At 35.2% G+C, this 260,049-nt stretch overlaps 5 protein-coding genes across 7 annotated transcripts; 1 reads left to right on the top strand and 4 right to left on the bottom strand.

Annotated features, from left to right (window-relative positions):
- Nucleotides 1-11,292: 11,292 nt before the first annotated feature.
- LOC128995950 (uncharacterized) lies at nt 11,293-29,740 on the bottom strand. The gene is made up of 13 exons (XM_054421020.1): nt 29,674-29,740; nt 28,635-28,732; nt 27,867-28,009; nt 24,797-24,876; nt 24,013-24,098; nt 21,833-22,166; nt 21,148-21,281; nt 19,998-20,149; nt 17,958-18,034; nt 17,246-17,337; nt 16,227-16,299; nt 14,479-14,620; nt 11,293-14,174 (listed from the first exon to the last, which is right to left on the bottom strand). The coding sequence occupies exons 1-13, from the start codon at nt 29,722-29,724 to the stop codon at nt 13,993-13,995; spliced, it is 1,644 nt and encodes a 547-aa protein (XP_054276995.1). The 5' UTR covers nt 29,725-29,740; the 3' UTR covers nt 11,293-13,992.
- Nucleotides 29,741-71,457: 41,717 nt separating this feature from the next.
- Nucleotides 71,458-103,577, top strand: LOC128994251 (F-box only protein 22-like). Its single transcript, XM_054418661.1, has 9 exons — nt 71,458-71,563; nt 91,320-91,426; nt 92,129-92,298; nt 93,214-93,309; nt 96,009-96,106; nt 98,423-98,538; nt 99,167-99,344; nt 99,802-99,982; nt 101,704-103,577. The coding sequence occupies exons 1-9, from the start codon at nt 71,561-71,563 to the stop codon at nt 101,805-101,807; spliced, it is 1,053 nt and encodes a 350-aa protein (XP_054274636.1). The 5' UTR covers nt 71,458-71,560; the 3' UTR covers nt 101,808-103,577.
- Nucleotides 103,578-103,738: 161 nt separating this feature from the next.
- Nucleotides 103,739-114,340, bottom strand: LOC128995231 (uncharacterized). The gene is made up of 7 exons (XM_054420176.1): nt 114,216-114,340; nt 109,976-110,146; nt 108,890-109,009; nt 107,219-107,335; nt 106,100-106,245; nt 104,390-104,507; nt 103,739-103,873 (listed from the first exon to the last, which is right to left on the bottom strand). The coding sequence occupies exons 1-7, from the start codon at nt 114,321-114,323 to the stop codon at nt 103,745-103,747; spliced, it is 909 nt and encodes a 302-aa protein (XP_054276151.1). The 5' UTR covers nt 114,324-114,340; the 3' UTR covers nt 103,739-103,744.
- Nucleotides 114,341-119,368: 5,028 nt separating this feature from the next.
- On the bottom strand, nt 119,369-143,081 carry LOC128995894 (protein regulator of cytokinesis 1-like). 2 transcript variants are annotated; one of them, XM_054420929.1, is made up of 14 exons: nt 142,908-143,081; nt 140,822-140,969; nt 138,831-138,929; nt 138,332-138,475; nt 137,065-137,217; nt 135,819-135,968; nt 135,107-135,271; nt 134,003-134,100; nt 133,042-133,167; nt 132,393-132,540; nt 125,810-125,968; nt 124,451-124,624; nt 123,405-123,527; nt 119,369-119,841 (listed from the first exon to the last, which is right to left on the bottom strand). In XM_054420929.1, exons 1-14 carry the CDS (start codon nt 142,934-142,936, stop codon nt 119,554-119,556), a joined length of 2,004 nt encoding a protein of 667 aa, XP_054276904.1. In that variant the 5' UTR covers nt 142,937-143,081; the 3' UTR covers nt 119,369-119,553. The 2 variants fall into 2 exon arrangements, with proteins under 2 accessions (XP_054276904.1, XP_054276905.1); XM_054420930.1 differs by having other exon boundaries at nt 119,699-119,841; nt 123,431-123,527.
- Nucleotides 143,082-160,912: 17,831 nt separating this feature from the next.
- On the bottom strand, nt 160,913-223,485 carry LOC128994863 (LIM/homeobox protein Awh-like). 2 transcript variants are annotated; one of them, XM_054419683.1, is made up of 7 exons: nt 223,374-223,485; nt 189,452-189,633; nt 171,295-171,512; nt 164,074-164,153; nt 163,204-163,369; nt 162,392-162,523; nt 160,913-161,761 (listed from the first exon to the last, which is right to left on the bottom strand). In XM_054419683.1, the coding sequence occupies exons 1-7, from the start codon at nt 223,425-223,427 to the stop codon at nt 161,685-161,687; spliced, it is 909 nt and encodes a 302-aa protein (XP_054275658.1). In that variant the 5' UTR covers nt 223,428-223,485; the 3' UTR covers nt 160,913-161,684. The 2 variants fall into 2 exon arrangements, with proteins under 2 accessions (XP_054275658.1, XP_054275659.1); XM_054419684.1 differs by having other exon boundaries at nt 164,074-164,150.
- Between the last annotated feature and the right edge of the window lie 36,564 nt (nt 223,486-260,049).

Below are 260,049 nucleotides of genomic sequence, written 5' to 3'. Positions count from 1 at the left end.
ATTCACCTTGAATCCTATTATGTTATATAAATATAAGCTATTTTTAATTTTGACGTTATTATTTATCTTATTGTTCTTTAAATTATTGCTACACCATTTGTTACTTTGATTTCCAAATTAGTAAGTTAGGTTCTTAACAAACTACACACGTTCATACTTTCTTGGATATGAGGGTTAGAGGATTAATCTAGTTTAAACCTACCAGGATAGTATAATTATAGTATAATTTTATGTTAACAAACCAAATTTAATTCTGATTAGATTAAACCAATGGCAAATCTATAACACTAGTCCTAATGTGTTGAATTGAATTGTCCTCTATGCTAGGCTTGGCTAGGAAATAGGAACTGAATGGGTTGTAATAATTAAGTAGGCTAATCACTGTTTTAAGTAAATTTGGGTACAGTTTCTTAACTGGGCTATGCTAATATCGATTGATGCTTCATGCGAATTTTTCACCATGAGCAGGTTTGGTTGGTTAGGTTAGGTTATGATAGTTTAATTTTATAATAGATATTTAAAAGTATCGATTATTGATCAATATTTTGAATTCGATTGTTTCAATCGATATTAGCATAGCCCAGTTAAGAAAGTGTACCCGTAAATTTAATTTGGCGTAAATGTTCCGTCATCAAAGCTACGAAAATGTCCCATTAAAGTGGTATCTACAAAAATCAATACAACACAAATTCTCAACTTAAAATTACAAATTTTTGAAGTAGATTGGAAAACGTTGCCTCTTGTATTCACTTCACTGGAATTGGGGGTTGTAATTACTATTGTCATTAATTTATTGTTTATACTTCCATACTTACATTACATTTCAAGTATTTAAATTTTACCTTTTTTATGTTTGAAAGGAAATACAAGGTGGTGTGTTGCTAGCCTACTTAGTGGTTAGTGTCTTCGACTTCAGAGCAAGAATGACAGGTTCGATTTCTGACACATCCACAACATTTGATGGGTTTGGACCACTTTACCTTGAATGTTTTTGTGATTAGCTCTCCTACAAAATGCCTCTGGTAACAGTGACAAGAAAGAAGATAAAAATTTAGAAATTCATTCCAACTGCAATTTTTGTGTATGGCGACCACGGCCACTATTAGAGTGATTGGGTCATAACAAACAGTTTACAAGTACATTCTTTTCTTCTTCTTCGATGATTTCTTTTCGATTTATCGATATTTTGTTTTACTTCACGATCCGTATTCCTTCTGTTTTTTAATATCTTCAAACGCATTTAAATTACAAATTAAGAACTAACCTTGTTTAGGCAAAAATAATAGCCCATAGGCCTATATTGGAGTAGGAAATGAAACTAACTTCTAAACTAACATAACATAACTAACCAAACTTGCTGTAGGCTAAGTTACCATTTCAAAATTCCGTTTGATAACAGAAAATGCATATGGGGAATAGGCTATCAAACGGGGCTAACGGAAAGTTGAAATGTTACAGCAAGTTTGGTTTGTTAGGATAGTTTAAGTGTTTTATTTCATTACAATATTTTTTTGTTGCACTTTACTTTAGGTCCTACACTCATTCGAATGAAAATATACTTACTTACTTGATACTTGGTTACTTCATCTTTGACCAACAAAGTTGGATTGATTGCGTCTTATTTACATTAAAAACATTTAAACACAAAACATATATATACAACTAAGCAACAATGGCGGGTATGGCGGTATTATTTACAAAAACCAGAGGCTCGTCAAAGATTTCTTGCCAGGAGTAAAGCGGTCTACTAAGCAAACTCTGGCGTAGCGTCAACTTGAATCTCTTTTTGTCTAGAGCACGAACTCCTATCGGCAGTGTATTGAAAAGCCGAATAGCAAGTGATGGGTAGGAGTTAAGAGTGTGACTGAGTCGGCAGCGGGGCAGGTCAAGATCACATGCTCTGCGCGTCCCATAATCATGCTGTACGCTTCTAGTTATGAAGGATGGTTCATTTTCTTTCAGGAGGGCTAGGATGTTAAGCACGTATTGGCTGTGAATGGTCAAGATGCCAAGCTCCTTGAAAATAGGCCGACAATGGTCAGTTGAACTTGACGATGTTATTATACGTACGGCCTTCTTTTGAAGTAGCAGCAGACTTTGGGTAGCGGGGCTATGTCCCCACACAGCCAGTCCATAGTTTATGTGGCTATGGAAGAGAGAGTGGTAGACCATTAGCAGATAGGGACGAGTGATCTGGTACTTTAGTTTTCGTACAAGGAATAGAATTCTGCTCAATCTAACGCATACCTTCTCAATATGCTGACTCCAATTGATCTTTGAGTCAATCCAAAAGCCAAGAAGTTTGACTGCCTCATCGTCATTACCTTTCTTCAGAGTGCAGGTGATGGCTTGGGTTTTATCATCATTGAGTTTTAGCCGGTTTCTTGCAAACCACTCCTTGGTTTCCTCAAGCAAGTAGGATGCCTCAGCCTTCAGATCGGTAAGGTCACTGTGCCTCGTTAACAACGTAGTGTCGTCTGCAAAAAGAAGTGTGCGTCTGTTGAAAGATAGGTCATTAATCATGATGACAAACAGGATGGGTCCTAGCACAGATCCTTGGGGCACACCATGGTGAAGGTCTTTGATTTGAGAGGAGGCTCCTTGTAATGACACAAATTGTCTCCTGTTGTGAAGGTAATCGGCTAAAGTTCTATGGGCCGCTCCAGTGATGCCATACTTAGATAGCTTGGCTAGGAGTAAGTCATGGGAGACTACGTCAAAAGCCTTGCTGAGATCGCAGAGGCTGAGATGCATGGAGTCATTAGCTTCAAAGGCCGCAGAGATGTCCTTAATCAGGCTGAGGAGGGCGGAGGTAGTGGAACGCCCAGTCCTAAAACCGTGCTGTGAGTCACTGAAAAGGTTATTCTTTTCAAAAAAGTCAACCAGTTGTTGCTTCATGACCGCCTCAAGAACTTTGGAGAAAACAGGGAGGATTGAAATCGGCCTGAAGTTTGAAGGTTGCGCTGGATCGCCTTTTTTGAAGATAGGGGTGGTTTTGGCTATTTTAAGATGGTCCGGGAAAACTCCTTCAGATAAGCAACAATTTACTAAAAAGGCAAGGGGTTTGACTATCTGCTTAATTACTGATTTTAAGATGTGGGTTGAGATTCCATTTATGTCTTGACTATGAGAATCTTTAAAGCTAGAGACTATTTTTATCAAGTCAGACTCACTCACCTTGGTCCAGTTGTTGAAAAGGTTAGTGGGGGTTAGATCAGCGAGGTCGTCAATTGTAGTTTTCTGCAACAGAGGTAAGTTGGAGATTATTTCATCTGCTATACTAGTAAAATAGTCGTTGAAGTCGTCAGGCGACGATGAGGATGCCGGAGCATGACTGGAGGGTCTATGTTGATTTACTATGTCCCACGCGGCTTTGCAGGCATTGGGGGAGTTCAGAATGGCTTGAGCATTATAGAGTTTTTTTGGCAGTTTTGACTTTAGAACTGTAATCTTTCTTTATTTTAGTGTAGAGGGAGAAATAATTGGTTTTCAAAGCAGGGTCATTGGTTGAGTTGTAGTGGTCATGTACTATAACCATTAGAGATCGTAGGTTACCTAATTCTGGGGTATACCACTTTTTACACGAGAGCTTGGAGGACTTAGGCCTAGTGTCCTTGGACTTATTTTTTACTGTTTTAACAGGGAAAACAGAGTCAAACTCCATCTGGAAAAGATCTGAGAAAAGAGTGAAGGCATTTGTAGCATCAGAGGCAGCATATACCATCTCCCAATTAACACCCTCAAAAATATCACATAGGTCTGGAATGCTATCCTGATCAATAGTTCTTTTTTCTACTTTATACAAGTCTAACCAGTTAGGTATGTTGCTTACCTTGGTTACTTCAAGCGTAAGGACTAGTCCCCCGTCGTGATCACCAACATGTGATGGAATAACCTCTGACTTCAAATCCCAAGAGTCAATGTTTGATGCCGCAGTGTCCAGGCAAGCTTCTCCTCTTGTTGGGAGTCTAGAGGTGATGTAGAGTCCAAAGCTGCGGAACAGGTTTACAAACAAGGCTTCATCAACTGAAGGTCTCTCTAGATGGACATTGAAGTCACCACAAACTATCAATTTGGCTGACTTACTTGATCTGGTAAGATGACTTAGACATAGGTCCATTTGGTTGAGGAAAGCATCAAAGTCACCATCAGGGGATCGATACACGGTCACAATAAGTGTGTTGATATCTAAGATTTCCACTGCCGTCACTTCAAAAACAAGTTCAATGCAGAAATTATCTAAGTTTATCTTTTTGCATGAGAATGATTTGGCAGCAAATATGGCAACCCCACCATTTTTATGTTTTATGCGAGAAAAAATATTAGCAAGTTCTAGATCACTCTATTGTTATAGATTATTCTATTGTTTCATTCGATATATCGTTTAGTTAGTTAGGTTAGGTTAACCTTACCTAACTAACCAAACGATATATCGAATGAAAAAATCGATTAATCAATATACTTATCGATCGATCTGTTGGCACAAACAACCGAATGAAAATATCGACTGATACCCTGTATCCATTATTCGATATATCGTTTGGTTAGTTAGGTAATGTTAACCTAAACTAACTAAGTTAACCAAACGATATACCGTATCGAATAAAACAATAGAATAATCAATATTTTCGTTCGGGGTACACTTCCAAATCTGTTGGCAAAAACAACCGAATGAAAATATCCATTGATAGGCTATATCGATTATTCGATGTATCGTTTGTTTAGGTAGGTAAGGTTAACCTAACCTAACTAACCAAACGATATATCGAATTAAACAATTGAATAATCAAAATTACTCATTTGGTTGTTTGTGCCAACAGATACGGAAGTCTTCCCAAAAATCGTATTACAATCTCTCAACAGTTTCATCCATTGCACTTTCATTGTAACTTATGTAGCCTGCATTCATGTAAGTTAAATAGCATTGCCTATGGTGAAAGACTCAACAGCCATTTTAAATGTTTAGATCTTTGCTATGGAGTGTAAAAGAATGCTAAGGAGCAAGAATTCATAGGCTTGGCTGGGAGTTTAACCATGATAGACATAGGCCTAATGTCTTATTTTTAATTATCATTAAGAATAAAATGTAAAAATTGAGTAGGCATAGGCATACACTAAAAAACATTAAAGGGGCAAAATTACAAAAGGATAAAAGTACATTTTTATAAAGTTTAGTAAACATGCTATTTATTCACAGAAATGGATTTTAATCTATGCAGTCAAAATGTATAACACTACCAACAAGATTAATATTTTACAAAAGACTACACAATAGGATAACAAAACGTAAATATCACAATATCTACATATCACAATATCTACATATCACAATATCTACATGTCCAGCGATCATAAATAAATATCACAAGAAAAAGAACTTCTTTTGAATCATTACATGGAAACAAAATGAATAATTGCAAAGAAATATACAAAATCAAAATACTAACTACACTAACTTTTGATGTAATGGAAACAAACAGCTAAACCAAAACAACACAGCCGACAGCCAGAACGATACGGATACGTCACGTCATAAAATCAAGCAGACAAAATTTGTTTCTTCTTCTTCAGTGGCTCCTGGCCAGTTTTTTTTCGTTTGCAATAAGTGATCAGTCAGGCTGTAGACGCTTGTGACAGTTTTTGCCTTTCTTCTGCGGAGAGCACAAGTTCACATGTACAGAAACCTTATACTGACGTCATAAATATCGATGGGCAATATCTGTTAGTAAATCATTCCCAAACATTAACATAACGTTAACATGTCAAAGTTACAATTATTATTTCACTCTCTTCTAGAATCGATAATAATTCCTGTAATTCGTCTACTTTAATTACAGTTATTGTATTATTGTGGATGCTATGAAATAAATTCTTAGTATTCGACGTCCTGTGAACTCAAGTTTTTATTTTATAAGTCAGGTAAATACGAAAACAATTGCAAACATCTTGGATGTTCAATCCAAAGTATCAGTAATTATTTTATTCCCAGCCTGTAACGAATATTATTGTATTTCTACTATTTGATTTATAATGGATAAACTACCGAGAGTATTCAATTCGTCAAATAAAGTGCTACAAAAAAACCCTTTACTTATTCGGTGCAACCGATACTTACATTCCGAAGAAAAACCCGTAACCACCCGGTACAATCGATATGTACATTCGATATTTATGACGTCAGTATAAGGTTTCCGTACGGATAGCGCTGGGTTCACAACGATATGGTAGGCATACGGTTAAGTATCGATCGACGTAGTATGAAAACGACTATCGAATATCGTAAATCGACTGGCTTCCATAGCGCCAACCAACCAACCAAAACGTAAACAAACAAGTTTAAACTAATATTTTCCAATTTTTATTTTATTTATAAAAATGCCATCGTATTTACTTATTGTTTAATGTAAAACAGATTGTAAATAAAACTTTGTTAAAAGAAAACCAAACCAACCAACACCGACATACAGAAGAGAGAAGACAGAGACAACAAAAACTACAAGCACTAGCCTAAAAGAAGAGGAAAATATTTGATTTAATTATGTTATTTAATTTATTCCAACTTTGTTCCTTTTGATCAGTTTCATGGTGCATAGTGCATTATTATGGAAGAAATATGCAAAGGTCATCTAAACGCTTTGTAAAGTAAGGGGGGCGGTAATTTATCTGGCGTTAATTGCGCAAGTTACTGGAATATTAATTTTAAAATTCCTCCGTAATTTAAGTTCTTATACATTCATTATGCTGGTTATCAGCCTTACTGAAATAGGATAATAAACATTTTCATTGGCAAATTGTATACCAGGTTCAGATATTATGTTGTACTTATTTATTTGCATTCACTCTCACTGTAATATTGTGAATTAAATTATGGCCTTCTGTCGTCAAGGCCACATTATGACGTTTGACGACAGACATAGGAGCTAGGAGCACTGAGCAACTGCAGCAGAAGGCACCAAGGTTTACCTCCACCATGAGAGAGCCGGTGAGCGGGTGAGCCAGAGCCGATACTAAAAAGTCGATGTCTATCATCCGGTAGAAAACCAGCTCGATATTTAACCGAATGCCTACCATATCGTTGTGAACCCAGCACTATCCTTTCCGTACATGTGAACTTGTGCTCTCCTTCTTCTGCGTCTCTTTATTACCACAAGATCGGCAACTTGGTTTTGTTCCATGAGACTGCGAGATAGATTTTCTATTCTTCGTAGTTGGCCCCAGTCCCAGTCAATGGTTCCATAATTGACTAACCAACACAAGGGTTATGTTTTATCTATGCTATAATGAAGAAAGCAGCGTATAGTAATTATTATTACTCGTTCTTAGAATGGAATTATTATTTACAAATTGGCTTGTCCAAGTATACGATTTATGTTAGTGTAGAATTTTAGATTGGCAAACCTTTTCCTGGTGCGCATTGCGCAAGTATCAAATGAGATGCAGTGATGTTCGCGAAAGCCGACTTTCTCTGTCTTGCGATACAAATCGAAGACAAACATCGTTATCAGTTATTGATATCGCAAAGAAAAAGAACGTAAAATCTAATCGGGACTTCCCACTATAGAGGGGTTGGGGTTGGTGAAATCATGGTTATTAAATTATACTCATAAGAGTAACTTTACCACTGAACTGAAAGTAATTGAAAACTATACAGATAAAAAGGCATTGTTTTTAAAATACCTACCGAAATATCTATCTATCGTTCTTCGCGATATTTCAAACCACACAACTATCGAGTTTATTTTAGTTTAATTGTTCCTGTGCACGCAATTCGATCTCAGAAATAAAAATAACACACCCAAAGACGTGTTTGATTTTGATAGGTTATTTTAAGTTGCATTAGAAACACTTTATTTTCACTCTTGTTTTTATAAGTCGAAGGGTTCCAAGCAGTGGCGTGATTTACCAAAAGTAAACTACGGTTCGTTCATAAAGGCAAGTAATATAAATTCTTGTGGGTGAGCCCATTAACAGGATGCAAAATAATTATATGTAATTTCCCTTTTCAAATATTTAAGAATCAAGTTAGTTTGAAGAATAAAATTGATCGTCAACCAAATGTCTATTGATTTTTGTAACTACCTTAAATGGTAATACAGAGAAAACAGATTGTTTTTGTCTGCAAAGCTATTATGAACAAGTTACATTTTATCTTAGATTTTATCATTGGGAAGTTTTTGACCAGAATTTCAAATTTCAAATATTGATAAAAAAGTGTGTTTGCACTGTAATTTTTGGAGCAATGTGTTTTTTGAGATCAAACTTGTAAATACATGGAGCACGTAAAAACCTCATTAAAAGAGAGCACTCATTGGAAAATGACACTGTTATTTTAAAAGTTTACATTTATTATTTAAAATTCCTAAGAAATTAATAAAATTTAACAATTTATTAAATAGCAAACACTTTTGACATGGTTATGTCAGTGGATAAACTCAGTTGAAAGTGAATTCAGAAATATGATATCATTGTAAATGAAGCTTTTGTTTTGATAGGTTTTGAGCTACCGACAAAACCAATGATTGAAGTGCTACCGGTGGAACTTGTGGAAGAGATTCTTTTATACTTGACTGTTATAGACGTATACAGCTTCTTTCAAGCATTTGACAAAAATCACCATTTACTTTCTGAACATTTCTGGAGAAAAATATGTTTAGGCGAAGATTTTCTTAAAGTTTACAACCACTTGGAATGGTTTGAGTGTTTTGAGATAGGTATGAACAAAAGACTCGGTAAGGTTGATCACTGTTGTGAGCCTCCTGTTGGGAAACTGGAGCACGTTTATTCATCCTCGATAGTTGTGAGAGACGATGCATACAATGTTTACAGTTTAAAAGGCGGAGGCAGTTTTGAATTAGTCCAGAGCATATCATCGCCCACAATGTACTTTAAGGATGAATTTGTTTTTACTCAGACGGAACAACAAACCACATTGTACCGACATAACTGGGAATCAAATCAGTTTGATGTTTGTGCGACAATCGAGGAAACTTTAGATGTGATTGGGATATCAAATAAATATTTTGTGATGTTTCAATCAAAAGAGAAGCTCATAAAAATCCACTATTTAAGTAACAACAAGTATACTACTTTGCCGTTACCAGAAGATGTGAAATTCCTCATTGAAAAAATATTACACAATGATAACATTGTTATATCGGCAGTTACATTCAATGATGGATATAGAATCAAAACGTACGACATATCTCAATCCAAATGGATGTTGGATTTGAAATGTTTCACCAGCACCGGTATAACTAACGATCCCAACGTTTGGGTTGGTGACAACTTCATAGCGTGTTGTGACGTCTCTTATCGTTTACGGGGTATTTATTTTGGACCATTCAAAGTTTGGAATATACAGGGTGAAAAAGTGATTGAAGCTGAAATCGACCCGTCAAATCAACATTATCTCCGCTGTTTTTTCAAAGAAAAACATATCTTGCTTACCACATCGGATAACTGCATTAAAGTTTTTAACAGTTCAGGGAATAATAAGTCGAGTATCCAATTCAAAACAACTTTTCAAGACATTAAACTGAGCACAGGTAATTTACTGTTTGTAATGATAAATGATAATCCATTAGTTGAGATTTACAATTGGAAAACCTCTTGCTATTTGTACAGTTTGTCCTTGACTTACATTTGCAATAATTCTTTACTCAGTGAAAATCTATACTGTCCATACAACAACAATAAATATGAAGTGTTTAGATTTTTGTAAAAAAAAGTAGATATGCTTTAACTTATTTTGTAGGATTTCAGGAGTTATCTTTTAAATTATTATTGGGATTTAAATAAGTTATCTTCTCCAAATGTTGAAAATAAAAGCCCTGGTCCAGGTCCTCTATAAAACCAATTGATTTTTACTAGGGTAGGCAAAAATCAAAGTTGGGGCTAAAAATTGAATGAACTCTGTTAGGCAAAGTAAACCAAAGATAGTCAAAAAAAATAATTGTAAGATAGAAATCCACACTTTTTAAGAAACATGGGGGTAAAACTAATTTATAATCCAGCCAGTATATTTAAGCAATGAGGAATAAATTACAATGATGTCCAAAAAAAGGTGAAAACAATGAAACCATCAAATACAAAATTGTATATATACATTTATTTATAATTTTAAAATAAATCTCTAGTGAAATAAATCAGGTTTCAGTTTTCAATATATCAGTTCCTTCTTCCTCTTTGAACTCTTGATACAAATTAAGTAATATCATATCTAAAGTGTGCTTAAGCTAACATTAGATTTTACACACATAAACTGACAGTTGTTCAATGATATAACAAAATACATAACATATCATAGCACATTAAATACATCTGAGGGTATATGTTTTGAGATGTCAAGTTACAGTTAAATGACAGAGCTGGACGATTAAAAAACTTAAAGTAAAAATCAAATCTTAATTTTTTAAGTAAAGATTTTATAAAACTCTTGCGAGAACATGGCAAAATACATTATTAAAATTTCATAAACATCCCATCAAAATAAACCTGCTGTAGCTAATTTTCTTTTCAAATTAATGTAGATATTAGATGAATAAACAACACAGTGTGTTATTGAAATCAATATACAGACTGTCCCAAAAGTCCCGGACCGGTTTAATATTTTCTAAACGACAACAGATAAATCAATAAGATTTTGCACATCAACATCACACTTAAAAATCTACTTTTTTAAGGAACTATCAATTTTCTGTCATATCATGGGGACAAGGAGTCAACAGGAAATCTTAAATAGAAGCATAGGTTGACATGCACATCAAATTAAAGACCTTTACTAGTAAATTACAATGCCGTAAATTCAAGCTCAAAAGAACGCCTGAGTAAAAAATGGCAGCCGTTCAAAGATTTCTTGAACCTGCCATTTTGAATCTTTGAACGACTACCATTTTTTACTCAGGCGTTCTTTTGAGCTTGAATTTACGGCATTGTAATCTACTAGTGAAGACATTTAATTTGATGTGCATATCGACCTATGCTTACTTTAACAATTTTTTTCCGATTCCTAGGGCTGTGCCCCAAATGCAAATTAAATGAATCTTTAAACCACTGTCATTCTTGACTTGGTTGTCCGTTTGAGTTCAAATTTGCGGCATTATATTCTGCTAGTAAAGACCTTTAATTTGATGTACATGTCAACCTATGCTTCTATTTAAGATTTCCTTCTGACTCCTTGCGGGACGTCCCCATGATGTGACAGAAAATTGATATTTCCTTAAAAAAGTAGATTTTTAGGTGTGGTGTTGATGTACCAAATCTTATTGATTTATCTGTTGTTGTTTAGAAAATACTAAACCGGTCCGGGATTTTTGGGACAGTCTGTATATTATTCCCCCTATACATATGGAGCATCATTTTTATAAAAATTTTCAAGTTTCAGTTTTGGGTGGAAATATATTGAAGCATTGTTATGTGTCTAATGGCAAAGCTGACAAACTCCCCAATAGATTTGTCACCCTTATGAATCAGCTGAAGACAATTTAAATAATTATAGTTACAGTAACTCATGTTGAGGGTGTGTTTTTGTAAACTATTTGTTTCTTGTTATTTTAAAACAAGTTTAATAACCAAATAAAACCGTCTAATTAATTATAAACAACAGCTCGTCCTCTGGTTTTACAACTTGGTTTTGCACAAATCATAAAATCAACCCTAAATTAAAAGAAAAAAACCTATTGTTGATAAAAGTACCTAACATGAAATACTTAAAATACCTACTTTGTATGGTCATCATTTCATTGAAAAGTATTAAAGTAAATTAAAAAAAAAAACAAGTTCCTTTCAGATTTTCAATATTATGGGAACGGGAAGTATATTTGTACCATTCAAAGTTAAAGCCAAACCTTGGTTGGAAGATAAAACAGGTCGGGGAGTAAGAGGAGCATAAAGCTAGAGTCAGATGAGAGGAAAAAGATCAGAAAAGTAAAACCTTGTAAAACCTAATAAACTAGTTTATGTAAGGTAAAAATTGTATACTTCATCCCTAAGGCACAAAGTGAGCTTAAGTCCAATCACCGAGACAAAGCTAAGTTGAAAAATGTGCTATTGTTGAAAAGACACTTTAGCCACGTTTAAGAACTATATTTGTTAACAGACTGTACCATTTATTAAGCTAATTAATTTTAAATACAAGGATTATGTACATGAATAGCACCCAAGGGTTTTTCTTTATTGGTTAGCTAATAAACAAACTGCTATCTTAACTTAGATGCAAAATGTATTACTCCACCAAAATAAAATACTCAATTCAAACTCAATATATGAGTACAGCAGGTTAATGAACATGGTGGTACAGTAGAGCCACGCTATTCCGACCGTGCCATCGCCTAATCCGTCACAATGTTATGGCACAGCAGTAGTAGTAGTAACTAACACAGCTACCATGATATTTCGTGACCATTTCTCAAAGTCATTTGGGGATCATCACAATCTACTACACTTCTGGAAAACATTTGTTTATCACCCTTGATGATGGACCATCGTTTCCGCAATCACAGGAACATTTATCATCCTCTGCGATCGTGGCAAAATATCATTCATCACCCAAAATCAAGGATATCATCATCGTCTTCAACAATCACGGAAACTCCGTTATTAGAGGAAAATCTGCGATCACAGCAAATTCCTCAATATCTACTGTAGTAAAGGAAACATCATCGTTTCCTGCGATCATGCAAAATATTGAACAACGAGGACATCATGATTGTCTTCCTTGATCACGTGTGATCGACAAATGTCAGTTAAACAATAAATTTGGTCATTTAATATGCTCCTTGGATAATCCAACCTTTTCACTGGTACAACCATGGTCCCAGTCCCGTATTTGACTGATTAGCGGGGTTGTACTGTAGCAAGTCTTATTTTGTATAATGTAAGTTGGTACTTTGACAAAGATTTTTTGAGCCATGTTTGTTTATAATTTTTTTTTCTAAACAACTAAAACATGATTAAGTCCTAACTACTGTACAGCCTAAGAAACAGTAAGTAGTATAAGAAAATGGTTTTACTAACCAACCAAAAGAATAAAGTACAAACTCTCTTTTCAGGCACAAAAAAAAACGTAAATATACAAACAAGTTTGAGCATAACACAGTAAAACAAAATTGATAACTTGTTTTTTACAAACACTACCTAAGTTCACAAGGACCTATTTATTGAGAAACTAGCGGTTGACTGTTTAATAGCATGTTTTAATCACCAAATCATCAAAATAGTATATTTCACCACTAGAACCTAAAGTGACTCGCTTTGACAAGAGCTTAAGTTGAACTAATAAAAAAATGTGCGAGTGTCAAAAATACACATTAGGCCTGTGTGACAAACTATATTTTATGCCATACTGCACCATTCTTTTGGCTAAATAATTCACAAAATGTAACTTTTGTAAGTGGTTTACCTTTATAAATTAGCTCCAAAAATGGTGTCATTCTTGTTTTGAGACCATAGAGAGAAAAAGAAGCAATCGTAGCCTCGCATTGAAAACAGCTGGTTTTGCTGCAGTAGGTTGAAAAAAATAAAAAACTAGTTTTGGGGTATAGTTTAAAAAAATGTAACGATAATAAACAAAGCTAATATACAGGTTGAAAAGTAATTGTGAAACTCCTTACTGCAAAAGTGGAGAGAGCATTAAAAATATGATATTAATTAAAGAAAAAGATAAATCAATCTTTGACAAAATGTTGATAAAAACATAAAACCTAAAAACCTAGGCCCTTGTGCTCTATGTTACACCCTTATACACATATTAAGTTTTAAAATGGATATACAAATATATAAAACCTTTAAACGACATAGTTGTAAACATTTATCACTTGTAACATAGGGCAAGTGCAATATTATCACATAATGTATAATAAACTACAAAATCTGCAGGTTATTACATGAAAAAACACAAGTACAACATTATAACATATTGTATAATAAACTGCAAAATCTGCAGACTGTCAAATACTTACTAAAGTGTATAAAGTGTATTAATCACACAGACAGTTAACTTGCAGGCTGTGTACGTGTTGGTGTAGAGAAGTGCAAGTGTGAGTTGCCGCTGTCGTCTGTGTGGTAGCCCGTGTCTTGACTTGCCGGTTGAGACGAAGAGTCTATATCACTTCCAGTTGCAGCTGTAGAGTTTACCGACTCTCTACGCCTCACTGTCTTCGTTTCATTAGAATTTCCTTTAAAAAGCGTTACGAATAAATTATCAGTTTGCTTAATAACTATAGACAATGTTAAGCAATTTTGTGTGTTGTAGCAAGCTGGAATAAAGTTTGAAAGCGTATAAATAATTGGTTGATCTAATATATAGAGTTCACTTAATAAAAGTTATCATGTACTAGAACGTCAATGATCAGGATTAATTTGGACCACCAACAGCAACACTCTTGTACTAGAAGAGGCTATGCTATTACCCAACATTTAATGTATTGCATTTTTGTAATCATAAGACTTTATCAACATAGGCTAGGACAAATAGTTTACCAATAAAGATGTTATGTAGAGTTTTCTTGCAGGACACCAAACAATGTTTTTTCACGTTGGAAGTAAAGTTGTCGACGACAGGCGACATTTCAGGGGAGGAAAACTCCTGTTGTTTGCCCAAAGGAGTAAAGTGTCTTGCTCTCTGTGAATGAAGAATAATAATTTTAATTTTACAACCAGACTATAAAAAGTAAAGTTTGTAAAATAACACTTTTACCCACAATATCTTTCTAGGGGTATAGCTTAATAACATGTTTGAGGTTAATTGAGAACAAAGCTGTAGCTGATACAGGGTGTGGCAAAAAAACGATCTATTTTATGCAGCCCACTGTTCAGTTCGGCGACAGATCGTAGAGTGTTTGGGGTAGGCTTGTTGGAAAGCCTACACGATGCTATTATCTGTGGTCACACGATACATTCAACCATCCTGACTAACTGTAATTGGATTAACCGTATTGCGGCGCAATGGACACGTTCCAGGAACAATAAGTAAAATTAAATGCAGACAGACACGGCCGTAATTCCCAACACAAGTGAATGTTTTTTTATCAAACTGTAAGCAAATGTTATTGGCAGAGTCTTTTTCTCTGAAGAAGCACAGTAGGATATAAAGAAACCATAAATCACTGTCTCCAGCCACCCACTCAACATCATAGACCCCTCTCCTGTTATCTCCCCTGGTACATTTGTAATAAAATGCTCCACTTGCAGACAAAACTATCTTACAAAACATGAAAGTATAATCAAAAAGAGATGTTTCTTTGTTAAAAAACACAGATGTTACAGATTATTTTGAGGGAAAAGTTTATTGACAGTAGTTTGTTTCTTGTATTTTATTTGATCTTAAAGACTATGCATATTCTTTGTATTTACATGTGTCATTGTGTTCAAATACGTGTGTTATTCTTTGTGACTCCTATCAAATACAATGTTGAGGTGTTTTTATGTCATACAGTGAAACCTTGATAACAAGACCCTTGATAACAAGTGTAATTTTTAAATCCCCTAGAATTTATTTTACCCCTAATCACTTGTTATTGCAAACCTCGATAAGAAATCAACCTTGATAAAAAGTTTTATTTAATAATCCCCATGAGAGTCTTGTTATCAAGGTTCTACTGTATAAATAATATTAACTACCATAGTTTAGTACTGTTATATTTTAATACCACTTCTTCTTTCAATAGTATCCCGGATAATCGGGAGTTGAGTGTATGGTATCATGTGTTTGGTATCTATCACTTAGGTAAACAAAAAGACATAATGGAGCATGCAAGGGCTTTTAGTCCAATTAAGTATTAGTAGAACATGCGAGATAAAGAAGGTAGCATCATTTGGCTACCATTCACTGGAGCTTTGATTATTGTTTGTCCTCAGAGGTGTAAAGATACGAAGACAAAAGAACGTTTTCTATGAATGTTACTACTCCTTAAATCAAAATACAATGTTAAAAATTTCAGGAACTATAACAGACAAGCAGGTGAGAAGACCATTGAAGTTCGCAGCTCATACAGGATAAGGTAATTTTATCTCAAATGTATATTTGACAGGCCCAATATTTTGCCAGGGAACATCTGACAAACAAACTCATCAATACCAAAAGTCATCTTAAATGCTAGAATAAAGCTGGAAGATATATGCAGTCATAGTTCAAACATATAAATATATAAATAAATTACAGTAAATGTTTATTTGATCCGCTTTAGCCCAAGAGAAATAGATTGAAGGGTTGATGTGTCCAAACTTACATTGTCATTGGACAGAGGTGACATCCCAGCTTTCCACGTGTCTTTGGTTAAAGGACTAGAATTCATTTCAAACCTGTAAAATAAGTGTATTAGTTTTAGCGTTTTAGATAATATTGTTTACAAGCCAATAGTATGCATACAGTTGTTTACATCACTAATACATTTTGACTACTGATAGAACTAGATACTCCATCTCCATTGTTATAGTTGTCACAATTTTTTAAATCAAAATGGACATAGTTGAAGTGATCCACTGACAAATGGAACTGATGTAAATTACTTATTTCTGTCATGTATGCAAATTTTTAAACAAGTCTAGGATGACTTATTGTAAGCTATAGGATGCTAAAACAAACATGTATTAGGTTACATCGACTATGTCAGTAGATAACAAAAAAGTAAGGTAGAACTACGATGCACACAACTACGTTCTTTTTCAATAACTTCTTCATCGTACGTGTTATTAAATTACCTGAAAGTACAAAAATATGTCTAATAACACTTGTAATAGTATATACTGTTGACTCACAAGACGGTAAATAAATATAAAAGATAGTAAAGATTCGCCTATTGGGTCTGGTTATGATTGGAGTGACTAATGGATATATTGATCACCACTTGCCATCTTTTATAGCCTATGTATTTACCGTCTTCTGAGTCAACAGTTCTTTTTGAATAAAAAAATTGGCAACAACTGATTGATATACGTGAGATGTCTACTTTAGTAACTTATTTAAAAGTCAATGCTAATACCTAAATGACGATACATCTTCTTTTGTTCAAGGGAAGGCTCTAGGCTATGATTTTGAATTGCAGAATAAAGAGGATAACAGCTAGCATACTTTTGAAGAAGTACAGATTCTCTTCCTCTACTTTTTACAAAGTCCCTCATGGGACAAAGTATTAAAGGACAAAATATTAAATAACAAAGAGTACAAAAACCAGCTACTTACTGTCTAGTGTGGCAAAAATAGATTATTTTATCACAATTTTTAACAAATAAAAAATACATCACTTACCTCACAGGTGACGGAGGTTCATCTTCAGTGTGGAAGAATAATTTGCGTCTAAGATTGCACTGACTTAGGTTGAACTCGTCTGCCTCAAAATACTATAAAATAGAAGATTTTAATCATTTTTTTTTCCACTTGTGGCCTAAAAAGTTGTCAAATGCAAAATTTTACTGAAGAAAATAAAAATAACTTTTATTGTTTTATTACATTTTTGCAGTTAATATGATTAGAGTTAAAATTTTACTACTTCCACAATCATTCACAGCTCCATTTCATAAAACATTAAAAGTGACCTCTAAGAAATTCAAAGCGCACATATTTCTAATATATAAAAAAAATAAACTATTCACACACTTTTAACAAAAGTTCATTTTTTATTAAAAGTGTGTGAATAGTAGTGGCAATACTACGAAGAAACTATAATATATAATACAATTAATTAAAAAAGTTTGTCAAAAAATTATCTTTCAAATAATCTTTTTGCACCTTTTACGATCATGTATAGGCTAAGCAAACTACATTGTGAGTAGGTATTAATACTTTTTGGTATTTTAATCAAGACTCGCTTAGAGGTGCCAAATAATGTGATTGTCTAACTGCTTAAAATGGATTGTTTTTCGCAATCAGTGTTAGCTTGCAAACTTGTATAACAGAGAAACTTATATCTAAATGAATAAGTTTAACGCTAGCCTATAACGTAATTTCAGAATATACATACCTTGAAATATGATCTCAAACTGTCTTCTAATTCTAATGGTAAATTTTCAGGTAACGATAAATTTGTTTGTGTGGCACCTGGAAACAAAAATCAATCACAAATTATTAATCTTGGTTGCAATGATAACTTTAAAATCATAAATTAAACTGTCACAAAGTTGTGTAACTATTTTTAAATAGTTCATAGAAAAAGCGAAAACGAAATCGCCAATTTTTATTTCAGTGTGATCTAGCCCTTCGAGTGTTAAGCGTCGCGTAATCGATGCACAACACACCCGCCATGGTGTTATGCGTCGCTTAAGCGACACACAAACATTGTTTACGGCGAAGGCTCTGGGACTGACTGAATCAGATTGAACTGGATTGAGATTGGTAGGGTTGTTTTCGGCAGATTCTAAGCTTTCTCCTGATGTCTGTTTCTAGATGCTTTTAATTTTAGTTCCAAAAATATTGTAGCAGACAGATGACGTGCGTATTTGTAAACAACTTGGTTAACCTCGCACCGATGACTGATGTGTTTTATTACGTTTATCATTGTTTTAATTTAGTGTTAAAAATAAAAAGTAGTGATATACATGGTGCATTATAAGAAGATTTAAGTGATTTTGAAGGGCTGGTTGATGCCCCTGAAGAAGTATGTAGTGATATTGATGTAAATGATCCGCCAGATTCCTAGATATGGTTAGGCTATGCATTCTTACCTAACGCTAAATGTACGAAATCTGTTTTTCACCCATAACTTATTTATTTGCAAACCTACTTCCTTATCTTACTAATATTATAAATGTGAAAGTTTGTGTGTTTGTTTGTTTGTTTGAAGTTCAATCACGCATAAACCACTGGACGGATTGGGCTGAAATTTGGCATGATGATAGCTTACATTCCCGATTAACATATAGGCATATTCATATCTCAAAAATCCTTTCGGGCTCCGCCCCAGTGGCTCTGTAATTCCCCATGTTAACCTTATAAGTATTCATATTTAAAGGGAATTAAAGAATTTAGTCAGCTGTTTCAACTAAAAAAGTTGGTTCTATGATATGGAAAAGCATTAAAAAGTTATAAGATTTACCAACAGGGTGCAGCACTATATTTTTTTTGCATTTATGAAAACAACTAATTTGAACTAAGCAGCAACAAAAAACTGTGATTCGCAATGAGAACTGTCAAAGTAGGATTGTTTACAGTTATGTTTATGTTTTTCATTTCATGAATAATTTGTGATATTTTGCGAATTGATAATTTATTTTTCTCTATTGTTTGGTGAAATGGTAGAACATTATGGCTATGGTAGATGTGTAATACTATAGAATACTGTAAATTTAAAAAAGCAAATTTTATCAAACTGTGTCCTCCACCCATTGCAATCGCAAAGCTTAAGTATAACTGCAATAAGCATTTTATACTTATATTCCAACCCCGTACGAAGGACGGGGTACTCTGCTAGTATTATTATATTTTTGGAATCCTCATAAAATTTAGAACAAAGTGGCTATTTTTAAATATTTGTAGACCTAAAATTATTATAAATTTATTGAGCGCAAACATACATTTTTTTATTTATTTTATTTATTTTATAATTTTTGAGAAATCTTAACCCCACAAAAATTGTTGAAAATTTTTTTTTTAATGTTTTATATATTACATTAAAGCCCATAGTTTTCCAAACAAAATGATATATAAAACAGTATACTTTAGAGTGTTTTTAAGTTTCTAAGATTTAATAAAACCCAGCGATTGCGCAATAAATGGGCGGACATTAAGACCATTACTATGGACACTAGGAGGGCTAGACAGTTAACTTAACAGACAAGATAACAATGATGATATTTCTCACACTTTTGTCACATCAGAAAATGAGATTTTGGAATCCCTTGACTGTATGTATTGAAGATAATCAAATTATAATTTTGAGCTAAAATGTACCATAACTTGGTTTGGTCTCTTAAAAAGCTATTTTATATCAGCAAAGAGTATTTTTGAGGGTAAACAATAAATCATTTCACTCCAAACAAAACATTGAACAATTTAGCTGACTTACTTGTTTTCAAATTCATTGATTTGTTTACATTAACTTTTCTTGGTGTGGAGGCTGCTGCTCCGGTATGATAGTTATTTTTCAAAATTTCAACAATACTAGTAGATTTAGGTATATCATCAGGACTTAACACAACATGTGTTTCATTAAAATACCTGAAAAGTCAATGAAAATTAAATGAAGCGTCTATAGTCTAATTAACAGGGTTGAGAATTGTAACACTATTGACACACTTTATTACAGAATATAGCTTTGCTGATAAAAAAAACAGTAAAACTAAGATAGCTTTATATAAAAATACAGTACATCCTTTATAGTAATCATACACAGTGCACACTTAACAATGCTTTATGAAATTATGGTAAATTTACACCTAGACCCACGCCAGATATGAATAACAATATTTGTAAAGAGTATTAAAGTTTGGTGATAAGAAGTACACACGAAACACGATTAATTGTTGTGGTTAAATTGTTAACGCCTACAATGAAATAAACCATTTTCTGAACAAGCTATCAATAAATATTCTATTTTATTCTCCATTAGTATAACATTATTAAGACAAATTTTACAACATACTACTGAATACGCACGACCGTCCCATAAGCAAGTTTCTTCTGTACACATAAATAAGGTTAATGACCTGTCGTCAATCAATCCTATAATTCAGAGAATTTGAAAATATTAACGCTTCCGTCAATTTATATCCTGCACAAACATTAATCTTGATAAAAAAATATTGAATCTTTTATGAATGAAAACCATAGCCGTAATTATTTATCACAACACCGAAATGATTTACAACTGCCCATTCATACACGACACTGAAATGATTTACAACTGCCCATTCATACACGACACTGAAATGATTTACAACTGCCCATTCATAGACTTACCTCACTTGAACTCTCCACAATATCTAAGGAAAAAATGTTATAATAAACTGCCAGAAAATATTAACACATTAGCTACCAACTATACTCATCCCTCAAAATACACAGCAAATTACAGAGCAGTGTGACGGTCGGTAGGGAACGTGTTTCATCATTACAATCTTTTTAAAAATACAAAAAAGAAGTTACCTCTGTACCTTACTCCCTGTTTTCCACCTAAAAGTTTTGTATTAAATTTTGGGATACATTTTTCTGAATACCTATCAATTTCTTGTTGAACTCGACTCTCCCTCTCTGGATCCTCGTCGTCTGATGGGATTGAGAAATCTTCGTCAATAGGAACAGGATTAATGGAGGAAATGTCTTCAATGGTCCACCTCAAATCTTCCGAGTCCTAAACAAAACATGAATAAACAGTATCAGCAAACTGATACATACTTCCCCCATTAGCTTTACATTAAAATTTAACACCCTAAACTACTTTTATGAGTAACCAGAGGGTATTATGCTATTAAATTTTATGGAAAAAATCATAAAAGTTTCAATGATTTTTAAACCATAAAATGTAAAATACCACCATAAAATGTGTGTGTGTGTGTGTGTGTGTGCACTTGGGGCTGATTTTGCAACAAATCAGCAAGTATTTGTAAAAAAGGTAAAAGTCTAACTAATTTTACAACACTCTCATACGTCATAGTCTGTTAGCTGTTTAGTGATGAGTGACAATATTTGTACTCCCCATGTTTAGTAAGTGGGACAAATAAAATAATAACGTCAACCAAACTGATTCTAAAAGACAGTGGTTTTAGAATAAAAGATCTAGATATTTTATGATACTTCTAGATAGGCTACAAGTTATAGATATCAATGTTCTACTAACGATACAGGTAGCACTTCAAAATTCATGGGTGGATAATAATTTTAACGAATGAGTTCAATAATTACCTGGCTTGGGCTGACGACATTATCAAAGACATCTGGACTAAAAATTGTCTTGCTGAGTCTGTTTGGCAGGTCCACCTCAAACGGATTGTATAGAACTCTTCCCGTTACAGGAGGCGGCGTCTTGTGTTGAGGAATGAGAGAAAAAGTGTTTGAGAAAGTACGTTTCTCTTCCATACTTTTGTGCCTTGATAATATGTTCCTAGGTAAGACTATATCTTTACTTTTCTCTAGGGCGGAACATATGATTGTTTTAGACCTTAGACTCAGCTTCCTAACCAAGTTCTTGTTTGTGACTGGCGTTTCCTGGGAATCGTTTAGTTTGCTGCACATGTGGCTGAAACAAAACCTACATTTAAGCTATTTGAGTATGTCTGAGTATATGTCTAAATGTAAAAGAAAGGTATTAATATAAGAGAGTTTTAATCTCAATACTCAATATAAGGCCATCATATATCTGTTTTGTGTAATGCCTGGAGTTGTGTTACTAGAAAGAAAATACTTACTTACTTACTCTTACTACCATGGCCATTTGTACCCCAAGTAGTACTTGGCTTCACCAACACACTGCCTCCACCTCGTCCTGTCTCTTGCGGTATCTTCATTGACTTCCATCCTGGACATATCTTTCTTTACTTCAAGCGTTTCTTCGGTCTCCCTCGTGGTCTTCTTCCAAGTGGATCACTTTTCCATATTTTATACAATGTGCTTGTTTCCTCTCTTCTAATGATGTGGCCCGTCCAGCGAAGCCTCAACTTCTTTTAGCCTCTGCGATTATATCAGGGTTCTTAAACAGATCTCTTAGTTCCTGATAATGCTTAATTCTCCATACGTCTCCTTCTATAGTAGGGCCATCGATTTTGCGCAGGACTTTGTTTTCAAAAGTAATTAGTTTTTTATCTGTTTTTTAATCCATAATAACCCAGGTTTCAGAACCATAAAGAAAGACAGGTCTTATGATAGTTTTGTAGATTTTAAGTTTAGTGTAATGAGACAATTATCTTTATGATAATAATTTGTTTAGAGCATACATACTTCTACTGGCTAGGTTTATTCTGTTCTTTATTTCTATGTGTTCCTCACTTTATGAGCTGACAATAACTCCTAAATATTTAAAAGACTCAACTTGTTCATAATATTGTTCTATTACTGTTATTTTCTCCTCCTTCTCTGCTCCCCTTCCAAATCTGACAAGTTTAGTTTTGTTGTCATTTATTTTTAGGCCCACTGCTCTTGTTTCTCTTTTAAGGATTTCAAACATTTCCTGGAGTTCTTCTCTGGTCTCTGCAAGCAGTACTACATCATCTGCAAAGGCGAGCACGCTTATCTTCTTTCCAATTCTAATACCAAATTCTGTATTCCTCAGCTCTTTAAGGGCTCCCTCAAGAGCTATATTGAAGAGTGTAGGTGAAATAAAATCCCCCTGCCTAACTCCTGTTTTTATGTCAAAGGATGGTGAGTAGTCATTTTCTATTTTAACCTTGCTCTTAGAGCCATTAACATATTAGTAGCTAATTTTATTAGTTTATTTGGGATTCCAAAGCTTTCCATTTTATACCAAATCTTTTCCCTATGAATGTAATCATACAGTTTGCTAAAATTGATAAATAGGCCATAGAAAGATTTATGGCACAAGGAAGAAAATATGGCACAAAAACTCCTTCCATCAAGAATGTGTAAGAAAAACTTACAATCCATCTCAATCACTATGTACAAGTTAAAGAACAATTTACTGAGGCAGATTTCCCTTTTAAGAAGAAGCTATAGGCCTATAACAGACGTCATCATAGTAAGACTTCAAATCCAAAGGATTACGTTCATTTAGGATTAAGATTGATCCGAACAATCTGAACCCAATTGTCATTTTTATTAAGGTATTTGAGGATAATTTACTATGATGACTTATTGGCAGGACACACAGTCAATAACACTTTTTAATAAACCATTCTGATTTTCCATTTTAAAAAGTAGGAGACATCTAAGGAAGAGTCGTAAACGAACAGCTATAGATAGTTTACTGCAACAGTATCACCAATTCCAAAATAAGATCATTTTCTCTGAGAAGATAAAGTTTTAATTTGTAAAATTAATAGATGAATTCAACATTTTAGCCTATATGATTTTAAAAATGTACAGCATTGTATAGGAAACATTTAACTATAAGTAACTGATCTGAGTCTTACCTCATTGGAGAACTTAACTCAGATGTGGTATTGAAATAAGACATATTTTTACTGCTTTGAAGGTAATGATTTTCATCTTCTGGCATCTGAAAATTAAGACAAAAATGCATTTGGACACAGGCTTATTTATTGTCGGATATCATTGGAATACCTGTATTTCTCTTGTTATTTTATTAAATTGTTAAAGCTGGAAGAGTATCAATTTAATTACCTAATATTTTTTAAATGTCTGTCCGATTTTGTGAATAAAAATCAACGTTACCACAGAAAACATACTACTATAACCCAGAATGCCAACCGCATGGTAAAAAGCATTAAGTGTTTTGAGAGAGCTTTGCCTGTCAATTCGTAGGCAGCGCCACCAGCGTTGCTATGCTGAGTGCATGGCAACGCTGGTGGCGCTGAAACGGATTGACAGGCAAAGCTCTCTCAAAACATTTAATGCTTTTTACCATGCGGTTGGCATTCTGGGTTATAGTAGTATGTTTTCTGTGACGTTACACAATCAAACTTGCAGACTAAAAATTGTTCACTCTTTTCTGGAAACTTTTGTTGGCTGAAGGTTCAACAGAGGTTCAAAGGTAACCTATAAACCTTCTTCAGCCCTTGGCAAGAGCATGAGATATTCTATATATATCAGGAGTTTGTCGCATTGAGTGTGTGAGAATCGTAATGATCTAGTATAGACCATTATAGAACATGCTTGGAATAAAATCTTTACCATAATACTTCATACCTTAGTGACTATTTTATTTTTCACACTAAAAGACCTGATATATCTTACCTCATTGAAATAGGATTTCAAACTCTCACTTATATCCCCTTGATCTCTAGTGTTTAAAGTGTAATTTGTCTGTGTGAAAGCTGTAAAAGAAAAAAATTGAAATACTTTAATTGTAGCATCTGCAATTTACTAAGCAACTAACTGCAGGTAATTTTGATTCCCAGGCAAAGTTAAGTTGATAAAGGTTGAATATTGTATTATCAAATTGTCTTTAACTTCACACATAACTATGAAATGAAATGAAAAAATATCTTTATTCATATGGTATACAGTCGCATATATTGAATGGTGTCACTAGGCTTAAAACTAAATCAAACTAACCTACAATTCATTGAAACCATAAAGTGTTTTATCAGTTAAGAAATGTTTAAGTTTATTTTTAAATGTGGGAATATTATCAATATTCCTCACCTCAGCTGGGAGTTTGTCCAAAAACCTTTTCCCTGCACAGGTGGTTTTTTTGTTAAAGAGCTCCAAATTATGGACACTGACACCAATTTCATTTCTGTTCCGGGTAAAATAATTATGACTATCACCAAGTTTAGGGACCAAATTAGCATTAGAAAGTTTTTTTGTGTGTAAAATTGTATGAAAAACATAAATACTATACACAGTCATTATTCCCAATTTTGAAAAATATTGACGAGCGGAAGTATCCCATTCTAAATTTAACATAATTCTGATTGCACTTTTTTAATGAAAAAGAATTCTATCCAGGTTTTGCTTAGAGGTACAGCCATAAATACTTATGCCAAAAGATATTGATGATTTGATAAAAGCAAAATAAAGAATATTTAATGTTTCTATTGAGAGCAAAATTTTGACATTCTATTAATAGTAAGGATACCAGAAGTAATTTTGTTGACTACCTGGTCAACATGCTTATTCCATGTAAGATTTTTATCAACAATTAATCCTAAAAACCTTGTTGTGGTGATTTCTTCTTTACAGGCTGTGCAATTTGTTCTCTTTTTCCTGTTGTAAAAACAATAAAATTACTTTTGCTTAAATTTAACAAGTCAAGAGCTGATGAGAATTTAAAAAAGTATTTAGTATATTTAAAGTATCAGAACAGTGATTTTCTAAATTTGATAAAGATGAATTGCTGATTTTAAAAGTAACATCATCAGCATACAGGCAGTTATTACTACTGTGTAAACTAGTTGAAAATGGAATTGACAGATCCCTAATATAAATGAGAAATAAGATCGGTCCTAAAATAGACCCTTGGGGTACCCTATGGTGAATCTCTGTAAGAGGAGAAGATCTTGAGATTACCCTGTTATTTGTCAAATTTTTAATTTCAACGTATTGATATCTATTAGACATGTACAATCTAAACCATTCAAACGAAATGCAATCAATGCCCAGACTTCTGATTTTATCTAAAAAAATTGTATGTGACACACTGTCAAAAGCCTTAGTTAAGTCTAAAAATATGCCAACTGTTGTTTCACCTTTGTCAAGAGAGTTTATTACTGATTCTATTGCTGCAGTTGTAACTGATCTTCCTGATCTGAAGCCATGCTGATTATTATCATGTAAAGAAAACGTTTCCAGATAATTCGTCAGTTGTATGTGAACTGCTTTCTCATATATTTTTGAAATGGTAGGTAAGAGCGAAAGAGGACGGTAATTGGTTATTTTTTAGAATCATTGTTTTTATAAAGAGGAATAACTTGCGCAATTTTTAATTTAGAAGGAAATAATCCAATAACAAAAGATGAGTTAATTAAATGCACAAGAGGTTTCACTAACTGATAGTAAGCATGCTTTAATATTGTCATGGGTATCTCATCAAAACCAGTTGAAAGTTTGTTATCAAAGGAACTGATAATTTTTAAAACTGCACTATCTGTGACTGGTTTTAACCTAAATTTAGTTTGGGAGGCTTGTTGAATTGGCTTGTTGACAAGTGTGTTGCTATTTTGAGCCAGGTGAGGAAGTATTGATGAGGTTACATAGTTGTTAAAAAAAATCATTAAATATTGAGCTAATATCTCCAGGATCAGTAAACAATGTATGATTAAAATCTATTTCAATATTACTAAATGCTGGTTTCTTGTTGGAGACCTCATTATTAAGGATTTTCCAGGTAGTTTTACATACATTACTAGATTGCTTAACCTTAGTCTCAAAATGATTCTTTTTAGTAGCAATGACTTTTTTTTCTAAAAGCCTTATTCAGACTTTTGGCTTTATCAAATAAAATTTTATTTTTTGTGTTACGCCATTTTACTCATGTTTACAATTTAAGATTTCTTATTCTTCAAATCTTCTTTCTGATTTAACATAGAATGGAGCTACTGAAATAGAGTGCAGAGGCGTAGTCCCACACAAAACAATTTTGAAATATGATTTAAAAAATAGTAAGTGTTCTTGGACATTAACAAAGCGTGTCTTGCTACTCTTAACTCCTTCAGGACAGGCGAATATTTGTATACGAGGGTTTTCCGTTATCCGGCCTCTATTGAGCTTGTCGCTAAGCTTGCTTAAATTTGAAACAAGTGCGGTGTTTTATTCTTTATCTACTAAAGTTCTAGCAGAGTTTCAACTTTAATGGGACGTGTCTATTCATAGTAGCCAAAAATGATGCAAAGGAAATTTGATGCTTCCGCCGAGTATGAACCGGGTTTTGTATTAGGTTTTTGTAGGAATCAATTGAAATCCGTTATCATTAATTGAAAGAAAGAGTTTAGACGTAAAAATATGAAACAGTGGCTTAGTTGGTTCGTAGGAGGCTGTGCACATTTTGAAAACAATACGTCATTGAGTGATTCATATTGAGGATACAGTAATTTTCTAGCTATCAACATGTTTAAGAATTTGAGGATTTGTCCATAACTCGCCATTGGTCAAGTTGCGTCCAGTTCCACGAGTAGTAGCGTGAATATGTGCTGCCTAACATAAAGTCGCTTTAAGTCAAGTTAAAACAAGTCACTTTTCCAGATAGGCTAAATAAAAATTAAGTTATCGACTGAAAGAAAAGTATAAGTGTAAATCTATAGACAAAGAGAAATTAATTACTTAAAACTTTGCAACTTTCAATGCCAAAAATGTAGAAACTGACCATTCTTAGTAAGTTTGCTGATGATACTAAAGTTCTCTTGGTTGGGTGTTGAAGATACTGCTCTAACAGAAAACTTCATTACTTGAGGTGTGGAATGCTTTTGTTGAATAATGCTTGCCTCCATGCTATCACAGCTGTCCGAACTAAACAAAAAAAGATAAATTTATATTAATTAATAATCATACAATCAAATGTACAGATTTATTAAGATAAAAAACAGTTTGTCAAAATATTGTTAAGGATCGATAATTATTTGTAAACTCCAATAACCTTGATAAAATGTTTATTGAATAATAGTATAATTTATAAAAAAGTACCTTTTGCCTCACACAGGAACACCATTTCAAGCCCGAGCCTCGGACGGGAATAATGGAGAGAGTGCCAAAAAATCACCTTTAAGTACACGTTATCAAAGATAATTTCATCATAATGGCCAAATATTACAGTGATCATATAAAATAACAGATCTCGTTCAAATTAAAACAATATTTTTTCTCAGTTAAAATTTGTTTGATATAACTTAAAAGAGTAAAAGCAAATGGGTACGGTATAGTACACTTTTGTTAAAACTTATACAATTGAAGTTCAAGGTTTTGACTATTGTATCAGGATGTTTATTTAATATGGTATTCTACTGAAAAACAACCAGAACAACATCAACTGAACCCACATATTTTTCTAATTTCTGCAGATTTTTTTAAACCAAAAATAATTATGGTTTTTGGTTTTATAAGGAACATTTTAATCACTATTACAAGGCCGTCTTACCTAAAGGATTCCATGTCTTCATCTGCTTCTTCACTCTGGCATGAAACATCTTGTTTTACTGGAGACTTTTCCCAAATATTTTGTGAAAGACAATCATCCTAAAATCATTTTAACAAAGAACAACTAGAAATTGAGGATATTAAAAGATCTATTTGTCGCTGTGTATTTTACATAGCCTACCAGAGAAATTTTATAGAACAGTATTTAGACCAGTGCCGGGAGGCCTCTGTAGGTGTGCCACGAAATTTTAAGTAGTTAAACAATTTTTGATAAAGAAATAAACTTTTAATGAGCAAACGTCGAGCACAAATTTCCCACTAGAACTCAAAATAGGGTTTATTAATTTCTCACTCATTATTGGTAAATTCATACAAAATTTTAATGAAGCTCAATGTTTTATTATTATTTAAAACTTTCCACTTAATAAACACTAAATAATGTACACATGTTAGATAACAAATGTGAGTTTTATATTTTTTACCTTATATAGGCTATATATATATATATATATATTTACTAGTAAAAAATAGGTTTTACGGAGTAAGATGTAATTGAAAAAAGGTATTTTTTATGCACTTACTAAATGTAATTTTAACCAACGATATTTTGTAGACAAGTGTGCCGTGACTACAAACTTGTTCTAGTTAGTGTGCCCTGAACGGAAAAAGGTTGGGAAACACTGATTTAGACTATGAACAAATAGGCTAACATAGGGCTAAAGTTATAGATAAGTTAAATAATCATCTGAATTGCTAAACACCAAATAGAAACGTTTTCACCTTCAGTACTAGTTCATCCCAGTAAATTAAACATAGGCAGAAAAATGTAAGCAATTTGATTTTGGATACAAAGTTAAAATAAAATATTTTAAAATGGTTATATTTTATATTTAGTAACATAATTTTAACCCTTGGATTTGGTTGATCAAGAAAAAAGACCTTGCATCTTGTATCTCAACAAAATAAATAGGTACCGGTAACTATGAAAGTTAATATAAAAGAGTAAACACAAATAAAATAGGCTAATCATATATTTTTACCTCAGCTCCTATTAATGATGAAGTTTCACAAATTCTAGTGGAAGAAAGCATTTGAGATCCATTCAGTCTTTTGATTTCCTTACTTTCAAAACAGTCTTTGGTCTCTTTGTGCAAACTTGCTGAGATCAATACTTTTGTTCTAAGGCTTTTCCTTGCAAATGAAAGCTCATCGTGACGAACTGGCGTATTTTGTTGGCGTGAAGACTCTGCCATCTTGACTGGAAAACACAAACAATCAATATTAGTTTCACCTTGTTCATTGATTGACGGTAACTTATTAACTAACAACTGGTTAACTATAAGTCAGACGGTAGCGTCTCGGACTTTGGGCCCAAGGCAGCAATGTCGTGGGTTCGGATACTGGTCACTGGCAAAACATTTTATCAGTACAGATCACCTGTGTACTGTACCAGCTCACTCCTTACTTTGCTGTATACGATCCACGCACGGGCGGTTAGTCAATGTGGACGGGCAAATGCAAGGTTAAAAGAGGCCGCCAACCTCTTAAAAAAAAAAAAAACTTAATAGGCCTAGGCCTAGTAAAAAAAATTGAGGGACAGAAAAGGAAGCAAATTAAGTATTTAGGTTATGTAGATTTCAATTCAAATTGAAAATTAACGAACTAGAACAATAATATATTGGAAAGGGCGCAGTAAGTTAGATAACTTAGTAGGTAGGCTTATTATTGTGATGATTTCTAATATCCTTGATTATACTATAATCAGCTGACCTGGTTACTATGCAATTAAACTTGTTTATTTGTTGTTATGCTATTTTGTTAATAGGCCTAATTATGTTGGTTTTGCTAAAATAAATTGTTGAACATAATGAAAGTTTTAAGCCTTTTTCAAGTGCTTGATGTAAATCAAAGGGACAATTGGGCCTTTCAGTAACAGAGGCATTGACTCTTGAGAATGCATCTGCTACTAGGGCCTACATTTTTATTTCCTGTATGATAAACGATATAAAAACTGTACCGGTAAATGTAAACTAAAATAAATCAAATGGAGAAAATATTAGCCCTTTCAGTGCTATGAAACAATATATCGTTGTTTTAAAAAAACCCTAAGGGATATAGAGAGGAAGGTTATTTAAAAAAAATAGCAAAACGGCCATTGGTGACCTGCATGTTCAAAGGATACACTACCAACCACTTAGCTAAAAGATTCGCCCAATCCGATGATTTCGAGGTGTATGTCTAAACCAAGGATTATGAACACCTCACTATGCCCCAGTGGTTGTAGTATATCGCTACAAACACACAGGTCACCAATTATTTGCCACACAGGACGGGATTCGAACCCGAGCAGACGAATGCCACTGGCCAAGTGACACACGCCCTAGCCTTCTCGGCTATCTGTGCTTGAAGACTGGGGAGTCAAAACCCGGTATTTAAGCTGTCGCCACCGATTGCGAACAGAAGGCGCTGCAGATGGTTGTTCAATGTGTTACTAGTTAGCAGCACCAGCTAGTCACGGACTATTTAGATGCAATCTTTTAGTTTTAGTAGTAGTAAATGTGTTCCTGAGACTTTGCTGCAAAACATTAGTTTCCCTAAAATTGCTATATTACAATAACCTCGTCCAACTAAATCCGGGTTAAATTCAATATTACATTGTAAACTATATGTCTTTTGATTTTGTGAGATTTCGGTTTCAAATAATGCTATCAGAACATAAAAATTTATAGGAAAACCAGGAAAATTACAACAAAAACTAAGTTTTATTGATGTTTACTACAAATACCGTACCGGGATTTATCTTTCTTAGGCCTATATATTTTCTTATTGTGTTATTATTCAAAATTAGCCTAATTAATAAAATAGTGACAACATGACAGTTAAAATTCAACAACGTGTAATGGAATTAAAAGGCAAACAAAAAAGTCTTACAAAATATGAATTATTGGCCTAGCACTGAAAGGGTTAAAACCCCAACTTCTAGGTGTCAACCCAAATTCTCTAACAGCAAAAAAAAAAGAAATTTTTCACTGGATTAAAACTTTCCTTTTACATTGCTAGTTTCAAATGAAGATGTTTTAAAAGTTTTACTTTTCATTGAAATTGCGACCATACAAAGTACCGGTAGGTATTTTAAGCCAAGCTAGATACTAATCAATCTGTGTCTTGACATTACCTAGTGCAATTATCTCCTAACATAATTTTTGCAAGACACAAACTAGCTACGGTACAGTACGAGAAAACAGAATTCAAATGAAAACATTCAATACCGGTAAGCCTGATATGTCCAAGCTTTGAAATCATTAAGTAGATACTGTGAATTCAAATCTGTAACTGCAGAACAAAACCGATGTGATTGTACACGGGATGGATTATAACCTGGACACAGGCCCAATATAGGTACTTTTCAGTTTGTCCCTAGATGCTAAAAACACAATTGGTTCAAATTTTTATAACTGTAAGGCTTAATGTAGCTACATATGAACAAGATAAGTTAAGCTTAACTTGTCAATCTTTATCCAATTTTTTATGAAATTTGGCTTGAAGATGTAAGTAAGGTGGGATAAACTTGAATGAATTCGCGAACAAGCATGATCGGACCATGGGAACGGGGCTTTTAAAAGTTAAATGGGGGGTTTTGTGGGGTAGGAAACCTAGGTAGCCTACTCGTTAAATCTAAATGCTATTTAAATAAATAGATAACTTTAAGTGAAAGTCAAATCAGGCAAATGGAAATTTGCTTAGTCGGCAGGTTTGCTGTGACAGGTATTTTGCAATAACTTACACTAAAAAGGAATGAGTAAATGGGTACAGTTTCTTAACTGGGCTACGCTAACATTGATTGAAACTATTGAATTGAAAATATTGATTAATAATCAATATTTTTAAATAACTTATAGGCCTAGGCCTAGATCCATTATAAAATAAAACTATCGGCTGCACTTTACTTTAGGTCCTAGGCCTACACTCATTCAAATGAAAATATCGATTATTCGACTGTTTCATTCGATATATCGTTTGGTTAGTTAGGATAGGTTAACCTTACCTAACTAACCAAACGATATATCGAATGAAACAATCGAGTAATCGATATATCGCTCGATATTTTCGTTTGAATGAGTGTAGGACCTAAAGTAAAGTGCAGCCAAACTATCATAACCTAACCTAGTCAACCAAACTTGCTGATGGTGAAAAAATTGGATGAAGGTTTACTAATCGAATCGATAGTTTCAATCGATATTAGCGTAGCCCAGTTAAGAAACTGTACCCGAGTAAATTATCAGGCTTAAAGAATAGGCCTAAACTTAGGCTATCTCAACGGAGACAGGCCTAGCTGGGTTAACAACTAATGAGTAGATCTAGCCTAAGTTACTTAAAGACTACCAAATAGGCCTACGGTACCTAGGCCTAGGCCTAGGTTTTTTTTTCAATTTTCATGATTAGCCTCTCCACGATTAAAGCAGCTTAGACATTTAGCTGTTGTTTTAAATTAATATAGGCCTATTACCTTTAATTAATATAATGAAGTCTAACTTTATAAAGGAGTAGACTTACCGTACCTTTCATTTGATAGCCTAGTAGCCCTAGTTCAATTGTCTTTTTAAGTTACCACTTAATGATGATTCATACAAAATGATATAGCCTAGGCTAACTTAATAAACTAAACACTCCCAATAATCTAAAATGTGATGTTCTTGTGCTTAGTCTAACGCAACGAGTTTCTCTGATGTTTCTCATTGAATTGAACATTTTGAAAAAGCACCAAGACCAAGCCGTTGCAATGTTGCATGTTCTTCCAGTTTCCAGTTTTGTTGATGTAAAATACACTATACAGCAGTAAGGAAGCCTGCGTTGTGCCGTGCCGATTTAAAAGTTAAAATTCAAGACAAGCCTCACACTCAAATCAGCCCAGACGAACTGATTTAAATTACAAACACCATAAATAAATCATTCAAATAAGAATAAATGAATTAGAACTGAAAACAAATAACAATACAACTTTACAAGTTACAAGCAAGATGACCACTTTTAAAATTTGAATTTGAGCGAACCGACGTCCGATCCGAGCAACCGAACCGAAATCGAAATCGACAACCGAATGAATTTTTAACCGAGCAGTCCTTTGTTTGTTTTTTTTTTTTTTTTTTTTATTTCCGATAGCAGTTTAAACTACATGTCATGTAGCTGAAAGAGTACTGTTAATACTGTTCAATGAAATGGCGACCATACATATATTTTAAGCCAAGTAGGCCTATGAATGGAGATGAGTGGCACGATCTTTAACTGAAAATAAAATTTAGAATTCATAAGCTATATATATTTACTGTCAAATTATTTTTCAGAGCATTAACACATGTCCTGGTAAGTGGTAAAGATTTCCCAGTGTTTTTGGTACTTCCGTTATTGTTAGCCGATCCCAAGTTCCTGGCAGAAAGCAGAAAATCAGAATTTGTTAAATTGTAATTACGAATACGATAGCGATTCAAGAAAAAATATTCAATGCAAATATTGCGGGTGGGTTCCATAATATCGACAACCGTAGAAATTGATCGGAACCCGGAACTGAATTATTCCCAGTTTGTCGACACTGGAATATTCCCACTTAACCGACATCCCAAATAACCGACGTCGCAAACGATCGACACCACAAATTGTCGACATCCCATATTGTCGACAATGAAATAGTTTCACTATGTCGACACTGAAATAGTCCCAGTATATCGACAAGCACCCGTTCTTCGGAGCTACTCTTGAAAAGGAGTTGTTCTAATTCATCGTTCAGTTCCTCAACTCATGAGTCGTATCGTAATCGTAATATTTGTTGATTCCGAAATCCGAATTCCGACGGACATCTTCAAGCTGGCCATTTATTGACTAAAAACTTTTATATTGTAAATAAGTTATTTATCTTTTTTATTTCTTTCCTTGTTTACAAGAAAATAGATGACTCGAGTGTTACAAACAATAGTTTGGAATAATGTGAAATAAGTTAATTTTTATAGGATAGAAAACTTAATCAACATGATAACTTATTAACATTAAGAAGTAGTCCTACCAGACACTAACTTAGGTAAGTCACCAACAAGAACCTAAGATACCTTACAGCTTATTCGTAGGCTAATTCTGGATCATCAAGCAATATTGTAGCAAATGTTTGAATAGGCATTATCCCTAGGCTATTAGGATTGTCTCTTTTTCCCACTGACCCAGTGTCAACTTTAAGAATTTGTAAAAATATTTGGCTGCATTTTAGTTTATGTCCTACATTCATTCAAATTAAAGATATTAATTCATAGGCTATTTAATATTTTGAATATTTCATTCCGTTAGGTTAGGTTTTACCCTAACATTACCCAAAATTGATCTAGGCCTAAGTTTATTGAATTAAATAATCAATATGACTGGGACGGGTGGGGTCGTCCTGTAATCCAGCTACTAGGAGGTCACGAATTGTGGATATTTATAGGCATGCACTGTGGATGCGATACTCCCTGGTGTGGATTAACGTCCGCACTAGTGAGTACTAAGACTATCCGCAGTACTATCCTGATAATTAGACCAATTCGTATATACCAAGGCAATAATGTGGTTTGGATTCCACTATAAACCGTAGGTCCCTTAGTTGCCATTAGCTGTATGGGCTATTATTTAACAGCTGTGTTTAAGGAATGTTGGCCTTAGTCACTAACAAGACTATACAAGATCGCGCCACTCATCCTACACTCATTTCCATTCATACTTGGCTTAAAATACGGTACCTACTTTGTATGGTCGCCAAGTAAGAAAGAAAGTATTAAAGAAATGTATTCATTGGAATGAGTGTAGGACGTAAAATTATGTGCTGTCAAATATTCTAGAGCTGTTTGTATTTGGCGTAAGACTAGACTTGGATTATGTAATTCATTGCTCATGACATCAATGTTAATTGTTAATTTTATAGATGATCCTGGAGCAAAGGCTGTAATTTGACCTGAACCCAAATTGGTCTCTATTTTAAATATTGTCTTGAACCAATAAGTTAAGAGGACTAACCTTTCTGGACGACATTGCCATTGACATCACTGCAGATGAGAGAGAAAGAGAGACCAGAGTTGTGGACCCTGGAGGCAATTACCATACTGCCATGATAATGTTACTTGGTCTAACCATAACTTAAGTGAGGTGAGTCAACATTCTTTCCCCTTTGTGAAAGTGCAAACTGCCTTTGCTGCACTCGAGAAACTTTCCACACTCGCCTACGGCTCGTGCGTAAACATTTCTCTTATGTGTAGCAAAGTGCCACTTCGCCCACTAGTTACCTAGTAGGTAGGTAGTAGGTAGTAGGTAGGTGAGTCTCTAAAAAATAAAATCAAACAATTAAAAAAAGAATTGAAAATTCAGATGATAGACAATAAAAAACAATACTTCAATGACAAAATAACAAAATCCACAAATAAATCGAAATCAATTTGGAAAATTATTAATTCTGAAGTAAATACTAAGACAAAGCCTGGTAAAAATTTGAAAATTTTGTTCAACGACAAAATTGAATCAAACCCAACTTACGTAGGTAATATTCTGAACAACTTTTTTATTAATGTGGTTGATGACCTTGTTCTTCCAAACATTAATAAAAATACTATAAGTATTGAATCTAACCTTAGAAAACCACCCCAACCAACCTGCAGCTTCAAATTTAGAGAAGTTGATGAAGGGCTAATAGAAAAGATAGTTAAGTCTTTAGATAATACATTTTCAACAGGGATGGATGACATACCAGTTACCATTGTTAAACATGCTTTTCCTCTTATATCAAAACCATTAACTCATATCATAAATTCCTCTTTAATTTGCGGTATCTTTCCTCATAAATTAAAAGTTGCCAAAATAGTACCAGTCTATAAAAAGGGGGATGAATATGATCCCACAAGTTATAGACCAATCTCGTTATTGCCTGTGTTTTCAAAAATTTATGAAAAAGTAGTATATAACCAGCTTTTAACCTTCCTTGAATCAAACAATTTGTTGGATCCCGAGCAACATGGCTTCCGACAGGGAAAATCTACGATAACTGCTGGTATTGATTTTATTGAATCAATAATTGACTCCATTGACAGAAATGAGAAGGTAATTGGAATTTTTCTCGACTTTTCAAAAGCATTTGACTCTGTTTCACATAAGAAATTGATAGAAATTCTTTACGGCTTAAATATAAATAATAAAGATCTTAAGTGGTTCAGTTCATACTTGCAAGGAAGGCAACAATGTGTCCAAATACAGCATAATTTCAGCCACCCAGATAATAAATACTCTTATACTCAAAATATTTACTCTGAATACAAAAATATTAAATATGGTGTCCCCCAGGGATCTATTTTGGGCCCTCTTTTATTTCTTTGTTATATGAGGGGGTTCCCACTAGCTGTCGATGGAGGAAGTTCAGTGTGTCTTTATGCTGATGACACCAACATCACAGTTACAGGCAATTCCCAAGAGGAAGTCGAACTAAAATCTTTTCTAAATCTTTTATCAATTAATGATTTCTCAAGTAGCAAAAATCTCCTAATAAATTACAGTAAATCAAATTTTATATCATTCTCCACAAAACAATCAAGATGTAAATTGAACCCGAATATTTACCTTGATAATTCAAACTTGAGTCAAGTGGAGTATACAAAATTTCTCGGATTGATATTGGATCAAAACCTAAATTGGGATAAGCATGTTGAGCATGTAATTGACAAAATGTCAAAAGGTAGATATGCCCTGCGACAAATGTCAAGGGTGTGTGATATCGATACTTTAAAAACCATATACTTTGCATTAATAAATTCTCACATATCCTATGGTATAGCAATTTATGGAGGAACTACCCAGAAAAATTTGGATAGAATTCTTCATCATCAAAAAAAAGCACTCCGAATTATTTTCAAAATTAAAAATAAACGCCAATCAATGAAACCGTTCTTTTCTAAATTAGGTGTTATGACAGTCTATGACTTGTATATTTATGAAACTATATTACATGTAAAAAAATTAAACCTCCAAACTAATAGTACAAATATTCAACACTATAAATTAAGGCATACTAGGCAGGTTGAACGACATAAATTAAAGTTTTTTGAGAAGAAATGTAGTTTCATTGGCATCAAATTCTTATTTAATTTACCTAAAGTTATAATAGAGGAAAAAAGTTTTGACGTTTTTAAAAAAAGATTGAAAGATTATCTCCTTTCATTGTCTTTGTATTCTTTGGATGAATTTTGGAATTCAAGAGAAATCATAAATGATAGTTTAGAAAGATGATTTGATTTAATTTTGTTTTGTTTATTCTTCTTAAGCTTAACATTTGTTTTGAAAAGATAATGATTGTTTTAGCATTAAGTAAAGCATAATTCATCTTTATATTTATTTGACGCTATTCATTGTATAAAAACTTGTACTGTGAATGAATAAAGAGAGTTTGAATTGAATTGAATTGAATAGGTAGTAGTAGTTACCTACACAAAACTAACTATTATTAATAGTTTTATTGGAACATAAGGATAATTAATTATAATCTTTATGCAAATTTATAGTTTTTTTATAAAAATTTAAAACTAGGCCCTACTTAAAATGTATTTGGATACATCTCGAAACATGTTGTTTGGAAATGTCTAGGCTAGAGCTTGCATTTTTGCAAATTGGGAAATAACAAATAATTAATGTTTAACACGTTCGCTACCGAGCGACGCACATATGCGTTGGTCCGGTCACTCCTACAGACCAAAAGGAATGATCATGACGTTGCTTACAGACCAAGTGATATAGGAATAACATTGCCAACAGACCAAAAGAGAAATATCGTTTAGATGGACAAATTTACTTCATATTAACCTTAAGTGAATTAGTAAGCAATAAATATTGTTTTTATTTATCGTTTTTAACAAATTTTAAAACGCTGCATATATGAGTTGGTCAGTCTATTTAATGAAATCTAGATAAAAAGATTACCTACATTTTCGTTTCAATAGACCAGGCGACACACGTTTAAGCGTCGTTGTAAATTTGGTTGTTTCAAGCTTTTACACAAACAAATAAAGAACTCCACCACTCGCCAAAACTGCAAAGGTTATAACCTTTACATCTGTTCTGAGATGTCGCGGAATGCACAATGTAAACAACAATGTTGCCAACTGTTGTGTGGCGTAACCAATCGTCATATCCACAGACCAAGCGACGCACATTTGCGGCAGATATCCCTCTAGACCGATACGATAAAATCAGGGCTTTAAAATAGACCGTTGCTAAGAAATTCGCGGATTAACCCTCCGAGTGTTATTTATCGCTGCAGCGACTCACAAACACTGTTTACGGCGAAGGCTCTATGACTGACAAAATCGGATTGAACTGGATCGAGTTAGGTATCGTTTTATTTGACAGATTCAGACCTTTCTCCGGAGGTCTGTCTCTAAGCGCTATTCATTTTAGTTCCGAATATTGTAGCAGACAGCTGACGTGCGTATTTGTTAACAGCTTGGTTAACCTCGGACCGATGACTGATGTGTTTTATTACGTTTATCATTGTTTTAGTGTTAAAATCAAAAGTAGTGATATACGTGGTGCATTATAAGAAGATTTAAGTGATTTTGAAGGGCTGGTTGATGATCCTGAAGAAGTAGGTAGTGATAATGATGTAAATTATCAGCCAGATTCCTAGCTATGGTTAGGCTATGCATTCTTAGCTAAACGCTATGTACTGAAATCTGTTTTTTGCCCATAACTTATTTATTTGCAAATCTACTTCCTTATATTATTATATATTTGTAATCCTCATAAAATTTAGAACAAAGTGGCTATTTTCAAATATTTAATACTTATAAATCCAGGGCCGTGTCCATTGCCCCCAAGCCTATGTCGCATAACCCTCCTGAATTACTAGTATTTAACCAGCATTTTAACTCGTGAGGTGCCCAAAAATTTGCTTTTGTTTTTTAGGAAATGTAGGCTATATTTTTTGACACCATAATTATAATTGTTCTGAATAGTTTTTAGATTTGGTAAGTAGGCCTACTGAAACAACAATAATTTTAAGACAAATGGAAAAGCCCCTGTCAACAGAAGCAGTTGAAACAAGTATAAAAATTCTCATACATCAATAAGGTATTTATTTTAGTACTAGTATGGTTCAATAAGACCTTAGAAGAATATAGAATAACACAATTTTTTTGTGATAAATTTGATTTATTTTGCTATTAATCTCCTTTTATAATATTTTATATTTCTATAATCTCCTCGAGTTTTCAGAAGAAGATAGAGGAAGTAAATAACAGACTTGTTGAAAGGACGGATGACCTCGAACAATATCAGCGGAGGGACAACATTCGTATTTTTGGTGTCAAGGAGACTAAAGATGAGATCACTGACGAGATTGTGGTAAAGCTATGTCGGGAAAAACTTGGTGTGGAACTGTCAAAAGACGCGATCTCCCGTTCGCATCGAGTCGGCAAGCTGCAGACACCGGGAGACGACGGCAGGGAGCGGCATCGGCCCATCATCGTCCGATTCAGCACATACCGGGCCCGACGGACTGTATTTGATGTGAAGAAGCGGCTAAAGGGGACAGGCGTAACCATCAAGGAGGACCTGACGCACCTTCGCCAGCAACTGTATAAGCAGGCGGTGGCAAGGTTCGGCGTGGGAAACGTCTGGACCCAGGATGGCAGAGTGCTCTGGGTTGACAAGAGCGGGGAGAGGAAGGTGGCGACGAGTCTGACCGACCTACCAGCTTTGGCCCAAAACACTGCTTCAGTTAACAGTTAAGATTCTGTTTAATTTTTATCACCAGCTACTTTTCTATCATTTTAAATTTTATTATGTTATTATACATTTACATTTAATATATTTTTACTTTCTCCCCCTATACCATAGTATATGGAGAAAGTATTGTTTTCGTCAAAATTTTCGAGTTTGAGTTTTGAGTGGATATATCCGTTTTGGGTCCCCCTGGACCCAAAAAAGTGGTTTTCGAAGTGATGTCTGTGTGTGTGTGTGTGTGTTTGTATTCACCGAATAGTGGCATCCTTCACAGGCACACGGCCGTACTGTGGCACCTTCAAAAATTGTGGCACCTTTTTCAGGGTGCCACAGCTAATTCGATCATTTTTGAGGTTTTCCAGCATTATTACGTCGTTTAAACATCACATGCCACAATTGAGTATTTTTGAACTCGTTGATGTGAGTTTAAGTAGTGCAGGTACACACCGAATTGTGGAACACGAAACCATACAGGTAGCTAGCGCGCCTCGCGCCGTCCGCCGGAACTATAACTTTCCTAATGCTACGTTGCCAATTCTCACGCCAGCCTACACTCGAAATAGTGGCACCATGCCACAATTCAGTATATATCAACAGTGTGTGGACAGGATGCCACTTAATGAGCTGTAGAGCTTGAGCAGTGTGTAGAACAGTGCAACAAGCAACTAATAAACTAATAATACTATACTGCCACGTACTATAAAACAATTTAAGTACCATAAATAATATACTTTTGCTCCGAGTGGTGAACAATGTTTTACATTACAAATAATTTGTGTAGTAAATAATAATTTAAATTGATTTACCTAACCCGCCATGTTAAACTTCCCTATCCCAAGCGTGATGTATACAACTTCCTTACTTCTCGAGTGATGTAAAGTATCAAAAACTCACTCGGTAATGTAAAGAAACCCATTTAAATAACATTGAGTGCTTAACTTAAAAAATATAACTCTATGGAGCCAACGATGTTCAACGCTAGAAATCAGCTGTGCGCTTGAATGTTAGCCTATTATTATGCTTTAAAGTATTTTCCTACCTAACCTAGCTTTTGTTAGTAAGAGAACGTTACTGATAGAAGATGAGTGAAATGGATAATGAAAAATATTGTACGTAAACCCATGTTTATTGTCGGGTCAGGTAAAATCTTGTACGATACACGTTACGCAAGAGCGTGCTGTTTACATCACTTAGGTGAATTATGCAACTCGCTTCCGCTCGTTGCACAACATTCACCTGCGTGAAGTAAAAACGCTCTTACTACACTTGTAATGTAAATAGCTATTACGCAACCATTAAAAAATTTATTTTTGTTTACAAACATAAATTGGTAACGTAGTTATTTTGTATCAATTGAATTTGTACACTGAAAAGATAACAATGTTTGAGGTTAGAACGCTATATAAGTTGTCCTAGACTGCTTTTTTTATCTTACAAACTATTTCGTGCTGATACATCTATTTTTTTTTACATTTTAGTCATGTTGACAAAATATTTTGCAATTACATTTCTGAATCAGCCAGTAAAGGTAGATTTCGATGCATCATTGCTGAAAGTTATGTTTTGCTTCTCACTCTCAGAGTATTCCAAAGACATCTAATGTTTCAATCCATGCTCAAATGTTATATGAGGTAAACATATAACCGAATCAATTAAAGTACTTAAATTAAAATACATATTATTATCAACACGCATAATCTAGTTCAGATTATAATATCATCTCACAATCGTATTTGTAAAACCTACTGTGGTGTTTTAACCAGTCCCCACTAACAAAAGCATAAAATGAAAGGTCCTAAAGAGGTTAACATTGAGTCATAATAAAAGTAGTTTAAAAGTTGTAACCGTGATACTGTAAATAATTTGATATTGTTAGATATTATACGATCGTTTTACAACCCAGACAGCACACTTTCTCCTCAGGACATCCCACGGATATTGCGACAGGATATGCAAGATATCCCATAGTGGTCCTATGGTCAACTTGGGATATCACAGGATATCCACAGGAATGCGTAATGTCCCCGCCCGGGGATGTCCTACGGATAAGCTCACACGCATATCCGTGGGACATCCGAGGTCATCCCAGAGTAGTCCTAAGGACATTCTCAGGACATATGGGACTACTATGGGATGTCCCTGGGATAAAGTGTGGTCTGGGCCTGAACATAAAAAACACAAAATAATATAGATTTAGTATGAAAAGCTTAATTATAAGTTTAGTAAATTGATTAAATAGTTAATAAACACAAATTTTGAAGAAAAAAACGAGAAAAAAGTTTTTGGCCCAGACGGGTTTCGAACCTGGTACCTTCGCCTTGTGAGCCTCTTACCTTACCTCCTGAGCTATCTGCGCTTGTTGATTAAGGGTGTTTTCAAGTGGTTAAAGAGTAGCCGACAGCTGCAATGGTCGCAATACTTAAAATATTTTTGATACTACAGTATAGGCTATATGATTCTGTTAATCTGTTTAGGCCTCAAGTAGTTGAATTGTTTTTCTGGTAGTTGGAGAGGATACTGGTATTTGAATATAGATTATTTAATCACCATTAGATTAGCACTGTAATAATTGATTGTTATATGATTAAAATTAGTTTTTTGTTGTTTTATTAATTTAAAGTTAGAATTAAATTCACATTTCACACAACTATGATAGAACTCTAGTTTTCCTGAACTCAGTGGTAGTAATATGTCAGTAAAGTAAAGTCAACCCTTGCTAGCCATAGTATTAACAAGACATATTTTCAATCTGGGAAACCTTAAACTTTTAAAATAAATTATAAAACCTCAACATCTTAATGCGTGGAAATCTTATTTTTAGAAAAAAAAAACAGACCAAAATTATTTGTTAAATAATGAAGACGGCCCAATTATAAATTCGGAATTACTGAAAATAATTACATCAAGAACAACACTGTAACATATCCAAAATTCAAAAGATTAATTTTTCTAATATTATTTTTTATTTTTCCAATATCCTTTAAATCATCTGTTTTAACTTTGTTTAAAATTAATTTATTAAGTAAATATTTACTTTCTGTATTAGTGTAAACACAGCCTGAAGATGGAAACCAAGTTTCTGAAAGCACTAGGGAAAAAAACAAATTATTATATATTGGCCTTTTTGAACATTTAAATTTAGATATACTGTACATTTCATCAGTGGTAGTATTTTTTTCTTCAGTTTGTTACCGGGACATTACGGGACATTACAGGATATCCAGTGGATTTTTTACATGTCCCGGGATGTCATGGGACATTCTGGGATATCCTATGGCATTCGTACATATCCCGGGACTTTACAGGATATCCTGAGGTTAACTTACAAATCCCGGGACATTACGGTATATTGTAGGATATCCTGTGGATTTCGTACTCGTCCCGGGATTTTGCGGGATATCCTGAGGATAGCGCACATATCCCGAGACATTCTCAGGACATATGGGACTACTATGGGATGTCCCTGGGATAAAGTGTGCTGTCTGGGAATTTTGTCAATCTATCTGTTACTTTCATACAAATGTATTTTTATTATTCAATGTTTTGTTTTGTAGAACCTTTAGTATTCTCAACTTTATTAATAACTAGTAGAATACCCGACCTTCGTACGGGGTTGGCATATAAGTAGAACATGATCATTGCAGTGATGGGAGAGGAAACGGTCTAAGAAAATATGGTCTTTTTATTTATACGGTATCCTATAGTGTGGCACACATATACCTATAATAAAAGAATGTGTTTAATGGTATGCACTGTAAACGAAAACCTATCACAATAGTTCCAAACATGTTAATAGGGCAATTTTCTAACATATTTTAGTGAAATTATAATCAGGCAAACGGGAATTGGCTCAGTCTATAGGTTTGCTGGGGCAGGGGGATTATATTACTGTTTACAAACAAATAAATCAAAATAATATACCCCATAACTCAGGATAAGGGCCTAGGTTGATAGGACAATATAGAATGTTGATTTTTTCCTATATCCATTGAATGATTTATTTTAAAATGAATTATTATAAAAATAAATAAATAATATTACAACATTTCACAAATATTATAACAGACTCAGTATAGTTAGATCATAAACAAATGAAGTACTGTAACTGAAACAATCCTATAATAATGAAATTACATTAACATATGGTTTGACAGCTCCTTTAGGTAATCTATATATATAAAATTCAATGTATGTTTGTATGTTTGTATATTTGTATATTTGTATGTTTGTATATTTGTATGTTTGTCCTTTATGGACTCCAACACCACTCGACAGATTGTAATGAAACTTTCAGGCATTATTAAGCATTATTCAAGGATGGTTTGTGTGAAGTTTGGTGCAGATCCGTCAATAGGGCTCCGCCCCAGTGGCTCTGGAGTTTCCCATGTTAACCTTATAAGTACTCATATTTAAATGGAATTAAAGAATTTTAACAGCTGGTGCAACTAAACAATTTGATTCTGTGATGTTCAATAGCATTAAAAAGTTAATAGGTTTACCAACAGGGTGCAGCACTATATTTATTTTTAATTTATGAGAACAGTTAATTTGCAGCCAAAAGGTGAGTGAGCGTAGCGAACGAACTTCAACCTGGAGGCGAGTTAGCGTAGTGAACGAGCTAACCTGAAGGCAAGTGAGCGCAGCGAACGAGCTCCAACCTAAAGGTGAGTGAGCGTAGCGAACGAACTTCAACCAGGACGTGATTGAGCCATGCGAACGAGCTCATCTTGAAAATGAACGAGCATGTGACATAAAACCACAATAGGACAGGACGACGTCTGTCGGGCCAGCTAGTGTTAAATAAATTCAGGCTAGTGACATCATTATTTTAAATTTATAATCCTTACCCTCTCTGTTCTAATATTCGTGCAGTATTTAATAAGGTTTGAACCAGCTGTGTTGAATAGAGAAATCAAAATCAATTTGACAGTTAGTTCTGCTTGTTTACATTTTTAAACTTACTAGGTTTGTTCTTTGTTGCCATGGATACCATCAATCAATATTTACTTTTAAATCTCTCATCTCAGATTTTTGAAAGCCCACGGGGCAAAGCCCTAGGTGAATATCGAAGCGGTAATAGTTCTATATGTATCCTAGGAGCTGTAGCTTCATTTGTGTGCAATTTGAGCATAGTCGGATCAGTATTTTTTGAGATTAGCTCATACAAACACACACACAGACACCCCCTCTTCTTTATAATAGTATAGAATAGAATATAGAATAGAATAGATGGATAGATAAACCTATTTCAACGTACAATATCAGTTTTAGGAAATTCCTAGTAAGGTTGTTAGAAGTATATTGGCATCCGTGAAGTTTGTGTAATGTTTTTTAAAATCACTGTGGGATATATTTAACTTCACTTATTATTTATTTAATATGTTTCTACTTCTTGAAATTCTCAGTTAACTGGGAGGCGGAGCAAACAGTTTGTTCTAAAATGAACTTGAAAATTTTAAACAATCTTTTTCTGTTGGTTTACTTAAAGTATATAATGTTCTACTATGAATGCAAATCTTTAATATAGTCTAAATTTCCAGTCCCACCCTCAAAAACTATGATATTTAACAGTTGAATCTTTATAACGTATAAACACATTATTTTTAATCGGTCATCAAACTGATTCTTGAATTAGTAGTTGCAAGAGTACGCAAAACTGCAGAGAGTCCTTGAAAATGCTTGTGCAATGATATAGTTTTAAATTATAAAAGAAACCCTTCAAAAAATTGTATTAACAGGACCAGAGGACCAATATGCACATGGTATTTCATTTGTATAAGGCAAAAAGTTCAAATCATATTAACTTATGATTGCCAATAGATTTTGGGTTTCCTTAAAACAATTATATAAAACTGTCTGCAAATGTCAATAAAACTGATTTTATAAGAAATTGTAGATTCTTCTGTTGCTCTGTAGGCGACCATTTTGGTCACACAAGGAAGTCCAAACTTATATCTTAGTTTGAACAACGTCATCTTGATTTTACATTGCTCAAGATACATAATCGACACATAGGCTTTCAAAAAAAAAAAGTAAAGAAAGTAACTAGTGATGGACCGCGCAGACATAGGAACAGTCTAGACTTGCCTCTTACTGACGTTTTCCAAATGAATATAGAAGTTAGATCTACATTCTTCATTTTAGGCTTGAAATAAATTTGTTTGTGGGTAAGAGCGAATGAGTAAGCATGAACAATAACCCTTCTCCCCGACACGCTACCATACCACAGCATCTTACTAGCAGAGCTCAAGGTCATTGACGTAATTGTAATGAACTAAATTTAGACTTCCACCCCCCAATGTCACCAATGGGCCCTAAAGGTTGGTATGTAACAATTCATGACGGTTGAACAATGACCTTTAAAATACGCTTTTAATTTGTTTCCTAGCGTTTACCGTATCTTAGAAAAAGTTAGTTAACAATAATTACAAAAACTTGTTGGGCGAAAGAAAAATTCTAAAAAGCTACAAATTAATTTATAATATATGTATCTATATCGTATTAAAGTGTGTTAACGGTTTAGCGTTTGGTTTACAATGTAAAAATTTTCAAAGTCACAAGATGGTTTCTGAAACTCTTTATACGACTCTCCTTTATAAAAATTAAAAAAAAATATTATCCAAGAAATTGAGCTCTTTAGCCACAAAATCCACCGTTTTTTTACTTACCTGACGAAGAAATAAAAACAGTAGCAGCCGACGAATTTTGTTATGTCATATTTAAAAACTCATTTAAAAGTACCGACTTTATTTCAAGATTTAAAATAGAAAATATAAACTTTTGAGCTTTTAATTAGAACCAATAGTGTCCTAGACTAATTGACATCTTTCACACGAAGTGTCAACGATTTACCTTTAGTCTAAATGTCAAGTTATTTTGAAGCTGGACATTGAGTTTTGGTGCCGTTTTCATTGGCATCTACCACTTCTAACCTGCACTAAGATGGCGGACCTGGCTTCAACTGCTTGTATGTTAGTTATATAGATGTGCTCCATCTATTGGTCTTATGTGATCGTTGATTTAAACTAACGGAATTCTGATGAAAATTTGATCATGAATTATTAGCAGTTTTGCAGGATGATTAACAATAGTTTTTTTTTTTATTTTTTATTTTTTTTTATTTAAATTGCTTGTTAGTTGGCAACAAATCTTAGAGATGTGTATACATTTTTTAGGACAAAATTGAATTAGCAGATGCCATGGTAAAGAAGCGTACTAGAAAAAGTTACTGTCGCCTCATCCAATTTTTACAGCAGTCAGCTGTTGACATGCTAGGCGAGCAACCGCGACAGTGAGGACGGGGAACAGCTGATTTCATGTTCCTAGTTTGCAAATTGTCTGCTAGCTACTAACGTACACATGCATAAGCCATCAGCGGTAGCACCAGTAGCCTCAATGAATATATAAACACTTCTTGTGTTAAGGTTTAAATACAGTAGTCAATGTTATTACTGAATTTGATACTATACATATTGTTACTAATATATGAAATGGAGAAAAACGTTACCTTAAAAATACAAAATTTCCCAATTTATATCCAGACCTTTTTAAATAGCTTAGAAAACAAATAATTTAGTATATCAAAGTGTTTTTGTACGGTTATTGGTAACAGGACAAATTCAAAAATTGTAAATTTAAAATTCCCTTGTTATTCATATAAAGAATATTGTAAAATGTTGTAGTTTGCTTGTTTATGGATATATTTTGATCAAACTTGGCAAATTTATTCAAACAATTACAAAACTATTTGGATCATGAACGGTACTCTAGTTTTCCCAAGGTAGGACACGTGAATTGGAATTTTTGCGTTACAGGCACAATGACAGTAAGAATCAAACAAACGTACAGATATATACACAAGACTCGTTTCGGCTATCTTATTATATACAACGTAGAAATAACCAAACACTTCATGAGTCTACGCAATGTACAGACAAAACAGTAAAGACTTTATAATCTTATAACTAACTATCTGCCCATGCTTCGCAACGGGGTGAGAATCTTTGGGTCTCTAATTCCACCGTAAAAAAATAGTATATTTCGTACCTAGGGCCTAAAGTGAGGTTTTGCCGACTCGATATCGGGTTTTAAGTTCGGGACGAAGTCGAGAACGTGAAACGATCGAGAGCTGCAAACCCATTTTGGCTCGTGGTACGAGTGGTTTTTTTTACCCAAGTATGTTTTGCAATATAACGTCCCTCTTATTTATGTGAAATATTTTGAGGAAACAGCAAAATCAAAAATAACAATAAATAGTTGTCTAGGCAGCTGTGACAAAAAACAAGTCTATTGCAATGCCATGGATACAGCTTGTGCATTTAATATACATTAATGTTTTAAGTAAATAGGCGAACAAGTGATTTTGCGGCCCTAGGGATGTAAACCCCTGCTCGGTCCCCATATGACGATGACAGCTGGCATGGCCAGCAAAACGTATCTTTCAGCCACCAATATAAACCAGCTAAATGTATGTAAAACAGCTAAAAACATCATAGTGAGGTGAAAAATTCGTTGCGCATACTTGTACCATTGACTATGAATCCTTAAGGATTCATAGTCAATGCTTGTACATTACCATGAATTAATTATATGCATACAGAAAAAACGGAGTCATACTTATTGCGTATTTTAATGTAAACTAGTGGCTTGTAGGGACATAGTCCCTAAAAAGCTACGGAAAAGGAATTATTGTTGGAATATTTAAACAAACTCAGAATCAAATTATCTATATGTCAGGGTAGGCCTAGATATCCCACTACAACATATCTTTTGTGAAAAAAAAAACAAAACAGTTTGTTGTTTGTCTTTGTTTGCTTTTGTTGATAACGTTATGTTCAATAAAGAATTTGAATGATTCCTGAGTTTAACTGCTAAAGGCAGCAAACATGTTTATGAATAAATATTGGTTTATTAAGGTAGCTTTGGTTTTTTGGTTAATGCTGATAACAAGGCTTCCCCGATTGAAATACAGTATTGGAAATTGTCTTCGTCAAATAAGAAAAGGCAAAAAATGGTGTGTTGAGATACCCTACCCAGTTATTATTTCTAAGTCTATGCTCATTTTGTAAAGGTTTAACAAAATTATTCTTAAGTAAAGGCATCCCATTGACAGAACCTGGACCTAAATTTGTTTGTGATCAACATTAAAAAACCACTATTAGCCTAGTGTAAGTATGTGGTGTTAATCCTCCTAAAGGTGCGATTGATTTACATATTCTACCAAAAAAAGGGCCTAGTCAACGTCTAATTACCAACTATTTTGCGGCTAGTTAGGGTTCCATTACCCAGTTATCGAAACTAATCACGACATAAATATTTTTGGTTCGTTTAAATACCTGTACGAACCTACTTCATCTCTATTCCCAAATTGTTTTCTAAGAGTAACCGTTGAGGTTATTCCACTTCATACAAAATATTGATTAAACACTACAATAAATCTATAAATGTTAGTAAATAAAAAAAAAATTGGAATAAATCTTTTACATATGTTTTGAAATAAAAACAAAGAAGATCTTCTTTTAATCTTGAATCGTTTCTTAAATCTTGAAAACAATTTATTTCAACTTTGACATAACTAAAAAGTCTTGATTATTAAAGGTAACGTTATCCCTTTATATAGTTGGTTTTATATAGTATACATTACATTGCAGAATTGACTGGCAAATGAGTAATCCAAATGTAAGCTTACTTGCTAATGATAAAATCACGATCAGCTGGATTGAAGTAAACAAAAATCAGCAGCAAATGCCTTCTAATGCTATTCTTATGGAGAACATTGTACGTTATATCTAATTTTGTGTTAAGATTTTGGGAATTTCACTATTTTTCCCGCCGTCACGGGATAAAGACGATTAATTTGAGCCCTCTCACGTCGTTCTACGACTTCCCAGTCGCCCACAATTTTGACGCAAAGAATCGGCTTACGTAATTAATATATAGATTCCCATGAAACTTATAATTTACCCAGCACATTAAGGCCTTTATTCCAAGTATCTCAGTTCGTAAACCATACATACAATGTCACGATAAAATATCAACAAAATAGCATGTAGTTTTATGTAATCCTCACGACATTTCATTTGGTCCATTGACTTTAAATCCAATAATTGTAAAAAATATTGGAGCTTTGAAAAAAACTTCATATAAAATCCTTACACTAATAAAAGACGACGTCATGAGCGCGGGAAATGAGCTACAGCGGCTAGGGCATAGCCACATGAATACAGAACGGAATGAAGGAACTAGAACGGAGAACTGGCAACAGCGCACGCGAGAAGTAGGGGGGGCGCACACACCGCTCAAGCACTACAACGCATTAGTGGCATCCTGTCCACACACTGTTGATATATACCGATTTGTGGCATGGTGCCACAATTTAAAAACTGGAATGTTAGATGTTAAAATGGAGTGTTCATTAAAAATATCGATGCAGACATGTTTCTACCACCTTCCTTCATCCACTGGTGGCCGCAGGTTGAAAGATGCCACAATTAGGTGTTTGCGAGTATTCGGTAAAACCCCGTATGTGTGTGTGTGTGTGTGTGTGTGTCTGTGTGTCTGGATGTGTACAGAGCTAGGGACTACACCTGTGGTCCGATTTTGATGCAATTTGGTATGTAGGTTCTAATCCATGGTATCTCCAGGCGTTTTTTTCATTTTTTTGAAATTTTAATTTTTAATGGGGATTTTCCCATAAAAACCCATAAAAAACCGGAAAAATCGGATTTTCTCAAAAATGGCCCGAACGATTTTGATTAAAATTTAGTATGTTGTAGCCCTTTAAATTCTGAACAAAATGGTACAAATCCCATTTCTGTAAAAATTACGATTCAAAAGTTATGGTAAATTATGTTATTTTTCCATAAAAACCCCATAAAATACCGGTAACGAAAAATAGGATTTTAGACAAAAATCCAGTTTTGATTTAACATAGTAGGTTATGGTCCTTACAATTTTGATAGTTTTTTTTCATTTTTTAGAAATTTTGATTTTAGATGGGGATTTTCCCATAAAACCCCATAAAATAACGGAAAAATAGGATTTTCCCAAAAATGGCCCAAACGATTTTGATAAAAATTTAGTATGTTATTATATTCTAAACAAAATGGTACAAATTCCTTTTCTGTAAAAATTACGGTTCAAAAGTTATTGTAAATTATTGTAAGTTATTGTCTGCTATTTCCCCATAAAAACCCCATAAAATAGCGGAAAAATCGGATTTCCCAGAATTGGCTCGAACAATTTTGATAAAAATTTAGTATGTTATAGTCCTTTAAATTCTGAACAAAATTGTACAAATCCCATTTCCGTATATTTACTCTCACCGTTTACACATGATAAAGGTTGTTGACAAACTTATGGGAGAAAGTATGTGTCAGAATGCTGATACCGTTTATTTAATATTTTGTTTATTTTAGCGAATTTCCCATATAGGGTATAAGCTATTACCGTAGTACTCATGGTAAGACCTGGACCCGGGACCGATTTTTTTTTTCTTTTTGAGGTCCCTAGAGGCCAAAAATAGCATCCGTTCAAATTCATATATATATGTGTCCGTTAGCGCGATAACTCGAGCAAAAATGATCCGATTTTGATGAAATTTGGTACAAACGTGTAAACCTACGTTTATTCGAACGAGTTCGCGAACCAGCATGATCGGACCATGGGAACGGGGGTTTATGGGGGCTTTTATGGGGTAAAAATGGGTTTTTCCCATTTTTGACCCAAAAAACTTAAATTTTTGCAATTTCTTTACAAACTATTTTGTAGAGCTTAAAAAAACAAATAATTTAGTATATTTAAGCGTTATAATGCGCCTAATGGTTGCGGAGAAAATTCAAAAAAATTGTAAATTTAAAATTCCCATGTTATTCTTATGGAGGATAAGTAAACTGTTGTAGTTTGCTTATTTATTAACATATTTTGCCCAAATTTGGAAAATGTTTTTATTTCTTACTAACTATTAACATTTTACATAAAAAAACACTTTAACCCTCCCTGTTGCAGCAAACCTAAGTATGTGTTAAACTGATTTGATTTAAATAGGGAATAAATGTGATATTTTTAAGGAGACATTTTAGTGTAAATCCAACCAGGCAAATGGAAATTCGCTTAGTCTGCAGGTTTGCTGCGGCGGGGGTATTTATATTTACACTTTTAAAGAATAGTAATGAATATTACTATTAAACTGAAATAGATTTTGTTATTTTGTTTTAAATTAAATTATAAAATATATTTTATGATCTTAAAGTTTGAAAGTTAAGTTTATGTTCTCAATTTATTTATATTTATTATCTTAGTGTGTAATATGGTATTGCAAACAGTAAATTAATTTATTTATTAACATTTGTTTTTATATTCTTTGCATGGAAAAGTTCACGTTCAAATAATAAATATAAAAAAAAATCAGTTTGTTTACAAATGTATAATGAATATGAGGTTTTATTGTTGAATTTAATGTCATTGAGTTTAGTTTCTTTGGATGTATTTTATTCTAAAATAGGGGAAAAAAAACTTTTATTTTTTGTTCATTTGTGAATTGTTAGCGGAGCCAGACAAGCGTGTTGTTTTATTCTTTACAGTGATTTTGATTTACTTTAATAATTTAAGTAGGTATGTATGTATGTATGTGTGTGAGTGTGAATCAGTGATCGCAGCTTGTGCAGTGGTCTTGGGTGCGCCTGTCGTGACGTCGCGACCTGTGATAGCGAGTCCACAGCCGCACAGTGCTCGCCACAACGACCCGCTTATCTCTCCCCCCTCCCCCACCCATCACCCTACACTGTCCACCGCTGATTGTCTTTCTCGCTCCTTATCTCCCTATCCCAAACACCTGAAAGCGGCGAACATCAATGCCCAGTCTTTGCGTGCTCACATTGATGAGGTTAGAGAAATATTTTGTCCCGGTAATTTTGATTTAATTTGCATTTCTGAATCCTGGCTGAAGCCGAGTATTCATTCAAATGAGGTGTCCCTCCCTGGATATGTGCTGCAACGTAATGACAGGATTGGTAAACAGGGCGGTGGCGTTGCGGTATATATCAGGGAGGATTTAAAGTTTAAAACAGTCTTTTCTTCACCATCGGAGTACTCGGCTGGGCCAGAATTCCTATTTATTGAGATCAGTTTGCCTGGAGCAGATGCGCTGTTACTAGGAGTGTGCTACCGCCCACCAAGATCAGGGCATCTGCTTGATTTTGAAAATGCTCTGCTAAACGAGATGTTCAAATACAGTCATGTTTTGATCATGGGTGATTTTAACACTGACTTACTATTGTTGACTCATAACTTTGAACACAGACAGCTGACTACCATGTTTGAATCGTGCAACTTAACTGTACTACCACTCGATCCCACACATCATGTTGCCAATTCTGACACCCTCTTAGATTTAATAGTTGTGTCCAATGACCACGATATCATTCATCATGGGCAGCTTCCAATCCCTGCAATATCTAAACATGACCTCATTTTCTGTGTGTACTCAATCAAATCTCCCAAGCCCAAAGCAAAGTTTATTAAATATCGGGATTTAAAAAATATGAATGTTGCTCAGTTCATGTTAGATGTTTAACAAACTCCGTGGCACTTCATTGAAAATTTAAATTCTGTCGATGAAATGGTTCATGAGCTAAATTCATCCATATTGAATCTCTTTGACAAGCATGCTCCCATCGTTTCAAAACGTGTGACAAAACGAAGACCTGTTCCGTGGATGACCCCTGAAATTAAAAGTTTGATGGCTCAACGTGATAGCTTACTTAGAAAGGCTAGACGCTCCAGCAATTTAGAACTAAAACAACAATATCGGAATCATCGTAACCGAGTTAAACAGCTTCTACGAAATTCAAAACTCAGATACATTCAGAAACTTTTTGAAAATCAAAAGCAACCATCAAATGTTTTATGGCGCAAGGTTAAAAGTCTTGGGCTAGGGAAACAATTTGATTCTCAACCGGTACACATTCCTCTAAATGAGTTAAACGTTTACTTTTCTTCTTGCAGTCAAAATACCAACCAGCATCAAGTTGACAGTTACTTAAATGAACTAGTTAACTCTCCAACCCCACACCTGAGATATCCTGAGTTTAATTTTAAACCAGTTATTCAGTCCGATGTTTTGATGGCTATCCGCAGAATCCGAAGCAATGCTGTCGGTTCTGATGGTACCCCCCTATTCGTTTTATCAAAGACATCCTCTATGCCATCCTTCCAACTATCACGCTCATTTTTAATGCATCATTAAGGCACCATTCTTTCCCTTCTTCTTGGAAGTCTGCCATTATCCGTCCCCTAAAAAAGATCTCAGCCCCAACCTTGGTTGGGGATTTCAGGCCGATAAGTATTTTGCCCGCTCTATCTAAAGGCCTAGAAAGAATCGTTCACTGTCAAATCACTGAATTCATCACAGAAAACAACATTTTATCTGACTATCAATCTGGTTTTAGGACAGCACACAGTACAGAGACAGCACTCCTTCGAGTGACTGAAGACATAAAACTTGCTATGGAGCGTCGACAAGGAACGATTCTAACTCTATTTGATTTTTCTAAAGCATTTGACTGTGTTAATCATGACCTGCTGGTTCAGAAATTACGGGCCATAGGGTTTTCCCATAATTCTCTTAAATGGCTGAGATCTTATCTGTCAGATAGGCAGCAATGTGTGGAGATTGGTGACACGAGATCAGACTGGGTGACTGTTACATGCGGTGTGCCTCAAGGGTCAATCCTTGGGCCTCTGCTCTTCGTACTGTACGTCAGTGACATAAACTTGACCTTGGTCAACTGTAAACACCACATGTACGCTAACGACTTACAAATCTATGACCATTTTACTGCAAACAACGAAAACGACTGTGTCAGAAGGATCAATGAAGATGTCAACCGAATTGTTACTTGGACTGAGAATCATGGACTGAGACTAAATCACGAAAAGACGAAACCGATTGTCATTAGCCATTCTCGACTTCGACCTTCAATTGACTTAGACTCCATAAACCCAATCACAGTTAATGGCAAAGCACTTCCATACTACGACAATGTCAAGAATCTTGGTATATCTTTCAACTCTTCACTTACTTGGGACATAGCAGTTACGGACACACGAAAAAAGGTTTTTGCCTCCATACATTCATTGAAAAGATTACAGAATTTTTTACCACAACACACTAAACTACATTTGATCAAATCACTTGTACTACCCCACTTCAGTTACTGCAACTCATTGATCAATGACTTGACTGCGACTCAGGCGGGTATGCTCCAGCGGTCACAGAATTATTGTTTGAGATTTGTCTATGGTCTGCGACGTATGGAGCATATCACGCCATACTACCTTGAGGCACACATCCTGAAATTAAATGATCAAAGATTCATTAAAATTTTGTCATTGGTTTTTTCAATTTTGAAAACAGGCTCCCCAAAATATTTCAAATCCGATTTTAAATTTGTGTCTCAGGGTAGTTCACGAATGTCTCGTTATTCTTCGATCACATTGCGTATACCTCATCATGTGACCACAGCTTATGGCAGGGCTTTTGTTGTTACCGCTTGTCGTCTGTGGAACGGCCTACCCCAACACATTAAGACCATTGAAAAACGTTCCCAGTTTGTGGCGGCACTGAAAAAGCTCTATTTTGAGAAGATGGTCTCGGCTGGCGTGTCCTAGGGCTACTGTTACCTTGCGCGTTTGCTGATGCGTGTATGCGAGAGTGTGTGAATGTGTTTTTCTATTTGTTAAATTTTTGTTTTTTTTAGATATGTAGGTACTTGAATTGTTAAATATGTTATGTTTAATTAGATTAAGTTATCCCTATGTCACATTATTTATGTTATATTTTTAATGTCAGGTTAAGTGTAAGAAAGGGCCATGTGGCCCTAACTTTGCCTGAAAAAATAAAGGATTTTTCATTTCATTTCATTTCATTTAATTTTATTTAGCTCTATACACTTATCTTAAAGTTTCTCCAACCTCGTTCAAATTATGTCCAAATAAATAGTACCCTACAAACTTGAAAAGCCTTCAAAATACTCTTCTGTTTCAGTGATGACCAGCTCAATGGCAACTAAAAATGTCCGCACGTAGGCCTTGAAGCGCCCCTATCCCCACCACCTTTCGCCAGTCACTCGCCTGACAGGGCAGCAAAGAAAACTGTCAGATAATTTTGCCACACTCTGTACATTATATTTTGTCCTATACAAAATGGGTTATATGGGTCGGCTCTTATATATTGATCCAAACGTTTACTGCAATTGTGGCAAAATTAAACAATATTGTCCTCGGTTATGACCAAATCGTGATTGCAGGGTCATCATCTTCATCTCCCAAGGTCGCCAGTGGTTAAAATTGTGGGCATCCTCGGAGCAATCGTGAACATCTTTCGCGGTTGCGAGGCCTGATTATCGTCACCCGCGATCGCTGGTAGTCGTAAATTTCGATCACACAATCATTGCAGACGCTTTCGGCTATCATGAGAATACAAGACAAAGTTGGATTATTGTACCCCCTAATTCTAACAGATTGTGGGAAAATTAATTTTCCAAGAGAAAAAGCATTCTTTTGAGGCCCCAAGTGAGTCCCCTTCCCAGGCTGAAGCCCTTGGCAATCGCAGTGTCCACTGTTAGGGGAATACGGCCCTGATTTGGAGGCCTATGTTGGTGTGGGGCCTGGTGCAAACCGTCCCCCCCCCCTCAGTACGCCACTGAGTAGCCTACATTAAATAATGATAGAAGTATGCATAAAAAGACTCTTTGTTCAGAATACTGTTTTTAATATTAATTTTTGTTCTGTTATATCCAGGCCTGATGACAGGGTGGATGGCGATGGAGGCATGGAGGTTGGGGGAGAGGAGGCTGAAGAAGTGGAGACAAATCAGTTTGGATCCATTATGTTGATTAGTTTAACATTTATTTTGAACATCAGTATTTAAATTTTTTTTCCTACAGTTACCTAACAATGTACATGTTCTCTCACTGATTTGAGAAAGCAAAGTGGCCAATTCGCTCATCAGTGAGACAATGTTAACATTGTCTCACTCTAATTACTTTGTCTCACTCCAGATTTTCAACGTGAAGGCACGAAATAGTGAGCGCGTAACATGCAGGCAACGCCGTATGCGCGCGAAATACGTTGGCAGCACTGGCTGTAAATCAGCTGGTCAGCTGTTGTACTGTTGTATTTGTCACTTCACATTAAATTAATGTTATATTAAAAGTTCACTTCTGTGTAAAAATAGGTTATGTTTCTTCACCAATTTATTTGTTTTATGGTAACTGTAGGAAAAGTATAATGTGCAACTCGAGTTCAAAGTACAATTGCCTCACTCGAGAAACCATTCCTCACTCGCCTACGGCTCGTGAGTAAGGATTTCTCTCGAGTGAGTCAATTGCTCACTTTTCTCACTAGTTGCACAAATAACTATTCTCATTTAGATTATTAAATTAAGATAATTTTATTGTTTTTATGAAGATGTTTTCTTACATTTTTAATATTTGTTTGTACTTCTGCCTGGTAAAAAAAAAACCGTTTATTATGTTTGTTAAAATGATTACTTTCACTAACTGACCTTGTCTTGGGTAACAAGAGATATCTTGATACTTAACTAACAGGGTGCCTGTTCTATGGGGTTGTATAAGTCAGTAGAAACCTTCTTATATTTCGATACTTGGTAAATTAATCATTTCCAACTTTATATAGTATAGATCGCTATTCCTGTATTGATGTACTGAAATGAATAAAATTATATGAAATGAAATGTTGTTTTTTTATATATTTTGATGACACACTATTAAAAAGGCATAACAATATTCTAAAGTTTATAACAGCTAATTTTTGTGTTTTTATTAATGATTTATTGTGACTTTTGAGTGATTGAAGGATTTGTGATTTGGTTTTAAGGAGATTGATGTACCAAATTTTTTTAAATCTATACTTATTAAATACACAAGCAGGTTTTTTGTGACAATTACTTCTCCAAAATTACTGAACCGATTGACATGTTTTTGGTGTCATTGGAAAGAGCATAACGTGAAGTTGTTCAAGAAACTTTCTCTTTAGGGAAATAATTAGAGAGTGAGAACCCAATTGAAAATCATATCAATTCAGCCAAATGGAAATTCGCTTAGACGGCAGGTTTGCTGCGGCGGGGGTATTTTTTATAAAAACACACATTATAAAAACAATAACAACCAAATCAAAACAAATACATATACTAATTTGACAGTTATAATCAGGTGATCTTTTGTTTGCAATCCAAGTGACGTCAGAATATGACGGGAATAGCACACCTATGTTTTTTCCTTCCACCATGCTAAAAGCCAGATCAGCTTTTGAAACATGATAAAATATTTACAAGAAATGTTGATTATGTTGAACTGGTAAGTACATTGTGAGTATTATCATAAGTTACGTAATCTTTGAGTTGACTCTTTTAAACTCATCGGAATTTATAACCTATATTTGTTCTTAAACAAGTTATTTGTTTTTAAATAGCTCCTTTATGTACTTCTTTGCGATTGCTCGATTTCGAGCAACATATACCTAGTTCAATTTATGGGTCAACTTTTTTTTATAAGAACCGGGTTTCGTTATTCATGTAACTATTGGAACACTTTTTATTATAGTATCCATAATACGAGTAAAAAAAATAAACATAACTAGAAAACACCACGTAGGATTCGAATCAGCTGCTTGATATTGACATTTTGTGGACATTGTGTGACTATTTTTATATATTTCAATCTACTGATGAGGGAATTAAATTAAAAACAATTTATTTAGTATAAAAAGTATAGTTGACTTCCAATTAAAAGGTTTATTATAATAAAATAACTGGATTTGTAATAAAACAACTATTATTATAGTAAAAAGCTAGTGACATCATTTTTTATGTTTATGAACCATACCGTTTCTGTTCTAATATCGGTGATAACATTTACAGTAATTCCTTTTACCTACGACCTTTTTTAAAGTAGCCGTTTCAGTTAAGTCCTTTAATATGTCAACAGCTGATCTTGTGTCTTTGTTTTTGTGTCAAATACTGCTCCATAAAGATTACATAAAAATTTTTAGAGCCAGTGGGGGGGATTCCTTAGAGAGTTTTTTTAACGCCATATAGTTGTTAGCACTCACCGATGGTCTTTATCACCATGCAAAATTTGAAAATGATTACTTCAGCCATCTTGGAGGAGATTGCGTATTACGAAATGCATAAGAGTCGACGTATAAGAGCTTCGCTCAATGAGTTATACGATTTTAGATTTTTTTAACATAGGGTAGGTAAGGTGTTTACATATTTCCAGCACAAAGAACCATTTTGAACAATATTTTTGAAGATTTTCAGTGTTTGTTCTTGTGTCTGATTAACATGGATATGGATGTCACTGAAATAGCCACCCTGGAAAATATACCACACAAACTGACCTTGTGAAAATAGGGTTAGGAAAGTAAAAAACTGTCATTGTTAGTGTCAGCCCGGTTTTCTGGCTAGTCAAACTAGCATATAACTGAATAAGTTACACACTTTTACCATGGTTGGAATATGCAGGCAACCTTGTGTTTGCATTGAACAGTATGACAGAACAAAAACCAATAACTTTGTGGTAATGTAATGCAAACATCATCTATACAGTAAAAATGAGAATTGAGAATCAAAGATTCATAATTATAATTAATAATTCAGTAATAGAGTAAACAAACAAACAATAAATCTTCATAAATAAAATTAGAGTTTTGTCTGCAAATTGCTCAGAATTATATATTAAAAAGTTTTTTATTAGCTCGATTATTTCTTGTCTGGTACAAATTTTGCAATCAATTTTATACTAAGTTCCCGATGAGCTAGAGACTTGAAACTTGAAACATAGCTCACAAATGGATGACAATGCAATATTATATCATTTAATTTTCAAATTTCCCTTGTGCTACGCCCCAATGGGCTTGTTTTTATTAGCTCGCTAGTCGCTTTCCTACAAATTTTGATATCAATTTTAAACAAAGTTCCCGATGAGCTAGAGACTTGAAATTTGAAACATATAGCTCCCAAATGGAAGACAATGCAATATTATATCATTTAATTTTCACATTTCCCTCGGCTACGCCCCATGGCCTTCCAAATTTTCCATGTTTACATTTTGAAAGAATGTAAATATATCAATTCATTTAAGTCATTTGTAAATTTTTTTAATACTAAATAATATAACTCACAATTTTGATATGGAAAAATAATAAAACATTTGCTATTTAAATTAATAAATAACTGGTACTCCAGCCCCATCTTCAAACTCTCTAAAAGGGTCCTCCACTTCTTCCTTGTCCTCCTTAGACACATGCTGCTGGCCCTTAACGTCGCACAAAAAGGTTTCTTCCATTTTTCTGTTAGGCGTTCTGCCATTGCTCTTAAGGGCACGAGACGCTCTCAAAGGTCGCATTTCCCCCATAAGAATTACATTGAAAACAAATTTAAAAACAAAAACAGCTGTACATAAAAATAAACTCACCAGCTTTTTTGGAGTAAGTATTTATGTTTGTAATATGTGAGGTTATAAACAAATCCAAACAGTTAATCAGTTTTGTTGGAAGAACAGAAAATGTCTTGAATTTAAAGGAGAAATATTGAAGACAGGAGGAGGAGACAATTAATAGGAAATCTTATACTTATGAGAAGAGTAGAGGAGAGGCCTGTTCTCACAGTAAGGAATCCAGGTACGCAATCACTTAGGGAGTTGAATCATTTTTGCCAGTTATGCTAAGCAACTTATTTTGGAAGTAAATAAAAAAACCATGAAGAATATACACATCGTGTTGTCACAGTGTCACAGTAAACCTACCTAAAGTCAGATCAAAGAAATACATGCAAGAAATGTTTACTGGTATCAGCTTTAAGTCGGGAAACATTTGTAGAAAACGCTAAAAAATAAGGCTGAGTCCTAAAAATGCTAAAATATTTTTACAAGAAACGTTTATTTATAATTTCAAAGCAGTATTAAATAGCGTGAGTATTTCAATAGGATAGTTACCATAGCATTTAGTCGGGTCTTTTAAACTCATCGAAAATTATGACTGTTATTACTGTAGTTTTAAAATAACTCCTGCATAATACCGGTACTTGACAATTGCTCGATTTCGAGCAACAGGTACACTAGTTCCTGTTGAAATACTGTTCAAAAGTTAATGAAACTTTTGAGATTTTACCTATTAAATAGGCCTACCGGCCTACCACTATCATCGCTTACCTATGATAAAGGTTGTTGACAAGCTAATGGAAGAAAGTATGTGTCAGATTGCCGATACCGTTTATTTTGCATTTATGTAAACAGCTAATTTGAACTAAGCAGCAAAAAAAACTGTGATACGCAATGAGAAATGTCAAAGTAGGATTGTGTTATCTTTACGTTTCTAATTTCATTAATAATTTGTGTTATTTTGTGAATTTTTATAATTTTTTTCTCTATTGTTTAGGTGAAGTGGTAGAACATAATGGCTATGTTTATGTAAACTGTAAATTTAAAGAAGCAAATTGTATCAAACTGTGTCCTTCCCCATTGCATACACAAAGCTTGAGTATAACTCTTGAGTATATATGTATATACTCCTTTTATCCATGCATGGTATAACTACAATAAGCATTTTATACTTATATGCCAACCCCATAAGGACGGGTACTCTGCTAGTAGATTGGTATATTTATAGTTAGTTACTAGGTAGGCCATACATTCAATCTAATACATAATTATATGAAAAGACACTCAAATAAACCTTAGATTTTCTACATGCCTCTGTCTTAATCTGATATAGACGCTTGAAATAGATTTAACATCCAAACCCATTAAAAACTGGAACCAAAATAAATTATAAATATGTGGAGAGTATAAATGCTTAAGATTTAGAACGAAAAACGTTGGGTGCATGCAATTGATAATAATACATTAGTTCAATAGGTGAAGGTAATTGAAAATTTGTGTATTTTTACATTTCATACATTAAAGAAGCCGAAACAACTCAAACAAGTCTTATCTCAATTGCTGTCTATCTCTCCAGCAGTATACAATGCCCGAGCGGAAATGCCGGAAATGCCATTGATATCATAAAGGCCCCTCCAACGATGTGAGTGAGCCTCCCAACGGCTACAGTTGCGGTCAACCTAGTACTGTACTTTTATGATTCAAATTGTCTAGGTAGGTCAATGCGGAACTTTGGCACGTTATTAAAATAATACTTGTACTGTAATAATCATTTCAAATATGTATAAATTACAAATCAAAAATTATTTGATAGTTTACTTTACTTCAAACAGAGACATATATTAATAACGTAATTAATTATTGGTTTTCAACCGAAATATTAATTTAGGCCTAAACAACCTTAGGACGTTGACCCCCCCCCCTTTCGAGGGTGCGTTTTAACTGCGAGGCGCAGTTCGTATGATAAGGACCGTTTCCCGACTGTACACAGAAAACATATACTAACTGGGGCCCATTTGATAATGAAGTACATAATATTACTAGTAAATCAGCTGATCGCCCAATGCAAATCTAATAGAAATTACAAGTTGTTGTAACTTGTAATTTGTAGTTTATTATGAAATGGGCTACGCAGGATTAAATCCTGTACGCAGGATATGAGCATGTATTGTATATGTGACGACGACGTCTTAACTTGACAGGAGACGGGACTAGTGAATAGTGAGAATAAAAACTACATCCAAGTCCAAGTCTATATATGACTGTTATTCGCTAAATCAATAAAACATGTCGTTAACGTAATCTTTATTGCTTTCATTAACAAAGTGTACTATTCCTCCTGTAGTTGCCCGATTGCACCTATGGCCAGGGATTAGGTCCACCCTACGATTGCACCGACAGCCCTTTTTAGGGGTACCCGTTAGTACTAATGTTTGCATACTTTTAATCTTTCAGTAGAGTATTAAAATGTTCTAACGCGGTAAAACTGATTTGTTTATTAAATAACAAACATTATCAGGTTGATTATACATTGCACGAAATAATACGTAAAACATAAAAATTGCTTATCGCCGAATACACAAAGTCCATTAACAAGTCTGGAAAATCTGCGTTAGTGAACTATAGGTAGCCATAGATGAACTAATATTAAAATTAGTATATTATTAGTTCTTACTATGGCTACCCGAAAATTGTCCTCATAATGGTCACTAGTACTTTTGGTTGAATAAGGCCTTCAAGAAATTTTGGATAAGTCATAGACTCCAAATTAGAGGCGTGCGTACACAGAGAGCTTCTTTCTAATTTTTATTCTGGTCCAAAAACTGTAAGTTGAATGGCCTTTGTGAAAAACGCGTAATACATTAATAAAATTTGAGTAAAACTAAAGTGTTAAATAGTCGATGGGGTTACGTTAATTCAACTTTACAAGTATCTACCATTTATTATGTATACCATATACGAGAGAGGTCATCCAGTGGCCAAAAACTCGACCAAAATAATCTGCTATAAGGTACAGAATTCTCTACTTCCACCCCGCACTGTAAATAAAACATTATTGGAATTTCTTCCATTTGTTTTGATTTTCTGTTAATGTTTCGTTGTCATTTCGTCACCAGCATGGCAACCCATATATGGCCCATATGCAAATTTGTTTAAACTACTAAACACGTCGCTCGAAATCGAGCAATTGCAAAGAAGTAAAGTAGTTATTTAAAAAAAATAAAAGTCATCATAATTTCCCATGAGTTTAAAAGACTCAACTCATAGATTACGTACCTAACAGTTCCATATAGGTAAACAACATTTCTTGTAAATATTTTATCATTTTTCAAAAGCTGATCTGGTTTTTTTTTATGTTTCCCACTATAGCCGTAATAGGTTGTCCGTGTTGATCATCGTCAATGATAATGTATGGCTGCATGGTACCACCCATTGTCGCCAGTACGTTTACAAATTTCAGTCAATTCTTTATAGCGATAATATTTTGTTTACATGACTAAGAACTACCCTACTACCTGATTTTCTGCTTAACCTCTCTGTCGCAATTTTATTTGCATGAATTGGCATTCATTGGCTAGTTACTGTTATATCGTAAATTATATTTACCTGAAACAAAAATGCAGAATTGAAAGGCCTAATGTCGTCCAGATGGTTTTTTTTGTTTCCCTTAAATGGGAATAATGCGAATCCTTCAATAAAAGTTGTATTAAAGTTTCTTGGATGTAGTCACATTCTTTTAAAATCCCTTAACTTTTATGAAAACACTAGCAGAGTACCCGTCCTTCGTACGGGGTTGGCATAGGTAAGTATAAAATGTTTATTGCAGTTATGCTCATAAGCTTTCTGATTGCAATGGGGAAGGACACAGTTTGATAACATTTGCTTCTCTAAATTTAAGGTATACTATAGTATTACACATCTACCATAGCCATAATGTTCTACCACTAAAAAAATATTAGGTATTACAAATTCTCAAAATATCACAAATTATTCATGAAATTAAAAACAGAAACATAACTGTAATCAATCCTTCTTTGACAGTTCTCATTGCGTATCACAGTTTTATAAATGCAAAAGAAATAGTGCAGCACCCTGTTGGTAAATCTAATAACTTTTTAAGGCTTTTGCATATCATAGAACAAACCTTTTTATTTGAAACAGCCGACTAAATTCTTTTATTCCCTTTAAATATTAATACTCATAAGATTAACATGGGGAACTACAGAGCCACTGGGGCGGAGCCCGAAAAGATTTTTGAGATAAGAATATGCCTATACATTTATGTTAATCGGAAATGTAAAGCTATCATTGTGCCAAATTTCAGCCCAGAACTCCTCCCTCATTTTAGGACCGATTTTGATGATTAGGGTAAAAGAAAATTGCCCTGATCTGTAGTTGTGCAAAGTGTTTTTCGTTTTTGATATCTTTATTAGTTTGGGCAGGATCTTCCATCAAAGTTGGTTTCTCTCCCATAAGATTAACATGGGGGAATCTAAATATTTAATTGGAAACTTTGTTTCCACTAATTTGAGAGAACGGCTGGGCGTAGAAACTTGGTAGGAGGTGTCCAAAGAAAGGTTTTGTTCTGTAGATTAGTTATCATTATCAAAAGAAAAACGAAATAAATTCGCTTAGGACTCTGCCCCAGAAGCCTTTAAAGATCCCTCCACAGATTTGTTTACATTTCGGTCATGTGGATAATAATTTTTAATAAAAACAGCTGTTCATTTAAAAATTGTATTTTAAACAACACACACTGAATTGTCTAAAAGAATTATTTGCAATGTTATTTTCTGATTTTAAAATTGATTTTCTTCTGTATCATGTCATGTGTTGCAATTGGTTGCAATATAAAGTTCCATTACGAAATCAGTGGAAAATCCTTTTATCACAATAACTCTGTATACAAATAAGAACTTCAACTCTTAGAGAGCCTTTGAATGTTATTATACTAACAAAAAGGGTTATGCATGTTTACTAGCGCTACTCAGCAACAAAAACCATTTAATTTATCTCTAAAATATATATTCTTAAGGTGCACTGAGCAGCAGCCTAAAAATTCGATGTAACTTGCCCTTATAATATACAGTAGTTACAAAATGCTCATACTCGCATTGTGACATGTATAATTCGGCTTATAATTCTCCAACAGAAAATTCATCAGCAGAAGAATTTTATTGTACTCTTACCGTTTCTAATAACATCCAAACACAGAAACCCTGCCTAAAATGGTACCTGTCTTGACAAATTATTTTCAGTGGCCTATATTACGGACCGTGGCCCACTGGGTTGGTAACATTATTGAAAATAACACGACGATTTTGGCTGTAAAATGGCCCATTGAGTAAATACTATTCAAGCAGCTACTGTCATGACAGAAAGGTCATATTCCTTTTAAACTAGATCACATAATTCTTTATAAGATACGTTGATTAACAATGCATGTAAACGTAAATATTTACGTAACAGCCAATTAACATTATTTTTTGCTTTTTGGAAATGCCACATTACTGTGTCATTCGCATTATTTGTTTCCAATGAAGCTGCACGACCATATAAATGAGGAGGCTCCTAACAATCCGTAGAGAGATTATATTGACAACTTTATGTAACTGATAAGGCTGAGACAACTAACTATGACATCCCCCATGTCAAGGAATTCCAGCTTTAACAGTAACCTCAAAACCAATTTCTCAAAACTGTGCTAGAGGGTTATTCATCGGCACAGAAGTACGATATGAACTGACGCGACGTGACAAAGGAAAAATCAAACTTACACCACAGACAATGGAAACAAAGACAAAGTATTATATAGTCTGTGCTATTACCATTAGCGAAAAAATCTCTCATGGCAAAAATAATACGATCCTGATGAAATTTGTACAAACGTGTCGTGTAAACCTACAACGAATGAGTCCGCGAACCAACACAATTGGAATACGCGAAAATGAGTTTATGAGGGTAATAAGAATAAGGTAAAGATTTTTACATGGGCATAATGATTGAATTTCCAAACAAAATTTAAAATGTTAACCAATTGTAAATAGCTTATGTATGGCATGCAGAAGGAATTTTGTATATATTTTATGTATTTCTGTAATTGACGTAACCAATGCATAACTTATGTAAATCTGGTTGAATAAATCACTTATGACTTTAGAGTAAAATACCCCCGCCGCAGCAAACCTGCATACTAAGCGAATTTCCATTTGCCTAACTGGATTTACACTAAAGTGTCTCCTTTAAAATATCACGTAAACTATCGTACGTAACTCGTCCAAAATGTGTGTACCGGACTCGTATGGTAATCCCGTACTCGACTTCGTCTCGCACGGGAACGACCACACTCGTCCGGTAAACACACTTATTTTCAGGACTAGTAACGTAATATCGTATTACCGTGTACTTAGTCAGCTGTTGAAATAAACAGCTAATTTCAGCGGCCTATTTTATTTTCAGAAAAAAATCTAATTTATGTTCTGTCCTAAATAAATTGTGTCGCACGAAAATCCCGTACTCGGCTACGCCTTCGATAAAACACCTTACCGCTTACCGGGCTAGTAACGTAATACAGTAGGCATATACTATTATTTTCTTTATACCTACTGCATTTAGATAAGGTGTTTAAGTTTCTTAAGCAGCCATTACAGTTTACAGGTGGTTCTGATGTGTGTTTCTAAATACTGCAACAACTCTATGATTTATTTTAAATACCCCCCCCCCCCCGCAGCAAACCTGCAGACTAAACGAATTTCCATTTGCTTGATTGGATTTACACTATCTCCTTAAAATATCACAAAATTATTCCCTATTTCAATATTGCATTAGTTTAACAAGTACTTAGGAGTTAGGTACCTATGTTGTAACAGGGAGGGTTTTAAAGTTTTTTTTTTTTTTTTTTTTTTTTTTTTTTTTTATATTATTACATGTAGGTAGTTTAGTATGAAATAAATGCATTTTCAAATTTTGATCAAAAGATGTTCATAAACAAGCTAACTACAACAGTTTACCTACTTATTCTCCATAAGAATAACATAGGGATTTTAAATTTAAAACTGTTTGAGTTTTCTCTGTAACCATAGGCGCATAATAATGCTTCAATATACTAAATAATTTGTTTTTAAGCTCTACAAAATAGTTTGGAAAGAAATTATTGCAAAATTTTATGTTGTCATTGCTTGGATCGCCATATTGGCAATGGAAAGGTTAACAAAAGAATCAAAGCATCTGCAGAGGCAAATTAACGCAGTTTTTTCATTTTCTCATTTCCGGTGTAAGTTGCTGATACAAATGTACTACAACTCATTTAATATTTCAAAGTGTAACCATGAACAACGTAAAATTGTTATTTGGGTTAATCTGTTTTAACACTAAGCTAGCAAGTTAAATGAAAAAAACTATGTACTATATCATTATAATTTCAAATAAATGTATGATTGAAAAAACTTGGATGGATACCATAATCATCCTCTATCAAAGTTTGGCCTAGGTAGCACGTTTTAACTACCTTCTTACACGAAAAAAAACAGTCAATAAATCAAGTGCGACAAATGTCAAATTATTTTAAGCCTTCAAACGGAAGAACACATATTATATACACAAGATAGTTAAGATAGCATTCACAAATTTGAAGGAGACTGCAAGCGCCGTGAATAGAAGTCGTTCGGAGTTTAAAAAAGAACGACTCTCATTATACTCAACCGATCTGTTCAGCAAGAGCTGTTCACCTTCAATTTGAATCTCCCGCTCTTTGTCGATCTGTTTTGCTTGTCGACATTTTGCGTGTCGATAAAGTGGGAAAATTTACACAACCGTCCCACATAACAGACATCCCACATAACCGACATCCCACTTTACAGACATCCCATATTACCGACACAGTCGACATTTTGAGTTGTCGACAAAGTGGGACTATTTCAGTGTCGATCTTATGGGATGTCGATAAACTGGGACCCCACGAATATTGCCACCAATACCATTTGCCATGGATTGGAAATGAAAAGTACGGCATGTGTTTGCCACTGAGCTAAAATTATAACTGGAGGTAGCACTGCCATGGCAGAAGTCTGTCAAAAGCGAGTCGCTGATTTTGTTAGGTTGGTATAGCAGTAAGTTTTCTTACCATAGCAATAACATGGCTTCTATAACTAGGTTGGTATAGCAGTGAGTATTTTTGTCATACTTGAATACTTTTAATACTTTAATAATTTTCTTTGAAATGGCGACCATACAAAGTAGGTATTTTAAGCCAAGTATAATAATAGTTATAGCAATAATATGGCTTCTTATGACACCAGACTCACGCAAACATGGCGGCTGGCGACACGCATCTTTGACATTCAGTGCTACCTCCAGTTAGAATTATAGCTCAGTGGTGTTTGCCACCCTCACTCGCTTCGCTCCAGTCTCCAGTCGCTGTCGTCGTCTTCGTCACTCGTCAGAGAGGCCGACTGGACGAGCTGACAGCATTATAGCTCAATGACAGCATCGTAGCATCGATGTACTACCTAAAGCACGGGTCACACTAGGCTGGCATCAGCGGCAAATTGAAAGAAGCCGCTTCTGTCAGCTTGATGTGACCACAAAATTCGCAGCTGGCACCGTCAGCAAGCGAGTATTTGTCAGCGGCTGGCGAAGTTGGACATGTTCAACTTTTGGTAGCGAGGCAGCGGCGAATAGAGGTCACGTGACCACTCGCACTCGCTGACGCCAGCGAGCAGCGCAGTCTGACCACTTGTAGAAGCGTGCCAGCGGCGACCAAAGATAATTTCCAACTTGGTTTAACAACACAAAAGGACAAAAGCAACTGTTTAAATTTTTTAATTAGAGGTTTAACTAATTGTAGTAATGCCTGGAATGTATGTGGTGGTGACTGACATTCGTAAAACATTTTGGTATGTTTCTGATTCTTTTTTTGAGCGTTTAAAAACGTAGCATTTTTAAAAAGTGTATTTATTTATAAATTATTTGTATCCATGGCCTGATCCACTAACGTCTCTTCTTGCGGTTAAGCATCTTATAATAAAATTATTTCTCTGTCATACATCCTCAATTCAATATTAAGTAGTGCTGGATGAGGACCAAAAAAAGGACGAAATGGCGACAAGAACTGAGCTTTAAACTAGGCGATTAAAGTAGTATTTGTAGCATAGAAATTACTGAGCTTAGGTGGTCAGGGAAGCAGGTTATTGATTTTTTATTCCAAAACTAAACTTAACAGTACTTGTGGGACGTTTCTTTAAAGAAGTAAAAACGTCAAATAAGCACTATAAGCAGCTTACAGTGATTTGTTACAAAACCTCACACATCGTTAATATCAAGATCACCAGCGGCTAACAAGCAGCCTAGTGTGACCCGTGGAAAAGCTGCTGCTTCGTGGTGCTGGTGGCAGCCGCTGGTGATCGAGCAGCCTAGTGTGACCCGTGCTTTAGGGAGTATGTTTTATCTATGGGTACTACCATAGATGGTTAGTCTATGGAATGGGCACACGGGAGGGACTAAGGCTAAAGGTGTAGTGACGTCATATCTCTAGTGGCTAATGTCTTCTCTTGAGGCAACACGATTACCGTAACCCCGTAACGAAACGATGTGATTTCAGCGGCGTTCGTGGCATAGTAGGTAACGTTTCGGATTGGTGATCAGAAGGTCCAGGGTTCGAATCCCGCTGGCATCTATAACTTTTTGTCAACAAATTTTTCATATCAGCAAGTTTGGTTGGTTAGGTTAGGTTATGACAGTTTAATTTTATAATACTAAATTTTAAAATTAATTTTATAATTAATTAAAAATTATAAGTAATCATTAATTAGATTTTTATCTTATATTTTTTTATATTATCAGCAAGTCTGGTTGGTTAGGTTATGTTATGACAGTTTAATTTTAAAAATAATTTTATTATTTTAAAACAATATTTTATAATTAAAAAGTTAATTTTTTTTTTTTAATTAAAAAAAATTAATTTAAATTTTTTCAACTTAGCAGTTCTAGCGGCGAACGCTGACACTACAAGATATGTTAGCCTCAGTCCCTCCCGTGTGCCCCACCGGTTAGTCTATGGTACTCACTGAGCTATAATTCTAACTGGAGGTAGCACTGAATGTCAAAGATGCGTGTCGCCAGCCGCCATGTTTGCGTGAGTCTGGTGTCATAAGAAGCCATATTATTGCTATAACTATTATTATACTTGGCTTAAAATACCTACTTTGTATGGTCGCCATTTCAAAGAAAATTATTAAAGTATTAAAAGTATTCAAGTATGACAAAAATACTCACTGCTATACCAACCTAGTTATAAGAAGCCATGTCATTGCTATGACAAGAAAACTTAATGCTATACCAACCTAACAAAATCAGCGACACGCTTTTGACAGACTTCTGCCATGGCAGTGCTACCTCCAGTTATAATTTTAGCTCAGTGATGGTACTACTAACCCATACCCCATACCATAGATAAAACATACTCCCTTAGCCCATACTAACCTCACCTCAGTCCAGTCTCCAGTCCAGTCATCTGACTTGCTTGACTGTTTAGTTAGTTGTTTTGTTTGTGTTTATTTTGTTTGTTGGTCGTGGTGGACTCAGGTGGACTGGTGGTTGGTTTGGATTTGGTTGGCTGTTTTGTTTTGTTGTTTTTATTAAGGAGTCTGGACAAAAGTTTGCCTTAACAATGCTTTTTTAGTTAGGCTACATTATGGTAAGTATTATATAGCCTAGAAACTACAAAAATATTAAGTTACCGTACTTTTTAACTTTAATAGGCCTAGTCTTCATAGCCTACATCGCATCTAGCCTATGTTACTAGGGTACCATAGACTAAAAATACAGGAGGGCTATGATGGAGATTATGAAAATTAAATACTCAGTGGCTAGAGATTGTGGGGCCTAAGGCGATGTTCAATAGCGGGCGTCTCTTAGTACCTAAAGCCTCTCTTAATAAAATATGGCTGTGTGGGGCCCCGGGCACTGCCATGTTCACCTATAAGTTATGTAGGGCCGCCTCTGTAAATACTAAACAATTGAAGTTGCATAAATTAATGATTCGGTTCATTAAAACCTAACCTACCTAGTCTAACCTCACTTCAAAACACAATACAGTCACGAATCCGCCTAAAACCCGACCTACCTTCCTCACATGCCTAAATAAGAACTTATTATTTGGTTTCAAAACGAATTGATGTCATTCTGCATTAAGTCGAGTATAAACAGCTGTTTGCTCGGATCCTCCTCACTCAGTCCACAGTCCACACACGGACCCGTCCAGACCACGCCATATTACCATCAGTATAGCTCAATGAACCTTAGATTCGTAATTTTAACATTCGTTTTATGGCCACTTATGAATCTCTCCGACAAAAACTTATCGCATTTTTGCATTCAGCGTGAAAAATACTGTAAAGTAGACATAGGCCTATCTAAAAATTACACGATATCACATTTTAGATTTTTTTTTTTTTTTTTTTTTTTAATAGAGGGCCAGGCTTACAAGTTACCATGGGATTGCATCGCAGCTAGAACAGCTTATTGTGCACCCTCGTTCACAGGTCCTCATTCTCCGTCAAATCCCAGGTCCTTGGTGAACCGTGAGAGCCTCTTGACTATGGTGACCTGTTCTTCCCTTTGGTCTCCCATCAATAGGCCAAGGGATCTCATACGCAGACCTTGTAGGGCTGGGCACCTAAATATACCTTCACAGCTTTCACAAGGTCTCTGGCTGGGGCAAGCCGTAGCGAGATTTCCCTGAAAGGACTCAGCTCCTGAACTTGCTTGACCAGCCAATCCTTTGTGGCTGCGTCAGCACAGCCTCCACCTTTCTTCCTGGAGGCCTCATTAGAGTCAGCTTTGGGGGTACCACCCTTGACCTGCTTTTTCCCAGCATCCTAGTTCCCGGAGGAACTGGCTTTACAGGCAGCAGAGTTAGGGTGCTTGGCAGCCCACACCAGCCTCCTCTCACTTCTGGATAGCACCTTTTCGCCTTTGGCTAAAGCATCCGCTATCCTCCGTCTTTGCAACTCACCCCTGGAAAGTCGATTTTCGTACGAGGGATCTCATACGCAGACCTTGTAGGGCTGGGCACATAAATATACCTTCACAGCTTTCACAAGGTCTCTGGCTGGGGCAAGCCGTAGCGAGATTTCCCTGAAAGGTCTCAGCTCCTGAACTTGCTTGACCAGCCAATCCTTTGTGGCTGCGTCAGCACAGCCTCCACCTTTCTTCCTGGAGGCTTCATTAGAGTCAGCTTTGGGGGTACCACCCTTGCTCTGCTTTTTCCCAGCATCCTAGTTCCCAGAGGAACTGGCTTTGCAGGCAGCAGAGTTAGGGTGCTTGGCAGCCCACACCAGCCTCCTCTCACTTCTGGATAGCACCTTTTCGCCTTTGGCTAAAGCATCCGCTATCCTCCATCTTTGCAACTCGCCCCTGGAAAGTCGTTTTTCGTTCCTTTCCGGTTTCTGCGAGCTTGTCGTCATCGTCAGATTTCAGTAGACCTTCCTCCTCCATTTGGGTCAGACTGTCTACATTGTTCTCACGAATACCAGGTATTTAAGTCCACCTCCCCAGTGACCCGATTAGAGAGGTAAGGGGTGTGTACGACTGGGTTACCCCTGGTTCCCAGAAGGCTCCGTTAAGACACTGAATATTAGGCCCCCAGTGCCACAAGACTCTTGGCACGGATCGCATTACACCTTAGTCTAGGGCCCCCCTCACTTGGTTCTGTAGGTGGACCAACACCCAGTGGCAGAAGGTAGCTCTCCGCAGCTAACAAGTGAGAGTTGGGGTTTAGGTTGTGGCCAATCTGCCGAACCAACCCCGCATGCGAGGTTTGGCCGGAACGGCGCGAAATTTTCTCCCACTCACTAAACCCCCATACCTTCCCACATTTTAGATACCGGTACAGTATATCAAATAATTTGCCAACAATTCTGACTCGTTATTTGTAGAGGAGGACCGGGTTTTCTAAGCACTGTTAGGCCTAAGCCCCATAATCACATAACTTATAGGCCTATTTTGGGGGATTAGGTTGTAAAACTTATGCCTCTCTCGTCGTCTAGAACACGAACAAACCCAATAGGCCTATGACACAAAACACGACATGACAAAAACTAGGCCTAGAACTTATTTCTGTAAGTTAGGCCTAAACGGTCAACGGTAGGCCTAATCAAATCAAATTCTTTATTAGGCTACCTTTTTACACATTCATGTGCATGACATCGTCAAAAATACAATGTCCTGAGGTGGATACAATGTCGATAACTGTGCACTCACGAGAGATAAATTGATCTTAATCCCTGATATTTTTATGATGATGGCCAAAACCTGGGTCATCCACTACAAAGAATGAGTCAGAGCTGAGACGAAAAATCTGTTAAGTTATCTATAATACCTAAATAGCCATATAATACCTAATACCTCTATTAATTGTATATGAGTGGCGAAATAACAAAAAATGTCAATTTCAAATTGTGTTGCTGAAGTGGCAGCCGAGGAAATTTGTCGATTAAAAACGTAACATTTTTCCCCGTTGCATTTTACGTACATTTATATAGGTAGTCGGTGAAATGACATAACTTTTATACCGATGGGAAGAAGAGATTCTGAAGTTTCATTTTATTATAAGAATGAACCATATAGTCTAACATAAGTATATCGCTTTTTAATCTTGAGTTACATTTTGAATGAAAATAATGCGCGAACTCGACATGTTTCGTTGTGAAAGATGAGTAATTTCCAAAAATCAAGTGATAGCCTAGCTCAAGTGATAGTTCAAAGACAAGTGATAGCCTACCACTGCAACAAGGAGGAATTAAACTTTCATTTGGTATAGCTAGAGTATAATGTCATAATACATTCCAAAAGCTGATAAAAAATCTTTGTTAAATAGCCATTTTTTACGTGAGGCTAGTTTAGCAAATCAACAAAAAATGTCGATCTCTGAAACACATATAATATGTAATTTGTAAAGTACAAAACGTTGTTTTATATATTCACTTATAGACGAAGAAAAGTATAATTAAATGTTGTCAGGCTGGTCACACAAATAGAAGCTTTAGATTTTTCAAAGCTGAAAGAACAGTTAACACTTGTCATCATCTAACCTAAAATGGCAGTATCGTCAAAAGTTTTTTCTAAAAATCCACCTTTATGAAATTGGTTTTTATTACCATTTATGAATCCTACTGACTATTACCAACAAAATGAATATACGGTTCAATAGTTTATCTCTACTTTCTAATTTTGTACAATTTTGAAAAAAAAACCTTACAAATTCACCAAAATAAGCGTGCCACTCCTCAAAGCACATTACTGAAAATTACTGAAAGCACATTGCCAAGTTTGATCAAAATATATATCCATAAACAAGCAAACTACAACATTTTACAATATTCTCCATAAGAATAACATGGGAAATTAAATTTACAATTTTTAGAATTTTCTCCATTACCAATAACCGTACAAAAACACTTTGATATACTAAATTATTTGTTTTTTAAGCTCTTTAAAAAGGTCTAGAGAGAAATTTCTGAAATTTTGTGTTTTGACGGTCAAAAATACGAAAAACCATTTTTTACCTCATAAAACACCGTTCCCATGGTCAGATCATGCTGGTTCGCAAACTCATTCAAGTTTATCCCGACTTACACCATGAAACCAAATTTAATCAAAATCGGACAAAAACTATTTAAGAGTCTGTGGTACCTCCGCCATATTGGATTTTTAGTCCCATAAGAATAATGTTAAATTTAAACACAAACTCCGGGTTTATTTGTTGATGTAAAATTTTGAATTTGGTCTCAATTTAAAGAATGCTTTAATGCCTAGTGAAATATGAAACAAAAAATTTTTTTTTTTTTTTAGATTCGTAGAATATTAAAAAAATATAAGTCGAAATTCATCACTATTTTTCAACCTATTAACGGACATTTTATCAATTTTTGCTTTCATATTCCCCTTCAAAATATTATCAAGTCCTTCATGTAAAAGTTTCAAATAGCTAAGATTTAAATTTCATGAATTAAATGTGTTTAAAGTCATGCATGTTTTCAAAGAAGTAACACGAGCGAGCCACTGATCAGCGCGCCGTCTGTCTGCAGAGCGCCGAACTACTACGACGGCCGAAGTTGAACCCCGCGTATTTTGAATTTAAAAATACTAGCTGTTACCCACAGGCTTTACCCCGTTTGACTTCAGAAGTATTAATAAAAGCATTTATTGGTTAAGTTAAGCTGAAATAAACAAAACAAAATAGGTACAGACATGCAAACCTAGGTGTCATCCCAAAATGAACATTGTACTGTATTTGATAAGGCTGTCATTGTGTTAAATGTTATCTTTTATTATCTAAAAAGTGTGGGCATTGTTTAAAATAAGTTGTCTTGTGATAGTATGAACCATGATGATGGTAGCTTACATAAAGTAAATGTATAATGTTCTCGTACCTAGGTGTAATGTGCTGTCAACACTTACATTCTGAACTCTTAACATAAAACTAAAGTAATTAGTGATATAGGCCTAACTCCAAACACAGTATGTGTTTAAATAATACTGTACGACTGGTTCATTTTTTTTAAACATATTTCCAATTCAGCCGATTGGCAATATAGCCCAGTCAATAAAGGGATTGTGTCGGAAGTAATTAGTGAAAGGCTGATTTTTGGCCCATCGACTATTACCATTTAGACAAGTGTTCAGCCAAAAGTCCCCGCCCCTATCCCTCTTGCTTCCCCCCCTGTGCCCCCCTAAACATATTAAGTGTAAGGGTTTCATAAATCACGTTTTTCTCGATTGTTAAACGACAAATTGAATTGCAATTAGTGTTATTGTCTTTGTTATAAAATTTCCTACAATCATGTTCAGTTAACTTTTGTCGTAGCTGTTATCTTTTGTTCATTATTTGTATACAAATGTAAAGATTTGTATATTTTTGAACATATAATTTTATTTTTGTTGCCTTAACTTTTTCCGCTGACGTTTTATGAAAATATGCTTAGAACAAAAGTTGTAGCTGCTTTCATTAGCTTTAAAATGATATACAACAGTACTTACTTTAATGAAAATCCTGCGAGGTTCAGCCGGTGTAATGGAGTATGCGTACTCAATCAGTGGGCTAAGTTGGGCTGGCGTGGCGGGGGGCGTTGCAATACTATCATTGTTGTAATATGGAGAGTGTGTTTTTTTTATTTTATTTTTTTTTACTTAAGGTATACTAATGCATTATCTCCATTCCCCACCGCAGCAAACCTCCGACTAAGCAAATTTTCATTTACCTGGCTGGATATTTACTCAAACATTCCCTTAAAATCGTCAGAATTATTTCCTGATGAGTTTTCTTTTATCGATATGTTGATAGCTTTTTATGAAACATTATTTAACATTACTTAAATGGAGCTGTCAAACCATACGCTAATGTCACTTTATACTTACATGCCAACCCCGTACGAAGGACGGGTACTCTGCTAGTATATCTATAAACAAGCAGACTACAACAGTTTATTTTTTTGTTTAAAAGAATAAAATGGGAATTTTAAAACTTGATTTTTATGAATTATCTCCGTAATCGTTAGGCATTTAACGTTGCTCCAATATACAAAATTATTTATTTTTTTAAGCTGTACAAAATGGTTTGGAAAGAAATTGTAAATATTTTGTGGTTTTAGGGGGGAAATGGGAATAACCAACGTTTACCCCATAAAAACCCTTATAAACCCCTATTCCCATAGTCTGATCATGCTGGTTCACAAACTCGTTCGAATGAACGTAAATTGATATATTTGTACCAAATTTTATCAAATCAGATCATTTTTGTTAGAGTTATGACGCTAACTGATTCATGTATATATATACTGTATAAAGTTATTATATATATATAGATATGTGATTTTAAGTTTTGAATTTTACTTATGAATTTTAACGGTGGAGGGTGTTTTCGGCCTCTGAGGGCTTCAAAATGAAAAACTAAATCGGGCCCGGGTCTTGGTCTTACAATGAGACCTACGGTAATAGTTTATTCCCTATGATGAATTTGTTAAAAGAACAACCGAAACAAAACCCATATACAGTTAATACAATTTATTTCTATCCTTTGTAATTTAAAAGCATAAAATCATTTTATATGTACGTAATAATTTTATAGGATGTTATTTTTGAACAAAATATTTGGATTATCATGATTTGAAGTTAAGAATGACTCATTCATCGAATTCAAAATTTCCCCTTAAAACTTCTTTCCCCCCATAACTTATATTTGCAACACTGGGTAAGACGACTCATCATACACTCGGTTTTTAATTTCTTGTCTTATCAAAGCCGCAGCTGTAGAAACAATTCTCTTATAATCTTATCACCGTTATGCCTTTTTTAAGAGTACCAAGTTTCAGAGAAAATCTTGTCCACCCTATCTCTTAAACAAACTATGGAGGATTTATTTTTATGTTCGTAGTCTAATAAGAAGTCTTTCACCAAGTGATTAAGAAATAACGTTTGAAGTACTTCGTTCCATAAACCTGGTCTATGCCTGATATATTTTTCATCAATTGCAAAAGGTTAGGAATACTATGCTGGCAATCATCATTTTCCTCAATGAAATAGCAAACTTTTATGGATTTTTCTTTTAATAAATCGTTAACTGGTCTACCACGACCTACACACGTATTGGTGTGAATGTATTGTTTCAAAAACCTAGCATAACAAGGTAAACAAATCCTTCAAGCCTAGGCCTAACCTAATCAGCCCAATCATTTTTCCTATTTTCAATACATTTACTTATAGTTGTAGTAGTTATAGTTTGTTTAGTTGTTAAATTACAGCACGAACTCAATCGAATGCTTTCCTATTGTTTTTTTGGTGTCTTAAAATTTAAAAAATCGAGAAAATACAATAATGGGTAGAAACGTCTTGCACGAGTGCGGTAACGGATCAAATCAAATCAAATCAAATCAGTTTTATTTCCACAATATATACAAACTTTACAATTTTTCAAAAAATAAAATACGAATATATATAGTAGTCTTGAAGTACAGTACAGTGTTTACGTAAAATAATTCAAGAAAAATTAAATTTATAAAGTTATAATAGTATAAACTTAAATCAGCTATGGATTAGCTAAATTAGTATTGGAGTTAGTAGTAGCTATGTATTAGTATTGGATCAGCTATGGAGCGCCACATAAAAATAGTGCACCCGGTCCCTTCACGGTTAATATCTGGTATTACATAACCATAAAGTACACGTTTCAATATATCATTTTAAAGCTGATAGCAGCTACAATTTTGTTTGAAAAATGCTTTCTTATAATGACGGTGTTAAAAGTTTTGCAAAAAATAAAATTACGAGTAAATAAATATTTATCTTTACATTATTCTACGGATAACAAACAAACGGTAAAAGTTACGACGAGATTTAACTGGACATGATTGTAGGAAATGTTATTACAAAGGGAATAAAACAATTGCAATTCGATGTATGTTACATTTTTAACTTCCAGATCTTTGTTTAAAGATAACATTCTTTAAAAATACTACATACCTAGAAAAATAATTACATGTTTTTTAAATGATAAAATAAATAAAATTTTTAAATTAATAATAAAAGTTAACTTTAAATGTTATTAACTTTACATGGGGATTTAGATTGTTTTTTTCTAGGATAATACAATAGTGTATCTTAATTTTAAAACAAATTCTATACATTACAACAATGATAGTATTTCGCGCCAGACCCACCTAGACCAAACCCACTGATTGAGTACACATACTGCATTACACCAGCAAAATCTTGCAGAATTTTCATTAAAGTAATTACTATTTTACATAATATTAAAGTTAATGAAATCAGCTACAACTTTTGTCCAAAACATATTTTCATAAAACGTCAGCGAAAAAAGTTAAGGCAACAAAAATAAAATTATATGTTCAAAAATATATAAATCTTTACATTTGTGTACAAATAATGAACAAAAGGTAACAGCTATGACGAAAGTTAACTGAACATAATTGTAGGACATTTTATAACAAACACAATAAAACTAATTGCAATTTAATATGTCGTTTAACAATCGAGAAAAACGTGATTTACGAAACCCTTACACTTTATATGTTTAGGGGGGCACAGGGGGGGAAGCAAGAGGGGTAGGGGTGGGGACTTTTGTCTAAACTCTTGTCTAAATGGTAGTAGTCGATGGGCAAAAAATCAGCTTTTTACTAATTTCCACTCCCTAAAAACACAGGTTGACTTGACTAACTATTCTCGCGGATACGCTCCGCGAGCGCTCTTGCGCCCGACGCCGCCTCCCGTTTTTGGACTGATTCTGTCAACTGGCTGCAATTAAAATACGTAAAACCTATATCATTTTAAAGATTGAGAAATACGCCAACTTTTTATATAAAACATTTTTCTCTATCTCATCTCATTTCAATACAAATCAACTTAACACACGAAGGTTGAAATTTAAAAGTGAAGAAATTTACATTCAAACTTAAATTACAAGAAAACTACTGAATATATCGATTACACTCTTATAACGTTTTTTGTAGAGAATATTTTAAGGATTGAAATGGCGAAACAAAATTTATTCTATTGCTGTTTGTTTCTGAGATATTGATAAATTGATAAAACATTACACAAATACACTTAAAAGAGCGTAGGGGGGAAAGCAAGAGGGGGAGGGGCGGGGACTTTTTAGAAAATGTTCCTTATATGATCTACTAACTACAGCAGAGTCTTCTCTAATTCAGCTTAATTATGCACATGACACTGCTTCCCCTGCAGTAGTGGTACTACACGAAGAGAATAAGAGACTTAAAGAGCACAATGCAACTCTCGAGAAGCAACTTAAATGTGTTCTTGATCACTCCATCGAGTCTGACACCCGTTTATTGGAATTCACTGAAGAGATATTTCCCATCCCCGATTATTTACCTAAAACATATGCACCGCAAATGATAGAATGTGCGGTCCAGTGTGAACCTCAGACAGCTACTTCTTCTACATCCACCTGTGATCTGGCTCAACCTACACAAGCTGACGTTAAAACTATTCAATCTTTGGAGACCAAAACAGATGTTGCATGCAATAATAAATCATTAATTATGTCAGAATTATTAGGAGAATCATGGATATCAGATTTGACCCTCCAGCCCTACTTGGATACGTTAAACAATCAAATTTTGGCTTCAACATCTTGCGTGATAATTAATCCATTGGTAGTTCACGCTATTAAAAACTCACCAGATTTCCACTGTTTCCTGGACCCTCTCGCTGTGAAAGACAAGAAATTAATTATCATGCCCATAAACGATTCTGTAGATTTGTGTGGAGTGGTTAGCGGAACTCATTGGAGCGTGTTAATCTTAGAAAGAACTGGAAATGAATTTTTGTACTTTGATTCTCTCAACGACTTTAACCTCAGTTCTGCAAAAAAAGTCGCCCACAAGTTATCCGACTATCTGGGTGGGGAGGTATCTTCAGCATGTTTTAGATCACTGAATGGACCACAGCAGCCTAACAGTTTTGATTGTGGCATCTACTGCTGTTGGATTATTGAGTCGCTGGTACAGGATGTTGTTACTACTGGTTCATTGAATATTAACTATCTACAAAATAAAAAACTATCAGAACAGGAAGTTATACTAAAGCGCTCACTTTTGGCTTACTTCATACAAAACTTACCAACTCTAAACAAAAAATTGTTCTACTCCCTCATGATTGAAAAGGAGGGAAAATCGTATGTTTCTGTCACTGGAACTAACAGTAAGGAAATTGTAACTGCTAAATCTATAGGATGGACCGAAGTAAAGTCTAAATCAAAGAATCTGAAATTCACCAACAGGGATCCTATTGTTACAACAAACAAATTTGAGGTATTACAGAATCTCAAAAAATCTGATGTGACCCATAATAGTCAAAAACTGGCGCTGTCTATGTCCAAGGACCCTCAAGTTAATCACTCAAACTTGAGCATCAAGAACCCTACTAAAAAGTTGAAAAAAACAACAAAAAGGACCAACGGACGGATTTTAATTCTTGCTGATAGCCATGGTAGACATCTTAGGTCAAACATAACAAAGATATGGCAGGATAATGAATATGACATTGACTGTTTATTTAAGCCAAATGCAACAATGGAAAATGTAATAAAGGATGTAAAAGGCCTTACAAGTTCATTTTCAAAAGCTGATACACTTATTGTGCTGGGGGGATCCAACAATGTAATAGAACACTCAGAGAAGAGGTATTGTGAAACCGTTAAATGGCTGATGGAGAGCACTAAACACACTAATGTAGTGATATCAGCACTCCCTTACCGACATCACACTCCTGGTCTAAATAATAGAATATATTACATAAACATGGACATTGAAGCACTTGTGTCAGAGTATAACCATGCTACCTTTTTGGCTATAAATAAACTATCTCGTCAGTTTTATACACAACATGGACTACACTTTAACAAACAAGGAAAAATACAAATATCCAAAATGATTAGAGAAATATTTGTTCCAATGATTAAAACTGTTGCTGGATCTAAAGAACAAACACAGTCTACTTGCATAAAAAACAATACCATTAATGTCATCGAAGCTAACATGTGGGAAATGATTAATGCTAACAAAAAAGCCCCTACCACAGCATTTGCGCATACCATATCAAGAGATATCCAACACTACAGAAACATGTCTGCTGGTGTAGCGGTTGTGTTTCGTAAGATATTTGGTAGACCTAAGGACACAGAATTCATCAACACAAGATTGACTTGCCAGACTGAATCAGGGGGTGCCACAGTATACAGTCTTGTCTCAAAGGAAGAATATAGAGGAAAGCCAACACTACCAACGTATGATGAGGCGTTTGAACAATTGATCAAGGATTTTAAAGTAAAGAAATTCGATACTTTAATATGTTCTCCAATGGGCTGTGTGCGTGACTTAGTACCTCTCAACCACTTTGCAAAAAATATTGTAAAGCTGCACAAAATGACTAATGCTACGATATATGTGGTGTCATGTGATCAACCAGCTGCTCAGCGAAAATTATGGAATGGGCTATCACATACTGCATTTTTGGATCAGCTAAGGAGGACAATTGACAGTTGCTCTTGTAAAATTGATGCCCCAAATAGTCTAACTGATGCTTGCATCAACCCGCCTGTTTCATCTTCGGAGAATCTGCAGCAGTCTTTGGAAATCTCACAGGGCTCTGGTAACGAAACAAACACAACTAAGATAGTTTCGTCTGATTGCAAAGCACCTGGAGATGAAGGCCAACTTACACGCCAGATGTCAACACATGGTGAAGATCTGAACGACTCAGCCAGTGAGTCATTACTGCCCCTGGACCTTGAAGCTACTCAGATTGAGGAGTCATCAGAGAAACCAATGTCGCCACCTCGAGATACTACACCAGAACAAATCCAACCACCTTCGGAGACATCAGTCATCAGTGTGAAAGTGTTAAAATAGTGTCGGGCGCTCTCACTTCTAGTGAAGCGCTAAAGCAGAGAAATTGTGATGGAAATTCAAGTCCAATTTTAAATGTAAAAAATTTAGTTAAGAATCACTGTTCCTCCAATAACCCTAGTTCATGTGAATCAATTAATATCTCCATGGAGGTTGGTTGTTTTTTAGAGGAAACCCACCTTCAAAACTTAAGCTTGCAAAGCAAATGCCCCCACTAAGTGACCCTAAAAAAATTAAAAACTTTTGTGTTGTATGTAATAATTTTCATGACTTTTTAAATGATGCTAATGCTTATAATACTAAAGGCTCATGGCCAGTCTGTAAATCAGCTAAATTTGAAAAGAGATTTTTGTGGTTAATGCACCTTAACATTGAGGGTGGGTTGATAAGTAAAAAAAATGATCTTGAGATAATCTTAGAAAATTCAAATATTCCTATTGTTTGTTTGAACGAGCATTGGCTTAAGAGTGTAGATATAAATATTTTAAATAGTATCCCAAATTATACAATTGCCCATTTTTATTGTAGGGAAGAAGGTAGCCATGGTGGTTCCTGCATCTTAATAAAAGATAGTTTAGAGTACACTATAAGAGATGATTTCTGTGTTTTAAATGAAAATTCTATTTTTGAATCATCATGCATTGAGATTTTTACTTTAAAAATTATTGTAATTTCAATATACAGGACTCCTTATGTAACTAATTTTAAGTCTTTTCTCAATAAGTTAGAAAGGTTATTTATAATGCTCAATAAAACAACAAAAATAAGAAATGTATACATAGCTGGGGATTTTAATATTGATCTGTTGGAGGACTGTAGCCATCCAAATCAAAAACAAGATTTTATTTCTCTGTTAAATCAATATGGGTTTAAAATTAACTTTACATCACCGACTCGAATTACGCAACACACTGAATCCTGCATAGATAATATCTTAACTAGAAAAATAAATTCACAATATTCAGTCCAGACAATGAATTTAGAATTGGGTCTTTCAGATCATAGGGCTTTGTTTATAAACATTTTTGATAGCTCATTTGAGGATAATAAGGACAGAACAGATAAAACAACTAAAAAAAGAATATTTTCAAAAGCCAATGTCACAAGTTTTGTAAATAATATTAAAGAAATAAAATGGGATGTATCTGTAAAAAAATGTTTTGAAGAAAATTGTATTAACTTTTTTTGCCATTTTCACAATACTTTTGAAGAGTCTTTTCCCTTAAAGTTTTACAACAACAAAAATAAGAATCAAAAGAAGTCTTGGGTAACAAAGGGTATTAAAATATCTAGTATAAATAAACGAGAACTAAGTAAACTGGCAAAAAAATCAAACGACGGACTCTTTAAGGATTATGTTAGAAAGTATAAAACAATTTTCAAGAAAGTTTGTAATCAATCTAAAAGGATGTGCAATGCTAAATTCATAAACAAATCAGAAAATGTGAGCAAGGCTGCGTGGTGTGTTGTTAAATCAGAGCTAGGTTGTAAAAAAGTCAAGAATAGTTTTCCTGATATTAAACTCTCAAATAAAACCATTAGCGACGTAAAAGAAATAGCTGAATTCTTTAATAAAAAATTTACCAATATAACCAAGGAAATGGGAACATCACCATGTGAATTTGAGGCACTAAATATGACAAGGAACTTAATGACTAGTAAACAACTATTTAATTTTGATTTTAAAGCCATTGAGCAAAAAGATGTAGTCAAAGTAATCAAATCACTTAAAAATAAAAAATCTGCGGGATGGGATGAAATTTCGGTGGATCTCATGAAAAAAGTCATAGACTCTATTTCAGAACCTCTCACAATTATTATTAACCAAACATTTCAAAACAACATATTTCCTAAACAATTTAAATATGGAGAACTCAAGCCACTTTTTAAGAAAGGTGAAAAGCATAATCCTGACAATTATAGGCCTGTATCACTTTTACCTTCTTTTTCCAAGATTTTTGAAAAAATTGCTTATAAACAAATTTATAATTTCTTGGAAACATACAATATATTTAGTAGTAAACAGTTTGGTTTTAGAAAGGGTTGCAGCACAATGACCGCTATATCCCATTTTGTTAATGAAGTGTCATGGGCCTTGGATGAGTCACAGAGTACAATGGGGGTGTTTTGTGATTTATCCAAGGCTTTTGATTGTGTCAACCATGACATTCTTTTGAAAAAACTGGAAATTTATGGATTTTCTAAGAAATCTATTTTATGGTTGAAATCTTATATAACAGGTAGATTTCAAAGAACTGTTATTTTAAAAGGAGGCTTGCAGTCAAAATCTGAATGGAGTGAAATTAGAGTAGGTGTCCCACAGGGCTCTATTTTAGGTCCTCTTCTTTTCTTAATTTATATAAATGACTTACCTGAAAATATTTCTCATAATTTAATACTGTATGCAGATGACACAACTGCTGTTGTTAAAGCTAAAACGGAGGATGATTTATGGGTGAAAGTAGAAGACGCTTTAACGGATCTTAGAAGGTGGTTTGAAATAAACGGACTAAAATTAAATCCAGAAAAAACACAACTAGTAAAATTTAATACGATACAATCCCGAAATTTCACACATAAAACAAGAACCAAAACTGTCAAATGTACAAAATTTTTAGGTTTGTATGTTGATTCAAATTTAACCTGGGCCAAGTGCATTGAAAACATATTACATAAGCTTAATTCTGCCTGTTTCCAAATGCTTTGTTTGAGAAATATTTTGGATATGAAAACACGTTTAATGATATATTATGCCTATTTTTATTCAATATTGCATTATGGGATTGAATTTTGGGGATTCTCATCAGAAATAGAAAAGATTTTTAAAGTTCAGAAAAAATACTTAAGAATAATGACATTTGCTAAACGAAAACAATCATGTAGACCAATTTTTAAAGAACTTAATATAATGACTGTACCAAGTTTAATCATTTTTAAATCCTTATTAATGGTACAGTCAAATTTTGAAAACTTATGTGCGGAGAATTTTGACCATCCATATAACACCCGTTTCAAAAAGAATTTTCAGTTTCCGATTCACCGATTAAAATTAATAGAAAAAACACCAAAATATATGGGAAAGAAATTGTTTAATAAACTGCAACCAAAATATAAAGATTTAATAAACAAAACGTCTTTTAAAAGCAGCCTTGCCTCATTTCTTGTAAACAAAATATATTATAGTATTGACGAATTTTTGAATGATGGTAATTTTTTAAATTAGCAAATATTATGTTTTATAAAATAACCCAAATAATTATTTGTAAGAATCATTGTTTATTTTTTAGTATTTTAGGTACTTATTATGATATATGATTATATTGACAATGTCACCTGTTTTTGTAGCTTATGCTATGTAATCTGTAAAACGTTTATGTGACAATAAAGATATATTTATTTATTTATTTATTTAACATCCATGAAAAAATCAGCCTTTCACTAATTACTTCCGACAAAGCGCTATTTTTTCCCTTTATTGACTGGGCTAATAGCCTACAACTCATGGATTGCTGTCACATCTGGCATCTGTTTATTGTTAGGCTCGGTCCGCCGCGCGGCACATCCCTCGCACCCGACTGACAATAGCCGCCAGTTACTCAGTACCTACTTGGCAATGAGGAAACCTGCCCATTTCTAAGAGGTGTAACACTTTGGTTAAAATCTTGGATTGGACCTCTGTCTGTACATTCTGTCATTCTGTCTGTGACGCCAAAATGTCATTTTACGCAGCCTACTCCTAGAAAACTAGTGTAGGCCTACCGATCAACGTTCAAAGCATTTGTCTGTATTTAAGACTGATGAGAGTGTCTTTGGCTATATCATAGATAAAGCATACTTATGTTTTATCTATGGCTATATAAACATGGCCTCGCTTCTTTGAAAACAAAATAACGAACTATCAAAAAACACAATTTTGTTAGATTTTTGTCAAATTTCTTCCAATCTATCTATATATATATTCTATCTATCTTCTATATATACAGGGTGAGTCTTCTAAGCTGTCCTGAACAGATTACAGACGTACGGCTTGAAATACAGAGATGAAACAAAACTTTTCCCCACTAATTCATACCCAAGGAACAACGTAAAAATATCCTTGGGTATGAATTAGTGGGGGAAAGTTTTGTTTCATCTCTGTATGTCAAGCAATTCGTCTGTAATCTGTTTAGGACAGCTTAATAGAAGACTCACCCTGTATAATACGCTAAGCCGATTTTTGTGAACAGAACTCCTCCCTCATTTTTGGACCGATTTTGATGATGGAAGTGTCAAAAGAATGGTCCTGATCTGTAGTTTTGCAAAGTGTTTTTATTTTTTTGAAATCTTTATTAGTTCGGGCTTGATCTTCCATCAAAGTTGTGCTGCAATCGCTGGAACATACCGCAAATCATGGTCCATAGCCCATCTCTTGGGTAGGCCCTACGCAGGCCTAATTATTCACAACCACATTTCGATAACGATATCGGTACTTTTCCCTAAAATACATAGCCTTCCTACTTAGGAAGTAAAACTACAAACGTCCAAAACCCCAGATTTGTGCGTTTTTAGTCACATTTCCTCCGAATGTTTGCTAGATATACCGATCATCGTTTAGAGATTACGTAATCTTTTAAATAAGACACCTTTGTTTGGATAAAGGTGGTTTCTTCAAACAGTCATTATTATGTTAACATTAAAAGTTACTTACAAATAATGCTATTAATGGGAAATAACTTTGATTTTCGAAAACTTAAAAAAAAAAAAACCCAGGGAGATTAATAACTTTGGCACTGATACCACATCAAGTGAAAGATTTTTTGAACAAACTAACATGAATTTTTAAAGCCTTACGTTGTTAATGTATCAATGTTTTTTGGCCTGTGTATTTATTTATTTATATATTTGCCAACGGGATGACACCTATAATAAAGTTTGATTACAAGGACAGTTTGAATTAGTCGTAAGTACTATAGTTCTTTTCTCAACTGTAAACGTTGGTTTTTGGTACTGACTTGTACTTTTCCTCAGAACCGGTGGTAGCAGTAAGAATCATTTTTACGTACAAACACATCACTATTTATAGCTTAGTTATCGTTAGTGCTGCACCTTATTGCTTATTAAATTTAATTGATGTCTTACTGTATAATTTTTGCGTATAAAATTGATTTTGAATACACATTATGTCCGTTTGAAAGTAGTTTTTTTTCCCCTTATGGCCTATTAAAAAGTTTTAAACTCGTCTAAATAATGTTAATATGGAAAATGCAGTGTTCAATGGTTGACATACCAGATTTAGTTAAACTGTATATATTATTTTTTAAGCTGAAATTCCCTTCTTGATGTTCACGTAATTTTTTTATGAACATTTGGATTTTCCTTGCAATCGATGATAACGGAAATTTCCATATTCGGAAATACGCATAAGCTTGAATAACAAAAGACGTACATTAAACACTAATATGTAGGTATGTAGGTTTTTGCTTTTTCAGTAAATTGAAATTCAGCGAGTCTGTGTGTTTTCTGCAGTAGAGAAAGTATTGTGTCATTTACATCTATCTATAATATTAAAACGTAACAGGGGTTTTTTATTTCACGATTCTGAATCAACCACTCGACGGATTTTCATGATTTTTGTGTTGAAAGACAGATAATTTTGAGAACTAGGGAATGTCGAAGCCATAATTTTAGTTTAGGGTCCCAGTTTGTTTATAGATTAAGTTATAATTTTTAAAAAGTCTAGCAGCCGACGCTAAGATTCTAAACTAACTTTTGGTATAATATAATTTGCTTTACTCTGATTTTGTCATTGATTATAAAAAATAAGTAAGATTAGTAGACCACCGAGATAAGTAACACCATCGATGTATACAAGTCGAGGGTCTGTACACGAGTCTTAAAAAAAGGGATATGCAAATTATTTTACTGCTCAACCTTTTGAGGAAAGGGTAGGAAAATCACAATTTTTACATGTTTTAATTCATCTTGGTAGCTTTATGTTTACAATTAATGTTTTTGAATGCTTAAACTTTGTTTGGATCAGGCCTGGAAATATTGATGTCATAAAAAAGGAGATCAAGAATCATCACAAATCACGGTTTTAAATTACCACCACAACCTCAGACGGGTTTTATGCAAAGATATACAGATGAATGACATAGATTGAACACAACGTCATCATTGACCTAGGATACTGCAATTAGATTAACCATCTTTTTATGAAATCTAAAAATTTGTTTGGCGTGTGTTTGTTTAGTTGTGTTTACGTTTGGTGGCGCTGAAGTATGCAAAATATCACTTTTATTTCAACTGAATATTTTATAGTTTAAATAAATGAATATGGGGAATTACGATGTGCATTGATTCAATGAGGGTGGTTTAATTATCAAGGATATTAGAACTGATAACGGTGGATAATCAACATAGACAATTAATTACGTCACTAGCTTTACTAGAGTGTTAACTTTTTAAATTCCTTCAACATGTGATTCTTTTTTTAAATGAATATTATTTTATTTTTGACTCAGATGTTTACAAAACAAACTATATGTTGTTGTTTTTACTTTACTTTATTTACACTTATTTTTTTAGCAATTGATGCAGTGAAATTGATATAAATGATATGTGTGGACGATTCGTTTAATGATATCAGGACACCAACGTTGTATTATGTGTACTGTGAATGTTATTGGATGTTTTCGTTTTATTTTATGGAGTTTCTATTCAGACCTACTGGAAATTGTGTATAGTATGAGAAATTGTATAGGTAGTGGTGATATTGATTATGGAAGAGGCAGGTAGGCGATGGAAGATGATATCGTTGACTAGGCCTATACACTTCTCACTTTGATAATTACTCTTTCTACTGTAGGCTGCAATAAAATTTGTCTTTATACGTGTAAGCTAGCTGTTCTGAATTATACACAGTTTTAACCGACTACTCCCGTACGTAGGACGGGCTAACACCTCGTACAAAATTAAAATAAAATGATATTCAATTGGGTTACAGAAAGTGCTTAGTTTGTGTTTAAAAAACTATACCGATACTTCATTTTACCGATTTCCGTATGTGTCATCAACATCAATATTAATATTTTGATGTCTTCTACCTTCGTGTGCTCTATCTGTGGGATCGAGTTGTCGAAACACAACGACTGTTGGCTGTAGCTGGTAGGTAACGAGCACCCGGGGTTTGGGGTCTAGAAGTGAAAGTTTTGCTCGGTCGATCACAGGGGTAAACACCCTCGGCCGCCGACCTAGGACCCAACTCACACACCTGTCACCCAAGCGCGGGAACAACGTTCTGTCTAAAACTGGAAAAACAACGTCCTGCTTTTAACCAAAATGACCTACGTAGTTTGGATCAACTCGGCCCAGCGCGCCACCGTCAGTTCGAACCAAGGCCCTAGGTACCACAGACTCTTAAGTTATCGTGTTCACGAGCCAATTAAAAATGTTGGATTTGAAAGTGGAAAGAAAAAAGCTGGCTGCCTAGGGAGGCTCAGACAGCTTGTTATAAAATTTCACTCAATTTGTGATTGCCAGTCTGTGATGGGGTATGTCCAGCTGTTCTTTTTCTTTGTGTGAAGTGTGAATGGTAGTCCTGCCTGGTGGAAAACTCATTTAAATTAGCTTTTGTGTATATGTAAGAACGGTGTAGATGTATAAATTTACGATTGTGCAGATGTTTAGTCTGATAAAAAGTGGTTTGCAGAGATTTAATTTTAATTTTAAGATTTAATGGGACATTAACTTAGATTGGACTAATGGTATTGTAACTTATCTAGTCTTTCGGTTAAGTTACTTAAGACAGACAGCTTCCATGAATAAGATGATTGAGAATGGTTTGATGTGTGAGTGAATAAGTTAAATATTGATTGTTTTCCTGCCAGCTTCCCTATTTTAGATAAGCTGTGTAGGTACTTTACCCAGGAAATGCTCTGTGGGTTGCAAGTAGGGCCTAAAAAGATTGAAACTGTTTTAAAAAGTTAAAACTGTTCCTGTCTGACGTTCATACTTGATTTACAGGATCCCAGTTTTGGAGAATTTATCACAAAGGAATATGGGCTTTTGAAACAGATCCTATCGTACCTGACCAAGCCCAATGACCTTTACCGTGCAAGATTAGTTTGTAGGTAAGCATACCTTAAACATTTCTGACTCTGAGTTTAAAAAATAGGTCTACCCTTATTTATTAAAAAAAATTTATAGTTTATGATATTGCAGGGATATAGACGTTTTAAATTTTGTATATTAAATAGGCCTAGATCCAAGATAACTAGGTTTAACAGAATGGAGGGATAACAGAAATTCAGTATAGGCTGTATGGAATCAGGAAATTTGGAATAACTGACAATAGACTACCGGTACGGCTGAGGATACTTTCATTAACGGCCTTACATAAGTTTACTTTTATGGTTGTTGTGCTCTAAGCAGAATATAGCCGTTTATAGTAATAAAAATCATTATTTTGAATTTTTCCATGCAATTTTACTGTCTTTTTGTCCAGTCCGAACAATTTGGTAATTCAAAAATGGGTTCACTGGAATTCTTCTGATAAAAATAAATAAAAGTGATTGTTACAATTTTACTTATAAAGCACTTCGGGACAAACAAGCAAATTCAAGTTTATTTTACCAGTCCATTGGTCCTTTGTACTTACTTGTTCCTAACAATAGCGGTTTGTACTGAAAAGTAGGCTATACTACCAGCTTCAGAAACAACATACTGTAAATGGTACCTCATTAGAGTTTGAACCTATAATTTAGAAGTTTCCAATGAACTTAAAACTGCTTGCACTAAAATAGTACACACGACATTGGTTCTACTGTTTTCAGGGAGTGGAGGAAGGCCGTTGACAATCTTGTAGAGAAGAAACCAATTGTAATTTCTTACAAACATGGTCAAAAAGATCCGATGCCTTTACCAAACACACCGATTCTACCTCACCTAGTGATATTTCAGAATGTAGTGAAAAAAGAGTATTTGAAACCTAAATGCACAGTCTGTAAGTAGTCTGATGGATTGATTGATTTAACTTATTAGTATGTTAAAATGTGTATTACATAACTTTGATTGCTGCTTTTAAAATAAATTACTCATGTATATTACTGGATTGTAGATTTTTGATGATTTTTGTTTTGTACGTATTTTAGATTGTAGGCTATATAAATTAAAAAGCTTTTTAATAGATTTTGGGGATTTCCATTGAGTTAATTACCATTAGTTGAGTTACTTTTTATGTTGTTTATCCATAAAAAGATGCACGTGTAAAAAAATATTAGCCCAATTTTAGTGAATTTCCTATCTAAGGAATAAGCTACTACCACCGTAGTTTGATTTACCCAGCTACTACTACCCAGGACCGATTTAATTTTACATTTTGATATCCCAGAGGCCAAAAACACTGTCCACTCAAATTCATATCTATATATTTTTATAGCCTACCCTACAGCCTATAGTTCGCAAACCAGCTTGATTGGACTATGGGAACAGGGTTTTATTGAGGTTAATTGAGCGTTTTATGCCCGGGGTAAAAATTAGTTTTTCCCACATTTAGCAACTTTTTGTTTAGGCTATTTCATACTAATCTATCAAAATGTAAAAAAAAAAAAAAACACATTATTTACCTTCCTGATAGAAGCAAACCTAGGAACTTCCTAAACTTAAAATAGTTTTAGTAGAAAATAAATCTGCCCATTAATATTAAGGGAATATTTTAGTAAAATCCAACCAGGTAAATAGAAATTCGCTTAGTCTGCAGTTTTGCTGCAGCGGGGGTATTATGTAGTGGTTGTTTCACAATGTTTGGTCTTTCTAGTTCCTTTGTATAGGTCAACGATATTGCCCTTTTATGTAGTCAAATATGAAATCTGAAAAACTGAAGAGTTTTACAAGCAATCTTAATCGTTGTTATTTTCAGGTAAACAAAGATTAATGATATGTGATTGTAGACTAATGGGACCACGAACTGGAATGTTAAAGTTGGGTCCTTCATTTTCAAAGACGCCGTATAAGCGTAAGTATTCCATCCTCATAACCTCACAAAAATCAATGAATAAAATGTCAGTCAACACCAGAGAATGTTACACCCCTAGGGACAATACCCTGATCTTTATTAAATTGCTTTGCTACATAAGCCATGCCAGATTGCCTAATTAAATTAAAACTCTGTAAAAAAAACAGAGACTGACAAGTGATCCAAAGACTGATAGCGAATTAATCAATCAATCAATCAATCAATCAATCTTTATTCAATACATACAACAAGTGTACATGAATGTGTCATCAACCTAAAACTACTTCACATGATTTCACTTACTTCCCTACTTGCTTAGTCATACAGTTTTTTTGTTACATTGTTCAAAACTTTCTAAACTATAAAATTCACTATAAATTAAAAACCCCTTAAGTTTATTTTTGAATTTATTTACGCTACTTTCGTTTCTAATACTGCTGGGGAGGGAATGCATGAATTTGATTCCAATATAATTAGGACTTTCCTTAAATTTTTCTTTTTTATGTTTTTTAGTTATGAAGTTTAGTTTGTTTCTAGTGTTATAATTATGTACGTCTTTCTGTCTTTGAAGTTCTGATTCATGATTTTTAACATACATTATCGTCTTATAAATATAGAGACTGAAAACGGTAAAGAACTCTAATTCTTTAAAATGATTTTTACAGGATTCGTTTATATCGAGATTAAGGATACACCTAATGGCTTCTTTTTGTAAATGTAAAATTTTGTTTAAATTGAATTTACTTGTTCCACCATAAATTTCTATACCGTAAGAAATATGTGAGTGAATAGTAGCAAAGTAAACCTTTCTTAAGATTTCTCTGTTGCATAATGGATATAAGCGTCTAATAGCAAAAATACTTGAACTGATTTTATTACATAAGTTGTCAACATGTGAGGTCCAATTAAGTGTGCTATTTAAGGTGAGGCCTAAAAATTTAGTTTCATAAACAAAATTGTTAAACAGTTCTTTTCTAGATTTTTTAGATTCAAACTCAATGAACGTTGTTTTATTTTCATTTAGTAAAAGATTTTTTTCATTCAAGTAATCTTTAATTATTGTGAGTGAATCATGAGTTTTATTTATAAGAAGCTCCATATTCTTATCATAAATCGACATACTTATGTCATCTGCATACAAGCACAGAGTATTATTTTCTACATGTTCAAATAAATGTTTTGGCATCCCTCCCAAGTAGCACAAGAACAAGAATGGGCCCAACACTGATCCTTGTGGCACTGAGTATTTTACTGTCCTAACCTCAGATTTAATATGGTACATTTTATTCCCACTTAAATGAACAATGTTAACAAACTGTTGGCGTCCCTCCAGATAAGATTCAATCCAGCTTAACTCTTTGCCACCAATTCCATACATTTTAAGTTTATTTAGTAACTTTAAATGGTGCACGCTGTCAAATGCCTTGGACATATCCAAAAAGGCACCAATAACTTTGTTGTCCTCATCCAACTTTTCCAACACATTTTCAATATAAGATATAAGTGCTGTAGTGGTGGATTTGTTTTTTCTATAACCATGCTGCTCTTTATCTAATAAGTTATTAATTTCAAAATAATCCACTAGCTGAAAAAGAAAGCATTTTTCAAATAATTTTGAAAGAGCTGGTTGAATTGCCAATGGTCGATAGTTATTTGGATCTTTTTTGTCTCCTTTTTTATATACCGGGATAATTTTTGAAATTTTCAGCTTATCAGGATAAACACCTGTTATAAGTGAAGTATTAATGACGTGTAAAAGTGGCTTTAATAAAACAGATTTAGATTCTTTTATTATTCTAATCGGAATTTCATCATAACCTGATGACCATTTAGGTTTTAATTGGTCTATTATGGATATTAAAATTGGTTCATCAATTGTTTTGCACTTAAACTTAGTGTTTGAAGCAAAATTTTCAGAACTAGTTTGGGTTTTATTCAGATTTGGTAAAACATGATGTTCCACCATATCAGCAAAATTATTGTTTAATATATTTGAAACAGCATATGGGTCCTCTATTTCGGCACCATTCTGCATTAGTATAACATTATTATGCACCTTATCTTTTTTACTTTTAGTTTCAGAGTTCACAATCTGCCAAACAGTTTTGTTAACATTGGTCGAGTTCCTAATTTTATTGTTAAAATGATTTTTTTTCTTAAGCTTTATAATTTTTCTATATCTTTTTTTACGTTCTTTAATACAATTCTTTAACTTAATTACAAGTTAACTAATTAGTGCTCATAGATGAGAATCGACTTAAGTGCCAGAGGTCTTAAGTTACCATATGATCGCCATTTCAAAGTAAAGTATAAAGCACCAGTAGGCTTACAACTACTTCACTGTGAAATGCTGTGACAATCCAGATTCATTATTTATATTAACTGTTGGAAAAATATAATGTGTAACAACGAGTGCAAACTGCCTTTGCTGCACTCGAATAAACATTTCCCATCAACCCCCATCAACTATGTCAGCAACAAAAAATGTATGGCCTCGTCCTATAAAACTTATTACATATTGCTACACTTAACAACAAAGCTAACAATTCTTCTGACTTTCTGTTCCCACTAACTTACAACGTGTACATTTTTTTGCATAAATTTTACTTTGGTTTATGTTGAAATAATTATTTTTGAATAATTTGTTTTTACTTAAGTAACAAAAATTGTGTTCGTTTCAAACCAGATTTTTGTTTCAGCTGAACTTTACTCATTTACGCAGTTGCCTTCGGTTCTTTTGTTGAAATGCCCAGAAAATGTAGAAATAAAAACATACAGTCTTATATCCTCTTTGAAGGTAAGTTAGAATTTCTACTTTCTATATAAAATAAATATATAGGATGGAGAGGACACAGCTAACTCACCTGATGAAAGGTTGCAGACGAGTCAAAGAACACATAATACTTGATAGTTCTTGAGGCTTCTTCAGAAGTAGGCCTAGATGGCAGTTACATGCAGTTACAAGAACAAGGTTGTTCTTGTAACTGCCATCTAGGCCTACTTCTGAAGAAACCTCTGAAAGAGGCGAAATATCAAGTATTATTATGTGTGTGTTTTATGTATTCTTTGACTCGTCTGCAACCTTTCATCAGGTGAGTTGGCTGTGTCCTCTCCATCCTATATATTTATTTAATCCAAGCTAAATGCTTTTTCCTAAAATCATTACTTTCTATATAATAATTTTTAGTTTTTATTGAGAAATACACACATATATATTCACCTCTGTTATTTTCTTCTTGTTAGTTGTAGTACCTGTTAAATATTCAACCCGCACGAGGTAAAAGTAGAAAATTAGGACATACACCTAGCAATATGTTAATTAATACTTCGTAGCGTAGAATTTAGGTTACCCTGTGTACGCCGGTCGCCGAATCGCCACCAGCTCTATAATAACATCGTAATAAGCGTGTAGCAGGTTAGCAGCAGTGTCGATCTACGCATCGCTGGAACAAAGCAAAACTCTGTCTCAAAACTCAAAGTTATGGATTGAATTACGTCCTGGTCAAATATTTATTGTATTTTAAATAGGGATAGGCCGATATGAGAATTTCTTGATTCTATACCAGTTCTGAAATATTACTCACAATTCTTATATGGATTCCGTGTAAAAACTCATATTTTTAAGGAATTTGCCATGGTCAATGTTTTAGTATTTGTCTGTGTTCGTGTAGCAAGCAATGGCGGAACTGTACAGTAGAGTGTAGACACTAGACAGACGACACGATGACGTGATGACAATGTAATTCCTAATCAACCCTCGACTGTGGATTGAATTGATGTTTTAGCTTTGATTTTTAGTTTAGTTAATTTGTATGTAATTTGCGTTAATGTCGGGATTTTAAATGGTAATTGCTTGGATAATATTCAAGTTAACTAAACGTTTTATATGTCAAATTGAAGCTAAAAATAACTAAGTTTTGTTTCCCCTGTAGCAAGGGAGGAAACTTTGACCTTGGCATGCGTAAAACAGGTGCGGGGTGATAGGCCTGCTATTGTGGCTAATACGCCTGATTCCAGTCGCCAGTACGACGTTTACGACGCAACAGAAGGCACAGAATGTAATCTGTAGTTTGTGGAGTTTTATATCCATTGCTAAATTGAACTAAATTTAAATCTACTTGATGATAAAGAAACTTGATGCTGGTTTAATGAGTTTTGTGGCCCCGAAGTGTTTTGAAAAGACATTCACCTGGCCCCGGCTAAAAACAAGCGATGACATATCGAAGAAATCCGACGATTCTGCATCAGAAGCCGGAGAAAATCGATTGCCCAACAAAGTGTTCAGTTGAACAAACCTAAATTAGTCACTTCATGATATTATTTATAAAAGATATAGAGTATTTGTGCCGAAAAAGATTCAGTTAAGACATCAGATAAACCCGCCGATCGCCCTAAGCGTACAGACTTTGCCAGTTTTACGCTCATATAAGATTGATGAAAGTCTGAATTTTATTAAATATTCTGAATTGTATGAAAGAATGAGAAAAAAACTTTATTCTTTTCCCTTCAATTTGACGTTTAAATCGTTTAATTATCTTGAATAGTCCCCGAGCAACGACCGTTTGCAATCCTGGCATTCTTTTAAAAACACCCTGTACATAATTTTAATTGTAATAATTATGGTTTTTTACCAGTTTAAAGTTAATCATAAGTAACTATCGGCAAATATAACGTGAAAAATGTAACGTTAAAAACTGCTTCAGTAGGCCTAAGAAAACCATTTTTTACCATTAATTAATATGAGTATACAATATGTTTATTCATTGGTGGTTCATTAGGCTATGGAATATAAACATTTATTCTTGCCAAAAATAGACTTTTTGTACTGTCCCAGTTGATATGAGACCTTGACATTGATGATGTATTTGCCACTTTTTCATCGAATAGCTTGTAAAATGTGTTATAGCCTACTTTTAAGGAATTTGGTCGAAGACTAGTTGACAGTCACCTAAATGAACAAACTTGTTCCATATCCCTTATAATATTGACGATTTTACTATTTCCAATATTAAGTATCTCTATTGTATTAGTCTGAAAAACCACCAGTAGTATGAAACCACCAGAAAAACTTTTAAGCATGCAACTGGTATGTTTTAATGTTTTTCTGTTTCAGGGTCCATACCCTGAAAATATGAATGACTTTGATGAGTCAATTAAGGCACTGTTTGTTGTTTGTAAAAGCACCCATCGTAAAATTAGTGAAAAGATTTTAAATGCACTTGTAGACAGGTAAGTTGACAATTTGCACATTGCCCCAAATGTAATAGTCTAATCATAGTTGTTGGATTACCAAGCATTATTTTAATCATATTAAGCACCAATTCTTTGTGTATTGATTCCACAAAAATGTTAAATGGTGTTTGATGAATTATTTTGACTTTCCATCACGTTTAGAACATATTGACGAATTTCTGTGGGTGGCTCTTCTGTGATTTTTATCTAAAAGGTCATATAACTTGTATAATCAATGTAAATTTTGTTTTCCTACCAATGCATGGAAATGATCACATTGCCATATCTGTAAACAGTACGCAAAATAGCTCATTGCCGCTCTAGGGCCATTCCTGCTCACTAATCAGCTAATTTCACAGTTGTCGTTTCTACACCAACCACGGTTGCGGATCTGGTGCATTAGTTAAAACCGGTAAGTAAGTCACACAACCTTAAATAAAGCAAACATAACCTAAATAAAATGTTATATATAGGCTACATCTAAAATGTAGCTGGCTGAGCTAAAGCTAAAGCAACCATCTACAGTTCTCGAGCGGTAATGATGTACTTTGGGCTCTTAATCCACAAATAGCTATTGTCTGTGTTATGATTTTTACTTATTTACATTTAGGCTACTTGTTTTCAGCCGAGGACCGACATTTGCCTTGGGAGGGGGTATATCAGATGGATTCTTCTACAGGGAAGGCTACAATGAGTTTACAAAAGGAGGACTCTTCATAGAATTCAAGGGCGATAATGTAAAAGCACATTCAACATTGATAAATGAGAATGATACCGCCTCAATGGAAAATGCTATTGCAAAGGTATACAAGTGTTTCTCAAATAGCGCTTTTAGCGAATTTCCCTGTAGGGAAGTTGCTATTACCGTAGGTCTCATGGGTTTGACAATGTCATAATAAACAAGTCACAATAGTTTAAAACCAAGCAAGCTTTAAGAAACGAAAAATATGTTTTTGTTGTTTAACATCCTAATTAGGCCTAACTCTGAAAATGAATTTGTAATGCTTTCTCATGCTAACTACTGATCGATCTAGTTAACTCGTTAACTCATTATATAGAGTTAGCATTGTAAACTCAAACAAAAGTAACTTGTATCTAGCCCTTTTTGTTTTCCGTATTTTGATTTTTAAAATCTCCTCATGTAGTGTTTTTTGTAATTTTTGTTGTAATATGTTGAGCCCTGAAGGAAATCCTCTGATTTATGTGGCCCCACTCAGACATTACTATTAATTTGTAAATCTCTTGATGTTGTGATTTCAGCTAAGAGAGAACGCCGGTGAAGTTCCAGAAGATGGGGTTCAAGTGGCATTCATCGCCCAGTGTGTTGACCGAAGACATCTTGAGAAACAGGAAAGTAGTTTGTTTAGAAAATACTTCCCAAACACGCCTCAGTTTGGTTTCACAGCCTGGGGAGAGTTTGGATTAAAAAATGGAAACTCAGGTAGGCCTAACTTGTTTGTGTTTTTAGACTACTTGGTAACAATACAGAGCAGATGGTTATCTATTTTATAATAAGTACCAGGGGACCAAGCCTTGCTCTGTTGTATTTAATCGGGTTTAATCGTTGAAACAATATCGTTAACAGACATTTTATAATTTACGAATAACATTTTTATTACAAACCATAGACATTTGGTCGCTGAAAACAAAAATAATAATAATTAATACTAATAATAATAACTAAACAAAAATAATATACACTCTTATGATCTTGCTTAAGTGCTACTTGCACAGAATTTGTCTCCCCTCTAGTCATTGAAACCCATGGTTTGACTTATACGCTCACCGATTACGAAGATAAAAAGATGATATAAACAAAATCATATTAGTTTCAGAATGGCTTAGCTGACAACGATCATTCACTTTTTCGATTTGTAAAGAAATTGAGAACCTGTCTCTTTTTTATTGGGGTTCAGGATATGCTAGTAGTTTTATGCCAATCAAAACCCGCAGATGTAATTAGTTTGCTTGGAATGCCTCGGGCATTAATTTTTTGTGGATACGGCTAAGTAAGAAAATCAGTATTTGATCAATACTATTTTCCCCTATATCGAATAATCTTCAGTGTACAATCTGTGTTCAATAGTTACAAACAACTGATGTTTTTCCCTTTGTACTGTATTTTGTAGTTTGCTAGTGTACTGTAGATGTCTTGTTATAAATAAATGTGACAATTCTTTTCTTTACTGCCTCCTTGTTATTTTGTTCAACCAACATAGTCACTTGGCAACCCATAAGGCCAAAGTTAATTTTTTTTAAATTCTCTAATGAGTTGTGTAGAGAAATACAAATTTTCCTGAGGTAGTGGTGCTGCCAATCACGTTATATTACATACAGGCAGACAGACAAACAGACATAGCTCGTATTAGAGTATAGGATAGGATACAAAATGTGAGCTCCTCCTCTGCATCAAGTAAACATTAAGTGAAATGCATTTTGCATTAGTCAATTACTTTGTAGGCTACACCAATATTTCACATTTATACTGTTTGACTCTGTTGACCCCTAAGTGCCAAATTAGTCAAATGAGTTAATTAAGAGCCGAAGAGGGTCATAAAGCCCAAAACAAATTTCTCATTGATTCAAATCTACGATCCCATTAATTTTAACTAAGGGAGACAGAGGATAGGATAAGCTTACCTTTAGAAATGTTGGCATCCCACTTCACTACAGTAACACAGAAGAAAACACAAAAGAAACACCGGGTATTTCGAGGCCACTGACCCCTTTCTCAACATTGAGAGTTACATTAATTAGATACTTGGAGTAAAATGGGTTTGCTGTCAGAGGTAGTGTTTCACAATAGTTTTCTTATTTAGGTTCGCTCAACAATTAAAATAATTACAGAAAGTCTTATTTCTTTCAGAAGATTTGTATTTAAAATTTAAATTCAATTGAGGTTTATGTTTTACTGGATTACCGTAGTCAAATTAGGAATTCACAGGATTAAAAGATCAAACTTCACTAGATTCACTGATATAAATAAATGAAAGAATCTTTGGCGACCAGGTCTTTTCTGTAGTAAAGAATTTCCTTTTATGTCATTATCTAGTCTAAACTTTTAAACCTAAATAGTTAATTTATTTTATCAAAATCTTAAGAAATATGTCTTTGTTAACCCTACTATTAGAATTAACTCTTTAATGACTGTAATTTTTTCAGAGGAACCCCCAAAGCAAAATAAAAGCAAGAAAAAGAAGCTTGAATTTAGTTATGTGTTTACGACTTCCATCTTGATTGTAACAATAAGGAAGACAAAGACGTAAGACAGAGAAAACTGTGAAGACTTTTTCTTATGTTGCTTTAGTGAGTATTATTATACAACGGACTCAAGATTTATACAGACTTTTGTTTGATTCTCAGGGACCATTTATTCAATATGTAGGCTATGTTTTATTGTTTTTGCAATTTACATTAACATTGATTACCACTCATTATAAGTTATTTTTAGTTTTAGTTGTTTGTTAAGAAGCAAAAGTTAATTTATTTGTGATATTTACAACATTTTTTTACCATAAAGGCCAAATGTATGGTAACTGTAGCAATATTATAAGATTATATTTACCGTGTTGTGAAATTAAATATTCAGCTACCATAGTGAATAACATTTGTTTTAATTAATTCCAACAATAGTTTTCATTGGTAAATTTAAATTTACAGAATAAAAGTCATTGAGTAAACAATTTGTTCCTTAGTAGGCAGTATTAGTCCAATCAAAATTGTAACGGGTAATTGTGTTAAATTTTCTGTTATAATTACCCAAAGGCAGCTCCAGACAAAAGCTGTTAGTTTTTTGTCCATTTCAGGAATAGCAAATATTTGTTTACTTTGATGTGTGCAAAAATACTGATAATGAACGGGAAAACTTGAATACGAATGTTTGCTGCTTGGCGAATGGCGCATGTGTGGAGCTGCCTTAAGAAAAGTATTAAGTTTTGGAATTCATTTAAATAGAAGTACCTACTCAGGTCCTCGAATGATTTGGGGTGCTGAATCCCATTGTGAGTTTGCTAACACAGTGATTGTAAACTACAAAATGTTTAAATCAAAAGTTACCCTTGAGGGTCAAATAAATTGTTAGCCTATGTACTTTCATTTCCGACCAAGTTTTGATAGTTTTTTTAATTTTTTATGTACTGTTGGGTTATAAAGCTAGAGAACAAAATATTGCTTAAGATTAGATCATTTTATTCAGTTTAAAATAGTTTTGACACAACAAGAAACAAATTGCCCCTACATAAAAAATCAAAAATCTATTAGCGTGTTTAAAGTGCTATGCACCGATATATCGTTGTGCGTCTTTTTCCCGAAAAGTGCTATGGAACGATATATCGTTGTTCGAATTTCATCCGAAAAGCGCTAAGCGTGGTGGCGCGACTTTCGATCATGTGAGTATAAATGAGCATATCGGTTGACTCGGTTGTAGTTTCGAAACAGCGATGGTTTTTTTTTTTCGATTCTTCATAAGATCGGGCCCGATATATCGTTCCTTAGCACTTTTAAGATAAAAATTTTTATTTTTACAAATTTTTTTTCTCGCACACTAGACTTCGCCCCTGTGGCAAGCCTAGCACTTTTCGGACGAAATAAGTGAATAACTCTATCACTCTTCGGAAAATTACTTATTAACATTCTAGCACCGAAAGGGTTAATCTAAAATATTTTTATTTTTCAACTTAAGTTTGTTTCAATTAGAGTGACGTGCAGGATGTGAATGCATACACAAACCCTTCCTCTACCATAACTTTTATTATTTTGTGCAACCATCCCAACAATTAATCAATTTAAAACTTAGCGTCTAGTAGTGTCTCAGTGTAGTTGGAAGCCTTCCCTAATTCCAACTTATACCCTGTCCTAATTGACACGATTTATACCTGCGTGGGTTATTAATTACTAGGAACTCATTTAAAAAAGTGTTTTCCTTGTTTGATTTAAGTCTTAGGTTTTATATCAGTTTTGTTTGATATTTTTCTTCATTTTTTGGGAAGAAATACAAAATTGTATGTACCTTTCTCAAACGACATTGTAAAAACTAAAATAAACCTTATTTATTGCAAATAGAATTTGAACAATTATTTACTTAGTGCTCCTAATGAGAAAAACTATTTACACCTGTGCAAAACATATTGTTTGTATGATATCACCTCATACAGAGGTAAATAAGACGTCAAGCGTTATTTAAAAGTGAATGGTTTATTATAACTTAAACAATCAAAGGTTCACACTGTACAGTATGTACCTCGTTAGTTCCGTGGTCCACACAAGCGTTGACAGGCCAGCCTTCACTTATGTGTGTGTACTCGGTTAGATACATCGCTGGTGTTGCCATAATCTGCAATACAGATTAGTGCAATTATAACCATGACTGCCCTTAACATATAGCAATATAAATGTCTGAATTTTTTAAAACAATTGTGGGGTTTTAGTGATTTGTAAAAGTTAGACAAATCATAATTCTATACTGGTATCCCTGCATTCAGTAGCTTAAGCAATTTGTTGAAACTAGTGATGATCAAAACCAGAATTTTTAAATCCTAAAACCGAGACCTAAACTGGTGAATCGTCAGTGGGTGTGTTCAAAGCAAGGCCTCCAAGAAGCCCAGACTTGGTTCTGTGTAATTTAGTAAAAAAAAAACTTGACTTATCTTAGAGAAAGAATCACATAATCCAGTGTCCATTGTGATAAGATAAATATGCAAAGAGTTGGCTGAAGCAGAAATAAACTATTGAAAGGGTGTAAGTAAAATAAGATAAATGTCTATTGGTTAATAATTGAGGTTCTACAATTCGCTGAAACCCAGGATCGGATACATGATTTAAAAAGCTGTTGAACGATGAACATATTTACCTGTCCCCGAGACGCAGGGTAAGGGGCGGCTACAAATTCAACTTCAGGATCAAAATATACCAAATCACTCTTTGTCAGTGGATGGCCAAAACTCGCTGTAGTCTCAGATTTTAACCCTCTGGAAAAAAGAAACAGACAAAAGTTACTGCGCAAGATAGAAATCAATTTGATTCTTTTATAAGTCATTAACATGGTCTCTGTGTGTAATTACTTTACTTACAATAGTTTCAATGAGTTTGAAGAATTTCCATCAAAATTGTCTGGGTAGACAACTATACTTAGTTCACAAAATTTAGGCGCTTTTAGGGGAAGAAATCCATCCCCTCCACTTCACCATCCTGCCATTACAGTAAAACCCCTCTTATCCGAGGAGTGTGTTAACAGTGTTGAACCAAGCCTCTGGTCGGATAAACCAACCTATTATTAAATGATAATTTGTATCTAATAACAACCTGTGATTGGTTAAAAGTAGTGTTTAAATCTCTTTTTGGAATCTACTAGCTTAATTGAGTAGTGAACCCACTAAAAATGTATATGAACAGAAAACCGATAAACCGTGAGAACGCTCAAATCAAGAAGACTATGTGTATAGTAGTGGGAAATATTTTTTGTAATCGATTCCGGGAAGTGACCGGATAAACCGAGGACCTGATATTAGGGGTTCTAATGTAAAATAATAGCTTAACAGATGAAGTTTGCCAAAACGACAATCAGCTTCTACATATATAATAGGCAAAAAGAGTATAGGGGGAACCCTCCCGTCAAACTGCCTAAATTATTTGATCGGAGTATAGTAATAGTGCTTGCCATAAAATCTAATGGTCATGGTTCAATTCCAAGCGAGATTAATTCTTACCCAGTTGTAATTTTTCTTGGGCTCAACACAAGATTAGGGTTTGGACCATTCCCGTATAACAACGTAAAAAGATGCTAACAACGTTATTTAGACACACACACTAAATAAATATCAATCTTAGGGGCTTAAGTTCAAGACCAGTAATGTTATCAATTCTTTAATGTGTTTTGGATTTCTCACCAAACTTAGAATCAGTTTTCTCTTAAACATTCCTTTTACAGCTTACTTAACTGATTTTTACGATTGAGGTGTCGTTTGGATCTTATGTTATAGCAGAGGGATGAATGGTAACTGAAATGGCAGAATTCCCTTTAGGGATTCCCCCCACCCCTGAGGAGTTGATTTATTTTATATCCAGAGTTTGCTTTCAAAGATCCTTAATCCAGTGAAGCTGAGTGTTGCCTCATTAAAACTTTTTAAATGTGAAATTTAATTTAACAGTTGACCCTTTAGTTGATTAACCAAAGTCAGATTGTAAACAAGAAACATTGGTTTATGAAAATGGATTTTAAATACACTACTTTTATTATGACTTTAACCTGATTGAAGTGTGTAGATCTTTTTTTCTGGTGTTGATTTAAAATTAACAAATTCAGTTTATTGTAAATTAGTAGATTAATCACTTACTAACTGTCTTAAAACCAACATAATTCTAGAATAGTAAAAGGTCATTGCATTACTCGTTTTTCCCTGGGAACAAGTTTTGGGCCCTATTAACATGCGCAATTTGCGAACAGGTCCACTCCTTATAAGAACAGTAACCTTATTTGGTAAAAGACTAAAATAAAAAAAGGGTTCTTAGAAAAAATAAAACATATACAGTAAATTAGGTAAAATATTGCAGAAAAACTCACGAATGAGGAACAAAGCGATGTGGTCGATGAACACTGTTGTTGAAACAAGCTTTTTTGAACACTGCTTTGTCATAGACTGGCTTGACCCGTGGAGTTAAAATAGAAGTTACATCAATCGGTTTGCTTCTATAAAAATCTGCGTCATTCTAGAAAAGATTATGTTGAATTTAAAATGTCACTAATGCTTGTATGCATGTACTTAGCATCAAATATTTTAATTCTTATACATATCATGTTTTAAGCCATAAAATGACTGCAACCATGTACACCGGTTCATATTAATCATCATTAAACATTATGCTTATGCAGTGTGATGGTTTCCACATGCAACAAGAACAATGAATCGTAGTCCTAGGACGCTAGTCTCAAGCCCAGGATTGTTTTTCACATTACTTCAGGTTAGACCTAGAGTTTGCGTTTGCAGCATAAAACTTAGATAAAATATCATTGGTGATTTGCCGGGATTTTAACTCGGTACCTCTGGGTCCAAAGTTCCGCGCTCTACCAGATCAGCTCACTCCAGGTGGTTGGTATATTATATATAACATTACACTTTTCACTTTAAGCTACATTTAGCGAGCACAACCCAAAAATTAGATACCTGTAAACTATGCATGTCTTGTGCTTCAACCTGGAATCCAATTCGTTCTCTAATACACTGTAGAGTGTTGTACCAGTATTCTTAGTTTGCTAGACCAATGGGATGACAGAGGGCGTGGTTTTGGACCCTGAGGTCCTGTGTTCTAAACCCGCTAATGGCAACCCTGATAATGCTGTGACCCTCTAGGTAATTCTTGGCGACAGCTTAGTTACTTTTTATTCATCCTTTCTTTTGTTCCTGGCATTACCACTTGGATAAAATCCATTGGTGATTTGGCGGGATTCAAACCTAGGACTTGAGGGACAGAAGTTCTGCGCTCTTAGACCAGCTTGTTTCCCTTTGTCCTGACTCTTTGTTTATCAGGAACTGACCAAAATCTTGTTTAACGAGGATTTTAAATTTTAAAATATTGGAAACAACCATTGAAACAGACACAGCGAAATCATCAATCTCTGGTGTTAAAAGGGTTAAAATTGTTATACACAATATTACATATATACATTCACAATTAGGCTTACTCTGTGTATATAATGGTGAGAGAGGTGGGTGGTGGAGATGTAAGGATCTAAAAGTCTTGTGAATCCTTGATACTCAAACCCTGTCACCAGTGGGGACTGACTAGTGTCTCGCTTAACCTACAAAACACAATTAGTTAATATGTTGAAAGACACTATGGACATTTTGATCTCAACACTAGATTTTAATTTGAAATACTTGAACTGGAACTTACCATGAGCTATGACGCTTCTATTTATCTATGATCATTAACTATAATATTCCTTTAATTCCCCTCCTTTCCCGTAGAGACAATTTTATATTTAGCATAAAAAATTATCCATAAAGAAATATCTCTTTATAATACTTGGAAACTTATTAATTACTTGGATTATTAATTACTTATTAATTAAACTTGGAAACTATTCTCTTTGGAAAGAGGTACTGAAATGCCATTTGACTACATCCTCCCAATTAAATTTTGGACAATCAAATAGACACACCTTTATAGACCAACTGCAGCCATATTTTATTCCAAAGTTGAATTAGCCTCCCGAGTGTGTGTCAGTCTACAAACATATTTATCCTTTTGACAGTTCAGTTTGGCTTGGTTATGAAATGGTGTATTGAACGGAAATCAGTAATCAGGGCCGTCCCTAGTGTTAGCGGCGCCCGGGGCAAATGTGGTTGTGGTGCCCCCCCCCCCCCCCCCAGTAATAGTCGCATTCGCATATTTTAATACTATGTTAATACGGGATGGACAGGATTGAGTTTTTAGTTCGGGGCGGGATTTTTTCCTGTGCATAAATAACAGTCTTGAGTATTGCAGTTACCAAAAAAGACAAACAAAATTAATTTTTACCATTTGTGGCACTGATCTATCAAAACCAAAAAAGGGTAAAAATTTACAGGTATAGAAACTTGTGACTCACGGTCGAAATGTCTCGCGGTCACAGCGTGATCGTCGGTATGACTCGCGGTCACGGCGTTATCGTCGGTATGACTCGCAGTCACGGCGTTATCGTCGGTATGACTCGCGGTCACGGTGCGATTGTCTGTATGACTCCGCGGTCACGATGCAATCGTCGGTATGGCTCCACGATCGTCCAAATGATTTGCGGTCACGGTGCGATCGTCGAAATGACTTCGCCTCCTGCGTTCATAGAATTACCGTGAACAACGCCCGCGATAGCGGCGTCATCGTAACTCGCGAAGCGGCAAAATCGCCAATGATCGGATCAAATCCCGTCCCGAAAAATTCCCGAATCAAATGTAATCACGTCCTGATAATCGGGATTTTTCCCGAAAATTTCCCGAAATTTCGGGTTAATACCAATAGCCGCTGCGCGGCGCCCCCTCAGCCGCGGCGCCCGGGGCAGCTTGCCCCGGTTGCCCCCCCCTTCGGACGGCCCTGTCAGTAATTCACACCAACCCACACTGCTAGTGACGGAATTCAACAACGTTAAATTACAATCTAAAACTGACTTCACCTTAACATGGGGATTAAATATCTAGTCTATCAATAGTCTAAGGCCCCAATTAAATTAGGAACCCCGACTAAGACCACATAGAAATCACACTTTTCAACGCCTTCTCATTTATAATGATGGATGAACAACAACAACAAAAATAACAAAAATAACAATCACTCTTCTTTGATGCATGACCTGTCAGCTAATCATAGAGATGTTTACCGAGCACAAGTAGTCGTCCCTGAGTTCCACCAGAGGGTGCTGAGGTAGCCAAGGACGCTGGTATTGGTCTCTACACTCCGAAACTGGCGCTCTAGCTGGATTGGGAGGCCGAGCCTTCACCTTGAACATATTTAGAATTGCATTAAACAGCTTCAGAAAACTGACACACTTGATTCCTGTTAGCCAAGAATTTATGTTGCAATTCACAACACTTGTAATTTAAACCATTGAGCTCCAAAGTCCAATATATCGGACACATGAGTAACATGCCCAAACCTTCCAATTCACCAATCAATGTGAGTAAAACAAAACAAAAACGGATGGAAGTTATACCTGACATATGCTGCAACCTAGAATCAAGTTTGGAACTACGCTTGGGCTTTTGTGTGACCAGTGTTAGTACGGTAGACAGACAATCTGATCTATGCCTCTGAATCATGGTTCAAATCCTCAGGTCTGGTAGCTAGACGAGTAACACAGAGATGTAAGGTACAGAGGAACCATTCAATGGTACACAAGTGGTGTATAGCACTAGTCTCTGGCGTCTAGGACAATTGCAAAGTCCATCACCACCCCTCACCTCATGAAGGCCTACTTACAATACAATGCATATGGTGTATGGCCTGTGCACTTTGCAATAGGAATTTCCTCAGTACTTGCCGCTCGGGTTCTTCCTTCATCATAAGAATATTTCTACTAGAGTTGAAAGCGCATAGTCGTCTCATAAACAAGTTTCCTCTGTACCTTACTTCTGTGTAAGTAATAAGAAGTTCACATGTCTGTGGGAGAAACCCACAACAAATAAGTGTTATGTAAGCTTGGGTGAAACTTGATTGGATGGGTGGATTCTTGAACCTCCAATCATGCATTTTTCTTATCCGTATTATGTGCGTTCACCAAAAACTTGATTTAAATTTTTGTTATAATATGAGAGGAAAACTTTATAATAAGCATGATTAAGTCATTAAATAATCCTATGGAGTTTGAAGACTAATTACAAATAAATGGATTTTTAGTTTTTATCCTACATGTGAACACAAATTCCCAAGGATGATTTGTAGATGTAACTTCAATTAGTTAAATTACCTTTTCAGCATAAGGTTTGATGTAGAGTGTGGTTGCACAATTGACCTTTTCCGCTCTCACGGAGGGTTCAGGCAGTTTCCAGTTTAAATCTCCGGTGAGAGGTTTGTAAGTGTTTTTCTCAACAAGCAAGTCTTTACCTCTTAGTTCCACAGGGATTTTTGCTGGCTTGTCCTGCAAATAGATTTATATGAGGAATAACATTGTCAAAACTCTATATACATGGTGAACGGAAACAAAATTTACGTTAATCTATGTGAAAGAACACCACTTGCTACTCGCTCAATATCAACTCTTTTAAAGTAAATTGTTCCCATATCTATATATATAATACGTGAAGCCGTTTTTTGTTAACGCAACTCCTCCCTTATTTGTGGACCAATTTCAATGTTTAAGGTGTCAAAAGATTCGTCTCAATATGTAGTTTTGCAATAAGGTTTTAGAATTTTGAAATTCCCACTCTTAAGGGCGTGAGACCTTCCCAAAGGTAAGATTTTCCCCATAAGAAATACATGGAACAAATTTTAAAACAAAAAACAGCTGTTTATAAAAAGAAACTCATTAGCTTTTTGGGAGTAAATATTAATGTTTGTAATATTCAGGAGGTTAAGACCAAGTAAACAGTTAATCAGTTTTGTTGGAAGAACAGAAAATACCTCAAGTTCAAAGAAGAAATATTTAAAACGGGAGAATGAGACAATTAATAATAAGATATCTTATGCATATGAAGAGAGTGGAAATAGAGAGCCGGCCTGGTCTAACAGATACCTATCCAGATATACATTCACTTGGTTAAAATAGTTAACCAACTTTCAATGGTGTTGCTTTTTTAGCCTATTCAAAGCAGATTATGGCTGTCCAGTTGGTAACCCAGAGTTTGTAAGTAAAAAATGGAGCACATGAAATGGTTGATTCTGTATCACCCAACTTTTTAGGATTCTCTAAGGAGAAAATTTGTTTTATTAGGAGGATGTCTCAAATCAAAGAAATAAAATAACCCAACTTAAATTACTTAACACAGGTTATCAGTAAGGCAACAGTTTTCTTCAATTCACAATGCTGGAAAAACTTTCGCATCATGTTAACTCGAATTGAAGGAGATCGTTTAGTATTCATTAGAAGTTATTTATCAGTTAAAACTGAGAGCAGAAATAATGTAGGTGAACCTTGACGACGCAAATATAGATATTTAAAATTAGTTTCTAACAAGTGTTTAAACAACTCTAAGATTTAACTAGAATTACTCTAATTTAAGCATAACGTTAACGTTTTCCTCGGGATTATGTTTCATACTATGCGGCTCATTGAGCCGCACAGGTTCTCTAGTTAATTTTATATTTTAATATGTTTTTGATAGAAATATTTTGACTAGCCTATAGTAAAATTTTGGCAGAGTATTATAGAAGTTGGTAGTTCAGGTCCTGATGATAAAAACTATCAAACGTAAGTGGCTTACATTGTGGCCCTCTAGTGGGTGGAAGCTTCTAAATTATATATGAGTGAATTTGATAAAAATACATTTTATTTGTTATCATGTCGGTAATGATTCTTTATTGTTATTTTCTGTCAGATAACTTTTATGGATAAGTTTTTTATTTATTTTTTTTTAAGTAAAGTCACAACTGGTAAAGAAAAGGGTTGTATATGTTAGGTAAGAAGATCGGGGTCTGGACTGTTCCTTGTTCCTTTGCAAAAACCATAAAAAATTCCAAAATCCCAAAAGTTTAAATTTAAAAAAAATTAACCTGACCTCAACCTATTAATATACTCTTGGGAGACCTTGAGAATATTAATTTTAGTTGTCATGTTTTACTCATGTTATGTCCATAAGTTGCAGTTATGTAGAATTTGCAGTTATGTAGAACTGTAATTGACTTAGGTACTATGTATACCTAATACCACATGTGTGTCAAGAAGCTGTGATGATTTTCTAGTGTTACTACTATAAAGCCTTAACAATGACATTGCAGTTTAACACTGGCTTGAACAACACTTAAAGCTAGAGAACCTGTGCGGCTCAATGAGCCGCATAGTATGAAACATAATCCCGAGGAAAACGTTAACGTTATGCTTAAATTAGAGTAATTCTAGTTAAATCTTAGAGTTGTTTAAACACTTGTTAGAAACTAATTTTAAATATCTATATTTGCGTCGTCAAGGTTCACCTACATTATTTCTGCTCTCAGTTTTAACTGATAAATAACTTCTAATGAATACTAAACGATCTCCTTCAATTCGAGTTAACATGATGCGAAAGTTTTTCCAGCATTGTGAATTGAAGAAAACTGTTGCCTTACTGATAACCTGTGTTAAGTAATTTAAGTTGGGTTATTTTATTTCTTTGATTTGAGACATCCTCCTAATAAAACAAATTTTCTCCTTAGAGAATCCTAAAAAGTTGGGTGATACAGAATCAACCATTTCATGTGCTCCATTTTTTACTTACAAACTCTGGGTTACCAACTGGACAGCCATAATCTGCTTTGAATAGGCTAAAAAAGCAACACCATTGAAAGTTGGTTAACTATTTTAACCAAGTGAATGTATATCTGGATAGGTATCTGTTAGACCAGGCCGGCTCTCTATTTCCACTCTCTTCATATGCATAAGATATCTTATTATTAATTGTCTCATTCTCCCGTTTTAAATATTTCTTCTTTGAACTTGAGGTATTTTCTGTTCTTCCAACAAAACTGATTAACTGTTTACTTGGTCTTAACCTCCTGAATATTACAAACATTAATATTTACTCCCAAAAAGCTAATGAGTTTCTTTTTATAAACAGCTGTTTTTTGTTTTAAAATTTGTTCCATGTATTTCTTATGGGGAAAATCTTACCTTTGGGAAGGTCTCACGCCCTTAAGAGTGGGAATTTCAAAATTCTAAAACCTTATTGCAAAACTACATATTGAGACGAATCTTTTGACACCTTAAACATTGAAATTGGTCCACAAATAAGGGAGGAGTTGCGTTAACAAAAAACGGCTTCACGTATTATATATATAGAATTTAATTTTATATTTTAATATGTTTTTGATAGAAATATTTTGACTAGCCTATAGTAAAATTTTGGCAGAGTATTATAGAAGTTGGTAGTTCAGGTCCTGATGATAAAAACTATCAAACGTAAGTGGCTTACATTGTGGCCCTCTAGTGGGTGGAAGCTTCTAAATTATATATGAGTGAATTTGATAAAAATACATTTTATTTGTTATCATGTCGGTAATGATTCTTTATTGTTATTTTCTGTCAGATAACTTTTATGGATAAGTTTTTTATTTATTTTTTTTTAAGTAAAGTCACAACTGGTAAAGAAAAGGGTTGTATATGTTAGGTAAGAAGATCGGGGTCTGGACTGTTCCTTGTTCCTTTGCAAAAACCATAAAAAATTCCAAAATCCCAAAAGTTTAAATTTAAAAAAAATTAACCTGACCTCAACCTATTAATATACTCTTGGGAGACCTTGAGAATATTAATTTTAGTTGTCATGTTTTACTCATGTTATGTCCATAAGTTGCAGTTATGTAGAATTTGCAGTTATGTAGAACTGTAATTGACTTAGGTACTATGTATACCTAATACCACATGTGTGTCAAGAAGCTGTGATGATTTTCTAGTGTTACTACTATAAAGCCTTAACAATGACATTGCAGTTTAACACTGGCTTGATAGTACATGCTGACATTAGACATTATAATACAAAATGCTGGCAGTATAGTACAACGCTGACATTAGACATTATAATACAAAATGCTGGCATTATAGTACAATGCTGGCAGTATAGTACAATGCTGGCAGTATAGTACAATGCTGGCAGTATGGTACAATGCTGGCAGTATAGTACAATGCTGGCAGTATAGTACAATGCTGGCAGTATAGTACAATGCTGGCAGTATAGTACAATGCTGGCAGTATAGTACAATGCTGGCATTAGACATTATATAATACAAAACGCTGGCATTGTAGTACAATGCTGGCAGTAGCATGATATACAGTGCTGCCAATATGGAGCTGGCATTCTAACATAAAGATGGCATCATAGTACAATGCTGGCATTATAGTACAATGCTGGCATTATAGTACAATGCTAACATTATTGTACCACGCTACCATTATAGTACAATAGGTTAGGAAATGTTCCCACTCAAAAAACTTATAATATGCTGATGAACCTAAAAATGGCATACAGAATAAAATAGATAAATCATATTTTAAACAAATCAATGTTCAAATTTGTCAATACCTCTACATGCCGTGGCACAGGGGCTGAGTATCGGAGCCCAACTCCGGTGGAAGTTTTGTAGTCAAAACCTGGTAGGATAGACTTGCACGTGTGTCGCAAGCAAGGCATTAAACTAGACTGGTGTTCTTCCATTCTGTCAATAAAATAGTATATCATGTTGGATTTGGCCAAAATTATGCCCTCGTTTAGGAGACCCAATTTGCCGGTTTAATGAAATATGTACATTTGGTATTGATTAGTTGGTTTTCAAATTTAGTTTTTGAGAGGGGCCCAAAAACTCAGCTATTTAACTGAACTTATAAGATCACTCTTTATTTGTCATCATTCCACTTGTCAACCAATTTTTACAATGTGTACCTTTCAAACAATTGGCTGCACTTTACTTTAGGTCCTATATGTTGTATCCGCTAGTGGGTGGGGTGTCCAGAATAAATACTCGGGCGTAAATTAATTGGGTTCATTTATTAAGCGGATGAGCAATGAAATACAAATTATAATACCTTACTAATACATGACTACGCTAATATCACAGAGAAATCCCCCATTATTAAAGGGTATAATTTAGAAGGAGGGCTACCTACTACTGAACCAAGGGTCGGGCAATGTAAATCTCCTATTAGCCTATCACCACATACCTGCTAATATCAGCAAGAGAATCATGACCAGCTAGTTGTTGTCTGGTCCAGGCGAAGACGGATTCTGACTGTAAGTTGGTGGTTCACAAGGACCGACCATATCTAACCTCAAGAGTGGTGGGGGCTTGTGACGCAAATGCTGGTTTCCAGAATTACCTCAAACCGTATTTGGCACTGGATACAATGTTACAAAATCTCAAAATTAAAAACTATTAACTTTTGGCTGAGCTCCCTGCTCCGCAATATAGTCCATTATAAACGGACTCAAACTGTAAACTAATAAATTAACCCATGTGAATACACAACATATACACTCATTCGAATGAAACAATCGATTAATCGATATATCGATCGATATTTTTTTATTCGAATGAGTGTAGGACCTAAAGTAAAGTGCAGCCAAACAATTTTGTCTTGAGATAATTTTGAAATATCACAAGGAAAATACATATTCCATTTATAAAGAATTATGGAAATCAAGGATTTCAAGAAAGATTTCTTAGTTAATATAAATTACATTCAAACAGTTCAAATGTTTTGACTTTTTGCTCAGCTGTTACATCCATACTTACCTAGCAACCAGCTGATACTTACCTAGCACATTAGGAGAACCAAGCTTTGCTTTGAGAAAGTCAATTAATTATTTTTAAATGATTTGTACATTGTTTGTACATTTGTACCTAAAAATGCTTGTCTATATTCTGGTCTGAAAATATTTCCAATTGAACGTTGCAACATAGGCCTATTGAGAACCACTATTTGTTATTTTAGCCAGTAGCGGCAGGTGATCATTTATAGGTGGTGAAAGGGCTCTGCGCTCTGCATATTTTAACATACAAACAAAAGCCTGCCTTAATTCATGTACGGTACCTGTGTCAAAGATATTCAGAAAAAATAAGTTTCAATTTGTAATACAAACACACATACAATATAAAAAATGTACTTCAAATTAATATTTTAAAGGGTTTAATGAAAAGTCAATAGTTATTTGTGTAACTAGTGGGCGAAGGAGAGAAATGTTAACGTGCAGCAAAGGCAGTTTTCACTCATGTTATACATTATATTTTTCCTACAGTATGGTCGCCATTTCAATGAAAAGAATTTAAGTATAAATAATTAGGTTGTCTCTCAAACTGTACAAGATAATAAGGGTTGCCAACTTATTTTCAAGCGAACACGGATTACGTGCATAATAAAGGCAAGCTGTTTTGTGTTGTTTTGGTTGGAATACTGGTGTGCGCCAAAGTAAGGCTTTCTGTACTATGATCTGAGCAAGGAAGCCCACTTTGTCTGGTGACTGTAGAAAAACATATTGATTTATTTGTCCATTATTTACCCAAAAAACAAATTCAAATTTTGCAGATATTTTCCTGAGATTAAAAAATAAACGTTATCAGCAAACTGATTTCTCCCATTAGCTTCCAAAAAACCTTATCATGGGTAGGTGGTGGGAGTAACTATAATATTTTATAGGTAAAATCACAATTGGTATTAATTTTTAACTGTAATTTTTACAGCATTGAGAGTTGAAGTTGAAGGTACCATTTAATTTTTTTTTTTTAATTTCATAATATACTTAATTGTTATAAAAAATGTTGAGTCATTTTTAGCGAATTTCCCTGTAGGGAAGTAGCTATTACCGTAGCTCTCATGGTAAGACCTAGGCCCGGGACCGATTTACTTTTTCATTTTAATGTCCCTAGAGGCCAAAAACACCATTCGTTCAAATTTGTTATATGTATATATATATATATGTGTGTGTCCATCCGCACAATAACTTGAGTAATTTTTGTCCGATTTTGATAAAATTTGGTTTGATGGTGCAAGACGGGATAAACTTGAATGAGTTCGGCATGATCGGACCATGAGAATGGGGGGTTTTCTCATTTTTTTACCCTTAAAACACACGACCTTTTTAAAGAGCTTAAAAAACAAATAATTTAGTATATCAAAGTGTTTTTGTAAGATAATTTGTTACAGAGAAAATTCAAAAAAATTGTTAATTTAAAATTCTCATGTTATTCTTATGGAGAATATTATAATAATTATGTTGTAGTTGGCTTGTTTATGGATAAATTTTGATCAAACTTGGCGTTTTCATTTTTTTTATACTAAGCTATTGATATTTTAATAAAAAACACACTTTATTAGGTAGTTTCCCTGTAGCAGTTAAACTAGGTACTTGTTAAACATAAATGTAAATTTAATAGATTAATAATTAAAAATCAATCCAGGCAAATGGAAATTCGCTAAGTCGGCAGGTTTGCTGCAGTGGGGGTATTTTATAATACTATTTTCCATTATTTCATGGAAAATAATCTTCTATTATAGTATCAAAAATTAAGGGAGAAGACAGTTGTAGTTGTTACAGTAGCTTGCTCTATCATCCAGTATAAAACGGATTAGGAAAAAGGTGTCATGTTGAACAATCTAGAACAGTTCCAAAGAAACGATGTAAAGAACTATTGGATTGTGCTCTCAGTAGCACTGCGGGTGCTGTTTTCGGTCTAGCTCCCCCCATCTACTGGCAGTAGCCGACGCAGCCCATACACTCACCATTATAAAACGCATCTATTTAAGTTGCTGCCCTCTTGAAATATATAGATATAAAATATTGCTAATGCATGCCAAACTCTTTTTACCAATCTAAACTTTATGTCTGTTTATTTTCTTGCAGAAAATAACCCATTTGAACTCATTAAAACACAACTACATTTTCCAGTCTTTACCGCAGATGTTTGACGTTAACGTGTACTTTTTCTTTACTTTCTTGTTACCTATATTGTAAGATACATTGTCATTACACATTGAAACAAAAAAGTATCGAGTTTACGTCAAATATAAGTCCGCGGCAAAAACTTGGCAATGTTATTCTATTCAGAAGTGTTTATTTACTATTTTTTCGTTCAATATAATAGGTTTTAAATTACAAATATTATACTTTAGTACGCATTTAAACGGTCTGTTTTAACGATTTTTTGGGACGTCGGTTTAACCGCAAAATCCGTTATCCAGACTGGCCTCGGCTCCGAGGAGTCCGGATAAGAGCGAGTCTACTGTATTATGTTACCATACACGATTATTTGGAACCAACAATATCAGCTGTCTAAAAACATCTACAAATTGAGTTTAGTGAATCTGTAGTTATGGATTATTTTCTGCAAGAAACATAACATAAAGATTTAAATAGTAAAAAGAGTTTGACATGCGTTAGCAATATTAATCCCTATAGGATATTTCAACAGAGCAGCAACTAAAAATGAATATAACGAGATAAGCTTGAGCCGCCATCTTGTGAAGATGAGCCCATTTTGTTTGTGCCAACCTTTGTCTGTCTATAGTATTTTTTCAGATTTGATTTTGATTTTTTCATGTTGTTCTACTACTATACCGTTTTCTGAGTGGTTATTCTATGTGATTTTCCAAATTTACCTTAGGGGTTGTTACTAATCTTGTTATGTTAGGTACTTTTATTTTTACTTATCGTAATGGAAAATGTCCGCAATATTCCCTCAACACCATAAATCCACCATCATCGAAAATGAACTTCAAACAAAGAATACATGTGGGGTTTCCTAGCTGCCGAATTCAGCTGCATGGTTGTTTGAATGTCGTGCGACACTTTTAATGCACTATTAAGTTTTCGTTGTCAAACTCGGCTACAAGGAAAATTCCTGTCCTTGATCTTTGTGTGTTGAGTTGGTGCCGAAAAAACAAATGTATTCAGCAGCTAGAAAAACCAGACTAAAATAGTATATTTGTAATAAATGGGCAAAAAAAAAAAATGTTATCAACGTTGTTCATAGCTTTTATTTCTATTCTAAATTAAATTTATGTGTATAAAAACAATGATAACTATATTCTATTATTTACATTCTTTACAATATTAATAATACTAACACGACAGTACAAAGAAGGATAGTACACAGGACTCGATACTGCAATACAGTATTACAATACAGTTTCTTACAACAAATACATTGTTTTTTGTTTAAAATACACACAGTTTCTTTTAAACAAATACATTGCTGACAACATAGTTGACAAACACAAAAATAGTACCTACAATAAACACATTTTACAATTCATATAACAATACATTACAATATGTTGCATCAATTACAGTAAAATATTTTAAACAATTATTTGTAGTCAAGAAAATAAAAACAAAGAATTATTGTAAACCTTATTGCACAATACATCTATATAAATAAAATTATTGTTACTACAGAGTAAAAATTATGAATATTTCAGCAAATATATAGGATGGAGAGGACACAGCTAACTCACCTGATGAAAGGTTGCAGACGAGTCAAAGAACACATAAAACACACACATAATAATACTTGATATTTCGCCTCTTTCAGAGGCTTCTTCAGAAGTAGGCCTAGATGGCAGTTACAAGAACAACTGTTAACAACAGTTAAAACTGTTGTTCTTGTAACTGCCATCTAGGCCTACTTCTGAAGAAGCCTCTGAAAGAGGCAAAATATCAAGTATTATTATGTGTGTGTTTTATGTGTTCTTTGACTCGTCTGCAACCTTTCATCAGGTGAGTTAGCTGTGTCCTCTCCATCCTATATATTTATTTAATTTAATCCAAGCTAAATGCTTTTTCCTAAAAACATAACCTTGAATATTTCAGCAGCATTTGTATCTAGATTTGTATCATGATTTGTTGACAAGATGAAGTTTTTGAAACTTCAAAATATGATTGGAAGTTTGGTTGTGGACAAAGCTGGCTTTCTTCGGGGACTCACCGGGGGAACTTGACTGGGAATTTTTGACCCTGTTGGAATCCTGAACGGGATCTTGGAGGGTGTTTTCGTGGGAGTTTTTGTGAAAGTCCTTCCCGGAGTTTTTGGAGTTCGGAAAGGGGTTGTTTTTTCCACAACTGTTCGAGTCTGGTTGAGATTTTTTGGTCTTAAAGCTCTTTGACGCTCACATCTCGTTGAGTTGTGCGCCGCATATTTAGATTTCTCAATATGCTCCTGCAACAAAAAAAAAACAATTCTTTGATCAACTTTTAATCAAATCTAAAATCAACGCATAGAACTCATTTTAGGCCTAAACAGTCTTTAAACATAGTTGGATGAGGTAACCATGCTTACTTAATTTGGTTGTTAAAAACCTGTATTTGGTTTAGTCCAAAGACCAACCCTGATATCTGTGCCAATCACTGTCTCAGAGCTGGAAAACCAATTCACTATTGTTCGTGAAGGAACAAGTTAAAAAACTGCTTTTTTTTACTTTGGGTAAACAATTTCATGTTTTGAGAAGAAATATGACAATAATATCAAACAAGTATTAAAAGGAACCCTGAAGGAAGATGACCAAGGGAAGTGTACGGCAAAAATGGTGGAGCCAAGTGACAGTTGATATAGAAAGAACAGGAGCAACTAACGAAGACTTGGATCGAGAGGGGTATGATTGGTGCGGTGAAATATCTATATATATGGCGTTGGGAGTAAGTAAGTGTTTTAAATCATTTACATGTAACAACAAATAGTTTTACAATCACTAAATCACTAAAATGGTTTATATTACCTGTACGTCAGTGATCCTATTGTTGTCGTCTTGTGCGACCGGTTTCAGGATTAAAATCCCATCATCAGACTGTTAAAAATGTCATGTCACTCAAATTGAGGTCGTCGGTAAACACAAAAAACACACATACAATACGAAACACGAAAATACGGAATAACATTGCAACTGGCCAGTACAGGACACTACGACGCGGCACGGGTAGTTGCGTGGTCATGACTGAGGGTGTCCTTGCTCCTCTCCCGTTATTTATGGAATGCCGGTAGTATTTTTGTCCTATTCTAATCGCTGCGTCATAGATAATGTTCGACTTGAAAGAGGTCTGTTCATTTAAAATGTGTTGTGGCTCATTCTTGATGGGTAGATCTTGAATTCTTCTAAACAATCTAAAAACTGTCCTTTTTTAGGGTAACTATGTAAAATGAGTAGGTTATTGTCAAGGCTGGAATAATTATGGTTACTGTCTGCGAGGTTGTTGGTTGTATGTGTGTATTTTTGTGTTTACCGATGACCTCAATTTGAGTGACATGACATTTTTAACAGCCTGATGATCGGATTTAAATCCGGAAACCGGTCGCATAAGACGACAACAATAGGATCACTGACGGACAGGTAATATAAACCATTTTATTCTATAAGTGATCCTGGGCCACTAAGCATAATGAAAAAGAAATCACTAGAGATTGAAGAAACTTTGAAAAAAACCAGACTTTTAATTTCTACGATTTATTATTTGTATAACACTTTCAAGGTGGTCCACACTTTGGCCTTATTAGTTGTGCAGCAGGACTTTGATCGATAAATATTGCACAGGTACTATTTACACACACCAAGATCCACAGTGAAAAAAAATATTAGGAATTAGGGATGGTCAAGTCTCGAAATTTCGGGAAATTTTCAATCTCGTTACACGAGACGAGATTACTTTTTGGCCGAGATTTTTATCGAGACGAGAATAAAAAAAAAAAAATAAAAAAAATTAAAAACGCCTGCAGAAAGTCAATGCAATACCCGCAATACAGGAGCGTGTTGTAGTTGCGTTTCCTTTTCGAAGGCGTTCTTATTTAATTAATTCTTTTAATGTAAATATTACTTTAATTCTTTTAATGTAAATATTACTTTCATTATTTTAATAATATTACTTTAATAACATTTGAGAAGTTTTGTTAAGTGTAAGCAGTGTGAAGAATGTTTTATTACTATAAAAAAAGTCAAAACAAGTAACTATTTTATAAAAATTAATATTGCTTTTATTTTATGATTTATTTTATTTTAGGATAAGTTGAACTCTATCCTAACTGATATCACCATGTTTCCTAATCGTAGGCATTTTTAATAAGTTAGGCGTGATTAATAAAAAAATGTTATGCTGATGTTATTTAATGAAAGATTGTAAATATTCTTGCCTATTATCATTATTTTAGTATTTAAACAGTCATCTAACAATGTTACAAAATCAGGTAAAAATTTTGAACGTGCATTTCCCGTTGTGTATGAGAAGAGAAATCTCGTCTCGAAATTTTATGAGAAATAAAAAATCTCGTCTCGTCTCGGCTCGAACTAAAAATCCAATCTCGTCCATCCCTATTAGGAATGTTACAATGTCAATTGAAGGTACAGTAAAAATTATAGTTTAGTTACACCCCAGTTTTACAAAAAGGCCCTAAACTAAACAAAATTATTCCGACTTTTTAAGCACCAAAACACAAAGCACACTGAATGTTATAACATGCACATTTATAGGAGTACAATTTTATTGGACAAAAAATTCTGAAAACTTTTATTACTGCTCTTCTAGCGACATTTGAATAAGTGATACCTCCGGTATCAAAGAATCTTCCTTACGTTTAACCACAAACTCCATGACTTAATCTAGGTTAAGCAGGGTTGTCAGCAGAATCTATAAACAAAATTCACACATTATTCCCGGCTTTCCCAGCTAAAAAGTACAAAATTCCCGGCGGCTAATATAGGCTACTAATAAGAAAAGCCCAATAAAAGTTTTAAAAACAAATTAAAATAATGGATATTGGTAAATAATTGAAAACCGACATACGTTTATTAGCCCTTAAGGCAAATTAACTCTTATTCACTTAAAAAACACTGCAAATTAATGATAAAAATTAACATTAATGAGTTTAACATTGTGCAGTGTATAAACTTACTAATGAGCTAGACCTCCTGAAGCAGTTTCGAACTCCGGAACATAACGATTTTCGCGTTATATTGGCCGATAGTTACTTATGATTAAGTGTAAACCGGTAAAAAAACCAATAATTATTACAATTAAAATTATGTATTTCCCAAATTTAACCAAACTAAAAGACAAATCTAAAACATCAATTCAATCCACAGTCGATTGGGAATCGTATTGTCATCATGTCGTCGTGTCGTCTGTCTAGTGTCTACACTCTACTGAACAGTTCCGCCATTGCTTGCTACACGAACGCAGAAAAATACTTATTGTGATAGTTGAGCATTGAACTAAAGCTACAACGCAACCGAAGGAATCACCAAACAATATAACTCTCTGTGGTATCACTGAATGCGAGAATTGAGAGATGTTGGCTGCCATGTGTAATGTACCAAGGGAATAGTACTTAGGAGTTTGGAACCAGGGTATTGTGGGATTGCCAAACGAATAAATAAACTAACATAATGATAATAGTTGAAATTCACAGAAAATCCCCGAGTAAAACCATTTTTATGCATATATCCCGGTTTTTGACGGCGGTTAAAATTCACGCATAATTCCCGATTTTCTCGGTCGCTGACAACCCTATTAAGTAGATACCCTGTAGGTTATCTAAAGTAGTTGTTGTACATTTGGTTATGTACCTAATGCCAGATTCCAGAATGGATAGTTAGAAGAGCAGGACTGTTAAAGATAGGACATTAGAAAAATGTGACGCTATAGGAACTTCTGATAAAGATGAACCACTAATATACAAATAGCTTCCACCATTTCATATTTTTCAATCACATGTCTCCTGTTAGTTAACACGCCCACCTGAAACGACTCATATGACAGACTACCGTTTTGTGGAGTGCTCGCGGCTGGCATTCGGTTTTTTCTCGGAGTTGGAGTAGTGAGGTAGGCTCTTACTCCCGCTGTGTTCTCTTCTTTGCGTACCTAGAAACCAAACAAATTTGTTACTAAAATTCTATCAAATAGTAATTTCTTATACAATAGATTTTGGGAAAATGTTATATAATTGCTGCCGCAGGAGTATTTTATTGCAATTGTGATTTTCTTTCAGTTCTATTCTGCAGTCAAAAAGTCATCTCCAGACTTTGGAGGATGTCATAATCACTTCTTCAGAAAGTCATCCATTTACTCCTTACAACATTCTTAAAATAATTAGAGGAAAAAGTAGGCCTACAACTATTGTGCTTTTCTTGATTGTTTGTCAGCCAGTTGAACCATTGACTATTGGATACTATTTATTTATTTATTCATTTTACAATACCAACGGTATACACAATTTTACATTTTTTAAACCCAAGTAGACATCCCATATGGACCAGCTGTTGCCAATTTTTTTATAAAAAAAAGAACAATTGAGTGAGTCAGTCAAAGAATGTGCGTGTCAAAATTTCTTTTTTCTACCTTATTTTTTGTTGCTAACATAAACATAGTTGATGGATCATAATAGTTGCTGTAGCTCACAATACGTTGTTTGATCAGTTTGACTTGGTAATAAAGTTCATGTATTTGACAGTATTCAGTAATTTACACCACAATCTGTCGGTGGCTCGCATAAACTACAACGATTTAGATTCAAAACTGGCAACAACTTCAACATGGAGATGAAATGTCTAGTTGTAGCCAAAGGTTGAGCGTAAACACTCAAGGGCATAAGTTACAGAAGAAGTGATTATGACATCTTCCAAAGTCTGGAGATGACTTTTTGATGGGTCAAATCAAAACTAGTTGCGGCACTAAGCAACTATTAGACTATGAAAAGCAGATATTTAAATAAATTTTGTTATCATTTTAGTTCCAGGGTATAAGAATTAACATATGAACAAAATACATTACAACAATCAACTAACCAAGGTTCCTTTGCATGAGGAGGCACTAGATGTTGACTTTGACGATGATGCAGTTTCAATCCTCCTTGCTTTTGTTTGGTCTTGTGGAGTCACCGCGGCTCGTCGCTTTACTCCCGCCATGGTCTGATGTCCGACTCGAGATTTCATTAAGTTGTCAGCATTATTTGCTGCTTTCTGAAAAGTTTCAAAAACAATATCTGTGAGTATAGGACAGTGAGGAAACATTCTGTAGCACATCCTTATTGAATAATGATTCTTACAACTGTAGTTTTAGATTTTTAAACTGTTTATGTAAGTGAATAGGAGAATCGGAGATGATTCGGAAAGTTGAAGTTCAGATAAAATTGGAGTTCTACTGTACTATTGTAAAAAAACTTGTAAAATTATAGCTTTCTATAAGCTTAAACACATTTAAAACACATGCCTACATGACATTGTCAATTTTCGATCAAATACAGCCAGTTAAAGCAATGAATGGCCTTCAATTGTAAACAAATACAGTTTGTTTTAACCGACCTTGCTTTGAAAGCAGTTTGGTTTAACCGCTGCTTTCTTTCTAGGAATCTCGGCATTTCATCCGCTCCCACGCTGGGTGATGAGAACTGACCCATACGCTTATCTCCACAGGATATGACTACGAGTAAGAATAAGTTATTTTGTATTGATCACAAAAAATATAGCATGTTGTCAGTTTGTCATCATCCTTCGTAGCGCGAGCACATCTGATCTGATTTGTTACCGATATCTGTGAGGCAAATTTATAACATCGTAAAGTGCCTTACGTTTTTGAGAACTGATTATCTCATCACTGAAGTAAACAAACAACGCAACTTGTTGGGAGGGCAGGGAAGGGGGGTTAACAACTCCAAGGTCAAGATAGTTTTGGTGCCTTGAGCCTCCAGTGAGAGGTTATAAATAAACATCCTGTCTTGTAACAAAATGGTTGCTTGTATCTTTAATTTTAACAAAATATTCTGTACTGTATTACGATGGATTTGGAAAGCAACAATAATTAATACTTTACAGTACTAATGTTATTAAAATAGGAATTTTTATTGACTCTTGCCTAGTACAGTACTACAATATATTCCACTGAAAGTAGGCCTATTTGACTTAACCGTGTTTTGTGTTTATTTGTGACTTTTCTATCAATACGAAAAAGGAGATAAGAGTAGTTTATTTTATAAATAATAAAAGTATAACTTCAAAATAATGAGTATATAATTCCAAATGAATAGCACTTCATTATGTTATGATTTTAGGGTTTGCCCGTTTTAACTAACCTTTTGAGTTATACGACCTAGGTCCGGTCCCATTAGGGTCGGTTAAAAGGGGGTCTACTGTACATGTTTCACTTACCCGTAGAACTCTCTCAGTTTGTTTGGTGCTCTCTCTTTCAAGCTCCTTCATTTCAATTGTGAGCTCCAGAGGCTCACCGTAGTACAAGAAGTCACGGCCAGTTTCTTCCTTGTAAGACTGAAGACGTGCCATAAGCTTGGCCTTGACAGCAGGTACTTTCTAGAAAGTTAAAATATGTCACAGTGTTTCCACACAACCAAAACACGGATATCGCTCAGGGGTCGAGAAAATCTTGCTTTATATTGCTTTTATGAATAATCTCCTTAGTCCCGAATGAATGTTACAAATCAAATTCTATCGCGTGTGATCTTTGATGTATGTAAAATAGCTCTTTTAACATTGTTACAGTACTTTGCAAAATTTTAAATAATTTCAGGTTAGTATGTAGTTTGTATCTGGACAGCAATGAATTTAAGATTATCAATAAATAAAGCATCAGAACCTAAAATGCTGTTTCATCCCACATCACATTTTAATCCCACACATGGTTTAAAAATCCAATTTTTCTTGTAAAATACTTTGTTTGAAAACACTGGTACAATGGTACCATATACCGGGTGTGGGAAAAGCCAGCGTACCGCTGCAGACCCGGTGAGCGTCATTGTTTATCTCTCGCGCTACTTTTATCTCTTACTTTCACTCCTTATCTAGTCTAATGTCAAATCATGTTTTATTTTGCCTTAGTTTATTCTTTATCGAGGTTTTTTGTGCCAATATTCCGCCTGTGGCTGTGAAGTGAAGTTGGTGAGTGTAGTGCTTGTTCTATTAACTTCCATACATCAGTGTTTATAATTATAAATCACAAACAATTTATAGACTGTTGTTCTTGTAACTACCATCTAGGCCTACTTCTGGAGAAGCCTCTGAAAGAGGCGAAATATCAAGTATTATTATGTGTTTGATTTTATGTGTTCTTTGACTCGTCTGCAACCTTTCATCAGGTGAGTTAGCTGTGTCCTCTCCATCCTATATATTTATTTAAACAATCTATAGAGTATTTCTTTTGAAAAATTGGTGGAAATTTGATCGTGATTATACGGATGTTATTGCAGCATACGAACAACAGTTTCCTGGAACACAACCTCCCAAACGTGTTTTCGGAGAAACCTCAAAGTTGAATTGATAACGGAACATTTTGATATTCTATTCACACCACAACTATGTAAAGGAATTTGCAAATCAATCTTGAAATGGTACTACATGTGTATAGACAATGCAGATGGTCACTTTGAGCAGCTTATCCAACAGTTACTTACAATAATAGTTTAGCTGCAATTTCGGTACGCTGACTTTTGCCGCACCCTGTAGTTCAACATTATTGTAGGTAAAAACTTCTGGCTATGTATTGTTTGAATAAATAATATTTATCTTTATATTATATCCAATAAAAAAATTAGATTGTCTCCTTTCCACAAAAACCTAATCACAGACGCAATTAATACTTTAACAGAAGGTTGATTTTCCACATAGTTTTTGGTAGGGGTCTGCGGGTCAGACTTTTTTGGTTCGGGTCGGGTCGGGTCGGGCCGATAATTTTGGTCCTCGGGTTTCGGGCCAAAATCGGGTCGGGCCAAAAATTATTAATTACCGGATTTTTTTTTCTTTTTTTAACTCCTATCTGTGTTTATAATATTACTTGAAAATAACATATGGAAAAAGATTGTATTTATGTATATTATTTAATGTTCATAACTTATTTACAGCTTAGGAGTTGCCTCAACTGCAAGAAAGAAGAAAATAATTTTTTTTATCAAGCCATTCTTTCCCATTTTCATAACTGTTGAAATATCTAAACAGCAATATTACAAAAAGTTTGTAATGGAACTTAATATAAATGGATCATAAACAAATCAATTAACCTTATCACAAGTTTAGGGCCTGTGGACTGGCTTCAAGACTGCAAGCAAGAAGAAAATAAAAATAAATCAATTAACCTTATCACAAGTTTAGGGCCTGTGGACTGGCTTCAAGACTGCAAGCAAGAAGAAAATAAAAATTCTATGTTTCCACCATGCAATATGAATCATTCATTCCCTGCCTCCTAACCTCCTAAGTACAAAAACCTCACACTTACAATAGCATTATTAGTTACATCATCATAAATAAAGAATTATCTATTATTGGCATTAGTAGGCCTACAGCTTTACAAAGGAATTATTTTTTATAGGGCCTACTAAGCAACATGACAAGTGGAGAACTCATTGAAGAAAAGATATTGTGTAAACTAATTTACTATAAAACTCTAAAACAATAAATAACACACATACATTGTTTATGGTATAGTTATAGTGTTATAGTAAAGACTGTAAAAATTGCATATCATGTCATACACAGTTATAGATACACAGTTATAGGCACAGTTATAGGTATTGCAAGAGATTAAAATCCTAAAACAACTGATTTTAGCTAATAAATTAAAAGAATTAAAAATCCATAAACTCAAGTCAAACAATATCACAATTATTAGGTACCCGAAAAGGAACTCTTAATATATAGAAAATTATATTAAATCAAGAGAAAAGAAAGTTAAATGCTAATTTGGCAACATAAGCAGACAGCAGAGACATTATAGTGCCCTAATTAGCAACACAACTCAATGTTTTTATACTGTAAGTCAATGTTTTTATACTGTAAGTCAATGTTTTTTGAAACTGTAGGGTCTTTTTCTCGGAAGGAAGGGTAGTAGAATGTAAACAAAAAACCATGAATCACTCTCACAGCCGGGCCCGGGGACACTCAAGGTTACAGACCCTCCCCCTCCCCTCCCCTCCCATCTTACACAGCCCGAGCCAGGCCCGGGGACACTCAAGGTCATAGACCCTCCCCCTCCCCCGCCCCTATTACACCACCCGGTTGTTCCAATTGCTGACAAAATACAAGTAACAAAACAAGGAAGTAGAGACAAATACCCCCGCCGCAGCAAACCTGCCGACCAAGCGAATTTCCATTTGTCTGAATTGATTTTCAGTTAAATATATTTTAATAACATTAGGTTTAACGAGTACCTAGGTTTGCTGCTACAAGGAAACTAATAAAGTGTGTTTTTGAGTAAAATATTGATAGCTTAGTACAAAATAAATAAATTTGCCAAGTTTGATCAAAATATATCCATAAACAAGCAAACTACAACATTTGACAATATTCTCCATAAGATTAACATGGGAATTTTAAATTTACAATTTTTTTTATTTTCTCCGTTACTAATAATCAAACAAAAATACTTTTACATACTAAATTATTTGTTTTTTTAAGCTCTTTAAAAAGGTCTAAAGAGAAATCGGGAAATTTTGTGTTTTGAGGGTCAAAAGTGAGAAAAACCAATTTTTACCCCATAAAACCCCCCATAAAGCCCCGTTCCCATGGTCCGATCGTGCTGGTTCGCGAACTCATTCAAGTTTATCCCGCTTTACACCTTTAAACCAAATTTCATCAAAATCGGACAAAAATTACTCAAGTTATCGCGTTCACGGACGTATATATATATATATATAAGTCTATATATATATATATACCATGGTGTCTACTAAACCTGGTTTGAAAAATTCAAGGAGTTTTCCAGGAGAATTCAAGACAAATTCCTGAATTTTAAGGAGCTACTATCGGAACCCGTTTAACTAATCGCAACCAGCTAATAAATGAAAATGATTATTATTAGGCTATTATTATTATTAATAATGATTATTATTATTTGAAACAAAACATTTCCAAAGAATAATATTTTATACAACATAATAAAACAGTATAACTGGTAGGTAAGGCGACACCAGTTATCATCTCCCGCGATTGTGGGAATATCAGTGAGCATATCTTGCAGTATCTTCAACATCAGCGACAAAACGTCACACCGTCAACGACCCGTATTCATATTTTGCGGTTTGGGCGACACCGATAACCGTCTCTCGCGATCGCGGCAATTCCCGTAGGCATATCTTGCGGTTTCGGCAACACCGATAATCGCCTACCGCGATCGCGGCAATAGCCGTGAGGAAATCTCGCGGGTTCGGCGACACCGATAATCGTCTCCCGTGATCGCGGCAACACCCGTGGGCATATCTCGTGGTTTCGGCGACACCGATAATCGTCTCTCGCGATCGCGGCAATACCCGTGTTGAGCATATCTTGCGGTTTTAGCAACACCGATAATCGTTTCCCGCGATCGCGGCAACACCCGTAGGCATCTCACGCGTCTCTCGCGATTGCGGCAATACTCGTGAGCATATCTTGCGGTTTCGGCAACACCGATAATCGTCTCCCGCGATCGCGGCAATACCCGTGAGCATATCTTGCGGCTTTAGCAACACCGATAATCGTCTCCCGCGATCGCGGCAATACCCGTGCGCATATCTTGCGGTTTTAGCAACACCGATGATCGTTTCCCGCGATCGCGGCAACGCCCGTAGGCATCTCACGTGGTTTCGGCGACACCGATAATCGTCTCTCGCGATCGCGGCAATACCCGTGAGCATATCTTGCGGTTTCGGCAACACCGATAATCGTCTCCCGCGATCGCGGCAATACCCGTGAGCATATCTTGCGGCTTTAGCAACACCGATAATCGTCTCCCGCGATCGCGGCAATACCTGTGCGCATATCGCGGCAACGCCCGTAGGCATCTCACGTGGTTTCGGCGACACCGATAATCGTCTCTCGCGATCGCGGCAATACCCGTAGGCATCTCACGTGGTTTCGGCGACACCGATAATCGTCTCTGGCGATCGCGGCAATACCCGTGAGCATATCTTGCGGTTTTAGCAACACCGATAATCGTTTCCCGCGATCGCGGCAACACCCGTTGGCATCTCACGTGGTTTCGGCGACACCGATAATCGTCTCCCGCAATCGCGGCAATACCCGTGAGCATATCTTGCGGTTTTAGCAACATCGACAATCGTGTTCCGCGATCGCGGCAACACCCGTAGGCATATCTCGTGGTTTCAGCGACACCGATAATCGTCACTCGCGATCGCGGCAATACCCGTGAGCATATCTTGCGGTTTCGGCAACACCGATAATCGTTTCCCGCGATCGTGGCAACAAAAGCGGTAGTGTTTCGGTTAGGCGACGATTCCGATGACTGGGCTCCGGATTCCCGGAGGTTTGGGTGGATTCCTGGAGTTTTCCAGGACATTTCAAGGTAAGATAAAATTCCCGGAGGTTTCCCGGTTTTCCCGAATTTCCCGGAGAGTAGACACCATGTATACATATATAAAAATTTGAACGAATAGTGTTTTTGGCCTCTGGGGACATCAAAATGAAAAAGTAAATCGGTCCCGGGTCTAGGTCTTACCGTGCCACCTACGGTAATAGCTACTTCCCTATAGGGAAATTCGCTAAAAGATATATTTTCTTTATTCAAAAATATAAAACTGTTACAGATAATTTCCAAAGAAATTAATTCATGGTAGTTTGTGTCTTGTAAATATTGTATTGGATCTAAGAAATATATTTTTTGAAACTCAATCTAACTTAAGAAAAAAATAATTTTACTGATGAAAACTTTCATAAAATTATAAAATATTTAGGCCTAACCTCTTTGTAGACTTGTTGATACGGTACTTGATACTTAAAAAAAAAAATTAAATGGTGACCAAACAATGCCGAACCAGACGATCAGAAGTGTTGTTTTGTTTTGTTACTGAATGACAAAAAGGACAATAGGAAAATAAAAGAACAAGATACAGATCTGTACACTATATCAGATTTCTTTTGTTTATAATTTATTATGTAAATAAAATACTAAAATTTAATTTAAACTAGGTATGGAATAAACAATAAGTAATTAAACTGGTACCTCTGGATAAATAGTCTTTCTTTTGACTTCGTTTTCTTTGCACTGTTGCGTCACGGCTTTTGTTTTGTCAGTAGACGACTGGCTCTGGCTAGTGACAGTAAGGCAGTAATTTCTCTGTTGTGTCTTTGTTCTTAAACGTGAGCAAACTTAATATTTAATTCTAATTTTAACATTTTAATTCCTCTGTAATAATGTATATAAGAGTGTTTCTTTGAAAATTACTTATTATAACTTTAAAAATGGCCTAATAATAATTTTTTTTGGCCCGACCCGATCTTGGCCCGAACAAATCTCTGACCCGACCCGGTCTCTCGGGCCTTCCGCTGGCCCGACCCGACCCGAAAAAATCGGGGACCCGCAGACCCCTAGTTTTTGGCTACGAAGACGAGACTAACTGCCACATAGATGTGGGAACCGGCTACAGGGTGTCCACAGAACTGACTTTTTATCATTCCAGAGTTCCCGTTGTGTGAGCACCCTGGGTAGTAGTGGTGGATGAAGTAAAGAAAACAGTACTGGTGTATGAATCAAACTAGCTCACTTGTGTACAGAGAACTTAGAGGTATTAATTTACAGCCCATGTATAATTAACACTCTTGGTCAGTAATGTTGTCAATTGGTGCTTTTGAGATTAGTTGAAACTCCAGCTTACAAGAAGTGGTAACAGATTATCCAGGACTTCTAATAGGTAAGTTGCCAATAGGTACAACAGTTCATAGTTACAATAGTTAGTTAGTAGGAAAGTAGTCTAATATCAGAGAGATTTACTATGAATACATTTTTATAACATACCTTTTGAAGCAGCTTTCTTTCTTTTTCTTCTTTTAGAAGGCAGCCCCCGCGGTTATTGAAGAGACGATCTTTGTTGTTGGCTTGCTCTTCTAGATGCAACAACAGATCCCAAAGTTCTCTATGCTCTTCTGCCAACTCAAATATCCGCCTATAAATCAAATATTTAATTATTTGACCGTTCCCAAAATATTTTACGAATAAGTTTGTAAAATTTCTACAAAATTAATTTTGTAAGTACCCTAACCAGTGGAGTAAATTTGAATAATTTACTGCTGTAATACAAAACATTATGACCGGTTAAGATTTTCCAAAAATAAATTACTGAGTTTTAAAAATAGGTCAATCTTACATTTTTGCTATCATTTACTTGTAGACAAGCACGCGGTTGGACCAATAGTTATGACTTATGAGTACTACCATTACCTAAGAAAATATTTTATTATGCATTTTATTAAATAAAATTTGTCTGTAAGATACATTCTGTATACATTTAAAAATTGGACCTTGATGTAGGCCTGGCTATACTACTGTAATTTATTTTAATATAACTTTACCAAAAAAACTCTAAATCTGTAAAAAAGACAAAATATTTATTCTCATCTTAAATCGAGAACAAGCGAATAAAAAGTGTTCAAATTGAAAAACTTACTTGCAGTTTTCGTAATAGTTTTCCAGCTTTTCAATCTCCAGCTCATGTATCTCAAGGACTTCTTCGGACAGTCTGGTGGCGTGGAACGGCTTAAACTCATCTATCTGTTCTTCAGAGTAGCAACACCTAGAATAGTTAGATTACGTTCAATTAGTTGTTCCAACTAATCATTTTGAAAGTAAAACACTTGTGTTAGTAAAAAGTAGCCTATTGTATTTTGAGTTGTGGTAGTAATTTATCTGATGCAACCAATTTTTTCAAGTTCTTTGACTAACTGTCTTTGTAGTCTTAAATTGATATAATTGAACTTACATCACCCAAGCTTTCACAGTTCTGCGATGTGGGTTTTGAAAATGAACAATACAACCTTTCACAGGTCTGTGGTTTGCTTGTGATGCGCTATGGGTCCGATAGATAATTGAACCTTTCTTCCTACCTTGCAGGGTAATTTATCTCTTTCTTTGGCCCCTAACAAACCTAAAACCTCTTGTGCCTCGAAGTACATTAACTAAAGCAGCCCTGACCTTTCATTAGCTTTGTTCATACCAAGGATTTTGTAATTGACAGGGTTAACAGGCTTACTTCCCTGACAAAATTTGATGAAAACACACAAATAAAAACAGATTTCTTGGAGCTTCAGTAGTAGAGTTTTTGAATGCAAGGTAATTGAGGCTGCCAACCTCTTAAAATAAAAAATGAAAACCTAACCATTTCAAGTCCTAAAAACCTTGGACCAAAGCCATTTTACAAAAAAAAAAAAAAAATGTCGACCTTAAGTTAATTTTTAAATGATTTTATTTTACACAAGGTCTATCCTACATCTGATTGTAATCGTTACTCGTAAAACCTAATTATGCTCTGTGTTTATTTTATGGTAAACGATGTAAATACTTAAAGTTCTACAATCAATGGTAGTATAAGCTGGAAGCTGGTTTTTGCATCAGCTTCAATATAAACTCACTTTTTCCACAGTTCAGTAAGCATTGTCCGGCTGTTGGCGATCAATTCCTTCAAGTTGCTCTTCCTTTCATCCTTCAGTGATTTCAACTTCTCCTTCAGCTGCGACCAAACAGTCAATTACATTACATTACTTTAATGAATATAAATAATACATTTAACACCGAATAAAGCCTACTACTACATTCACATGGTGTAGATGATTCATGATTGTGTCAGCTTTCATTTTTGTTTTTTCACTTTCTTTTAACCTCCACTGAATGTCACCATACCAATCTGTGTGTTGAGCTAAAGACAGTGTAGGACCGTTACAGTAAAATCTCTTAACTTAGGAAAGCCAAAGTAAAAAGAAAGATATTAACTGCAAGAAAAGTCCATGAGGCCCAAAATTTGTAATGTTTATTTTCATTTTAGAGTGCAGAGGGCTCGTCCCAAACACACGTCACACGTTACTAAAGTAGGTACTAGCATTAATAAAGTATCCATAAATCTTGTTTACGTTTAAGAAAAGTAAATTGGTAATGGTAATGCATATATAGTTTGAATTCCAATCTACAGAATAGTCCCAGAAACCCGCTTTAATATAGATTTGAGGATTGCAGAGTTTGAGGAATGCCGTATTACTGAGAAAAAGGACCAAAAATAAAAACTGAGACTTGATATTGTAAATTTTTCTTTTTCATCATCAGATACTGAATAAAAAATCAACAAATAATTGAAATACATCAACTTTAATTTTCCAATAATATAGGTACCTGACTTTTATTTTACCAAAAATGCAAGTTATGATGCTGACTGTCGCTCGCTCTGGTCATCAGGAATGAGTGACATAAATCCTGTAATGTTCAGTATCGTCAGGCCCAGATGACAGTGACGATTTACTGTTTGATTATTGAGCTTTCCAAAATTCTTTAGTTAGCCAACACAGTCGCTCCCAGAGATGTAAATAACACTGGCGTAGGGAAATGTGCTAACATTTTATGGGATCACCAAGAAATCTCGACTGTTTGATTATCAGCTACTGAGTTCGTGGGACTGTACTGATATTTTTATTTTTCTAAAAAAAGACAATGATGTGTCTACTAAGTAACAAAACAACCATACATACTCTATTAATCACTGCTTCTGTGAATCCACTATTTTCAGAAAGGAATTCCCTTATTTCACTGTGGTCTTTAAACATCTTCTTAGAGAGAATGTCGATTTGATCTCTAAGACGTTGTGATTCTGCCATTAAATCATCCTTCTTCTTTCTATACGTTGCTACAGATTTCTGAAAATCAGACATTACAAGATATAAATAGAAACACAGACATGCGGAGTAATTTTTTTTTTAATTTATGTTACACTTGCTTTTGGCATGAAAAGGGACTTAAGGATGCGTAGCACATTTTATAAGTGAATGACATTGTGTATGTTAAATGTAAATCCTCGAAATATTACTATAGTCTAATTGCCATTTAAGTTCATCACAACTGTATGTCTTGGTGAATCAATCCAAGTCTCAATCAAGCCAATATGAATCCTTAGAAAAGATCATCTAAATTAGGTTTAAACTTTGGATAGTATTGCATAATATTGTCTGAAATTACTCTAACATCAAAACACACGGAGACACATAATAAATTTGTATTCTTACAGACACTACTAGATGTTAGGATCCACAGAAATTAAAATTTTACGGCTCCTAGGATTTTCTAAATATATTCTTACTACCAATCAGCCAGTGATGACAGATTTCAGATTCAAAGGCACTGGATGTGAAAACAAACAAACATCAAAACTGATATTCTATTCTTAGAGTTGTACACCCAAATTACCTGCAATATCTTCAAATTTTGGGTTGTCATAGCAAGCTGAGCTTGACCAAATGCAAATAGCTCCCTTTGATTGAATGGAGCAAAGTTACATTCTTCCATGACCTCACGGAGTTCAGCTTTTGCTTCCTCAAAGTCATATTCAAGTTGTTCCTGTAACAAAAGCAGTATATACAAATGCAGGTAGAAGAATGGTCGCTGAGTGAAATCTCTTCAACCTACGCTGGTCTAGCACGGGACTTCGGTATTTGAGTTTGCGGGTTCAAATACATCACCAATGGATTTTATCCAAGTGATAATGCCGCAACCCTTAGGTCTAGCCTGAAATAATGTGAAAACAACCCCGAGCTCGTGCCTAGCGTCCTAGGACGAAATATCAGTTTTATGTTTTCTTTTAGTGTGTTTCTATCAGTCTTTGGACTTTAATTCTCTCTGGTAAAACTAGGGATGGTCAAGTCTCGAAATTTCGGGAAATTTTCAATCTCGTTACACGAGACGAGATTACTTTTTGGCCGAGATTTTTATCGAGCCGAGAATAAAAAAAAAAATTAAAAACGCCTGCAGAAAGTCAATGCAATACCCGCAATACAGGAGCGTGTTGTAGTTGCGTTTCCTTTTCGAAGGCGTTCTTATTTAATTAATTCTTTTAATGTAAATATTACTTTAATTCTTTTAATGTAAATATTACTTTAATTCTTTTAATGTAAATATTACTTTAATTATTTTAATAATATTACTTTAATAACATTTGAGAAGTTTTGTTAAGTGTAAGCAGTGTGAGGAATGTTTTATTACTATAAAAAAAAGTCAAAACAAGTAACTATTTTATAAAAATTAATATTGCTTTTATTTTATGATTTATTTTATTTTAGGATAAGTTTAACTCTATCCTAACTGATATCACCATGTTTCCTAATCGTAGGCATTTTTAATAAGTTAGGCGTGATTAATAAAAAAATGTTATGCTGATGTTATTTAATGAAAGATTGTAAATATTCTTGCCTATTATCATTATTTTAGTATTTAAACAGTCATCTAACAATGTTACAAAATCAGGTAAAAATTTCGAACGTGCATTTCCCGTTGTGTATGAGAAGAGAAATCTCGTCTCGATCTCGTCTCGAAATTTTATGAGAAATAAAAAATCTCGTCTCGTCTCGTCTCGAACTAAAAATCCAATCTCGTCCATCCCTAGTTAAAACTCTATTACTTTTCAAAAAAATCCTTTTAAAATGATAATACAACTTACCTTTAGCTGTTCCAAGTCTTGAATCCTCTTTTTGAACTCTGTCATATCACTCGCAGTGGGAACATAGTGGCCCATTTGAGGGCTTCCACTATGAGGTAGTTCCACCTTGGACTTTGGTGTTTCCATGTCCAAAATCGCACACAGCTCGGCTTCCTGAAACATAGCACCATTTTAAGGATTAAAAATTATTAAGTAGCCTAATTAAGTCTTTTACTCAAAAGTACAATCAAGTTAAGATGCCTAAGATGAATGAATGAGAACAGTTTATTCCAAGAAACATTGGCTACAGATCTCAGTTGTGCTAATATTAATGGAGTGTGTAAGACAAGAGTTATGCACATTTTTGTACAACAGATAAAACGGGGTACTATTTTTGTTTTATATTTTTTCAATGAAATTGTCAGTTTGATTAAACTTACATATTTATCAACAGGAAAATGAGATTCTTATGCAGGGGGTAGTCGATTCTTATTTTGAAGTTAGACTTGACTCATTATACAACCTGTGCGGTTCGTGTGGGACTACTAGGCTATAGAATTCAAATGGAAATAAATAAGACAATTCACATTTTTGCACGGTTAATGGGTTACGGTAATATAATTTAGAACACACATCAAATTGATACAAATCAGAATTTACATAATAAAATCATACTACAAAATCAGACCATTCCATTATAATAGGCAAGAATAACTTATTTTATGCTTGTCCTGTGAAGTGTTGAACCAATATTGCAAGAAACACTTTTAACGGTAGACATATTGAGAGAGAATATAAAACAGAAACAGATGATGTAGCACAGAGAGTGCTGAGCTGAAGTAAACAATCAGTGTTCAGGAAAATGTGTCTTCCTTCCAAACTTGCGGAAACAGCCACTTATCTTAGTCCATGACTGGCTATCCCTCAGAAGCGCCCACCTAATTTTAGCTACCTATATACTTCAGGTTGTCACAATGTACCTCTTAGTGCTCGATCACAAGGAGGATCAGATAACGGAAGGTTGGATAGCTAGATCAGCTAATCTAGACTCTACTGCACAATCATTTCATGAACACGCATTATCAAAAAAGTTAGTGGCCTCTTTTAAGCCTGTAATGCTTGTCCATACAACCCTCAAGCATGTGTGTAGAACGTATCCAGCAAAACAAGGGATAATCCAGTACAGTGCTTGAGTGAAACTAATAGAATTTAGTGGTGGAAGCCAGGACATCCTGCTGCATTTGCTGTGCTACCAACTTGCCACATTTGCTGAAGAACGAGCACTTACCTTGGTCTGAAGTTGAAAATACTCTTTGAGCGTTTCCTTCTTCAGCTCCTGGTAGGAGTCAAGGAGAGACTGAAGCTGCTCCTCCATCTGCACCAGAGGTATGTTGTTGGACACTCTGCATACTCGCTGCTCCAGCCCCAGGACCTACGATGCACAACTCCACGTTAATACAAGACATTTGCAGTCATTGAATATTAGATACCATTGGCTTTGGATAAGAGGTATATCTCACCTATATGGATTGGATATCTCATCTATATGGACTCGCAGATATTGAAATAGAACCATTGCAACTCTAGACATTCCATCCACCTGTTTTTATCATATCATGTTATGTGCTAACTAGCATAAAAATGGTGTTAAATTCATTGCAACATTGCAAAGTATTACAATCTCCAAATATAATTTACAAAGACATGAAAAAGTACACTTAGCTAATCAGGAGTTAAAGGAAACAAATTCAATCTAAAAAGTTTGTGGTTAAGTTACTTAAACTTACTCTCTCCAGGCGAACAGCTTCTTGCCCAACGACCTCAATATTCTTGAGACATTCATTTCTTATATCGCTTAGCTTCAAAGACTGTTGTTTCCAGAAGTCCTAAAACCAATTGAAAACATATGGTTGAATGAGCTAACTCTTAATTAAACGGAACCATAGACAAAAAGAATTAAATATAGACTGTCAGCCGTGCAGTGGTTACCATAGGTTCTGGCACACACCGCTGAGAGCGCCCGTGTAGTTACGTGGCGCGTAGGCCGTAACTACACAGCGCTAGCAGCGGTGTGCGCCTGGACCTATGGTAACTGCAGCACAGCTGACGGTCTATATCTAATCCTTTTTGTCTATGGTGGAACTAAGCGAAGCTCTTTGGGATCAACTTCAATGCAATATTTATAACACTTAATCTCAATAACGGCTGAACATATTTTAGCCAAACTTACCAAAGTTTGTTTTGTCAAATGTTTGGATGGTTTAGACGTAACCAATTTCAATTTTTTATAATGCCTATATAATTTTAAAGTAGGTAGGCTAACTCAAAGTTTTAAAATTTTAACATTGGTCTTATGGGATGCCATGATTTTTACAAAAAAACAACGTAAATGTAAAATAAACAAAGAATCATAGTGTATGTTAAATAAAATCAAGCCACGACTTAAACACAGTACAAAGGAACAAAATTTGCATGATGACAACTGATCGAATACCACAGAGAAAGTCGTAGATTTACATTTAAGTCGTAATTTGGAAACGACCACTGATCGAATAGGTACAGTCATAGATAAAACATACTTTCTAAAGTACATCAACAGATTTATTTATTTAGCTAAATAAGGTTATAACAATAACATTTTATCTTAAACAATTCGTCGGTGAATCACATTCTCATGGATTTATCTCATAAATGGCAAACTTAAACAGGTCCACGACATAGGAAGTGGTGAAGGAAGTAGTAAAGGCGAGTAGTGCGAAGTGTGGGAAACGTTTATGGCGTGGTAGTTAGACATTTGTACCTAAAATACTAAAATGCTATGGGAAGGGAGAGAAACAGGTCCACGACTTAGGAAGTGGTGAAGGAAGTTAGTAGTAAAGGCGAGTAGTGTGAAGTGTGGGAAACGTTTATGGCGTGGCAGTTAGATAATTGTATCTAAAATACTAATATGCTATGGGAAGGGGGAAACAAGTCCACGACGTAGGAAGTTGTGAAGGAAGTAGTAAAAGCTAGCAGTGCAGAGTGTGGGAACATTTGTATTTTGTATTATATTTATAAACATTTTTTTCATTTATTGCTTTGGGGTATTAAAAATCATGAAACATGATTGTTCCACTTAACTGGCTTTCATTCCTATGAAATCAATCGTAGTATAGTTTTACGCCACACTAAACTGGTTTCACAAACTTCCCACGCAAGGATTTTGTCCAGAAAACAGCTGTTTGCTGCCAGCTAATCAAATGGGGTTATTACATACTACTGTACTGTAATGAGTTTTTACCAGACACCAACCAGCTGATATTTGGCAATGAGTGGTTATTTAAACAAAAACATAACCTCTCTTAGAGGTTCGAGTAGTGATTGTTCGTAATGTAGTCGGTACCTAGTAATTTGTACCGGTTTTTTATTGTTAAGTTAGCTAAGAGTAGTTATGGCGTAAAATATTGAACGTCACTTACTGTCTAAAATGTGTTTACCGGAGTTGTATTCGTATGGTAATCCCGCACTCAACTTCGTCTCCCATGGGAACGACCGCACTTGTCCGGTAAACACATATATTTTCAGTACTAGTAACATAATGTACTATTATATCAAACAATTAATTTGAAGAAAAAAAAAACATGTTTGAATGAAACTGTTTTGGAATGACACAGATTAAAACCTACAAAGTATAACAATTCTCACAGATTGTGTGGGCCTGTTTAAAACTTAATTGCCATAAATTAATAAAATGATCTCAAATTTCAGCTTGCTATGGTGAGTTTTAATTAAAACTTACCTCCAGACATTTTGCAAGTTCTGATGTAAGTTCTTTCACAACTCCCTTCGAGCTGGTTCCATAAATAGTTTCCCACTCCTGTACAATATCTTTTAAAGAATTATGTACTACTTCATCAATGGTCTCTTTTATTTCGTCAAACTGTTGTCTAAAACAAAACAAAAACCTATGGGAAAACATCTTATGAGAATTGTTTAGCCTACGGTAAAATCAATCATAAGTTTAACATAAGTTAAACCTACAATTCAAGCAATAGGGTCCTGTTAAGAAGAATCTTTTGGACACTGTTCTGTGGCGGTTGGGTTAGGTAAGTTTGGCTTAGTTTAACATAGGTACCCTAGCTTATGATAATAACAGACAAGGTACCAGTAGCCTAACATTTAGGCCTATATTAAAAAAGTGTATATGTTTTGAGGGCTGCACTTTACTTTAGGTCCTACACTCATTCGAATGAAAATATCGATCGATATATCGATTGTTTCATTCGATATATCGTTTGGTTGGTTAACCAAACCTACCGGTAACCAACCAAACAATATATCAAATGAAACAATCAAATTATCGATATTTTCATTCGAATGAGTGTAGGACCTAAAGTAAAGTGCAGCCCTAAGTTAAGGGGAGTCAAAGTCGAAATTTTTTAATTTTTTTCAATTTTTACTTTTTATGTTCTTTTTATAAGTTAGCACAGAATTTGGGTACACTTCCATATCTGTTGGCACAAACAACCGAATGAGTAATATTGATTATTCGATTGTTTAATTTTATATATCGTTTGGTTAGTTAGGTTAACCTTACCTAACTAACCAAACGATATATCAAATAATCGATATATCGATCGATATTTTCGTTCAGTTGTTTGTGCCAACAGATATGGAAGTGTACCCTTCTTCTTAAAAATGGTAAGTTATACTTACACTTTTTATTAGCCTACTAACCTAGAAATGTATAAAAAAATATATTTTCCATAACATTAGTGACGTTTTAAAGGTAAAACTAGCAGACCCTTGGAGGCTTTTCTTGCCGATTTCCGCAACTTTACTTTTTTAAACTTGTCATTTTTTTCAGGACTGGTAATACATACAGCTGTGAAATTTTTACCATGTAGTCTTGTGACTTATTCTAAACACAGACATAAGGAATTCATCATATCTTTAGTAGAAGCATGTAAAAAAAATTATAAATTTTATTTTTGAAACAATTTTTTTTTTAATCTATAAAAACCCATAAAATAGTTATATTTTTAATTTTAAATGAAAAATCTTGTGTCTGTGACTAGTTAATTATTTAATATAAAAGTGTACCAAGTTTCACTATCCTACCTGTTCTAACTCCTGAGAAAAGTGACATTTAGTTAACATTACTAAAGATAGGACCTCGGACTCCCCACTGATCCTAACTAAGTTAACCTGACCTAGGCCTAACTTGTGCTAAGAGGCAAATGTTGTAAAAAAAAACAATATGGCCTATCAAACCAAATAAAAATCTATATACAATATTGATATTTAAGCTGTTTAATAGCTTGATTACTGATAATGGTAGGCCTAGCTTTAAAAATATCACAAGTTCTATGTGGGAATCAAGGCCTAGCCAATCCAAACCAGACATGGGCCTTTTAATTATAGTAATACCAGAAACAAAAGAACCCTGGGCCATTTCGAGCCGCGCAGGTTTGAATGGTACGCCACATCTACCGGCGTGAACCACGTGATCTTTTCGTTTCTGTGCAGGTTGTTTTGTTCTTGGGATGTCTATAGTTGCTCTTAGCCTACTTGTTTTAACCAGGTCTATGCATGATTTAGGCTAATTTAGTTTGAACCTGATAATACATGTTTCTACATGATCTTGAGCCCAGCCCAGTCCATTAATGTGTCTCAAGCTAACAACTACCTTAATTGAAATCAAGGTTGTCAGCAATTTAAATAGCCTTGGCCTATTATAGGCTATTGGCTTTCCATGTACATGTTTTTATTATAGTGATAAATAAGTTTGGTAATTCAGAGTTGGGAACTCACACCATCATTCTGTTCCCTCCAATAAATTCGTCAACGTTTTTAAGGTGATGAAATAAACAAAGAAAACTTACGGGTTCGGCGATTTGCAGTAATCACCCATGTTTCTGTTTCACTTTAGTTATAACTTTAGGTTTTAAACCTATTTATTTACTGAGTTCAGTAGGAATAAACTTCCGCACAAAACACATTCAAACAAATCTTTCAACTTCAACTTTAACGGTATTCGCCATTCGGTTCAATCGGTTCGGCGGGTGTTGACGGTTTGTCAGGTTTTAAAACTAAATGAAATGGCTCGTTCCTCGTTCTCATTGGATGGTTTGGCTCCTACTCTTTTTTCTAAGATAACATTTGCACTGTTATATGTTTATCTATGAAGCTGCAGTGTTTGTATGATATGTGATTTTCTATGAACATGTTATTTGTTTAACACTGAAGGCTCCATTTAATTTAGTGTTAAACGTCAAACCCAAATAAATGACATGCATTTGATATAGGATAATTAGGGGTTTTGTTATTTAAACAAAAACTAAAAAAAGATACGAAGTAAGTGTAAATTACAAAGTTATTAAGATTTAAAAAGACTATAAAATGATGTGCCACTTGGCTATTTAAAAATATCTTTCTGATATGTTGCTATTTAAAAACTTTAAACAATGAGCATTTGCAAATTTTCAAAAATATTTTTTTTTATTATTATTTAAAATAACCGTTACTTTGTTGCATATCACAGTCACGGCCATCTTTAACTACAGGCCGCGGCCTAGTAGGATTGGCAACGTCGCAAGTGGTGTTGTCTAGAGCCAGAAGTCCCATAAGATAACATGGCAGACAGGTGACACCAGCTCATTATTTCGCGTATTATTCATTAAAATTAAAATTTATGAACATAAATGTACTGAAAGATTGAAAATAAAACATATAGAACTGAAAACAAAAACAATATTTAAGTTGAAAATCAATGTTTTTACTTAAAAAGTGGAGTCAATATTTTCATAGCCCAGCAACCAAGCTTTCGTGTTCTTCAAAAATACATAAATTACCATTAGCTGAATCCACTGAGTATACTATACGAGCCTATCGAATATATAAAATAAATGAAGAGGGTTGACTTACTCTACAGATTATAGTGCCTATGAGCCTCTCGTGTCTTATATTAAAAAAATACAGTAGGAAGGTCCACTTACTCTACAGATCATAGTGACTATGAGCCAAGCGTACTAATTATTTATAATTCAGGAATCGGCTCATATAGTATACTAGCCAAAATCCTGATTCATTATAAATTATAGGAATATGCTCGTATACTATACGAGCCTGCGGTAAAATATTAGATGGCTCACTTACACTACAGCTCATTTAGCTACACGATTTAAAGCTCTCTTTCACGCTGCACGACTAGTAAACGGCAGAAGTAAAGCAGAACGGCAGAACGGCGGTATTGGTTTACCATAAACGCCTACAACGATGCGCTGCAACCGCGTGATGTGTAGCTAAATGAACTGTTGTGTAAGTGATCCGTTTTCTGTTTTTGTAATATTAATCATGAAATATGCTCGTATAGTATACGAGCACATACCTGTAATTTATATTAATTCAGAATTTTGCCTCGTATACTATACGAGCTTATCCCTGAATTAAAAAATAATGCATACGTTTGGCCATAGATAAAACATACTGTTTGGCTCATAGGCACTATGATCTGTAGAGTAAGTAAACCCTCTTAATTTTTATTTGATATTTTCGATAGGCTCGTACAGTATACGAGCCTGTAGTGCAAGTGAACCTTCAATATTATTTACGAGGCTCTTAGAGACTATGATCTGTAGAGTAAGTGAGACATGTGTTTTAAGAATTACATATTTGGAGGCTCATAGTGTCTATGATTTCTAGTGTAACTGTAAGTGAACCATAACCAAAAAAAGTACCACTGTTTTTAGGGTCTGACTTAGGGGAGGTACAAATGAGGCATTTAGTTCAAAATTCCTCCGTGAACAGCGCTGTAGTAAAAAGCACTTTGAAGGTTTACTAATCGCAAAAATAGTTCTGTTCATAAAATAAAATTATAAATGCCTAAAATTCAATTTTATTAATTTTTAATTATAAAATTAAACTATCATAACCTAACCGCACTAACCAAACTTGCTGATAAAGAAATAATATAACAAAAGTTTATAGTAAGCGGAAAAATAATTCTCTTTATAAAATAAAACTAGAAATTGATCAATTAAAATTTTATAATGACTTAATAATAAAATTAAACCGTAATAACCAAACCAAACCAACCAAACTTGCAGAAAATAAATAAAATCTTGGACAAAAAGTTAATGCCACCGGCGGGATTCGAACCCGGGATCTACAGTATATCAGCCCGGCATGCTAACCATTAGACCACCGAAGCCAATGGCTATTGATCGTTTTGTTATGGTAAGGCCGTCGACACACGGGAGGACTGTTTTCCAACTGAAATCGGCAACCAGTTGGACAAACTAGTCGCCTACGTCCCGACCAATGTAGTTAGGTGGGACAGTGCACACGGTGCGACTGCGATGCGACCAGTTGAGGACCAGTCGACGATCAGTCGTTAAAGCTGGGTTTTCCTAGACGCGGAGTCGGCCAGCGGAGAGCGGACAACGGAGAGCGGACTCAGCTTGTCTTAGGTAATTTAATGTTACTGTTTTCCTAGCAGCGGAGCGGAATGCCATGTTAATTTCAATTCCGCTCTCCGTTGTCCGCTCTCCGCTGACCGACTCCGCGTCTAGGAAAACCCAGCTTAAAGCAACCGGACCTGCCGGTTGCTAGGTGATTTCAGTCGCCTGGTTTGAACAACTTTTCGCATATTTGTATTGCGCTTTTCAAGGATCAGGTATACCAACTGCGATAACTCTTCGTAAGCACTTTTTGACATCCTGTACATAGACTGAAATTTTGCGTCTGTTTCTTGTAATGCAGCAACAGCTACAAAGAGCCTACATTAAATATTTGTTTTAACATAAGGATGTACCCAACACCTTCTACTCTACGCTTTCTTGATTGTTTATAAAACACTAGGTCTTTTTCATCTCTATTACTCATTTCACACACCATACACAGTAGGCCTTCACAGTATCGTTATAACAAAATTAGAACTCATTCACTGTCTCAACTCAATTATAGTCGCGCCCGTGTGCGGATGTAACCAACGCAACTGCAACCGTAATCGCGTCACAAAACAGTTGGTTCAACTTTAGTTGGGTTTCAGTCTTCCCGTGTGTCGACCGCCTAATGGCGTTCCCTCAGCTAATAAGAAGCCCTCAGCTAATAAGAAGCCCTCAGCTGTCATCGTAGCCTCTTCTATACCTCCCCTGAGTAAATACCCTGTTTTTACTGATTTTGTTTCAGAGTTTCGTGTTAAGGTTGGACGTGTGATCGGTTGGTGGGACTTGTCAAATTAGAGGCAAGGAATGGGCACACGGGAGGGACTAAGGCTAAAGGTGTAGTGACGTCATATCTCTAGTGGCTAATGACTACTCTTGAGGCAACACGATTACCGTAACGAAACGATGTGTTTTCAGCGGCGATCGTGGCATAGTTGGTAGCGTTTCGATTTGATGTTTAGGAGGTCCCGTGTTCGAATCCCGCTGGTAGCACTAACTTTTTGTCAACAAATTTTTCATATCAGCAAGTTTGGTTGGTTAGGTTAGATTATGACAGTTTAATTTTATAATACTAAATTTTAAAACTAATTTTATAATTAATAACAAATTATAAGTAATCATTAATTAGATATTTATCTTATACAGTTTTTAAATTATCAGCAAGTCTGGTTGGTTAGGTTATGTTATGACAGTTTTATTTTAAAAATTAAAAATTTATTTTATGATCTTAAAACAATATTTTATAATTAAAAAGTTAATTTTATAACTAAAAATTAAAAAAAAATTAAATTTTTTCAACTTAGCGGTTCTAGCGGCGAACGCTGACACTACAAGATATATTAGCCTTAGTCCCTCCCGTGTGCCCCACCGGGTCAAAATAGCGTCATCCTGTTGTTTTTTTTTTTACAGCATTTATTTCTGGTTCAATGTAAGACATTATACACAGAAGTGTTAACAAAACTAAAAAGAAATTAACCATAATAACATCGTGGGTTCGCCCAAACCTCTGGTACACCCTGTAACATAATTAATTTAGAGAATAATTTAATCGTCTTTAGGCTTCATTCATCCAATAGATCTTGAGGGAGCCTTCGACGTAGCCTCCTGTTCTCAGTTGCTTCACCAAGATGAAAAGTTAATGCACCAGGAACATCGTTTAAAGATTTTAGAAATTTTGAGGTGGTTTTTTCAATAACGGCCAAGATAGACTCCACTCCTAGTTCTTCATGTATATGCCTGTTTCTAACAAACCAGGGAGCATTCACCGCTATTCTTAGAATTTTGTTTTGAATCACTTGAATTTTGAAGAGTTTGTTTTTTGATATAGCTAATCCCCAGATAGGAGATGCATATGTAATCAAGGGCCGAATTATTGATTTGTAGATTAGAACTGTACAAGCTGGCTTCAGAGTAGATTTCCTATTGATTAAAGGGAAAAGCTTTGCAAGGCGTGCATAACCTTGGGACAGTTTTTTATTAACGTGGTAGTTCCAATTAAGTTTTTTGTCCAGCCATACTCCAAGATATTTTATGGCCTGGTCATCAGGGTTCCAAGGTAGAAAGTTACCATATATTTGAATTTCATGTGGCAATGTATGTTTTTTCAAGGAGAATATTTTGGTTTCACATTTTGTTGAATTTAGGCGAAATTTCCACTTGTAGAACCAATCAATAAGAATATCCACAGAGTATTGTAGGGAATACGTGGCCTCGTGGATGTCGGAATGCTGGCACAGGATAGCAGTGTCGTCGGCGTAGAGAGCTAATGAGGCGTCTTCTGGAAGAGGGATGTCTGCCATGTATAGATTGAACAATACAGGGCCCAAAATTGAACCTTGTGGAACCCCTGCATTGACTCGTCGTACAGATGATTTGGAAGAACTAATTTTAACAGAGAAGGTCCTGTGACAGAGAAACGATTTTACAATACTGGTTAAATATTTTGTAAATCCGAAATTAATCAATTTAAAGACAAGACCGTCATGCCATACCTTATCAAATGCCTGAGATATGTCAAGAAATGCCGTTACTGTGTGCTGTTTCCTCTCAAACCCTTTGACTATCGTTTCATATATTCGTAAGATTTGATGTGTGGGCGAATGTTTTGGCCGAAATCCAAATTGATGAGCAGGAATTATATTTGCAGCATCCATGTAACAGGCAATTCGTTTCAAGATGATTTTTTCAAAGACTTTAGAAAGCGTAGAAAGTAAGCTGATTGGACGGTAACTCGATGGAGAAGACTTCGGTTTATTGGGTTTATGAATAACTGATATTTCCGCATGCTTCCAAATAGAAGGGAAGTAAGATTTAGACAAACATGCATTAATAATTGATGTGAAATATGAAAAGCCTTTGTTGGTGAGATTTCGCAAAATAATATTAGGAATAAGGTCATGGCCAGGTGATTTACGGAGTGGAAGTTTTTTAATTACTGCTTTAATTTCAGATTGGCATGCAAACTTTATTGGTAGTTCAGCAGATAAAAATTGTCCATTCAAAGTTTCTTTCACCATCTCATCGTCACCATAATCACCAAGATCAGTGGGTTGAAATGTAGTTTCATAAAAATCTGCCAACAGTTCACACTTCTGTGAATCAGTCTCACAGATTAGGTTGTCTTTTTTCAACGTAGGTATGATCGAAGGAGTACTTAAAAGCCGTTTAGTTGCTTTCCACATATTTGGGTCACTCGGATGAATATCAGAAACATACTTCTTATAGTTGTCTATTCTAAATTCCTCGAGTTCTGTTTTCACTCGTCTTCCCAGTTCGTTGAGTTGCCTTTTAAAGTGTGGTAGACGGTATCGCTGCCAAAGTCGTCTAACTTTATGTTTTTCTCTAATCAGACGCATTATTCTCATCGGAGGATGATAGTAGTCGTTATTTGGCGTGGATCGTGAGGGATTTAAGATAGCTTTCCTGGCACAAGTTTTCAATGATTCGGTAAATATTTTTACAGAGTTTTCTATTTCGATGCAAGACGATAATTTAGGCATACCTTCTAAACATTTATCCAATTCTGCACTAAAAATTTCCCAATTTATCTTTCCATTAATTAATCGTTGAGGTGGACAACTAAATTGAGGTTGCGTGAAGAAGGTTACTATAACGGGAGAATGGTCAGAGTCCAGCTCGGGTAAAACATTTTGAATGATTGGAGCTGTAAAGTTTTTGTGCAAAACCAAATCTAGTATATCTGGTTGATAATTAGGTTGCCATGGGAAATGTGTTGGTTCTTGTGGCGCATCAATCATTACGTTTGAGTTATTTGTAAGTCGTAACAAACGGTTTCCATTTGGGTTTGTGGTTCTGCAACCCCATATCTGATGTTTACAATTTAGGTCCCCCATAACAACAGTCGAACAATTTTCTGCAAACAGCACCTGCAAGTCATTATTGTGTAGCCGTTTGTTCGGGGGTTTGTAGACAGAAATTAAGCGAAAGTCTGCACCATGACTTAAATTAATTTTTACACCAACAGCTTCTACCGAAGATAAACGAGGTAAAAATATATTATGATGGTCCAAAGTTCTTCGCACAAAGATTGCAACGCCACCTGAAGCTATTGGATTAGGCCTATCTTCCCTGTATATAGAATACCCATTAATTTTGAAATTTTCCACATTGGTCAGGTGTGTCTCAGTAATGCACGCAATATCGATGCTATGTCTAACCATAAACGCGATAAAAGTAGCACGTTTATCTCTAAGCCCATTGGCATTCCAGTTAAGGAGGGTTAAATTGTTAATTTGAAAATAATTGACCTGATCCATTTGAGAGAATAGAGCTTATCACATTACTTATTATCTTTTTGAGAGTAGGAATGAACGATTTCACCACATCTAGGATTATTTGTTCAAAGTTTTGAAACACAGACGTATCAGGAGCATCATCAGATTGTTCTTGTGAGAATGAATTATTAATATTGCGGCGGCTCGTAGCAGCAACTTTAGCAAATGAAACTCGTGATGTGGAAGGTTCCTGAGGCGAAAAGTTTGTATGAATCTCAGGAAAATGAGCAGCAGAATTCAAATCAGGGGGAGAAGGAGTATTTTCTTTTTTCTCAGTAGCGTTTTGATGGCGATTGCGAGGACTACCCCGATTGTGATCCTTGTTGGTTATTTTCTGGTATACTTGACAGCCTCTGTAGTTAGCTGTGTGGCTTTCGCCACAATTAACACATTGAGGAGCTGCAGTTTTTTGTTTAGGACATTCAGAGTAGTGATGTTGACCAGTGCACCGCACGCACCTTGGGTCCAACTTACAAAAGTTCTTAGTGTGCCCATAGCGTTGACATCGAGTGCATTGGGGAATTTGCCTAGATTTTCTTTTCATTTCGACACTTACAACTGCAAAACATATTGTGGTTAAATTAAAGATAGCTTTGCCGTCGTCGTTGTTTTCTAAGTCTACTGCACAAAGAGGGAGTGGAAGTTTGTTTTTGTTGAGTAACCTAGTGACTCTAATGACAGGATAGTTTTGATCTGTTAGCTCAGTTTTAATTTCATTCTCAGAAAATGATGTAGGGACGTTCCTGACAATCACTTCTAGCTTTTTGTCATGTAGGGGTTGAAAAGTATGATATTTAATGTTAGAAGAATCATAAAAGGCTGTCAAATTTCTAAAGTCATCTATATTAGACAAGTTGTTTTTTATAGTAAACAAAAAATGTCAACATCATGATTATTTGTTTTTTAACATAGTTTTATTTACAATCTGTTTTGCATTAAACAATAAGTAAATATGATGGCATTTTTTACAATAAAATAAAAATTGGAATGCATGAGTTAGCAGCTAACCAGCTTTAGCACTAAAAAAAGAAAATAAATTTCAGAGCTGCTGTACAAATCGAGTCGGAAGGTCTAAAACATTTTCTCTTTTTACTGTAGACATGTTGACTGTTTAGTTGTTTAAGGAGGTACTTCTGTGTATAATGTCTACATTGAACCAGAAATAAATGCTGTAAAAAAAAAAAATGTCTAGGAGGTTGAGGGCCAAATGGCCAAATGGTTCGGATGATACTCAAGCTTTGAGATGTACTTTTTACTGCAGCTCGTAACTTCTTCAGTAACAAATGGAAATTTGCAATCATTGTGAATGGTGACGTTGGATACATACCAAGGGGCTTTCAGGATGGTTCTTAGTAATTTTGACTGAAATCTTTGTAATGATTGGACGAACCCCAAGGCGTTTGGAGGCCGTGTTTTACATTTTAAACCATATATGTATTCGTAATAATACTATCATTAGACTGGATATGGACTTTAAGGAAGATTTTCTAAATTTCACTAAACAGATCACTTTTGGCCTAGAATGCGGTCTTTCTTTATAAGTTATTTTTTATTATTTGTATCCTTTTTTATAGTAACATTTTTAAAGGAAAGCCCAAAGGTCTCCATCTCAAAAGGGGGTTGGGAATGCAGAACACTAGCCTCAAATAAGTTATATGCACCAAAATAAGAGGCCTGCTAAGCAAACTTAATGAGCTAGAAATATTCATAGACAATCCCCAGACTTATTCTGCTTAACAGAACATAGCTTAAAATCACATGAAGCTGAGAAATCCCTAATTAATGATTACGGCCGGATGTGTGACTTTCAACTGTAGGTCAGAAAAAAAGGAGGCGGTGCTGGCATATGGGCTAAGCCTGGCTTATGCTGCAAACCTCTTGATTTTAGTGACTTTTGTGAGGAGGGAATTTGTGAAATTTCTGCTGTGTCAATCCAAATCGATACTAATACTAGGTGGCGTTCGCAGAGGCATCCACAAAATTGAGCGGAGTCATGAAGGGTTCATATCATACTCTTTTTGTCATACTGCAGTAAAAACAGTCGTTTTAATGCATGCGTTGCGGGTCTATAGTTATTTGTGCAACTAGTGAGAAAAGTGAGGCAATTGTACTTTGAACTCGAGTTGCACATTATTAGCCCAGTCAATCTAGGTTTTTACCCGGAAATGCGAGATATAAAGCTAATTTTTTGCACAGATGTCCGTTATGGTATGTAAAATCACACCCTAAAAGTCCCCGCCCGTCCCCTGTTTGCTTCTTCCGGTATAAAGAAAAAAGGGGGGGGAGGGGGCGCAACTTATTTAAACGCACATTGAACGCGATAACTTGAGTAATTTTGGTCCGATTTTGATAAAATTTGGCTTGAAGGTGAAAGGTGGGATAAACGTAAATGAGTTGCAAAATCAGCATAATTAGACCATGGGAACGGGTGTTTACTGAGGTAAAAATTGGGTTTTATGGGGTAAAAATTTTTTAATTTTATCATTTTTGATCCTCAAAACACAAAAATTTCTAATTTCTCTCTGAACCATTTAAAAAAGCTTAAATGATCAAATATTTTAGTATACTGCAGTGTTTTTGTAAGGTTATTGGTTAGGAAGAAAATTAAAAAAATAAAAAATTCCTATGTTATTCTTAAGGAGAGTAAGCTGTTGTAGTTTGCTTGTTTACGGATATATTTTGATCAAACTTGGAAAATCAACTTAATTTATAATAAGCTATTGATATTTTACTACAAACGCACTTCATTACACTCCCTGTAGCAGCAAGCCTAGGTACTTGTTAGGCATAATGTTATTTCAATATATTTAATAAAAAATCCAATCGGGCAAATGGAAATTCACTTAGTCTGCAGGTTTGCTGCGGCGGGGGTATTTTCATACAAAGTTGCACTGTCGTAGATTTACTTTATCAATGGTTTTCGTCGACACTACACTCTATTTTATCCCTTAAAATGTATATTTAAGCTGGGAATAGTATAAATAAACTCCAGAATAAACGTGGACAATGGTGTAAAAACATAACATAAGCATGGTATTCAATAAATAATATACAGGATACAGTAATATTAAAAAGTTTTACTATTACATTTTTAAGTACAATCAGAAAAGATTACTAACAATAAATAATATTTGTACAAAATATTGGATTAACCACCTCTTAATATGAAACCCAATTTTTTGAGAGTTACATATGCACAACAGTAGGTTAAGCAATTGTATTGAACAGTGTGTTTTATACCTATTATAAAACTGAACATTACTAACTATCAACGTCTTCTTCCTCTAAATCAATGGTCTGCAGTGTGTTGTTGCAGTCTCTACCTTTGCAATGAGCACACATTGCCGAACAAGCTAATCCTGACCTAATGCAATCACACGATCGGGCACACTCTTTCTTGCAATAAAATGTATCGAAATTCAAGAGTTTATCAGGTGATGGTGGCAAAGTCATAGATTGAGGTACAAGAACGCCGTCTTTTTCAAGTCAATTCATGAACATGGATCCAGATCCTTCCCAAGCCATTTCTGCACTTGATAGTAAACCCGCAAAGTGTGAAAGCGTGCGGCATCCGAAGTAGGCGGTAAAACTGACAAATCAAAGCTTGAAGTAATTTTCTGTCTAGCTATCAGTTTATTGAACATAAAGTAGGCCCTACCTTAGTTCATTTAATGTTTTGCACTTTGTATCTCCGTAAATTGCAAGAAAGTATTGTTCACATGATGTTAACTTGTCAGGCTGAGCAGTTGAATCTTTAAAAACATCTGACATTTTTTGAAGTTCCACACTTTTTTCCAACACTTTCCAGGGCACTTTTTCCCCTTTTCTAAACGTTGCGGATGTTGTATCGCATCCAGAAAATGCGTGTGCAAACAGTATACAGTATTTCATATTGCCTAAGTTACTACTAATTTCAGTTACTGGGTAAACTTTGTAGGAACCTTTACTGCTTTCTGGTTTGATGAAGAACGATGTATCTGACCTTTTAACTCCATGGACAAGAAGTGTTAGAAGATCAGTGTCTGTACCCACCACAGCCCACGCCCAGCCAGAGCCGGCGGCGGTCTGGAAGTGCCGTATTCGGCCGCTGCATTATCCAAATTAAATGTTAACTTATATAAATAATATGCGTAACAATGTGGTTGAGCAGTATCAATATTTCAAATACAAAACCAATGACCATCATAACAAGCTTTTCATTTTTTTTCTAGCGTTTGCCGTTTTTGAGAAAAAGTTAATTTACAAAAGTTACAACAAAAACTTTTTGGGTAAAGTAAAAATTCTGAAACTTCACAAATTAATTCATTATATATGTGTCTATATTGTATTAAAGTTTGATAAAGTTCTGACTTTTAGTTTACATTGTGCGAATTTTCAAAGTCATAAGATCGTTTTTGTTACTCTAAAAACAGGGAGTTTTTGCCTTCCGACTGTCATAAAAAATTTCCTAAACGAGCTAAAAAATTTTTGTTTTCACAGGAATACGTAGAATTAAACAACAAAAATTTATATATACTACGTGTTTTTCTAAGTTAGTAGGTTACTTTTCTGTAGAGCTCCAAACTCGAGTGTCTAAACTTTTTTCCCCGACAGTAGGGACACGTCATGGTCGTGAATTTTGAGACTTTAAAAATACGAAAAAAATACCTAGAACCTATTTAAAACTAAATAAATGTGTGTAACATGTTGCCCCCGTCCCAAAAAATATTAAAACACATAATAATAAACTACAAATCCAGTATCTACGAAGTAAAAGGCCAGGGACATGAAAACGTACGTTTTTAAATTTTCACTCATATAGAGAGTTTTCAAGTGGTGAAAGAGTAGCCGACAGTTGCAATGGTCGCAATACTTCAAACATTTTTGATACTACACAGTATAATATGATTCTGTTAATCTGTTAAGGCATCATAAGTAGTTTTTTTTTTTTGAGTTAGAGAGGATATCGGTATTTGAATATAGATTAATTAATTACCGTTAGATTATTAATGCTATTATAATTGACTGTTATATGTTTAATTACCCTTTCCCCTTAAATTGTTGCAAATAAGTTAAAGAATATTAATTTAAAAAAATATTTGCATTATTATAATTATTAAAATTCATTGTTGTAGCCCCGGAACTGTAATATATAAAATATCTGGTTTTACAATACCTTTATCAGTTCCAAAAACTTTTGGAAACTTTTGGAACTGATAAAGGTATTGTAAAACCAGATATTTTATTATAATTATGTTGTGAAAGCTAGACCCAGAGAATGAAAGTCGTGTAAACTCAACTATGGACCATCGTTGGTCCAACAAAAGTATCTTTTGTTGGTCCAACGGAGTGAAAAACGGTTGGACAACGGTTGGCTTGATGTATGATACCCAGCAATGCATATTAATGTATTTCATTAACAATGAACCAATGTTGGTCCACAGTTGTAAATATTGGTTGGCCCAACTACGAGATATACAGTTGGACAACGGTTGGTTGGTTGTGGAAGCTCCAACCAACCATCGACCAACTGTCCCACAGTTGGCCAACGTTGGCCCAACCATCTGTGCTACATGGGTGGTCCCTCATAGCCATCAAACACTATTGTTACATTTGAACCGTAATGGATGCGAATAAATTCAGCATATACTGAAATTATTTGTCCATATGTGGCAGGCTTGGGCCAAACAACAGGATGAAGCAAATGTCCTCCGTCCAATACATAAACACAGTCTTGAGACCAACTATGAAGGGTAGGTGTGCTCATCTCTATAATATCACAAAGTGTTATATCTCTATAATATCACACTTGGCTGTTTTTCTCATCGCTGCTCCGTTAAAGAGAGAAGGTGGCCTCGGAGCCAATTCAAAGGCCATGTAATCTTCATAATCAGATGGTGATTTTAAAAAACACGATATTCTGAGAAACAGTTGATTCGGATTCACTTCTATAACATCGTGACCTCTTACTTTGATAGTGGTATTAACAGCAGCAAAGGAAGTAACTTTACTTTTTCTTTTTAGTTTTACATCACCAAAAGTTTGGCCAGTCATTTGAGTCATTGCAAGAAGTCCTGTTTCTGTGGCGGTTTCCGGGTTTATTTTAGCGTCAGCAACTGTTCCAGTTGACAAAGAAATCAAACCTCCATTTATGTCAACACTGAAAGGCGAATGTGACTTTTAAGCCAACAAAGTAGTTTGTATAAATCATTATCATCTCTTGATTGCCGAGCATCTCTGAAGCTCAACATGTTGTTCTGTAGTTCCAGAGTTTATATGACACAACTTTTCAAAGCATTCATGACAACAGAACAGGCTGGACATGCTAGGACAAATTTTGCCAAGTTACTGTCAGTGACGCCTCTTCCATGGATAAGTCCACCTGATACTTTCAAAGAACGCATGAGCTCCTGCTCCAGTTTCCACCCCAGAACCTTTCTGTCCTACGAACCGAAAAGAAACCTTTTCTGATTGTACTTAAAAATGTAATAGTAAAACTTTTTAATATTACTGTATCCTGTATATTATTTATTGAATACCATGCTTATGTTATGTTTTTACACCATTGTCCACGTTTATTCTGGAGTTTATTTATACTATTCCCAGCTTAAATATACATTTTAAGGGAAAAAATAGAGTGTAGTGTCGACGAAAACCATTGATAAAGTAAATCTACGACAGTGCAACTTTGTATGAAAATACCTCCGCCGCAGCAAACCTGCAGACTAAGTGAATTTCCATTTGCCCGATTGGATTTTTTATTAAATATATTGAAATAACATTATGCTTAACTAGTACCTTACAAAAACACTTCATTATACTAAAATATTTGATCATTTAAGCTTTTTTAAATGGTTCAGAGAGAAATTAGAAATTTTTGTGTTTTGAGGATCAAAAATGATAAAATTAAATTTTTACCCCATAAAACCCAATTTTTACCTCATAAAACCCCCCGTAAACACCCGTTCCCATGGTCTGATTATGCTGATTTTGCAACTCATTTACGTTTACACCACCTTTCACCTTCAAGCCAAATTTTATCAAAATCCGACCAAAATTACTCAAGTTATCGCGTTCAATGTGCGTTTAAATAAGTTGCGCCCCCTCCCCCCCCTTTTTTCTTTATACCAGAAGAAGCAAACAGGGGACGGTAGGGGACTTTTAGGATATGGTCAAGGATATCATAAAGAACATCTGTGCCAAAATTCAGCTTTATATCTCGCATTTCCGGGTTTGCATGATTTTTTACCTAGATTGACTGGGCTATTATACTTTTCCTACAGTTACCATAAAACAAATAAATTGGTGAATAAACATAACCTATTTTTACACAGAAGTGAACTTTTAATATAAAATTTAACGTGAAATGACAAATACAACAGTACAACAGCTGACCAGCTGATTTACAGCCAGTGCTGCCAACGTATTTCGCGCGCATACGACGTTGCCTGCATGATACGCGCTCACTATTTCGTGCCTTCACGTTGCAAATGGAGTGAGACAAAGTAATTAGAGTGAGACAATGTTAACATTGTCTCACTGATGAGCGAATTGGCCACTTTGCTTTCTCAAATTAGTGAGAGAACATGTACATTGTTAGGTTAACTGTAGGAAAAAGTAGCATTTTTACTCTTTAGGGAGTAAAAATCGTTTTTAGCCTCTATGGAGTAAACATCAGCTGTTGTCAACTCAGTTGGAAATTTCGATTGTAAACAATTGAATGTATCGAAAATATGTATCGATTCGTGCTTCGTAATCATTTTAACCTACAGTCTACAGTCTCTTCCCATAGCATTTTAGCATTTCAGATACTCCATTCCCACACTCAACACTGCTCACCATTACTACTTCCTTCACCACCCCCTCGTAGACCTGTTTCCCTCTCTTCCCATATCGGTTTAGGTTTGCAGATACGTTAATGTATTTGCTAAAGACAGTTCCCACACTCTGCACTGCTAGCCTTACTACTTCCTTCACCATTTCCTACGTCCACGTCATATACCTGTTTCCTTCCCTTCTCATAGCATTTTAGGATTGAACATACATTAATCTAACTGCCACAGACGGTTCTCTCACTATGCTCATACTTTACTACTTCCTATGCCACTTCCTATGTCGTGGTGTCGTGGACCTGTTTTCATCACTTTCCATATCATTTTACTTTTTAGATTTATTTTATTTTAGATACGTTAATCTAATTGCCACAAAAATTCCCCACGATAATGACGTTTTTTTTTTAGCGAGAGATATCTCTAGGATTTAGCCGCGATTACGGATATATGATTTACCCGTCACCACCGACGGGTCGCGGGGAGATATTAGGCCGTGATATTAGATTGAGCCGTGAACGTGGGAGACGATGATGCTGCTATCTAATGATGTCATAGGTTTGGTTGCATTTGCAATCACGGTAAACTATGATAATGTTTCTTCCATGACTTATGACTACGGGAAGTATTTACGATTTTGCGGATCATGGAAGACGATAATGACGCCCCGGGAGATACCTTTTCAAGTTTATTGCAAAATTGCAAGTTTAGGCGGTAATACATAGAAAAATGTTTTTAAAGATCATTGGGAGAGGGGGCCCGGCGAACAACCTTGCGGGGGGGGCCCGCGGGTTCTTATCGCCGCCACTGCTTGTTTGTATCATGTATTTACTACGAACAGCTGTAATTATTACAAATTATTTGTTGTTAAAATTTAGGGCATTTCACTATTTTTCACGCCGTCACAGGATCGAGACCTTTAATTTGAGCCCTCTCCCGTCGTTCTACGACTTCCCAGTCGCCCACAATTTTGACGCAAAGAATCGGCTTACGTAATTAATATATAGATAGATAGATAATCTTTTCTTCATAAGAAATACCTTGGGATTTTGTTGGCCTGTGGGGCAAAGCCCGAGGACTTTTATTACAGGAATTGGTGAAAGGGGGCATCTACACAAAAAATACTTAGTTTTGACACATCGTTTTCCTCCATTATGGAGGAGTAGTGTCTCATAGAAATCGCCTTCACGTATTATAAGGATATTTTGTTAAAACTTGGGAAAATTCATTTATTTTTAACTAAGCTATTAATATTTTACTAAACAAATACACTTTCTTAGTTTCCTTTTATCAGCAAAAGGTAGCATACTCGTTAAACCTAATGTTATTTAAATAGATTCATTGAAAATAAATTCAGACAAATGGAAATTCGCTTAGTCGGCAGATTTGCTGCGGCGGGGGTATTTTAGCTTAGTCTATCAGCTGATCAGCCTGTCAGCTGTTGTTTAAAAGTTAAAGTGAGGTGGAGGGGATGGAATCGCTTCCCCTCAAACCCCCAAAATGTTGTGAAGGAGTATAGTTCATAACACAGGCAAAAAGTATCTTCTCGAACATCGCTGGTTTTCCATTCTCATTTAGTTAAACTTTCAAAAAGAGTTATTTTACGCCCTTGAGATGAAACGTACTATTTTTTACAAAGATTAGGAAATAAAACAATTTTAGACTCCAACTTAACTCTTTTAATAATCAAATTATTAATCTACATTGCACAGGTTTACATACATACAACTTAATACTATTCATTTTTACAATATTTACAATATGTTCAATAAATAACAACTTGTTTAAAGATAACAAAAGACCAACAATGTAATATTTATTTGTCAAAATTATTTTGTAAAATGTGTAATCTATAAAGGTAAAGAATTTATAATTTGATTAAAATCATACATAACTTAAAAAAGCTTCCCTTAACTTAATTGGAAGGTATATTTGAAGATAAATCAATAATAAATTAACCACAGTTTAAACCTGATGAATGGACACACACTATGTATACAAATAAAAAAAAATATGGTCATATAATATATAGCTCCCAGTTAATCTAGATAAATTTAATACCTACAAGAGCTTTAAATTGATACCCAATATGCATATAAAAATAAATATTCAGTGTACGATTTGCTACACACAAAAATCCAACCAATTCTTTTAATAATAGAGATAAGCCAAGATAAAAATTTTAATGTGTATGAATTTCTAAGTAAATGCCTTGATGCTTGGGTAGATTTTTTTAAAATTGTATCTTGTTTCGAAGAGAAAATATAAAAAGCAGTAAGGAAAGCAGTAAGGATATTTGTTATTTACGTCATCAAATTAACAGACCAAACACATTTTTAAGGGATTTGGAAAGCTAAATTAAACATGAATTGTATCCAGTACATTTTCTTCAACACACAAAATGAAACAAATTCTAATTACATGAAAACATGCTTAATAGGTATACTAGCATTGCTCTTAAGGGATTTTAAAATCTTTCTGGATTCACTGGAATCGCTGAAATCTACTGTTGAAAAAATTCCTTCAGGCTACATACTTTTTATAACCTAAATAAAAATAAAAATACCCCCGCTGCAGCAAACCTGCCGTCTAAGCGAATTTCCATTTGGCCGAATTGATTTTCAATTGATCTATTTAAATAACATAAAGGTTTAACGAGTACCTAGGTTTGCTGCTACAAGGAAACTAATAAAGTAGTGTGTTTTTAGTAAAATATTTATAGCTTACTATAAAATAAATAAATTTGCCAAGTTTGATCAAAATATATCCATAAACAAGCAAACTACAACATTTTACAATATTCTCCATAAGAATAACATGGGAATTTTAAATTTACCATTTTTTTAGTTTTCTCCGTAACCAATAACCGTACAAAAACACTTTGATATACTGAATTGTTTGTTTTTTTAAGCTCTTTAAGAAGGTTTAGAGAAAAATTGGGAAATTTTGTGTTTTGAGGGTAAGAAGTGAGAAAAACCAATTTTTACCCCATAAAACCCCCCATAAAACCCTGTTCCCATGGTCCGATCATGCTGGATCGCGAACTCATTCAAGTCTATCCCGCCTTACACTTTCAAACCAAATTTCATCAAAATCGGATAAAAATTACTCAAGTTATCGTGTTCACGGACACATATATATATATATAAATCTATATATATATCTATATATATATATATATATATATATATATACATATATAAAAATTTGAACGAATGGTGTTTTTGGCCTCTGGGGACATTAAAATGAAAAAGTAAATCGGTCCCGGGCCTAAGTCTTACCATGAGACCTACGGTAATAGCTACTTCCCTATAGGGAAATTCGCTAATAACAACCATATGTTTTACCTTAATTGAAAACAAAGCATATCGACTTGTCAATGCTATTTAACCCTTTGGGTGCCAGAGATTTATTTTGGTACTTTCCGAAAAGTGCCAAAGTTTTTTTTACTAGGTATATCTGAAAAGTGCCAGGCTTGCCGCGGGGGCGAAGCGTAGTGCGCAAGAATAAAAATCGGTAAAAGTATAAATTTTCATCCCAAAAGTGCAATGGAACGATATATCGTGCCTCGATCGTATGAGAAACCGATTGAAATCATCGTTGTTTTATAATAACAACCAATTCAACCGACATGCTCATTAAAACTCACATGATCAAAAGTTGCGCCGGCCCGATATATTGTTGCAATGTTTTCGGTATTTTTCGGTATATATTTTTTGGTAAGACTACCGACGACAATATATCGTTGTGAAGTATTTTTCAGAAGTGTTGTGCAAAACGATATATCGTTACGTGGCACTTGAAGGGTTAACAATGTTTAATTTCTCATGTCTCCTAAGGTTTAGTAAATCTCAACACCTTCTAATTGACTGCTGAACATTTCAATGACAAATAAAAAAAAATGCATAGGTATTATATTATTTTGTGACCTTGACAATTGTTAAACAAAGCAATTTGACTTCTCGCAATGCTTTTTAACAACAATTTTTCATGCCTCCCAAAAAAAAAAAAAAATCTGAAGACATTGCAAGTTTATGTCCAGGAGGTTATGAAGGAGAGTGCTTGAAGGACGGGGGCAGGTCGTTTTCGGGATCCCCCGTCCTTGCGTCTTCTCATACCCCCTCTCCTCGCAAGGTACACATGAGCATGGAGTCTTGAGACAACTCATCCAGAGACGAAGGTTCAGACACTGGAACACAAAAGATAATTGTTAGTTTTGTCACAACATTTCACAATCATCAAAACAACATCTTGGCAAAGCATTATTGAACTAATCAGGTAAGGTTATGAATATTAGCGAATTTCCCTATAGGGAAGTAGCTATTACCGCAGGTGGCACGGTAAGACCTAGGCACGGGACCTTTCCATTTCACTTTTCGTTTTGACTTTTCATTTTGACTGGGACTTTTTCATTTTGATGTCCCCAGGGACCAAAAACACCATTTGTTCAAATTTTTAAACTTGAATGAGTTCGCAAACCAGCATGATCGGACCATGGGAACGGGGTTTTATGGGGTAAAATTTGCCAGCTTGGTGTGGCATCTGCAGGAATAAATATAAACTATATTGTGTTAGTGATAAGAAGATAACTTAACAAAAGGACTCCTGAAGATTCACACAAGCTGGCAAAATGCATGGTGCGAGACAAACATCTTCTACTCAAGAACTATACAGGCTACAACAACAAAGGTAATCTAACATAATTCAAGTTCTTGAAACTGGGATGGCAACAACAAATATTCTAAAAAGTCGTAATTGACACTTGTTTTATGTTTTCTTTAACAAAAGGGGGGAAAAAGAAAAAAAGATAGCTACTTACTTGGAAGGTGAGATGAGTAGATGTGCGATACTTTAGACTGTTGCTGCAGTGAGTACGTGAGGTGTAGATTGATATGTCGACCAAACTGACCAGGCTCTAGCTCTCTGCCTCCACCCATCCCAGCTCCATGACCTGTCACAACATGTCACTGTACCATTAGTTTAGAGAAAACAAGAGCTCAGAGGCAGTGGTCTAGTGTGGAACGCTCAGCATTGTCTCAAAAGAAAAAAAACCGATTGAAATAAATGATTTTGGAAGAAGCAGAGTAGGAACACAGTTCCTACACATCCCCGCCCCACACTGCCAGGGGGAGAGTATTGGACTGAATAAGACGCAACCAGAAGTTGCTGGATTGAGCGCACAATATCTTATCTCCAGTGGCTTAGTGTTGCAGGAACGCTGCAGGAACGGTACTCCCACTGTTTTTTCCAAAATTCCTCTATGTATGTAGATGACCTGGATTTTTTTTAGACGATGATGAGGGTTTCCGTACCGTACGGGAAAATTTATGACTACATTTTGCTTATCTCTGAGGTCACTACTGGACATATATCTCTTATACTTCTCTGTCATTAGATTGCAAAGATTGGTGGTCTGTGATAAAAGGTAGTGAAGGTTGCAAGTAGCGGTTCTTATAGTAGTATATTTCTGTAAAGAACAACCCTTAAATCCTCTTTACAGAAAGATAATCCTAAGCCTTCACACTAAAATGTCTGTGTGAACCTTACCTAAGATATTTTTTGAGAAAAGAAATTATCAAGATGAAGTAGGCTTCTTTTAAGATATTTATTTCTAGTTAAAATAAAACTTACAGTGAGATGACTTCATCTTGCCGGTGTTCAGATGTTTCTTCTGTCGCGCCCGAGAGTTCTGGAACCAAACCTGGGTGACTCGCTTGCTGAGGCCGGTGATCTGTGCTATGCGCTCCAGATCCTGACCATCTGGGTTGGAGTCTAACTGGAAGTTGGCTTGAAGCACCTACAACATCGACATTGACCAATCAGACATAGGGTCAGGGCCGTCCGAAGGGGGGGGGGGGGGCACCGGGGCAAGCTACCCCGGGCGCCGCAGCTAAGGGGGCGCTGCGGCGCGGCTATTTGTATTAACATAGTATTAAAAATATGCGAATGCAACTATTACTGGAGGGGAGAGGGGGCGCCACAACCACGTTTGCTACAGGCGCCGCCAACCCGAGGGACGGCCCTGCATAGGGTCAATCATAGGACTCGGATGTAGTAGTAAAAGAGTAGTTACCAAATAGTCGTTAATTTTTAAAGCTAGAGACTAAATGAGGCGATCTTTGTGCTTGATATTGTAAAAAGAACTCACCCACTAAACCATCTTAACTGGCACCTATTTGATCCAAAAGCCAGCCGTGTATCCTAGCTATTTGATACACGGGCGAGAAGGATTGCAAGGAATTTTATTTTTAAAATTTTTTTTAAATTGTTCCTGTTACCAATATAACCGTACAAAACACTTTGACATACCAAATTATTTGTTTTTAAGCGCTATACGTATACATAATATGTGTACGTTTCTCCCGACTTCACCTTGACGGAGTTCAGGTTTACGTTGTTTATTTCCTACCCACAATTTGAAAATCGTTTACATATGCTACTCACATTGGAGTGTAGGTTTATATTTTTTGTTTAGTCATATTTAATTATGATAGGTAATACCTGCAGCTGCTCTTCTGTGAAGGTTGTTCGCACTCGCTTGGCTTTGCTCTTGCTGTGATAGCTCTCCGAGTCTCCACCTTCTGGACATATCAAGACATAAACAATGTGAACAATACAGAGTCGGATGTCAAATAAAAATGCACATACTGTACTTGACTTAAAAGCTGACAAAAACAATGTCAAACAGGTACAACTACAGTACGAAAATTAAACATTTTGGGATTTGTTAGAGCCAATATTTTTTTAAGGTTCACCAAAGCAATGGTCAGGCCCGTGAGTTAGGATGCGCTATATGCCCAAGAGATAATAGTGCCCCTCTCGGCCAAACTTGTCAGTCACAGGGAATTTTTCTCTTCCGTTTGTGCCCCCAACTAAAGCATTGGACATTTATTAAAAGTGGTCCTAGCAATGGTAGTGATTTATTAGAAGAGGGTTGGGAAAACTAGCAGTTGGGTTAATAATAAACATTATACTGTACATATTAATTTATCGATATATCTATCCCTTGAAAAAAAGGGGACAGCTGTCCTCTTATCATCACAAATGCACCAAAGTGATCCCAATGAGCACATAGGTGACCTATTATAGAATATTTATGATAACTTAATAAAAGGCACGACTGTAAGTAAGAAAATCTCATATACAAAAATACAAGAAGCACAACACATTTTGTCCATGATAATTTGTTCAGTATTTTTTTGTTTAACTTCCCTTCATTACAGTAAAGTTTTTAATAGATTATAGATTTCAAAATGGTGTATATTCAAGGTTGAATAAAACTGAAAGTTTTGACTATATTTTATACCAGCATTGAATTAAAAATTACTAGCAATCAATCAATCAATCAATCAATCAATCAATCAATCAAAATATCTTTATTTCATAATATGCAAACATATAGTTACATGAAATAGAGTCATGGGAACTAAAACTAAGTGAGATGGTTATTCAAAAAATACATAAGGTTAAATTGTACGGTATTCTAAATTATTAAGAGAGAGTCAAAATCAAAAGAGTCAAGAACAAAACTCCCCGATAGAAAAGAAAGCTGATTGGATTAGAAATGCTTTTGCCAAATTTAAAAATCTGTTTGTATTATTTATTTCTTTTTTGATATTTTGTGGCAAAAGATCAAAATATTTGTTTCCTTTATAGGTGATTTTTTTTTTTAAAGCTCTAATTTATGATGTTCAACCAATCGATGGGGTCTTGTATTATAGCTATGGACAGTATTACCAAATGTTAGTTTATTGTTAGATACTACAAATTTTATTGTTTCAAAAATAAAGAGGCTGTAAACTGTAAATATTTTCAATTTGGAAAAATCATTTTTAACTACATCAGATTTTTTTTTTAGATTCAAAATTACCGTTAATGCCCTTTTCTGTTGGAGTAATATTCTATCCATGTTTAATTTAGAGGTTGACCCATAGATGCAGATACCATAAGACACATATGAATGGATTAAGGCAAAATATATTGTTTTTAAAGTTTCAATATTGCAAGAGGTTGCCATTTTCCGAAGAGCATACAAACCACTTGTTGTTTTTTTAACTACAAGATTTACATGGTTGTTCCACGTTATAGGTTTTCATCAATAACTAATCCCAAAAAAGTTGTTTTCTCTAATTGATCTATTAAGTTTTCTTCAATGAATATTGTGGGATTTAATTTTTGCTTAGTCTGTTTGGTTGTAAATGTTACAAAATTAGATTTTTGTGAATTCAGCAGAAGGTTTTTACTATCAAAAAAGTCTTTAATCATTGATAAGTTAATATGAGATGCAATTTCTAGGTTTTCTTTACTATTGGCAGTTACAATCATGTTAGTGTCATCGGCATAGAGACAAATTTTATTGTTCTTGTCCCATATCACCCCTGGTAGACCCTTCAGGTAACAGAGGAATAACAAGGGACCTAGAATTGATCCCCGGGGGACTCCATATTGTATGTTTAGCAAGCTCGAACTATATGTCTCCTTATATATAGGTTTTGAATTATTAAAATAATGACTTATTTCTACAAACTGTTTCCTATCTGAAATGTAAGATTTAAACCATGCCAATTCTGTACCTTTAACTCCAAGAGAGCTTAGTGTATTTATGAGAGTACTGTGGTCTACAGTGTCAAAGGCTCTAGACAGGTCCAAAAAGATACCAATGACTTTTTCACCTTTATCAATCGAATTTATGATTGACTCAACAAATTCCACACCTGCTGTTATGGTGGACTTCTTTCGTCTGAAACCATGCTGCTGCTCATCTAAGAGGCAATTTATTTCAAGGTAATCTAAAAGTTGGTTGTACACTATCTTCTCTAAAATTTTTGAAAATACAGGAAGCAATGATACAGGCCTATAGCATCTGACATCCTCGGGGTCCCCCTTTTTAAAAATGGGGATTACTTTTGCCACTTTAAACTGGTCTGGAAAAATACCTGACATTAATGAATGATTAATAATATGAGTCAAAGGAATGGATATGAATTGCCATGATGCCTTAACTATTGTGATAGGAATATCATCATTCCCGGTGGAAAGCTTATTTTGCAGTGATGATAATATTTTACCTACATCATTTTCTGTTACTGTTTTAAATTTAAATGTGATTTTGGAAAACACATTGGTCGGATTGCAAGTGGTTGTTAAGTGATTTGATTTTATGTTGGTTATAATTAATTCTTTAACAGCATTCACAAAGAAGTTATTAAATGTTTCACAAATCATAATATCTGGTTCTGTAATATATTTATTTTGATAAAATATTTTAAGGTTTTTATTTATCTTAGAAGGTTTGCATGTTTCTGCATTTACCAGATTCCAAGTAGTTTTAATTTTATTTTTTGAGCTCAAGACTTTTCTCTCAAAATATCTCTTTTTATTGTTTATAATCTGATGTTTGAGATCCTTTTTCTTATTTTTGATTACTAATTTTAAATTTATATCTTTATGTGTTCTAAACTGTGCTTCTAACTTAACAATTTCAGATTGCTTTGTTCTCAACACTTCATCAATCCATTGATTAGCTTTATATTGTTTTTCAGTAACATATTGCTTTGGAAAGTGAACATCAAAATAGTATTTAAAAATATTATAAAAACTATAAAACTTAGTAAAGACAGTAGATTGGAAAACAGCAGACCAAGACTCAGAACTTAAACTTTTACAAAAAGGTGGATAACTGACCTAAACAAGCAAAATTTGGATTGGTCTAAACGGTGTAATCGTAATCTGCATAATAGTAAAATATGTATATGATTTAATTGCAAATCTTACATTGGTTTATTTTCAGTTGCGACTTTTTAAAACAAAAATTAAACAAAGGTGATAAAACCATTTAGAAATCAGAATTTTATTTAATTGCCTTACAAGCTATTGTTTAAATTCAACTATTTCACAAGATTAAAGTGATAATCTTATGAAATATGATAAAGAGTCTTCATTGTACACTCTATGTATAGATTATAGATTGCTATCATTGACTATATATACCCTCCTGTAGGTATATATAGTCAATGATTATCGTAAGTGCTGCCACCTACGAGACGGCTAACCAACCAACAAACATCGATCCACATTGGTAGGTGCTGCCACGCTGTCGCTGCGGCCAACTCTCGAACTACAAACGATATTCTACTTCAACCCAAGCTCCGCCTGTATTTGCATTTTGCTGTATTAGCATTTTGAATCCCGACCACCATCGCTGTTTGTGTTGTCGCAAATAAAATAGTGATACAGTATTAAAATAACATTATTTGCAAACGATTTAATCTGATAACAAATTGTCAAATGAGAGATCAACACAATAAGTATTTATTTGTATATCTCATTATATTTTAAATACTCTATTTTCAGCTTTCAGCGTTCTATATTTCACAGTCTAAATAATATGTTCAATATATTAAAATACCCCCGGCGCAGCAAACCTGCAGACTAAGCGAATTTACATTTTCCTGATTAGATTTACACTAAATATCACAATTATTCACTATATAAATAGCATCAGTTTGCATTTAGTCAACAAGTAGGCCTACTGTACTTAAAATTACACAGGCCTACATACACACACATCAAGTAAGATACCCAACCTACCACCATCAACATCAACAATACATAAATAAAAACACAATAAAAAATAAAAATAGCGGTATTTTTGGGTGATTTTTATTGTTGTAGGTTTGCTGCAACAGGGAGGGTAAAGATGTTTTTTATGTTAATAGTTTAGTATGAAATAAATGCATTTTCCAAATTTAATCAAAATATGTTTACAAACAAGCAAACTACAACAGTTTACTTATTCTCCATAAGAATAACATGGGAATTTTATATTTACAATTAATTTCTTGTAATTTTCTCCGTAACCATTACGCGCAAAACAACGCTTCAGTATACAAAATTATTTGTTTTTAAGTTCTACAATATGGTTTGGAAAGAATTTGCTAGATTATTTGTTTTTAGGGTCAAATTTTTACAGATTTTTATTTTTGCGCACCACGCTTTTTCGCCCCCGCGGCAAGCCTGGCACTTTTCGGACGTACCTAGTAAAAAACTCTAGCACTTTTCTGAAAATACCAAAACAAATTTCTGGCACACAAAGGTTAAAAGGATTTGAAAGATATTGCTGACTGTGACTAAAAACTAGAGTAGAGGTTGAAGAGGGTAACATCCTGAATAGTTTGTGAACTTGAAAATATACAAACTTGTAATTTTTGGGGTGAAGTTGAAAGAGACACGTCGGAATTTTTGCAAGATATTACATAACATAACTTTTGTGGTTCAAACTTTCTTCTGGACACGGCATAAATAAGGTAGAGACTGGATATAGTACAATTTCCTAGTTTGTAAAGTTTGTACAATTGATTAGTTGATTAGTTAAGTGTAAATTGAAAAGTACAATTCCAAAAATTACAATTTTGCAAATACTCCGGTTAATCGCGTCGATCTTACACTTTCACAACAAAAGTTGTATGTAAATTTTCAAGTTTACAAACGCTCTAGAACATTGTAGCCTACCATCTTCTTGTTGTATCGCGGTCAGAAGTAACATTCAAGTCCGACCCTAAGGTCACGTAGTAGGGCTGGGCTAAACAAGCGGAACTTCGCTGCAATTAGACTCCCGACGTGTTTACCGGGTGTGAAATCGGGAGCAAACCCAATTGTACCCCCCCCCCCCACACCCGCATCTACATTGCAGATAGTACTCCATCCCCCAACACCCCGCCCCACGCTGGGCCTTTGACAATCACGCGTCGACCGCCGGGATTATTTCGAGTACTCGAAAATTCCCCCGACTCGAGTTACAATTGTTTCAATTGGTGATTTTCGTTGAATGACGGTGGTTATGTGCGATTATCTTGAGGGCGGTGGAGTGAGAGAAATCAGTGGGGATGAGTTTGTGGATTGTGAAAATGTGTTCATTTTGTGAGACATTGTAGTTTCTTTGACTATTAACTATCACATTACCGTGTCAAAGTTGTATTTAGCAAGTTTTAGATAATTTGCGTCGTTGTCCCCAACATAATTATACTGTGAATGTTATTTGTCACAACTGACGTTCAAAAATGCCTTGCTGTAACTGTCAGTGATACTCCCTGTGTGTACTATGTACAATCTTTGAATATGGGGAGTTGCGACATTTTATTCCAAATTTGTCGCCACCAGTTTTAGAATCAAAATGGACATAGTTGTGATGCGCCAACGATACTGAATTGGTGGATGGAATTTGTGAATTGGCGGCACTGAGAACTGATGTCGGTTACCGACTTCTGCCGAAAACACTGACTTTTTGATCACCCAAACCAAACAGAACTACTTTTTGAAAACTATAGTATTCTAATTTCACGTTTAACTATTATGGTACGCTAAGGGAGGGAATAGAATGTCGTAGATCAACCTATGAGTGCATTATTCAACTAAGGGTTTCAATTAAAAATACAGTAATTATCGATCCACAGATGGGTTTACTCAATTATACCGTTACTAGAGGTTGTCCAGTGGCCGAAAACTAGACCAGAAAAATAAGCTATGTACAGACTTCTCTATTTTTACCCCTCGCTGTAAATAAAACATATGATTGGATTTTTGTATTATCTGTTTATATTTCGTTGTTATTTCATCACCAGTATGGCAACCCATAAGGACCATGTTTTTTTTTAAATTTTAAATTAATTTGTGGTGTTTATTTTTTAGCCTATTAATCCAAATCCAACATACAGTATTTGATTAGTGGCCGTCTACTTGCGTTGGTTAAACACACAAATATTAGAACAGGATTGTGGATAAACCGTCTCCTAGGCCACGAGCATATTTGAAATATTGAAGATGCGCCAGCTGTTTGATTTACTTTATTTATATTTTGTTTATTTACTTTTTGTCTATAGTAACCTATTAAACACGATGTTTTATCTATGCTTTTAATTCATTACGATAAAGTTATTAGTTTTAATTCAGCCACACAAATTTGCAATTACAGGAGGAGAAACTTTCATTGAAATAAGCAATAAGTCCGATTGAAATTTGCCTGTATAATTTGCATGGTAAGTAGCCTATGTGTAGCTGCTTTTATCGTAGATTTTTAGAGAGCCTCATCCGCTCTCAATATTTAAAATATTCGCAAAGCGACACAGTTAAACTATTGATAATAATGTGGCTATCTTAATCTCTTACTTAATTTAGATTAAGTATTATTGCCCCGTTGCGAAGCACGGACTGAACAACTAGTACACTATAAAGAGTGGTTTACCTACCTCAATCAGGTTACGGTAAAAAAATGCCTAAAAATAAATTAAACGCGAGGGAGGCGAAGCCCTAAAGGAATTACGGAATTAATTAATTTATAATTATTTAGAAATCGGTTATAGGCGTAGGAAAGGCGAAAAAAGGATTTTACAGTGAAACCCCTTATTGCAATGAGTTATTTGTGTAACTAGTGTTGCAAACCTATTTCCAAGCGTACACAGATTACGTGCCTAATAAACACACGCTGTGTATTTGGTTGGAATACTAGTTTGTGGCAAAAAAAGAGTTCTGCAAAAGTAAAAAGAGTGCGGCAAAGTAAGTAAATGCAGCAACTAGCAACTTTCTGTACTATAATCAGTGTAAGGAAGCCAAATTTGTCAGGTGAGAGGTGACTGTAGGAAAAGTATATAGATTACAGTTTTAGTCTTGAAGAACTGTCAAGACTGTGTCAAGGGGGACACAATTAATATTACAGACGACACATACCGTCAGACGATGTGGTGGTGCCGTCGATGGTCTCCAGGTAGTGCGCTTTGCAGAGCACTCTGTCGTCATGTAGTGCGAACTCCTCGCCCGTGCTGAGTTGTCGCTTGCACGCGTCGCACGCGAAGCACGCCAAGTGGTAGACATGGTCGCGTGCCTTCCGTACCCAGTCGTTGGCAGAGATGCTGCGGCAGCACTTGGAGCACTTGGCACCGAAACTTCTGAAACAGACAATACGTATAAGCTATATTTTAAGTTGATTCGATAAAAAATAGCACCATTAAAAAAAATTGTTTGGACAAAAACGTATAAGCTGGATAATGCTGGTAAAGTATCAAGTTTATGATTTAGACATTCCATTTTCATTTTAAAGTTGTAGCAATGACTGACCAACATAGACTTCTCATCCCATTGTAAATTTTGAAGCTCGTTTTTCGTGTCTAGTTCATGTTCGGCGACACTTGTGGCTAGTATCGATGACATTTTCTTTCTATTATTTTAGGGTTAATTTCATGATTTGTGCTTTACTGTTTGGTTATATAACTAGGATCACTTGTTTATGATTAGATCGTTTTATTTGGTTAAACGGAGTTTTGGATTACTGAAACAACAAGGCACATTTTGTAACCCAGATACGTACTACCTCTACAGTGCACCTGGAAGAACTAACAATTTAACATTTGTTTCTAGTTATTGAACCAATTTTAAGACTATTTTGTTTTTGACCGAACAAAACTATCTAATTTCAGGATAAACACTTGTTTTCAGGCATCTATCTATATATTAATAGGCAAGCATGTTTCTTTTAAACCTTTTTTCTCAGCTCGTGTGCATCGTAGGAAAAATCTACGCATACTGTTAGAAAGCTATTTTCCTGTAGGTGTGCAGAATACCTTTATAAATTAAAATAGGCTAAAAAATAAGCACAAAAAATTAATTTGAAAACTACAAAAAATTAACATGGACCATATGGGTTGCCATGATGGTGACGAAATAACAACAAAATGTAAACAGAAAATAAAAACAAGTGGAAGAAATTTTAATCACATGTTTTATTTAAAAAGTGTGGGGAGAAAATAGAGAAGTCTGTACATCAATTATTTTTGGTCGAATTTCGACCACTGGACGACCACTAGTTATAATTAAACAGTGAAGCACAAATAGTGAAAATCACTCTAAAATAAAAGATCTACAGGTAGCATATAGGATGAAAAGTCTATTTGCACTGTTCTAAGTTGCTTCATCTACTATTATAAGGAAAGAAAAACGCACGCATTGTAAAATATACCTTATGAGCAATCTATTTAACTCGACATCTACACTCAAACCGACCATGAACCATACACATCACATCAGAATTTCAGATTTTACCTAGAACTATTCATGCGCTATTCATAATCGACGCTGCCTTACTTCCTGTAAGTTCTACTCCCTACATTTTCTAATCAGTCTGAATACTCCTGGAGTCTCTGTGATCTGCTCTTCGCCGCCTTGTGGAAGCCAGAAGCCTCGCCTCCGCGCGGACCCCCGCCGAGGAGCAGCTCCAAGTACAAGCCCGGAAGCCGAATTAACGTGTGAATAACGGCTAAATCGTGTCTCGGACACCTAATTAGGGCAAATCAGTATGCGAGAGTGGCTCTATCAGTTAGGCGGGCGGTGTAAACACGGACTAATGAGAAGCGGGCTGGCGTTGTGTGGGTCTCCTCGTCGCAGCAGACCTACGTACTCAGCGTCACCCAAAGTCTTACAAGAAACACTGGAATCTGAGCGTAAATAAAGCGTGTTTTCATGTACATACGTATAAGCTACGAGTGTGTTATGGGTGTAAAATCATTGCTTTAAAAAGTTCTGGAAGAATTTTCCACTCATTGTAAAATCTGAAGTTTTGATGTGTTTTTCAGATTGGTGGTGTATTTTGTGTTTTTAGTGGTGAATCACGTGATTAGTGTAATGTCACTTTGTTTTGGGTTTCGAGTAGTAATATTGATGAGGTAGTGATGATAAATACACTGGAACAGTACACATTCTGGTATTTTCACTATCTTTTGACGGCATGTTGTTAGATAGATCAACCACAACAATTAGATCAACCTCACTATTGGTTGAAATCACAAAGACCAATGGCATCTGAGTCCGGAATGGGTCTAAATAAGCAGCGACCTTCTTTTTGAAGGCGAGCACTATAACAATTTGGCTATCTAGATAGTTTGAGTGCACCGATGTTGATAACACTTTTCTCTCTTATTCAAGAATATATTGTATGATCTGTGCTGTGCATTTGGCTATAATAAAGAAGACAAGTAAAAGTTTAATATGCGTAAAAGTAGTGTTACTAAATAATAACAAGAAACCAATCTTAAACAACAATAAAAACCAGACATAAACCAGACAAAACATTATTCATTGGTATGTCACCAGATTTGGTCTAAAGAATGTCATGTTATCAGCATCTATCATGATGGGGTCCTTACACCAGCTATCACACCTATGTTACCAGTCACAATCTTACATCCTATGCTGTGATTGCATCAGCATCCATCCTCTATGTTACCAGCAAAATGTAACCATGTGTATACTTCTGATATCCAGCGGTATTCTTTCACAAACTTTCCGAACGATGGTATATTATCAGTTACTGCCATGAGGGTGGTTTATTTCAATTAGGACCCAGCTGTATGTTTCCAGTCTTTTCGCCTAACAATGGAAAATGGTGTAGTGTATACCAACTACTGTCTCACTGCCCTGACGATGGTATATATACCAACTACAGTCTCACTACCCTGACGATGGTACATACCAACTACGAACTACAGTCTCACTGCCCTGACGATGGTACATACCAACTACAGTCTCACTGTCCTGACGATGGTATATAACAACTACTGTCTCACTGCTATGACGATGGTATATACCAACTAGAGTCACAGTCTCACTACCCTGTCGATGGTATATACCAACTACAGTCTTACTGCCCTGACGATGGTACATACCAACTACAGTCTCACTGCCCTGACGATGGTACATACACACTACAGTCTCACTGCCCTGACGATGGTCTACCAACTACAGTCTCACTGCCCTGACGATGGTATATACCAACTACAGTCTCACTGCCCTGACGATGGTACATACACACTACAGTCTCACTGCCCTGACGATGGTCTACCAACTACAGTCTCACTGCCCTGACGATGGTATATACCAACTACAGTCTCACTACCCTTACGATGGTATATACCAACTACAGTCTCACTACCCTGAGGATAGTACTATATACCAACTACAGTCTCACTGCCCCGACTATGGTATATACCAACTACTGTCTCACTACCCTGACGATGGTATATACCAACTACTGTCTCACTACCCTGACGATGGTATATACCAACTCCTGTCTCACTACTGCCCTGACTATGGTATATACCAACTACTGTCTCATTGCCCTGACGATGGTGTATAACTTCATTACCCTGACGATGGTACATTCCCAGATCCCAGCATTCCCAGCTACCGTCCCGAAGGAGTGACGCGGCCGCCAGCGATGAGTCGAGTAAATCAGCAATATAGAGCAGCCGATATATAACCGTAGAACACGACAGTGCCGTTGTCCGCGATACCACAGCCCTATAAATATCTCGGTAGCATATTCAAATGGCCGGGCTACACGATTAGACCATTAGGTGTGGGCTACATCTGACCAATTACCTACCCAATTAAATCGACCGCTTGGTGGTCTACATCTGATATATACATTGTACTCGCCGCTATTTATTTTTCCAGGGTTGGTGGCCTGCTGCCGGCGACGATAACTCGCTCGGCCGCCGTATTTATAATATAGTTTATACGTCCGTTCCGCAGCTACTGGTATTTATTATTGCCTCCGCTTGTCTTACGCTAACTAGTCGATATCATTTCGAATGTTATTGCCGTCCGCATAAATACAAGCGGTATAAATAATTTGTTAACTATTCGATTGATTTCTGTTACGACGACTGTTGTTTGTTTACGATATGAGAGGGCGGAGCTGGTAGATAAAAGTGGAGTGAAGTTTATGTAGTGGTTTAGACGAATGGTGAGTTTAAAAATAAAGATATGTAGTTTTATTTAAGGGATTAGTGATTTTTCCATTGCAGTTTGTAAAAAAGGTTTGCACAAAGTTAAAAGCATGTGAGGACAAATCTACAGTATTTTATTCAAAGACGATTGTGGAAATAGGCCCATTTTAAAAATTAGGTAATTTTACAATACTTTTTGTTTGGCCAATAAAGCAACCAGTAATTTATGATTCGAGTAGTTAGAAATTTACCATCCTTTTTGGAACATTAAAAGTTGATTTCCGACCGACCTCAGATTAAGTACGGTAAATAAGATTTACAAAACACATTTTTTACCTCAGTAGGATTTCCAACCTTGGTAATTTTTACCGTATTCGAATTTAATCTACAATCTACCTCAGTTCAAACGAAATAGTCGTTATTTGCCACAGAAGATTTATTCAAACATTTATTTTCTCGTGCTTGCTCACCTCGAGGCAACAAAATGATTAAATAACAAAAAATAATAAAAATAGTCGTGCAAAAAGGGAACTTTATTTACCAAAATGAAAAAGGTATGTTCATTTTACAATATCTTTTGTTCATTAGGTAAAGCAACTAGTAATTTATGTATCGAAATAAAAATGTAACATTTTATTTGGCATATTGAAACTTAATTTACGATTTTCCACAGTTTAACCACTACCTATCAAAATAAACGGTAACAGCAAGATGGTATGTAAACATTATTTCATTAGCTTGTTGAAAGCCTTTATAATGGGTAAGAGGTGGAAGTGACTATGATATTTTATTGATAAAATCACAAAAATTGCTATAACTTGTGAACCTTGAAAGCAATTTCTTTAAATTTTAAATTACCATAACATAGTAAGTTTTAATCAAAAACGTTCGAACTGCTTTTGTAAGAATCCTATTAGTTTCGTTACTTGATGGAGAAATCACAATTATAATCAAAAATTTTAAAAATGAAATAAATTCCTGGAGGTATTATGAATTAGTACTCACTTATAAAATTTCATGATAATAGGACTACAGTTGTAGTCTGTAGCTCTGTACCCACCAACACACACAACACTTCAAAAACCAAATTTTTAGGGACCCAAGTCGGATATTTCTACCCAAAACTCAAACTCAAAAATGTTTACGAAATATTCTATCAATAGGGGGAGGACGTAAAATACTCCCATACATTGATTTACCCGGCACAATTTCCCATTTATCCACACACACCGTGTCCTACACGTGGACTGGATTATTCCACCCCTCGTTAACTATAACCGAATAACCGGGGACAACTAATTATTGAAAAATCGACCCTTTGTTTGGGCGAAGCGACGTTCTTTCTCCGCCTTGATTGGGGCGAAATCCAATAAACCCGCCCGCTTCTTCCCGCCGCTTGTTTCGAATTCCCTGGAAACAAAACAACCCTCGTTCGTGACTCTGTTTTCATTCCTCCCCCGAACTGCGATCGTGAGGTGAACGACAGATCGGAAACAGCGATTCTGAACGTGAAAGTGAAATTGCTGGATGTAGAGAAATTTGAAAATTAAAATCGTCTGACAAAATTGTATATTTTTACTTCCTCTCTAAATAATACTGTATATGGGAAAAGTATTTTTTTTTCTTGATGATTTTTGAGTTTGAGTTATAGGGTGGAATATACGTTTGAGTTTACGGGGACCAAAATAGTGGTTTTCAAAGCTATGTCTTTTGTTTTATTGGATGTCTGTACAGAAATTTTGTATGTTGGTACTTATCCATGGTATATCCAGGTGTTTGATGGTTTTTACTTTCCCCCCCCTATACCATAGTATATGGAGAAAATATTGTTTTCGTTTGAGTTTTAGGTGGAAATATACGATTTAGTCCCCTGACACAAAAAAGTTGTTTTCGAAGTGTTGTCTGAGTGTGTAGACACTAGACAGAGCTTTCCGATTTTGATTAAATTCCATGTATGGATGTTAGTCCAATAAATACAGATATTCTTCATTTTGACTTTTAATGGGGGATTTTCTTATAAAACCTATATAATATAAATAAATCAGATTTTCAAAAACGGCTCAGACGATTTAGAACAACATTTTATTTTGTTATAGTGCTTGTAACTGTAAACAAAAGCATACGACCCCCATCGCTGTAAAAATTACGGTTCGAAAGTCATTTTTGTGGTTTTAACCATAAAATATCATAATCTCCTCTTTTATATGAGAGCTTTCCGATTTTGATTAAATTCCATGTATGGATGTTAGTCCAATAAATACAGATATTCTTCATTTTGACTTTTAATGGGGGATTTTCTTATAAAACCTATATAATATAAATAAATCAGATTTTCAAAAACGGCTCAGACGATTTAGAACAACATTTTATTTTGTTATAGTGCTTGTAACTGTAAACAAAAGCATACGACCCCCATCGCTGTAAAAATTACGGTTCGAAAGTCATTTTTGTGGTTTTAACCATAAAATATCATAATCTCCTCTTTTATATGGGTTGTTTACTTCCTAATAGGACATTTGTTAGGTCAATGATGTCATTTATTATTGTGTAAATCTACATTGTTTAGTCTGTGTGTGTTGTATACACCATGAGCATTAAAAAGATTCCTTTTTGTAGATGGTGTCATAAATTGACATTGCAATGACAAATGTGTTCTGGATGCAGAACCGATCTCGTTGTAATCGAACTAACGACCCTAGGTAGGTGAGCACTATTTTATATATTGATTACCATATAAAAGACTTAGTATTTACTAAGGCCACAAGTAAATATACACGTCGATTGTAAAATAAGTGTATTATTTACATTGACAATATTATAGCAATAAAAAAAAATTATTGAAAGAGTAAGAAAGTTTTGGCTAAAGTTTATTGCTGTAGGGTTTATTATTTTCTTTCCAATGCACAAGTAAATTTATTTTTTCTCTTCGAAAAAAATGGATTTTTGTGAAAATCGGGATAGAATAAAATTGCGATCGTAAAGCGGCATCATATGAAAACTGCGGTTTGCACCATGTGAAAATGGATTTGTGGAATTAAAAGCCAAAGAATTAACGAATTTGTAAATTAAAACTTTATATGTAAGACTATAATACATCTAATCTTAAATTCGGTGTTTTATTAATTTAAACGTAAGTTAAAAAAAAGTATAAGTGGAAAATGAAAGGATTTCTTACAGGTACTGCCATTCAGTGTTGGAAAAGCCAGGAATAATCATTTTAATGTATTAGATTTAAAATATAGTTTAAATACAATTCATTAAACGGGACATTTCATTTTTAACACACACACACTCTCTCTCCCTCTCTCACTCACTCTCTCCCCCTCTCTCTCTCTCTCTCAATCAAACTGGGTTTTAACAACTTATTCAAACCTCCTAGATTTCGGGCCTCTTGATTGTTCAGGTTTGATCAAATAAACGCTCATTACTAGAGGTGTCCTGGGTGAAATGTTGAATTAAAATAATCTCTTACAACCTAAGGGTAAACGAAGGTAATTTCCCTAAGGGCTTACCCCCTTGCATCTTAATTATTTATAGAATTTACTTTCAAAGATGCAGTGTTGCTGACCAACTTTTTACTTTCTCCCCCTATGTTAGTATATGGAAAAAGTATTGTTTTCGTCAAAATTTTCGAGTTTGAGTTTTGAGTGGATATATTCGTTTTGGGTCCCCTGGACCCAAAAAAGTGGTTTTCGAAGTGATGTCGGTGTGTGTGTGTCTGTGTGTCTGGATGTGTATAGAGCTAGAGACTACACCTGTGATCCGATTTCGATGAAATTTGGTATGTAGGTTCTAATTCATGGTATCCCCAGGAGTTTTTTTTGAAATTTTGATTTTTAATGGGGATTTTCCCATAAAAACCCATAAAAAACCGGAAAAATTGGATTTTCTAAAAAATGGCCCGAACGATTTTGATAAAAATTTAGTATGTTGTAGCCCTTTAAATTCTGAATAAAATGGTACAAATCCCATTCCTGTAAAAATTACGGTTCAAAAGTTATGGTCAAATATGTTATTTTCCCATAAAAACCCCATAAAATAACAAAAAATAGGATTTTAGAAAAAAATCTTGTTTTGATTTAACATAGTAGGTTATGGTCGTTACAATTTTGATAGTTTTTTAATTTTTCAGAAATTTGTATTTTTATGGGGATTTTCCCATAAAACCCCATAAAATAACTGAAAAATAGGATTTTCCCAAAAATAGCTTGAACGATTTTGATAAAAATTGTGTATGTTATAGTCCTTTATATTCTGAACAAAATGGTACAAATCCCATTTCTGTAAAAATTACGGTTCAAAAGTTTTTGTAAATTATGTCATTTTCCCATAAAACCCCCATAAAATAACAGAAAAATCGGATTTTCCCAAAAATGGCCCGAACAATTTTGATAAAAATTTTGTATGTTATAGTCCTTTAAATTCTGAACAAAATTGTACAAATCCCATTTCCGTATATTTACTCTCACCGCTTATACAATATAATAAAGGTTGTTGAAAAACTTATGGGAGAAAGTATGTGTCAGAATGCTGATAAAGTTTATTTTATTATCGTTTAATTCTTAATTGTAATCAAACAGCTGATCATTCAATTGAAAGTTTAACCACAGCCAGGTGGTAAACACGAAACGAAACAGCTGATGAAAATTTGTTTTAAATAGGCTACTCTTTTGATGATTGTAATCTGATTGAGGTAGGTAAACAACTTTTCACTCTTTATGGTGTGAATCTGAAACTGTTGTAAATTAGCAGCGTTATTCATCAAGCAACCGCTTCAAAAACCTAATCTTTGAAAAGGAAAAGAAAAAGGCATTGCATTACTAGTTTTACCTATAGATTAAATTTTTAAATTTTAGGTTCTCTGCGGATCTGTACCCATAAAAACCAGTAGAACATAAATGTTTAAGGTACCAAAGTGTAAATATTTTCATTTTAACAACTAAATATAACCAGCTGTTCCCTTGATTAATAGTGTAAATTGAAAAGTATTCATGTGTTCAAATTTAAACAATTTTTTTTCATAAGGATAACATGGAATTTTAAAGGGCACTGTGGCAGAGCCTTGATGGAATTTTTTAAACATTTAAATTCAGGAATTCCTGAGTTCCTATGCCTTGTAGCAATGATTACTAATTGTAGTTTTTGAGATATGGTGATCATTGAGTGAATGAGTGGTAATTGTCTTTTATTAGCTTTATACTATAGATACCCTGTTCTTTGAGAAATACAGACATCTCAACTCGATTGAAGCTTCACATTTATTATGAGTTAAACAGTTCCATAGCTAAAACAAACAAGAAATCAAAAGGCGTTATATGACCAATTGCATAATTTTAAAGGTATGCTAGCTGTTAGCTGTTGGCTGCTACATATATGCGTATGCTGGATGCTAGCCGCTAGCTGCTGTATACTAGCCGCTAACTGCTAGCCGCTGTACGCAGGTGTGATTGGCTGGATGACAACGGTAGATGAGTGGGCAACTTGGCCTGTCGCTCTGTCGCTGTGCTGTCGACCATCGTGCTGACAATTAATAACATTCTTATCTCCATCAATACACCAATGACTGACCGTGGGATACTCACTTCGTCATTGGAATAGAATTTCTCAAATCTCCCTGCTGTCTTTGCGCTTGATCAACAAGTGTAGAATCAGCATCTCTCAATGTGGATCTCAATATTTTGTGTTTGAGATGTCAAGTCTCCCACCTGACGACAATCGTCTCTATATACGTGTAAAGTTTGTAACGCTTTGCTCTTGGTCAACATATGCTTGGACTTCCCTTGCCACAATTTTTAGAAACGTGTTGAACCTATCGTCTTGATCGCAGAGTGTTTTGAAATTTGTAAAATCAGAGTTTTATTTTCTGTAAGCAATTGTCTTTTAATGAGAGAATTTTGCCAATAAAAAAAATCACAATAATTAAAATGTTTACTTTTTACCGCCTCTCTTTGCTCTTGATCGAAATAAATCGTTTCCCAAGGTTTTGTATAAGTTTTTGGAATAATGTGGAATTGGCTTTGCTCTTGATCAACAATAGACACACATGGAAACATCTTCTTTTGAAATGTCAAATAAAATAATTTTAATTTCTTTAATAACTTTAAGGGGTTCTGGCAACACACTGATACCACATTGATAACCTGATACTGTTATAAAAGAGGTGTCTTTCAAAGAAGGTTGTCTGCTTAGGTAGCTTAATATTGTTACTGTACGTCTTGTGTCAGAGAGTGTACTGCATCGGATGGTACTACGGTTAATAAAGATGGTAATTTCTTTTTAAAACACAGACAACTCAATAAAATGTTTTCGGGTGGTTATTATAATGTGTAAAATATCATCCATCTGTCTATTATATTTTGTCAAATTCTAATTGGTTAATATAAAATTTTACTTCCCTGACTCAAGTTAAAACACATAGATAGCAAGTTGTATCCGAGCAAAAGTTACAAGTAGATTTCACTTTCACAGATATTTATTCCGATAATTTCCCAGTACCGTAGATTTACATTAAACAAAACTACCCACTGTTTTGGTACTGCATAATTTTACTTTACCCGTAATAATCAAACCTAAACCAGTTCGCACAGCTGACGAGTAGTAAGCAACGTTCACATGTCCATCAACTCGATCTGTAGGCGAGATAACAACCTCGGACGGCCAGCATCAACATGGACCATTTGTCTGCTTCGGCTGGCCAGATAAAATAAATGATCATAGACATAATCGAGTGACACACATTGTAGCGAGTGAGAGGGAAATAAAAAAGCGAATGTTTTCTTTCCGCTGGATGTTAGCTAGTGAGCAAACGTTCCCAGTGAGTTGGCGTTTTGTGGTCCATTTGTCATCGCTGACACGTGATCCCGCGGGACTCGAGGAATGTTCGTGGACACCTTCACACCTTGAGTCCTGAGGGATAGGGTGGTGGGGACTTGAAAGTTTTGACAGGTTATGTTTCCAAGGAAGGGAAATGGAGTCCAGAAGGATACGGTAGAGAAGAGAAGAATCATTAAATGCTTCTGGGGGATTTGAAAGTTCCTGGTAATATGCTTACTTATATTTCCCAGGAAACAGAGACCAGAAGGATAAGGTAGAAGAGGAGAATCGTAAAATGCTTCTGGTACCCCAAGGTTCAAATTTCCAGCATTTCATGGTTCAAGAATTGAGCCCTTTGGGATGAGGTGGAAAGTCCAACTTGAAACTGCTGACAGCTCCTCGTGCACTTGAGGGAGTGGAGTCCTGCAGGACAAGGTAAGAGATATTTGAAAAACGCTTCTGTACACCTTCATAGCTCCTGCCCTCAAGGACTAGAGGAGGTTGGAGGAGGAGTCATGCTGGGAGGAGAAAAAGAAACTGTATATAGGTAGTTCTTCGTGAAGTAATGTCCCCCAAGGAATTTAAGTCCTGAAGGATAAAGCGAAGAAGGAGGGTTAGTAAAGTAATTTTGGGTATTAATTTTTATCTGGATCTAAGGTTGGATGTGAAGTACCGATCGATATACTAGAGAGTAAGAAACTGAAACGTTTTCTAAAATTGGAAATTTTCTATTCTCCTGTCCTCATGTCCTTCTAGGGCAAATGGAGATAGAACTTAACTCATCTTTTCTTTAGCTTAACTTATTAGTGTAACTTGAGAAAGAATATAGATTATGAGACTTCGAAACTACTTTATGGACACCTCCATGTTCTAATACACCCGTACAACCCGGAGGGAAAGGTCTAACAAGAGAATTGGGAACATTTATGTTCACCTTCTAACTCTCATACTACAGTATAAGAATATACGTGGACTCCTGAGAGTTGAGGTAGATGCAGTAATTGTGTCAATATCAGGTTTAGATGATTCTTGAGGGGGGAAAGGCATGAAGTATTGGTGTTAATGATTTGGATGCTCAGGTCTTAACCGCAGATCAAGTCAAGTTGGCCGATTTAATCATAATATTTATAGATGCGATTTTCTCAATAGGTGACTTTAGTCGGTTGATATCTTGTCTTGAAAGGTAGACTCCCCCCCCCCCCCCCTATAGCAGGTGTTGTGCACGAATACAGCTTTCAACCACATCAGGTGTTTATTATCCTTCTAAAATAAAGCTACAAATTGTGTACGTTTGATCTAGTTGGAAAAATATAATTTATTTTTGTACAAAAATACAACCGACTTCAAACGCTCTAAAAAGAATGAAATAATGTCAATAAAGTAAACTTTTGTATTAGGCAAGCTCACGTATTTTAAGTCGGCGCGGCTCTATGATGATTTTTGATACAAAATTGAAAGAGGGTGTCCATATTGCAGGTGTCTATCTATAACTAAATCTGCATGTCTTTTTCATAGTTATGCGTTAAGTGTTTTTTTATTACCGTAATCAGAGATCGGCATAATAGTGGTATTAACGAGTATCTTTAAAAAGATTATAACGCATTTAAATGTTTCTAACTTGGAAAAGTAACGTTTTAATACTGAACTAGCTTCTTTTCCCTATCATAATATCAAACTAAATTATTTTCCTATTCATATAGAACATTTGTGTGGGTTATTTTCATAATGCATTTATTCTGAAGTAAACAGAAAATATTTCCTTTAATATATAAACAAAACAGTTCAGTATGTTTTTTATATATTTATGTTATCCAGCTACAATTTATTGATTTTCAAAATACACACACAATATTTAATTTCAATCATATTTTTTGCAGTTTGAGCCACGCCGACTTGAAATACGTGAGCTTGCCTAAAACAAAAGTTTACTTTATTGACATTATTTCATTCTTTTTAGAGCGTTTGAAGTCGGTTGTATTTTTTTACAAAAATAAATTATTTCATGACTTTTAGTGACTGTATAATTTTTTTTTGTATTAATTACTTGAGGTTTTTTGATAAGCAAAACTGTTTGAAACAATCAAAAGTTCCACAGAACAATCATATTATTTTAAAACTGCTTGAGTCACCTGTTCAGGCTACATAATCAATGGGTATGAAAATAAATATTTTTAGATATTCCTTAAGAAAGAAAGAGTTGTCCATTACATTAGGCCTAATGAACAACTAATTGTCTTTTTTAGATACATTGAAATGTCAGACATCATCGTTTCCTGCAATCGGTGTACTTCTACATTATAAAAAGAAATACAGTAACGTCTCAAGTCTTTAGGAACAATATGAAAGTTATTCCTCAGCCACCAGCACTAAAAAATCTCTCAAAAGTGGAAAATTGGTCGTTAACACGTATAGTACCTTTGGAAAATACTATATGAAGGATTGGTTCAGCTAAAGTCATGTAGGGGGGTTTGTTTGCTCAAGATATAGCCTAGTCGAAATTGCAAATCATCTTACTCTAGGTCTTTCCGAAGCAGGCATAATAGTATTGATATGTTATAGTAACTGGGTAGAGAATATAAATAAACATTCCGCATCTACAAATGAAATATGTATATGAAAGATTGGTTCAGCTAAAAGTGGTGCAAGCCATGTAGGTGGTTTTGTTTGATCAAGATATAGCCTAGTCGAAATTGCAAATCATCTTCCTCTAGGACTTTCCGAAGCAGGCATACCGGTAATAGTATTGGTATGATATAGTAACTTGTGTAGAGAATATCAATAAACATTCCACATCTGCAAATGCAGGTTTAGTAATTAAAATATTTAACACTTTTAAGACAATTGACGATTATGCACCGTCACACTTCTTAGGTCGTGTAAGGAATAATTGAATTTAATTAAAATTTAGACCTGTTTTACGAATGAATTGGTTTTCACAATACACCTTTATTTGTCAATATCATACAGCTATTCACTGAAACATATGTGTTTTTGTAAGTCAGAATATTCAATACTGATAAAAACAGAATTACTGTATACACAAATCAGGTCAAACGATAAAATACATTTTTTATAGTAACCAAAACAAAATGCATTTTTCTCAATGTAATTCATTTAGGCTCCATGGCAAGAAATAGTTTATTGATCAATATGAAGCAACTGTTTCATGAAGAATTGTCTGTAGCTTCATTTAAATGGTTTCAACTAACAGCTGTAGAAATGTTATTATTATTTATTGCCTTCTCTGCACAAATGTAAACAATCTGCACAAATGTAAACAAAATAAATGTTGAATATTTAAGGTTTTCAGAATTTTTCACCGAAACAAATATTATACTTAAACATAATATATAAGGTACCAAATAGAAACTCTCCTGGTTATTTTGGTGGTGGAACCACACTGATCGGTAAAATAATCACAGAGAAATTGGTGAACATACATAGAAAAAAAAACATCGCCACAAACAAATTGAGAACCTCCTCCTTTTGTTGGTAGTGGGGAAGTCGGTTAAAAATTACAAGTAACTTGATACACTGATTGGTCAAAACAAAAAAGTAAACAAAATATTCCTTAGATTTACAAGTTAGCTTGGTAAAATCGTTTGAAAAAAAATTCATAGATTTTTAATTTATACCTGTATGGGGTTTGAATGTGCCCAAGGTGAATGATTGTGTGGGCAAGCAGACTTATTTTGATTTTGACGCACATCTTTTGGTAGATCTTTAACAAAACGTTTAACACAACCGTAAAAATACTTAAAACGTTCCTCCTCACACCTTTGTCAACTTGATTAATTCTTATTTAAATATCCAAACGTCCAGATGTCCACGTTAAAAAATTCCGAAAAAGCAAAAATCCAACAAAAAGGTCAATAAATAACCGATATTTTCACGGCCCTCGAGTTTTATGAGACATCGCGACGGCTTAAGCGAGAAATAAAAAGGTGAAAGGATTACACGGCTATTTGTTATACGAGAAGAAAGAGGAGCAACAGACGAGAGAAGGAGCGGTAAAATGTAGTGTAGGGTTGAATTAACTGTGGGAGCGGTAGAGGCACAAAGCTGGAGACAGGGATGATGGATCGCGGCACCCCCGTGGATATACAGGGTGTCCCGGAGGAGCAGCAAGGTAGCAAGGTCTAGAACAAACGTTTGGGCAAAGTTGTAAAGTGTGAAAAGTTGATGTCAAATCACTTTTTTTTTAATTAAATTAAAATAAATAATGTCCAAATATTTGTAAGACGGTCGTTGTATGTTTATAAATGGTTGAATAGTCTGTGCTGTGAAAATTAAAAACAAAATTAACACAAAATTAATCATATATTAATTAAAGACGTAAGTAGCAATATTTAAGCAACAAAATAAGACAGAGAAATATAAGATTATCAGGGCCTTATTGTTTGCCATGGATTTTTAGTTAAATACTTTCTGTGATTTCATGTTACCTTTCCTATAGATACAAAACCATGAAGCCATTCTATTGCATAGTTAAATCGTCCATCTTTCAGATATTTATTTCCCCATGACAAATAGCGAAAATACTTCAGTAGTTGCACACCTGTGCGAGATTTTTTCAACGATGTCCTCTTTTAATAAAAAGACTTATTACATCTGGCTCATACAGATGGGATTGACGGGTTGTCTAATTCAGTATCAAAAGTCAATAGTACCTACAGTTGACTCCCTTATGCGGACACCTTTAAACCAGATTTCGGTTTAACAGAACTGCTTTTGGCAGAAGTGAACATATTTTTCATTGGTAAATTTCAGCACATCGGTTTAACCGAACTGGATTGATAGGAAGTGGGCGGAACTGATTACTGAAACGACTTTTCTCATGGGAAGGATTTGAGACCAGCGATCACGAGTCTAAATACAACGCTCTCCCAAATTTATTTAAGTAAAACATTTGGGCTAGTTTTCGAGTGATTCCCGCATTTAATGAGTTTTAGAGGACGTCGGTTTAACCGAAAACCCCGTTATCCGCACTGGCCTCGGTCCCGACGATTCTGGACATGGCCAGGTAATTGATGATTCTGGTAATTCTACTGTATATAACAGAACATGACAAAACAGAGGACAAGCCAATTTGCCTTGCACAGAATGTGTCCCACAGCTACAAAACATTCTGAGGTACTCACGTACTATACCGACCACACCGATAAATCGACTTCCAAATAAGATTTTATTTAGTTTAAACAAAATCTTCCTAACCTAACCTAACCACCGTTAGGTTAGGTTAATTTAAGTGTGGTCGGTATACGTAAGTACCGATTCTCAAGTGTCAAAGACTCAAACTCAACCTCGACAATTGCTTCCTCAACTCAACACTTCCTGGAGCCAGCTATTAGCTACTGTCAGCCATGTTGAATGCTGAATGCTGAATGTTGAATGTCTGTATTATACATTCCGTCGGTGTTGCCGCAGGTCGCTCGCGATATCCGATATTCTGGGTCAGCTTTACCTAAGAATGGGCGAGAATGCTTGTCAAAAAGTGATAAACAGCCTTGTGTCCGTGACGGTGGTTCGGACAAAGATGACTTATGCATATGTATACCGGAGATGCGTTTGTAACCTTCTCAATTTGTCGTGGCGGTGCCTTTGTGGCGTGTTTACCTGACGGTAGAAAGTCTTCGCCGCGCCGTGACTCGCAACTCGGTGTTTTGATATCTCGATGAAGCCCTTCACTTCGCCGCCATTTTGACAAGTCTGAATTCAATCACGAGTTGTTTTCAATAACATTGGACGGGATTGTCACATATGAACGTGGTAAAGTTGGGATTTTAGCTGATGGTTTTTAACTGATTGGATCCAGTAAATATCCAATAGTCAATGGTAGCTTTGGGTTTTGGATACTGAGGTACACGTCCCGTCTAAGAACAGCTGTAGCTGTAGTAAATGGTTGATTAGAAATTGTAGCCATACAGTGGCTGAACGAGCCGTACACAGTGCACAGAGAGTGTGTTGTGTTACAGTATAAAATTCTGTTTCTCCTTCATTTGTAATTTCAGTCCCTAAACATAGCATAAAGAGAAAATATTGTTATCGTGAAGATTTTAGAGCTTTGGTAGATATATACGTCCACCCCACCCCCCTAAAAAGCCCGTTGAACCTAAAAAAGTGGTTTTCAAAATGATTTCTGGGTTTATGTGTACAGACCTACAGAGAACACCTGTGGTCCGATTTTAAAGAAATTTGGTATGTAGGTACCGTACTAATGAATAGTATCTCCAGACGTAGCTTTTCATTTTTTGGAAATTTTTGTTTTAAATGTTGATTTTCCAATAAAATCACATAACATAACATAAAAATAGGATATTTACAAACTCGGCTCAAGCAACTGTGATAAGGTTTTAGTATGTTATATTCCTTTTAGTTCTAAAGAAAATGGTACAACCCCCATCACTGTAAAATTACAGTTCAAAAGTTATACATTTTTGTGATTTCAGCAATAAAATATCATATTTACCCACACCACTTGCCCAAGAAAAGGGTAGTTCACAAGCTAATGGGAGAACGTTTGTCAGATTACCAATACTGTACCGTTTATTTATTATGGTATAATTGTTATGTCTACATTGTCACTGGAGACTGAGTAAAAAAAATACATTATGTATTTTTCATACGGCTCTTCAATTATTGACAGAGTTCTCCCATAAGTATATTTTCCACGTTTGTGATATCTTGTTGTGATGAATTTGGACGAACTGCGTGGACGAATTTATGGCTTCTGGGGACATTTATTCGGAAATTTTAATCAGTCCCGTGTCTAGGTCTTTCCGTGCCACCTACTTGTAATGGCTTCTTCCCTGTAGAGGAATTCGCTAAAACGATTCATGACTCGAACAGTGCATCGCTTTGTGGTCCCTCTTGGCTTTCAACAATTCTTCAGGAAGAGCTACTATGAGCAAGTCATCGACTAAATGGTTCATGGTAGTAAACTCTGCTTCCTCTTCATAAATTGTTGAGGTAGTTTTAGAGACTTTAATCTCATTACTTCTGACGATGTATTTGAGATAACAGAAGAAGGAGATTTGTATTAAGTATATCAATTTCAAGAGAATGTCGTTCTTATGGAGTGTGTGTTGTATAACTTTAATTTGAAGAATATATTTGAAGTAAATTGTAAAGGAAATACGTGTTCGTGATGATTATTCTACTATCGAAGTCTTATAACAATACAGTCGAATGCTCACCATCAGCAGCTTTGACTCTTGTGACAGTTTGTATATGGTTTGTTCAAATAACGAAGGCGATCGTTATTTGAACAAAATATAAGATGCTAGACTTACTTGGCATAATCCGCCTTGCAGTAGACAGAGTCGTCCTTGATAAAGCAGGAGGGCTGACGATCTAGAGCCAGCTGACAGACGCAGCAGCGCAGACAGTGAGCGTGCCAGGACCTTCCATTGACCTGAAGAAGGTACTTGTCTGTGATGGGCTCTGAGCACGCGGCGCACATCCGCTGCTCTGTCTGTAACAAGGGAATGAATGAATAACAATTCCTTCATTCCAACAGGCTTCAACAGGGAGGTTAGTTGCGTGAATCAAAAGAGGCGACGAGAGAGTGAAGAAAATGAAGAAGGGAGGAATATTACGAGCTGGAGGAGGAATCAAGGACGAGCTGAAGAATGAGATGAGGAAAAGAGTAAAATTTGCAAATGGTAGGATGGATGAGTTGCTTTAAGAGATAAACTTGACAAGAGAGACAACGGAGCTGTATGAGGAACAAGTATGACGAGCTAGCAGAGGAATGAGTGAGTAGTCATTAATAAGGTGATGAAAGAGAGTCAAACTTATGGAAGGTAGTTGACATAGGTAAAGGAAGGTAGGTATTTGAGTAGCTGAGGAAGAAATAAATGACACGTCTTTGAATAATGATAAAAGAACATAATGCGTCAAAAAGCAAAAGGGAGTTGAGTTGCGTGAAGAGAGAGAAAGAGAGATAAATAGAGATATGAGGCTAGGGATTGAAAGAAGCTAGACGAAGAAGAGATATCAAGAGCTACAGAAGGATTACAGGGAGAATCTCTGAAGAATGAGAGGGAAGAGGTACAAATGATCAGGAACAATTCATTAAAATGTAGAAGGAGTTTTAAAGCTTTTGGAACGAGTGAGTGTGAATATTGATGGAGTGGTGAGGCTATTACAAGGTAAACATGAAAAGAAAGTGGGATTTTTGGTGACAAGATTACGTAAAGGATTACGCGCTTTGACAACTAGAGGAAAGTGGCTAAATCGAAGAATTGTATTAGAAGGTTTGGAAGAGATGAATAATAATTATGCTAAAGTGCAAGGAATGAGAAAGGGGTCTCTGTAGAAAATGCGATTGAAAGTTTTGATGCACCGTTTGGACGATGTATCGGTTAAAGAATGTGGCAGACATAAAGTAGACAAGAATGATCTAGGGGTTGTAACGTTTGGCTACAAAGTTCCATGCATCCTGTTGCAATACACAAGTTCCACGCGCCACCGTAGTCTCCGGTAGGCGCGGATCGAAGGTCATCCGAGGATCATTACTCATTTGGCGAGAGCAATTAACCGCCGCAGCGCGATCTGACGAGATACGCCACCACTACAAATCACCACGTGTTGTAAACCTCGGTGCTTCTATTTACATTTGATCAGCTGTATGAATGGAGTGGCTTGTGAGAGGTTCTTAGGATTTTGAAGCATTTATGATATTTTTCAACTTCTCTCTGCGGTACCAACGTGAAATATCAATGTTATTCAATGGGATTGGATAAGAAATGTGGCAGTTCTTTCTGATTATACTGTAATATTGAACCAATATCTTCAACAAATCATTGACTTGACCCATTTCTATATAGTTTCCTCCATATAATTTCGATTAACTAGATGCACCCTAATGAACCAAAAGACGTTTTGATTTGATAATTACCATAGTTTGTAAATATCTTTTTATCTATTAGTCAAGAAATCGTGCAATAATGCTTGAAATTTAAAACTAAAAGTTGTAGGATTATTTCCAACTAAATACAATACGTGTATTATGTTTTCTATGGAAGCTGTGGTAAAAGCCTGAAAGCTTCAACAATGTTGGATGCGTAACTAAGTAACTACGACCGTAGTACGTTTTCTGTGCTACGACGTTAGTGGAGCGAGCTGGTCTAGTGGTTTGTGTGCGAGACTTCGGTCCCTTGGTTCAAATGCCACCAAAATCACCTTTGGATTTTATCTAGAAATGATAATGCAGTGATCTCTATATCTAGCCTAAAGTAATGCGAAAAAACAATTCCGGGCTCGTGCCTAGCCAATCAATTGCTCCTGAATCTGATCTTGCTTCCTGTAAAGCAAACTTCCCAAGCCTAGTAACTAGAAGCACTCTTCTCTAAGAAAGAAATTGATTGAGAACCCATCACAGTGAGACACGGAGAAATTGTGCGAAGATAATTAAGTTCTCAGCCAGAACTACCAAAGGTCAGAGTTGAACTGGTTGAGATGTTGCTCCGGATCGACGGAAGGTCAGAATTCAATCAGGAAGTTTGGCAATTCAATTACAGGAACATGACAGGTGTTCTGGAGCGCTCGTAAATCACCTCATGGGATCCTGGGACCAGTGGAGAGATCCATCATCTCCGCCAACAACAGGGAAGATAAATTAGTTCACAAACCGTTCTAGACTTTCCACTTGTTTAGAAGTCATGGGGTGTCGATCATAGGAATTGCATGGCTTGGGAATACATCCAAACATTTCGTTGAAAATTCTTCCTGTCAATATGTCAAAAAAATTAGAAATGAAACACTGGTTTTACAGAAGAAAGCAATACATAATTCCGCCAATAACGAGGGAGATAAATTACACTCGTACTACTAGACGTAATGTTTGTTTAGAAGTCATGGCATGTCTATAAAAAAACTTGGAAATACACTGTACAGCCTCATAAGAAGGTTATACTGTACAGATGAAAGTGCGGAGGGAAGCCCGAAGCAAACTTTGGTTGGCAGTATTTTTTAAGAACGTATAAAATATTCCAAATCGTATACTTTAGTCTAAATGCCTCTTAGGATGTCAATATAACAGTTTTTGTAGGAAGCAGGAACATTCTTTGATAAACATGAGTCTGTGTTGAGTAAATTTGAGGTTAAGTTTGCAATATGGCGTGTATTTTGATAGTTTTGTTTAAAAAGACAATTTTGTTAGTTAGTTTTAATTTCTGCAAGAGTTTAAACAAAATTACCTTTAAATCCGAATAATAATAATGAATAATATTTGTGGTTAAGTATAACAAGGTATTACTCTTTTCCACTGACGTTTCTGAGCCAGTTTCAGATTGTCAAACTAAAACTGGGTAGGGTCAAGATTTTCTGCAAAACCACAGATTGCCTTAAAAGGCCCTTACCTGCCTCAAAGGATTTACTTCAACCTCAAGTAAATATTACAACCCACTTGACTGCCGAATTTTCTATGTAAACTGTAATTTACTTCTTGATAAATCATCCGACATTCCGACACGTTTAGGGGAAAAAACAGCATGAGGCTACCCGTGAGGTCCGAACTGCGAACGGCGAAAGTCCCTTGGAATTTTAAGTATGTTATAAATAATAATACGTATAAATCCGGCACCGGACGAGTATCGATATAAAAGTGGAGAGCGCTGCGGGGCGTCTGCGACGACGTACTAGAGGCTAGCGGCACGATGAAATCCCCGTGAGCTACAACCCTGCCCGTGTCATTACAAGCAACATATGTTTCAGTCGCTGCTATATTTATGACCACCGGTCCCGCGTTCGCACCCGTACCCTATCTGGACTAGTCGCCACCCCGGTAAACGTCACATAAGGTGATTCATGGTCGCGATCGAGGATCGAGTCGTCCACACCAAGACGATGGTAGTTCAGAAATTTGTAAGTGTAGTGGCATTTGAACAAACCGCCAGTTGCTAAGGTAAGTGGTGATCCAAGACAAAAGTTGTACTGTAGGAGATTCTAACATTTCCCTAGTCTTCTTTCTGCTTGTCATTTTAACAAAACGTCACAAGAGATAATGCTGAGAGTTATGGTAGTGTTCATACGAGACACTTACTAAAATCATTTGAACATTTCTTGCATTTCTTACCGGTCCCACAGATTAAAGGTATTTATACAGTCTGCATACTCCTTTAATCTATGCCAGTACTAGTTTATATTCCGACAAAACGTAATATGCCAATGTCAAGATTAGTGGTTGTGATTCTAGATAACAGTAAAGTAACAGATTTAGTCCAAATCCCGACAAAACGTCACAATACTGTATGTGATTTACGGTAATGGCAATCGAGTCGTCGACTTCAACACATCTTTAGGGAGGTAAGACAATTTCTGACGTAGACAACACTATGAAGAAATGCTAACAGTAAAATCACGAATTTTTCTAGTATTCGTGAGTAATATTAAAACTTGTGTGGTCGCATACACCATGATGGTACATGATAGTTTGGTAATCTTACATGGTCACTATTTAAAAAAAAATATATACAAACTAAACATGGTCTTTAATTGATTTATGATTCTAGAAGAGGCAAGGACAATTCATATACCAACTAGTTTTCTTCGAATTGTCCAATATATGACTTATTACAATGGCCTCCTCTAATAAAGGCCGCGGCGAGACAAAGTGGCAACGCCGCAGACCCGGCCTACTGAACCAGCTGTTGCATTAATGAATAATGAATAGTGTATACGCAATGTTTATGTTTACGAGTTTATAACTACAGTAATATACCGGCCGGCGCGACGTTGCCACACACCAACGCCGCAGCCTTGTATTACAGTAGGCTATGCTAATTATCAAAATGGTGATCTGAAAGAGTCAACTCTGTGCTTTGACCTACAGAAGACATCTTTAAAGTCGCCACAGTAACGAAATTCCACCTTGTAAATATTCTAAATGTGACGGCACTTCAGACGCGGTTCTGTACCATGACCGGCAGATTTCTCTGATCCACCCTTCCGACACTTTTTATACGGATTGGTTGGATTCCATAAACAACCAGAGTGACTCACTCCTCGAGTGATAGAGACGTCTATCTTGAGCCCATCTGGACTTTGAAACTATGTATAAGGTGAAGGGGAAAAAGGTTAGTGGGAATTTAAACTGGTGCACGAAGTTCAACTCTTGTAAAAGTATTCATACAATCTCTTGTATAGGACTCATCTTATTTTCAAGTTTTTTAACAATTTTATCATCCTGCAGATACAAGGTCTTGGGTGTGTTTTGCTTATTAATGAAGTATGAGTGCCTAAAGCTAAATCAAATACTTAGTTTGAAATACAATAATTATGGTTGGTAATTACTAAATGAAAAATTATGTTCGTAGCATAAAAACTACAAGTTATGTCCGTGCTTGCAAAAAAATGAGCTTTTCAGTGTGAAACTATTATAGAATACGGTACACACTTCATCAATCGCGTGCGTCACCTTAAAGTTGTATCTACAGATTTTGGACAAGGTACAACTAGACGCCTGTCGCCAAAATGCAGCAGGTACAACTAGACGCCGGTACAAGAAGACGGCGACCGATGATGAAGATAAAAACTAAACATTTATTCTCACGCTTGACCTCTTGTGAAATGTCACTCTCACGAAAAAAAGCTACGAAGATAAAATAACTATTATTATTTAGTAATCACATGTGGCAATCCAATACAAATTGGCCAAATTAAATTAATGGGACATTTTGACTACATCAAAGCAGTTCCAAAGTCTTTCGTTTTAAATTTCCACTTCTTTATAACATAACATTACATTACATAGGTGTTTGTCCATTTATCATTTAATAGTAAAAATAGCGGGAGGGAGTTTTAGAATTTGCGGATTAAATGGGTTTAAAAATCGTAAATTGAGAGGTTATGTCCCTTTGAGAATATATTTGCCCAAGCGTTGAATACCTAGCTGAGCTGAAAAATCGAAAAAAATCCAAAATTTTTCCTTTGCTACATTTCTTTCGTAAAGCCCCTAATTTTGATCGAAAGATCATCTTCAAAATTGACTTCTTCGATAGATTAAACAGTAAAATGTAAGTATTTACACTGTTAAACGTGTTGTTATGCGGGAATTAGCCACATAACCGCGGGATGTCTCGACTCGAGGACCGGAGGACCGGAGACTGCAGTGGTGGGTTTTACCGAAGTTCATCTCGGCCGTACATCAAAGTAACTGACCGGGTCGGATTCGATTTTTGCTCCTGCCCACACCCGGGCACCGTGCTTCCGGCGACCTTTCACCTTGACCGGATGAGAGGTGTAAGATGGTAAATGCTGAGTTACTGTAGGTGGTAAATACACATTGGTAATCGTGTTAAATACGATAATCCGGTTTACATTGTAGACAATCGCTGAACGAAAATCTCTATTGGGTTTTAAAATGACAGTAGACAACCTTAATACTACTGTACTCCTTACAAATTTTACTCAGTACAATCTCTTTATCGTTAAATTTATTGGAAAACTCGCAGAAATACTTAAAAAAATATAAGAGTTTCTGAGTAAATTTGAAAACATTTTTACAGCCACTCAAACTAGATTGAGACTAATTGCCTTAATACTCACACTTTAGTTTTATAACCCCCCTTGATCCCATTCAATGAATTTTTAAGGCGCATGTAATTAATGCAAGAGCCTTTGATTGGAATCAAATTATATGAAAGATGATACACTTACCTTATCGTTTCATTCCTTTTAGGAATCATAAATAATTTATTTTAATTCAAACCTATGCTGAAATAATCGTAAAAACATGTATCTGGTCAAATGTGGTAGGATATATGAAACCCAATTGTTTGATTTATGTCTCATAATTAATTGTATTTCATTCTCATATTTGCATGAAATAGTGTCTGACCAAAAGTTATTCGTGACTTCTATAAACAATTTAAACCTCGATTTTCTCGATATTACTGAATACGCCCGATAAAATAATCAAGTAACTGTGTGCTATCTCCGAGTGAGTTTGATGTACAACGAAATTTGTAAAATACGAACAAAATACACCCTCTGTTGCCTGATTCTGAATATAACTAAAACTATTCAAATTGATGACTACTTTGCCGATTTCCTTCAGAACGGAAACAACATCTTAAGTAACTGCACGACAGATTTCCCCAGTTCTTGTTTTATGGACTCCCAGGATCTAGAACGTCGAGACGCCAGTCAGGTCTGAGAGTTGATTTCCATTAACGACCAACGTGTACTTTGTACCCAGCGAGCCTCACTGGCAATGCATTATTCACACATCCACACTCGAGTTGTTCCGTATATCACTACTACAAGACTTCTGTGTGACGTTCTTATCTCTCTGATAACAATTTAAGACCGTGTTTTGCGTCAAGGACCACAACTGGGCAATTAGCTTATAGAGCCTCCTCGTGTGGGGGACTCAGATCGACGCCTTATATCGATAGAGGTCAGATAGTTGAGACTTTGACTAGTAGACCTGTCATCGTGTGAATCAATGTTTTAGTGTGTGTCTGGTTTCGTTTTTGTACACTGATGTGGAATAAATGTTTTCAAAATGGTTTGGATGAATTTGATAGAGAGCTTGTTTGGTAAGAGTGTTTAAAGAGCTAGCCGAAGAGTAAGAAGCTCACCAGATTGATTTTGAGAAAAGTCTGTAGCTTTTTATATCGTTCGACCTGACGCAGTGGAGTAGTGTCCTTTAACTTTGGGAGACATTTGGTCAATGATCCTTAGTGAAAAGCTCATCTTAGTTTTGTATCAAAGCTGCACAGAGAATACACACATGAAAAACACAATAAGGTGTAGGGGTGACAATAAGCATTTCTATCACAAAAGATAATGACAAGAATACTACATTACAGCACTAGTTTCTGAACGGTTAGTTTTATTTCGTTTAAATGATTTGTTGAGTTAGTGAAATCAGAAGAAAACCGCTAACATAAAAACTCACTCTACATAGCCTACTGTTACGAAACAGCCCTGAAATTGCCTCCAGCTTATCCTTAAGGAAGAATAATCCGTCGTGAAATTTCACACTAGCTCCAAAACTCAGTAAATATCTCGGGAAGCAGCCTCCGTTAGATTGCGGTTCCAATTTATGAATGCGGCGAATAGAGCCGTGTTCGTGGTTAAGACTATAAGATACTGGCGAGGGACGTAAAAACACAGTGAGCGGCTCGGTGTATTTGTGGATGATTTAAGGGTTGGGGTTAAACGTCGTAAGAGAGTCGTCAAGATGGTAGTTGATGAGGGCTGGCGACAGGCGGCGCGGGTGGCGCTTCTACCATTTACATATTTATAAACAGTCGGGGACCGTGGGACACTCATCTGGTACCCCTGGGCGAAAACAATCTGGCTGACCAAAACTTTAAGTAATAACAACAAACCTAAAACTGAAAGGTCTTTAGCTGGAGATGGTTAAGTGGTTTGGGAGCGCGTGCTGTGTTTAAGACATGTAGGATTTTCAAATAGTTGTGGAATAGAGGGGTTTCTTAGGAAATGTTATGTTCTTGCAATTTGTGTTGAAAATTCCAATATTAGACCTCAAGTGGTTATATTTTTTATTATTTTTAAGTTATTTTGTAAGCTAGTCTCCAACCATAAATATTTTTGTGGCTCTTAAATAATCTTTTTATTTATTATACAAACGTGCAGTTTGTAAAGCACACCGCAGGAGGTCTAACTCATTTTCCTAAACCAGTTATAAAAGAACCAATTCTATAAAAGCTATTAAATAATTTTCTCCATAAGCCATGCAACGTTACAGTGGGTCCTAATGCTGTTCTAGGATTTTGATCTTCTTAACCCTTCAAAAAATAGTAGACCTGGTGTTTAATATATTTTATATTGATTTTCCTATTGCGGTTGAAGTATACAATATCAAGATGGTCTAAATAAAAATTTTATAGTTTTTGAGAATGTACACCCTTCGCAAAATGGGAAAGCCTGAACATCATTTAAAATAACATGCTCAGGGGCACTCCCATATTACAAATGGTTCATTTGTTTATCCTATCCCTCAGTTCTACTTTCCCTTTTACTTGTACATACTATGGCAAGTGATTTGTGGATAAGGCGTTTGCTACAGTAACGATAAGTTTTCCTTACCATTAAGCATGTTCAACTAATTTCTTGAAAGAAAATGGCATAGCATGACTCTTTGTCGGTTGCTTAATCGAACTAAATTTTATTCTATATGGCGAATCCAACTTAGGAATGCATGTTCTACTTCATGATACTGCATGGGACTCGATGTTTTGATTGGCTGTTGTATTGATGTATTAACACTACAAGGTAGAACAGATCATTGTTGGCTGCGGAACTTATTTAAGTACCGTATCATTGTGACTCTAGCCATGTAGCCACAGTACTTGAAAGTGCATACAAGTTTTGTATTGTATTTGTATTCTATTGTAAGGAGTGAGAAGGAGTGAGGCAGAGGGACTTCTGATAGCTCCCATCTGGGGTTGTGTTGTGGGGTGTAGACAAACAATACCCTGGGAGACAATATGTTCCGGCCGCAGTCGACCATGACGATCTGTCAATATGTCGCCTTGCTGTTAACCGTCCCAGGGGCTCTGTACACTGTAGCTACTGTCTGCAGGACTATATACAGCTTTACTCTGAAACTACAGCTGACTATAGCTTCATACTCAAAAGCTCTCTAAGACCAAAATTTACAGCATCTTTAACTACTCCGATTTGTAGGACATATCTTTATATCGCTCTTCACTCTAGGAGTAAAGTTCATTATTATTCTTCAACGGCTTCCTAGGACTAGAGCTCATTAATTGCTCCTCAAATGCTCTCTAGGACTTTAGAATCTGCAGCTCATTGTTGCTCTTCAACGGCTCTTCAGGAGTAAAGTTAATTTTTCTTCTTCAACAGCTCTTTAGGACTTAAGTTCAATACATCTTCACTACAATTATTATGTTATTCGTCTTTATCCTGTGGATATGCCGATTCATGCTACAGTGGTTAAGCAATTGCTAAATAAAAAATTTGAACAAAATTAAACCAACACATGCTATCCTTTCTGAATAACTTTTTACTACCCAATTCCCTGTTTAGTCCTTCCTATACCTTAAACACATGTTTAATGTTTGCTTTCTATCAGTTTAATTTGATAGATGAATAAGTACAATTCAATCCTCGATTTCCGTACAAAAATGTTTACCATTTCATTATCAATTGAGATGGGGACGCCACCCACCTAGGTGCGTATTTTAAGATTGAAGGATGAGTGTGGAATGGAGTGAGATGATCTACGTAGCTTTGTTCTATATTACCAAGCTATATCCAATGTTAAGTTCCTCCTCCTTGAACTGTCAAAACTGCTTTTCTGCTCAATATTTTGAAACGGGAAAAACGTATTACATACTCATACAACTTTCTACATGACACTACAACTACCATATACGTGTTGTCCAGAGTGCCCCTCTACCCTGCCCGGTGCCCAGCTCCTTGGGTCGGACCTTTACGCCATAACCGCTCCCTAAACCGGCGGCAATCTCGGTAAATCAACAGTCAGTAAAGAGCGATTAAACCCTCAGCTCGAGTAATGTCCTGACCGCGAGTTATTGGTGATAAAAGTCCAGCGAGAGTTATCGCTGCTTTTAGCCAACAGTTCTTGGAAGCGCCAACTATGTTTTAACGAGAAGTACAACATTAAACATTAAACATGGCTGCAAACAAATTAGCGGCAGCTGTGTGGTAAACAAGGGCGCGCTATTGGCTGGGCCTCCCCTCCATGGGGTGGCATCCCCCTTGCGTTGGAAAATACTGCCAAACGGTTTTAAAATCAATATGGTGTTGTAGACATTAATCCGGAGTGTATGAATTAGTCGGGGTGTGGATACATTTAGCAGATGGGAAATTAGATGTTGTGATTGACGTTGGGGATTTTAGTCAAATAAGATAAAATAAATAGGAATCGCAAAATCTTCTCGAGAATTCCTGTATTTTCAAAAACCTTAAATATTTTAATAATCGATTATGAGAAGTCATATAATTTAAAGACATACACATTAAAATTGCACGACTTCTTATAGAATTGCCAATGTTGATTAAAATCGTGAAAGAGGTTGGCTTCTATTTTTTTGTTTAAGTTCAGGCGGACAAATCATAGTTTCCTTTTAAACCAAAATGATGGGCTATAATTCCAAAATAAATTGGTATGGTAATAAATTTAGTAGGCCTAAATAATTCATTCAAGACAAAAATATGGTTAGTTTTAAAACTAATTAGTAAAAAGCAGGAATGTATACCACTTGTTAGTAACCAAAATAAAGTGTGTACAATTTCCAAAAAGGCCCTTAACATCTGTAATTGGATGATTAACTAAAAGTCTTCCAATATGACTGGATCGACATGACAACTATAGTTTGCTCAAATAAAGAAGTCGGTCGTGGATGAGGGCAATCTGCGGCCAAAGAATAAGGTTTTAATTCATTGACTGCAGGTAGGTCTCTTAATAGTAGGCCTACACCGATATTGTGGAAATACTACAAAAACCATTTTTCATCAGTTTCTCTGTAAATTTAATCTATAAATGATGTTTCAGAAACTTAAATTTCGATAAACAAATTCAAGCTATCACCCCTGAAAATATACTTCAATAAAATTACACCTGAAATATATAACTTTGAATGCGCCATAAGTCAAATATGGAGAGACTACTTCACCGATCTTTCGAAAAATAAACTCGAGTTGAGGCGGGAACCACAATCTTTCATAAAAGATTCTTTCTGCAGTTTCTCAGTAAGTGTTCGGATCACGCGATGCGTCCGCACCAACTTGTCTTCGGACAGAAATTTAGAAACATTTATCACTTCGGAGCAGGTGAGCAGGAAGCGCTTCGGCTACGTCTGAGCGCTGCAAGGCTATTCAGAAAGGAATAGTTCTCGTACCTTTTGAAGCTCAAAACGGTGAATAAAACAAGAAGGTAGTTCAACATGCTTTGCAGGATTTGAAATTAGTCAAACAATTGATACAAAATTGAATAGGCCCCAGTCAAATATTTGTCACACAACTAATGAAGCCTGGGCATTTGCATCACCCAGGAGATCCGCAAATTATATCCTTTATCTTCCAATAATGAGTAAATAATAATAGGCTACCTAGTTTTATAGTTGATAGGCCCAATGAAATCTGTTCTTATTACAAAATCCTTGTACAATGTTTTGATCGAAAGTGATTTTAATATAGGTAACTTGCAAATAGATACACACTGTTTAAAGAGTGAATAGAATGTTTGTCCTTTGACTTCTTTAACAAACGGGTAAGTTCAATGTAAAAGTTAAAGTTTTAGGACCAAGTATCTGCAAAATTACGTTACACAAACATCTCGCAGTAATGTTGAATTCAACACTGGTAGCTGACTGATGATTTCAGACTATAGTGGCTATACAGCGGCACACTTCTTAAAAGGCAGTAGTAGTAACCGGCTCATGTATGATATATTTTCATATATTTGAAGGTTTACCCAAACTTGTTACATCGTCAACTTTGTAACTGTTTTTCTCTCAATGAGTTCTATCATTTCTCCAATGTTTCGGCACAGACAAATTTGGGAAACTCGACTCAAATAAAACCCGTGAAACTCTTAAAGAAGTCCTAAGGAGGACCCAATATCCAGCAAAGTACCATCGCCCGTCCCACCTCGACAATGGCGGTGTCCCACGCGCCTATAACTTAGCCCAGATCAACCTCTTATGTCATCTTACAGGGTCCGCCGGAAAAAACGACGACTGCGAGTAAATTGTGGGTCTCATGAATGAAACCAAATGAATGAACTATAAAACGTTCAGCAGGGACTTCACGCTAGCGTTTAGATTATGGGATTATCTGAACGTGTGGGAAGCATGAAGAGCATGCCAAAGCTTAGTGCCGCACTTTGGGGAGAAGAGAGAGAGATAGAGAGAGAGGGAGAGAGAGTGAGAGGGAGAGAACGCCCATGTCTCGCCATAGCAAATCATCTGGGCGGGGGGCAGGTGGAAGGTAGGCTGCTATAGTAGCTCCATAAGTCAACTCCATATGATAGATTCCCCCATAAACGGTTGACAGTCGCTCTCTCCCTCTCTCTCACTCGTTCGCTCTCTCTCTCGCTCCCTCTATAAGGTTTCCTCACACTTTTTACCGCAGTCCGAGGTGTAGGAGGTAATTGATAGCCTCCTCTTCTGTTGTGATCGTCCCGTTCTCTTCTCGATGACTTTAATTAATTGTCAATGTCGATGGTTGTCATTTTTCATTCGGTTATTTGTTAAATCGAGAGTGATTTGAATAAGAAGACTCCCTGAAGGTTATTAATACCGGTAGATTTGTCGGTCGATGTCTCGTATCCATCACTCTCTTTGGGAGCCGAGCATTCGTCAATGTAGTGGTGTTTGTCGAGCCACTCGCTTCAGTTTACTGTACAATGTTTGAGTGATCAGCTGATCAACCTGTGACAGATGTAAGAGATGTTGATTTCGAAACTCATTAAGTTGACGACTCGCGTCATTAAGAGGGCATCTGTACCATTCATTAATATTCACCCAACACTTCATAAATTGATGAAGCTGAGGTAATTTTGATTCCGTCACTGCAGACACCTCAGTTAACATGCTCCCATGTCATCAACCTGCAGCGTTATCTTTTAGTTGCTTAAGTTGAATCGTGAAGGTGTCTAATAAAAAGAAATTTGCAGTTTGGTCCACAATCAGTGTAAATAGCTTTATCTCGGTCAGCACTTTGGTCTGTTGAGAAACGAACGAAATTCCTTATTTGGAAGTTTCGAAAACCTACAGGATAATCGATAAATGTTTCTTAAGTAAGCAATCTGCAGCAATTATCTAATCCTCCATAAGGATACACGTTTGGGAATCACGCATACGAAATGACGTATAACGTTTAGATATAACCTACTAAATATGAGTAGGGAAAGAAATACAATACACCAAAGTGTTGGCATTTCTTTACTATTTTCAATGGTAATATTAAATATTTAAAAGATATGGAGTAAAAACACGAAGGTAAAAAAATCCTGAAAAATCCACTATCCCATAGTATTATAAAATCATGCTAATTCACAATCCCATTTCAATAGATTGTGAACCAACAACACTTGTAACAACCATATTGGCTCCTGGGAACTCTGGAATGAAAGGTATAGTCGTTTCGGCTCGTGGTGTCATTTTCCTGTTGATTTCTGTCGGATTGCATCAACACATCAGCCAAATGACAGTACATTTTGAGAAAATCGTAAACGACAAATTAACAATTACCTTAGAGAACAATTTAAAATATTGACTCCCAGTCAACTTGGGTATGTTGAATGAAATAAAAAAAGTGTCAGAAATCAAACTGGCTACCACAGTGGTGTCGCTCAGAGGCGGTCCTCTTTGAGTTTTTTCGCCCTTTACATGTGTAAGGGCTTTGAGGGCGACGTTTGAGTTGATTAATCACCCCTTGAGAACAAAGGGAGCCACCGAGCATCAAACAGCTTGTCTGAGGGTAGAATCTGTTAGTGATAACAGGGTGGAAAGATCATTAATTGTCATTTAAACAATCATTTACACTGTTTAAATATTAAGTGTTGAAGTTGTGTTCAACGTTGAATTGTTGTATAACAGTGGTAAAACCTTTGTATTTAGTTGAGTAGGCACAAATATGAACTCAGGGGGTTAGTTGTTAAATTTAAGTAGCTTGTGCATTGATTTCAAAGATTAAACAATCAATTTATGATAAATTTCCAAATCTTCCGATTATTTCCCCCCTAATTTGTATAAGCTCAGGAGGCCTTCAATGGTGACATTGGTATCATTTTTAGGATGATAGATATACGATATACAGATGGGTAATTGCTTTTACTTTGTTAAAATTTCTTTCCAAACAATCTTGAAGATCTTAACACTATTCTCAATGAGTACTTCATCATTATTCTTTATTGATTCACACAGCAACCACAGAGTTGCGCTGCTGCCAGTTGCCTGACCGTTGACACAAGTTAACCATAGGTCCAGGATGTAAGGAAAGGACCTCTCACTTCATAAACCACCCCCACCTCCACCTTAGAGTGATAAACACTCCATACTTGGGAGTGGCTGTTACGTAGACTGGGTAGACTCCGGCTTGCCACTCAATAAATCATCTCTCGATCTCGTATAGAAGTGATTGTGTTGGATTTTGAATAAAGAAAACTATCGGAAAGCATACCCTGTGAAAGAGTCATTCACCTTTGTTCAATTTGAATACAAATTTGGTTGAAGTTGGGCCATGTAGATAACGGACCGGTATAAAAAAGTCAATTGTATCAACCAACATTGTTACTTAATACAATGGATGGCTATGAAATGAAAATTATATACTAAATTTTTACTGTCAAATATTTATTTTCACGTTCTCACTAGAGACTGAATATTTAAAAATTACGTTATGTATTTTAACATGGTTCTTCAGTCGAGATAGTTCTCTCATACAGAGAAGATATTCTACATTTGTGATAACTTCCCATACAGATAGATCAAAAGCTCAAGGCAGGCTCCGAACACACTGTGTATAATACAATGTTTGTACACTGTAAAAATCCGTATTTCTTAAAAAATAACCATTCAAGTTTATCTTTTAGCAGATGCTTGAATCGAAATGGTATAACAATTGCTGAATATTTATTTTCAACTCTGCATCAATTTTGGTCCTTCGAGCCGGATCTCCATATTCAATACACTTTCCTAATTGCTCTAAACATCGTGTTTATAATTCTCATTACTAATTAGGACAAAAATGCTAAACATTAATAAACAAAGATTTCATATTATAACACTGATTTCTGTGAGAGATAGCGGGAGGACGAGGTAAGGATGAAGGATATGACACGGGTGATGAATGAGGACGAAGGGCCGAGGACCAGGAGGCTCAGCAGTTGTCACCGATAGACCGTGAAGAATGTCATTGTACAGTTGTCATTGACGTACGGCAGGCAAGGGTACAATAGTGGGAAAGGGACAGTTGGCTTCCTGGTCCTACCAAAGGAAAGTGTCCTACCACTACCAACAAACTGGAAAACTAATAGTTGTGACAGTTGTCATTGACGTACAAGTGTGCTACCACTACCAACCAATTGGAAACTAATACTTGTGATAGTTGGCGTTGACGTACAAGTGTCCTACCACTACCAATAAACTGGAAACTGATATTTGTGATAGTTGTCATTGACGTACAAGTATCCTACCACTACCAACAAACTGTAAACTAAATTTGTGGTAGTTGTTGTTGACGTACAAGTATCCTACCACTACCAACAAATTGGAAACTGACATTTGTGAAAGTTGTCATTGACGTACAAGTGTCCTACCACTACCAACAAATTGGAAACTGTGAAAGTTGTCATTGACGTACAAGTGTCCTACCACTACCAACAAACTGGAAACGAACATTTTTTGATAGTTGCCATTGACGTTCCAGTGTCCTACCACTACCACTAACAACAAATTGGAAACTAATATGTGTGATAGTTTTCATTGACGTACAATTGTCGTACCACTACCAAAAAACTGGAAACTAATATTTGTGATAGTTGTCGTTGACGTACAAGTGTCCTACCACTACCAACAATTTGGAAACTAATCGTTGTGATAGCTGTCATTGAAGTACAAGGGTACAATAGGAGGAGAGAGACAGTTGGCTTTCTACACCAGTGAAAGACTAACTTAAATTTATTCTTAAAGTGGTATATAGGCATAGTGTTCAAATTAATTGTCTTACTATTTACACAATTCACACTAAATTTTCAAAAGTCTTCTATTGGAAAATCTCCATGTTCTATTCAATTTTCTATTATGTACTTTTTTTCATTTCTGAAGTAATGCACGATAGCTGTAATTTTGAGACTTTTCCTCCTATAGTTCGAACGATATAAGTAACCATCACAAGATACCAATAATCTAAAACCTACAATGCATAAAAATTTCAAAATACCGCCATTTGCAGTTTACTCCACCCTCCACCTTGTAGAAAAATCATAAACGCACAAACAAAACAACTACTTCACCGAACGTAAAAACTAAAAGCGGTTTGAGCCCCGCCATTTGCGGGGAGCCTTTTGAGTGTCAACCCCTCCCCTCTCATCGGACCCACTTTTAAATATGAATAACCTTATATTTTTCCACATCTTTAGGTTCCCGTTGCATTGTCATTTCTGACACAAAGCCCCTTTGTGGGCTGGCCGGTCTGCAGGATTTATGTGTTTTAAAAAATAGTCAAATTCCTGTTGTGACTAGGGAGGGGCCGCGTGGAGCCCTTGGTTTGATTTATGTTGATATCATTGACTGCTAGGACCCGGTAGCGAGATGCTGTGAAATGATAACCATCTTTACAAATTTTACTACAAGGAATGCTGTTTTACAAATTGGACCGTGTTGGGTGTATAAAACCTGTGTTTTGGAATTTGACTTCTGTGTGCCGGTGTGAAAATATTCACAGTATCTGCACCAAGGGTTCCTAAATCATTATTACAATCGATTATGCGTTTATTCCGTATTGGGAAGACTTGAGATTTGACCTTCATGAGTAGAGTTATAATTTATGAATATATTTTGAAATTAGCTGATGGAAGTTAAAAATTTCCTTTTAATTATAAACACCTTTACAGTTCTGTTACAGCTGCAAAAAATGAAGCAAATACGATTGCTTCAATCTACTGTAATTGTAAATTGTCCCGAAGGTGGATTGCAGCAACACTATCTTCAAAAATCAACGATGCGGTTATCCCGAAGACCAAAATGTACTCAGGCTGTGGAAGAGTTCCATCAAGCCAGAAGTTATTAATTCATTCATATTCTGTAACAACGTGGAATATGAAATTCTTATTACTACAAACCGTATCATGGTTTGTATTATTTGTCATACGCATTGTAAATCAAATAAAAGTGTGGTATCGATAGCTATAAATAATTAAATCTAAGTATTCCCAGGAAAATAACTATTCGCAGGTGTTTACGGATCTACAACTCCAGTCCCAAACACATGTATCCTATTTACTGCTACTCCATAATCGTTCACGCGTTTCACAATGAGGATCATCCCTACCGAAAAACAACTTAAACTCCTCACCTCACAATATAACAGACCCTTGAGGTTTCATTGTGAGATGAGAGATTCAAAAGCTGATCTGCCTCTCCAGGGCTGCAAAAGGTGGCGCCCACAATAGCTTCTTGACTTTGGCGCATCCAAACCCCAGCTTTTGTGTCGCGGGGCGGGAGTCTATATGTGGGCTTTCACACTATTAATTCCGTATTTGAGTGTGACAAAAGAGGGACACGAGCCTAGCAGCTGACCACCACAACTGGCACTGCATCACACCTACGTCCTACAAATAACTGACAAGGGATGAACTGGCTGTACTGTCTGCTGCAAGGATAGTTGGCACTGCATCACACCTGCGTCCTACAAATAACTGACAAGGGATGAACTGACTGTACTGTCTGCTGCAAGGATAGTTGGCACTGCATCACACCTGCGTCCTACAAATAACTGACAAGGGATGAACTGACTGTACTGTCTGCTGCAAGGATAGTTGGCACTGCATCACACCTGCGTCCTACAAATAACTGACAAGGGATGAACTGACTGTACTGTCTGCTGCAAGGATAGTTGGCACTGCTACTGCATCACACCTACGTCATACAAATAGCTGACAAGGGATGAACTGGCTGTACTGTCTGCTGCAAGGATAGTTGGCACTGCATCATACCTACGTCCTACAAATAACTGACAAGGGATGAACTGGCTGTACTGTCTGCTGCAAGGATAGTTGGCACTGCATCACACCTACGTCCTACAAATAACTGACAAGGGATGAACTGGCTGTACTGTCTGCTGCAAGGATAGTTGGCACTGCATCATACCTACGTCCTACAAATAACTGACAAGGGATGAACTGGCTGTACTGTCTGCTGCAAGGATAGTTGGCACTGCCTCACACCTACGTCCTACAAATAACTGACAAGGGATGAACTGGCTGTACTGTCTGCTGCAAGGATAGTTGGCACTGCATCACACCTACGTCCTACAAATAACTGACAAGGGATGAACTGACTGTACTGTCTGCTGCGAGGATAGTTGGCACTGCTACTGCATCACACCTACGTCATACAAATAACTGACAAGGGATGAACTGACTGTACTGTCTGTTGCAAGGATAGTTGGCACTGCATCACACCTCCGTCATACAAATAGCTGACAAAGGATGAACTGGCTGTACTGTCTGCTGCAAGGATAGTTGGCACTGCCTCACACCTACGTCCTACAAATAACTGACAAGGGATGAACTGGCTGTACTGTCTGCTGCAAGGATAGTTGGCACTGCCTCACACCTACGTCCTACAAATAACTGACAAGGGATGAACTGGCTGTACTGTCTGCTGCAAGGATAGTTGGCACTGCATCACACCTACGTCCTACAAATAACTGACAAGGGATGAACTGACTGTACTGTCTGCTGCGAGGATAGTTGGCACTGCCTCACACCTACGTCCTACAAATAACTGACAAGGGATGAACTGGCTGTACTGTCTGCTGCAAGGATAGTTGGCACTGCATCACACCTACGTCCTACAAATAACTGACAAGGGATGAACTGGCTGTACTGTCTGCTGCAAGGATAGTTGGCACTGCATCATACCTACGTCCTACAAATAACTGACAAGGGATGAACTGGCTGTACTGTCTGCTGCAAGGATAGTTGGCACTGCCTCACACCTACGTCATACAAATAACTGACAAGGGATGAACTGGCTGTACTGTCTGCTGCAAGGATAGTTGGCACTGCATCACACCTACGTCCTACAAATAACTGACAAGGGATGAACTGGCTGTACTGTCTGCTGCAAGGATAGTTGGCACTGCATCATACCTACGTCCTACAAATAACTGACAAGGGATGAACTGGCTGTACTGTCTGCTGCAAGGATAGTTGGCACTGCCTCACACCTACGTCCTACAAATAACTGACAAGGGATGAACTGGCTGTACTGTCTGCTGCAAGGATAGTTGGCACTGCATCACACCTACGTCCTACAAATAACTGACAAGGGATGAACTGACTGTACTGTCTGCTGCGAGGATAGTTGGCACTGCTACTGCATCACACCTACGTCATACAAATAACTGACAAGGGATGAACTGACTGTACTGTCTGTTGCAAGGATAGTTGGCACTGCATCACACCTCCGTCATACAAATAGCTGACAAGGGATGAACTGGCTGTACTGTCTGCTGCAAGGATAGTTGGCACTGCATCATACCTACGTCCTACAAATAACTGACAAGGGATGAACTGGCTGTACTGTCTGCTGCAAGGATAGTTGGCACTGCATCATACCTACGTCCTACAAATAACTGACAAGGGATGAACTGGCTGTACTGTCTGCTGCAAGGATAGTTGGCACTGCATCACACCTCCGTCATACAAATAACTGACAAGGGATGAACTGGCTGTACTGTCTGCTGCAAGGATAGTTGGCACTGCATCATACCTACGTCCTACAAATAACTGACAAGGGATGAACTGGCTGTACTGTCTGCTGCAAGGATAGTTGGCACTGCATCATACCTACGTCCTACAAATAACTGACAAGGGATGAACTGGCTGTACTGTCTGCTGCAAGGATAGTTGGCACTGCATCATACCTACGTCCTACAAATAACTGACAAGGGATGAACTGGCTGTACTGTCTGCTGCAAGGATAGTTGGCACTGCATCATACCTACGTCCTACAAATAACTGACAAGGGATGAACTGGCTGTACTGTCTGCTGCGAGGATAGTTGGCACTGCTACTGCATCACACCTACGTCATACAAATAACTGACAAGGGATGAACTGACTGTACTGTCTGTTGCAAGGATAGTTGGCACTGCATCATACCTCCGTCATACAAATAGCTGACAAGGGATGAACTGACTGTACTGTCTGCTGCAAGGATAGTTGGCGTTTGGAACGTACATACTTAACTGCAACATATTAGAATGGGATGTAAAATACACTAATCAAAATTAAGTAAAGACCTTTAAAAAAGTTACGTATGAAAACAATGAAAAACGTTAGTCAATTGCAGGACCAAAATAAACTGAACCAATTTTTTACTTGGTCATCAGTCTTCGAGAACCCAATGACTAATGTAGCTAACAATTTAACTCTACTTTCTCTAAGTAGTAAGGAGTACAAAAAATATTTTTTGGAAATATTAGAACTACCAAGCCTTGATTAGAGGTCAAAATTCGGAATCACTTAGGGAGCTACAACCTTTACTTACCAAATCTACACCTAAAATATACGGGTCTTTGCCAAAGGAGATTTGAATGACATGAATATACCAATATGTTCGCCAGGTTTATGAGCTATCATTGAGAACAATTTCAGCTCAGCAGGATCAGTAGTTGCGTGTAAACTAACAACAAAACCGTCTGAACAAACACTAGACATACAGACCCACAGACAGAAACAATCTTATCTATATAATATTACAGACTCTAAAGTGTTATATACTGAGAAGGTGTAATTACATCGATAACAACCACAAACATCTTAGAAGCAATGGAAACAGCTGATTACTCAAAGTTTTCAGCTCCAAGTTTTCAGTGCATTGTACGCGTACACAGACGCTACAGAATACCACACCTTAAACTATGCCAAGTACAATTGTACACCTACAACTCTTTCATTGAAACCATAGGCTTTGTGAACTGTAGAACAATAAACACAAAGAGCCGCCGATTCCATATTTCACAAACAGATGGGACGAGCAAAATGACACCACTGTCACTATGAGGCATAAATACTACAACATTGATGTCTGAATTGTCAGTTGTTTTTTTATAAACTGAACAATGTTTCCAGACTAGACGAATCGTTTATTTGGCTTACTATGTTTGGTGGGTCGAGGCGTTTTTAGTAAAATAAAAATGTTTTCGTATTTTTATCATTTTGAAACTTAGTGTTTGTTGTATAACGTGATGAGGAAAAGCTGCCACAACTGAGAAAGCGTTTTGCATTCTCTTAATCTTTACTCGAAACTTACCGAAATTCAGGTACAGCATCGAGAGTACAGTAGCTAATTTATGGTCCAAAAATGGATGTAAATATAAAAAAAGGCTGAAAACCACGGTTTTCAGCTTTTATATATAGCAACGAATAATATACACAAAACAGCCTTCAACTTATTAAATCTGCAAATTTTGAGCAAAAAAAACGTACAGTTACTCCACTATCTAATTGTAAAGTGAAAAAAAACTCGAGTCGCCAATTCTACTTCATAGGTTGATCATTGTTGTCGTTGTCAACCAACAATGTAAAAGCATCAGCTGTTCTAATATTGTTACAGACAATGTTTTTAAGGACAGACAAAACACACTCAACACCAACACCATTACAATTATTGTCCATAGACTGAAAAAAGAGGCGGAAGGTGAAAGCAGACACATTGATGACAAACATATGATCGTATTCAAGCGTATACGTGAAATAATTTTTACACCTTTTATCGAAAACTTTAGATAATAAAACTATTAAACGCGCGTCTGGAAATTATTTAGTACCAATTAATGTCAGTAAATAATTACTCGTACATGTATCATATAAAATCTAGGACCTAACATAGGACCTTAGGACATAAACATACCTAGACATAGGTTTTATCATGGTAAAGGTGAGGAAATGTAAACACACAATTTTTTGAAATTGTATAATTCTGTAACCACTGATGATACTTTGTCCAGGAGTAACCAAAAATAGTAAATTAAACTTTTAGCCCAAAATGATAAAGTTTCGTTTTCTGTTCCCGATAACCAGTAAAAAATCTAATGAAACCCAAGAAAAAGTTACTTCAAAATAAATTATGTACTTCAGTCTGAAAATCATGTAATCCTCTAATCTTTTATCTAGGAAATTATAATAACTATTCTTAACTATTGAACAACTCCGTGTCACCGTGTCCCCACAAATACCAAAAAATTTGACCACGAAAGATTTGAAACATTGCAGTATACAATAGCAATGCCCATATTTCCCCAATTTGGAAAAATCATGACGATTTCCCAAGTCACCACACACACACACACACCACATTCGATCCACACTTAAGCGGTACTTTCGGATTATGCCGACCACACATAGATTGGTAAAATAAAACCCTTAGGTTAGGTTAGGAACATTTTGTTAATGAAACTACTGTAATTAAAATCTTATTTAGAAGTAGATTTATCGGTGTGGTCGGTGTAATACGAAAGTACCAAAAGTACTCCTCACATTTGATTGGAACCAAACCAAGTTTCTCACAAACACCTTATACTTTCCACTAACATCTGTTTCGTATTCAGATAACATTCGCATCGTTTGACGAGCCCGTGTCCACTATGATGAATCTACGCTATCACTCCATCTACAGGGGTCCACATTCCCGCATCCACAGTCCTTCTGAACCTCGGTACTGACAAATTAAATTATCACAAAAAGTCCACAGGTGTGAAATATTACGAGAGTGAAGTATTTCCCGAGTAATTTCAGCTGCAACCGTGTATTAAAATGTCCCGATGATTTAGTGTTGGTAGCGGGGCGCTGGCGACGCGCGCTGAATAATATGGACGTTTGCGGCGATTAGTTACGTGGTAAATGGTTAAATGTAGAGAATGGTATAGCTGTTAATGTATGAAAAGAGAAACTTTTTGTGTTGTTTGTCTTAGAAGGAGTTGGAGAAGGAAAATTCATGGATGTAGGGAACGTATTCTTAATAATCCGATCTCTATAACAATTGGGAAATTGTTCGTTGTATGCTTAAACGATTCATGGTTCTTTCCCAGAAAAATAAACTGTTTTTTTCGTGTTTTGACTGGACCCAGCAGCTGTCTTTGGCCTGGTAAAATAAACTGTTAATCCTAGTCATAGTTAGTGTCCCATTTACAATCATGCTCAGCACATGAGTGTTGTACAAAGGTAGGGCACTATGTGCGTTAGGTACTGTCTTATTAAAAATACTAACTATTTTTGAGGGTTTTATATAGTACCCGATTCCTAGGAGAGGAGTGGGTGAGGGATTTTGAGAAATATTTTATTGATTGGTTACCGTAGATTCAGTAGGAAAATTACATTTTGTACATCCTATCATTATGTACTAATTCTAGCAACTTTTTACAACGTCTTCGCGGGGTAGGCAGCATCGTTAACTTACATTGCAGACCTGACATTGGCTTTAAAAGGCTATGGCCGATATGTTGTATTATATATAGGTATTTTTAATTAGATTGTATTCGCTACATTCAATGAATGCTCTTCTAAACTATTAAATTCAGTTAGATTACCAATTTACAGATACCTGATATTAAATAATGTAAGTTTTAAAATCTACAGGAAAACCTAAGGTGCAAAACTCCCTAATGGAACGTAGCACAAGTACGCGAAAAATGATGCTGACAGAATAATGTTAGTGGGAAAAGGAAGATATGATTTAGTGAAGGATGTGGGGTGAGTTGGTCTAGTAGTTGTGCGTCCCTGAGGTCCCGGGTTCAAACCCCACCAATCACCAAATGTTAGCCATGTGTTTATTCAACGACCCTCTATGCCTTGCCGTGGTATGAAACGGTCCCGGGCTGGAACATAGCGGTCCAGGATGTGAAGGTGGTACAGAGAAGGAAACCCTTGGTACATAACACGTTGTTAAAACACTGCAAGCGATACCCTCTATCAATCCGGTCGGCCGCGAAACAATCACTGTTTTTAATGAGTCCGGAAGTGGAGACGGAGTTTGTGGCTAACTCGAGATTAATTACGTTCAAGTGTTTGAGGCTTGCCGCTCTGTAGAAAGCGTAAGACGAGTCATGAGTCTTTGATGAGGCGGAGGCGCCTGACGTAGCGCGTAGCTCGTGCCAACGTAGAACGTAGACCGTCTGTAGCGTGTCTTTGAGTGGTTCAGTAGGATAAGATCACAAACAGTGTATTTTTTTCAAATGTTCTTGAACAACAATGCATCTAAAAATGCCACCGCCCTACGATGTGAAAGAAGACAGAGTATGCACACTTCGAGTTAAACCACACAATATTGCAAGAGTATGAATAATATTAATATCGTAAGTTAACCTTATTCAAAAATACCACCCTAGCTCAATCAGGTCCGCAGTTATCAACTACTGAAATTAAGCCTTAAGATTTCAGAGACTGCAGCGACCCTATGAATTCAAGTGGAAGTTCAATATTTTTTTAATGAACCAGTCATACTTAAAAGCTCTGCATGAGGAATAAAACCATAAGCTGATTGGAGAAAGACAAGTTGTTTCGTGGTCAGTATTGATATATCAGCATGGATTCATCGATGGACTTGGAACATAAGCTATCCTATAGTAAAGACTTACTTTAGCCCTAGACCCGTCCGTAGATACAGTTACTTGTATTAGAAAACAGTAATTTAAATATTTATGAGAAAATTTTACTTTAAAGTCCTGTTATTAAAATTTGTAGCAGTTTATTAAATTCATTTAAAAACTTCCACATAAGCCATATGATGATGAAAACACCATAACATTTTTCTTTTCTCCTACACCATACTATGTTGTATGACTTGTGGAAAGCAGACTATCAAAGTGATAGTGCACCATTGGACGACAAGCCATATTTTAAGATTTACGTCTACGTTTTACAACAACCACAAAACTGCTGTAAAACTAGACGTACTTACGTGCAATTATTTACCATTACCTGAGTTGTTGGACGAACGTAAACTTTATCTGCAGGTTAAAACTCCGATAACAATGTTTAACAGTTAGAAAGTGTATTGACTGAAGTCAAAACTTTAAAATAGACTTAAAAAGCTTTAATTTTTAACCTAACTTTTAGGGAAACCCGATTACTTCAAGCTCGAGGAATACAGGTATAGCAAAAATCGTGGCTCAAAGCATTAATTTTAAATGCACACTTGGATAATTAATTATTTACAAAGCATAGACCTACATGCAAATAACATTTCTATATTTGCATGATTATTATAGTAGTTTAATTTTATTTCTCTTTTACTTTATGGCATAGTTGAGCTAGAGTATTTTAGTAATATGTAATTCGAACAAAATAATAAGTTTATCTTAGTTAGTAATAATGAAAATAACACACATCCTAGTAACAAGTGGCATCTAACGTGTTGGTCACCTTTTGGAATCAAGATAAATATTTATTTTAAGTTGGCATATATAGAAGAGATGTCACACTTATTACACTTTCTAGAAAATAAGTAGTGCTCACCTTAAAACCACTAACTCGAGGATCTCAAATAAAAATGTGATTCAAAACGATAATTTGTTAAGATCTTTCCTATTTTTATTTGTTGTTTTTTTTTACAATATTTAGAGATATTTCTCATATTCTTTGTTTAATACGTCATGTTGTTCAGGCTCAAGAAATTTTAAACCCTCTGTTTGATATTCTTGTCGTAATTTGTTGATTCTGAAATAGTTTGCGATATATATTTCCAGTTGTAGATGTATCAAAAACAATTTTGTACGTTTTCTTCTCCATAAACAAGTGATGCTACAAAATTTACTATTCTTTTCGTGAAATTATGGACCATGTGATTTTTGTAAAGTACAAAGACTTAGGCATTGTTTCTTCATGCAAGATTATATTAAATATTCGTCAGCCTTAAAAAATCTTTTCAACGTCTTTGATCAATTTTTGTCTAAGAATATTCCTAGCTGATTTGCTTTCTCAAATTGTTTAACTTTCCCACTTTCGAAGAGCTTTGTTGATGTTTCAGTCCAGGGAGCCAAAATCCACTGGACTGGACTGAGACTAAGAGGACATACTACAAGACCTTTCCAGAACACTGTATTGCAATCTTTGTTGGACTAGATAATCTTTAGTTTCGCACCAGTCCCGAACCTCTTTTTTATCTAGATCAACACTTCAGAAGGCCTACAACCTATGACGGATCACGGGCGATATAGTTCCCATGTTTGATGTATCGTTTGGAAGTGTAAATAGCGATGGTATCTCCCCACATCTCCCGCTGTGGCGGGAACTGCCATCACGTGACGTCATACTGCGACAGTGGCTAGTGTCGGTGTTCGGTGTTACAGTAGAACCTCGATAACAAGACGATAGGGATTGTAAGACTTGTTACCAAGGTTGGCTTATAATATAAATGAACAATAACATGTGATTAGGGGTATAAATTAAAGCGGATTTTAAAATAACATATGTTATCAAGGTTGACTTGTTATCGAGGTTCCGCTTTATTACCAATTGGATGTGGAAGCATTTGAGTGTATTTTGACCAAAATATTTTTATGAGTGAAGGGTGAGTGTAGAATGGAGTAAAATACGTTAGATAGTTTTGTTACTGACGGAGATTATTTCATTTCTGTAGTCACGACCATTTATTAAACAGCTGGGTCCAGTTTCGAGCTATCTAAAAGTGTTAAGCTTTTCTCAGGATGTTGAGGTTAGTTCCGTTCGGAATACGAGGGTCTCTCTTACCTATTTTTTCTCATTCTTCAATATTAAAAACAATTTAAGTAATTTATATGACGTAATTATTAATGATAGTCTTTCTTTTGGTTCGAAAACAAAACAGTAAAAATTTAACCTATTTAAAAGGAAAGCATTTACTCGACATCAGTGCAATTTAAGCTTTACCAACCTAAAACACTCATAAAAAGGTTCCAAAATTTAAAATAGGATGAGAAGTCCACTTGCACTTTTCTTATTCAGTAATACGACCAAACCTCAGGAAAATCACCTTTATCACTATCTCGCAATACTACAGTAGAAGGGGACCGTGGCGTTCTATATTGATTGGTTGTTTGTTATGGTTGTTTGACTACAAACTGTTTGATTCCACATACACGTTCGATCACGTTGGATTTAGCTTTGTTTGTTACATTAACATGTTTAAACATCACAACGCATCATAAACAACGCGACTTGTAACAACATCAACAACAATCGTAAATGTCAACAACACGGGAAATGTACAATATGTATGTGTAGTCGTACAGTTTAAAAAATATATAATTGAGCAAAATCTAAGTTAATAACATTTTGACAATTTTACAAAATATTCCAAACTGTGACAGTACTCAACAAAAGTTAGTTAAAGTATTTACTCAAAAGATTCACGAATTAGTAAATGTTTCTTTCTAATTTAATAAAGTTTATGTCTAGCAACGAGCCCTAATACAACAAATGAATTTATGAATACGAAAAACAAAAACTCCCACTGGACCACTGGAGTGAAACGAGTAATGCCAAAAAATATAAATAAAACACAATAGATCTTCGGGATAGAGCTAAACAAAACTCTAAGGTTAAGGCAGAAATAAGTGAAAATTTGACCAAAATATAACTTCATATTTAAGGCTCATGCTTGTTATGAATATTCAGACTCATGTCGGTCCGTTAGATTGTCAAGTGGTTTTTGCGCTTGAGAGACCACTAACGTTCGCTCGTTCAACGAAAAGCAAAGTTTGGATATGTTACTACTGTATCATACTAATATTATAAATTTGAAAGTTGTGTGTTTGTTTGTTTGAAGTTATATCACGCATTAACTACTGGTCGGATTGCGTTGAAATTCGCTCTGATGATATCTCACATTCCCGATTAACATATAGACATATTCTTATCTCAAAAATCCTTTCGGGCTCCGCCCCAGTGGCTCTAGAGTTTCCCATGTTAACCTTATGAGTATTCATATTTAAAAGGAATTAAAGAATTTTGCCAGCTGTTTTAATTACACAACTATTAATTCTTTTTGCAATTATGAGAACAGCTAATTGGACCCAGCAGCAACGAAAAGCTGTTAGAACTTTACTTTTTTATCGTTTAGGTGCAGTGGTAGAACATTATGGCTTTGGTAGATGTGCTATATACTATAGTATACAGTAAATTATAGTAAGCCAAATTTTCTTAAAACGTTTCCTTTCCCATTGCAAACGCAAAGCACGAGTATAACTGCAATACGCATTTTATACATTTTATACGCCAACCCTGTACGAAGGACGGGTACTCTGCAAGTATAAATTAAACTGTAAATTTGTTTTGTTTTGTAGCTTTTATTCTTGTGGGTATTCTATTTACATCTTATACAAGTTTTATCCTTATATTAATGTAGAGCATGTTCTATTTACATTATTTGTGTATTTAATGTAAATACATGATCTCTACAATCTCCCAGAAGGTGCTACAACATGTGGCGAAATATATTCGGTGAAAATTGCAAATTCTATAGGAACATAGGTTACTAAAGAAGGGAACTTAAATAATCCAATTTTCTAATTATCTCCACTGGGAAAACAATTAAATCATATTCTATGAAATTAACACCTAGGAAAGAGACGTTTTGGAATCAAGGTGTATGCTGAAAACTTGAGAGATCTAAACACATTTTCTAATAGCGTTAAGGATAATTTATATATAATGTCAAATGTTAAAATTTATACCAAATTACGCATTTTTAGCCCATAAAACGTGCTTTCTAATCGTCAAAGATTCAAACCGGATCATGAAAGTTAACCTAAGGTTCATCGACGTTCAATCATGACTGTCCTGTTTTCTACGTCGCCGTCACCAGCGACTCAGATGAAAAATGGATGTTATCAGATGTAGGTTGGACTATGGAGGTTGGATGGAGTCGTCATGTTATCAGAAATCAGATGTTCTTGGCTCATCGTCCGTGTGATGGGATGACCGATCTAACGTCATACAGAGTTGAAGCCTCCCCGAGGGGCCCGGGTTCAAATCCCGCCGATCACCGATGATTTTTAGCCATATTTAATCTAGGACTAGCCTGAGATAATGTGTGATTATTCCCTAAAAGGAAAAATTCGCTGATAAACGGTTCCGGAGTGGAGCCTAGTGTTTTGGAATGTGAAGGTGAAATAATAGTAAAATGATGATAGTGAAATTTTAGTAAAATCTGTAGTCAGATTACTTGATTACAGCTTTAGGTTATTACCGAGAACACTCATTACGCTTGGTTACTATGGAAACAAAAAAACTGTACTATATTGCCTAACAATAATCTATTATATTGTGCTGCATTTCTCAAATACAAAATGCTCAACAACTTGCGATACATAAACACATGCAATACAATTCTATACAACATAGAAGCGTTTAAAAAAAACTCCATCTGGGCTCTGGCTTGAAAAAGTTTTTTTTACTGCATAACAGATTTTAAATAGTTAAATGAATTAAAACATAAATAAGTGTAGGCCCTACTCTGGTTGAACATTTAACCTTTTTAATATTGGTGAGCGATGCCACGACGGGTAAGTTGGTCTTTAATAATATTACTGCATAGTAAAAAAGGGGTTTTTAGTAAATTATGTAAGAGTGGTCCTAAAGAAAGATCAAAATTTAGGAAGGTAGTCATATATTTATTTATTCATAATTATTTATTCAAATTTAGGTACAAGTAGGCGGTGGATAGAAATTTATTATTTTACTGCACGATAGCTAAGCTAACATTAATTTGTTTCCATTTCGATCTGTTTATTAAACATAATAATTACGTATATCAAACAATAAACAGTATCTGTATTCACAGTACATATCATTAATACAGACTAAAAGTATAAGGAAAAATGAAAATATAATTACGTAACCTATAACTCCAAATACTGAGGCAAAATTTAAATGATAAAAATAATATTATTATATAAAAAAAAATATTATACTCTCAAAATATTTACATTTAAAGTTATTTTGTGTAATTTTATCTTTTGGAATAACCAATGGTGTATTTAAAATATATTTATTTTAGTTTTTGAGATAAAGTTATTTTCCTGCTCTATTTTTTTAAACAAACCATTAATTTGTCGGTTAATTTATAAAACATCATGGAAATCTAAAAACACTTTTATTTACTGTATCTGTACCGCGGTAACACTAATTTTGAAATAATGTACAGCTATTACCACGAATTCTAGAAAAATACCGGTATGGATCATAAACATAAACAAATGACGTTTTTGTCCCGAAAATAAACATGATTTAACATTGCTTAAATGGAATGGCCAAAACATATGTTCAATGCTATTAGTATAGGATTCGGGCCAACAACGTCATTTGTCTATGTTTATGATCCATACCGGTACATTTATAGTATTCGAGGCTATTACCATGGTTAGAATATTTCCCTGACTATAAATACATTGCATAATCACTAATTATTCCTGATATTGATGTCAATAACAAACTTTAAGTTGAACTATGACATATGCTGACGAAATCAGATCGGCAACGATGACAATGATAATCAGAAACACACACTCTCTTTATACACTTTTAACCTGGTAGAAATATTTTTGAAATATAATATTCTATTATTTACTAATTTGTCAATTTCCTATCATATACGTATTGATTCAGTATTGAGACTATGGAAGTGTTATTTAGTTTTAAAACAGAAAGGTATATTATTATTTTCGTTCAACATCATAATTAGATAACCTTAAAAAAGGGTTCAGAGTAAATAAAATTAAAAAATCTATCGTTTTTACTTACTTAAATTTGTATTTAAAATATATTATTTAAAATGAAATAATATGATGATGTATTTGATTTTTTATGTATTGTTTAATTTAAAAATAAAAAAATGTAACGATGCATAACATGATAGATAAACCGTATAATATCATACTATTTAATACCATATAAATCCGTTTTAATGTGAATATTTAAATAACACACCACATTTAAGTTTATGCCATTTAAAAATTACAATTATGATGCTATAAAACTGTTTGTAGGGCGTACACAATTATTTTGAAAATATGATACAAATCTAATTGAATATTTAGTCTCTGTTTTATGTAAGATATTTTATAGTTGATAGTTTTTATCAATAGACAAAACAGGGTTGTGTACTAATTTATACATAAATGAAATTTAACTAAAAATAGAACTTAATAAAAGATTATTTACATACAAGATTATTTTACATAAAAGATTGGTGAATTTTGTAATTGTTTGCTCATAGAAACTTCCCTATTTATAAAGATGTTTAATACATATTCTCACATAATTTATCGTGTTAAAACATCAAGATTCAATATTTACTACCGTATAAAATAAGTAGATATAGCATAAAACCTTAAATTTTACTTTAATTTATTAGGTTTACCTATTTTTATAGTTGTTTATTATATTATAAGGCAGGTAAAATGTATAGCCAATCTGCCAACAGTATTTATAGATTATATCATAAACATACGTAATTTACGTACCACATATTTTACAAGTAAACTTTTACTTTGCAATTTTCATTTAAGTTACTATGTTTACAATATTATCATTACACCAATTAAATCATATCTATATATTAATAAAAAAAAATGAATTTGAAATTAAAAATATATAACATGGCTCATATGGGTTGCCATGCTGGTGACGAAATAACAACAAAATATAAACAGAAAATCAAAACGAATGGAAGAAATTGCAATCACGTGTTTTATTTACAGCGTGTGGTGAAAATAAAGAAGCCTGTATGTTATATAGTTTTGGTCGAGTTTTCGACCACTGGACGACCACTAGTATTCTACAAATAAACAATGTAATAGATGAATAGCAGATTGTTTTACAACAATTATTTAACATAAAATGTGTTGTGAATTTAGTTTTATCTAAAGATTAATAAGGTAGGTTGCGCATTGGTAATAATTATAAGAGCTTGATTTATACTACAGATTTCTCATATTAAATAGTTCTAAAATTTAAATAGATATAATAGCATTGACTTTATATCTACACGTGTAGATTATCTATACGTGTAGATATAAAGTCAATGATAATAAGTTAGGTAATAAAATGATAATTAATGGATTAAATATTTCAAGAAACCGATATACTAGCCCTTTCGAAACTCGTAGCGTCCTATGCAAAGGTCAAAGTATAGTAAAAAAAATGTTTCATTTGTATGAATAGAATCCAGTACAGTGGGTTAATTTCATTCTGACTAAACTTTATATCCTGAATCCAATAAAAATACTGAATTTTTAAGTACAATTATTATATATAGTTTATATAGATTATTTTTATATATTTTTCATAGTTTAGGTCAGAGGATTATCCTTTTTTAACAGAATTTAAGAGATTTAATGTTTGTTGTTGGTTTAATGTTTGTTTTTTGTCTGCACAATTTGTCTGCACAATGATAATTAAAAATACTAACTACACTTAAAGGCTGTACTATTTTATACTCCAACGGAGAGACTAATAGATAATGATAGAAAAACTTATCTAAGGATAAATGTTGCAAAAGTCTAAACGTATCTCTGAACTTTTCAAACGATCCTAATAATTTTTTAAAAGAGTGCCTTTCATGTGTTAAAATTACATTTATTGGATGATAAAATCTACCCTTCTGAATGCATGAATTGTAAAAGATACTTTGATTAACCAACTAAAATGTTGGGAAGAACCATTATTTTAAAATTGTTGCACAATTGTTAAAACTCAAAAAGAAGGACCACTTTCTTATATTTTTATTCGTTGACCTAGATACTAGAGCAATGTTAAGTATAAATCCCATATAAATATACATAATTTAGTCGTAAATAATAGCAAAGTTGAATGTGCCTCACACCACAGAAAACTTACTTCTGTAGTATGTTTTCTGTGCTCACACGGACTAAAAATTCTTTACCCCTACTTTGTTACGAATATACTCGAACACTTTTGCACCTAGCAATGATGACCTAGCATAAGCAAATCTCCAGTAAAAATCTCATAAATTTTGACATTGTAGTAAGTAGTCTGCGAATATGTATTTGTAAAACCCAACGGGGCCTGGCAGAGCACTTTATTGATGAATTAAAGTATCTATGGCAAAGGAATCTCAACAGATTGCAAAGAGATTAAAAATACAGGGATACGGTTCCCCCCAAAGACAGCTTAAATAATTTATTTACAAACAAAGCTGCAAAAATATATATCACAACAGAAATTAACTCTTAGTTGGTGGTAATGATTTACCATCGAAGAGCTCATAAATAAACAGTGGAATAAGCTCACTCCGTAAATTCTCTCTGGGACGAAGAAACTTTTATTTATAACACTTCAATCGCAACAAAATTTGAAATTACATATTAATAATGTAATTATACTACAAGAACCGTGTATATCTCTGACAGATCTTTGAGCATGTTTCACTGTACAGTAGTTTTTTTTCCAACAACGTCCACCGTATGGAATTTAATGATATCATTTCAACAAGGTCTAGAAGCTCTGCCCTACCTTCATTCCTATCGGCGTGATGTTGTAGTGTCCGAAACAAGAGACTTGTATCATAGATCAGCTGGAGCTCCTCCTAGATCCTAGAACATCCGAGGGCCGTCGTACACCCGGGGAATGTCACTCCACACACTCAGTAGCGCGTCGCACAGGACACGGGCGTGCTCGCGTCCACGCAAGTCAGCAAAGACTGGTCCAGCACAGAAGATGCCGGCCTTTCGGGCGCGACAACACCCGAACGAATCCGACTTCACACGATTCCGCTGAATCCGTCACTCCTATTGGTTGAAAACACCGACCAATCGCAGCGCAGCCCCGCCCATTCGCAGCCACGCCTCCGGACGAGACGGACGTCTTTTTGCCCCGCTCATGTCTACAGGGTGTCGAAAGCATCTCGAATGCTGACACTCTAAACTTTATAACCGAGAGGCAATTTCGCTTTATAATAAGGCGGTTTGTCTCTCGTCAAGAAATTAGGGATCGTTCCCGGCAATTCTGAGGATAATGGTTCGGTTATGGCGAAGCGATGAGGGAATTACAAGGTCGTCACTTTTATAGCTACCACTTAAACATATTACAGACAAATTGTTTACAAAAAAAAAGGTAATTCAAAAGGTGGTTAGAAATTTTAATTGTTCGGGCAATTTCTTAGTCAAAGTTATAACTTAGCCTTTCCGTGTTAAAATTCGTTTTCATTTCTAACTCTTGACCTGTTAAATTATTAAAACTAGGTTTTACAAACATTATTTGTCCGACACACAATTCAAATTTCGATAAAGTAAGTTAATATAAGTCGGATTGCCCCGCTATTGTCAAAGCATTGCAGCTATACAAAGTGGACCACAACATTCTCATATATAAACTTATGGGGTATACATTCTTAAATCCATGGTCAGTTAAATTCAAGACTACCAAAAGTTACTTACCTATCAAGATAGGCACCCTATGTCCAGGCATTTTGCATAAGAAGTTTGGTGTTCCACAGGGTTCACGTCAGGGACCGTATCTTTTCAATATATTGATCAAAGATCTTCTTTTCCATGATAATGTAGGTCCCCTCATGTTCGCCGATGATCAGTGAGGTATATCTTCTGAAAACAAATTTTCACAACTACTACAGATGAACCTGTCGTTATGGAAAGGTGTATCGATTAATAAAGTGGAGATAACCCTCAGTAAATGCCCAGTTATAACATATTATCGTTCTTTTAATCCTTCCTTATTTTGGTATTTTTTTTTTTTTTAGTATATAGTGTTGCGAAACCATCAACCATAAGAAAAGTTATAGAGGTGATCTTTTCTCACACGACTTACGGTTTGGAAATCATGTTGATAGGCTATTAATACTAGGATATACTATTAATACTAGGTTGGGATATAATCTGCTAAATAGGATTTGTCTCAGGTTATGAAGCCTCCGTAATCAGAATAAAAACAGACAAGTACACTACAGAGTAAAGTTCACTATAATACTAAACATAACCATATAATAATAAGATATAGACTGGTTAAAAATAAAGAAGAAAAATAAATCAACTTTTAGAAGAAAATAAACTATTTACATTTGAAAACAAAATTAATTATGAAACACTAAGTAGTAAATCATATAGTATTTTTGTCAACTAAATATTTCCTCAACCGATGCTTAAATTTGTAAAAACGTTTTCAGCTTTCATGGAATCAAGGTGAAAAGAAGAGATGTATAGGTGTATGTGGATTATGGTAAGGTTTTTATGGATAATGGTACGGAATATTTGAATAAGTACGTCAAAATCTCTCCTGAGATTTAGGTTGTGGCGTATTGACAAATGAATTTAATTTTTTACAGGTGTTCTTTGAAGAAGGGCATAGATCCAAAATCAAAAAAGACGGGAGGTCAGCACATCGGTCAGCATACCGTTTGTACGAACTTGGATCTATATCTTTATATTTATACCCCTTGTGTATCGCGCTAGTCTTCGTAATTTGTAGGCATTTTAAAACGTTTTTATTAGCTCGCTTTCTTGTCCGGTACAAATTTTGCAATCAATTTTATACTAACTTCCCGATGAGCTAGAGACTTGAAACTTGAAACATAGGTTACAAATGGAAGACAATGCAATATTATATCATTTAATTTTCATATTTCCCTTGGGCTACGTCCCACTGGCTTCCAAATTTTCCATGTTTACATTTTGAAAGAATGTAAATATATCAATTAATTAAAGTCAGCTGTAAATACTTAAATTTGACAGTTCAAAAAGCAGAGGTTAAGAGGTACAGGTTCTGCTCTCAAGAGATTCTTTATACAAACAAACATTTCAAAATAAAGATAAAGAACCTGATTGCAGATATAAAGGTGTTTGTTAATAATATCATTTGTTATTTATTTAGTATTCTATAAAATAAATAATAAATTAAATAGATTGATATATTTATAGTTACTGTAGTAGGTAGGCCGTAAATTCAATCTAATACATAATTATATGAAAAGAAACTCAAATAAACCTTAGATTTCCCACATGCCTCTGTCTTAATCTGATATAGATGCATGAAATAGATTTAACATCCACACACATAACAAACTAAAAAGTAGAAAATAATTTATAAATAAAAAACTTTTTTTAAACAAATCGTATTTAAATGCACTATAAAGTAGAACATAATTTATAAATATGTGGAGAGTGTAAATACTTGTAAGATTTAAAACGAAAAACGTGGGGTGCATGCAATTACATTAGTTCAATAGGTGAAGGTAATTGTAAATTATCTATTGCATGCACCCCACGTTTTTCGTTTTAAATCTTACAAGTATTTATACTCTCCACATATTTATAAATTATTTTCTACTTTTTAGTGCATTTAAATACGTTTTGTTTAAAAAAAGTTTTTTATTTATAAATTAGGCTATTGTAACTCTTGTTTGTCAAATCGTCCATATTGGTTTCGGGCTTTGGGAACGAATGAGAAATAAAAAAAAACATATTCTAACTTGATTTTCTTAGTTTCGTAAACTTCACAGTACCACGAGGAACACACTCCAGATCTGTTTCAAACCAACGATCACATAAGACCAATTGGTCTTATGTGATCGATGATTCAAACGGCAGTTTTTTTTTAATTAATTGAAAATTACAGCCGTTGAGAAATAATAAACCATCGGTCTATTTATTTTTGTAGGTACAGTTTAAACAATTGAACATCTTAAACATCAGCAGATCAGCCGACGACTCCCGGAGGTGTTACTTCCTCGAGGGCCCCTGGGTGTGAAGGGTGGGTGACGAGGGTAGTCACTGGACTGTGAGGACACGCGCCCAGGACACCCAGGGTGTGGGAAGAGTTCCTCCCCTAGGTTCCGACAAGTATATCCTATAAGCCGATCAGAGGCGGCAAGTGTAGGCCTACACCTCTGCACCTGACGCGTGGCGGGGGTTTGATGTTTGATTAAGGGGTTCACCTGAGAACGTGGATTTGATTTGGTTTTACGCCAGTGGCATTTTTTACGTTTTGAAAGGGAACGGTCAAAACCCTGGTATTGTTACTTCTAACGTCGACAATTTTGTTAGATAGCATAAATAATTCCAAATTCAATGACAAATGGCTTCTGGGATTGGAAACGATCCCGCTTGGATTCGAACCAGCGACCTTCAAATTTAAAGGCGAGCACTATTCGGTTACCCTGACATTAAATTGCAACAAAAAATCATGTTTTAACAAATTGCCCATATAGGGGATAAGCTATAATGCTATAAGCAATAATATGCTACCGTGGTACTTTTGGTAAAACCTGGACCCGGGACCTATTTACTTTTTAGTTTTAAGATCCCTAGAGACCAAAAACTGCATTCGTTAAAATTCATGTATCACGTATTTACATGATTATTAATTATTTACTTGTAACAAATTATACAAGTAATTTATGAATAGTATATAGTAAAAATATGAAGCATGAGGCTAGAAATAAAAACTAACAATATTCAAATAATCAACTTGCTAACAACAAAAATAATAACAATAATATAAGATGTAATAAATTTCTATTTAATGAAAAACACGAAATTAAAAAAATATATGACTATGATATGTTAAATATATTATAATTATTTTGTTATTCGACGTAAAATAACGGACATGTTGTAAGTGAAAAGTCATAAGCCATTATTTCTTCCAAGACTTTGAAATGTCAACTATACTAAATTGAAATGTACATATCTTGATTAAAATAACCAGTTTCATCAATCTCAGATTAGTTTAACATAAATTTTGTAACGTTTTGAAATTTTTAATTGGATACCGTCTTTAGTTAAGAGGTAATTAGGCCTTTTTTTAGAATAGTAGTCAAATCTAGCACTAGGCAGCAAAAGCTGAAAAAGTTTTAACCAGTAGTAAAATAAATAAACGGTATCGGCAATCTGTCACATACTTTCTCCCATAAGCTTGTCAACAACCTTTATCGTGGGTAAGCGGTGGGAGTAACTATGATGTTTTTAAGGAAAACTAACAAAAGTTGCAATAACTTTTGGATCGTAATTGTTACAGCAATGGTTGCACTATCTTGTTTAGAACTGTAAGGACCATAACGCATAAGTTTTAATAAAAGCCGGCTTTTTCCTAAAATCAAATTTTTTGGGGGTTTTTATGGAAAAATAAGTTACAATAACTTTTGAACCATAATTTTTACGGAAATTGGATTCGTACCATTTTGTTAAAAACTTAAAGGGCCATAACATACTAATTTTAATCGAGAAAGGTTTTTTATATAAAAAAAGAAGATTTTTCTTTATTTGATGGGGGTTTTATGGGAAAATAACATAAGTGACAATAACTTTGGAACAGTAAGTTTTACGGAAATAGGATATGTACCAGTTTGTTCAGAATTTAAAGGAATGTAAATACTTCAATTTTATCAAAATCTTTTAACCATTTTTGAGAAAATTAAATTTTTCCGTAATTTCATGGGTTTTTATGGGAAAATTACCATTACAAATAAAAACGTCGAAAAAATTAAAAAAAGACACCTAGAGATACCATGGATTATTACCCACATACCAAATTTAATCAAAATCTGACAACAGGTGTGGTATGCAGCTCTGTACACATCCACACACACGGACACGCACATAGGCATCACTTCGAAAACCACTTTTTTTGGGTTCAGGGGGACCCAAAACGGATATATCCACTCAGAACTCAAACCTAAAAATTTTTACGAAAACAAAACTTTTTCCATATACTATGTATAGGGGCAGAAAGTAAAAAGACAAAAATTAAAAGTCTTACCATCACTAAACATTAACGTAAACATCATTATGGGATGATATTAGACATAGCCTGTGATTAAAATTAGTTTTCTCTTTTAAAATATAAATCCTAAAATAATGTAACTTTTTATTTAAGTAAAAAAAATATTCAAATGTACAAATGTGTACAGCAACCATTTTGGATAGTAATTTAAATATACTATTCAGGACAACAAACTATATCCTGTAACACGACGAGCTTGATTATCTATTTTCTAGTGTTCTTAGATGCTAGAGAAACTGTATGTCCGGTATTACTAATTTGAACTGTCTGGAACCCTTCAATAAATTTAATCTCTAGTACTCTAACATGATTTTCCGGCCATTTTGTAAATTATAAATAACAATTACGAACACATTTGTGTGCTGGGTATCATTTATTTCAATTTAAGTATTTGAAAGGAGGCTTTCGGTACTGCAAAAAAGTATTAGGTACATTAATTTTATTATTACAATAACAAAACACAAATACAACTGTCCGAATTAGATATTATTCCGTGCAACGCCTTCAAGGGACAGCTATGCAAAACAGATGCAGTACTCATATTGCCTATCAAACCCCTTAAACTTTTTTGTAAGATAAATAAGAAAAAGCTAGATGTAAATTAGTGAATTTGTGCAAGTTAAATCCATACTGTTTATAGTTATTGTTTACTGTAGTGTAATTACTGTACTATGTTTACTGTAGTTTATGGTTACACAGCAAATTACGTTTATTTTATAGCCTTTAAATTGGTTTGTTGTATACAGTCATAGACAAGTAGTTTGCAATAAAATACTACACATTGAACATTGTCATTTTCTTATTGTTTAGTAATTTTTTTTCATATTTCCTTTGGCCCTCCCCTCTATAAAGCAAAAATGGGGGTTTCAGACTAAATAAACGTCAGCGCTTTTGTGGGAATCAGGAAGAGAATAGGCTAATGGAAGAAATTCAATAAAGGTCATGTGAATTAACTAAAGCTTAAGACTACTTAAGCCTGAAATTGATCAAAATGAGTTTAATAAATTAAGGGTTTTATTTGTAGACACGAATATATAAAAATACAGATCATATACATTATGAATAACGGAAGAACATAGAGAACGTATAGTCGCAGGAAAAAAGGCACAAGGAATCTTCTAGATTACGTATACGAATAAGTTATTGTAGCTGGGAGAAAGAGAACTTGAACTGTGAAAATACGTTAAAGTACGTGATCAAACTAAGGAAAAATTAAGTTTCAAAACAAAATCCAACTAAATTCATAAAAAATCACACCTACCCTAAGCATAGAATGTTTGATTTAACATTGATGCAATTTGCTCACCATTGACAGTCGTATTAACCTATTTAGAAGGCCCTGGGTCCGACACGTGTGTAGGCCTATAGTGCAGCCACCGCCACGTGGTAGGGAATCACGACTCTGTAATTTGGACGTCTTTGACAACTCACTGAAGCATAGACCGCTGGAGCAGAGCGCGGGAGACTGACTCCGGCCGCGGGAAATGTTAAATTGGTCATACGAGTGATTAGGCATTGGGATACTCAGTGGTTTTCAATTGCTGCCGGGATATAAGGATAATGTTTATTTAGGTTTTATATTCAGATGTGATTACTATGTACAATTTAGTATTTTGTTTTCTTCCATTTTAGGCCTAAGTGTAGGGTAATAAAAAATTAATTCTTAATTTATAAAAGGAAATGTTATAAAATATGGAGAAAGGTTGTATACTTTTACTACTATCCTTATTACCTCCCCCCTCCTCTAAACATAGTATATGGAGAAAGTATTGTTTTCGATATTTGGTATGTGATTTTTTTTAAATAACTGTTTAAAAGTTATTGCATCTTTTGTATTTTATCCCCATAAAATATCATAGTAACTCTCACCGCTTACCCATGATAAGGGTTTTCCCTTGTTTTCCCATGGCAAGCAAAGGGAAGGAGGTATTTGTTAGATTGCTGATAATGTTTAATTCAAACTCATAATATATTATACTGCCAATCCTTAATCACACTCTTAAAAAAAACACACACACTTTAGATTGCAAGCCTGACGTTTTACCAGCATCCATAAATCACTCATCCTCCAACTATCGTATTCATGTATACCGGTTAGCTTGCACAAAAGTAGGTCCAAATAAAAAGTAAACTCACAAATGATTACATTAAAAAACAAACATTTTTAATTTAGCTTCATCAAGTCACACATACATTCACATAGAATTTACACAAAATCGCCAAGGAACTAGTAATATGAGTATTCACTGTCAGTTCTGCGTCTTCTAAGCCGCTTGACTTTCTTCTGACGCGGCTGTTTGGCAGCCAGATCCACAAACGGCTTCTTATCACTGTCGCTGAGAGACCTCCACGCCGCAGCCGCCTCCCTTATCATCTCCTTGGGACTGAACTCCCCGGGGTGCGAGTTGCGAAATGCTTGCACAAAGTTTATATAAGGCATCCTGGTGGGCTTGGGTACCAAGTTTGTTGTGGTTTTCTTCAACCCAGCTTTTCCTGCTTTATCCATGATAAACAATTATTACGAAATTTGCAAAAATTTGATTGAAGAAGATTGTCGATTTTTTGCTCCTGGTGCAATGAGAATAATTTACAAACTGATTTATTTTTTTGTTTCCTAGGAAACCACTTACAATCGTTGTTTTACTTTCCAATTTTCCATAAAAAAAAACTAACACACTCACTCCCACGTGGTGAGACACGTTACATACAGAAGTGTGTGACGGCTGAACTGAACCTGTTAACCAGAGGTGGATGGGAGCATTTACAAAAGTCCCCTTTTTGTAGAGAAAATTCCTGCGTTTATGACAATCGGTTTTTAATTCTGTGGTCGCTGATATAAACACATCATCATATTACCAAAGATGAAGACTCCGTAAACAAGACAGCTGTCTTCTGAGCACCACTAAACAATGTAAACGAATTGTACTGTTTTAACATTGTAAAGTGCTGCACAAGCAAAATGATAATGATAATAATGATAATGATAATAGCAGAATGATGAGTGGCTATGTTGCACTAGCGTAAGTTACAGTTAACTATTTCATGACGTTTGTCTAAACCTTTTCAATTGGTGATTTTGCTTTGCAACCAAAGGCGCTAAAGGAAGTTTCATTCACATGAGAGTTCTATAAGAATTGTAGATCAATTATGGGTCGTATGAGTCTAGCTGGATTTACAAACATGAAAGTCCTTCGCTGGATGAATGAAGCCGTCGAATGAATGTACGTTTTTTGACTGATTCCAATATAAAAAACATATTTATTTGATAATTTTCATTTTTTGTCGCACGTTCGATGCTTCCGGAACATATCCTATACTGTATATAATACGAGTAAAGTTTGAATAATTGTCAACTCGATCTGGGAATCGGCCCTGACAAAAACGTTTATATTTACGGAATAACTAATTTCTGTGTCAAAAATAAGTTCTAGACCAGTGGTATAGCCAGGAAAAATCTGTTTTCGCCATAATATGAGAACAAACTTATGAAAATTTAACATGGGCCCTATGAGAAAACATTCCGCCATTATTGTCATTTTGTTTACATTTTAAGACATAACGTGACGTTCTTCTTCACGAGCACCTCAGCTTGCGCATGCGCAGAAAGCTCTTGAAGCACTTTCCGCCCTGTATGGTGGTGTCGCATAAGTGTATCATAATCTAAAGCAAATGGTTTCAGCAAACTGACAAGTGCCAAACTTCATAAAAATGTGACCACATGAGTAGTCTACAATACAGACACACAAAAACATCACTTCAAAAACCACTTTGTTGGGGGACCCAAAACGGATATTTCCACTGAACCTCAAAATCGTTAACGAAAACCATACTTTCTCTATGTACTGGAACTATGTATATGGGTAAATCCAATATTTACGATATATGCTACAGAATGTATTACACAATACCTTATGTGACTCGAACATCGCACAACACCACACATATTTTCACTGCCATTCCGATTTCTCTTCACAAAACATGGATACGATTGTATCGATATATCGATGTCCACCTGCCTCGTATTCATCGGCTGTCTTGATCCGCAAGGAGACCGACGAGTGTAAATAGCTCGATAACGAGGTGTGAACCCAATAATCACAGTTTACTGCGGCAATATACAGGCACGCACGCGCAGACATAACGCATGGCTAGTACACAGCGCATGCGCATAGCTCGTACATACGCTGTACGCAGACACAGCTGATATAGAGGACAGTGGTAGCTGGGTGGATAAACTAGGTGTCACAGATCACAGGTTAATTGGCAGTTATAGGTGAGTTGTTTAAATTTTGTATCACACAAAGTAGGTGGGACCGTTGACTTCATGCTGTAGTCAATTTGTATGTAGTCATTGGTAACACCAAAGTCTGTGATAGGTAGTTGTAGTTTTTGTTAAAAGTAATTATATTACATCATCTATGCTTGTATCATATTGCTGTATTTTGTACTTTAATTCATAATCTCCTTAAAAAATCTCCAAATAAATATTTTACACAATTCTTTTAAAGGGAATCTCGTATTTGATATATTTATTTGATGCGTAACAAAAATGTTGTATACAAAAATATTTGGGGAAGAACTTTGTACTCGACTCCTGGAGCAAGATATCGGTTTCCCCATAAAGATACGAAGGCATAAAACAGTCAACTATAGGTTAGTGACCAATCATTTGTTCACGCTCAGTCTTCGCAAATGTATCCAATCGATTTGTTCAATGTGTGTGTTAGTGCAACGATACGACTTAATTACAAATGTTTGTAGCCATCTACCATTTTGTTTAAAAGTTCATTGTCATAGTAAAATACGTTAATTATGTACAGTGTTTCAAGAGCGAAAGGACTCTAGTGTAAAATTTAGATTTGATACACAAAAATACTGCCCCATACACGAGTGAATATAAATATTTAATTGTTGTTAATTATATTTCAACTATCGCAGCTTTGAAAGCTTTTATTTTGAACGAGTCAATGTTTACCAATCTGACAAATCCAACAAATCTGGTTAAAACATTCACCGACAGCTAGTTGCTCTTTGACACCGATTCGACTGAACAAAGTGCAAAAGTGCACAAATGAAAGTAAATAAAAGCGCAACGAGTTTGGCAATGCAGCGTGTTAAATAGAGGGATGGATGAGGCTGAGGGGGAGGTCGGGGTAGTTCAAAGTGTATAAAAGGATTACAAGGGAAACAATAACCAGCTTACACGGGGCAATGCACTTGTATAGTACAGCTGGCATAACCTCTACTACTACTGCTGTACAGCAATAGGGAATCGAGTAGGTAAATAGTACAGTAGCTGGTAGATTATTGTGATTAGAAATCATAGGTATTACAAAAGACACTTTTGGAATTAAATGGTTTTAATTACGGGATAAGTAAGTCTAAATTAAAAATGCATGTTTTTTAGTTCTATTTAATGAAAACGGTCGTCAATTATTATAGAATTGTTTCTCTGGCAATGAAAAGTATTGAAGTATTAAAGATAATTCCATACTTTATAGAAAAGAGTACAAACAACTTTTTTGTGGAACTAACGATTCGCAACCTACAGTAGTAAATCTAACATAAACTTCTATTACAAAATATTTTATTTGTGATGCTGTTTCTTGGGCATGTAAGAATAAATGTTTTTACAATCTGGAATTCCCCCTTACATTCAAGCAGTATTGCGAACGTCACATTCTCGGCTTTACATCCCCTACTAGATCCCAAAAGCCCTTCTGACATCTCTTGCTTTCTCTCGTTCAGTTCGTTGACGTAACAGCCTTCTAGATCTAACAAAAACGTCACGACACACTCATCCTACTGACCACAGCCACCTCCAAAAATAAATTTCGTACTTCCTATGTCTAATCACCATCAATAACTCCGAAACCAGATTCGGCTTCTTCGACTGGATTCCCCACAGGGCACAGGTTCAAAAAAGCCAGTTCCAATTCCATCCACTTCAATAACTTCCTGATGGTCCTGGGAAATAACTGCTACTAACTTTTAGACACATTTATTTTCCCAGACTCCAAACCATAATTTGTTCCACTTCTCCGTAACTCCAAGGAACGAACCAGCACGTGTCCTTGTCTTTAACCACAGTCATCGTCCTTACAACCACTGCTCTGAAAGAGGTACATCTCCAGAAGGTACTATTCCTGAAAGAATGTGATGCTGAGGCACTTCGCAGAAAGGAATTTGATGATATGGCACCGAAAGAATATGTATGGTGAGGAACTGTTTTGTAAGACAGTTCTTCGAAAGGTGTCTATTACTCCAAAACGTGTCGGGCAGGATCTGCACCGAAAAAATATGTTTGGTCAGGCATTAGTTTGAAAAGGCCTTTCGGAACTGAAGCAATGCTTGGATCCTTCCCTGTTTCATCTCAACCCTCACCTGGTTATTCCCCTGTAATCCATCCAGTCCTTGCCTACACTTATCCTCTCCATACTACTAGCATTGCGATGTCCCAGTTCAACCCAGTGGTCCCCACTACTTTTTTAGGGTTCTAGCCCGCAACAGTTTTTACATACTGCAAGCTATACTTGGAGGGTTGTGGCAGGATCCATTGGTCATTGGCAGGATTTGATCCCGGGACCTCTGAGGCCGAAGTCCCGCGCTCTACTCGACCAGCTTGGTCCCTACTAGACCCTAGTCCATAGCTCAGTAGCTTGTTAATAGTAGCCTGCAGGCTGTTTCTGATTGGCACACGCGCCCAGCCCTGTGTGCCACCGTTGCTCTCATTAGTATAGTGTTTGTGCTACCTGGATATCATAACTATTGATACAACCAGTCCAGACCATTCATTCAGCACTCGGTGGGTGGGTTCATTCAATAATTTCACCGAGTGACCTTCTATAGAGCAAAATCTACTTTTGTTTGATTCATTTTTGAATTGGAGTTGGGTCATCATTCAGGACGTATTTTTACATATGAATGATCATATTATGCTGAGGGGTTTGGTAGTGAACTTTTTAAGTACTGTAAATTCAAAATAATATAAGTTAATACAGCATAGTATTAGAAGACAAACTGTCTGTATAACCCCTCCGTTATCCATTTCCCATTGCTAATACAGTAATAAATTTCCATGAATAAGAAGCATCCGTAAAATCATTGACTTAAAGCGCTAAAAGTTCCTAAACCGCATTGTTGACCCAGCATTTTGGGGCTATGTATGACTTTACCTTTGCAAATAAAAAAGTCTACAATATGAATTACAAATTAAAATATATCATTGGTGTTTCATCAATATAAGGCTAACTTCAAAACGTTCTAATCACTTTTGTTTTTTTGTTATATCAAATGTATTGATAGTACTTACTACAAACCCACTATTAAAATCTAGGTGATTTGTTATGCTATAGTAGATGTAAAACTTGAACAGCGGATTGTGCTCATTTCTCATCTCTAGCGGTTAATTTTTAAGTTTTGGCTTGAGTTCACTTTATAAAAATTTCCAAAAGTCACAAAAATCTTACTAATATTGTAGTTTTGCATACAAACCACCGTATCATATCAAATGGTCTGTGTTTATAAAACTTGATCAGAAAATACATCATTACTCTCTTTTTCACATCTGCATTACAAAAAAATCCACCATTAATTTTAAGTCGTTTAATTGATGAACTACGCTAACTGCGAGTATCACCTGCACTTTTTGAATAATGCTCACCATTTCATTGTCAAACTAAAGAGTTTTCTAAAACTTGATAGACAGATTGTGATTCTTATACTTTTTCTGTAGATCTGTTGTGAATTTCATTGCACAAGTTCACGTTAAATTACTTCTAAAGAAAACAAAATTTTAACCTAAAATATGTGTTGCAGCATTGATTATAATGATACAAATAGTCAATTGTTGCAGTCATACTAAACACCCATATTGTTAATTTCTGATATAAATATTGAAATCTGCATACAATAGATTTCTTTACCTAGAAAATGAATTTATTTCATCCAATCTATTAAAAAAAAGTACGTTAGTAGTTCAAACATTTGTTGGATTAAAAGATGTTACCTAGACCCTTAGAAATGGCGTGTAGGTCATCACCAACCTAAACCTCACATTCTTCCGTACTCCAAAACCCACTTACAGAACCGTTTCCACAAGAGTTTCACAAGTTTCACCGCATTGGAATAATACCAGTCATTGAGGCGAGCACAAAACCAAGGCATATTTTGCATAGTCAACCATTCTCCTTGTGAGCAAGGAGCCAGTTTTGGCGCGACTTGCATACAAATGCGCGGGAAACAGAACCCGTCGTCGGTTTGAGGAGGAAATATTGAAACGTAACGATGATTTAACAGACGCAACTGTTGGGAATTACACAGGTAGATATCAATATGCAAACAACAACTTCCCGCGACGGTAACCAGGCAACGGAATGGTGGAATGGGGTGGAATGGGGAACGGGGGACGGAGGAATGGGGGCGCAATCACGACACAATTGTGACAAATTGCGACTCTTGTCCGTGCCACTTACTGGAGTCCTCCCTCACTGGCTTGGCAGACTGAGGCCACTTGGGGTGGAGGAGGGGTAGTTCATAGTCGTATTTATGAGAAAATACCTAGACTGCAAATTCTAGAGTATAAATCTGTTATATGATCAGATGGATGGGTATCTGAGTGGTTATGGTTATGCACGCCTTATCAAAGGGTTGCCGGACCAATCTAGAGAAAAGTTAGTAGCTTTTTGATGGTTTGAAACTGTACCCAGCTGCCCCTGGTTGGGATTTTAAATAAATGATCTTTACTCTATTCTACACACATCATTCACTCAAGTTTAGGTTAAAATACGCACCTCTTCCCAATTATTGATAATATTGATAATTAATTAATAGTCCTAACTTTGTCAGACAACCCAATTTGAGCCAGGTGAGAAATTATGAAATCGTTTCCAAAACCTTAGTTATTTCAATGGTATTATGTTTATTTTTTTAACCCATTTGAGAGAGTGATAATATGATTTAATAGTCTGCTGGTACACAAATCAGACTTGAAGTAGGATGATAAGTTTTACGTCAATGGTTTGTTGCAATTCTTGTGATTTGAATGGCTTTGGGAAAACATTGATATGTCAGTTTTGCTGGTCAACTTGAAACACCTAATAGATAGAAACTGTTAGTTTTTATTCTAATTTCTAATAAATATTAATCTTTACTGGATCTAGGTTCTTCCGTGCAACCTACGGTAATAGCTGCTTTCCTATGGCAAAATTCGCTAAAATTGACACCACAGATACGTACAAATTCTTATCCCAATTTATGGTATACACAGTAACTCTCTCTTATCCACACCATCCTACAGCAGTCATACAAGTGTAGTCATATTCACAAACAAGTGTAGTAGTGCAGCCTAGTGAAGTACAAGGACGCTTGATTATCTACATTGAAGGGTTAGTACAATGATGGGGTGGTTGATCCTATAATTGTGGTTAAGCCACAGTCGGCATCTGTCCGTCCCCCCTTGCGCTCTCGTCTGGAATTTATTCAATTTTGATTTCTGTATTGGGGAAAAACCTTTGTTCGACGAATGTTTGAAGGTCATACTTATTCTTGGTGATAAAACTTGTGAGGTATTTAAACATTATGTGTAAATAATGTGAGATTTTAGTTGTTTGTTGCGTGTATATAGTGTGGATATTTGTTACAAAGATTGTTTATCATATTTTAATTATCAGCCTCAAAGAGTAAAAACAAAATATATAACAGGTTGTTGGTTTTTAGTATAAAATGCATTAATGTAGTTGAATTCAGACACTGACAGATTATGCTGATGTACAACATTACTGATTTCTGCCGAATATGCAAACTTTTTAACCAAGCAAAAGAGAAAGAGATTATTGTAAACTAAAGTTTATTTTAAGGCAATTAAATATCATTACACAGAAAACGTTTGTGACAGCAGCGCAATCTATGATTGATTCTAAGTCCTTTTTGGTAAAAAAAAATTGCTACAGATGACCGTGAAGATATTTAAGGTATCCCCAAGTCAGTGGATATGGCCAAGGATATTTGAACAGAAAACGGTATGGATCGTGATGATGAACATTTGAAGTCAAATATTATAGTAATAACAGTAACTTCTGGTTTGAACGTTTTTTGACGGTTCCGTCAAAATATTACTGAATTAAAAACGTATTTTGGGATAGTGAACAACACATGTTCATAAAGCATAACATAGTTAATTTGTTTGTGATTTAATATCCGCGAGTATGGACAACCACCTCTGAGCTAGAAATACTTCTTAAGGTGGCACTGGCACAGCGACACTACTAGAAAAGCGACAAAGTTGGTTATGTTGGTACCAACTAGAATAATCAACCAGCTCGTCGTTTCCTCTATTCAGCCTCTAGGGATTTAGTATGTACAATGTCTACAATATAGCAGTCTATACCCCTAGTACATACATAGCGGACAACGTTTCCCAATTCATTCATTGAGTGCTAACTCCAGTTGTATTTCTTGTTCAGTGCGAACCACGCAAATATGTAGCAAATCGGAACCTATTGAAACAGCTGATGTTTGCATTGTTGTCTTCTACAGTTTATTTTATCATAATGAACTCCATGAAGGCTAAAACTAGTATGTTTCATCACTAGGGCGTAAAGTGACTCTTTTCGACCTAAGCCAATGTTTCACATGAGTGAGAGTTGAAAAAAAAACACCCGTGTGATGAACGATACTTTTCATCATGTATTGTAGCATTGCTATACGTAAACTAAGTTAGAAAACGAAATTACTTTTCATGTAAAGATCATGGTTCGAAACTGGACCCAGCTGTTCCTGATCATTGGGCTTTAAATAAATGATCCTAACTAATGAAACCGCTGATCATAGTCAGTAACAAAGCTACAAAGGTCATCACACACCATTCTACACTCATCCTTCACTTTATTTGGGTTAAAAAACGTCCCCATCCCAATGATTGATAATTGATAATTGATTGAATTGATGAAACGACTTCCAATTTTTTTTTTTGTTGATGCAAAAAGCAGCTGTTTTAAGTAATTCATTCATTTGTCTATTAAGATTGTGCTATATAGTGTACATTACTACCAATATTAACAAGAATGCAACAATAAGCAACCGATTAAATCAACCTACACATAATTTCTATACATTATATTGCGAACAACCGAAGTTTCCAGCGGAGGTTACAACAGCTGACTTTTACTCATAGGGACTAAAAGGGAGTTTTACTGCCTAGGGAATCAAAGAGCTACTTCACTACTTACGCATGTATTGAAAACAGCTGTTTTCCTGCAGTATGGCGAAAAATGAACTTGAGTAGGTTCATAGACTTACCTCACACAGTTTCTCAGTACACTCTGCTCCATTCCCACAGTTGTACATGACGTGTGCTGGACCTCCAGATACAGTCTATGACAGGTGATATGTTTGATGCAGCCGACACGAGCCCACGCGTCGCCGGACAAAGCTCGGAAACAAAAATAAATGTGATTGAGAAATCGCGGTATCGATGGCTCATTACCTGTGATTGTCGGAGTTCCATTAATCAAGCCCAGGGTTTGGACCGTTCCCGCTTCGAGGCGCGCCTCATTAGATTGGTCAAGTGTGATCGTCGTTTTGTAACACGAGATGTTAAGGAGCATAGGATTGAATATAGTGACTGAAATGTGTTTTTAAGTTTATTGTTTTGAATATTTCCAACATCATTGTCCCTTATAGAAATTCTTGTAAATCTTTATTTGTAAATTTACGTGTCTTAAAGCTCTACTCTCTTTATGTAATCAACTCTCTGTGTTATGTCCATTCAAATTTAGACTCATTTAGTATTAATGCTGATTTTCATTCTCATAATACAAGAAACAACAATGTAATTTAAGAGTTCAACAATATAAGTACACTGCTTAACAGAAAAACTGGTTTTATATGTCAACCAAGCTCTATAATTCTTTACCCAAAAATATAAAGTCACTGCCAGAAACTAAATTTAAAAATTAAATAAAAAATATACTCCTTAACGAGCGACTCTATTAAATTGAAGACCTTTTTGAGATATGCTAGGAAATGTAGGGAATGTTGCTGGAAGTCAACAGTACCGGAAGATCAAATAATTTATACCTGTGCCGCTAGGTCAAAAACTACAATGTTTGCAGTGTCTGTAGATCAAAAGTCCCAGTAAGTCAAATAATACAGTCCGAGCTAAAAACGTGGTCTATGTTAAAGCAGTTGACTCATTGGGAATTTGACCTAATGCAACAGCAGTTTTAATATATCGAAATACGGTAAAATACAAGTTCAGTTTCGCTGAGTCAACAGTGCCGGAAGATCAAAAGCAATAAAAGTGAACGTCGATTCAGTGTAAAGTAGACCTCCTGCAACGCTTACTACACAAGCAAAACTCGCTTTTAGTTACTTCGTGTTTTGTCATAATTAGAATAGAGCTAAAATTATCATATTTGGTACATAGCTTATCTATTAATGCTTATTGCCAACTGTTTGGTCAACACTGTAAATAGGTATAGTTTATGTAATGAAAAGCCTTTCGTCAAAATTTGTGGCATGAAATACACGCAAGGACGATCTGAAAATTTCTGGTTATTATATACGTTTGTAAAAGGAGATCCATTTAATTTTAGAACTATTTTATGAGTTATAATGTAGTCTACACATAAACTGTGTAAATGTATTACGCCTCGGAAGGGTTGAAACCTGTCCAAACCATCATATATATTATTAAAACGTAAATGGGGTTTTTTCACGATTCTGAATCAACCAGTCGACGGATTTTCATAATTTTTGTGTTCAAAGAAAGATAATTTTGAGAACTAGGGAATGTCAAAGCCATAATTTTAAATTAGGGTCCCAGTTTTTTAGAAATTAAGTTTTAGTTTTTAAAAAGTCTATAGCCGATGCTAACCTTCTCCAATAGTCAATGCTTCTAGCTAGCTTTTAGTACAATATAATTTGCTTAACATAACAGCTGTAACATTCAGCATTTGTGACACAAATTCAGCATTTGGAAAAAAATTCAAATACATACTAATGGTTGACTTATTTATACTATGTGTAATGTTTAAACAATACACATTTATTGAGAGTTACTGAATTGTCCAAAGGAAGTATTTGCAATGCTATTTTCTTGAACTCTTAGAGAGCCTTTGAATGTTATTAGGCTAACGAAAAAGCGTTGTGCATGTTTACTAGTGCTACTCAGCAACGAAAATAATTTAATTTATCTCTAAAAAACATATTCTAAAGTGCACTGAGCAGCAGTCTAAGAAATACTATGTAACTTTCTCATATAGTTACAAAATGCTCAAACTTGCATTGTGACATTAATTTATGAATCGGCTTATATTTCTCCAACAGTTATTCATCTGCAGAAGATGTTCAGTGTGCTTTTATCGTGTCTGATAACATCAAAACACAAAAACCTTGCCTAAAATGGTACCTATCTTGACACATTATTTGCAGTGGCCTATATTACGGACCGTGGCCCACTGGGTTGGTAACATCATTGAAAGTAACACGATATTTTGGCTGGAAGAGTAAATACTATTTAAACAGCTACTGTCATGACAGGAAGGTCATATTTCTTTTAAACTAGATCACATTATCCTTTATAAGTTGATTAACAATGCATGTAAACGTCAATATTTACGTAACAGCCAATTTAAATCTCTTTAAAAATGCCATATTGCTATTTGATTTGCATTATTTGTTGCCAATGAAGCCACACGACCATATAAACGAGGAGGCCCCCAACCGTCGATTTCGACGGCTTTCACCTAGTTCCTTATATACCGGGTAACCGCTGTTCATGTGAAAACGGTAAAACCCAAACTCAAACGATGATGATGATGTAGCTACAACGTATTGTTTGAAATTTAACAGCTGAAAATAAGTGAAATAGAAAAGGTTTTTGGTTCAATCCATCAAATTGTAATTGGACACTAGTAAGTACTAGTGCACTTGTTGCTACCTCCCCCCTTCGGTTTCATGTATTCCTCTCAATCAGTTCAAACCTAGGAGGATTAAACATTAATGTTAATTAATGTTAAATCCTCCTAGGTTCAAACCTGAAACACCCAGATCGAAACTCGCCTGTCGTTATTTTAACATCGCCTTATTTTTTTACTATATTTTTCAAAAAAGAAAGATTACATTGATTTACTTTGGATTTTAAAAATGTGAACGTTTTATTTTATTAAAGATTTATGGTGATAGGTACGTAAATATTGTGGTGTAGTAAAGTATATTATATTGTAGTTAAGTGTTAAATTTTGAAATTTTAGGGCGAATCAAGATGAATCATTGTTTATAACATGGGTCTCTCCTACCTTAACACACATACCAAGTTTCATAAACATCGGTTGGAAAAGTGTAAAGATAAATATTTGTATGTAAAAAATACAAAATGGCGGATATCTGGTTAACGAAACGATTTTGGAAAAAATGTTATTCTTGATTTTCTGTTTATTTTGACCCAAGGAATTACTAGGTAAAGTATCTTCCCTCTTATTTTAACACCCTGTTTATGATGTATTCTTATAAGTGAAAAATGTAAGCTGGTAATACAGAAAGATGTTTTATAAATAATATGAATGTACTGGTGATCTGTATATTCATCTTTTTCTTGTCCTTAGAACTGTACATTAAAGTCCACTCAGCAGTCGCATCGTACGATGTAGTTCTTTCCATGCGTTGCGAAATGCTAAATTTGCCGTCCTCTTCAACCCAAGTTATCTATTGAACCACTGATTGTAAAAAAATCCAAAAAATATATTTTACGCATCACACTTTTGGCTACAACTTTGCCACAGACAAAACCTCCCTAACCCAAAAACAAAAAAAAATCTCGCATGCTAACTTTTTCATGTTAGAAATCACGATTTAAAACCATTTCACCATACAAATCAATTTTTATTATTTAGATCGGTAAATAGTTAAAGTTCCAACAAAATAGTCATCGAGTAGGACTAACCAAGAAGCTCTGTACCAAATTTCAAAATTTTAGCACAACTTTAAGTACACCAAAACACGAAATTATTGAAGTCATGCGTCGAGAGGACTATCGTTGTTTTTAACAGATTATACTTTTGACCTTCCGGCACTGTTGACTCAGCGAAACTGAACTTATATTTTATCTTATTTCGTTATATTAAAACTGCTGTTGCATTAGGTCAAATTCCCAATAAGTCAATTGCTTTAACATAGACCACGTTTTTAGCTCGGACTGTACTATTTGACTTACTGGGATTTTTGATCTACAGACACTGCAAACATTGTAGTTTTTGACCTAGCGGCACAGGTATAAATTATTTGACCTTCCGGGACTGTTGACTTTCTGCAACGCGTCCGAAATGTACAACTAAATCTAAATATGTATATGTATTTCACATGGCATCATTGTATACTTCATGTCTTACATCTAAGTTATGACGATTGTCAATACACTGTGTTTATGTGTTTCATGACAATAAATATTCTTGATTCTTGATTAAGTTGTTTTAATTATTGCCTACTTTCATTTAAATACACTGCGAATCTATTATCATTGGTGTTTTCTAAATGTTTACCACTCCATTAAAAAAATAAAAATTGTTAATTATTACATTTATTATAGAACTATCCTGCATAATATTCATAAACTTTGCCTTACATTTTAAAGTTGGTATCGAAAAGCCAATGCTACAAAACATCAATAAATTAAGTGCACTGCAATCAACGTATTGTGTATGAAAGTATTGAGGTTTTAAGGCTGCCTGTGTAATTTGTATGTTGTAGGCCACTAATCACAATATTTTCCCACCTACATGTTAAATACTATTGATACTACCATACATAAGCACAATGGTCATTTTTAAAATATAAATCATACTGCAACCGAAGCTAAATTCAAACATAAAATATCAGTTACAATAATTAAAAGTAGCTAAGAACATAAAATATGAGAGCTTAAATAACTTAATGTTTAACCACGATGATTACCCAACAATTGTACACCTAAACTAAACTACAAAAATTACAAACCTAACCAGAAATTAAAATTTCATTTCATCAGTTTAATTTGATTTCCAACTAGCGCAATCCAGTGTCATAATTCTGCAACGACACCAAATCAACACTTAAAATCGGTGTAATTTTTGTCAGAGGCAGCGCTTCACCAATTGAATAAGAGAATGCGACGCTGCAGCCCTAATCCGCGCTCATCATACAATCGGAATCCGCCAAATGGGATTGCGGGCCTTTGTGTAATTTGCACACCCCCTCCCCACCCACTCATACATAATTCAAATTTAAGCCTATCACACGCAAAAAACCGTCATTCGGTAAAACTCTAACTGGAGCGCCAAACTGCAGTGAATCGCTCTAGTTCATTACCTTTGTCGCTCAAAGAATTCCATTGTAATCATTTCACCCTTTTTTGCTCAATCGCAATTTCTCCGTTTTTTGTTCCCAAATGATCGCCACAAAGGGCTGAGGTAGCGGTTTCAAATTAGAGAATGTTCTGTTCGCTTCGTAAGGTGTAATATTGAAAGAGATTGGATATTGTGTAATTTGCAGATTTTTAAGTTTGATTTAAAGTGAAACCAAACATATTTAATTAAACATGCATGATACAATGCGTAAGTCAACTATAGTCCATTTTAATCACTTATCACTACCACGTTGCTGCATATCCAAGGCAATTCTAAACCATGATAAAACATAATGTAATTATAAATAGTAATTATAGGCTTTGAGGTTAAAAATAGGTATTCTATTTTGCTTTAATACACAAATCTTGATACGATGTTGGCGTATGAAATTCAAACGGCATTACAGCGTCATAATCTGTTATTGTATCAGTTGAAATAAGTTCTAGCCAATCTAAAACTGGGTTTAACTTCAGCAAGAGAACGTAGTGTCCGTTTTTATTCCCATATAGAGAATAAACTATTACCGTAGGTCACATGGTAAGACCTGTACCCGGGAGCCCGGGACCGTTTTTTTTCGTTTTGATGTCCCCAGAGGCCAAAACACCGTCTGTCCAAATTCATATATTTATATATGTGTCCGTTAGTACGATAACTCGAGTGAAAATCACACAATTTGAAGAAATTTGTTACCAACGTGAAAACCTACATTTAATCGAACGAGTTTGCGAACCAGCGTGATCGGACTTATGGTGACGGGGTTTCATAAGGGGGTTTGTAGAATAAAATTGTGTTTTAATAGGGAATAAATTTGACAATTTTACGGAAACATTTTAGTGAAAACCTGGCAAATGGAAATTCACTTATAGTCAGCAGGTTTGCTGCGGTGGAAGTAGTTTTATTTATTAATTTTTGTAGAAGCGTTTCACTTTTTTTGTTTTTCTGCCTTTTCACAGAAAAAAGAAAATTTGTCCGATTTGGGAGTCTTAAAATTAATAGTTTGCTGTTACATACGTTTGGAAAATCATCAAATTCATAAGTTTGCTTCCCTATCAATCTAAACACAAGCTCCATACAATGAAAAATTCGCAAATTATCAGTAACGTTTAAGTTTTTTTAAGATTAAGTCACTACACTATGTCACCATTTAAATGCACCACATGTAAAGATATATTTGATTGAATTGAATTCAACGCACATAGGGTACTAGCTGTATGGCTGCCATGGAGACACAATTTAAGATTAACAAAACTACATAATTTATGGGGCCAACAGAATGATCCCAGCCTCGGCCGATGGGATGTCCGCACTCTGTTCTCTAGAGTTTATGGAGCCCCCGCTGATTCAATTTAGTGCCACAGCCTGTTTAATAACATCCTTATGTTTCATTTCCTCAATTTGTCATATGAAATTCATCCCCGTTAAACCTACCTGGGTGTACTCTTGAAGGGGTTTCGTCTACCTTCTGAAATGAGTGTAAATAGTAAATGTATTGTGCTTTCGGGATTGTTCAATTGTATTCTTTTTAAATCAAGCGTAACTCATAAAGTGTACACTGATGCTTTAAATCGAGCAATTGTCAAACACCGGTATTATACAGGACAAAAACAAATAACAGTATAATTTTTTAAGAGCTTAGACTCAACTAAAAGCTCCATTTATGTAACTAATGGAACATGTCTTGCATGTATTCATTTGATTTCACATTAGGCGAGTTTACTCACCGTGACGATACGATGTGTAGGCCTATATTCTTCGTGCATTTGATCACTTAGAGCTGGCAAGTATTATCATTGACTATACACAGAAATGTCTGTGTATAGTCAATGGTATTGGTATTATCCATCTCTCCAAGTGAGTGTACACTGTATCTCGTTTCTTTATCTTCTCCTACTCTTATCATACACATCCTTCCTCCTGTTTTCAGTATGTTTCTTCTTTGAACTCGTGGCATTTTATGTTCTTCCAATAAAACTGATTACTGTTTACATTGGGCTATAACCTCCTGAATAGTTCAAACATCAATATTATTCATCAAAAAGTTGCTAAGTTTCTTTTTGGAAACAGCTGTTTTCTTTAATTTGTTCTATGTAATCCTCATAGGGAAAATCGACCTTTGAGAGCACCCCACATCCTTAAGAGTAAAAAGTTTTTTAATTCTAAAACCTTATTGCAACACTACATATTGAGACGAATCTTTTGACACCTTAAACGTTGAAATTGGTCCACAAATAAGGGAGGAGTAGTGTTCACAAAAAATTGCTTCGCGTATATAGATAGAATGGCTTATAGATATTGATAGTGAAGGTATACATTTAGAGATATATTATATAGATATATTTGAATGGCATTATGGTAATTTATATATTGGACATAGGTCATTGTTGGGCTTTCTACAGTCTACCTACGAAGAACTTTACAAGAACCGTGTATAAATAGTAATTAAATTAAACCTAAGTAAATATGTGTTTACTCGGTTGAGTTGTAGGACGTTTGTAGTTAGTTTTAAAATGAAGAGCTCTTCAGAAGGTGAATATCGTCCAAAATTTTTATCAAAAAACACAATTCTCTGGCGTCTAGAATAAAGCTATACTTTGTTTTTAGAAACTGAAGTAGTAGATATCCCATGTGATTGACCTATTTGTTATTGAAAAAGAACATCGCAAATGTGCTAAGAGTATAAAATTCCATTTCCTTTCTTGGCGTTTTTTTACTATATACATAGATAGTTGAAGAGGCATATAATATGCTAGAGTTTACAATAAATTGTTCCTTTCATTTTGGTTCGGCTTAATTTTGGCATATTCTAAACCGAAATCAGCAATTCACATCATTACCAAGCCGATGGATCATTTCAACTACGGTCTAAAATGTTTAAAATGTAAATTTAAAACTAGCTACTACTTCAATATGGGAATGGAATGTATATTTCCCTCTATAGACAAAGACACTACTTCAGTGAAGTATTGAAGTAGCAAGTGCTATTCGATATTTCAAACAATTTCACGAGGTATTCTCGTTGTACCTCCTCTAAGACACATAGGCCTACTACAATAACATTTTCCTACAGTTACTTGACAAAGTGGCCTTCCTTGCACTGATTATTGCATTTACCTATTTTAGCCGCGCTCCTTTTACTTTTGCCGCACTCTTTTTTGGCACACTCCAACCAAACAACACAAAACAGCGTGTTTTTATTAGGCAATCAATCAGTGTACGCTTGAAAATAAGTTGGCAACACTTGAAGATACTGATACTACGACTACGATCAGCTGTTGCAAGTTACGACATCGAGAAAGGGCAAGTCCAAACAACATAAATCATTATTGGAAACAAACAACATCTGTAGATCGCAAAATGACAAGTCTATATAAATAAAATTAGAGTTTTGTCTGTACATTGCTTAGAATAATGAACTTTTTGGTTATTTTTACATTTCATAGGTCAGAGAAACCGAATCAAACCTTATCTCAATTTCTGTCTGTCTGTCTGTCTGTCTGTCTGTCTGTCTATCTGTCATTCTCTTGGTAACGCTAAAATACGCACTTTATTACAACTACTCCTCAATAACTATAGCACTGTCCCGCCTGAAACTTATTTTCCAAATACTATACATATATGAGATGGTTTTAGACGTATTTCATCGAATATGAGACAGTTAGATATTTAACAGTAAACCCTTGAAAATCAAGTTTTTGTCGATTTTTGACGTGGAATTTCTGGAAGCCCATGTTAACCTTATGAGAAATGAAATTATTGAATCTTAACAGCTGTTTCAATTAAACAAGTTGGTTCTGTTCTGTGATGTTCAATAGCATTAAAGTTACAAGGATTACCAACAGGGTGCAGCACTAGCACTATTATTTCTTTTACATTTATGACAACAGCTAATTTGCAACCTGGAGGCGAGTGAGCGTAGCGAACGAGCTAACCTGAAGGCAAGTGAGCGTAGCGAACGAGCTAACCTGAAGGAAAGTGAGCGCAGCGAACGAGCTCCAACATACAGGTGAGTGAGCGTAGCGAACGAACTTCAACCAGGACGTGATTGAGCCATGCAAACCATTCATTCAAATTCTTATATACAGGTGACAATTAAGTCTTAGTACGACTTTATATCTATAAAATGAAAAAGCAATTTCACTGTGATAAAAAATTAAATATAACTCTAAATTAATACTGATAATTCGGGCTGAATTGTTGGAATGATTCCTCAAAAGTTCCAGGTTGATCAAGTGGTTAATTTCAAGCATCAAAATGACATCTCATAAAAAAAAATATTTTTAATCTCATAAAAAAAATCCCAAATCATTCTTGCATAGTTCATACAAAATATGCTAAAATAACTTAAAGGATTCACTAATAGAATCGTTTCAAACAATTTTAAGAATACGTTTTGAGTTCTTTCTGTACACAATGGTAGGTTTTATTGTCATTCTGACTAAACTACCGATCATATTTTCGTTACAATGTAACTAATTACCCATAATTATCCAGTGTTTGTGAATATTGTGATTGTAAATTTGCTGTAGGTGTATCGCACACTACCTCAATAATTACCTTCATTAACTGGTAAAACATTGGGCGACAGAGAATAATATTACTATGATTTCACTCGGTGTGATTCTGCAGTTAGGTCGGGAATATCCTTTACCGATTGCGTGTATTGAAATGTGAAACCCTATGTTATTTATAGGAACCATACACTGTCAGTTCATTTTTTTCAATAGTATTCTTGACGACCGTTATGGTAAAAATACACACGTAATAGTTTGTCGTTTCAATCAGTATATTTTATTAAAACACTATACCTTAGACAAAAATACTGTAAAATATTGTTTTAATATTTTTTGATAATTTTATATTTTTATTGTTAATACACTTTTTTATAGTTTGGTGAGCCTTTGGCCTTTTCGGTAGCACCATGGACCTTGGGCCCAAGGTAGCGATGACGTGGGTTCGTACCCAGATTCCTACCACTACTTTTTATCAGTACCGTTCACCCTTGTACTGTACTAGCTCACCCCTTTCTTAGCTAGGTACGTCCACTCAAGAACCGAAAACTATATGTACGGGCAAATGCAAGGAGGCCACCAATCCCATATAAAATGTTCTGGATATTTTAACTTTCGACTCATTGCGTTATTTATGTTTAATAAGCTCAGATTTATAATCTCATTATTTAGTTATGTGCTACTCCCACATTGTAAGAGGTGGTCTTGCGAATTACAATATCCAAGTAGCATGGTGTACATATTCTGTTGTCTGAATTTCACTCACGTACTACACTGACACATGTTACCTGTATCTTGCTCCTAAATATTTGACTAAATTACTTGATGCGTGACTGTACTACATGAAGGAACTTATGCTATAATCCGCAATACAATCTATGCCACCTAAATTTTTAACAGGAGCTTTAGACATAAACATTTTTTATCTAACAAATATGTATCAGAAATAATTAAAAAGTACATCGTGTTAAAAACAATATCTTGCTACGTGTAGTAGTAATATGTGTTCATTGACAATGGTTTATGATTCAAATTTTTCTTGTTATTATACATTTGAGTCTCATACCACAGTAAAAATAACCTCAAAATCATTCGAATGTGTTTGATGAGCTTGTTGTAGAAGTCTTAGTTATGTTATTAAGCATTCAGAATTGTTATTCTATCGCATGATTCTATTACACATTAACACTAATTTTTAACTGGATATTTTCGACCAATCTTAAATCTTCTTGCATGTATGCTTAAGCAAATCTACAGGTATTTGCAGGGGTGTCCAATGGTGTCATGTTTTACCCAAAAACCACGGATATAAATTCCTTCCATCTTCGTGTGTTCAGGAGAAACACAGGGAAAGTTGTAAATATCACTGTATACAGGGTCGTCCAAAAAGAACTGAAACATTTTAACATACATTTTTATTTGTGAAATTCTAATTACATTGTAACATTTATGTACAGATAGTAAAATTCAAAAAGTTTTTGGTGATATTTAACAAATCTCAATATGGCCACCAATGAAGGCTATGCCGGCATTAAATCAAAATTTAGCACATCGCACACCTTTGCTGCATTTCTCGGAGATGGAATTAACATTGCATGGGTAATGCCGGCAGAGCCTTAAACGGTGGCCATATTGAGATTTATAACCAAACACTTTTTGACTTTTTAATCTGTACATATGTAAATGTTACCATGTAGTTACAATTTTGTAAATAAAAATGTAAATTAAAATGTGTTAGTTCTTTTTGGACCACCGTGTGGATCTCAAACAGAAAACTTTGTAACATGTAATTTTGATGCATTAATCTTAAAATACTACTAGGAGTCCTTTCTACCATTTCTAAGGACATCCAAATATTGTACATATTTATCTTTACTACTTTCACACGTTTAAGATACGTATCAGACATCTGAAATTTGTAGACTTTGACAACTTATGGGGACTCTTAGTTTTCAAAATTGTTTTATGAAAACTAATGACTTGACTTTTTCCTAAAGAAAACTATAAATTTGAGATTAAGAAAAATATTCCGGATGATTTATAGTTTACCGTCACTGATAAAACATATAATTTCATAATATATCGCAATTTTATAAGTAAAGTCAAGCAAAAGACACAAAAGGTACATAGTTTCTAAAGCAAAGCTCACTAAGACCAGCGATGTGGTTAATGCGAAAAGACTAACAGAGTCTGAAACGACCTTAGATCTTGGCTTGATTTAAGTATGGTAAGCCATCTCATTTTGCTGTACTTTGATTTGAATAACCCTAATAATCTATATAAATAAAATTAGAGTTTTGTCTGTACATTGCTTAGAATAATGAACTTTTTGGTTATTTTTACATTTCATAGGTCAGAGAAACCGAATCAAACCTTATCTCAATTTCTGTCTGTCTGTCTGTCTGTCTGTCTGTCTGTCTATCTGTCATTCTCTTGGTAACGCTAAAATACGCACTTTATTACAACTACTCCTCAATAACTATAGCACTGTCCCGCCTGAAACTTATTTTCCAAATACTATACATATATGAGATGGTTTTAGACGTATTTCATCGAATATGAGACAGTTAGATATTTAACAGTAAACCCTTGAAAATCAAGTTTTTGTCGATTTTTGACGTGGAATTTCTGGAAGCCCATGTTAACCTTATGAGAAATGAAATTATTGAATCTTAACAGCTGTTTCAATTAAACAAGTTGGTTCTGTTCTGTGATGTTCAATAGCATTAAAGTTACAAGGATTACCAACAGGGTGCAGCACTAGCACTATTATTTCTTTTACATTTATGACAACAGCTAATTTGCAACCTGGAGGCGAGTGAGCGTAGCGAACGAGCTAACCTGAAGGCAAGTGAGCGTAGCGAACGAGCTAACCTGAAGGAAAGTGAGCGCAGCGAACGAGCTCCAACATACAGGTGAGTGAGCGTAGCGAACGAACTTCAACCAGGACGTGATTGAGCCATGCAAACGAGATCAGATAGTAAAAATAAAAGTAAGCCTACCGTTATAGGATCGACCGGCAGACACAGAGGTAATTTAACCTTTTATTGATTGTCATACCGATCCGGAACAACAAAAAACAACATAAAATGAAGCTATGTATAATAGTTTGGCCAGCATATCTTAAAATATGCAAACCAACTGCTGTTCGTTATATAAGAAGGTTTCAACTGAATATTATAAGATCCCCGTGCGTAGAACGGGTACACAGCTAGTAGTTAATAGAAATGTGGATGATTTAGCCTTCACCTGGTTATCTAGGGGATGCAGGGGGTGCCGAGGCCCCGTGCCGAGGCCGACACCCTAATTGAGCTGGCCAATTGGATTCCTCGGGGCGTCGAAGCCTGTTAACCATGATCCTGGTTCCGACATCTGCCATACGACTGTAGGGAGGATCCAATGAATTATCCATAATTCATTACAGGATCCAAGTTAGTGTATACAGGGTATATCGATAATTACCCTGACACGACCTACCGCATCCTGCACATAACTTGCGCACAATTAAGATCTTCTTGGCGATTGAATATTTTGTATAAATATTTGGATTTTAATCAACAAGTGTTTTTATCGTTCCGCTTTGGGTATTTGAGAACTGCACAGTTGCAGAACCATTTTTTGTTTAGTATAAATTAATAATTTAAACTGGACTGTGAGTTAGGGTTAAACTGCAGTATTATACTGACACATTGTACAATTAAACAACACCCAAACGATAGAATTTTTGCAAAGCTGAGCTCATGGAAGAGTAAATAAAGTGATAAAACTTCCAATGCGTCTTTTACAATTTTTAAAATTACATTTTTATTAGACTTTCCTGATAAGTAATCATAAGGGATTTTGAAATTCCATTCTCATGGGTGTGCCGAAAACTCTCTTAATTCTCGGCTCAATGTCTTCTTTTGCTGTTAATATATTTCCTTCATCACTCTGTCCTCTTTATTATGTCTCACCAGATCTATTGTGGGTTTCCAATTCTTTTCCTTCCATCAGTTACTCTCTCAAGCCAGATCCAAGCCACTCCTCCGCCATCCGTTCTTTTTGCGAGATCACTCTATAATCTTACCATTCTTCAATCGTCCTGTCACATCCAGAACCAGACTGTTGTCTAATATTGATTTCTATGATCCTGCTTGGTCTTTTTTGCTTGTTATTTTGTATGATTTGTGGAATTTCATTTATAAAGCTTGTGTTGGCCTTTTTGTTGTTGTTGCGTTCATAATTCTAGGTGATATGTCAGAATGGGTCAAAATCATGTGTACATTAGGATTTTTTCTGTATCCTGCCATACAAAATCATAAATGTCCGATTAGTACCAGTCCACCTTGCATCTGTATGTTATCATTATCAATTGAGTTGGGAATGCCACCTAGGCGTACTTTACCCGAATTGAGTGAAGGATGAGTATAGAATGTTGTGAGATTTTGTAGCTTTGTTACTGACTAAGATCAGCTGTTTCATCGGTCATGATCATTTGATCAGGGACAGCTGGGACAAACCCGTCCTAACTCTTTCTTCATTGAATCCTGTGAGTAGGCCTATTCTTGTTCTTCTTGACACTTCCTCAACTACGACCATCCGACAACTACTCCGTCTCTACTCACGGTGTCACTCACGCCGCCAGCGCCGGTAATAAGATATATCTCGCCGGGGGACGACATTAGCCATTCTATTGGGCCACTTGACATTGTTTGTTTCCCAGTTACGAGACAATTTATATACGTCATCGCCGGCCGTGGCGGGGTGGCGACCCCCCAGTGCTGCCATTAGCTCGAGGAAACGATAAATCCCCAGCCGCAGAAACAATCGGATGTTTATGTTGGTATTACTGTCGCGACAGACGGGTGGCATCACCATCACTGTTAAAGTTCAACTTATTAAACGTGAAATTTACGCAGTTATAAAAGACAGTTGTAGCGGTTTATTTGAGGTCGGCGCGGCGAACAGTTGGGGGATTGTGGTAAAGAGGGGAAAATATGGGATATTAGCGTAAAGTCCTCCCACTGTGCCTCAGACGAACGACGTGGAGTACGTAAAAGGAGATGTTCCATCTCGCTTGATGTATGCTAGGAAGGTTATGTTTAGTCTAGAAGCTTTATGACAGATTTATTGTATAAACAACTTGCACGAGTACAAATTATAAATTTAGAATTCCGTATTTTATAAATTTTGTACCTACATAGATAATTTCCCTGTGCAAATGGAATAAAATCTGACGTTCTAAATCAATTATTATAGTAAGAAAACTTATTATTTCTTACATGTATTTATTTTGTATACAACTTCCCCTACGATCGACATGAACTTTTAAAAGCTGTGAGAATTTAGCAACTTAAATCTAGGAAATTTGAATTAAGTCACTCTTGCAGAATTTGCACATCAGTGTATTCTAAATCTTCTTTTTCATATCCACTCTCTTGTGTTAGAGGGTGGTACTAAAACATACCACTTGTTTTGTACTAATCCTTACCCTTTTAAAACAAGTTTATTATACAAAACTACTCCAAAAGTCCATCAATGCCGATGATTATGAACCTTAAAATCAATCTTTCTTACAGATTTCATTAGCTGTTAATGTGTAATGGATGCATGAAAACAGGCTAAGTAAAGTAAGGTTAAAGAAACTAACAATAACACCTTCCCTAAGCCCTTCGGAAAGACTTGAACATCCCTAGGTCAATTGAAAAAGAATTTGCCTATTAGTAATCCTAAAAACGTTTACCTAAGAGCGATAATTTATAGTTAATTAATTCCAGTGGTATTTTAGTGACGAAACAGACACTTTAACATACATTTTCCAAAATAATCAAAACAATAAAACCGCAACAATTAACCTCAACCCATGTTGACATCCAAAACGTCACTTGGGGTGGAAGGGTTCGCCGATTATTAGATTGGAGAGTGACATTTCGTCAATGGGGCGCCCCAAGGTGCATATCAAAGCCAAACATTGCAGGGGCAGATCTATAATCAGGGTGAATCAAATAGTCACCCTCTCCGTATGAATGGTGGTTGATTGGTTGACCACGTGGTCTAATGGGTCAGGTGATCATATCTGCGGTGTGTGTATGTGAGTGTGTGTTCGTGTTCTTATCACACAGGTGATATTCGAGCCACGTGCAGAAGAAGCATTTCTCGTTAACAATAAAAACAAGATTTGTATAAAAATGAATTGTAGCTGATGTCTTTTTGTTTAGACTTAAAAATGGGTCGTGCGTTAATTGTGCCAAATAGTTCCTTAATTGCGCCAAGCCCTCAAAGGGCCCCAAAAATGTTCCTTAAGTTGTGCCAAGCCCTCAAAGGGCCCCAAAAATGTTCCTTAGTTGTGCCAAGCCCAAGCCAGGTAGGGGTAAGTTTCCGACAGTAGGAATGTCCTTGTTTACGTGTCGTGTCATCCCTAACCTAACCTATTCTAGCATAACCCAACCTAACCTAATTTAACCTAACATAACATACTCAGTTATACAGTTAAAGAAGGCCACCACTTGGGCTTGGATAAAGAACGTATTGGGTGGCTCCCTAGTCCCTGGAGTAGTTGGCGCAATTCATGAATAACCGACTACCTGACTCAGGTCAATTGGCACAATTAATGCCCGCCCTAAAAATGCGGTAACATTTTTTATGGAAAATCAAAATTTGAAGAACATTCTACTCTACTGGGTTATGGTTCAAATCTTTCCAGAGCATTTTTACATTCTAAACATTCTTGTAATATTGACTCTCTTAAACCAAAATCAATGGTTAAATTAACATATATGATTTAATTAATTATTAGTCAAATCTTTCCAGAGCATTTTTACATTCTAAACATTCTTGTAATATTGACTCTCTTAAACCAAAATCAATGGTTAAATTAACATATATGATTTAATTAATTATTAGTCTTTTGCTAGAAATTATACATGTCTCATCACAATACGTAAAACGAAAGGATACAATAATTTGAATTTGTGTGAATAGGTTAATTTGTGGCCACTGCTTCCTCAAAAACTGTTTAAACATTACCTTTGATTCGCCGATTCATCAACATCATTATTTTTGTACAAATATGTACAGACATATCGATGATTCATTGCGACATATGCCATATTCAGTTGTTCATGATGGCGTAGGGGAGGACAAGGTACGTTCTGTTACATATGCATGAAACATTCGATGCATTCATTATTGCAGACAACGTGCCCGCCCCGTAGCGAAAAAGAAGTAAAAGCAAAAGGGGATAAAAATTCCCAGTTGTAAAACGCATTGTAGAAAGTAGTTTAGTTGTTTTCGGTTAAACTCCAAAGATTTTGTTTCCACAATCATATTTTACTGGAGGAAACATGTTTTACTTATTTGTGGTTTATAGGGGAGAGGGAAGACTCAATAGCGATTATTGTGATGTAAATTTAATATTTCTGAAACATTTTACAGCTCATTTAAATCCTTAAATCTATTTAAAGATTTACAGTCAAGAGTCAAAGCATTGTTTCATATTTTATCGTTTACGAATCAAATCTCTATACAGTATTGTCTTAACTTGGAACATAATATTATGCTATTGAAGTGTGCAAAAGTTATTATGTCTCGAACGTTTATTTGATTGAAATTAAATAAAAGATGGTGTGATTTACCGTACATTTTCATATTAAATATACAAATATGACTACTGTAATGGACAGTATAAATCCATCTAAAAATGCTTTATTTTTTGACCATTCAGTTAGGATTGCTTTGAATTTTTTCTTCATCACCCTGTCCTTATCTGGAGAAAATATAGTTTCGTCACAATTTCTGAGTTTGAGTTTTAGGTGGAAATTTCCCTTTTGGGTCCCCTAACCCATTTGATGAAATTAAATATGTGGGGACTAATACATAACATTTTTCAAGATCCAAGCGTTTTTCGTCTTTTTGAAATGTTATTTATAATGGTTATTTTTGCATAACAGATTTAAAAATTAAATTTTTGTGGAAATCAGATTTTTTGTTATTTATACGTTTATGGAAAAATTACCATTAAAAATAAAATTTTTTAATAACAAAAATTCCTAGAGATACCATACATTATTCCCCAGATACCAAATTTCGTCAAAATCGGACCACAGGTGCAGCCGTAGGTATGTACTTAACTTTTTGGATTTAAGAGAGACCCAAACTGATATTTCCATCCAAAGCTCAAACAAAAAATATTGACGAAAAATACTGTGTAGAAGGGAGGAAAATGAAAACAACAACCAAAACCAAAGTATTGTACACTATTATTTTCCCCAACACTAATCTAATTTATCACTAACTCTTAATCAATTTTCACCATTCAAAACCCCATAACATTACGCAAACCGTGAATCACCGGGCTGGCCAGGGGTAATTCTATTACAGGGTTGTACACATGTTATTTAGTCAGGGAGGGTACAATCAGGCGTCTATGGTGGCAGCAATGGGATTATCATACAGGGGTGAGACGCAGTCGGGTGGACAACAATGTTAGACCAAGTACTGCGACCTGCTGACGCCGCGCGGGCTTGGCGAAACGCCCAATTTCTCACATCAGTTTGCTGACGAATTCGCAGCATAGTTCCATTCATCATGTTTTTGAAACATTTTATTAAGCTATGTTCATTCTAAAAAAACCTTTTAAATCCGCTTCAAGTTAACTGATAGCATTGACTCACTTACAACCGCACTAAAGTGATCAGTGGTGGTGCTGTTGATTTTGGAACGCAAGTATTTATTCTGTACCTAGGATAGAAAATGAGGTAGTAGTCCTGGCCAGTCCTTGCTAAACAGCTGATCTGAGTTTGTCTATGTCTGCTAATTACAAATTTTAAATAACTACAAAACTGCAAAGTTGTTATGTTTGTATTATTAGTGGTTTTTTATACATTCAACATTAAGTTCACAACTTTTTTTATTTTTTCTATCAGTTTTCTTGATTACTTTCATTTGTAAAACTTAGTTAGAGTTATAGTTAAAATTGTAAACATTTATACTATGTAGCAAATCCAATAGGAATAATTCATTCATTCATATATTGGTTAGCTACACAGATCATCTCACACCATTCCACACTCATCCTTTACTCGTATTTGGGTTGAAATACGCACCAAGGTGGCGTCCCCATCTTAATGATCGATTTGATAACAGAAAAATAGAAAAATTATGAGTGCCTTTATACAAAAGCTTGAAAAGTTCTAGATCAAAATTAATACAGTAATTATCTATATCTTAATTTAATCTACGCCATCTTTCGATATCTTCATATTTGTTTTTGCTTTACCATCGTCGAACCACAGACCACGCAAACCGTTTATTCTGGGACATTTTTTCACAGGACATTTACAAAGAAATTTTATATTCTCCCTGAGACTTTGAAATATAAAAGAGAAACAAGAACACGCTGGGGCTGCCTCGCGTTTGTGTTTGCTCGGAAATTTCCCAGATTCTCTAGTTTGTATTCTACGCAAATCGGATGCGAAATTGAATCAGCGCGGCTCGACGATGCGGAAAAGACCTTCGAGGAGGTTGTTTGAGAAGAGGGTGGTAGGGGGGGGCTGTTTGATCAGCAAACCCTGTCTTGCGACGCTGCTGAGAGTTTAAACTTTATCGAGCCGAGTATTGTTTTATATCTTGCTCTACACTATGTACCAGTGGTGCTGATGATTTTGGGACCCAAGGAATAGTTATTTGTGTAAATAGTGTTCGAAGTGGCACTTTGCACTCACGTTACATATTATATTTTTCCTACAGTTATAAAAAAATAGTCCTAAAATTAACCTAAAGTTTTTAGGTTAGGTTAAATCCAGGCGTTGAACGAAATGGGAGCAGCTGATCGTAGTAGAGTAGTAGCATAGACATGGTAGTAGTATCTTTAGTGTTGACAATTTCAGCGTACAAGTATTACAGTCCTAATAAAATCGCACTGTTTTCTGTTGATTGGTTGGAATAATGGAGTGCGGAAAAATGAGTGCGGCAAAAGTAAGTAAATGCAGCAATTAGCTACTTTGCGTCCCATAACCAGTGTAAGGGAGCCTTTTTGTCAGGTAACAGTTGGAAACATATTTTCCCGGCCCCTAAGTAAGCTATGTGTGGATAAATTGAAATAGGTCCCAGGTTTTTTACCACCTTAATACATTTGGTGTAAAACTAAATTTTATGATTAGCCTGTGACAGTGAAATTTACGGCATAATAATAGTGGTTAAACAATAGGCCTACACTGTGTAACTGTGTTCATATTTTAAATATTTATCTTCTATATCTATAAAATCCAATGTATGTTTGTTTGTATGTTTGTCCTTTATGGACTCCAAAACCGCTCAACAGATTGTAATTAAGATTTCAGGCATTATTAAGCATTATTCAAGTATGGTTTGTATGAAGTTTGGTGCAGATCCGTCAAAAGGGCTCCGCCCCAGTGGCTCTGGAGTTTCCCATGTTAACCTTATGAGTACTCATATTTAAATGGAATTAAAGAATCTTAACAGCTGGTTCAACTAAACTATCTGATTCTGTGATGTTCAATAACATTA

Source organism: Macrosteles quadrilineatus, unplaced genomic scaffold (genome assembly GCF_028750875.1).
Source record: "Macrosteles quadrilineatus isolate MER2022 unplaced genomic scaffold, UCM_ALF_1.0 Scaffold_5__1_contigs__length_97177068, whole genome shotgun sequence".
In the NCBI taxonomy this organism is placed as follows: domain Eukaryota; kingdom Metazoa; phylum Arthropoda; class Insecta; order Hemiptera; family Cicadellidae; genus Macrosteles; species Macrosteles quadrilineatus.
This window is presented reverse-complemented; position numbering and strand designations above follow the sequence as displayed.

Excerpts from the sequence above, each read along its gene's own strand:
- LOC128995950 (XM_054421020.1), bottom strand. The coding sequence starts at position 29,724 with ATGCTTTCTTCCACTAGAATTTGTGAAACTTCATCATTAATAGGAGCT. Across the intron at positions 17,338-17,957 it reads GTTTGAGATCATATTTCAAG|TATTTTGAGGCAGACGAGTT; the intron begins GTATGTATATTC and ends TCTATTTTATAG. Across the intron at positions 14,175-14,478 it reads TCTACATAACATCTTTATTG|GAAATTCTAATGAAACGAAG; the intron begins GTAAACTATTTG and ends CGCTTTTTAAAG.
- LOC128994251 (XM_054418661.1), top strand. Across the intron at positions 96,107-98,422 it reads GTCTTATATCCTCTTTGAAG|GGTCCATACCCTGAAAATAT; the intron begins GTAAGTTAGAAT and ends TTTCTGTTTCAG. Across the intron at positions 99,983-101,703 it reads ATTAAAAAATGGAAACTCAG|AGGAACCCCCAAAGCAAAAT; the intron begins GTAGGCCTAACT and ends TAATTTTTTCAG.
- LOC128995231 (XM_054420176.1), bottom strand. The coding sequence starts at position 114,323 with ATGCCTTGCTTGCGACACACGTGCAAGTCTATCCTACCAGGTTTTGAC. Across the intron at positions 109,010-109,975 it reads TCAAACCTTATGCTGAAAAG|GTGAAGGCTCGGCCTCCCAA; the intron begins GTAATTTAACTA and ends AATATGTTCAAG. Across the intron at positions 107,336-108,889 it reads GGGACGACTACTTGTGCTCG|GTTAAGCGAGACACTAGTCA; the intron begins GTAAACATCTCT and ends TGTGTTTTGTAG.
- LOC128995894 (XM_054420929.1), bottom strand. The coding sequence starts at position 142,936 with ATGGGTGATTACTGCAAATCGCCGAACCC. Across the intron at positions 140,970-142,907 it reads TACTGCAAATCGCCGAACCC|ACAACAGTTTGACGAAATAA; the intron begins GTAAGTTTTCTT and ends GTTTTGTTTTAG. Across the intron at positions 138,476-138,830 it reads AAGCTGTTCGCCTGGAGAGA|GTCCTGGGGCTGGAGCAGCG; the intron begins GTAAGTTTAAGT and ends TGTGCATCGTAG.
- LOC128994863 (XM_054419683.1), bottom strand. The coding sequence starts at position 223,427 with ATGATACAAGTCTCTTGTTTCGGACACTACAACATCACGCCGATAGGA. Across the intron at positions 189,634-223,373 it reads TCACGCCGATAGGAATGAAG|ACAGAGCAGCGGATGTGCGC; the intron begins GTAGGGCAGAGC and ends CCCTTGTTACAG. Across the intron at positions 162,524-163,203 it reads CAAGATGAAGTCATCTCACT|GTCATGGAGCTGGGATGGGT; the intron begins GTAAGTTTTATT and ends ATGTTGTGACAG.